This window comes from Idiotropiscis lumnitzeri, chromosome 12 (assembly GCF_059441095.1).
Source record: "Idiotropiscis lumnitzeri isolate Australia: NSW breed Sydney's pygmy pipehorse chromosome 12, RoL_Ilum_1.0, whole genome shotgun sequence".
Taxonomy (NCBI): domain Eukaryota; kingdom Metazoa; phylum Chordata; class Actinopteri; order Syngnathiformes; family Syngnathidae; genus Idiotropiscis; species Idiotropiscis lumnitzeri.
In genome coordinates, this window is record NC_142402.1 from 10712612 (window position 1) to 11000969 (window position 288358).

A 288358-nucleotide genomic window follows, 5' to 3' on the forward strand; every position below is an offset into this window, starting at 1 on the left:
TGTGGAACAGAGCTGAGGCAGAGGCAGGAGATGATGATGAGGAACCAAATGGCCATGGCACCACAGATCCTCACCCAGGGTCAGCAGAGGTTACAAGGGGTCCCGACACCGTTTGAACCACGGTTCATGGAAAGGTGCGTGAGGCTGCCACCAATATTTTGGTTACCCTATCTAGCGACATAGTAAAAAAAAATAAAATAAAATAAACTCCTTTCCTCTCTTAGGGAGTTAGTCCCACCAGCTGAGATGGTAGCTCCAGACGGAAGACAAATGCACATGGGACCTCACCTGGGCCCTCCTCTGGCGCCACATGCTGGCGTCCTACCAGGGAGAACCTTTCCAGGAGCAGGTAAGAACACACACACAGTTTCCAGTCGATTTATGTATCGTTCCTAAGGTGAAGAATGTGATGTTTCTGTTCACCCCAGTTGGCTATGGCTTCATGCCCTCAGAACCGATGGAAACGGTTGCCCGGCGACAGGAGCTCATTCACAAGCAAAACATGGCAAGGTGAGTGTATCGTCAGAAACTAAGTAAAGATTCCACCAAGTATAATAAAACTGAGATGTGTGGCAAAGATTGTGGTGAATAGTGGCAAGAAGGACCCCAATTCCCAAGTGAGGTGACTCGAGATCTGGATCTGGTCGCTGAGCATACACCAAGAAGGCCTCTGATTCCGAAGGGAAGTGGGTGGCTACGTCTCGGCCTGGTCTATGGGTTGTCATACGGTGGTTGCCCACCTCGCCAGGGCGTTCAACCCTGCACTATCTCCTATTGACAAGGAGGATTAGCGGCCGTAATCCGAGTCCCTGTCGGAAGTCTGAGCCCAAACACCTCGCGCGGAAGACATTCATTTCTGTTGCTTGTATCCATGATCTTGTCTAGTTGGTCACAAATCCAAAGATTGTGACCATAGGTAAGGGTGGGAGTTTAGATCAACAGGTAAATCTCTTCATGGTGAGAATACCGTAAAGCGACTGACTGCCACTTTAAGATACTTGAACGCCTTCATCTGAGAAAAGATGTCATTTTCCAGTTCAGAGGGTGCATTCCAAATCAAAGGCTCAATCCAGGAAACTCCATCCAGGAAGTCTGTTTTTTTCCCAATGATCAACAACCCATGATGAGCGGTAGAAATTTGATTGATAGATTTTCTCCCGGAAAGTCATGAACAGAACCTGGGCGGAGTCCAAAGTCCAACTCTAACAAGTCCAAATCCTCATTCCGACAAAAAGAACCAAGATATTTCTTGGTAGTACACGGACCAAAAGGCCAGTGTGAGTTGTTGTACTCGAACTTGGTCTTGGTCGTTAGACCAGTCTTGAGATTATTTTTAGGCATGTTTTAGTCGTGTGACTCTAAATGTAGTCACACAATCAGTTGAGGCCAACATTCTGTGGAGCACTGCGATTAGATACAGACTCAAGGTTTTGTCAGATTTTGTGAATTTCCACAAAGGTTTTGTTCTTGGCATGGGTCGGTGTTGTTCTTGACACTATCTCACATTGTGAGGGTCTTGGCTTGGTCTCAACACCGCAAAGTCTTGGCTTTGACTTCTGTTCTTTTGTTTTTGACAACAAGATTGATGGAATAATAAATACTCCAGTAGTAACATTCGTACCTTACAACAATAGAGTTGTCTCGTACTCCTTGCGAATTGGTTGGCAAACTCAGAGTACCCTCTATTACCCTGCAAAGAGTGACTAGATTTATGTTGTTGTCAGAGAAGCAGTATATCCAAAGTGTACGGTTTATAGACCTAATCTAGACCTAATCATAAAGTGTCTTCTATCTTTATCTTGTGCGCAGAATGGAGATGAATGCCATCCTGCATCAAAAAGAAATGGAGAACGCCCACCAAAAGGGTCTGATGGGCATAGAGAACCCCATATCCTACCCTTCCAACCACATGACCTTCAGAGGTCGCCAGCGAATGCCCGACGGCCACGACGTCTTTGTCCACCGGCCCACCTTGGACGACCTTCACTCGAACAGCATTCTCATGACAGCCAACCCCTATCCCCCTATCGGCGCAATGCACAGAGAGCGGGGCCGCCGGGTGGGAAGGCGGCCCACGGTCCACAAGAACGCTGACCACCCCGCTGGTCATGTCAAGTGCCCGGCCGAGGACAAAAGCGTGGAACAGAGCCCAGGGGGTGCATCCGGTGGGGAGGAGAAGGAGTTGGAGGTGAAGGGAGAAGTGGGAGACGAGTGCTCCGTCAGCAAGGTGCAACACCCAGCCAAAGTGGATTCTGAAGTGGCCACAGGAGGCAGGAAGATCTATAAGGAGAGCGAGGTGGGTCTGCGTAAGGCCGGCGCTCCAGACCAATGTGGTGTGGACACAAGCAACAGTGGAGCCAATGACAAGGATGCTCCCAGCCAGTGTGCCACCTTCCAGGAGAAGTTCATGTATCCCCCAGGGGGCATGCCTTATATGTTCCCCGTTGCCGGTAATGGCTTCCTACCACCAGGTGCGTTCGAGAAAAAAAATTGCACTTTTTTGCAACACAACAGAAATTACATGACAACAAATCAAATAAATTGTGGCGATAGCACAGATTTTGCATGCGTTATACCTAACTTGTAGTCAAAAAATTTTATTTTGGGGCCTGCTATGGGTGTTTCGAGTGCACATTATAACCACTTTGTGGACACATATTTTTATTATGTGCACACATTATTTATTTTATTTGTATTTTATACATATTATTGGGCCATGAATTATTTCATATGCAGGATTTACATACTCTTTGCTCTCTAATGTGTATTTCTAGGCCACTAGTTAGCATTTTGTTCACGCATATTATTAATTATTGTGGCCACAATTTACATTTTACGCTTTGTAGTTTTGTGACTCTTGTGACTAAAAATCTTCACTGTTCAGGTCCACCCAATGTCTTCCTGAATGGTGATGAGGTGTCTGAGGATATCAGGAAATGGAGCGTCAACGATGTTTACAACTTCATCAATAACATTCCCTCCTGTTCGGAGTATGCTCAGGTGGGTGTTGCACTTTTTTGTTGCCTTTTCAAGTCAATGTTGTCACGCTCATGAAAGAAAATTATTTCACCGTGCAGATGTTTAAAGACAACATGATTGATGGCGAGACACTGCCCCTCCTCTCAGAGGAACATTTGCTGGACACTTTGGGCCTTAAACTCGGGCCAGCTCTCAAGATACGCTCTCAGGTAATTTAATCGAATGGAATACAATATGGTGTAACGTAGTGTCTTTCGTGTAGTTGAATGTAACAAACTGAAATTAAATTATCATTAAAAAAAAATCCTAAATAAGCATAATAAAGAAAAAAAACATTCAATTAAACGCAATCATTACGATAATGAAATGAAAAAAATATATAAAATTAAATAGTAGAAAATTACTACTATACTGTACAAGATCAAATAAATTAAATTAATTAAATATAAAATAACATCATCATCTCCGGCCTTCCTGTGTGGAGTTTGCATGTTTTCCCTGTATCGGTGTGGGTTTTCTCCGGGTTCTCCGGTTTCCTCCCACATTCCAAAAAACATGCATGGCAGGTTGATTGGATTGAACACTCTAAATTGTCGCAAAGTATCATTGTGAGTGTGAATGAAGCTTTGTGAGGAGAGGCGGTTCAAAAAAATTTATAAATGGGTATTTTTTACCAATATAAAACAAAACAAAATTAAATTAAAATTAATAGGATGCAAATTAAATTAAAATGTAATAAATTAACATAAAATATCAGAATCCAAATTAAATCAAACAAAAATTGTCAAATAAAAATGACATCAAATACAGTTGAACTGAATAAACAGAATCAAATAAAATCAAGAAAAAAACATTAAATCAAATCAAGAGTTACTTTGAAAAATACAATAAATAAAATAAATCTAAACAGAAGTAAATAAAATAGCATTCACAAAGTACAAATTGAATTACATACAATAGGAATAAATGATATAATATTTTCATTACCTTTCTCTGCTTAATGGTTCGGCGTGACATTCAGTTCCACTTTACCAAATACAGTTCCTTGTCCAGTAAAGAAATACAAAACAAGCTTCACAATCACAACTGTACAATTCTCAGTAGGCTACAAATAGAATCAACTAATCAATCTAGCTTGTGCACCAACACACTCTCTCACCCCAACAGGTGTCGAGGCGCATGGGCAGCATGTTGTACATGATGAACCTCCCGCTCCCTGCCGGCCCCTTGCAGGCCGCCCCCGACAAGCCTGGCGACCATTCGTCAGAGCTGGGCTCCCCGGTGAACTGCAACAGCGAGGAGATAATGATGATGGCGGCGAGTCCCCGGGAGGCCGCTGACATCCTCAAACCCGCCGAGCACCTCTGCGAGCAGGACAACAGTTCTCCTCGTGCTAAAGAGTTAACCTCTGAGCCTATTTGAACTCACTGGCTTACCAAAACAACAGCCCCTATACTGCCAGCGATGGTGCCATGTGTCATGAAGAATCAACAACAATTAGCATCGCTCGACAATGCTGCATGTGTCCGTGTTTGTGTGGTGTATGCATTACAAAAACGATACAAATAGGAAAGCTGAATAGGTCACCTACTCGAGTGATTTACTGTATGAGATGAAATTATTTATGCAGTGTCATTGTAATTTGACACACATTTTTTAATGGTTTAAATGGATTGTAAATAAAGGTTGTTTGTTATGTCCTTTACATCGGAGGCAATGATGCTCACTTATTTGCCTGCTAAATAGAGATTTCTAGTTTTTATAGAATCACACAATGTTGGCACAATCCAGAAGTAAAAAAATATGATACAGCTGTGCCTTGAGATAAAATACGAGTTTAATTTGTTCTATTAGCACATTCGTAACTCAAATTATGCATATCTCAAATCATGGTTCCCCATTAAATTAAATGAATTGCCATGAATCCGTTCCCCCCTCCCAAAAAATACATGAATAATGTAATTTTTTGGAGGACAATAGCACTGTATAATATCGTAATCAGCCAAAACATACAATAATGACAGAATTGAATATAATTAAAAAGATTTTAAAAAATAGTCATTGTCACACTTTGCTTCAATTCAATGGCCAGTCATGACCACATGGTGGCAGTATAAGACAGCCAGACAGATGTGCCGTACATAGACAGCCACAGTACAGAATTAAATAGGTTAAAGGCTCTTTTTGAACAATTGTTCATAATACCTCTCGTATTATAATTTTGTCAATATAAAAAACGTCCGAATGACGGTCTGTATCACTCGTGTGATATAAAATATTTTTATATTCATATGATTATACATTTATTTTTAAATGCTGTGGAATATGAATTCATTATTATATTCATACTTACACATCAATATTCTAGTAAAAGCTCTCCTCCTGAAAATATTAATCTATTTAATTATTTTTCTCTTTTATATTTATTTTATTAATTATAGATACATTTTAAATATGTAATTTTTAGCACACAAAACTGCCCTTTGACGTTCCTCAAACTGCCCCTTGATTTTCACGTTTGTCGTCTCGCGATACCTGACGCGCGATCTCGGTCTGTCGAATCTGAGCTGTGGACGATCATGGCGGAGCGCAGGAGACACAAGAAACGGATCCAGGTATGATGTTGTTTCTTTTCATCCCCCACCACTACGGTTGTTGACACTCTACTGGTGGCGCAATCGCGTCTGGTCACCGCTCGTCGACGCGCGAGCCCCTTTGAAGACCGTCCGTTGCCGGCTTGGCGAAACTCGGTGATGCTAACGTGGCTATTAGCTTGCGTTACAACTACATTAGAGAGTCGTGCTGCTCGACCGAAATGTGATTTGAAACGCCGTCTACTCGCTTAAACGCACATTTAACCTCACATAATAATATATATATTTAATCTGTTTTAGACGAACTTGCCGCCTGCCGTGTCTTACTGCGTCCGGTTGGGACGTTTAGTAGCTGAAGCCGCCTCAGCCCGACTTAAATGCGCGACGTGTTTACATAATGTGAGGAGGTAACATGTGGCACTGCGTTGTCATTTACTGCAACCGTTGCAGACGTTTTGGATCATATATAGAGAAAGACACTACAGCAACAGGTCAAATCAAGACCCTATCAAAGTGCGTACATACCACAGCCAGTGCGAATACTTTCGTTATTCCGCGGGAGGCACAACATATGCGAAATGAAATGTATTTTGAACACATTAGGGCTGCAACTAATTACTATTTTAACAATGTATTAACCTGCCCGTTATTTTGACGATTAATCGACTAATCTCGTTTTATAAATATGCATCAGTGTATTCAAAAACAATTCTATCCAAATTGACAACATATTGTTATGATTTAGTTACTGGTTGGTCCGTAACTTGTAATAAAATGAGCAAAAATGTTACTCGTTGTTTTCCGAAGTAAATGCTGAGGTTTTTTTTTTTTTTTTTAGGTTTGTCTTATTTTGATTAAACACAATCAGTCAGCTTTTATAGCGGTCTAAAGAAAAAAGAGAATATTTACTGTCAAGACCCTGAAATTTTGAGAATGTGTTCAGTGTTAACTCTGAAATTAATCGCTGTCAATTAATTGTTGTACCTCTAGACCACATTAATGGTTGATAAAAAGCAAACAAGAGCGTTATGGTGTTGGACATATTGGATTTTACTGCAATATGATTGCAAATTAAAAAAAATTAAAAAAACAAATACAATCAAATACATGTGAATCCTTCTATAACTTTTTCAGTAATTAAAAGTGCTTTGTGTATGGCATATGCACTTATGAATGATCAAAATGTTACCACAGTTGCCTAAATTTAGCCCAGAAGACCCCTTGTAAGCATACAGTTACACAATGTGTCCCGTTGGCATCAGCGGTATCGCAATACTAAAACCAAATAAAACTCAATGTTGACAGTGTCAGTCAAAAGTAAAAGTTTTGTGTGTATGTGTGTGTGTGTGTGTGCAGGAGGTGAGCGAGCCCACCAAGGAGGAGAAGGCGGTGGCCAAGTACCTGCGCTTCAACTGTCCCAACAAGTCCACCAATATGATGGGCCAGCGAGTGGACTACTTCACCGGTAAGTGGTCCTCAAAGCAACAAACCGACTGGTCATTTTTAGCCAATTGGCGGCCAGAAGAAAGAAAAAGAAATTGCTACGTGGGGAGTAACATATATGAGTAGTTCTCAGGAAATAAAATATGCTCCAGCCAAATGCTTAGGGAGTCAGTAATTTTTCCCCTTTTACAATCCATCTCCAGATTTCACTGCTTACAATATCGCAAACAAAGAGAAAATAAACTCCATTACTTAGATTTGTGCTTTTGTTTGTGTGTGAATCTATTCTTCGTGGTGAGAAAAAAAAGCTGTTGTGATCACTTCCTGTTCGTGACAACACACCCATGTAATTAATTGACAAAAGTTTTATGTCCTTAAAATGCATCAGCTTAAAAAACAATGCCATTTAATCGAGAGCCATGCTGCCTATAATGTGACGATACGTCGGAAGTGAACAGCAAATAAGGTACGGCGTCCACGAGATCCTCGAATGGCGGATATTGTTCGCCATTCAGAGATAATTTTCCTCATGTAATTACTACCAGTTTTTCAACTGAATATATGAAGTCAGTGAATTATATTTATATTTTTTAACTTGATTCTCGGGTGGTCTTTGAATGGCGGCCATTTTTACCTCATTCCATTTTTTTCAGCAGTAGAGCCTGGGTTGACTACACCCAAATCACCTATTTTGCACCCTAAAATAAGGAATCCAAGCTTTTTTTTAAAAAAAAAAAGATATATTTTATGCACAGCAGTGACTTTTATGCTAATATTTTTTTTGTACTTACTCGTAGTTGAATGTGTCATAGTTAACATTTATTTTTAATTTATGTTGCACCATGTTTTAATTTTTTCAAACAAACCATGACTTTAAGTTGTGTGTAAAATAGTGACAGACAGGTCAGTTCTTTGCACAACTTGTTTTGCTTGTAAAAATTAAGATTGCTTTATTTTGAATGACTGGTCAATAGAAGGACCTTATCAGCAAATGTCTGAACTCTCTTTAAGGATACAAGGTTATGGTATAGATTTATATGTCATAAAAAATTAGACTAGTGTTACTTCTGTACTCAAAATGTCTAGAGTACGTAAAGGTAAAAACAATCAGCACACATTGTCCATTTGGGCCATGCCCTTGTCCGATGTTTGAAGGACCGTAATTGGCCAATTTAGTCGGCCAGCAGATCAATCGATAGGGGCCAAGCTCCATCACGTGCGAGTGCGACATTCAAATGACACAAACAGGGCGAACACTTTGATCAATCACAAGCTACTTTAATGGGTGAATTTACAGACGTCCGCAATCTTCATAAATGTCTACATTGTTTTGATGCAATTTGGTCTTATCCAAAAGATCCATGAGCTGGCCATGGTTTTTTTTAACTTTCTCTGCTTAATAATCAAGCCAGAGTTGGCCAACACTTGTTCCCATAAAAAAAAAATGTAGTGACAACAGTTGACGTCAGCAGCTGTTGGATTCCCGTTGACAGCATTTCTCGTCAACGCCACTCGAACAGTTAAAAATACATTTGTTTTTGTGTGGAATCACCAAATTGCTGTTTTCATCCAATCAGAGGTCAGACTGAAGTAAAGGTAGTGGCTGATCAGTTTTCGCAGGTTAGTGGGCAATCCCAAACAGTTTTTAGGAAATGAACTGTTTTTGTGTGGATTCTCTCCTGTGTCCCGTGGACCAGCATCCAAGGCGGTGGACTGTTTAATGGACTCCAAGTGGGCTAAAGCCAAGAAAGGCGAGGAAGCGATCTTCACCACCAGAGACTCGGTGGTCGACTACTGCAACAGGTACCCGCACCCAGCCAGGACCCTCACCACACATTTTGGGGTGTCGAGTTAAAACACAGTCGAGTCACATGTGTCTTTTCCCCGGGCGGCCGCACAGACTCCTGAAGAAGCAGTTTTTCCACCGAGCACTCAAAGTGATGAAGAAGAAGTCTGAGAAAGACGCCAAGAAGGACAAGAAGTCCAAGGGTGACAGTGGTAAGGAAGAAGACAAAAAGGGGAAGAAGGACAAAGATAAGAAGAAGGAGGTGGCGGATGCTGGCGAAGCCAAGAAGGACAAAAGCGTATGTTTGGATTAGTTCTAATCTTTGTTCTTGACCGTCTTGTGACTGTTATCATGAATATTTTTCAAGGAATGATCACATAGCAACAAGGCTGTCACTATTGAACATTCTAAGAATCAATTATTCCATCAATTAACCAAATAATAAGATAACATTTTATTTATTCATAAAAAAAATTCACAGATTAGCGTTTCTGAACCAATTATTGATATTTGATGAACTGAGTTTAAGAAAAGACGATTCGAGGTACGAGTGTTTTGAGTTGTGACAATGGTCACAGAAAAAATGAGACTGACTCGAGGAGGTTATTTACATTGTGGAGTGTGGCAGTTGTCATGACAACTGGCAAGAGTTGAGACTCATGTCCATTTTAATAATGGTTGCAGGACGACAGTCCCAAGAAAAAGAAGGAGGTGAAAAAGAAGTTCAAACTAGATCTGCATGAGGACCAAATCTTTCTGGATGGCAATGAGGTGAAAAGACACGTTTTACCCAGGGGGGCATTTTCTAAATATGTTTTTGTAAAAACTTAAAAAGCTGTCCTCTTCAGGTGTACGTGTGGATTTACGACCCTGTCCACTTCAAAACATTCGCCATGGGCCTGATCCTGGGTAAGTTCACACTGCTTTCTTGATTCTTCTACCCATTACATTTCTCCACAAACCTTTTAACACGTTGTCGTCGTCGTCAGTGATTGCCGTGATCGCCGCCACACTCTTCCCGCTGTGGCCTGCGGAAATGCGCGTCGGTGTCTACTACCTGAGTGTGGCCGCCGGCTGCTTCGTGGCCAGCATTCTGCTCCTAGCCATCGGTAAGAATGCTTGCTTCACACTCGTTTTCCCACCGCCGCAGTCTATAAAAAGAAGCCGGCGGTGACACAGCGTCTCACTACAAATGGGTTGTTACAATTGTACTGAGTTAGAACGTACACATCTACCAAGGTCAAATGCTCTTAAATTGGATCTGAATCGAAGATGAAATTGCCTCCTGTGGTTCCAAACTCTTCTTCTTGACATTTGTATTGTGGCAAATGATACCAGACGGCTCTTCACTAATTGATCAGAAGAGGGAAAAAAATTTCTATGAATCTTGCTCATCGACTCGTTGGCGCATGATAAGAGCGAAGCCTCCGTGTCGGTTCGCATATCGTTTGGAGCAAAAGTCACATGACCGATACGGTCACTATATCACTTTGTCGCTACCTGTTTCTGAGTTATGTTTTGAAGCTCAGTTCTTCCCTCCCAGTTGGTGTGGTAGGGAGTTTGAAAGAAGACAAAAGGATTCTACCTTGTGAGACCAAGTTGATATCATATCGACAAGTAAATAATAATTAAAAACAATTTTTTAAAATTCAGTAGAATAACCTTTGGCGCCCCCTATGGAGGAATTCTGTATTACAACAACAGAACAGCCATGCTTCACCGTGACGTTAACCTGTGCTCTTATGCCCCTGCTTCTTTGATACTGATGAATGCAAAGAGCTACTAGTTACACATTGTCTGAGGCTGCTTCAGATGCACAAAGTCAAAGCGGATATTTGCAAATTCAGATTCAACACAAAGTTTGCTACAGGCAAAGCAGAATATTTCCTGTTGTTAGGCTGAATTTTTGGGATTTGGACAATTTCAATTTAAACAGTGGATTCAAACGATATTGAAATAGTTGGCAATTCACTTGATAATGGATTAGTTGTTGATTAATTATTGCGTTAATAAGATAATCTAGGATAATCTTTCAGAGACAACCTGGTCTTTGCTGATGATGCAAAGGAGGGATGATGCTCAAATTTGGCCCAATCATCAGTTAGTGTGCAAGCCGTTTTGGAGGAAGCAATCAATCACTCTTAACCCGCCACATCCCACATGATAAGCGCTCAGCGTGCTTTTTTACAGGCATCCGAAACTCAGGCCTTTGCCGACTTTGATAGCAAGAGAAGAAAAATGCTCAAATTTGTCTTGAAGCTCGTGCGTGTGTGTCCAAGCACCTTTTGAACTGCTTTGATGAGTTTTGGCAACGTGGCCAAACCTGTTCTGACGGCATTTTCTCGCTTCTCCCAGCTCGCTGCATTCTCTTCCTGCTCATCTGGCTGGTGACGGGCGGGCGTCACCACTTCTGGTTCCTGCCCAACCTGACAGCCGACGTGGGCTTCATCGACTCCTTCCGCCCGCTCTACACGCACGAGTACAAAGGCCCGCGAGGCGGTGGCGCCGGCAAGAAAGCCAAAGACGACAAGGACGGCGGCGCAGGCGAGGCCCACAAGTCGGACAGCGACGACAACAAGTCAGACAGCGAGAAGAAGGACGACGACGACGACGAGGACGAAGAGGATGACAAGGAGCGCAAAAGCGGGGAAGACGAAGAGGAGGAGGACGAGCGCCGTTCGGACACGGACAGCGAGCGCAAGGAGGAAGAAGGATCGCAGCACAGCAACGGCAACGACTTTGAGATGATCACCAGGGAGGAACTGGAGCAGCACACGGAGGAAGATGAAGACGAGGAAGAAAAAGAGAAAGAGGAGCGCAAAGACACTCAAGTCCATGCGGCTCAATCATAAACTCCAAAAGAAAGAATCCCGTTATGTTCAACTGGCTTTCTGCCACACACAAGCTCATCTGCCATTCTTTCCTGCGTCATTTCACCTTCGGGTTGCAAAACTCTGGGGATTTTCCAAAAGGGAAACTTTTCACGAGAATTAATGGTAATTAACCAAGAATTTATAAAATGGCCGGTTGGCGCTTAATAGGGAACTTTAATATAGTTGGGGGGAATTCAAGTAATGTAATGAATGCCCTTGCATGTGGGCAAGGAGAGCTATCTATTTTACATGTCTGCTTCTGACAAAACAATTTCTATTTACGCTTGAATGTGATAGCTTTTCATTCCATCAAGTTACCTTCAATTCTAATGGATAGTTTCCAGTTTGGATACTGTATTTACAAAATTGCCCATCTCAACTTCCCCTGGAAATTGACCAGAATTTCACCTCGCCCCGAAAAAAAAAAAAACACTGGACAGTCACTCAGCAAGGTCCAACGGAGAAGCCTCTTGTCCCACCCTTTTTTTTTTTTTTTGGGCGTCATCGCGGCCCACACCCGACGCAACATAGAGGGACCAAACCTTTGTTTTCTGCTTGTGGAAAGAAAACAAAAAAATTGCGTGCGGAGATTTGACACGGTGAACGTGATTTTTTTTTTTTTTGTGTGTGTGTGTCTGGTCAACAAGATCGCAGTCCAGATTCAAAGCAAAAGTCCAGTTTCAAAATGAAAGGTGCCAAACAACGCCGGGAATTATGACGAGTGAAGTTCACGTTGTACAACAAACTAGAGCACAGTGTGGAAGTGTTGGTAAGTATCACATTTTGAAATGTATCATTTATATTTTACTAAGGATTAGGAGGGACACACTCAAAATAACAAAATTTCACCCATTTTTTTTCTTTTTTGGGAGGGAGGGGGTTTGGGGGTAATTCCTACTGTTACAAAAAGTTTTTTAAATATTTTTTTTAGATAAATCCTAATCTTAAACAAATAGTTTTTTTAGATACAAAGTGTGATTGTTCAGCGTTCTACAGGTTCTAATTTTCTGCTGCCCAAGTATCAGAATACAGTTTTTACAAGGTGCAGTGAAGGAAGCGTGTCATTAGTTTCAATGGGTCACGCGGAACAAATTACACCTTTATACACTTGTAACATGACATCAACCCGGAGTTTTTTTTTTGTTTTTTTTAACTTGGTTCTCATAAGAAATGTTTCAACGCCTTTGTTTTCCTAAAAAAACAACAATTGTAATCATGACTTTATTCGGTTAAGATTCTGACTTATCTTGACTTTCAGAAGTTTTTCCTCATTTCGTTCAATTTAGTGTGTCCCTCCTACACCTCGGTAATATTTGGATCTATAATTATGCATACCGTGTTTGCAGTCCATGTAACTGCCTCTTTGCGTCTTCGCTATTATTAGGAGGTGTTAAATACATAAAAATATATCCCCTCCCTGCCACAATGTTTAGTTTTTATACGACTTCATGTCAAAATAACAGTAGAAACGTCTCCCCATCAGCTGCTTTTTCTTCCTTCCCCTTTAATTTATTCCATTTACTTTTTTCCCCCCATTTTCTGTTTCATATAGTCATCGTTTGTGTTTATTCTTGCGTCTCCCTCCCCTTGTTCTTGTACAATGTAGTTTGATATATGACATGAAATTGACTCCATCGTACAGCGGGCGAGTGAAAAGTTGTCAATGTTCTATCTCTCTCGTGTTCTCTGACTGCCTATAGTTGTTCACAGTTGATTATCATGCAATATTGGAGTATAATTTAATAATAAAAAAAAAGATTAATAGATGTCTGGAAATATCTTATTGCAATAAAAACATAGAAACTATGAGTGACTGTTTCATCTTTATTTTTTTTAAGCCGCTGTTTAGTGGTTTTCAAATCATTAAGTCAAATCAGTAAGAAAAATACGAAATTGACCAAATTGGGTCATGGGAGCTTTTATCTCAACTCAAGCGATGGAAATGCTTTTGAGATGTCCTGTTTTGTTGCTGGTCATTGAATGCACGATTCTCCAATGAGCCCCATGTGAAGATGATTTGTTTGTGTTGCAGAAATTAACTACTGAATACAGGTCTCTATTTAGCATGGCTTCATGATTGTGTACAGTGTACTTCGGAAGCATGATGTTGAACCTTAATCTTCTCAGCTTTAAGTGCTTTGCCGCCATCTTGTGGCATCATACGCAATTACAAACCTTTTTGGGGCGCATTAATTACTTGCTCGGCCCCCGTAACACAAATAGCAGAGGATTCACTGTACATACTTGTTGCGATGTCTTGTGTGTGTTGGCGTTCCGTGAGATTTTGCTGATGTATAATATGTGCCTTAGCTCAAGAAAGGTTGGGAAACTGTTCTATGTGGTTGGTGTGTAACTTTTTGAAAAAATATAAATATGACATTAAATAACTAGGAACTAAAATATAATTTGTACAAATATATACACACATAGATGTTTCTCTTAATTCAACACAGCGTGGAATGTAAAAAAAAAAAAAAAGGACGCCGGGTGGGGAAAATACTGTCACAGGTGCGGCATCTGGCTCAGGAACTGCGATGAGGGTATGTGGAAATAGGGGTGCGTGGAGCGGGCCGGGTTCAGTTCTCCGTATCCGACGTGTCGGACGCCTCAGTGAGGCGCGTCTGCCGCTTGCGCACATTCCAGTGCAGACACTGCGCCAGGCTCTCGAACCAGTCGTACACCAGGTCGTGGCAGCAGATGGATGGCACGGGGTAGCAAGACGTGGTGATCTTGATGCTAAGGACATACACAAAAGAATTGTTATTGCAGAGTGCAGACTATTAGAAATGAATGTGGGGAAACATTGCTATTACACAGCTAGCCCCAAAAAATCTTGTTTTATTCTTGATTGTAATAACAAAAAGTAGATTCAGTTTAAAGAAATGAGTCCCAAAAAATTCAAGTTTTTAATACGGAAAAATACATCCTCACATGACTTGTAATTTTCATTGGGAAAAAGAAATAAAAAAACAAAAATAGCCCGACTTAATTCTCAGAATCCTACATGAGTTTCCATCTCTCAAAATCTATTACTTTATCAATGTGATTTTTTTCTTGAAATATCTGACTTTGCTCTAAGAATATTACGCTCTATAAATGTGAATTAACACGTCCCCAAAAATATGAAAAAATGTGGCTATGTAAAAAAATATGTTGTGTAATTTTTTTTTTATCTTGTAAAAATATGTTTTGTAATTAACAAATATATGCTAAATAATGAACACATTATGATAATAATAATCAAATCAAATCAATTCCAACAATGCAAGAATGGATTATTGTGTTTGTGTTGTGTAGTGGACATACCAGTCACCATGCTGGATCTCTTGTCGCTTCCTGCCATCGAATGACACCCAGGCCGTATTCCTTGCGTCAGGAGACAAGGTGATCTTGGGAGAAAAAAAAAAATTCTAATATACAATGTAACGATACGCATACTTACAATACATGCATACATACCATGAGCTCCACTCCGGCCGGCACCACAATGGGCCTGAAGGAGAGCGAGTGCGGGCAGATTGGCGTCACCATAATGGCTGGCACGTTGGGGTGGATCATGGACGCCCCCGCTGCTGCCGCGTACGCCGTGCTGCCCGTTGGCGTGGAGACGATCACGCCTGGTGGAAGACAGTCACAGTGAACGCTTCTTGGAAACGCCAACAGTAAAGAATGGCAGGTGTGGGGTCTAACCGTCTCCTTGCACGGAGGTGATGAGACGTCCATCCAGGTATAAGTCCACGTTGGACAGGTATGATGAAGGCCCACGGTCCACCACCACCTCATTCAGCACCTGCGCATGCAAACATTGGTCATTAGGGATTTGGCTTTACAGTCATTTGGAGGACTGCGACAATTACTCGAAGAATTGTAAATTTGATTACAAATAAATGTTGAACCAAATCTCTGCCTCGGAGCTTCGCAGGCACCATTTTCTCACACAAACTAAAGTTACTGCTACACAAACGGTGCAGAAAAACATGTGGACAGGCAATATTAAAATACAGTATTCACAGTCAAATATTGTTTATCATTTACAACAAAAAAACAATCATGCCGTACTGATGAACAGAGAGTAGTTGAGGTGTCTCAATGATCAGTATACCCGATTGCCCAAATCTGGCTTATCATACTATATAAGTATTTATGTAAAAAATAGATCATCTCTAAAATAACTTGGGTTATTCTGACGTTTTATTTTAATATTCAGTTTTTCCTCTAAAAAGTAAACTTTTTACCAAAGAAGAAATTGTCCAATTATCAGAATAGTGTCATTCTTTCAAAAAAGCATGACAAAATGTGACCTCTTCAAATAATCAGTTAACTGAAAAGATGCAACTTTTTTCTGTAAAAAATAGTACTTTTTATCTGGGGGGGAAAAAAAAGAAAATTACATTAAATTTGGAAATTACAAAAAAAGAAACAAATTCTAAACCACCCATATCACTACTTTTTATCTATTGGAAAATATATTGTTTTCTTGTAAAAATAATGCAAAACAGAGCATTAGCTCAAAAAGATACAACTTCCTATCAAAAAAGAAAGAAAACAGATTGTTAGCTATCTGTTTCCTCTAAACATTAGAACAATTAATCTAAAAAAACAAAACAAAAAAACTGAGTTCATTCTCAAAATATAAGAAACTATATAGAAATCTACTTCCTGCCCTGGGTCCCAAAGTCAGCTGGGCTCGGCTTCAGCTCACTTTCCACCCGACTAAAGAGGGATGGACACAGAACGAGGCATCTTCACTGCTTATTATTGGACTCGGTTGAATCCAAACAAAAAATCATCACCGGGCAACATGTGGTGCATACAGATGAGCGTCCCGCGTGTCAGACGCTCCCAATATCTGACGTGTGCACTGACGTCAGCCGCCAAGCGCACCACCGAGATGAAGTTAGACTGAAGCATTGACGCAAGAATCATCAATCAGCATCTTCAGTTTATCAATGAGATCAGAAACGCAGGAAGGAGGAGGGGGTGACGAGGGAAATGATCCACTGCAGCTGTGTGCGTGTGTGTGTCAGCAGACTCCATCAAACATCCATTTGGCGTCAGCCGCATAGCTGACGCTACGATCTCCGTGGCAACCAGGCTCAACACAGCCACACGGCCTCAGGTCCGTCTTCCTCCACCCGCCGGCTTTATTATGACTGTCGCCAAGGCAACGTAGCCTGCATACGTACAACGGGCGGGACCAAAAACCAACAATAATCAAGTCGGAGAGGATGAAAATGGACCGGGAGGACAGGATTGGAACACATTGCCCATGGCGTGTGCACTTTTATACAGCGGCACAGCATACAATTGATTGAAACACAATTGCCCGGTTGCGTTTTTGAATGACTTCGCACCATTGCTTTGCACGGTATTTTTTACTACAACAATGCCTCTGACTGTTTTGCCACTTTTCCCGTTAGCATTGTATTCTGTATTTCTATGTATAGTGTGCCATTCCGACCTATTGCGCCTCGAGAAATTAGTTTAATGTATTCCGTGACCAGTTTGGAAAACAAAACAGAAAATCACATTTTCTTATTGAAATAAATGGAAATGCCATTAATATGTTCCAGACTTCACCACCCCCCAGAAAAAAAATGATGCAATGTGTATTTTGATGAGGAAAGTAGTAATCAATTCTGTTATACTGCACTCTATGGACGCTAAGCGGTCACGGTAATGACACAAATAGAATTCAAAACTATACTGTTAATCAAGATGTCTCATCTCCTCTCAGCTCATCAAAACTAAAATTTATCATTCTTCACAGAGGATAAAGAATATTTGACTGTGAATACTGTTAAATTGTCAGTCTACATGTTTCCATATGTGTTGCTGCACCATTCATGTTCAATCTGTGTTTAAGCACCGGAACATAGATGCTAATGTATGTAGCATTAGCATTTAGCTAGCGGACTGCAAAACTAAGCTATGTGGTTGATTTCAATTCACCAGGTGTAGTTTTCTTTGTTGTATGTTTAGTTTGACAGTCTGCTTCAATTGGGAGTGGCAACAAACGCCTTTGCACCTCTTTTCTGTAGAATTGTTCCCGATATGGCCAAGTGCGTTGCCACCAAATAGAGTTTTTGAATGACTCGTCAATCATGTCATTTGCATCTCGAGGCGCCGCAGTTTACAATGGTGGAAAAGACGAGAGGAGCTCACCTGAAGCTGCAAGGTGACCTTGCCTGCGTCGCTGCTGCTGTAGCGGTGAGGAACGAGCCCGTTGATTTCCTGTTCCTGATCCTGTTCCCGTTGCTGCGGCGGGAACATCTCTTTCACCACCTTCACCTTCAAGCGACTGCGCAAAGTGATGGCCGCGTTCCCTGAACACATCACCAGGTGGATCCTGAACAACATGCTCAACACAAGTGTCAAATTATGTGCAAATGTGTGTTTGCCATGACAATACAATTCTGGTACTTAGGTGCCGTTTTTTTGGGACTTCCCTCAAATGGGGCAACTCGATGGCGAAATTGAAATTACATGCAACACTTGGGTGTGTTTTTTAAAAGAAGATTTGCAGGAGCCAACATCAGAACCCGGACGGCGTTTTTTTAAAGAGAGGAGCTGTCTCGGTGTTGCACTTTGTGTCTGTTGAGCGTTGCCTACCTTCAAAGACTTTGTCCACTTCTGTCTTGTACGACTCAAACTTGAAGGGCGTCAGGAAGCCCAGGGAGCCCAGGTGGAACGCCATCACGGGGGGAACGCTGCCCTAGACGAAGAGGTGGTTTCAAGCAACGCCCGGATGCTAATGCTAACGAGACGCTAATGGATGTACCTGAAAGAGAGAAGAGGCGTAGAGCAGCGTGCCGTCCCCGCCCAGGCAGATGATCAGATCGATGCAGTCGGATATGTCATCGAAGCCTGTGGTGAGTCACAAAACCACACTTTACAATGGATAGAAAAAGTCTACACACCCCTGTTGAAATGACAGAAGTTCATATCACAGTTACAGAGAGCAAAATGTTTATGAGTAGACTTTACACCGACTTAAACCGCGTCAGAGACGCAACCATCAAGCAGCCGTTTTGATTGAATTCCCATGAAGGTAAATAGCTTTATTGTTGGCAGACCCACAAGACGCGTTTCTTTTTTTCAAGGTTGGTTGAGACTCACTCACTCACCCTCTCTAAACGTGCACAGCTGGTTTCGGATGGAGCCAAAGTTCTCGTCCTTGGACAGCGTCCCGTCGTCGGCCACCCTCCGCTCCACGTACACCATCATTTGCTTCTCCTAATTCACACACACACACACAAGCACACGCGCACACTAGCAAGGTTAGATTTGCACAAACAGAATGCTTCTGGCATTTTCACCTGGACCAGTTTGCGCACACGTGAATGTGGGAGAAACTACACCATCCTGCATAATTGTAACAAAAAAATGGATTGATGAAAAGAATGGAATTTTTGCATTAAAGTCCATTTGACTTGCTTAATTTTGGCAGATTTTAAGTTCCTGTTTCCCCGTGGGATTGATTAGGACTCGCAGACAGAGCTGCTATAGATCAACTTTTTAGTATCAAAGGACTTTTCATTTGGAACTTCTGTGGCTGCTGTCGCGCACTGGAGGCCAGCCACATTTTTGTACTGCTTGAAATGTTTCGGTTTCACAATGTTCTTGTACAAATGCATACAAAGGGCTCATTTGTTTGCAGCAGTCACGCAACATGGTCACACACACGCACAAACACGCCCTCTTCAATCCAAACATACGCACACATGCTAGGCTTACCTCCACTAGAAACCGACAAAGCTCTTTGAAAGGCTCCGCTACGCTCTCATCTCGGATTTTCCTGATGACCAGGACGTTGACGGGAGGTTTATTCCAGGTGAGGCGCTGGCTTGCCGGGTCCTGGATGTGCCTGAGACACACAAGCAAACACATTTGTCATTAGTGCCGTCACGACCTACGATTTTTTTTTAGCTGTTAAAAGTTCAACAGCCACGTGTATGTTTGGTAGTTAACCGGAACGGCAAACTACCAACAAATGTTCCGTTTCCGTTTTGTATTTTTTTTTTCTACCTTTTTTCTCGCTCCTCCTTAGCGCGATGGCTCACCGGCATTGTTTGGATAAAATTGCACACACACTCCGAAGGAAACACACAAACTGACATGAGGTGACAAGCATCTGTAGTTGCCTGCACTGTGAGCCGTTCCCACTTTGGGGTAAAACCACCAATCACAGCATTCTGTTTTTTTTTTTAAATCTTATCTCACAGGGTTACACAAGTCGGTGTCAATGTCCACACATACACACGCACACGCGCACACACCCCACACACACACAAAGGCATATGCACGGCGAAAAGCCCCCCCCCCCCCCCAAAAAGGGGCGTCTACTTTTTTTCAGATAGTCATATGAGTGGGTGTGGCAAATTAAAAAACAAATCATAATTTGGAAACTCAAATGGGATGATGTGATGTCACCGGAACCTGCGTTTTATTTTTTTACATGGTAACTTTTAGCGTGGGTCCACCTTTATGACCATTACACACTTCAAATACAATCGCTAAGATGCGCAAAAACATTCGGAAATGTTACAGGGGCTTACGATTGTTTAGAAAAAGGACGCAAAATATGTCCAATTTCAGGCTACGCCATCCAGCATTCAGGACGTTTGCCGCAAGCACAATTTACCGCTAATTTACAACTGTCCGTAAGGTGAGCCATTTGAAATAAAAAAAGAAAAACTATTCTGTGGCTAGAACAATGCTGCAACAGTGCATTTCCTGATTGTATTCATAGGTTTTCAAATAATTGAATTTTGGGCTTTGTAAAACATTTTGGGCACCGCAAGGTGTAGATAAACTATTTGGGGCATGTTTTATTTATTTTCCAGAAAACATATACTTAACAGTAAGTTATAAATGCAATCGGAATTTGTTTGCTGACGTCGGCACGATTAGCGAATCGGGATTTTAGGAGTGACTCCAGTCCCAGATAGATAGAGAGATAGTCCCCTTAAAAAGTGAGGTCAATTCTTTCATTTTTGTTGTACACTAAAGACATCAGTGTTTCTGATTAAAAAAAATTATAATATGAGACAAAAGTTGGGTTGTTCCAGCTCTTATCTCAAGGCATTTCCATCTAGATATGTTACACAAATAAGAACAGAGCACCGTTCTGTTTTTTTTTTGACCCACCCACTTTTTAAGTGAGCAAAAGTATTGGAATGTGTGCCTTGTGGGTGAGGATCTGCTTTTGATCCAAAACATGCAAAGTCATCTGTGAAGCAAAGTGGACGTAATGGCGTGGGCTTATTTGGTGGTTTCTGAATCGGGTTCACGCACTTGTCTTTAATGATGGCGTAACTTGTGATGGTAGCAAGAGTATGAATTTGGAAGCTTACAAAACCATTTTTATCCGGCAATTAACAGAAAAATGCATCATCGGCTTCATCATGCAAAAAGACAATGAGCCAAAAAACACTGCCAATACACCAAAGGACTTAATCAGGGGGAAAAAGTAGAAGGTCTTAGACTGGCCAAGTCAATCACTGGACTTTAACCCAATGGAGCATGCATTTCACCTGACGAGAGAAACTCCCAGAAACAAACAAGAACTGAAAGAGGCTACATTAAAGCCTTGGAAAAACATTCCAAATAAAGAATGCAACAGGCTGGTAAAGTCAATACATCGCAGGCTTGATTCAGTTATTGCAAGGAAATGTTATGCCACCAAATATGAAATGCTGGTTAATTTAATAACGTTTGTTCCAATACTTGTGCTCACTTGAAAAGTAGCTGGCTTCAAACAAAAGGTGCTCTGTTACCTTTCCCTCATATTCATCGATCAGCAACCCAAATGTCTTCAGCATACAAGCAAAACAAAGGAATTGACACTGCCGTTCCAATACTTTTGGAGGGGACGTAGATTGATAGAAAGCGAGACAGACAGACAGACAGATAGATAGACAAAGAGAGAGAACCAAATAATTGTGAGGGGGAAATGACGACAGTTGAACGCATTTTTTATTCATTTGCAACAGATTCAAATCAAGTACATTCAAAGGACATTTTTTTTCTTTTAAGTGCGCAAACAGGCGGTCGCTTACATGACTGAAGTGGGGTTAGGAAGAATGCAGGCTTTGGGTCCAAAGTGAGTGGCTGGATAGGGTCCATGAAGGAAGTGAGCTCTCCTGCAGAGGGAGAAGGAAGAAGTCAAGTCAACCCACCCGTGCCAGTGGCATGAGCGACCAGCTGGCATTTGGCCCAAGCAAACCTCTTAGGCGAACTTTCCGCTGCGTCGCTCACTGAGCCGCACGCCTCCAAGTGCTCGCGTTGGCCCGGCAACCTCCGGCGCGCCGTCTCCCGGAGCAGCTGTTCCTGACCCTCCCCCCGCCACCGTCGTCGCCGCCGTTCTTGTTGATGCTGCTGCTGCTTGGCTTCACGCCGCTTCCTGGGCTCGCGGGTCTCGGAGGACGAGCAGGAGGCCCACGAGGGGGGACGCGCCGGCTCGGACGCTCGGCTCGGGCGGGATGACGGTCGCGGTGTACCGCCGTCGGGCTCCGACGACGTACCGCCTTCAGAGTTCTCCATGCTGCAACGTGGAAAAAGCAAAAACGTCAAAGAACTGGTACCCAACTAACTCAAAGGGAAACCAATAAATAAGAATAACTTGTTTCCTTTGCATTAAGGTTGGGTAAAAAGAACAACAATAATAACACTGAATTAATAATAGTAATATTAATTTCACAGCGAATAAAATCAGGGTTATTGGTAGGATAGAAAAGTAGTAGCAATAATAAAAAATAATAATAATAGTAGTAGGCGTAGTAGTAGTAGTAGCAATGAAAATAATAATAATTGAACATTTCTTAAGAATAAAATCAGGGTAGTTAGTGTTTTTTTTTTTGAAAAAAACTAAATTAGCTCATTGTAATCTTAATCCATCCATCCATTATCTGTAACGATGGGGGTGGGGTGTGCTGGAGCCGATTGCAATCTTAATTAATTTAAATAGCAAATAAGAATAATAGTTAGTAAAATCAAAAGTATGATCATGACAGTAACAAAACACCAGTAGCAGTAGTAATAATTTGCTGAGATTACTGAAGAATAAAATCACAGTAATTTGTGGGATTTTTTAAAGTAACGCAGTGTAATAATAATAATTATTATAATAAATAATAATAATTTAAAAAACTAAACAACAATAATATTAATTATAATGAAACTTACATGACAAGTGATGATAACAGTAAAAAATAATAATGATTAAACAACATTACAAAATCGATTTTATTAGCAGGATTACTTTACATTCTAAAACCATAAATCCATTCTCTGAACGGCTTATTTCATGGGTCGATGGTGTGCTGAACAACCAGAGAAGGTTTTATGGGTCCCTAAATGTATTTTTGATATTCATTTTGTCTTTGTTTTTGTTTTTTTTCTCAAGCGCAACAGTTTTTAAGATATTTTTGGTTTTTGTTTTTAAATTTGAGCGGGAAAAGCTTGACCAAAACGAATTTTACTATGTGCTTTAATTTATGGCTATGACTTCAGAAAATAAATTCCACCTGTTGCTCAACATAAGGCTTAATTCATAAATATTACTAAATATATACCACATTATATTGTTATTATTATTATTACTACTATTATTACCATAATTACAATTTTTATTATTATGACAAAAACCTGATGTGCTAGAGAAAAAAAGAGGGCAGATTTGGAATCAGCGCAAAAAAAGTTTACTTTAATATCTGATTAAAGAACATTTTTGAGCAGTGCATATAATAATAATAATAATAATAATAATAATAATAATAATAATAAACGTCATCAGCATGCGCCTTCCGTCGTGGTTCGAAATTGTATTTAATAATGGCACAAAATATAATTTTAAAAAGCAGTAATTGTTTCCTCATTGGCGCTGTCTTGACATATATACAAACGAAAAATTCATATGAAATACATATTATTCATTTTATGCGATTCGACGTGGGTTAATTAGACTTTTTAGCCGAAATTATAAAGTACAGCGCCAGGTCGTTGTTCAACAAACAACCTATGAACTTAAAACAAGCAAAATAGAAGTCATACAAGTCAATATTTCTCCTGGAGCAGTCCGAAAACATTGTAGATGTACACATTAATTGTCTCGACTGTTGACAGCCAAGTAGCCAGCTAGCCGTCGTTAAGTGCTTACCGTAGTTACGACAATGAAAAGCAACAGAGGCTCATGATGGATTACAAGAACGACGTCGTCGGGACTCGGAGCAGCGTCGTAAGTCTGACGGGATATGTGTGTTCTTCATTAATATAAATGTCGCTCACACACAGCGGCGTCAAAACAACACGGCAAGTGACATTAGCAAACCGCGTGACGGTGACCGAGAGGCGCATGACGTCACGTAGCGGTCACGCGCGCGTGCGTCTCACTCTGGGTTACGTATTCAGGAAGGACTTGGTGCCTGCTGAGTGCAACAGCGCCATGCGTTGTGTGTGGCGGTTACAAGGAGCGCCCTGAGTGCGGTAGAGGAACAATGTACCACGGAAATTTAATAATAATAATAATAATAATAATAATAATAATAATGTTGAAAAAAATCACAATTATAATCCAGGTTGTTTGCAGTAATTGCTTAGAATCCAAAATCCAAATATAACAACACTGCAGTACCACAGAAAACTGTAGTGAGCAGTAAAATATCCAATATTTTGATATGAATACATGCAATAATACAAACGTATATAAGCACGGTGGTCGACTGGTTTGCATGATGGCCTCACAGACTTCTTGTGTAGGGTTTGCATGCTCTCCCCGTGCCTGAGTGGCTTTTCTCTGGTTTCCTTCCCAATATATTAACAACAGAACCTAATACTACTAATATTTCAACTAAAAACAATACAAAATGTCATATATTATTCCTATAAGTTGATGTTTTATGGATTTAAGTGATATCATTATTAATATTTTTTTTTCAATTCTTTCTTAGCTTGGCCCTTTTTTTAATCATTGCATTTTCTGTCAATGTCTTTTTACCAGATTTTGAGATTGGTGCACTCTTAGCATCGCACCACTATTCCCTTTGTTCTCACATCGTAGCACGTGTCCATACAGTACTTGTGGCATGCGTCCAGAGAACACACTGTACTTGTGCTCTCCTGTCTAATCCACACATCCTTGAACAAACACTTTCCATTGTTGGACTTTGTGGTGGGACACTCTAGCGAGGGGTCTTTGGCCTCCCAGATGGCGCCCCCCTGGGTTCCATTGAACACTTTGCTCAAAGCAGAGGTGAGCAGAACCTGCGGCCTGTGGGCCATATGCTTCAGTTCCCCAGTTCTCAAATGTGGTGTCTATTTCTGTCTTTGGTCGCCATGGCACGTGCTACTTTTTCACAATCAATCAAGCTTATTGGCAGGAAAAGTTTTGGACCCCATGTTTTTTGCAGGGTTGTTAGTTGGCCTGGCTGTGCTTCACTGGATGGGCAGGAAGTGTGTTGTATTTGTAGTGTGTCCACTCGCTCAGACAAACCACTTCTGGGAGGTTTAAATTTAGCAGAAGACAATGAGCTACTTTGTTCAAATGTGTTCTGAACACGAGATTGAAGTAGTTGTGTCTCTATTGGTTTCACATTGCCAGGATGATGCAAAATGTTAATCAAACTTTATTTATATTTTTCCCCTTTGATACATTGCAAATGGTCGTCAGTTATATGTGGATTTTCATTATTGGTGGGCTGGCCCAGTCCATATCCCAGTGCTCATATATTCTATATCCGCTGCGAGGAGCTGAGACATCCAAGGTGCACTCGGTAGGTGGCTAGGGTGCAAGCCACCTATTTGTAGCCCAAAACTGGTACACTAATTTACAAGATTGAAGTAAGAGAAACTGCTCAAACTTGGCCCAATTGTTGGTATGTGTGATTTTCGACTTTGAAATGTTTCACTTGAGTTCACTGAAGATCTGCATGTGTGGAAATGAGCAGGAGACACGAGTCGATGGCTTAACACTACAGAACTTTACTTGAATTGCATCCAAGTTCATTGTCTATACACAAGGTCATATGTACAAGCTGTGAAATGAAAATGAGGGCAAAGAACAGGAAAACAAAAACAAAAACAGAAAACTCCACAAAGATACAAGAACTGAGGTATTATAGAGCTAAGAAGCATTTACAGATCAGATCATGTACTTGTCAATATTAAATGATTGAACAGTTAAGAGTGTCCTCTGCATAAAAAAAACATAATTTATATATATATATATATATATTTCTATATATATATATTTATATATATATCACAACATGAGGTAGGAGATCAGTGTCTCGAGTCATGCAAAGAACAAGTCTCATCACATGGTTATTGGCAATGGTCATATACACGGACACTGCGTCATGTTTCTGCATTGTGGCATGGGGGAAGCCACGTATATTTATAACACACAAGTGTATGTGTATATGTATGTATGTATATGTATATATATGTATATATATATATATATGTCTGTATGTCATTTTTAAAAAATCTATTTTCTTTAAATAAGTGTAGAAATGAAAACACAATGTACCTATTTGTTGCTCACCAATGCTAGGGTGGACAACAAAAGCATGCCATCAAAGAGGAAAAGGACAGGGGTTCCCAAACTCGCCGATTGTCATTCTTGTCGGGAATTCACATCTCCTGTCTTTTATTTATCATCTTTATGTACAATATGCGGCAACATTATGTGACACCCTAACAGCGGATATGTATATGTCATTGTGGTGGACAAACTTTGTACTGGTGTGTGTAAAAAAAAAAAAAAAAAAAAAAAGGGAAACAAAACAAAAAAAAAAACAATGACTGTACAAAAGCATATGTTGTAACACTGCAAACTGTCAGCTATAGTTAAAGGGGAGGGGGGGCTTCCCTTTCACTTTAAACAGCAGGCCCCTTGTGTAGAAAATGTTATCTTGTTCTGCTTAACAAAAAAAAAATTTACTAATACTGAATGTGAATTCAGTGGCGTCACGAGTGTACAAACACATTTATAAGCCGCTGCGCAGTCAATCTCACTCTCACACACACAGACCTTATATTAAGCCCTCGTCTCAACCCATCATGATTTTTCAAAATTTGCACAGGTTCATGCACATGAGCCTCAGTGGCTCATAAATATTATTCTACGCATGGGAGACATTTTATTTTCATGTGTGTGGTCATGTGACACAAACATGAATGGGCAGCAAAACATGCACCAAAAAAAAACAAAAAAAAAAGAAGAAAAAAACATTTTTGTATCATTTAGTAGCACACTATTATTGATGAATTTACACGTTAAATCCAGCATCACCTTTAAGCTGGCCCGGCAAGAATTCTAAAAACCTCAGCGGGATAGGTATGAAAAAGGCCACAAATGTCCACATAAATGTTTTTTTTTCTGAAATCTAATATGGCCTTTGGTGGATTTCATAGAAAAAGTGTCAGGAGAGGTTTTTTATTTCCCCAGCTCGAAAAAGATCAGAGCATAGTGTGACGTTAAATATCATTTTCCTCCACATCTACTTGACAAGTTTGCATATTTTCGCAAAGATGCCAAGCATAAGCCTTATTTTCCCGGTCCCGTTCAAATAACCTTTAAAAGATTTTCCACAGAAGAAGAGTTCATATATTAATGACTAGTGTATGTACAAAGTGAATAGAAATCTTTAGTTTAATATTATGTTAAATAATTTCTTTAAAGGTCCTCCTCCGCACGATGACTTGACTTGTGACTGTCCTCATAATTTGCCTTTGCGATGGAGCACAGTGGAATGTCTTATCAATTTGCATTTGTTGCCGATGCATAAAAAAGTTCAAAAGAGCCCCACCTTCTCTTACCTCCTTTCAGCCATTACTCGCGCACACGCACACACACGCGCACACACGTATGGGGGTGGGTATCTTTAGAGGCAATATAAAGCACTTTTTGTCTGGTAACGTGACAAAAAGTGGCGGCGTCTGCCCCGTAAGCTGCTCGGGTGCTGCATGGGCGCTCGTCAACATCAACCCTCCATGGGGTGCTGCCCCTCTTCACCTTCCTTGCATGCCGCCCTTTGTATAGCTGGGCAGCATAACGAGAAAGTAACTAGTCACCTGCTGTCCTACAAGTCAAATTAAGGGGCGGGGCTGCACGCTTGTGTTATTATCAAAAGCTGCCATCATTTTCCTCGCAGAAAACAAACAAAAAAATCATTCCTTTCCCAGAGGGGGTCATGGGGGAAGGGTGGTGGTTGGGTGAGTCAAGTACACTGGAAAAAGTAGCACAGTGTTTCTTTTCGGTGGGGGTGGAAGGATGCCACAGTGTTGCGGAGGGAGGACGGCTTCGCAAAGCGAGGTGGATAAAGTAGTTGTCCTCCGTGTTGCATGACATATTTTGACTTTGCTCTCAGAGGAGATGAGCGGTCACCTGCCCATGAGGTGTGCCAAGGGAATGCAAAACAAGCAGCGTGAATGGTGGTGGCTAGAAATTGAAATCACATGCCAAACAAACAAAAAAGTCTTTCTTTAAATATTTTTGCTGAGAGCAGAAGGACTACCGGTAATAATAATAATAATAATAAAAAGACAAAACTCTTCTTTGATGTTAAATTACAAATGTCCTTCAACGAAAGCAGAAGAGGGCCGCCGGTTACTTTGGGGCCTCCGAGAAGGAGGAGGAAGAGGAGGAGGAGGAGGGAGAATGGACGTTGGGGGGCCCAGTGGACGGGGTGAGGGGAGGCGAGGGGCTGCCCCCGGCGGGGACGGCGGCACCCGACTGGGCCATCTGCTGCTTGAGCTGGCCGATGGTGCGCTCCAGGTTCTCGCGCGCCTCCCGTTCGCGCCTCAGCTCCTCCTGCAGCTCCTGCCGGTCGGCCTCGGCGCGTTCCAGCCTCTGGCGAAGATCGGACAACTGGAAAGAGACCACAAGGAGAACACCTTAGCAACACACAACAAGCGCACAATGTTCTTCCCTCTTGGCTGGCAGGGAACCAAAGGTAGCTGGCATGTGGAGACAAAAAGTTCAAAAACAAGCAAAGCAGGAAACGGTGAAGTCTGACTATGACTATGCAGGCTGTGTGGCCTGGAGTCAAAATTAAAGCAGCAAAAAAGACACAAATATGGTAGCAGACCATATAATTTATGTTGGTGTTCAAAATGGACGGCATGTACCTCACTGTCATGCACGACAACCACATGACCACAACAACAACCAATTTGAAATGACAAACAATTTGTTTAAATGCGTACCCTCAAATAATAACCAAGAATTAGAAATAGCATAGTGTCAGACTCATTTCAAGATTTCAAAAAAAATCTTTAGAATGAAGTCAGATTTTTTGGGGGATGAAAAGTAGTGTATTCTTCAAGAAAAAGGCAAGTAATCCTACAAGAATGAAGTGAGGTATTACTCGAAAAAGTTGTGCGCAGTGGTGCCTTGAGAACCAAGCACGAGGTTTTCAACTTCACCAAATATTGCGAGTAAAATTTGAGTGTGATTCAGACCTCCACCACAGGAGGGCAACAGCAGACCTCACAACATCTGACCGCCACCATATTTTAAGACTTAATAATAACCAAATATTTTACATAATGTACAAAAAGTTTTATGTTAACGTTTTCTTTTAGTCTTTTTATATGGTTCATTGACTATCTTGGTCACGCGTGTACATTAAAGACATCCGTTGAGCGCATTTGCCAAGTTCTTTGCTAACCAAAACAGCAACACCAATGGAGGCACGCAATCAGTCTCTTATTGAAGCGAACCATGAACTTAAAATCAAGCTATGTACCGAACCAGGCGTTTTGGCGTAACGTAACACCCTCGAATAGTATCTTATTTCACTCACTGAATGAATTAAGTATCTATCTACCTGTGCAGTGTAATGTGCCTCCTGCTGACGCTGGGCGGCAGGTTCGCAAGCACACGCCTGCTGCCGAAGCTGTTCAAGGCGCGTCTCAAGCTCTAGCTGCTCCTGGCGGGCCTGGCCGAGCTGGCGTGCCTGCTCGCTGTGCACCGCCTCCAGCTCGGTGCGCAGCTCCCGCTGCTCGGCACTCAGCTCGCGTAGCCTCGCTGCCTCGCCGCCGCGCAATGCCTCCAGCTCCTGCGGACAAATGGATGGGAACATTTGTTAACCAAGTCTATCATGGGAAGATAAACAAAGAAAGTCCCCAAAAGTCATGAGTAAAGCGCCACAAAATTTTTTGAAAATTCAGGCTCCAATGCCAGTTTCACATGACATTTGGTGGGCACGAATTATGGCCGTCGTGCGCCAAAACGGAATCGTTGACAGGGGAGGGGGGGGCGGATGACTGCAGACCCGGAAATACACGGGCCCTTCAGGAAAATTCAGATTTCCCCAAAATTCCCACTGGCCAACCCTGCTGCACTTTGCCAATTTGGTGACTGAAGGCAGACTCATCTTTACACCAGCGAAAAGAAGTTCCAATTTGTGGTGGAAGTGGTATAATGTGATTTGGGTGGATTTGACGTGCAGGCAGACAGATTATGGATTTGTCTGTGGATGTCAGCCTATTTTTTTTGGCAACAGTGTGCATCAAACCCTCTGAATCTGTGTTGAAATCAATTAATTGAACTCGCTATTGTTATCTTGATCTGATGAGAAAATCTTTCGTTTTCTTGAAATGGACCACTTTTGCATCGTTTGCACAATAGTTGTTGTATAAGTATTAGCACACTACTGGACACCTTAGGGTCGCGGCACACTGCCCGCTGTGCCGCAACTCCACTGGACACTTGCATAGTGTGCAGGGTTCTGCCACAACATTCCATGAGTGGCCAAATCCCACTCATTTTGCGGTGATTCAAAATATGAATCACAGTATTGCAATGCGGCAAAATTGAAAATTATGACTAATCAAAATTCATAGAATCTTTCACCCAGAGGAATAATCCATTTAATAGCAAAATACAGCCAGTCGATGCCAAGACATAAAAACACAGTATATACTGTAAAAATACTGTGTTATAAAAGAATACTTAACGATATTTACATCTTCATATCTACCTGAAGATGAAGGAGCAGAGCTTGTGATAAAAATGCACGCAAGCAGCGTGCATACCACCTCTGTTCCATTCAAGTGAATGGGAGCGAGTCCCCCTTTCAATATATCCCAATTTTTTCATCTCAATTCTCGCCCACCTGATCTTTCTGCAGTGACACAGGACAAAATATCGTCTCGGGAGCCAGGGACTCAACAATGACATAGCCCAATAGGCGGGGGTGAGCAGCCAACTGTCATTTTTTTACGATGGCTATGTTTAACATTTCTGAAAGACTCTCTGTAATTGCGTTTATGTCTTAAACATATATTTTTTGTTATAGTGGCGTGTTTGCTGCAGTACTGCATTGGCTCCCAACAACCAATTCATTGAGTGTTTTAAACATACTTGGCCAATCAAACTGATTATGATTTTAACTGAGAAACCCTGCTAGCGTATTTGTTGGAGTAGGCTTCATTTCTCACCATCTCCAGCTGTAGCTGCTTATGCAGGGTGGAGTTAAGCTTCTCCTGCTGCCTGCCGTACATCTGCATGATCTCCACCACGATCCTGTCCTTGTCGTCCTCGAGCCCGGCCAACGTCATGTTCACAGCGCATCCGGCGTCCTCGTCCGCCGCCTCCGTCACGGGCGCTGGCAATGCAGGATGAAGAGGAGGGGGGTGAGGAGGGGTACGAGCGGGTATCTTGCTGCTCAGACTGCTCGTCTCCATGGAAACTGCCTGGGCTTGGCATTCCCGCTCGGCAGCGTGTCGGGATTTGGCCTCCTCAGCCAGTGGAGGCGACGCGTGGAGATCTGAGGAAGAGAAGCGGGATAAGGAAGAAAGTTGGAGAAGGAGATAAAAAAGGAGGTAGCACGCGTCCACTGTCGTGTATGCAAAAAAAAAAGCTCATCTTTGCAGCAAAAAGTGAAATAAGGAGAGGCCTAATGCAGTGTCTGCCAATTTGTTCCATCATTTTAAAAACAGGGGTGGTCCACATTTTATTGTTTTTTTTTTTTAAAGCAGACAGAAGATGGACTAAAAAAAAAAAAGTTACATGCATATGTAATTTTATCTTTTTAATCTTGTTAGGCTATTTTGCCATTTGGAGTGCATTTTAAAAAATGAATTAATGCATTTTAGCTAATAACATTTAGGATGAATTAATGCAACAAATACTCCCAGGCTCTTAGTAATGTACATGCTTTGTGGGGCGAATTAACGAATGGATTGGGCCGCCATACTCGATGGGCAAAGTGCTTGCCTGTTTTAAAATGTGACTAGAGAGGCATTAAAAGCTGAATGTTGTTTACCATGCCTTTTACTCATACAGTGTGTGTGTGTGTGTGACATAAATAAATAGCGCATACAATATAAGCAATACACAAATAGCAATGAGTCATTCTGATGGATCAAAAGGAAGTAGGATAGCAAAAGAATGTAACATACACAGAGCAAACAGAAGAAAAGGAGGAGGAGGAGGAAGAAAGTGACAGCAGACTTTTGATATTTAATCAGCCCCCAAAGCCAGTTTCCCATACCAAAATGAAATTCAGTTAGCGTGTCTATTATTATTACCATGACATTCATACTTGCAGCATCCTCCTTTAATCGTTGGAAAATTCAACCACGACACCAGTTTCACTTAGCTTATGAAATTTAGTGTCTGAGTAGATGCACAAAAAAGTCCTAAGAACCCAAAAAGACAAGGGAAGTCCGAAGAGGACATTTTAAAGACCCATAAAAAAAGTCTCAAAAACCCACGTCTGAAAACACAAAAAGTCTAGCATTTAGATTTAAAGAGTAAATTTTTGCAAAAAGAAAATGTACATACGGCTGCATGACTCAGAATGTTTGAAAATTCACCATTTTAACTTTAGCAACATGAAATTCAGTAGGAGATGCCATCATGAGTAGACCAGCAAAGAGCCTCAAGAACCCATGCATGAAATGATCAGAAAGGCTCGAATTTTGTTTTGAATGGGCCATTTTAGCATTCGCAGGACAGGAGGAGGAGTGAAGAAAGTGACAGCAGACTTCGTGGGAGGCGGAGACACGGAAAAGAGAAAAAGATGGAAGGAGAAATGGAGAGACAGGCTGGAATGGCTGAGACGTTCCTGTGATTACTATTATCAAACACTCACGCATTTATACATAAAATACACATGCAGCAAAAGAAAAGGAGGTCACTGTTACCCCTTTGCTCATCAATAGTGAGGTACCCAACCACCCCCCAGCCCCAATATCCCCACTCGAATACACCGCGTCTTTAAGTGAAGGTCAGCACATGATTATGTGCATGGCTGCAGGCGTGTGTGTGTCGTTCACTGTTTACAGCGCAGACGTGTCTCTTCCATAAGCATGCTTGTCTCTCCCGGTCACGTCGTAAGAATGTTAATAGCTTGCGCTGGCTCCTCTCTAAGTGTGTATTTATTTACAAACATGCAGCACCCTACCAGTTGACCACGAGCAAGCAGACTTATGACTGACATACATGATTGCAAGCTGCATCCATCCCTCCGTCAACTTGATAAGTGAAATAAATGTCGCCCTCAAAAAGACACCTCCCTTTTCCCAGCAGGAAAAAGAATGCTAAGTGCCATCGTCAATATCAGATATTGAAGGTTTAACTACTGAGCCTATTAGTGCTCTGTTGCTAAACAAAAAAAAATAGGGGAGAGATTTCGGCTTCCTGAAAAGAAAACATTGAAGCGTTTTTTTATTTTATGGTATACATTTTTAAAATTATTATGGAATTTACTGACTAGCTCCAGAAAGATAATTCAAAACTATTGATTTTGTATGTTAAACTAACTGGTTTTATGTGATTAAAATATTCACACAGTTCAAAGAGCTTCTGTTGTACTTCTGTTCATTAATAAAAGACAATCTTTTGAGGTTGCACTTTTCTTAAAAAAAAAAAAATTGAATAAATAAAACAGCTTAACTACTGGGTGTTATTTTACTGTATCATTTTTCATTTTGGGTCAGCAGTATCTCATCTTTTTGGACTTTGGGCTTGAGAGCCAGACGCAGCTTGAGTCTCGCTGCGGAGCAAAATGTAAAAAAAGGCAAATACAGGTCGTTGTTGGAGAAATGCTACTCTGCTGAGATGCCCGTGAGCAAGCCATATTTTTTTGTCCATGTTTTAACAAAACAAAATCAATTTTTCACAAATTGATACTGACCCATGGGAGGCTCGTCATGGTGAGGCGCTCCTCGGCCATAATGGTGCTTGAGCAGCGCACCGAGCATCTCGGGGCTCATCACATCCTCCCTCCGCAGGGACACGTTGGGAGCCACCATCTTATCGTACGTGTAGAGGTAGTAGCTAGAGTTGACAGAAAAAAAACCCGAGAGATTAAACACTGATATACACTCTGAGGCATCTTTAATTAATTCCGTTTGTTCATAATTGACTGACTCCGGCTTTTTGTTACCCTACTCATCATCGCGAGCAAGCAATGTCACCTTTCATGGTCTCATAAAACCTTATGAGTTATGGACTTTGCAGGGATGATATGCAACATATACATGTGCCGTAATTCACACTGCGCGGGCCATAAAAAGCGCACTGGCACTGACTACTGGGGTAAGTCTTATCTGGTGTTTACACCGGCACCGCCTAAACAGACCTTGGTCTTATCACAAACGTCCAGGTGGCACTATCTGCTTCTTTGCTCATGGAAACCCTGCCCCTAATCCTCATCATCGTCACGAGTCCCTATCCAGACAGAGTTGCAACTGCCACGGCAAACTAGGTTAAGCAGTAAAGTACAACTGTGGCAACCCAGGCTTGATTGAATAATGCACACCCAGCTCATAGTTGACAAGTGCGCCGCTAATGGACATCGAACGTAGCGCTAAGTGGTGGCGGATGTATTTTGCGAGACGTTCATTATGGCTCACTGCCGCAGACGTGCTGGCTGCAAACTGGTGCAGGCTGGTTTAAGGTGTGTGCGTGTGTGTTTTGGTTTAAGAATGTGTATGTGATGGTCATGCAGTTCTGGGGGGGTGAGAGGTATAAGCACTAATCCCGCCCACATCAAAACATCGACGGGGTGCCGCTCGGTCACATGCGGGCCTGGGCGAGATGAGGGTGAGGTCGGCTGTTTCCACTTTTTTAATCTGGGTGGTATTAAGGTGCAAGATGGTGAGAAGGGGATGAAGCCAATTGGAATCACATCAGTCGCTGAGTTTACTTTTTCTTTTGGTGGGTTCTGGGTAAAAAATAATGGCTCTGATGCAGCTATTTTGAGAGATTTGTGTAAGAGACCATAGGAATCAATGTAATATAATCAGTCACTACAGTAGAAAGCACTTCAAAAACTGTTCTCGTCTATTTATGTGAATCTCCGTGCCAAAGTTGTGCATCAGTAACTACAGAGGATAAAGTACAAGAGTAAACTATTCTATGTCGGTGCCAGTCATACGGAACACAAACAGAATCAAAATGTTTTTTTTGTATTTTTTTTAAAAGGGGGTCCAAAGGTAGCAGTGCATTTCTAGGCTGTAGTACCTGGGGTGGACCAGGTTGGGGTGACCCGGCTCCTCCTTGATGTCCGGGAAAAGCTGATTGTACACCATTGCCGGCGACATCTTACCCTGTAGTAAAAACAAACAAAAAAAAAGGATAAACTTTTGAATAGAAGAATGATTAGAAAACATGATTGGATGCATGTAAGCCCTATGTGGAGACATGAAGCAGGAAATGGGCTGCACTGTCAAGATTGTAATCTAATAGAGCTAATATATGCTGCCAGGAGACATGAATGAGGGATCACCTGCAGAACACTGACAAAGTGTGTGTGTGTGTGTACGTGCGAGGGGGTGTGCGTGTATGAGTGTGAAAAAGAGATAATGATGATAAAGAGCTTAGAGGAGTGTCCCTGCAGTTGTCTTATTGTGTGTGTATATGCTTCCTGACAAGTTGCACAGAGGAGACACACGGCATCAGAAAATGACCATCTTGTGGATGTGCGGATGCATGTGCGTGTGTGCGTGGTAGTTGACCCAAAGAGCTGACCCGCATGTACAGGAGGGCGGCGCGAGCATCGGGAGGTGATGAATGAGAGATTGCAAACTGGGAGGAAAGGGGGACGGGGGGTGTTAAAGGCGGGGGTGGCCTAGCGACTGACCTTCCTCGTGGGCTCGGCTTCAGCCAGCTTGCCGCTGGGGGGGCAAAGGTCTGCAGAGGATTTGCGGACTTGGTTCTCCTGGTCTTCATCTGCTGCAGCTGCCTTCTGCAAGGGAGAAGAAAACGAGGGGGCATGTCAAGGTTAAACAATACAGAAGTGTACAAATAGAAGCGTAAAGTCAGCTTTCATATTGATTAGGACCAATAATTCTTGGGGAAAAAGAGTTTTCTAATGAAAAGCTGTTAATTTATAGACGTGAGTCTTGTTGCTCCTCAGTTACTCCGATGGGCATCTATTCAAAAGCTGTTTATTAGGTCAGACGTTGGTCCCCATTGAAAAGTAGAAAGACAAGATAGAGACAAACACATTTGAAAATGGAGGACAGAGGAACTAATGACATCCAAGAGAAGGAAAATGGAGATGAATGTCGTTGAAAAAAAACGAGCAAGGTGTACGGGAGTGAACGAGGCCGCAGAGGAAGCTCCATGAATAAAAGAGGAGCAAAGCCGAGCGGGCTGCCATTACGCGCTGGTGTGCGTGTGATTCATTGCTAGGCAGGCCACAACGCAGCTGGGAGTCCCTCTCAATGTGAGGATGCGCTCTATATTAGACACTATAGATGCGGATGTGTGTGCTGGCGCTTTATGATTCATTATGTCAGCTTCTTAGCCGGTGAGCTGTGTGCTTTTTAAATACTAGCGGTGTCGCCTCTGCGCAGGTGTGTTTTCAACAAATCCAGGACAAGCTCAGCAAGAGGCCTGATGGAGCTGATGCTCAAATCTCCGCCCTTTAATACAACTCAAAGGAAGTAAAATTACTCTAAAAATAGGCCTGACAGACAAGGCAACGTAGAATACGTAGAAATACCGATCAGAACACCTACACGCTATTTACATTACAATTGACTTGGTCAAGTTAATTAGGTCACGAGCGCATGCTCAAAAACATGTCGTTAAAGACGCACATCAGTCACGACAGTGGACCTGATGTCAGAAAATGCGCATTAGTCACCAGAGTGTTTCACAGCTATTCAGAAGCTGTCAAATGCTGCTGAGTCTTGCCGTCAAGTCCGTACATCAGTCATGATAATAGGCAGCTAACGTAAAGAAGTTTTCTTTCTGTATATCGCAAGTCTCGATGAGAGGATATACTGTACACACAAACACACATAATAATGATAAAAGAGGCAATCTTTCATCTCAGAACCATTGTCGTTAATAGTTCACAACAATGCCACAAAATGAGTTTGACAAGCAGGTAGCAGTTACCTGACACGCCAGTAAAGGGATAATCTGTCTTTGTTTTGCAGATAATGGTAACAATACAGGGATTACTCATTCTCAATTGTCCCAATATTACTTTTTACTTTGGTTATATAAAAGCAATACAGAACAAGAAATTACAATTGGAGCCTCAAAACCAGATACAGGGTCAAAGTTTCCCATTGTAGTGCAGCACTCAAATGCTCTATGCGCAGGTGTGAGTCGCAAACTGTCATTTTTCCCTCCTCCGATGGTCGTTTTCAGTTGGGGCCGCTCGCTTTGCGCTGTTATGTCCCTAGAAGTCTGTGTTCATTGGTGCCAGGTGTTAAATAAAAAGAAAAGTAAAAAAACAAAACAAAGACAATTCTGTCAGCACCGCCGACAAAGGAAAACAATCATGTATTCGTAATGTGTGCGTCGTCAGGGATAGTGGTGTATTTACAAAGACGCACATGAATGAGTATATTTGCACATGTAACAGCCTGGAGACATATGCACAGCCAGGGGTGTGTGTGTGTGTGTGTGTGTGTGTGAAAGTAAGTGTGTTCCTACACTCTGTGTACGTGCGGCGCGAGGGGGCTCGTCTGTTTATATTGGCTCCTGATTGGCTGGATTCTTTTTTTCTGCCCTACTGCAGCAACATAGAGGATGGGAGGGGGTGGGCGGGAGCGACTCTGGTCCAGAGACTGACGGAAAGTGACGGTAAAGCCACTGCAGTGGTGCCGTGTAGCAGCAGATCGGAGTGTGTTGAGTGTGTGAGGGGGTGTGCGCGTGTGTGTGTGCAGCGGGAGGTGACAAAAACAAGAGAAGAAGTACGGATGTTAATGACAGGTCGCCCGGCAGTCGTTTCTCTGCTTGACCCTCATGACAACGCACGTTGTGCTGATGAGACAGCTCATTAAAGTGCACCCCAGTGTGTGTGTGTTTGTGTGCATGCGGTCTTTATGATTACACATCACATGACATGCAAGCGAAGGACACGGGGGCCCGTCTTCTAAGGACTGTTCGAAGGTTAAAGCTGGCTCGTAGTTTTACCACACAAAAACGGATTCAAAACATTTTCGTCTGTGTTTTTAAATACTTACTGGCAGTCGAGATTGGCGTTTGATGTTTGTACGGAAGACAGCGAGTGCAAATTGATGATCAGATGCATGACTAATTACTAATATTTTTATTAATTTTTTTTTATCAGAGATTGCTTTAAGTGTCCCCAAATGTGTTTTGACGCTGATTCTGAAAAAACTGCTTAACATTTTTTTCTAGCACATCAGGTTTTTGAAATATTTTCATTTTTGTTTTGAAGTTTGACCGATAAAATGTTGTGCAATGTGGATTTTACCACGCGTTGTATAGTTTATAGCAATGAAGGTTCATCCACCAATTTTGTCAGCATATCTCCTTCGCATCAAAATCCGAGCGGTCGGAGCGCACACCCGTTTAAAATGCGGAAACTGAAACGGATCGCTGGGGTCTGTGCATGACGTTGGCAGTAAATTGCAAGATCACCCCTTGCGGATGATGGACAAGTGGTAACATGTGACATGGGCAAGGCCACCTTTCCCCAACAGTGACGAGAGTGCCATTACAATATTTTTAAGATGACAATGATTAAAACTCGTTGAATTAATTTCTACAATGATTCAGAGGGACTGTCCCACGCTGATGTCATTTTTATGAATGAAATCCGGGGCCATTCACCACACATGTTTACAGAGCGCCGAATTTGTCTGCCTGCGCCTCGATCAAGTACACCAAACTTGCGTTACACCACCTGCGCTACCATTTACATCTGCTTTCACAAAATCTAAAATGTAGTTTACTTTATGTAGATAAATATTCAGATGCACATGGAAACGTGTAAAAGGAAGTGCACTCAGTTCCTGGAACGCCCAGTGACTCGCAGTAGTCTCCTAAATTCACAACAACGCCAAACTAGACTTGCGCGAGCATGAAAATGGAGATGCGCCGATCCGAAGCTGAGCAAACTTTCTGTTAACAAATTATCAGGTGCGTCGGGGACACGGCAACTCCGTTCACCGGAACGCCCAGTGAAGTGCACTGTAGTCCAAAACATGCTAGAGGAGACTTGCCCCAGCACCAAAATGAAGTTGCGCCGGTTTTTACGCAGACCACACGGGCCAGGCTTTAGGGCTCCTCTTTGTGAGTTTCGTCCATTAAGGGAGTGGTGTGACTTGTACCTGCCACAATAAATGAGGGATTCCTTTAAACTTTATATTGCCATGGAAAGGAAACTAGCCATGTACTAGTAACCGAAGAAGGACAACATAGTGAAACCTACAGAACAAAAAATTGCATAAAATTGCATGGATCGCAACATAAATATTCTGTTCTGCTCATGTGTATATGGATGAAGACATTATTCAAATGTTTGGCAATGTGTTTGTCAGTGTGATGGTTAACATGCAGTAGACTATACATACTTGTATACTGTATCTTTATATGCAGGAGAGATATTCATGAGCGCGCTTGGCTAATGGTAGCTCATGTGATTCCAGTTTACCCGACAGTTGACGGCTAAGCGCCCACCACCCACTCTCCCTCAGACAAACTCACACGCACGCGCACACAAACACTGCTCTGCTCATTATTCCCGTAGGTCTGTGCTGCTTTAATGAGTGTTGGCAAAGCTCAAAACAACTGTCTCACTCCAGCCCATCGCTCTCTCAACCCCTTCCCCCCTGCCATGTTTTTATTAACAAACACCATGTTGTGCTAATCTGCCATAAAGTCGCACCTCTCTTATGTGGACTGCTCACACACACGTATATCCACTAGCACACACACACACACACACACATATATATACGTCTCCAGGCCTTTGTGAGGCCTAACCTCGCCTTGTGACAATGTGGATTAGCATTCCACACACTCGCTCGGCTGAACTCTGCCCTGTTGGTCCTAATCACCAGCAGTCTGCCTGCCTGCTGTGCAGCCACACACACACACACAGACACACCCGCACACACACACACACACATACACACACGCACACACCGGCATATGCACTCAGACTATGCAGCAGCTTGATGAAACATACTGCCCTAGACAGACTCGGCCATGTGAATGTTCACGGTGACCCATTTCCGCAGCCTCGGTATATTCCCCAGACCATTCGTACACGTGACGCTTCCGCAGCAGACAACTTTATTGGAGCAGAAAGATGTTTGTGTAGCATGTAGGCTGTTAAATACTACAACAGCTACAACTCTAACAACAATCACCATAGATAAGCACAGATTCTGGCGAGTGACGTTCCAAGTTCAGGGAAAACAGATAACATTGCACAATACGGGACCTCCAGCATGACACGGCAGAGGCAGTCAAACAGTTGAATGACTTCCTGTTGATTATCTTATTTGTGAGAGAAAACCAGGTGTGTTTGAGGCAGGCAAACGTTGCTCAAGTTCAACATAAACGGATAACATCAGGCCGTGCACAATTGTAACTCATCCCGCGTGACACGACTCGGCCAGTCAAATGGTTTAATGACTTCCTGTTTGTCATTCCATTTGCGAGTGCAGCGAGCGGCTGCGTGCGATGCAGGCAAACGGTGCCATTTTCACATGGCGCAAACACATCCAGACTGACACACTGCCACACAGACAAGCAACCAAGTACCGAGGTCAAGCTCCTACTCCCTCATGTGGATCCATACACACGCAGTTATAAATACCCATGCAGTCTTCCTGCTGAATGTATAATGTATGTATACAGTATATACACACTCTGTATACATAACAGACATACAAAGAGCAGTCAAGAGGAAAGGAAAACGTGCGCGTGTGAGTGCAGAGGACAGCGCTAAGTTGGTCAATTATAAATGAATAATGCTCAGAATCCACCACTCATTTGTGCGATTGTCACAACTACACATTGTAATGCTGGAACTTAAACAATGATTAAGTTGCCGTTTAGATATGGCCGAGATTGATGTGTGCGTGTGGATCAGGTAGCACGTGTTTTGTTGTAAGTGTGTGGGGGAAAATTAAACAGTAACCTGCTGGCCGCGCTCATAAATGTCTTATCTCAGTTACAATAAAAAGAGAGCACAGGCCTTCAGTTTGAACTTTCATCTCAAATGCATCACACACACACATGCACGCACACGCACATCTAAACACACGTACTATACATCTCTGGTTGTTCAACCATGAAAGTTTCCTGGAAAATGGCCACATACGAAAATTGCAGACCATGTAGGGATGACACAATATTTACAATATCACGGTAGTGAGAATGCCTCGATATTTTATCATATATGCTTAAAATTGAATTTTGTGCGTACATTAATCGCCCAATTAAAAGAAAAAAAAAAAAGGTAAACGAGAACTGATGCAAACCGGAGGACAAATTAAGCATCGACCATTTGAACACATCTCACGGTCCTCGGTCCCTCCTGGGGTTAGGTGCGTCTAGCATCGCTTCACAATCGATCGGGCAAGAAGCGCCCCAAGAAACTGCCAAGGTTAGGTGATGAATGATTTTATGTTATTTGACTATTTCTATACCCGCTGCCTTTTAGAGTGTTCCATTGTTTTTATTAACAACAAGAAGTAACACAGTGTGATAACTGAGCCTGAAGCTTTAGATATGAAATGGTTATTCCTGTGTTATTCACATACTTCCTTTTCCAGGGATGCATTCTTTCGACTTTTTTTGTGAATCGATTCATGGCAGACGTGGCCGCAAAATGCTGTGTTGTGGAACTGGCTTCAGAGGCTGAATTTTCATAAAACTTGCTACTTGCTAATTTTCACTCATACTACCAAAATGACCTACCGTATTTCCTGTGGCATTTCAAGCATGTGTCCTAAATATTTTTGGTAGGTCTACTCATGATGGAACTACCCTAACAAATTTTATGTTGCTCAGTGAAACTGGTTTGGGGCAGAATTTTTAAAAAGTTGACTCATGGGTGCATGTCATGTGGAACTCAGAACACTGTCACCCACAGCGTCTCTCCCTCCTGGCCTTTAGGGCCCATTCATGTGCTTGGCATTCAGGAGGAGGTCAATGCAGCAGACGTTTCTTTTTTCTTTTTTTTGTCAGAAAGAGGAAGTCAACTTTATTTGGGTGCGCTTTTGCTGGAAGAGTCGCCCGCAGAGACGTGGTCACGCCCTGTCTGCTTCCACCACATCCTGGCGCAGTCCGTCCGGCCGTGTCAGACGCCAAGCTGTCGAAATACACACTTCCTGTCTTAGCTGTTCGACAGCATCACGCACGGAAGGAGCTTTTTCTTTTTTTTCTAACCGTTCCATAAGCTGCGTTGACAAGGCCTGTGATGCATGTCGACCATTTTAAAAAGCCTATTTAGACACATTGCACCATTTAATTGCCTGCAACGGAAAGTGAAAGTTACCGTTGAAGATGCATTGCAGTGCGATACATGTTAAGGGAGTTGCTGTTCTGTCCGAGCCCTGCAGGTCTTGGTAGTATTTCTAACCGTTGCGAACTGTTAACTCAACTCAAAACAAATCGAGCAGAAAATCACTCCAATGTTATGATCTGTGATGAAAATACTAATAGGATATATTGCTTTGATATGTTGACCACTGACTAGAATAAGAAGAAGATTCACAATAGGGCTGGGTAGCTTTGTGAACCTGGCAATATGATACGCATCATTTATCCGATATGTACCTCGATATTTTAAGCACATCCCTATCTAATAACGCCACGCGTCACCCGTAATGACACTCGGTGTTCAGCCTTTTGCTTTGCCTTGAGTGACGATTAGGGTTGAGAATCTCTGGCATGAGGCTGATTCGATGCATGTTTCGAGACACAGGTTGAAATTATATTAAAAAAAAAAAAAAGTATAAGGGGGTAATGGTGTAAATATGATTCAAATCGGTATATTCATCTCAATATTCGAAACTATGTGCAGAGTGCGGAATGTATAAGTGGACTGTGATAAGACTTGATAAGAAGCATTCAGCTCCGGCTGTTGTGAAAGGCGCAACATAAATTAAGTTGTATTGTATTGTATTCATTTTCTAAGGTATAACCCACGGGAATTGAAGTGATCTACACACCTCTGCCGTTGTCGGCATGCATCTCACACTCGGTGTACACATAGCATTACATAGAGCACGTAGCGAGAGTCAAAATGGTCCAAAACTCTCCAACTGACGTATCAAAGGATTCCTTGAGAATTTTGCCTCAATTGAGGAGTCTGCTGCCAGTGCAGTTGCGTCTCTCCCCTTTACGAACGGATATTGGATCGAATCATTTTATCGTTCTCAACCCTAGCGTCAATCTGACACAAACCCTCCCATCTCTCTGCTTTATACATGGTGGTCCCAACAGCTCCTCCCATGGGCTCCAAACACGCACGCACGCACACGCATGCACACACAGACACACAAGTGGTCTTAATCCAATAAGCCATTTATCCACGGACTGGGAGCGCACTTTGTTTCACCAGCCAAATCAATGAGAGCCCATGAGGGAAGCTCGTAATAAAGTGAGGCATTTAAAGGAATACACTTTTTTTTTTCTTTTTTTGGGGGGGGGGGGGGGGTAAGACAGTGCTGAGACTTCATTAGCATATAAAATTGGAATTTTACATCACCTGATATTTCTGTTGTATCTGCAACTTGAGAAGCCATAATGTTGAAGGGAGCAAAGAAAAATAAATGCAGTGTTTTTTACACGTGACGGAAAAGTCTGAACAGGTGGACAAGCAGGAAGCAAATGGAGACAGCAGACAGATGAGACTGATGTCATGCGACTTCATGTCTGTGCCCCCAGCACACACACGCGCACACACGCACATAGATAAGGAGTGTTTCATTCCTGCCCGATTGCTTTGGCTTCAGGCCCGCTGGCACATTTTTGCGCCACATGGATGCTGTCTAGACCAGGGAGGGGAAATTCTAAAAACAAATGAAAGCTAACAGCAGCCTTGAACCAAAATGGCTGACTTCCTGTGTCTTTTAAAAAAATTTTTGTGTGTCGCCTCAAGACTGACAAAATGCTAAATAAAATTTAAAACTTTTGATTTTTTCCCCTTGCGCTCCTGCGTCCAAATCAGGGGATGTCGTTCAATATTCGTCAACTGTGGACATGTGAAGCTCTTTGAGACTTTTCTGTGACCAAGGGGCTATATAAATACATTTGACTAGACTTGACCAAATTTGACTTTGCTAAGTTAAACTGGCTTCAGAGGCTGGATTTTCAAAAGATCCCATGTTAATTTTCATCAAAATTACCCTAAAGGGGACGTGAGAAACTGGCTTTGATTGGTGAATTATTAAAAAAAATAAAAATAAATGTTCCAGGGGAAGAAAGCCATTGCATTTACCTGGCAAAAGCTAATAATATATAATAAAAATTGTTGCAGTTTTTATACATTTAGTATTGCCCATGGGGGAAATTGATAGAATGTTACCCAAACATACACATTCACTTCGGTCCTGTCAGCCATTTTTACAATGCTTGCTATAAAATGCGGGCAAAAGGGCCTCAGTTATAAACATAACGGTGCGCAATGTCTTGCTACTCTTCGCTTTATTGCGGCACTTAGGTTTTTATTTTCCTATGATCTGTCATATAAAAAATAACAAGATAAATAAATTAAAAGAGAGAGAGAGAGAGAGAGAGACTGGCTCGATCAATTTTTGCTATTCATCTCCTGGCCTTCCTTTCTCACATTCAAATCCCTGGCGGGGGCGGCTCACGTCGATGTTGAACGCAAAGGGAGTCGGAATGACGTTAGCTCATGAATGGACAAATTGCCTCAGAATACTCTTTGGAGGCAGAACACACACGTACACGCACAGACATTATTCGTATTAGTAAGTGTGGATTGTATATCAGATTGTATAACGAGTAACGATGCTGATAAAATGCTAATTCAGTCCTCATCTTGATATACATTTGTTTGCACTCTAACCATGTTTTTTTCCTCACAATATCACAACTTTCCACTTTTTTTCTTATGGCTTTCTTAAAATGTTCTTATGGCAAAGTTACATATAACTACTTGTATAAAATAATGTTTCTCCCCAAAAATATTTTTCATGTATTAATACGACTTCATTCTTGAAAAAGTGACGACTTTTCCTTGCAAAGCAATGGCCACCTCTTCAATAACTTGACTTTTCTTGTAATACTACAACTTTACTCTTTAAACATTAACTTCTTATTCCAAAGGTTTTTCTTTCTACTAACGACTTTGTTGTCATAAAAATGTTGACTTCTTGCAATTCCATGCCTTTTTTTGTAGTATTTGAATTAACTTAACGTGGCCCTGTAGACTGAATGCAAAGAAGAAAGGCGCTGAAAGAAAGCAGCCATTCACTTAATTCCTTATAAAATGACAATCAGGAAGCATTAGGTCATGTCTCATTTTGCAACTGCAGGATGATCTGGCTTGGACTTCGACTATGCCATTAACACATGAACAACAATAATTAAAACAATGATAATGATGACAACATGTCCTAGTTATGATGTACGTCTAGACTGCAGCATGCACCAGGCAGAAATTTTTGTCATCCCTGCAAGTGACTCCAACAAACATTCTTTTACATTGTGCTCATAACTGATTGATATATGTACATTTTAATCATAGCATTACTCACTGTGCAGCGTTCCTACAAGTAGGTCAAGCTATGATTTCTGTCCATCTCGTTGTTTGTTTTAAGTTTTATTGAACATTTTAACTAATTTTAAGAACTTCATTTGCAATGGATCATTAAGAAGTCGCTTCATGTCCATGCAGTGGAATTGATTGTGGATTAATCACGTCATGGACCAAGTTTGGTCAAAATCCACCAACAGTAGCGATTGAACCGGTTCAGAACACTCATTGATTCATTGATTAATCTTAAATTAAATTAAATGGCCGTCTGCAGCTAAGCGTACTTGCTCCACTTTGCTTCCCCGGAGCTCTCAGGGGGCGCACCAGTGTGCAACACAAACACACGCATAAACACACAGCTGCATGAAAGCAGCCATCAATCAAGAGGAGGATGACGCAGTCGAACGACAGGCACACTTCATGAAAGAGGACGCGCAGAATGAGGCCAGTGGGCTCTTGTCTTGTCTATGACTGTACTCGTCATCTCGGCCAATGTGGATGTAAGAGTCTGGAGACTCTCACTGCCAGAGGACACTTGTGAACTCAGAGAATAGCAGCAAAAAAAAAAAAAAAACCTCAGAGAGGATGGAGAAAGAGAGAGCCCGGAGAGAGAAGCAAGAGAGAAAGCGAGTGTGAGAGAGCGACGTTGCTAAGCAGACGGCGAGCCAGCACAGCTCTGCTTTCATTCCACAAAATGGAGACGCTGCCCAAGCCCCTGTGAGTGTGTGGTAACATTAAATGATACTAGTGCCCAGATGAAGGGCCAAAAGTATCGTTCAGAAATTCGTTATCATGTTCAAATGTTAAAAATCAATATGACTTGTTTCAGAAGGGTACCAAATATAAAATGATGACTAATACAAGATATTGCATTTTTTTTTATTTAAAAATCTATTTAATAAAAATACAACTCTCAAAACATTTTTAATTAAATTTTACAAGACATCACACAATATATATTTAATATATTTAATATGAAAAAGAAATAGGAAGTGTTCCAAGGTATACGTTACAAAGGTGTACTCATAACTCAAAAACCGCATTTCTCAAATGATCTCGCGGCATTAAAATAAAAGGACACTATATTAAATTGTTCCAGCCGTCCCGGGAAACAACTTTTTGTGATGCTGTTCTTTTTTTTTAAATGAGAAAAAATGTTATCCAAACAAATACAGTAATGATAATTAGAGGTTCAGCACCTATCTAGTTTTCAGATGGCAGTAATTGTCATACATCGTAGAGGATAAAGCGGAAGCTGAGTGTTTAATGTTATGTTAAGTAATTGTTGCCTCTCTTTAAAGTCTGGGTGATTTCCTTTTTAGACAATGAGTGAAAATAAGGTTCGCAGGATTAAGTTAGCTTGTTTGTTTAAATAGTTCCCCTGTGATGCTTCATTGCAGAAGGACCCTTGTATGTCACAGATGTAAGTCTCCGTCTCATACTGATATCCATTTTAGAGACGGGGTTAGTTGGCTCATTGTTTTATTTATTGCAACACTCGTGGGTTTAGACCTTTAAGCCGTGTTTGTGAAGATGTTGAAGAGCAGATATTTGCTTTTGTGATGTTTTGAAAGGCATTTTGGACGGTGGGTGCTTCACATGATCGCAGACTTTGGAATACTCAGCTGCCACCGGCTTGGTGTTTGTACTATCTTAATCAAAGCCAGTGTTAAATTAGCAATTGTATTCATTAGATTTAGTATTATGTTGATGTGACTGTGCCTATCCAAGTTATCGTTGGTGCGCGAGGCAGGGTAGACCCTGAACTGGTTGCCAGCGTCGTGGCAATTGAAAAGTTGGGTAGGTTCCTAAGTGGACGATCCACTTCAGGGCCAGTCTTATTACTGGCCCTGAAGTGGATCGTCGCATGAAGGCCACTATCGGCACCCAACCCACCCCTTGACCCTTGTCGATGATTATGTTTCGGCACATGACAGCCGCCGACTGTCTACCCCACCAGCCCGAGACATAGTTTGCCACGTTAGCTTCCTGCTACAACAATGTTAAATGTGCATGTTATGTTTTTCCGTGATGTTGGTGGTTGACGTCATAAAATATGACGTTGGGGAAAAAAAAGGGATGTGAGGAGAAACAAATGTATTACAGACAGAAAGAATGAGTGACCAGAGAAAGAGAGAGAGAGAGCGTGCGAGAGAGCGAGAGAGAGAGAGAGAGAGAGAGAGAGAGAGAGAAGGCTCTCATCCATTTTACATGCAGTGCTTGTTTGAAGCCTGCACTGCTCCTCTCTTTCTCTGCATGGCCAGCTTGGCCGTGCTGCCCCCCACCGCAGACGCCACCCCAGACCACCCAGCACCCCTTAGGCCAGGCCTGTCTCTCTGTCACACTAACACGCACGCACAGCTCCACTGCTGAAAATCCATCTTATTCTCCCTCTAAAAGAGCTCAAGGACCAACTACAATCACTTCCTGTGTGCTCATTTCAGTTTGCAGAAAAAGGAAAGTCCAATGGCACAATCGGGGGATTACCGTACACTTGGATCTCAAAGTCTGAATTAAGTTGCAAAGATGAAGGGAAGTTGTCCCATTATTACACAGAAGGATCCAGTGATAAAGGTACCGGAGAAATTGTTATGATATTACAAGAAATTTTGTCTGATTATTTGCAGAAATGGTTTACTTTCATGAGAATCAAGTTGCAATATTACAAGAAAAAAAAGTTGTAACAGTACAAGAATATAGTCATAACATTACAAACATACTTTGTAATTCTGTAAATATTGTGAGAAACAGTTGTAACATTAGAAGGTATCAGTTATAATATTACAGAGCAAAGCCATCACTACTCGAGAAATAAGCGGTAATACTGAAATAAACGAACTTTACAGTGTTAAAGCGCTTTTAATACCTTCATGCTAGAATAGTACTAAACAATTCAAAGCACAATTATCGTTTTACTCATATCAATTTTGAGTGATAGTGAATAAGTAAAACGGAATTCTTTTGTGTTACACTTTATAAATATCTGAGTTATTGTACATTTTTATTTAAATTGTTGGAGTTACTGTATTGAATCTTAATGGAGGTTTTACATTGCATCACATTGTCAGTTTGTGAAATATATATTTGAATTTGTGAGAATAGTCATGAAACGAACAGAAAAAAAGGCGCGCAAACATGCGAATTTAGGCGTAATTTTATGAGAATGCAGTCGTAAATTCTGGAAAGAGTTTCATCTGGCAATAAAGTTAGAGTTGGACAAAAAGAAATGGCTTGACATTTGATGTAAATCAAGTTATAATATTAAGCGTAAAAAGTTAATTTTGTACAACAAAATACAAGTGAAGCTTTACAATATATAAGTTACAATTTGTGAGAAAGAAGGAGAAAAAAAATGGGAATTTTACAAAAATAAAGTTGCAAAAATGGATCCTGACAAATTTAACTGCGGATGTTCTGAACTCCTGTTTCACCGCCAGTCAAGTAACTTCAAATGCACAAGCTGCGGCTTGTTGACTATAAATGATTGATTAAATGATTTGTAAACGTGTCCCGGGGCTGCTTGTAAACAGTCGGCTCTTTAAACATTGAATGTAACAGTCGGTGTCTGGGTGTCTGAGTCACTTGCTGAAATGTCATCAGGGTTGAGTCATCGGAGTCAACGCACCTGGGCGGCAGATCAAAAACGCACGAGAGCGGGATAATGATCAATCTTTGTCCCCCGTCTCGACCGTGACGAGTGGAAGACGAAACCACAAAGTGACAGGAAGTGAATGCTTGTGTACTTGTCATTTTTTTTTTTTAATGGGGCATTGCTGTGGGGTGTGACAGCACAGCTGTTTATCTTTCTGCGTGTGTGTGTGTGTGTGTGCACGTGTGTGGGGGAGTGCGTGCATGTGTGTTTGTGCGCGCATGCAATTGTGTGTCCTTAATGAGGGATGTTATCACGCTAAAGTCAGCGTCTGGCCTTGTGTCCTTTTTACCGCCGATGACGAAGCAGCCGGGATAGGGAAGTGATTCATCCCAATGGATTTGACGGCCGTGACAAAACGGAAAATGTCTGACATTACAAAGTGCGCTTATCGCAGCGAGCTGCTTAAAATGGCCACCGCAGAGCGGTGATGTCCAAGGCTGTAGAAAGTTAACTACAGCGGAACCTTGCTTTTACACTGAACTTCCCGGTCATGCTCATGACGCCCATCAGAGGCGTAACAGTTGCCCATGCGGCTGACCTCACTGAGATAATAAGAAGCAAGGCGACATTAGTGTGAAAAATGTGGCAGGTGGCTAAAACAATTAATTTTCCCGCACAGTAAAGGTTGAATCGACTATAGTGGACTTTACTCCTCCATATCCAAATTTAACACTTGAAGTCAACTAGACCCTGATCATGTTTTGGGCCTTCATTTTTCCAGTCACCCAATTACCAGATTTGCTGTTGTCGTCAGACTATAACGCTCAACAGGTGTACAGTCTTCACGCATCTGCAGGGTTCAGTGAGTACGAAAAAAAAAGGTCATGGTGGATGAGAACAGCGGTTAGCATTGCTAGTTTCGGCTATTTCCGAAAGTCACGAGGCCTTAAACGATCCATACCAGCGGTACTTCAGGACTGACTGGCGGTGAGGAATGAGGGCAGCGGCACAAAGTCAAGCTCCATCTCCATTACCACAACGTTACGTCCACTAATGCACGGAAAACTGTGCGCTCACAAGAACATGATCCATCAAAGAAGTCGTTTGATATGATGCACACCCATGTCAGGGTTCGCGGCGCAAAAAAGTTTGAGGATTACTTCGCTGTACTGGAAAAATATCATTGACATCATTGATTGATTGATCTCGACCTGACTTTCATCACATTATCGTCGACTACAAAATCTTCTTAGTCACTGTGTTGCGATACAACATTTTGTGGATTTTGTGTAAAAGCCAGTGAGTTGTGTACGGTGTCACGGCTCTGATTGTAATTTTTCTGGAGCTCTGCATCGAAGGGGCTTCAGAGTCTACTCAAAGGCTTGGCGTGTTTACGCCGACGCTCCTCCCACCTGCAGTGAGACGCCGCTCAGGGGAGTCATCTGTCTCGGGCAGGGAGGGCAGTGTGCGCACGCAAACATAAGTCTTATTGCTTCATTGCCCTCCGGGCTTCACGCAAGCTCATCTACATCTTGTAAATAGAGTCGCAGTTCCCCATGGATCCTCGGCACCTCTTTCCGTCATAGATGCGAGTAACAGACGATCCTCTGAAGTCGTTCAAATCCACATGCACTTCATGGCCCGCTACATCAAAGCACCTCCAATTTTCAAAACAGGATTTTCATTTAAAATAGATCGTCCACTTTCAAAATTTCTAAAATCTATTATTTTCTCATAAAATCTTAAGTTATTTTAGCGTAAGATTTCTAAGCATAGTAGTCATTAAACTGCAACTTTCTTGAACAAATATTGCACAGGCATGAAAGCATTCATTTCTTTTGAGATTGATTTTTTTCATTCATATTTTAACATTAATATCACAAAGGTAAAAATGTGTTTTCCTGGAATCGACCATGTTTATTAATATTACATAATTTCAAATCATATTTTACTTTAAAAAACTCTGGCTATTTTGCATAAAGTGTCAAAAATATATTTTGACTTTTTTCTTGTAATATGTTGTCTCAATGTCTGGTGCAATTAATGAAAATGTTGTCATGTATTGAAAAAAAAAAAAAAAATCACGGGATTTACCTAAATTTGTTTAATTATTTAAATATAATAAATATAAATATAATAAATAAATATAATTTTTTTTAAAGAATAATCTGGCTTCTCGTAAAATTTACTTTTTTGAGTAGTCGAATTATTACTTTTATTTAGTATTTTGTCAGATACCATATTTTCTGTAAATATTTACCAGGTGGATTTTCACATTTTCACCTGGTGTATTATAATCACATTTGGACTCACAATATACTTTTTTGTTTTTTGTCAACAACAATTTGGCTTCCCATGAAATTATTACTTTTTTCGTCGTTTTGAGAGTATATTTAATCATGACTAAATCTTGATTTTAGGCATATTATATGACGCAGAACACTACCTGTTATAAACAACAGCATCATAACGCAACTGCCCTTTCATCCCCCCCCCCCCCCCCCCAAAAAAAACAACAATCCTGTTTTTCAGGCAATTGCACAAGGTTTGCGGTCTTTTGTAAGTAAGCAGTCAGCCAGTCAGTCATAGCCCTGGTGAGATAAGGATTTACAGGCAGCGTGAGCGGAGTGCTGAGGGTATTTTTCATGTTAATGGAACAAAGGTAAGCTGCGAAGCCAAGGTGAAAATCCAGAAAGAACGAAGACAACCAGTCCAAAGTGAGACTACAGCCTATTACAGAACATACCAAATAAATGATCGGAATAAATGGAGCGATGGGGATTCCCATAATGGCGAGGGGCTGACGATTTTCCCTTGATTCTGAGTTGTTTGCAGCATGCATAATTTATGATCTTGGCAGTCCGACGGGACTCGTGACACGCCTTTGATATCCGGCGCTCATCTTCCCCGTCTGTGGGGATAAAATATTACAGAGGGACTCTTATGTGCCTGTATGATGTGCGTGTGCGCCTATGGAAAAAGCACCCGTCTATGGTCTCTGGCATTTCCATCTTCATTAATCAGCACTGCTGTCGGGCGGGGGGGGCAACCGGGGAGGACTCTTTCAAATGCAAACGCTTCAGTTCCCGATTAAAAAGACAACCTGCATTTGTGTCTCCCAGAGAGACCGCATAGACAAGGCTTCACTTCCTTGTCAACAAATTGATTCATTATTGCCAAGACTCTGCGCCAAAACAAACCAGACGAGACTTCTGATGTGTTGTGGGCTCTGTTTTTGTTTGTTTGTTTTTTGCTCGCTTCCTAAGACTCTTTGAACTCATTGCCAATTAAGCGCTTTCACGTAGGGTAGAATCATCACCAACACTGCATTTTCCCATGTAGGGGCAGTGACGTGATCCGAAATTGGAATTGAAAAGTCTATCTGTAACCTATGCTAGTGTAGAATTGACATCATAATTATTGTAAATATTTGTATGAGAAAAGCTTGTCGGTCATGAAGATAAAGCAAAAAAAATGAAAACAGTTACTACAGCAGTAACCCAGCGTGCCTTCTTACGTTTTTAGCCTTGTAATGTCACAAAACAGGACGAGACAAAATGCCGGCAAAATTGCTATGCCGGTGACGTCTACTCTTTGATTTGAACTTGTTCTCGTTACAACGGTTCTTGTAAGATTACAGCTTTAAAAACAAATTTTCACTTGTTCTCGCTAAAATACGTTAATGACAATTTTCCCGCAATAATCGTTCCATATTCAGACTTGTGACTCCTAATTTGGCAACTTAATTCATGTAAGAGTCAGATTTTATTTCCTTTGGAAAAAAAATGGGACATCCTCCTCATAATCTTTCATATGCCGCATTGCAACTTGATTCTTTCTCATCGAAATGACTTTTACAAGCTTCTAATAAGCCAAAATGTGCAAGTCACCATTATCATGCAAGGACTCACACAACTAATTCCCACCTTTAGTATTGATGAACAACAATTATTTGTAAAATATATTTATTTTATCCAATTCCTCCCAAAAAATTAATTGATTCTTAAAATAATCATAAGTTGCTTCCCTATAAAATAGTATGACTTTTTCCTCACAATCTTTTTAATGAAACTTTTTGACTCCACTCTCCTAATTCTTCAGGCCTGTGATTGATCAAAATGTGTTTTTTTTTTTTAACCAATGTCGTGGTGTGTGGATATTGACATAATCTAAAGTAGAGTGTTTAAAAGACAATGTTCATTTGAACTTAACAGTGTGTATAAGCAGCAAATGGGTCTGGATTTGGTTGTCACGGTCTTGTGAACATGTACACAAGCTGGGAGTGCAGAGTTATTTTAAAATCTGGAACACATTTGGTCGTGTTTGTTTAGTCTGCGAGGCTGCGGCCGAGGCTCCGCTCTATCTGACTGACTGACCTCACGGACGCTGTGGCCAAGCTCGCAGCAGAAGCCCTGACATTATCGTCCTTCCTCTTTTGGCGAGCCCCGAGTCGGGAAAGACTCGCTGAAGCTGGGAATGCTAACCGCCGGCGCACTTTAAATACAGCATGCCGGCGGGTGAATAATAGGCTTTTGCTTCGCAGACGGATTGTGAGCTGGTGTGGAACTAAACCGAGGGCATCCAAAACTGAAGGCGAATGTTCGTCAAGCGGCGAGTTTGGCCTTCGCCCAGTGAGGCGCGGAGCCGAGCCACTGCCGCCATGCTGGCTGCCTCTGACCTGATGGCGACATACCAGAGACCCCTTCCTACCTCGCAGGGGCCCCCTTTTTCAAAAACATCCATTCTCCTAAATCTGTGATTTGTGCTTCTCATACAAATGCCCCCCCCTCATATCTCAACTGGTTGTTTTAATGCACAAGGTGTAATTCTCTATCTTTTAGAGTGTCCTGCCACCATCCAGCGCCCATATCTCAAGTCTGTGCTTTGCAAATCAAACTAGGGAAAAAATACAAACCAAAAAAATAAAATAAAACAAAAACACTTGTATCTTGAACACCTCATGAGTCGAGTCATTTTCATTCTTGCAAAACTAAAACTCTGATGACAAACTTTCTGGAGAAAATGCAACTGTTTATTGCTTTTTTATTTATTTATCTTGTCTGTTTTTCTGGAAAGGTTGACTCATATTTTGCAGACTAATTTGACTTGACCTTCACCTTTTTTGCAAAACATTTGAACTTGGTCACAAAATTTTAACTTCATGCTTTTTGCTGTAAAATTATGATCTTTGATCATATTTTGGCTTTTTTTTTTCCTGAAAAAGCTAATAGCTGTAGTAAAATTAGGACTACTTTGTGAGTTCATTCTTCCAAAATTATCTAGCTTTATATTGCAGCATAAAGTGGGTTTCGTAAAATACTGTACATAATATTTATAATAATAATAATTTAGTAGTCACAGTTCTTGTAAAATTACTTTTTGGCTATTGTTTGAACTATAATCTCAGACATTTTTTATCATAGCTTTTGGATTGTATTCTTGGAAAAATATGAAAAGGTTCTATAAATATTAAAACTTTTTTTCCCAGTAAAACTATATCTTTTTTTATTTGAAAGATCTGACATTTTTCTTGAGGAAACAGGTTGATGACTAACTCTCTGACTGAAGAAATAAAATTTCTTCCATTTCCCTTTACTGAAAAATAAGCATTCCTATGAGATTCATTCGAAGTTCACTTTTTTTATGAAAGATTTGCACTCTCATAAAAATGATGTTTTTCATTATCAGATAAAGACTGTTTCATAGAAAAAAGGGGGGAACATTTTCTCCAAATATTCCAACTTTCTTTCCTCAGCATTGCAATTTCTTTGGCATTCGCACATGGGCCTCATCATTATGTGAATTTGGCGTTCTTCCAGCGGGCGGTCGAACCGTTGCGCTGCCGCCGTTGCTAGCTGCCTTTGACCTGATGGTGACATACCAGAGACATACCCCCCTGGCTCAGATCCCCCTAACTCGGAGGGGCCCCTTTTTTACAAGAGCAAGCAAACACAGGCCGGGCTTGTTGTGCCTGGCGCTACATGCAGACTGGAGCTTCAAAGAAGCTGCTGTGTAATCAGCATAAATGGATAATTGTTCTTAGGAAAATGACATGAAATATGTACACGGCTGTCCTGGGGAAAAAAAGGGGATCGAACGGGACCTAGGGGGCAGTACAGAGCAAACTGCTGTGTGATTGGCGGGCCGAGGGGGCTGTTCCAGGCCGGGTGAGCGGTTCAGTTGGGGTATTTGGGAGGTTAATTTTCAACCGAGGAAAGACGAGCCGAGGCTTGGCCTCCTTGGCTGTTTTGACCACAAGTACCAACCGACGCTGCGGGTCGTCTGGGGAGTCGCAATAAGGAGGTAGTGGCGAGGTTAACTCGATTGTAGAGCGAGTCTCAACATGGAACACTTACGCAATAGTGACTTGGTTTCACTCGTCCCTTTCCTCTTGGAGCAATGCGCCGCATCCATCAAGGCCGTGATCAATAGCCATGGGCTTCTCCACTCGTCCGCCTCGCAGAGACAAACAAGCGCTCCCTCTGCTTACGTAACAGTCGACTTTATCGGCTCCTTTTGATGCTTATTTTGTTTCTGTCGGATGATTGGAACCAGGAGGGGGACTACGGTGGAAATGTGTCTGGTGCTATTGACTTGTTTGTGCACGCAGACATGAAACATTTTCTCAGAAAAGTCTAACTGTCCCTAAATAAATAAATAAATACAAATCTATCACAATATTAAGGGATTGTTTTACGCTACAAACCATTTTTCTTCTAATACTTATGTACTTTTTTCCTGTTGAGGCTCGTTGAAACAAACAGAACAAAAAGAATATTACGGCCATTTGTTTACTTGCTAATCTGGGTTAAAAATGTTGCTTTTTTTTAAGGTGCTTTTGTGCATGATTATGTGGTGTCAAAATTGTGAGTGAATGAGTGATTTTTTTGCAATCCATCAATATGGAAAATGCAAATTGCAAAATAACCTGATGTGATAGAGGTCAGAATTGATTTCACTGACCCCAAATTACGCTAAATCAGTTTCCAAAGTCTATGCACAAAAAGAAATTTGTTGTTGTTGACCAGTGAATCGTAAAGCATTTTGTCCTTTTATGGAAATGTATTTCCTCGTGATATGATGCGATTTTCCGGATAGTTTTCAATTTCTCGAATCTCGTAAAAACTATGTTGCTGTTGTTGTCGCTTTTCCTCTGCTAATTATGGCTTTTTTTCCCTTGTAATATGGTGTTTTTTCTGGCATAAATTGTTTACTTATTTCCCAGAAGAAAATCCTCAAAATATATAGATTTTTTAAAATACAGATTTTCTTCGTGAATTTTCTTTTATTATTTTTATTTCTTGGAACTGGTTTCTCTTACTATTAGTATAATTCTTCCTATTAGTAGAAATCTTATGGCACATTGGTTTTGTGTAATAATTCAACTTTATTCTCAGAAAACTATTGTTCCCGAGTAATTACGGTGTGTCCCCTCCGGAATGTTCAGATTAAACTTTTTTTTCCCTCATAAAACGACGCTTTATACTTTCAAGATTAGAATTTTTTCCCCCGTTCTAACTTATGACTTTTATTTTCTGGGAAAGTGAGCTTCTTTAATGTCTTAAAAGAAACTGTATCATTCACAAGGTCATCAAGCAGGTTTTTGGTTTGTGAGGAAACACAAGTGACAAGTGTTTTGAGGGGGGAGGGGCTTGGGTTCTTTACAGGGGGGTTATTGACCTGCTGTTTGCGGCCACGCGTGGGCGACAGCTGAAATGTCTGAGTGTGGAAGTCAAACTACTTAAATAGAGCTGGACGTGAGCATGGAACCAGAGTCGGTGGAGGAGGAAGAAGAAGAATGATTAGGACGACGTCTACAATCCATTTAGATGATGCCCGATAGAGCGAGCTGCCTGCCTGCCTGTTGACAGACAGACAGCAGATCGCCACTGAGTGCAACTACGTCAATGCAGTAATGAAGTCACTTGCTTCCAAACAGCAAATACAGAGATGCAGCTGTGTGCCGTCTGTGCCGCAGACACTCAGTCAGGCCTGCCGGTGAGAGGTGGGGGGTGGGGGGGAGTATAGTTGGGGGCAGACAAGAGGGGGGCTGTTCTCTCTGTCTGACACTTGTGACACACACACACACACACACAAAATTCTTTCGCCGCAGATATGTCGGCTAGGCTGACTGAAATATCAGGTCACAGCGTCTGACTCTCTGTTCAACAAAAAACAAATCTTAAACGACAAAACGGACCACAATTTGCCACATACGAGACAAATTTCAAGAAGCTGGAGGTGTACGATTTACCTTGGTAGATGTCCACACTAAACTGCGCCACTGTCATGCTACTAAGTGTTACGGCCACAATGAAAACAAGAGACAAAACGATGTCAATCTATCAGTCGTAATATTAGGAGAGAAAAAAAAAAAAGGTAAAAAAGAAATCGATCTGTAAAAATGTATAAAAGTACTAATTTTTACCTATAAAATTCTCACTTTGTTCCTGTAAAATGACATCTCAATTCTACTAAAATTTCACTTCGGGCTTATGAAATGACAACCTTAGTCATTTTTTTCTTGTAAAAATATCATTTTTATCTCAAATGTTGCCTGTAAAAATCTGACATTCTAGTAAAATTAAGATTATCATAAATTTACTCATTATTGTAAAATGTGCATCTTAATTCAAATTCAGATATTTTCTTTCAAAATTGCTACTTAATTTTCAGAATTTTTTTTTTTTACCTTTGTAAAATTACTGCTTTACACTCCAACAATCCCCGACTCCCAAAAAACGAGACTTCAATCTTGTTGATTTATCCCTCACTAGTCACATTTTATTCACATGCAGTTCTGAATTTATTTCCGTAACATTTGGAAAATTAGGACTCATCTTCCAGAATTTGTCCTTGTAAAAATATTTCAAAAAATTGTTCGCCACATTAAAGTTATATATATATATGTATATATATATACATATATATATATATATACACACACACATATATATATATATATATATACACATATATAGAGCTGTAGAGCTGCAGGGCACAGCGTGCTGTTTGTAGAGCCTTTGGGGGTGGCGGGGGGTTTGTAATGTATTTTTTCAAACCAAACACCCTGAACAGGATACGGTGTATAACTATTCGCTGGAGAAGAAAGTGACAAAGTTCCAAAATGCCCCCCTTCGTTCAAGTCTCTACTGCTTGTAAAAAGCTGCAGTGTGTAAATGCGGGCCAAAGGAAAAAGGGTTAGAGCAACACGCCAAAGCCCCAAAATAAGCCAGTGTGAAAAAGTATGTGTTACTATAAGCTGCCTGGCTTCCACTAACATCCACTGGGATGTGGAAACTGTGAGTCATCGCCACGGAGGCGGCGGCAGCTGAGGCGGCGGCTGCGGGAGTCTGGAGGATGTTCAGGTTGAGAGACACGTCCGTCTGCCTCACTTCCTGTTCAGGCAAACACACTTTCATTACACAGACACGCACACACGCAGACGAACAGCCAGCGTCTTGGGCAAATACTTTCATACAAAAGCTGCATCCGCTCTTTGAAGCACGGCATCCTTTTTATAACTCCGATCCAGGAATCTGGGATTGATCAAGAGGTGCTCAATAGGGTGATTTCCAGTCCACATGTGGACCCAGGCACCTTATTTTACAGACCCACACCTGACCAATGTTCATAATTTAAACAGTTATGAGTCGTCAAAGTATGAGAACACATAATATAATATAGTTTGGGGTGGGGGGATCGATGCCCAATTTTTATTCCCTAAAAAAAGTTCTCATCACGCGAGGGTAAAGTAGCACTTTAAGCCAGATTTTTACATGAACATTTTATGAAAATAGTCCAATTTTTGTGAACAAATTTTCAACAAAAACAGCCAGGCTTTTACGAAATTTTACGAAAATAAAGTTGTGTTTTACGAGAACTTTTGACAAGCATACAGTCAGATTTTCGCAACAAATATTTTTGAGAATAATTTACGACAAATTTGTTGTTTAGAGAATTTTTACTACCAAAAACATTTTGAGAATAAAGTTGGACTTATGAGAATATTTTATGAAAACATTTTTACAGGGAGAAAGTAAGATTTTTACCTGAAAGTGTAATTACAATTGTCAATTCAAGCCCTAGTTTTACTAGAAAAATAAGGCCTACATTTAACAAGAATAAAGTCTTATTTCACAAGAATTTCTTAAAAGAATGCCTGTGTGCGCAAGTGGTATTTACAAGAATAAAGTCCACTAAAGGAGAACACTAACTACAATATCAAAATAAGAGGAAATTCAGATTTAAATTCTAATTTTATGGGTAGAAAAGGCTTAATCTTACCAGAAAAAAAATGTCATAGTCTTGAAAATAAAGGTGTCATTTTACAAAAATTACGACATACTTGCAAGAAAAAATTCACACGAATAAAATTGAATAAAAGGTTTGCTATAGGATATAATTAAGCGAATAATGTTGCAATATTCTGAGAGTAAAGGCATATTTTAAATTGCTTTTAATTATTTTTTTAATTCATCAGATTTTCACAAGAAATGTTTATGAGCATCATCAGATTCTTAGTTTCATGAGAATAAAGACTTGTACAAGAAGAAATTTAGAGACTGCAATTTGAAAGGCAGGAAAAGCCCTAATATTTCTGTATTAAAGCCATAATTTAAAAGAATGAAATAATTTATAAGAACAAAATCCTAAGAATAAAAATAAATCAATCGAAACCTGATTTTTTTACAGGTTGTAGAATTTACAACGACCACATAGTAATATTTCACAAAATAATAACTAAATTACAAGTCAGTCAGTCAAAATATCACCCTAAAAAAATGAACATTTTAATGGAAACACCCGACACAAGAAGTCAACCCCCCTTCCAAAAGAAAATGTTTAAGTGTTACGTTAGAGAGAGAAAGAGAGAGAGAAAGCGAGAAGGCTTTTGGCAGAGGGACGACAACACCTGACAACGACGTGAGCCAGAGGCTCCAGAGAGGCGGCTAAGGTATGAGTCGGCGAGCTGCGACGATGCGTCATGTAGCCTCCGGTTAACAGCACCTTAGCGACAAGGTTAGCGACATTGTCTCCCACGTTCATGTGGAAGAGCTGCGCTTTGTGCACTGACCTTTGATCGTGCTTCTGGAATATCTACTCGGTCCAGAGGACGAAGACAAATAGCAAGGCAGGATGGGAGACGAGTGTGCCATAAATCACTACTGAAGCAGACAAGGAGTTTTCTAATCTACAGTATGTACAAAAAGTCTGACATCACCTCGCCCATCACATTAACGGTACATCATTACAACCCGTTGAAGTTTAAATACCGATATATACTTTCATGGTTAATGACTGAGAGCTGTGCCTCCATGTCAAATGAATTTTGCAAGGTGTGATGGATAAACACAAGTGTAAGACAGAGACATTTTCCACAATTTCAACCACATTAGTTTCAAACAGCACCCAATGAACTAGATTGGACAGCAGCGTGAGAACATGTGGTGACCGGGCCCAGAAAAAAAAAAAAAAAAGCATGCTATGGTCCTGCCAAATTTACAGTCTTTCATACAAATATTTATGACCGTAATTATGACTTTACTCCTGCATGAGCATGCGGTGGGCATGGGCTGGTATCAGATTCTGATAAACATATTGCGGTTTTAAAGGATTACGAATGTAGGTCTAAAATATGTTATTTTGAAACCTAGTGTAGCTATCAGCTTTTTTCCCCACCTTATAGTATTTATTTCAACATTTGTAGAAAGGTTGCTGGTTGCAGATGCTCATTTCAACACAGTGATGTCATAGATTAACATTATCTTGAATTTGTCAAAGAGTGATGGGTGGCGTGCTCATAAATGCGATGTGGTGTTGCCCACAGTACAGTACTTGCAGTCACTCTTTTGTAAACACTTTTTGCATATTTGTAATCAACCGGGTACCTGAAAATTTTCCCAAAAAGTTGACTTTTTTGGCACGGGCAGGGCGAGGTGTCGAATCAACAATGGGAAGGGGAGGCGTCGTGTCACTTTGCATGCACTTACAAATCCATGTTTTAGCAGTTTTGAAACAGTGACTTTTAAAATGGAAGCACTGAAGTATAAAAGCAGTGAAGTTCTCCATCATTTTTTAAACACATGCATCTATTTTTGACAGCACGCAGCCTACAGTGTATTCAGTGGTGGTCTTTGGTTCTGGCCTTGTAGTTTATGAGGTTCATGTATTGGCCTTTTGTTCAATGACATTCCCAGCGACCCCTAGGTGACCTGAAGGGGGACAAATGATGCACTTCCCCTTCAGCTGCGGCCAGCTGGCCTAACCTCGTCTGTCTGATGAGGCCACCTGTCCCAGACCTCTCTCGGTAAGAACACACACACACACAGCCACCCCCACACACACACTCACACACACAGTAGGTCAACTGTGGTTTAAGAAAACACACCAGCCGTTTAGTCTAATCCACCTGATCGTTCAATGACAAAGTACATTTATATTTCAGTATTTAAAAAATGCAGTTTCAATGTTACTACAGCTTCCAAGAAAATGAAAACTGACCTAATCTCATTGCAAAAAAAAAGACTAGTTTTTTGGTTAAAAAAATTTTGATTTTATCATTCAAATATTTGTCTTGGTGTTTTCTCTTGAAAAGTGACCGAAAAAGAAGCTACCCATTTCGCTAAGTATGAAAGTCTTTTCAGATTGGCTTTTTTCCATAGAAACACAAATTGCAAAATTAATTTCTAAAATAAAAAAATTAAAAGAAATTCTCTAAAAAAAACAACTTAATCTTGTCAACTATCCTCATAAGATCCCAACTTTTTTTTTTTTAAATGAAAAAGACTATTCAAGTGAGATGATAACATTTTGATGACCACACAACAAGAAGGGCCCCATGCCATTCAGGATGCGCGACAAATTCATCAAGTCGAACACTACCAGCTTCACAACTTCCATTCAGAGCACAACGATGGCAAGTCACACTCGAATGCACACAGGCGAGGGAGAACTCACCTTGTCGTACGTCCTCTTGAGCTGGTAGTGGAACTTGCCCTTGACCTCGTCCAGCAGCTGCTTGAGCTTGGCCTCTTCGGGCGAGCCCTGGTACTTCCTGGCCAGCTGTAGGTAGCAGGGCCACTTGGCCGAGTCGAATCCCCAGTGGCAGGTTCTCTTGTCGGGCGACTTGTGCGAGTGCATCACAAACTTCTGCGGCGAGAAGAGCAGGTGGCACTCCACGCACTGGACGCATGGCGCTTCGGGCTGCGTGTAGAACTGCGGCAGGAAAAGGCCCTGGCACTTGCCCAGGCATTGGTGCTCCACCTGGAAGCCGGCCTCACTCTCCTTCAGCGGGCCCTGGCCCGACAGCTTGGCGCCCAGCTCGGCGGGCAGTGCGGCGCCGGGGCGCAGCAGCGCGTTGCACAGCCGCTGCGCGTCCGTTAGCGTGATGAGGCCGCAGGACGGCGCGTTGAAGGGCAAGATGCCCAGCACCTTGAGGATGTGTAGCTGCTCGGCATCGCAGCGTGAGCAGTACACGTAGAGCTCGTCGCACACCGTGTTGATCTGCTGCAGCGAGAAGTCGCGCAGCACTGAGTTGAGCACCTGCGGCAGGCACAGCCGCTTCTCGCCCCCCACTACAAAGCAGGAGATGGACTCGCCCTCCAGAAGCGAGTGAGTGAGCTCCGTGGAGCTGTCGCAAGGGACTAGCAGGGGGCCGCCACCCAAGACAGGAGGGGAGGGCAGAGGGGGCATGCCGTTGTGGGAAGGCTCGAGGCCGGTGCGTGCCGAGAAGGCGGCCGGGCCCCCGAGGGAACTCTGGCTGCTCAGTGTGAACTGGGCGAGCGTGTGTTTGAGCCCCGGGCTGAGGTCCAGCGCTTTGGCCGAAGCGACCGCATGCAGCTCGGCGTCCGCGTCTGAGTCGCGATGAAGCTGCTGGTGATGCGGCTCGTCCACGTGCTCCCGCTTCACCTTCGCCGCTTTATGGAAGGACTCCAAACTGCGGCGCTTCAGGTTGATCTCAGCCATCACTCGCTTCTTGATGGGCGCGTCCTCCAGACGCTCGCGGTACAGGCGCTTCATGCTGCCCTTGAAGGAGCTCAGGCCTTTGAAGGGGCTCTTCAAGCTGGTCTGGGTGCTGGCCATGTCTGAGCGCTCTCTTATGGTTCTGGTCTCTTCTTGTCTGGATTTTTGGAACAACTCCTTTTGTTTATCCCGTAGGCCTTTTTGTTTTTCAAACGATGCTGTTTCTCCAGTAGATGGACACACACATGATGGAGAATTTTCGATGTTCCGATACGCTTCCTGGTGATTCAAAAACAGTATGTTAAAAGACACCAGAGGAAAATTAAAACCAAATATACATCTCAAAACTCAAACAGGCAACTTTACACCAAAAATAGCAGACTTTGCAGAACCAGACTGTCTTTGGACCACTGTAGCTATTACCAAAATTCAGTTCCTGGGCCAACAGTAGACTCTTTTTATACTCTACGGGGATCAGAGACCTGTTTGTGGAAGGTGTGATTTAATACCAAAAAGTCCCTTGAAATTGCCCTTTTTGCTCTTAAAATTAGAACATTATTCAATCTGAAAAGGAAGTTATCGCACTCAAACATGTAGAAGAATCAATAAAGTTATCAAAGAACATGAAATGCGAAGCTTTTCAATGTTTTACGGCTGCTGTTGCACTAGTGGGAATAGACGAGGTCAATGGCTGTTTGCATGCACCACTGAGCCAAATGGCCATTAACATAGTTCACAAAAACACCTCTTGCAGCACTTGTAATTGAACCCGGGGTGGGATGTTGGGGTGTGTGTGTGTGTGTGTGTGTGGTGGGGGGTCTGGAGGGTTAAAATTTGCATGGGATATTTCACTTTCTTCCCCAGCCAGCCAGAGAGCGAGTGAGTGAGAATCCCAACAAGCAAATCCAGTGGCCCAGGTCCCATTCCACAATTCTCACAAACATTTTTCACTTTGCAAGTGAAAGTGCTCCTGCCTAAAAAAAAAAAAACATACTGTGCCTTTTTATCCCATGCTGGCTCCATCAAGCGCATGAATAAAACTCAATGAAAGTCTTAACACAACCCCACCGCCTCTCTTTCACAGCTTGACATAGAACAGCGTGGATGTGTTTTAAAGCAGGATTTACTACGTGGAACGAGGTAAACAGCACTTATAGTCGCTATGCGCGTTATATTTGCTTTGACTACGCAATACAACACAAATAAGAGTTTTACTAAGCACATGGATCTCAGACTTTTTAGTTAAGCTAAATAACACTTTTACCCAAATAGAGGGTTAAGAATACACCGTTCTTAAAGATTCAGTTCAAATGAATTGTACGTCAAAGTTAAATACAACTGAACTGTACTCTTTCCTCTACTGCCTGGTTTTAAGAACACTTGCAACCTTTTGAAAAGTCTTCAATTGTTTTTTGCCATCGGTTGATAGGACATTTTCATTTGTTCTAATATATTTGATTGATTTGAATCTTTAAAATCAATTATCTCCTGTGTTTAATGTTGTGATTCTTCTGCATATCACTAGAGGGAGCCCTAATAGGTGATTCTCAAGGTGACGTATGCGAACCACACTGACATATTTTGCAGTTCAACCAAAGCATAGTTTTATTTTTGAGACAATAAGAGACAATTTTCAAGAGTAAAGAGTCAAAATGATTCGTGGCTTTTCATGACAATAAAGTTACATTTTCTTTGAGAAAAAAAGGTATGTTACAATGATTAAACGTTGTATTTCATATTTAATATTTTTTTGAAAAAAGGTGCATTTTTGGGAGAAACCCCCCGTCGAGAGAGTAAAAAGTCGAATTTAAGTCATTGAGTTGTACTTCGCCCCAATTTTTTTTTTTTTTTTAATTGCATCGTTCAAGGTGATGCCCTGGGCCACTATGGCACTGTGTTGGGCTGGGCCAATATAAATGTTAAATACAAATACGATGGAATTAACACAATCCTGCTTTTTTTTTTTTTTTTACATGCTAAGCAACAAAATTAAAAAGTAACCAATGTTTTAAAGGCTTAAATAATATAGTATAAATATGCTAGATATTAAATAATTATTTGTAAGAGTATAATAAGTATTCGTCAGAAAAAAAGTGTCAAGATTCTAATTGTGGTAGCATCAGCTTGCTAACATTTATTTTCCCACCAAACCATTTGTTTCGGGGCAAAAAACACACACGCAATATGGCTTTTCCCAACTTTGGTGAGGGTCTGCGAATGCAACACAGGCGGTGGTGTGATTGCCAAGTGTTAATGTCCAAGACCAAGACAAAGAAGCACAGTGACAGTTGGCAAATTTTGCTTGTTCTAACCAACAAATACATGCAATATATACCATATACCGTGTTAACGTCTCCCTCAAAAATATGCCTACCTTTTCCCCACTAAATGACAAGTAAGAAATTACAGTATCTCAGCACATACAGATTTTAAAAACTGTACTTCTATACCTAAACGGGGAGCTCCCTGCAGAGTTATGATGTTAATCTTGCACTATGTGGAGACTTTGATGATTAACATTCCAGTAGACTAAGACATGCAGTCACTCCACAATATAGGGTGTGCAATCGCATCAATGTTCTGCAAAGCGACATCACTTATTAGTTTTGTCCACTCTAACTCTGATCTTACATCTAAAAACTCCATGAGCATTCCAGTAGACTCTGACGTGGTTACTCCACAATATTATCCGTGTCCAACGATGTCAATGTTCCAGAGAGCTACGCCACTTATCTGCTCCACCCAGTGTGCTTAGGTCTTTTAACGACAATTAGTATTTCAGTCGAGTCTGACACATAGACGCACGCAAAATTGTGCAGCAATCACATTTCCATTCAGGCGACTTCCTAGTTCCATTCAGTGTGCCTTGGATCTTATGTTGTGTAGTGTCTTTCATGACGCTGATGCTGATGCAAGGTCACTCACAGTATTGTGAGCGTCCATGTCATTTCAAGCCATTTTTTTTATGCTAGATAAAATGCAACACAATGCCAGTCTTTGAAAAAAATAGTCAAGAAAAGCAGGTGAATTCAAAAGGTAAATAATATCTGTTTTTTTTAAAACCATACTGTGTTTCTGACTTACGGTAGATACATTTAGTATGAAATTGAAATGGGAAAGGGATTTCCTTCCCAGTGCTGGCACATGAATGAGTATGTGCATGCCTTTGCACATTTTTCACAGAGCTTTTCCCTCGACCGGCGCACTGCTTCTGCGCAAAATACCCGACCTTGATTCCGCAGCCTGCTTGATGTTTGCGGGCGTTTTAATGTCATAAAGCACCGCGAACACATGTCAACATGAGCTTCGCGGCGGGTAATGAGTTTTGCTCCAAGGGGGAGGCGTGAGGTGGCGGTGGGGAGGCAAGTATCCCGTAAACAGCTGCGTTTTGGGGATCATCCAATAGCGACTTCAAATCCGAGGAACCACTTCGCTGCTGCAAGGACGCCGCATAGAAAGGCTCCTTCTCCAGCCTTCACCCCCTCCCTCCTCCCGCCACGACTGCGCTGGTATGCAGACAGCGCCGATAATGACATTCACTGTCTGCACTGCCCAGTCTCGATCGGAGGGAGCCGCCGCCGCCGCCGCCGCCGCCGCCACCACTACCACAACCACCACGATTACGGCCACAACAGTCCGGTCCAGGCTTCACTCCGAGCGGGGTGCCCCCACAGTGTGTCACCGCGGTCTCCTTCGCAAGAGTCGACACATTGAGCGACAGAAATAAATAAATTATATTAATAATCATACAAATGTATGCTGCGCTTACGTTAAACACGCGAGGAACGGTTGCTAAAAGTATTTTTTAAAGGAGAAAAGAAAGAAAAAAAAACGAAACCCGAGGCTAATTTATGCCAAGAAAATGCTAGTTAGCTAGCCCCCCATACACACACTCAGCTCAGCCTAAAAAAAAGCAGCAAAAGTGGGTTATAACAAGACAGCTACACGGTAGTTGGGGCGGCAGAGAGGAGGCGGAAGGTGGACGACTCAAGAAGCCCAGCGGTGTCTCGCCAATTCGGCCGACTACTAGTACGACAATGAACACTGTAGTGCGTTATCCAGGGGTCGAGCGGAGAACGACCGACGCGCTCACCTCCCCCCAGAGTGTGAGCGAGACAGCGGGCTAAGCCGAGCTAGCTTCACCCCCTCGTATCCCACCGACTCTCGCCCTTTCGCAGTCAAACAAATCACTGCGACACTCACTTCTACAAACGAGTTTCTCGTTTGACGCCAGCGACGTAAATACATGAAATAAATGCATAAACGATGGTTGAAACACTTGCCTCGGTCTGCTCGGTCCTCACTCGCCGGGGGTCTTCTCCGTACTGGAAAAGCCTGGCGGCGGCGGCGGAGCATCAACAGAAAGAGGCTACACCACCACTACAGCCCTGTGACGTCACGCCGCATCGAGGACTAGAGGCGGAGACGTCATCGTGGCTACAGGAAACGATGCGGGGGTGTCTCGCGCTCTGTCTGTCTGTCTCTGTCTGCCATTTCCTCTTGACTGCATTAGGAGACACGTGTGACAGCGGCGGGACTATTTAAAGGGGCCATGTTGCTAGCGATGTTGCAGTTTTTCCTGTTTTGAAAGTTCACATTTATGGTTTATGAAGCTTTCAAACAACGTCCTTCAGTCATTTTAACATTACTACTTTTTGGTGGTGGTCTGACGCGAGACTGCAGTCATTTTTTATTTGCTTTGTAGTTAGGTAAATTATATTTTGGTTTGTTTCTTAACTCTTGATTAGATAGTTCATATGGTAATTGGTAGTTTGCAGGGTTTTAATCCTTCCGATTCTGATAATCCATGAAAAAAATAGCTGCACGTTTTTCAATTTTAGGGCTGCTCACTAATGATTATTTTAATAATCGAATAATCTGTCAATTATTTTTTTCAATTCATTGATAAATCAGATTTTTTTAAAAAAATCTAAATTTGCATCCCTTTATTATACAAAAACGGGACATTATTTCAAATTGACAATGCCGAAAATACACAAACATGATTCCGCTACTTGTCTGACATGTGCAGTGTTTAGGAAAAGGGAAAGAACATGACACTGCACACAGACTGGTCTGGAGTTGGCTACAGGCTGCAAATTAACTAGCTGTGGATGATCATTTTTGTGATCGGCAATGAAAGGCATTGATTGACATCGCAAATATTTGGGTGGAAATGGATGGCCGATCGATCGGAACAACACTAGTAGTTAGCTAAGCATAAATTTTGCTAGAACTTAATATGTTTTGATTAATTTTAGCGAGGTGGTTAGAGTAGCTAGTTGGCATGTTACGTTGTCGTGCGACAAGCATAATTCATGGTAGAAGAAATTGTCGTGATTTGGTTGTAATTGGTCGTAGGTAAGCGTAAATTACACTAGAAGAGAAATTGTTTGTTAGTACACCAGTTGTGAGCTGAGCATGAATTTTGCTGGAAGAGAAATAATGTTTCTATGCCTTTGTTAGCTTGTGAATTAGTTCACACTTAAGTAGTTTGCTGAGCATGAATTACAATCGAGAAGAAATTGTTTTGATTTGTTTTTTTATCCAGTTTGTCAGTTTTCTGGTTAGTTCGCTAGTTGGTTATCTAGTAAGTAGTTAGCCGATCATGAATTACTCTTGAAGAGGAACTGTTTTGATTTTTTTTTTTTGCTGATTAGCAGTGATGGTGCTAGACCAAGGCCAGAGGGGGTTGTCGCCCCAACAGAAATTTGGGTAGCCCTAAGAGGGAAAACAAACCCTAAACGTAGGACGCCTAGTTGACATATCGGTTAGGAGCAGCCATTTTTGTGTCATTTTGGTTACAATTGAAATTGGAATACTTACAAAATTCAGCCTCTGAAACAAGTTTCCTTTCGTAACACGAAATGTGGTCGACTTATCTCGAATCACAAAAAATGTTACAAGAAACCATGCCCAAAATGACACAATTTGTTCATTTTGATTTGGACATTTTAGGCTTATTTTGGTGAAACTTGATATTTGGGTGGCGGCACGGTGACCGACTGGTTAGCACGATGGCCTCACAGTGAGAGACAGCATCGGGCGTGGGTGCGATCCCGGCTCCGGCCATCCTGTGTGGAGTTTGCATGTTCTCCCCGTGCTTGTGTGGGTTTCCTCCGGGTACTCCGGTTTCCTCCCACATTCCAAAAACATGCATGGCAGGCCGATTGAACACTCTAAATTGCCCCTAGGTATGAGTGTGAGCGCGAATGGTTGTTCGTCTTTGTGTGCCCTGCAATTGGCTGGCAACCAGTTCAAGGTGTCCCCCGCCTACTGCCCGAAGATAGCTGGGATAGGCTCCAGCACCCCCCTCGGCCCTAGTGAGGAGAAGCGGTATAGATGATGGATGGATGGATGATATTTGGGTAACACACATGCCGGAGAGGAACTCAATTTCATTTAAGAACAAAATATTTAATGGCATTGTCATGTGTGAAAAGACAGTGATAGACTACCATTTGCATTTGGAGAGGCAATTTTAAGCGTTAAGTTTGGTTACAATTTTGCATATTTGGAAAAATCACCTCTGGAAATCAGTTTCATTTAGCAACATGAGATTTGATAACACTACCTATCATGAGTAGACTCACAAATGGTCTCAAGTGCCCATGTACAATATATAAATTTCGATACATCGAGTACACTGTGACTGATGCAACACGTAGAGAACGTAACCTCTCAAACAACACTGTGGGCTGTTTTGCAGCAGCTGCTGTGATGCGACAGCAAGGTCAGCAGTTGTATTATGAGAGCAGATGTGAGTACCCCCCCCCCCCAAACAACAACAAGAGGTGATGTGGGGGGGGTGGGGGAGCATTGATTTTGCTGTAAAACAGCTACAAGTGCGGAGAGGGGGACTCCATTCATCTGGTTTGTGCGCTAATGTGACTGGTCATTAGAAAACAAAATGAGTGAAGGATGAGCGCAGCGAAGCCCCTCCTTTCGCTCTTGCTTTGTCTTAACTGTTATCGGACTCTGGGCAATAAGTGAACCCTCGGGAGGTAGGCGTTACACCGATGTCTTCATTCGTCGCTATCGATGTAGCATATTGAATTGTGTCAAAGCTTGTTCGCACCGAATATGCGGGAAATCAGTTCACTTCACATGAAATTTGGTTAACATGTATATCATGAGTAGACCGACAAAAATGTCCCAAAAACCAATACCTGAAAATAAATGTTTCCACTTTGGTTTGAAGTGACCACTTTGTTTTGGTAAGAATTTGCATTTGGAAACATCCCCCAGGAAAGTTTGGAGAATTTAGGTCCTAAAACCAGTTTCACTTAGCAACATGAAAATATGTAAGCATGCCTGTCTCGGGTAGACCCACTATAAAGTCTCAAGAACCCATTCCCAAAAAGAAAGTCAGCCATTTAATTTAAGGGGTCATCTGGTGAAAATTTACATCTAGTAGCATCAGCCGTCATCTTTTGAAAATCCAGCCCTTGAAACCTGTTTCACTGAGCAACATGAAATCTGACAGACATGACTATCATGAATGGATCTAAAAAAACAAAAAAAAAAAGTCTCAAAAGCATTGGTGAAAATTGACATGAGGTAGCAGTCCGTGGAATATTTTGAAAAGTAAGCCCTTGAATCGGGTTTCCCTGAGCACTTTTGGTAGGCTTGTCTGTCATTGAGTAGATGCACAAAAAAGTTTCAAAGAATCCATGCCGGAAAAAACAAATTAGGCCATGAACGCTTTGAAGCAGTCACTGATGGTGTAGTGGTACACTCGCCTGAGTTGTGTGTGGGCAGCGTGGGTTCAGTTCCCACTTAGTGACGGTGTCTATGTCTGCCCTGTGACTGGCTGGCGACCAGTTCAGGGTGTAGTGCGCCTTTCGCCCGTAGTCAGCTGGGATCGGCTCCAGCACCATCCCGCGACTCTGTACAGGATAAGCGGTGTGGATAATGACAATGACATAACGCTTTGAAGCAGGCATTTTAGAGTCCTTTTGGTGAAAAGTTCCATTTGGTAGCATCCCTCCGGAATAAAAAAAGCCAGTTTCACTTAGCATGAAATTTGTTCGTCATGTCATTTGTGACGAGACGAAAAATTGTAAAGAGAACATGCCTAAAAAGACAATTTCATACTACCAGATTTGAATCACATATACTAGACAAATGGATGACACTGAATAGCGAGGCATTTGCGGTTTCATCATTTCGTGTGGGTGAGCATGGGGGTGAAGTTTGATGACTGGCCATCAAATAGAAAACGCTCATAAATCAGCTCTACGAGATCACAGTAAGACCCTTCCAAGTAAAACACCAACTGGAGTTTGTGTGCGTGCATGTGTGTGTTTTACAAAAGTGGCAGCGTTTAGCATCAGTCTTCCACGACCTAATTAGTCCCTTCGGGGTTGAGTTAAAGGGATAAAACATCCTGCAAGATAAAAGCAATTAAAATATGTGTTTTTCTCGGTCATTAATGATACAAGGTGAATGCATCAGCTGTGCGTCTTCCGTGGGGTGAGGAGCAGTCACATGGCCTGGGGGGAGGGGGCACGCATGCAGCTTATGGAAAAGAGGGCACGGGAACAATGTCAAACAAACCATTGTGGGGATTAGCAATTATGCAAAGACATTTGTTCTAGATGGGAGTCATTTTTTTCACCCACAAATGTGATTCACCTGGGACTTCGTGTGAAATAAGCCCCCCCCCCCGCCCCCAATCCCCTCACCATTGTTCCGACTTGCTGCGGCGCACAAATCAATCGGCTTCATTATTTGCAGCACATCATCATTTCCATGACTCTTCGGTTCTTGCAGGGCATTAGGTCAGAGAAAGAAAGGAGGTGTTTAGGGGTGGGTCAGGTGTCAATGACTCTCGAGGGATGTCAAGAAAGGGTCTGTAGAAGTCGGGGCATGACCATTGGAGGCAAGAAAAGCTCAAGCTCAACAATTTCTAAGTCCCCCTATTTTGATTTGAATCCAAGCCCACCCTTAATAACTAGAACACATTTTATCCGAGAGGGGACTGAGGGAAGCAAGAAGACGGGAGCGCTGCAGCAAAGTGGAGACTGTGGAGTAATGTTAGCAGATGAGCAAAACTAATCCCGCTTTTTCACTGCACGGTATAGATGCCATTACCGGGGAAAACACATTTTATCTAAAAGGAGATTCAGGGTGACGAAAACACTAATGTTGGTCGTGTTCATCAGTCAGAACAAGGGGAGACGGGTCTCCTGTGTTAACTTCAACATTGGCATTCGTTTTATCCAAAATGAGACAATTGGCAATGAGAAAACGGAGCCCTGCAGCAATGCTGAGAACGTGGAGTACAATATAGCATTAACAGGGTTGTTAATATTAGCATGCGAGTATGAGCCGCTCTTTCACTGCACGGTACAGAATCGGTTAGGGGCACTCAGTTCCGTAGGAAACATTTTTTGTTTTTTTCGAGAAGATTAAGGGCAGTGCAAAAACAGGAGTGCTGCATTAATGATGACGCCGGCATATACTATTGCACTAGCAGTGTAAGCTAATGATGGTGTGTGCATCGGTTAGGACAGCATGAACGCTTGGTTTTGTCACTGGGCCATTGGAGTATGTTTCCCCCCCACCAAAAAAAAAAATTGAATGGTTCAGTGGCGTGCAGAGGAATTCCACTCAAAAAGAGAGCATTGTTTAGCAACATGAAATTTGGTATCTATCAATGGTGGACTGACAAAATTTCATTCGTCTTGTCTTTGAAACGATTAAGCAGTGTTGAAACAAATAATGGCAACATGATTTTTTTTTTTTTACCACAAGGAGAAATCAATTTTTTATTTGACTGTTTTCCTTTTGCACAATTAATAATAAAATGTCAGCAGAGTCCTGCAGGTGCCTTCCAAAACACACCCAGTAACATTTCATACTCAATCTGGTGATTACAAATAATAAAAAGAAATAAAAATAAAAATAAAAAATAAACAAAAAGGTAACAGACAGAATATGTTTCTCAGGCGTTTGCGCACTGTCGCTTAAGTGTTTTAAATTAGTGGAATAATTCAGAAAATAATCTAAAGATGTGTGTGTTTGTTTTTATTTTTTAAGAAGAACAGTTCTAGAGCCACAATCAACTGTGCTTCAACCCATCCGTTGATTTTTTTTATGTGGAATGGAGAAATAGGGCGGAGGCATGAACCGACCAAAACTTGGTGGGATATTTGCGCATTTCCAAAAATAGTCGCCTAACTTAACGGTTAAAGAGAAATTTTGTCAAGTGAAAGTGGACTTAAAAAAAAAAACAAAGCATCTTGGAGGAAATCCAGAAAACCGAGGCAATGTAAACAGTGACACACAAAACTTTCATTTATAAGAGTTTGTTTACGTGCTTCTATCAGCGCTGCTGATTTGGTTCGCAACAGTGCTATAGTCAATGATTTTAGTTTCTACCCATTTTTTTTTAACTTCCTGGCAGATTATCCTTAATACTGCGGTAAAATTACGCACTTCTCTGAGAGACTGTTCCTGGTGGAAGGTACTATTTTGGTTGGCAAAAGTTAACGTCAGCGGGAGGTGTTTATTTTCGAAGTGGCAGACGCATCCAGACTGCTACTATTTGAGAAGATACGCTTATTTTGTTTAGATAGATACGTACCAGAAATATGTTTTGTTTTTTTGGTCCTGTGTGAATGTTTAAGTCCGACTAACGTGCTACATTTGTTCACAGTATTTCAGCTGACTCTCCTCCAGTTCTGATCCTCAAGCTGCACATGGACAACACGCATAACGGCTGGAGTTAAATTAAAAAAATATATAGATTTTCATATTTAGTGTTTTGAGAAAGAGGCGTGATCTCAATGAATGAGCCTATATATATATATATATATATATATAAAAATAAAACAAAAAAAAAACAGGCTAACGTTAATCAACAGCAGTTTCATATATACAAATAAAATGAGTCTGTGTAAAGTAAGTAACCTTGGAAGAACTTGGTAGGGAGGTCCCCAATGACAAAGATATCAGTGCAGATTTATATTTATACATTTGGATATTTATATAGAGCGCATATAAAAATAATTCATAAAGCGAAGACTTAAGGACAAGTGGTTAGAACTGGCAGAGTGTGAAACTGCTTTTGGCAACAACGAAAACTATGAATGATGATGTCGCCGGGTCGCTTCGTAACCATGCAGTGTGAAGACACTGAGATGGCACGTGTGTATGAAAGTGTGTGTGTTTGTAAATATGTGTGTGCATCTCCCTTCACACACACTCCTCAGCCGACATCAGCAAAGGGTTGATGTACTCGAAGCCCTCGAATTCGGACTGATCGATCTTCTTCACCACGTCGCTGCACACAACGACAACAACAAAGGACGATCCATTGATTATGAAGTCATTAATTCACAGAGGCATTTAATTCTACAGATCGGTGAATCATACTCGTCGTCAGGTGTCAGCTGGATGGGCTCGTTGGTGAACTGGGCGTCGAAATTATCCAGGCCGAATTCGCCTGAGATGTTGGGCTTGAAGGGAGGGACCACCTGCTTTTGCTCCAGCTGTAATCACAATCACAAATACATTGGTGGCTTGAAATATGCTTTAATTTGTTCCGTGACCACGCTCGAGACCCAAAACATTTGTTACTCTTTCCCCACTGAAATACCATTCCATTCCAGTTTCTTCCCACCCAAAAAAGATTTTTTAACAAGGAAAAATATTACAACACACTAATAATGCACCCCAAGCATTAATATAAACCTTTTGAACATCCATATACTTCGAGAAAGTGCATCTTACTTACTTGCTGTTGACTGAAAATGACATCACAGTGCCAAAGGGCTCATGGAAATGTCACATGATCAATGCCAGATGAGCCGTGACAGTGGGCTACCTGAGCCTTTAGGCACTGTGATGTCATTTTCAGTTGACAGCAAGTGGCAGTAATGGCAAAATGATTGCACCCTGAGATGGATAAAAAAGTGGATTTTTCCGCTTAATTCACAATCCACAAATGCAGTATTAATCAAAATACCGTGTTTAGAGTAGTGACGGCACAAAGGACATATCATAAAGAACATTTTTGACTGGACGCGATTTCCCATTTAGGGCAACATTATTTGGATGTTTTAAATATGTAAACATGTAATTCTCGTCGTTTAAGTTTCGCTCTACAGTAAGCTTCAACTGGTGGTTGCAATAACCATCTTCAAGCGCATTTTTTGAAGAATTGCTCACTATTTTGCCAAAGTGCCACTTATCGTTAAGCTACTTTAATGCCACCAAATAGCACTCATATCACAAGTTAGCCCATGTAATTCCAATAAAAAAAAAATTTGACCAAATTAGGGCTTCGGTTCATTTGCGTGTTGGCAATCCTTCTTTACTTGTATGAGACGCAGACCGGCCACTTTAGACCAGGCCGCACAGATGAAATGAAAATAGCATTTTAACATTTGTCAACTGCAAGTTTATATATGGCTCGTTCACATTACACCATTATTAAACCCACAAATTAGCAAAATGAGTTAAAAACCATGCCACATTTAAAGCCCCCCATCGATTTTAAATGCCGGAATATCTGGTAACTGGCTAACTTCCAAGGTGTTGTAGCTTCAAAACAAAATTTCCCCATAGGAAATGGTAAAGTGAATTCATTCATGACAGCAAGACCAACAATTGTTCCCCCTTCAGGCCATGAAGCGCCTCGCAGGGCAAGCATTGAGGTAGTTTTGTCTTGAGGTGAAGAGTTTATTCAGTGTGTTGGGGAGCGTAACCTGAATCCTGCAGGCACACAAGTTGACCAGCCGGTTAGCCTCGTGCTTCCCAGACCAAACAGAACATTAGTTATTTCAGTATACAGCTGTTCAAACTTGACTTAATTGTATGGTTTTTATCTAAATAAAAACAGGGGGACAAGTAATTATTCAAATTGAAATTATGAATGAATTCACATAAAAAAGAAGAATGTAGTCAAAAAGAAATACTAAATAGTGTGTGCTCGTCATTGTTGATGTCAGATGGGTCACACTAAAGATCTTTTTAAAAAAAAATATTTGGAATAATCACGTGTTACTGGCCTAACGAGTAGTTTCTGAAAAATTGGGAAAGATCTGTGTTTTGAAACAAACAATATGGTGTTTTGGTGGTGAGGCTGGCACAATTATTTTGGGCATTTCAATTCATTTTACGGGACAAAGATAATTTAAGATTCAAGGATTTGAGTAACTGTGCAAAGCTTGGAATTGGCACAGAAGGAATTATTAAACTTGCATGACAAGGCACCACTGCACTTATGAAATCATATAATTTACTTCACGTAGATGTACTGCACAAGTTTAATGTACATTGATGTAATAACAAAAATGAATTCTAATTTAAATCTAAATTATTTCTGCTATTGGGACTGTTATCTGTCCTGCTGATGATTCATTTTCTATTAACTGGCTTTATGAATGACTTGAAATAACACATGGCCATTAGTTTCATTTCACCACTGTGCTGTCACAATATAGGAATGTCACTCCCTATGAAATATGAGACTTTTAGTCATCATTATGACTCGGGAACAGGAAGCTCGGTAAAACAACACTCTGGACTATTTTTAGTCTACGCCGGGCTCGCACTGAGATTCTTGTCAATCGTTTCAGAGATACTAAAAAGGTGAGTGTGACACTTAATCACAAGGATAACAAAGAGGGAGTGTCTTTGCATAGTTTAATATGGTAAAAGCACTTTTGACTGAGCCATTTCCTCTCACCTACTTTTACATCTCAGCTTTACCGCATTGTGACCCATTTCGGCTCTTGTCACTCTGTTGCTGCTGACCTTCTCTTCGTTTATTTTCCTTCCTGCCACAGTGCTTCCATGCAGGGTGGTCTGAGTCTCCACACTTTCTCACCGCGATCAATGCATGAATTGATTCTGAACTATTTTGTCAGTGGCACGCTTTGCTTGCTTTTGATGATAGTAGTCATTGATACATGTGAAAAAGATCTCTTTTTAATAGTGGACTCAGTATATATATTGACTGGTCACGTTGAAATGCACACTTCTCTAGCCAAGCGTTATCAAGCACATTTCCTTGACACCAACAGTGTAATGTGTTTTGCTATTGATATTTTCAGCCTCCATTTTCTGAAAATGACCATTTGAAAAAGTCTATTTTCCATCCAAGTGCATGTTTTCAAGGGCTGTGGCATAATTGATTTATTTTCTACATTTACTAGTAAAGTTTACGCAACAGTGAAATGCCTACCTGGACATGAAAAGTGGTAATATGCCAGAAGTTGTGTTCCACAAGCCATGGCCATCAACTACATTTGCTGACTAAATGTATCCATCATCTATGAATAAATGCATTGGATTTTTTTTTTTTGCACTCATGTGAAATCAAAAAACAAAAACATCTCATTTGCATGCCAGGCCAGCAGTTAGCAATACTGATAGCTTCATCTACTGATAACACTGGAAAAGCCTCCAGTCTGAGACCTCCAAAGTTGTGTAAACAAATATAAATATATAAAAGGTTGTCAAAAGCCTCCATGTTGGAACCTGTCAGTGTTTTCAAAAGGTGTCGTTGTACAAATAAGTGGAAAAAAATAATTTTCTCTTCAAGTAGAATATAAAGATTTTGCGAGTAAGGTAGGAAAATCAATTCCAAAGTTTAATTGCCCTATTAAGTCATGTAACAATGTTAAGCCTGTGGTCTGGCGCTACTGGTTTGACATGCATAGACTAGTGCACTTGACCTCCATTTTAACTACTGTTCAAGCATTCAGATTGTAAAATGAACTTAAAGGTTTATATTGCAACACCGATGCAGTTTGTTAGCCCGTTTATGGCATATTATGTGTTAGCATGAGGATGGCGACAATATGCGTTTTGATGAATATACAAATTGTGCGATTGCCTTTATTGTAGGTTTGGTTGTACGGTTAACTGGAATGTCCATAAATACCTTGGAGAAAGCAAATTATTCTTTTTCCCATACGACACAGGCAGGTTCGAGGAAGACAGAATACTACAGTACGTACATGATGGGTGTGTATCCGAAATCCTCTAATTTTTTACTCGTCCCGCACGAGTAAAGATCGGAACCGACACATCCATAATGGTATCGTCATCACTTTGGGCAAGTATGCTTCTCATTTTCAGGATAAACAAAATGCTAAACTAAGGACATTGTTTTGACTGAAAATACGTAATATTCATATTCTTGTAGAAACGTCACCTGAGTAAAGCACAAAAAAGGCCCAAAGACTCACAAGATCCCAATCGACGTTTCTGAAGAAGGGATGGCCCATGATGTCGGCGAAGCCTGTCTGAGGGTGGCATCCCAGACGCTCCTTGGGATCCTGCAATGGACGGGTGGGAAGGTGAGAGACAGGTAGACGTGTGAGAGAGCAATATCAAAACAGCGAAAAGACAAGAGAGGTGAGAAGCTGCAATGTATGTGTTAAGATAAAACACATATTTGTAACAGGATGAGAGATGGCAAAGTGAGTGGGGAGGGAGGAAGCAGTGCTATGTGAGACAAAGGTCATAAGATCTTTCAGCGTTCATCCGAGCACTGCCTACCTTGTTGAGGAATCCCTTAAGGACGCTGGCAGCTTTGACAGACAACGAGCGGGGAATTCTAATCTGTTTTTCCAAAATGACTGAAACACACACAAAAACAGGGATGAGGTTAGAAGAATACCAAGGGAACATCTCCACAAGATTACATCCTGTATTATGTTTTGCTTCCCACATTGAAAACAGTTCCCAGGTGTCTTAATAACACTGCGACATGACATCACATAAATAAAAATCCCAAGGATCAAGAATAAACACACGAGGATAAAACTGGTGATATCTCACTGTTGACGAAAGTAAAATTTAAGTGTAATTTGACAATCTGCATGTTGACAAGCCACGCAGCTTCTGGAAGCGTGTCCCACAGACAGATGAGACAAAACTGGAACTCTCTGGCAGGGCACTTCTTTACGTTCACAGAGGCAAAAAACGAAGCATACCAACAAAAGACCAGTCTCCCTACTGTGAAACATGGAGGACCTGTTATGCTCCAGGACTGCTTTGCTCCATATGGTACAACGAACGAACAATGAAAATCTCAAGGCTATGAAGACATTCTCGAGAGAAATGTGCTTCTCGGTGTCAGAAAGCTTTGCCTCAGACACTGCCTCTAAATGTTAAGCAACAAAATATTAAGTTAAGTGTGCGGCATTCATCCTAAAACTGGGATTTCTATTCTTGGTCTGTGTGTGTTTGTTGCGGTATGATTCTGACACACTCGGTATTGTAACACACCAACCTCATTACCGAAACGAAAAACTGACAGACTAAAGCGTGCGCATGCATTAGCAGGTTTTCTCATAGCAGATGGCGGATACAAATGTGTCAACACACTCGCCATTACCTTGGAAGAGGTAGTCTTCTGTGTTCTGGTCGGGATTGTCAGAGCTTCCCACGATGTCAAAGGGCGACCGGCCTGCCATCATCTCAAACATCAGCACGCCCAGCGCCCACCAGTCCACACTGAAGCCTACACACAAATTAATAGAAGCGCTTCAGATCAGAATTCTGACACTCTGGTTTACTTGTAATCCTTACAATACTTGATCTCACTGTTACTATGGCAACCTGTACTGTGTGGAAAAGATCAGCAAATGTGTTCTCACTGACTGAATCTACACGTATTAATGCATTAAAATGGCTTACTTAAGGCTTGCGGAAAGCTTGGATTAGATCAGGGATTTCCAAATGGTGATGCGTGCGCCCCTGTGGGGCCGTGAGCACCCGTCAAGGGTGCATTTTTCTTTTCAAACTCCAACTAATCACGTCTTGCCTGCTTGGTTTATTAGGAAGTATGTGGGGGAGAGGGACAGAGACATACACGGGCACACACAACAAACACTCTGAAACACGTACACTTTTTTTTTTTTTTAAACGAATCAAGATGCATTTAAACACACACGCTATTCCTAAATAGTTTGTAGAAGTGTCCTTCATTTTAATAGTCCCGCAAAGCAAACATCTTGCAGGAATGTCACTTCAATGGTGCCTTGAGATAAGTGCAAACTGACTTTTGAATTTTTCTGGATTTTTTTTCCCTTTTGCTTTGATTTGCAAGCGCAAACTTAAAATACGAGCGCTGTACAGTGGCGGGTTATTCAACTAACGTCACAAAAAGCAACTTCGTTGGTCAACAATAATTAGTAAATATTCTTAAAAAAAATATTTTAAGCTGTTTGTCACTGTCAGTTGAAGTTTAGTGTCAAACTAAACTGAATTACTCATTATGACCACAAAAATCAGAAACTCCGTTGACAGGGGCTAAAACTCATGTGGTGGGGTTGTTACATTTAAAGCAATAGAATATCCAAAAACACAAACTGTGCTGCAACACACATAGACAGAACATAAACTATGTAGACAGACCATAAAAATATACTCACAGGCCTATATTATTTATGCTCTGTGAATAACCACTAATGCGTTCAGCTGTCGGTTTAGGAGAAGCACCTCTGGCTAAAGTCAAACTGTGGCAGGGTTTTTCCTTTCTGGACATGGATTTACCATCTATATTGATAAACCAAGAGAGGAGCGCAGCCTCTTGTACAATATAGCTGTATATCTGTCTTATACTGCTCCAGGTGGTAAAAGCAAGCACACCAGAATGAGCAGCACAATTGAAAAAGTGCAAAACACACCGTTTAATACATTCAAATTCTACATAATTATGTCACTACTACAAGTTTTTACGAAATACAATATTATGGAGTTCTATTTTCATCCATTAAAATACATATTGGGACAATTTTTGTGTTATTGGAAAGGCTCTAATGGATTCATGGGATTTTCATTCATTTTAATGGGAAAAGATTATTTGAAATATGTTGTTTTGAATAACCAGTGTGGTAATGGAATTTATTAAAGTTTTCAAGGCGTCACTGCATTTGTAAATAAAAACTTAAACAAAAAAAATAAAAACTTCAAATTACTTAATTAAACCCTCGCTAGCCATTTGCAGCAATAAGTCATTTAAAAATTGCGGACTGCAAGAAGTTGCGTGTGCATTAGCGATGGGTGATACAGCCTCAAATCAAGCAGACTGAGCAATATATTTGTGATTTCTGCTTCGGAACAGAAGCATTTTTTATGAACAATATCTAGGTCATCCTGCTTTTCCAATAAAATGTAAACAACAAATTTAATACAATTATATTATTGACAAATCTTAGAATTGGGGAATAATGCTCAGGTAATTTTCCTGAGTGGTTTAAATGTAATATAACAGCTTGGAATTTAAATAATGAATAAAGGAATACACAGGTAATATCGCAGACGGTATGATAATGAACACCCTTAGAGTGCACTCTGACCTTTTCGTTTTTCATTTAAAACATTTCTAGCAAAAACATGTAGCAGGATTGACATCATTTTAATTAAGAGCACAAAAAATGTGTACTGTATACAAAATGAAGGCACTCCAGCAAGCAAGGTCCTGTTGCTACGATACCACAACTATTTATACTGTAGTGATGCAGAAACTATTTCTAGTGTCATTAATTTACTTTGACCATTTTTTTTGTTACTGTAATATAGTGAATATGTGTCATTCCGGCCACATGACACAATTTCGTTTTGTTTCAAAAAAGATGTTCTATTTTGACAAGTGTCAAAGTGTTAAGGCAAAAAAGTAACTTGGGAAGCTGAATGCATGTTAGAGGCAATGTGTTGTTCCCACCGTAATCTTCTCCTCTGAGTATTTCGGGAGCGATGTAGTTAGGAGTGCCGCAAAAAGTGCTCGTCGTATCACCGGGTCTCAAGCCCTCCTGAACAAAACAAAACAAATATGACAGCAGCTCACTTTGCTTTTGAATGTGCACGAGCACAAATATTCACACGAACAAACTCATAGGAATTCATGGACATGTGCACGCACACAAACACACATGCACGTACCTTGCACATGCCGTAATCTGTGAGTTTGATGTGTCCCTCGGAGTCTAGCAGCACATTGTCCAGTTTGAGATCTCTGTATATAATGCCACGCTCATGGAGGTAGTTCAGCGCCAGACTGATCTCTGCAGAATAGAATCTGTAGAAAAAAAAACAACATTCAACTCATAAAGCACACAGAATGGAGGAAGGCCACCAAACATCAGTTAGCAAGTCTACCTGGCGTGCTCTTCAGGAAGCTTCCGTTGTCTCTGCATGTGGAACATGAGGTCGCCGCCATTCACATATTCAATAACAAAGAAGAGTCTAGGGAGGGAATATTGAAATATAAAGTTCATTCTTTTGTTACATGGCAGCATACGGCAACAATCTCCAACTATGACATTAATACTTTGCCCCAACGTGGCTGAGAGTGGTGCGAGGTGCGAGTGTCTGGATTCTTAAAGACAACAATTTACATCGAGGGCAGTAAGTTCATGTGTCTTATAGTATAACGTTGTAAAAGTCGTTGAAATAACATTTTGGAACTTTACTCATACCTGCTTTCTGTCTGGAAGCAGGAGTGCAGGCCCACCAGGAAGGGATGATTGGAGGCTTGCTCAAAAACGTGTTTTTCTGTCTGGACCCAGTCGATGTCCTGGAAGGGGGGGGGGGGGGGGGGGGGGGGAAATCGGACACACACCAACATGCCAATGAGAGGTCATTGTGACATTGTGTTGAAGTACTGAAGAGCTGAATAAGCAGCCTGCGCCATCGACTCGCGTGGGCGACGGCGGGAGGAAAGGGCTGAGCCAGAAGAGCCCATCATACATCTGGAGACGCCGCTGACGAGGCCCAGCGACAATACAACTCGAGGCCATCGACCGGCCGCTACGTGTCAATTTGTCAATCGCGCTAAGTGTGTCGAATCAAGGCTAACTACTCTTGCACAGCATATGGCGCCAATCGATTCCCGAAGACACAATGGTTAATCCACACCTTCTCTGAGGCACTGACGGGGTCAGAGCATTTGACAAGATAGCTGAGATGGATGTTCAAGCGTACCCGTCTGTTGTGCTATAAATAACAGAGCCCACAGGTTGTGCTAATTGCATTCATTACGCAAACACACATGCACACACAAAGAAGACTACTGCACTGTTAACTTGGCCTCACATCTAATTAGAGGAAGGCTTTGTCTTAGTACCTCACTGCACACCGACTTTAAGTGGGCTTGCTTTTTCCTTTTCAAGCAGTATTCTAAGACTGGATTTACACAATGGGACAAAGTTGTAATTCCCATTTCATACCAATTTACAATTCATTTACAATCATTTTGATGATCTATTTTTCGAGTCAGATATGTGCCACTTGAACAAACATTTTATAGTAATGGAATACATATTCAAATCACAACTCTACAAGCATCAACACTCAAGTCATTCATATAATACCACATAAATAAATAATACAAATATTAAACATTAGATAGTTTAGTTGGCCTGGGCTGACTCATCCCTCTCAATGATTTTAAATGAGGATAATCTCCACAGGTATTTATGTTTATGTATTTGATGATGTCAACCTATATCGATAGCAAACGTCTCCATTTCCATTTTTTCTTGGGGTCAATTATTTCTCCTCTTAAATACCATTTGGGATTGTGTTTTACATGATTGAAAAGCCGATAAGTCTTTTTTTATATTGAAGTAAAACTTGCAATGATGATGTATTTGTGGAACGGGCAACACAGTTAAAGGCACGGGTAATCCCGAGACAAAACGTGTCCAAATTGCAAGCAGTAGCGCGACAAAAATGAGCAACTTTGCCAACAATTCCTTTAACATACTTAACAGCAAAAATTTGCATATTTTTACATTGATGGTAGCTGATGCACGCTGCAGCTCACCTCATCATCATTGACCAGTTCCTTCTTGACCACCTTCATAGCATATATGCGCTCAGTCTTCTTCAGCTGCACCAGCAGCACTTTGGCGTAGCTGCCTCGGCCAATCACCCGCAGCAGGTCAAAGTCGGCCAGGCCGAGGCTGGAAGGAGACTTCCCTGTCTCTCGGCTGTTCCGCGCCTGCTCGGGGTCAGAGAAGGCGGCTTACTTAACAAGTGACAATTGGATGTGGTGACAGTGATGTACATTGACCTTTCCCAAGCGATATTTCAGTTACGGATGTGAAACACACTAGCGGACTGAACAGCTGCATAATGTGGTTGTTTCAAGCGCAAAATGTAAGTCTGTTCACTACCATTTTACATTATTCATTTCTCAAGTCAAAGAATAAAAAAAATAAAAACAGCTGAATGACAGCTCATGTCCCAAAGAATTTTTTCGAGTCACTCATATCTGAAGATGTCACTGTACATTATTTTGTTTTTTGGGGGAAGCTTTCAATACTGCAAGCAATTGGCAATCGATATGTTTTTTTATTTTATTTTAAAAAGCATTAAATCAGCATTTAGCTGTTGTATTTTGTTCCCTAACTGTTCCGAAATATGGACACTTGTACGACCATGGTACATACCAAACCTTCATTTTTGGCATAACGCTACAACCTAATGTAGTAATAAAAAAAAAGAAAGCATAAGCTGGGGATGAGACTTAAAACAGGTATGTGGTTTACAAAGTCATACCATAACACTGTCGGTGGAACTACAGACCACACAATCACATTCATTGTGGAATCGTCCTCCCTCTATCCTTTTCTGCCATAATCTGGAGTTGTAGCAAGCCGTTCCAGCCGCCGATCCATCTAAGCGAGCTTAGACAAGCCCATCCCCGAGAGCAGATAAGATTGTTCAGATGCCCCCACTTATCTAGGACCATATGCGCTTATCCGACTCCCTGTCTCTCTGCGGCGGTAGCAAACTGGACCAAAACTACACGCGTCGCCATCAATCAGTTGGTGATGTTAGGAGCTGTGATAAAAGGCTACTTCATTTGTGACGCTATGGGAAATCAATAAGCACAGCACTGCAACGCTGCCTGCAGCTGAATGCTCTTATGTGCGTCTTTCCATCTTTTCACTTCCAGCAGGCTCTTAAACATGTTGAATTGTTGAGTTACTTGACCAGTTGTTGAACTTGAATGAATAACAAATGTAAGATTATTCAATCCTCTATGCTTTTGTTGAGTCCGGTCTTTTTGCAGGGTCTGACTGTACCATCACCAGTCGGCTTTTCAGGCCTCGTTGTAACGTAATTATTGGACTGCCGCATGCGTCAATCATTATAGCAGCATTGGGAGTTGCAACTCTACCCTGTGCACATTGTCACTGCTTTGGAGAGCTGGTAATTGTTTGGATATTTGTGGTTTGTGGTTAAAGCTAACTTTAAAAGGAGGCTTTTGTAAAAACATCTCAGGTGGCAGAAAATTAGAGCACATTAGATTTTTTTGGATTAACAGTAAAAAAAAAAAAAATGCATTGACATTCTATAACAGGGGCATTGTAAGGCATAAATCTCTACCATGGTCCAAAACCGCCGGTCCGTGCTTTGGTATCATTCTCGTTACATTTAAAAAAAAAAAAAAAAGAAAAAAAAAAAGGAAATTCTGGAGTTGAGATATAAAGGTCCCAATTGTATGTCATCACCACGTCCTTTAGCAAATTGGTCGACCATGAACTGGTCTGTGGCAGAAGAAAAGTTGGGGACAACTGCCCTACTATATCACCTTCGACCAAAACACAAACAAACACACACGTGTAGTCTTCGAATTCGAATAATATACACAATATTAAATTAATAACCATGATCTTTATCAAAAGTTCAATCTTTTTTGGTAGCAGCTCTTGTTTTGGATGTAAATGTATAGGTGTAAGCACATTGTTGTGGTCTGTGAGGGAGTGAAATTTACAGACAACAAGTTCTGTTGAGGGTCACACATGAATGGCTTATTTAAAAAAAGCTCACCTCTTTCTCCTCTCCATCGTAAGTCAAGCTTTCTCTGGAGTCTTTATTCTGAGGGCCTGAGCGAGAGAGCGAGTGAGAGAAAGCAAGAAAGAGAGAGAAGGAGAGGGTGTCAGACAGACAGCAGGAGAAGAGGGGGAGGCAAGAAAACAAGAAGGAGAGAAAGTAGGTGAGAGACAGTCATGCTTTGTTGCTTTGTTCACAGCTCTGCTGGGCCTGAATAATTTCTACTTCGATTTTAGTATGGCGGAAAAAAAATGCAGCAATTTTCCAAAACGACCCTGTTGGGAATACACCACAATAAATGCCTCCCACCTCGTATATGCCTCCAGCCCAAAATTTAATTAAGACAACTGCACAAACACATGCAATTGTTGTTCATTAAAGACCGATGTCATAGTCCAAGTAAAAGACTGGACAATAATCTAATATCAATTTATTGCGATGGACACATGATTGATATCAAAGAAAAAGTCCTCAATTAAGTGTTTGATAGAGAGAAAAAAAAATAATCAGAAAGCAAACCCTGAACGTTCCATTGTGCGTAGCCAGTGCTATTGCAACGTCTGACACACGGCTTCGCACTCAAGTCAAAATCGGGCAAGTAAATAAATGAATTACGGCATAAATGAGCCTGCTACAAAAATAAAGTAGACCCAGGACGTTTGGTCAACGCTAATGCATGGACTGCAAGAGGCTTTTGGTTCACTACACTTACAATGTATGAACATTGAATGAAGGTTACTGTTACGATCAACGACACTGCTTTGGGATAGTGGCTAACATGTTCACAATGCACTGGCGGAGGAGATTTCTAAATAGGTTTAAAAAAAAAAAAAAAAAATGATCAATGTTGATTGAAATGAAATACATATATTGTAGAGCATTTTTCAGCCATATCGCCCAGTTCTACGAAGCACATGGTTTAAAAAGGTAAAAATGTCATCTTTACATTGACAAGTTTATCAACTTTTGCATGGTTAAAAAAATAAATAAATAAATTCCACGTGCCTTTATGTTCAAGTTTTTTTGCCTTCATTAAAATAAAAAGTTAATGCTTGTTGAAAAATAAATATAAATTATTTCATATTAATTCAAACTTATAAAATAATTATTAGAATTCAAAATCTAAATGAATACAAATGAATCTTTTTTTAGCTTTAAAAAGTTGATTAAAGACAAACAAATGTGAAATATTCCATCATTAAGAATGGAGGAAAATGAAAACAAAAATACTTATAAAATAAGTATTATAACTCAAAACTGGTATATTTTCCTGTATTAAGTGTGACAAAATAAAACATTTGAAACTAGAAAAATATAAATTAAAAAACAAATGAAATACTGTCCTGAATATGCCATAAATTGACACAATAGGATAATTTCAGTTTATCGTTGCTACAATGTAAAAAAGAAAAAAGATAACGCTGAAATCAAAAATGAAAAATATCTATAAAAGGACAATAAATAATTATGAATTAATTATGGAAATAAAGTCCTGAATATGACACTGTACTGAAACATTGATATACAAAAGACTGGCCATAATTTAGTGAAATTCAAATGTTGATGAATGCCATAAAGTTGGTAGCATTTCTGTGTTTGCATCATTACCTGGCTGTTCCGATGGGTCTAATTGGCTGGGCGATTGACCGGGCATTATTGGCTCCTAAAAAAAAAGCGCAAGTCACAGCACTTAGTGGTTGAGTGTCATGGATGACAACAGTTTAAAAACGAATTAAAAAACGTGCGCCACATCACCTGGATCATGGGCCGGCCGCACTCCACAGTGACCAGCTTGTGGCACTTTTTGTGCACCAGCAGTTTGCAGTTGATGCACTTGTAACCCTGTCGGCCGAGACCCCAGATGCGGTCCGTGCAGATGGCACAATGCGCCCTCTGTGTACGTCGGTGAGAAGAGCAAAAAGACATGACATTTTAAAATAGGCACAATGTCATTTTAAAAATACAATTCTAGCAACATTTTTAGAGTTAATTGTGACTGTATAAGATGAGAACTCTAACTCGCTGTTTAACATAATTCACAGATTTTTTTTTTTTTTTTTTTTAAACACACCGTATTTGCACAAGTGGTGGCCGACGGGCATTTATATACAGAACTACAGATATGATGAGGAGTCTGTGACTTGTTGACTGGAACGTGTGCTAATGTTTGGCCACTTTTATAAAACATCAGAGTTACATTACGCCGCAACATTGATTTGATGACTGAGTGTTTCTGATGAGGACAGTAAAGAGACTTTCTAGTGACATAAACCCTGGTTAAAAAAAAAAAAAAAAAAAAAATGCTACCCACGAGATGATGCCAACCATAAAAACGTGAATCAGAGCAATCAGTGTGATGTCGCACCCTGTTAAAGCGTTTGGCTTGAAAAGCATGGCCACTGGCGAAATAAAGCTTCCTCCAGCGTCGCGCTCCTCGCCGATATATGGACTCTGTGGGGCGGGAAGAGAAAGATACGCCCCGTTTAATTGGTTGGTTTCTAAGTTGTTGTGATGTCAAAACAATTTCCTCACATTGGAAATAATGTAAAGTAAATATACCTGTTCCAGGGTCAGACTGTTTGAACTGTCCATTTTTTAAGCAACATTTTAACATCACTAACCGCCAAACAAATGAAAAACAGAATTATAGCTTTGCCTTGAGATGCAACAACCGAAAAAATAAATATTGTTGTGTATGAGTAAAAATGCACTCATATTGTATTTTATAAAAACATACCATAATGACAAACAGATATACAGGAAACATTTTCGAATGCACAAAACGTGCTTTTGTATGCGATAGTTCACTTTACGTACATGCAAAACACATTTTTGCATACCCGCTGTATTTGACATTACGTTGATGTATCCAACGGCATATAAATCTTTTCAGTCCAGTTACTCGTATCTCAAGGCACCACTGCACTGTACAGTAAAATAAAAGTTGTAGATGGGCAAAGTAAAAAAAAAAAGGTTGAACTTACTGTCTTCACCAGGACAAGGCATGCCGGGCTTCTCTGGTATACAAGGGAACACTGGAGGGGAAAGAACATTATTTCAGGTCTAATGATTTTCATCAACTTAAATAGGACCGCTTATTGAAAATGGACTTTTTAATTGCTTGTACCGGTACACAACTAGGCAGGTGGGTCTCTGGAGTGCCTGTCCACCCATCAAGTGTGAAATTAAACAACCAAGTAAATCTTTTGTTAGTTGCCCATTTCCCAAATTGTCTCAGCTTGCGCACAAGTTGCCTTCTTGCCCTGTTGTAACTCCCAGCTCCATACTGTGGTCGTCATGGTAACACAAGTTACTACAGAGCCACTATCAAGCAATGGCCAGATTTCAGCCGTTGGACTGCTATAACACAACCAATTGGTAGGCAAACCTATGTATTCAGTTTTGTTCCATTCCTGCATTAGATAACAGTGTTAACATTTGATTAGGGGTGGTGAAGTTGTTTTCCTGTTCCACATGGCTCAGAGGACTGGCTATCGTCATCTTGCCAGCAAGCGCATGTGCAACAGTGAACTTGATTTCATTCGGGTCTTCCAAGGCTGGCCTTCATCCGTATACCAGCAAGTGTGTGCTTAACTTGGTCGGAGTCATGCACTACACTGTGTGTGTCAAAATGCATCTCCTTTAAGATACCTGGAGGAACTGTTGTGAATTTTGGGGGAAAAAAAGGCATATTCCTTTGACTTAATGTGAAACAGCACAACAGAAGCCGAAATGTCGCCTCAAGCATCTGACTTGTCGTCAGTTTTGCGACGTGCAGGGATGACCCGAGAGAAGCTGACAAATGTGTTTGTGGGCTAGTGTGTGCGTGCGTGCTGGTGTGCACGTGTGTGTGTGTGTGAGAGAGAGACAAGGAGCTTGAGACCAGAAGCAGTGCGAGTCAGAGGCGAGGTGTGGACCACAGTCGAGAAGCTCGTTAGCGAGGGACCCAGCATCTTCCCCCCCGCTGCGTTTGCTCTTCTTCCCCCACCCTCTCTTGCACTCGTGAACCCACTCCTCACCGCTGATTCAAACAAAACTTAGCATTAAACAACATGTGAGCACGAGCCCCCCGGTCACACACTTCCAGACGCCTGTCAATCAAATGTTGGTTACGCATACGCCCATTTTGACCTGTGTATCCACGGCGATTGTTCGGAGAAGCGACTAAGAATAGCTGCAAATCAGCCGGCGGGCCCGCAAATGCACGTCACGAGCAGAAAAGCGGTGGTGTTCACACTTCAGTGCATCATCAAACATATGGTCGATTCCTCCTGCACCTTGCTGTGAGCGATGCCATTCACGCATGCACGCACGCGCGCACGCACGTTAGCGAGGGACCCCTAATTTTATATATGCATGTATAAAATTGCCCCCTGAGGTCCATAGCACGATGAATTAAGCTGATGCACTGTTTAATTCTTTAAATTCAATTTAATCATGTTATCACTGTATGTTAAACAAGTTGAATACTGTATAGTGTTACTTTTCTTATTTGAAGAAAAAACACCTTGCAAATGATCTTGCACGAGCTTAGCAGCAAGGCTTATGCTTAGGCCAGCGTGCACAGCTCCACCATGCTGTTTTGCTAGGAAATTGTGTTCAGGGGAAGAAAAAAAAAAAAGCAGGGAAGACCCACCGTGAATAATGAGCTCAGAGTCCTTGTTGAGCTCATAGAGGCGCAGCGCTTCTTCCAGCTCCAGCTGAGAAGATACAGTGCACGGGTCACCTGTGGGAGGATGCGGATGTTAAATCAAGTGAACTGAAACAGTCAAAGCATTTCTTGTACAATTCAAATAACATTGTTTCCTTTTGTTTTCCCCTTGCCTTTTCTCAATTACACTAACTTGCAATTGCTTATCCACCTTGATCATACATAATCATTCGAGGTTAGCATCTTCTACTAAAAGGCACAACTATAATCTAAATCGTAGGTAAGAAAAACATATCCACACACAAAGCTGACATTTTGAAAAGTAGCAGGTTAATTGTAACGAAGGGAAACAGGCAAAAGAAAGAATAAGGTAATTATGGTCCAAAAATATCAATCCGGCCGTCGGTTTGAAAGGTTGTGAGGATAAAAGGTGTGCTGGTATGACATTTAAAGGCAAATTAAATTAATTGGAGGTGATGTGTAAACTTGACAAAAGAAATGGAAATGGTGTGCAGCTGATGAAATTCTTCGCAATTAGTATTAACCTGGGAAATGCCACAACAATGTAGCCCACACCACCTCTGTATTTTCGTATGCCTTCCAGGTACAGTAGCACGACAGAAAGTCGATAGATTATAATTTCAGCAACAAAAGTAGTGAGTGTGCAAAAAGTCAATCACATGGACATTTGAAACTTGATTGAACAACATAAAAGAGATGTCAATCTACCCAAAATAAAAATAAAAAATAGGAAAAGTCAGCCTATACTTTGCGTTTTTACACTTTTTTACAGCTTATTGCTGCTATTCTATGATAACTTTGTACCAGTCTTATATTTTTCAGTTTCCGCCTCTATTTTTTTGTAGTTTGTATTTTTCATATTTATTTTTCTTATGCATTACATTTTGTCCAATTGGGATTATTATCAAAAATGCTTTTCAGTTTTTACGAGTTATGTATCTTCTAATTTATCAACTCAACTCATCTTATCTTTATTTATATGGCGTTTTCAAAACAGCAGCAGCTGTAAACAAAGCACTTTACAGGTTCCCTAATTGTTCCTGTAATTTTCTCAACTGTAAGGTATTTAAAATTGTGCCTTCTACCAGTCAGCAGGAAATGTTCCAAACAAACCTTGGGCTCGCATTATTCACAGATACACAAATAATCCTGTTATGTTTCATCTGTGTGTCTGTGTGTGTTTTTTTATACAAATATACTAAGTGTAGACAACATTTTACTGATTATCTTGAGGAGGGCAACCTCTGCATGCTCTATCGATGTCAGGAGGGACACTGTAGCACTTCATTACGAGCATCAAGCAGCTTTTCTTGCTCAGACAGGCTAATGACGGCCCTGATTATGTATGGAGGCTGAGTCTAATTAGTTTTGTCATGCTGACCTCCGTGCTCTACAGCGAGATCCGACAGCTCCATCTCGCCTACGACAACGCCACTGCCAGGCTAAATGGGTGATGAGTAGGCTCCAACGCTATAACACCCTATACCATCCTGTCATAATCATATTAATAAAAGTAAGTATATTTTAACAATATTTGATTGAGAGTAAAAGAATGTTTTAAACAATATACAAACTTATATTTGAGCAAAACCGATGCAATGTTTACTATTCATTAAAATTGGAACACATAATGATGGTGTAGGATCTGTATTCAGTAAGGCAAAGTAATCCTAAATACAGTACTTGTACGGACTAAAAAAAAATTTATTGGTGGTGTTGGACACACCTTCCTCGTCGATCCACTTCATGGTGAAGAGCTGGTCGTTGTCCATGGAGCACATGTCTCTTACTTCGGTGAACAGGCCCTCATACGAGATTGACGGCTCAAAGTGGGTGATCATGATGTCCCTGAGGAGAATAACCTTGTTAATCACTCACCCTTTTACAAATAAAATGCCAGCATATCATTTTAGCATTGAATCTTTCTGGGCTTGGAACAGAAATTATTAAAAATTTAAATGTTGTTAGTAGTCATGTTTCAAACCAAATCCAATTTCACTTGACACTTTCAATGAAACTTATTTTGAATGAAATAAAACACATTTATAAACATTTTTATGTTAAACAATTTCACTTGACATTTAAAAACAAATGCAAATAAAAAGACTGATGTCATTAAATTTGACATTTTGCTGGAAACCAATTAAGTTTAATTTGACAATCTTATTTAAATGTAATGATTTTCCAACTCCTCGCTCCACACTCACGAAATAAAGGGGGGAAAAGATGAATGGATGAATTATATACATTTTAATAATAATTAGCTTTTTTAAACTAAAGCCGTAATTACATTTTCATTTGCCAATTCCTTCAATAATTATATAATTACATTTTTTTTTTTAATTTAAAATGTGTGTTTATAGAAATGTGATTTTCAAAAATATTGTGCATTTTTATTATCTGGGATTACATGCTTAAAGTACTGCACCTCAAACCCGAACCCGATGGGTAAGCAAAAAAACATGGATGAATGGATGCATAGATTTTACATTTAATCTATACAAAAAGAAATAATAATTACATAAAAATATTCCGTTTCAATCTCAAATGCCTTGAAAACAATGTAATGCAATTTCATTGCTAATTATTTTTGATTAATTCAAATGCTAAAATGAAGAATTTTCAATTAAAATAATTTTTCTTTTAAGTTACCATAAACATAAATATACCTTATGATAATCAAGCATCACCCCTTTCTCCCCCCCCAAAACAGGCCAATAAATAAATAAATAATAAATCAATACATCACGGCAACTGGTCACCTTCCATCACTTGCAGAGAAGTAAATAATTGCCTCTGCCCACAACATGAGGAAATGCTTTGCTAATCGAGCTTGGCCAACCGCAGAGGTTCGGCCATCAGTCAAGACACATCGTCCTCAGTTTTTTTCAGTCACACACCCACAAACACCCCCCCACACACACACACATACATACACACCCCCACACCCCACACCCCCACACACACACACCAGTGATATGGAGGGTAGCAGACGGTGGCCGAGACCGTGGAGGGGATCATCTGTCCCTCGATTCACGGCCTTGTCTCATGCTCGCCCCCACTGGCCGGTCATGCTGATGTTTACAGCCCAGGACATGGCAGCCATAAGCTTTTACGCTACTATGGGCGACACAGATCAGCAAGCCCCTGAACAAGGTCAGGAAGGGGAATGTTTAGAACAAAAAAAAAAGGTTTGAGGGACCCCTGCAGGTACAGGAGCAATACATAAGGACAAGGCCTTTATTACCATGCTACAAAAAGGAACGTGTGGTTCTTTGTTAACTTGAGAGGTTTATGGCAGGATGACAAAGAATAAATAGAAATAGAAATAGAAATAGAAATCCCTTTATTGTCATTGTACTCAAGTGTGCAACGAGATTAGAGGGCTCCCCTCTCCAGTGCAATACAACAATAATATGATCCCCCCCAAGTAAACAAGGACGCACCGGACCAACGTTTCAAGGACGACTGTGTGGTGTGGTTCAAGTGTGCTGGGTTTGGCTTACCCGGGCACAAATAAATACCACTACATTGTGATTTGATGACACAAACAAAAACAAACTATAGTCATGTTGCCTACACAGGACATGATATGATACCATATTATGGCATTTGTAAAACTGTAAATTTTTTGTCGGGTGAAAGGACGATAGCCAATAGGAGTCAAGTTGCTCCGCCTAGTGGAGCAGTTTGACACCAAAATAGGGGCCTCCGCCCTAATATATACCAGGTGCATCGTCCACTTGAATATGCCTGCAAATAGATGTCATTCCCTTCCACTTGCAGAGACTTGACAAAAAAAATGTGAGAATTGGCCTCCACTCTAATAAATGGTACAATATTGATCAATTTCCCCAGAAGGCAGTTCAATTAACAATTTGCGTCACAGTTTAAATCAAATTAACCAAATGATCCAAAATTTCCTTCATCTTAACCCAAAATAAAAGGTAATTGTTTTGGGGAATCAAGAAAAGAGGGCTGCTAAGTAAACACTTGGAGTCACTGTTTTTAAAAACCAAAGACCAAGTCCAAAATCTTGAGATGATGATGGACTCGCACAGCATTTATATCAAATCAATCAATATACCAGCCTTATATCATCAAAAAAGCATATCCAGACCGGAGGGTTTCATGCTCCAACTGATCAGCAGAAACTTATCAATGCTTTTAGTGAGCGCCGTAGCCCACTCATAAACGTCACTCAACTTGAAGTGCTAAAACAAAGGGACAGCGTCACACTCAATGACAGACGGCCAAAGGCGCAAAAAAAAAAAAAAAAAAGAATGGTGGCATTGTGGAAGCTCTGTGTATCAGTGGCATGTTGCCGACTCCGCCTCCCAACCTGCCGCTATTTTCTCACCCTCCATCCTCCAGTCTGGTGGTGTTAATCATTGCCTATGAAGGAGGTGGGAATTGGAGTTGGGGAAGGCTGGCATCTCCACTCCTCCACTCTTATCTCTCCTGTAGGACCAACATGGCAACTACATCCTCTCTCGATATAACAAAGCCAAACAGACGGCAGCGGGTGATGTTGAATGTGTCACGTTTAACAGGATCAGAGACGTGGGTGTCCATTGAACACAAGAGTATCGTTAAGGCTCATCTGAGACTCGAGTCACTCTAAGATGGTCTGTAACCCAAATTGTGACTCACCTAGCAGTCGCAGGAAATTAGTATTTTGAGTTACATGATGAAACGTTATATGCTCAGCCCAAATTCTCGGGTGTGGCCTAAACAAGATTGTGCCTTGGATTGTTACTTGCGTTATCAATGTGGTTAATGGTGACGCATGATCTATGCTGCATGGCCACACCTACCATGTGTGATGAGACCTCACATACTTGACAATTAAATATCCTCTCGGTCTCTGACTGTGTACATCAACCTTTATTTTACATTCATCTCACAGGGCACCACTAAACAAAAATATGCAAAGCAAAGTGCAATAGTAAACATTGGAATTATCGAATATTTCCCCTATGAAACAAATACCTGGATATTTTGGCTTTTTTCTTTGTTGCCGTTGCAACAAGGTGGCGCAGTGGGCAAAAAAAAAAAATGCAACAATGTATGCATCTCCTTGGTGTGGCAGCCTCTTCATAAACCGGTAAAATACATTTTGATTTTCACTTTTGATGTAGTTTTTGTCTTTGTTTTGAATACAAAGGGTTCTTGGCTCATGACCAAGCTACACTCCTATATTGGATTTGTGCCCTGAGTTTGTGCATAAGGAACACACCATTTTCCATCAACAACCTACAATACTGCTACAGTATTCGTATGAAAAGCACTTGCAGGTCATGAATATAAAACAATTCAATGAAAAACAAAGTGCAGTGTAACTGAGCAGGCGTTCTTGTATTATGTGACATGTTCTTATGCTGCTGTGTAAACTAGCGAGTCATGCACCATCCTTAAGCCAAATATGTCACATATGTCGGTAACGTCATGAACCAAAGACTTCCTGTATAAGTACAGCGAATACAAAAAAGGAAGGAATGTGTTGAGTCAAAGGAAAGCAATGAGCATATATGGAGGATTAATGACGCTGAGCTGCTCATCACTGAATAAAAGCCAGCAGCTGCGGCATTATGATGCACAGACTTGGTATTCTTCCTTATGGTGCACTCCAATTAGGCAAGAGTTTGTGAACAGAGAGGGGCGAGGATGGGGGAGATGTCTCGTGACCAGTGCCTCTGGTGTCTTAGCCCACAGTGAAGCTATTCGTCACTAGTGAGCTCTGAAACAGGAGGAAGTGTCAGCGTGTCTTGTTGGGCTTCCATGAGCACCTTGGAACATCCATCCATCTTCACTGTCACAATCACCACTAACTTAACGAGCACTATCTGCTTTAAAATGACTTCGTAAAACAAGACCAACTGAAAAGGTCGGTAACCCCAGTGCAAACAGTGTAGGGCCTTGCAATAATTGCACCCTTCAATCTTTTGTGAATTTCTGAACTCCTGCACAACTTCCTGCAGCTGATGTCATGTGTTTCTTTCCACACCACACTAGAACCGAATAAAAGTGCAAGTCTTCAACAGAAGAGCAACTGCTCACAAAAGGGGGAGAAAATACCTCCACATAATCCTGCTGTTTCCTGCCTGACGAGATGCCTGACACAGGAACCCTCAAGATGAAGTTGAAGCCTTGAGGAAGACAGTCCTGACAGGGAGACGATGAAAGCCCCATCTTATTGTGACGCATAAATGCAGGATGTGATGAGTGAGGCTAAAGGAAGAAAGGTCTGCGACAGACCGTGACTGTCACAGCCCGACACCAGTCTGCTGATATCACCGGTAAAGAAGGAACACTTGAGCGATGAATACCCAGCCTGAGGAAGCTACAATTGAACCAAATATAGATTTAAAGTGTAGCAGGAGGTGCTGCATCCAAACCCAAAATGAAAAGTGTCAGCAAGCCACTATTCAAACAAGTCCAACTTCTGTTTGGTGTTGGGAAAATAAACATTTTTGCAAAAGGATGGAAAAATGGGGCTTTAAAAAATTCCACCAGGTTAAAATGTCCGGAAAGTGGCGATATATTATTTTTTGCACAAGTTGGTCAAAGTTGTGCTTCAATGAGCCTTGCTCAATTTTCCATGGCCATCCAATAACTGATTTGGCTTCATTTCCTCTTTAGGGCCGGCATAGCGGACATTCCTGAGCTGCATGCTTGAGATGCTTGCCTGAGACGCCACTTAATGAACAAGCGAACGCACTCAGGAGGAGACTTTCAGAGGTGTGTCGCCACGGCAGCGAAGAACTACAGCTGCTGCATGGTGAATAGGACTCGTACGACACGTTTTTCAAGTCCCACTCCAATCGCTGTCTCCATCGCAAGGAGGGAGGTGGAAACATCACCGTAGTGACCAGTCCTTACCAAAAATGCAAATGGTACAAGGGGGAGTTATATAAAAAAAAAAAAAAAAAAAAAAAAAAAATTTAAGAGGATTTCTATTAATATCATTACCAAACCTGCTGATCAACACATTCACGGAGTAATACTGTTGCACCTTTTAGATGCGTTATCAGCACCTATCCGGCACTTCTCGATGACTGTTTGACACTTAGAGACCTTTTTCTCGCACTTATGTGGAAAAAAAAACCCACAAAAAAAACAGAAGTATTAACAGTTGTAGGTGCACTCACTAGTTAGGTCTTACTTCATCCAACGATGGGAAACTATTTTCTTATCGGGACCCTTTTTTTAAAACTTCCTTCGACTTGTTCTAAATTTATGAAACAACATGATGCCTTCTGAGAATTTGTAGGTTGAATGTTTTAACAAGATTCAACAAACAGCGGCGGACTGGCTCAAATGAGGGAGTATGATAGCATAATGGTTTGCAAGTCCACCTCACAGTTCTGAGGTTCTAGGATCTCAGCCTCGGCCTTCCTAAGTGCAGTTTGCATTTTCTCCCTGGTTTATCCGCGGTACTGCAGCTTCCTCCGTCATCCCCAAAACACTCTGGCCCTTGCCCCAAAGTCAGCTGTGATGGGCTCTGGTTTGGTCCTGACTAGGTGCTACATCTAAATGACTAATCAACAATTCATCAAATTAATCAATCAACTATTTTGACAGTAGATTAAACATTCAGAGATGCTGTCCAACATAAAATTATCCATTCAGTATCCTGGGAATTTACTCTCAAGAGTAAATAATTTCTGTAGTTCTCTATAAAAGCAAATTGATTATCTTTACGTTTAATAAAAATATTGCATTGAAAAACATCTACAACCTTCTAAAACATTGACAAACACGTGTGTATTTTCAGCACTGTCAATATGAATTAAAGTCCCGCTTTTAAATTATTTACAAATCATATTTATTGTTTAATAAAATAAATAAATAAATAAGAACACTACAAATCTGAAGTCGCCTATTGATTCAGGTTAGAAAAATAAATAAATTGAACTTTTCTCACGCCTCGCCTCACGGCATCCGATCGGCTTTAGGAACATACTCTGTCTCACACAGCGTCCTGTACAGGTGTTCTTTTGAATCGACATTGCGCAACAATGAAGGAATTTGATTATCAGTGCTGTTTGTAATCACCTAGCGCGCCATTACACAGCCAGCTAACAATATGGGGACCGAATGGTGAGCAAGGAAGTTGGCATACAATGTGTTTACTTGTTCCAGCTGATGAACTGTACCAAGGTACTAATAGTGTTTAACATTAGCCAAAGTATTCAGCACAATCACCGGCCACAAGCTTGCCATGTTCAAACATTTTTTTTCTGTCAGGAGTTTCTCTGCCAAAAGTCTGATCTAATTAAAAAGAAAAAGAAGACCACATCCAAATTGTCTCAATTAATTTTTTAATTTTTCCTTAAATGATAAATTTTTTTACAATGTATCCCAAGAAGAAGCCTTTTTATATGGCCACAAATCAGCAGTGGTTCAACTCAATTACATAACGAAAATATGTTATTTTTAACACAAGAAATTAAGAACATTTAAAATTTGCATATTTTTCAGCCAACCACGTGATCTTCCCCGCTTTCCAATCATGACAATCAGATCAAGACAACTCTAGCACACACCGACCGTGAATTCAGTTAATTCTCGCCACGCGTAACCAGAGAAGAGGAGGAGCTTCCTCTGGTCTATACCAACACCATTTCTTTCTATACTTACCAAATATGCCAAATTCCTCACTCACTATTTTTCATACCTGCTCGTTTTTTGCACGTTCCTGGAATCGCTGGCTGGAATTTCCAAAATGTTCTGAGTGTCCACAAACAGCAATGATTTTTTATCATCCATTGATGAGTCTCAAATTTCCCCATTGTGGGACTAATAAAGGACATCTTATCTTATCTCATTAACAAAAAAAAACCATCAGCGATTTGTGGCTGGAGTCACAATTCGCCCTCACAAGTGAATCGGCAAAGAAGCAAATTTTCTTATGTTTGCCTGACTACCACTGTGACAAACACATTTTTCACATCGTCTGAATTTGCAGCTATTCAAACATTTGCACTGACATAATATTTGATCACATCGCAGGAATAGTTCAATTCACTCCACAACAAAGAATAACATTATTGAAATCGGATGGATGGTTGTCTATAATGTGCACTGCCATTGACTGCCGACCAGTGAAGGGTGCCCGCCTTTCGCCCAAAGTCAGCTAGGGTGGACTCCCTCGCCTGTTACGCTAATGAAGACAAGCAGTAGAGAAATTGATGCATTGCTGTTTGTATATATGAGCCGTGTGAGTAGTTGCCACTGGTGTCAGCTGATATAAGAGTGGTAAAGTGGTAAAGAATGAACTTCCTCAAAAGCATTTACAGGTCCCAACATGGCCCGTAAGCCATAGGTTGGTCACTATGGGACTATAGGAAAACAATATCAACGAAAGAATTTGAGTCACATTAGTGTATTTCAAACCACTTTTTAGTTATTTAACAGACATAAGTGAATAATACGGTGCCATAAATCCCCAAACGCAGTGATTTCAATTAAATCTGCGCCTCACTGTGACATCTTATTGACACTTAGCCCAGACGGCTAACAGTTCTTAGAACGATTCATTACCCAACTCTCCCAACGTGACCGTATATTATCAAAAAGAAAAAAAGAAACCTCAAAATCCCCAACCCCGCCAAACTGCCTTTAAAAATCAGCATGTCGTGTTTTCGTGAACTATAAACACCGTTAAGATGGGATAAACCACAACTCGTCCTCTGGGTGTCTGGACAGTTTCACCTGTCTATCAAGTTTACCCCACACTGGGCTACACTAGCCATTAGCTTCGTTAGCTTAGCCTCCTGCTAAGCTGTCTTCTGAGATAATAAAGCTCGCTTGGGAGTGGAAAGAGAGCGCGAAAGAGACGGGGACGGTGGTGTTTTCTTACCCTTTGTAATAGGCTTTGACCCGGACTTGTTGGGAATTCTCGCCGGGGTGGGACATTGTGCTGTCCCGCAACGTCGGCATCATAAGCTCAGCCGCGGTCAGCCAGAATTTACTGAAGCTCCCTTTCCGTCTCCGGCTCTTTTTTCCCTTCCTTTTTTGTGTTGTTAGTTGTGTACCACGCCCCGAAGACCGTATCTTTACAGCTGAGTGGAGTTTAACGAATGAAAAGCGAGGTGAACTGGGCTGCAAAATGAAAAAATAAAAGCTTGCGTGAGTAATTACAAAATGACATGTAAAGTAAAGAAAAACTTAGGGGGTCCGCCAAACAACTCCCTACTGCATAGGCCCAGCCACAGACGACACCATTGTTGGAATGTTTGCGGGGGGTTCACATAACTTAAAGTCAAAAGACAACACTTTAAGCTTATGTTATGCAAATATTTATTCAACCCTGACAACTAAATAAATAAGAGCAACACAAAACAAGACAATATCTGCTTCAAAATCACATGATATCGTGAAAAAATATCGCTCACGTTTAGTTCTATTTACCGGTATTTGGAGCGAACCAACTAGAGCTTTCACGTAGATGGAGTCATTCACGCACACTTCTCTGAGCTCGGACATCACATACACCCGGAGGATATATGGCGCATTCAAGTGCTCTGGGTCAGAAGTAATATTGGCGACATTAAGCTAATATCATAGCGTCTCAGAAGCGACGGGACTACTTTAAAGAAAAAATAAGTGGAAAACACAACACACGTGGGCCGTGAAATACCACAATTCCTAGAACGCTAATTGCGCATACTTACATTGGGCACGTTCATGGAGGAGAAGAAAGGATATGAATAAGGAGACAAATAAGACCATAAGAAGCCCATAATAAAATAAGCAAATTTGAAAAGTAAGATTGTCAGCTAATGATGTTTAAATAAATTTCTGCCATTAGTATCTCTCCTGCGGCGGCATAATGTACGGACGCTTTAAAAAATAAAATAAACATTGGAGTGGGGTTTGGGTCCTACAATTTTTATGAATGAGGCCAGAGGGTCAAGGCATGAACAGTTCAGAGATCGTGGCCGCAGGGCGGGGGACTGACCGTCAAAAAAGGGTCAAGTGCCCATCTCTGCAATTCATAAAGTAGAGACAGCACAAAAGACCTTGGCAAAAGTATGGATATATATATATATATTTATTTATATATAATTTTTGTGTGTGTGTGTGCATGTGTAGAATCAAATCCAGGTGTTATACAGAACCTGAAACCTCTGCATGTTTTATGACATTGGAAAGAACGCAAGCTCAGGTAATAGACAAGGTCAAATTGATAAGACAAAACCAGGCCTCTACGCCCCTCTGAAAATTTTCAAATGTTAACCTTTTTTTTTTGCTCTCGGGCCACATTTTGCACCTCATTAATCATTATTAGCTGGTTATGCCATGAAACAGCCTACCTCCATTTGCTGCTGTCAGCGGTCTATTTTTGTAATGCCTCGAGCCATGATGGCAATCACCTTCCCGTCACCTACATCCTCCCAGGTACGAGTGCAATCAATATTATTAATAGTAAAAATGATTAAAATAAAAGCATTTGATGGCATACTAGGGTATACTGCTGCTCTTGTCCACAGCTTGGAACAAGAATATTTCAGACCAATATTTTCACACAGGTCAAACAATAATAATCGTCTGATCTAAACTTTCAAAAACTTAAAAAACAGTAGTTGTTAAGAGGTCAAGAGGAGTTGGACTGTATACAGAACTTTGAGGATGATTGAAAGGGCATAAACACATGGGAGCCAGAGCTGTAGTTTTCCAGAGCAATCTAGGCATAGACAGAACAAATGACATTGGAATGAATGGGCATAGTCAAGTAGAATCCAATCTAGGTGTTAAGAAAGCACCGTGGGACCTCATATTGTTTTTTTAGAGGTTTCTTTCAGTAGTTAGACAGCTGTTACAACATAATTGAACGGCAGTATTGAGTTGAACCCAATTCTAGTATTAGTCAGCCCCTATAAACTCTTATTTTTTAGAGCATTTTGACAGCCCAATGATGTGGTCGACAAATTAATGCGTGTACATGAAGCTATTACAGGAAGTCGAGTGTATACGGGACCACTGAATGAATCCTGGTACGTTAGACATTTGACTGAACAGGTATAGTAACCTAAGAGTCACTGCACGTGTTAGACTGTACTAAAACAGTTTACAGGTATAATGTTTTATTTGGAAAAAGCTGTCAAATGTTGCCATCTTGTTTACACATATACAATAAAAAATATATTTTGAAATGTTGCTATAATCGTAAGTGCATACAAGTACATGGGGAAAAAATACTTGGCTGAACGCATTCTATACAATGTGGGGAATGTGTTTAACAAAAAAAAAAAAAGAAAGAAAAATGGAATGTTTGAGGTGTGCGTAGATGACAAATAGTAGTTCCAGTTCTTGGTGGTGAGGCCATGTAAGCAGAAAGGCACTGCTTAACTGACACTGAAGGCTGATTTGAATAAAAACGGAATAATCATAAAAAACACAAGTGAGTAAAAAAAAAAAAAAAAAGACCGTACATAAAAAGAAGTGTAAAATAATAAATTAAAGGTGAGGAGCGTGTTGAAGCGCAGCCTTTAAGGCGTGCTCTCTTGCCGGTCCTTGTCTGCGGCGATGGAACGCACTAGCTCCTCCACCCAGCGCACCTCGTGCGCCACCTGCTCGGCCAGCGCCTCGTAGCGGTTCTCCAGGCGTCCAAACTTGCGCTTGAGTGCCCCGGCAGCCTGTGCGGCTCCGCGGGCATCCTCCTGGCTCTTCTTGCGCTGCGCCTGTGTGCGTTGCAGCTCCTGGCGGACAGCGCCTAGCTGGCCCGAGATACCTCGGCTCTCCTCCTTGTACCAGCCCTCCTTCTCCTCGTAGATAGACAGTAGTGCGGCCACGTCGTCGCGGCACGAGCGCCGGTTGCGCTCGAGCTGGCGCAGGCCCTGCTCAGCCGCCGCAATCTCCTCCAGGACCTGCGAGAAGCGCTCGAAGTTGACGTAGGTGTTGTTGGGCGGCATGCTGGAGTGCGACTTGATGGTGTACTCCTTCAGACGCGTAGTCTTCAGACGCCTGCGCTCCGGCTTGTGCTCGCGCTCCTCCTGGCGCACGTTGCGCCGCTTGATCACCTGGACAACGCCAAAGCAGCAATATCAGCAACTTGTAAACTCCAATCACAATCTCGTCTCGTATCAGAAGGGATAGAACGGTTAGCCTGTGATAATGTTTGTGATAACTTTAACAGGTGGGTAATGTTACCATGACTACCATATTTGTTGTTACCCTCTCTCGTCTAATATTTCGTAATATTTTCTAAGCATTTTTTTGGTTTAGGAAAGTAGTGTTAGTCTTAGTAGTGTCACTATTTATTAACTTTAAAATTCAATGTGTGACCTGACTCAATTTTCCTTACGGCCAATCCCAACAGCCCCCAAAAATTTACCCTGCCCTTCTGACATAGCCTTTGTCTGGACACACATTTTCTCAAATCTGATATCATTTAAAATTTTGGGTCAAATATTTATTTTAGCTTTTCCTTAGACTTATGTATTTTTGTCTACTAACATATGTGTATTTTCTTTCCTTGCATATTCCTCTTAAAAGATTTTATCCTTTTTAAATAATTTTTTATTTTAATTCCAATTTTGATTAAATATTTTAATTTTTTTGTGTCCTTTGTTTTCATCTATTCATTTTTTTTTTAATAATTTGTGTTTTTTTTTCTATACAGTTATTTTTCACCTGAATATTTATGTATTTTTATCAAATTTGATATTTTTTGAACCCACAATATATAATTCCAATATCTGTTTGGTCGAAATATTTTTTTTGTGTAGTATGTTTTTTTCCATCCATTTGTTTTCCGTAATTTTCTTTTCAAGTTAATTTGGCGGTTTATTATTTCAACAATTAGTGTGCTGGCTCTCAGCGCGTGCAAGTGCATGTCATATTTTGACGCTATCCTTAGTTAATTATTTAACAAACAAATTCTGATACACCAATAACCATCATCATCTTGCTCATGTGATGAATTTGGGGATGCTATATGTTGGACGACACAGAGGAGTAAGGCCACAGGAGTGAAAGAAGACGGTAAATACCTTAATCCATGGATGTTGAAGACTGTCATCGATGGTCATTCTCTTCCTGAAATGACAAGTTAGTCAGAAGAAGACAGCAAAGAAACATGGAGAAAAAGAAGAAATTGATAAATCTACTACTTGGGATCTTTGACCAGCAGGCGACGTATGAAATCTTTGGCCAACTCGCTGGTGTTGCTGAAGTATTCCTCGTCAAAGTCGTAGTTGACCGCCGAGATGTTGGTCAGTGTCTCCTGCTTAGTCTCACCCAGGAAGGGAGAAGCGCCGCTCAACCTGCCGGGAAATGTTGAACACTTTAGAGGATGCCCGAGCGAAGCCGTTAATTGTCTGTTAGCCCGTGTGACGTGATACTTACAGGATATACGTGATGACGCCAATGCTCCTGCACAGAAAAAAAGAAAACATGGCTAGAAAATGTCACATGTCACAAATATCACTCACAATGCTTACGTAGGTTTTAAAGTCGATCCAAAATCCTATGGGTGCACGGACGCGCAAAAGACGAGCTATAATATGCAAATAAAATATGCAACAAACTTGCACAGGTTAAAGACAACTAGAAATCTCATGAAAATTGTGTTGGCTAAAATAATAAAAGCTGTGCATGCTTAAGTAAAAATCAACTAACAAACCTAACCACCAAAACAATGTAGAAAAATGAAAATGAACTAAAACTATGTCTTAATTTATAAAAACTAACTATATTGATGTAGCGAAAATGTCATTTGTTTCATCTTTGTCAATTAATATAATAGATGAGTTTCCTGGTTTATTTGAAATATATTTATTTCGGTATTGCTGTACATCTGTACAGACGAAGCAAGGTCAAACTTGCACTTGACTAATATTCCATGAATTAAAAAAAATAAAATAAAAAAAAATAAATCCCAAAAAACTAAACAAATAAAAATTAAGCTAAAAGGAAGCATTTTGAAAATTAAAAACTAATCATCGTTAACAAAGCTTCTCTAAACACTAACAAAATGGATTGAAAAATCTAAAGTGTAAACAAAAAACCTGCAATGAAAAAAATCCTGGACTATTGTAACTGTGGTAAGAATGCCATGAATCACATTGAAGTTGAACAGCTAAAATATAAACTACTAGTAATTTAATTGAAGTCACATCAGTTTAAAATAAGACCACCATCAATTTGATAGAAATTGTGCTGCTAAAATAAAACAACTGTAAAGCACATGAAAGTTATGCAGGTTAAAACTGGACTACTGTAAATCCCGTCCAAGTGTCGCTGACATTGTAAGTCAAATCTCTTTGTGTATTGCAAATATGAAGAAGAGTGAAGAGTGGAGTCACAAAGCAAAGCAGGTTGTTGTCTTACCACATGTCTGCCTCCAGTCCCAGCGGTTCGTAGTTGACTATTTCTGGAGCTGCAAAGCGCGAAAGAACCAAGACGTCAATGTGAAGCAGATGTGGCGACCGCACAAAGTCGCTCACTCTGCATGAAATTGAACACGTTGGCAGGAGGGGTGTAGTGGGGTTGTTGGACCGTGAAACGCACCTACGAACTCGGGCGTTCCAAAGATGTTCTTGAACTCGTTCCCGGCTTTGATCTGATGGGCGATGCCGAAGTCGATGAGCTTTATCCTGGGATTGGGAACGTTTTTGTCCAGTAGCATGATGTTCTCAGGCTGCAACGCAACAAAACAACAATACTGAACATTCGTTGACGGCTAATGTTTGACATGATAGTTATACCAGTCCAGAGAGACCGCTGTATGAATGTAATAAAGGAAAACTAATCAGCCGGAAGACGCCTGGCAAACACTCTGGCGCCACCCTTCCCTTTTCTTATCCATTCAAACGGAAATTGCACAGGTTAAAATACTGCTTCTGTAAATCCACTCTTATTAAAAGATGATTGCAGCAAATCCCATAAATTTGGTGCAAATCTAAATAATAATAATAATAATAATAATACAATATATGATATAAGTCCCGCCAAAAAAAAAAAAACTGTTTGGGTTACAAACAGGACTGCCATAAAGTCCCATAAAAGTTACATTGGTTTAAGCAAGGTTATCATTAATCCCCAAAACGCTGAAAAGGTTAAAATAAAACGAACCGAAACACTGTAAATATTGCACAGGTTAAAATTAGAACAACCATGAATCCTATACAATTTTCTTGCTTTAAAATGAAGCTATCAAAGCAAAAGAAAAGTTATTTAGGTTAAAATAGGACTACCATGAATTCCATAAATGTTGCACTGGCTGAAATGAGACCAACGTAAATCGCATACAAGTAGAAAGGATTAAAATTTGAATTGGAATTTGTAATATACTCCACAAAAATTGCTTATGTTAAACTGACCATGGAGAGCCCATAAAAATTGCACACGTTACGAGAACATTGCATTACAAATCCCCCAAAATGTGCACGTAAAAAAATAAAAAGGACAACCTCAAATCTTTGTATACATTGTGATTTAAATTGTGACTGTAAATCTTTTGAAGTTAGATTGCGAAAGATAATGAGGCACTTTTAAGTTGTTTTGAAAATGTAATTTTATTAATTCTCCATAGGTGTGATCGTGAGTGTCAATGCTTGCTTGTCTACTGATGCCCTGTGACCGGCTGGTGAGTAGTCGAGAATGTGATTGGATGGGGCAGACGTTACCTAATGAAAAGTCTAGTGTCTGTACCTTGAGGTCAAAGTGTGCAATGCGCTTAGAGTGCAGGTAGTGCACGCCGTCCAGGATCTGCTTGAGGAACTGTGTGGCCTCCTCCTCGCTCAGCGACTCCTTCTCGGCGAGAAAGTCAAACAGCTCGCCGCCGGACACCAGCTCCAGGATGAGGATAACGTCTGTCTTGTTCTCGAAGATGTCGTGCAGCGTGATGATGTTACTGTGCTGGATCTCGCGTAGGATGTTGACCTCGCGCTCAATTTCCTCACGGCTCACGCCCCGCCGGCTGGACGACAGGCGGCGTTTCTTGATGAACTTGGCGGCGTACTCCGAGCCTGAGCTCTTCTCCTTGCACTTGCGCACGATGGCGAACTGACCGCTGAGGGGGAGGAGGCACAAGCAGAGTGTGTGTGGGTATTTTTTGTGCGTGTAAGGCCACCACCGAAGAGTATCGGAGGAAAAGAAGACAAATGTAATGATAAGTCCACTATCTTAATGCTAACATATAACAGGGAAAAGACTACAGGAAATTACTTCAGCATAAACCGGTTAGACATAAAACAGAGCATCTAACAATACTCACAGGTATACCGTATATTCTCTCTGCTCTGTCGAAACAAATGTAACTGCTGAAGTTTAATTAGAGAACTGCCTATTTTTTTCTTGACATCATCGATGAACTCTAAAACCTCTTACACCGAGCGATGTGGCCAAACACGACTGACACAGGGGTTCTGCAATCAGCTTGCATGGGTGAACGATTGTGTTATGGTTAAAATAAATAAATAAATAAATCACACTTTCCTCTGGTGTGCATGCCTTAGCCATCCCGGGCAGAAAGATAGACTGAGATATCCCATACTGGGAGCTCAGTTCATCAGTGCGGCACTAATAATAGATGTCCTTTGCGGTGACTAAAGACGCTATTCATGTCAATACTGGTATATTATCTGACATGTGTTGTTGCACCGTTTGTGTACATATAACTCTTGCTTAAAGGATAACAACACCACCACAGAGATGCTACTGCAATTATTTGCCTGTATGCCTATGGTGTTTGTCACTGTACACACAGTGGCTATGAGGTTGCTTTAAATACACAACATATTTCTCTTTGTTTTGTGTTTAGTTTGAAAATAACCCACAGCTGAGTGGCAATAAATAGCTTGAAGCCTCTTGAAGAACATTTATGGTATCAGCCAAAGTACATCTTGTTGTGAAGTGAGTTGAGTTATCTGCCTCCCACCATGTAGGACCCGTATCACAAATTTATGCTCGCAAGTCAGTTGCTTGAAAACTGGGTCATGATGTTTGTGGTTCAATTAAAATGTTAAAATACAAAACCAAAAACCAATTGCATTAGCTAAAACACTTCTCGAAAAAAACACAAAGGGTCAGTTTTTCTGTTGCTGACAGTTGATATGAGTTGGTCCTGACTGTAATCTGTTTGAAGTTTTCCAGTACAGTCCTGTAAGTCTTCATCCCTTAGTGTGAGGTGTCTCACAAGTTATTTAATACTCTAAAAATGAGAAGGAAAAGAATTTACCTCAGCGGTGTAATTACCAGCCCAGCTAAGAGTTATCCTATTTCCTTTCCTTGTATTTTAAGGCAGTCTGGATGTCCTACAGCATCATGCTGCCTCTCATAGGTCAATCTCTATACTACGGCATACGTTTAGTTTTTACAAATGCCTGGAAAACTCCCTTCTGTCAAAACCCTCAAAAATATCTGCTTCTAATGAGAGAGAACTTAACAACCATGTCTGCAGAACATACCTGCCCAACTCCTCTCCCATCTCATAGTGCATCTCCACATCCTCTTGCCTGAAGCCAGCCATGACAAGACGGCTGCACCAATGCTGCTGGCTCGGCAGCCTTCCTTTGTGTGTGTAAGTAAGTGAGTGTTACACTGCAAACACATGATAACATACATAAAAGACAAGGGTTGGGTCGAGGCAACAATATCCAAATTGACATCACATGTTCTTTCCTTTCTTTCCTCCTTATTTGGCCAGCAGTGTTAAAGATGATGTCAGCGAGCCCCCTGCATTCCAGTCCTACTTACATCATCTCCTTGCCAATCAGTCTCAGTTAAAGAGACTACTATACCGACATTTTAACTATTTTCTACTGAGTAAAAAGAAATATTTTAAATGAAATCCTTTGAGTGAAATCTGCTTTGATTTAACACAAGGATGACAGTCACTTGCAACTTTGGATTGGACGTAATATTGCGAGTTTCGTCTACGAACAGTCGGATGGACATTAAAAAAAATAAGTACGCGCGAAGCGACAACATGAGGGAAATTAACCGGAAACGAGAAATTTTAGCATTACAAACCTATTTTTTTAGGGGGTGTCATAAGAAAAAAAACTCGAGACGGTAGTTAGCTTAGCTGACCAGCTAGCTTGAAAGAGCCACCGTTAACATCGCTTGGCAATCATTAAAAAACGCTAAATAAAGTCCGGTATTGGATAGAATTAATTAAAAATATATATATATATTAAATTGGGTACTTACGTCACTACTGGGTTAGTAGAGCCGCATTCCGCTCAAAGAAACTGACCGTGTGAGTTGAAGTGTAACACGGTCGAGCAATACATTTACAGAACTTCCGTTGTGATTTTTCAGAATAAACGTTCTCGTTAGGGTCGTGTAGCGAGAACAGCAGGCGAATGCCTCCAGTGAGACAAATACAAATAACAAGTTTATATTCCCTAAATAAACAAATGGAAGTGTTTTCTTAACGTCAGATAATGAATTGAATTTAAATTGCAGAGTGCCTTGTTCCGAAAAATGATTTCTGCCTAGTTCCGGCGTTACGGTAAGATGCCAATGCAGGTAAATACTGCCAGAAGGGAAAACATATGGAATGACGTCATCTGGAGTTTTAACGCCGCAGTGAGTCAGGAGAAGCACGCAAACGCTTATCTTCAAAAACAGTGCTAAAGCACGACACACAAATATTTAGAATTTATTATAACATAACGAATAGAAAGTCGTTTGTAACACGTAACGACATCGTTGAATTAATTAAAAAAAAAAATCAGAACGATAAAAGGGAGTTCCCTGACCGGGAATCGAACCCGGGCCGCGGCGGTGAGAGCGCCGAATCCTAACCACTAGACCACCAGGGATTGGTTGAGCTTTTTTCAAGACGTTACACTTATGATGAAATACTGTACAGTGAACCACGAATAGTATAAATTCTGCTCTGGAAAGTTTTTTTTAACACATTTTAGTCCTGTAATAAGTCAATATCTGTATCAGTTTAAATATTATTTTTTTATCCTTTAGAAATGGAACAGTTCCGAGCGTGGCGTCATCGGCTGGGCGTGTCTTTAGGACAGCTGGCGGTGGGTGCTCTGTTGGATGGGGGTCAGAACGACAACATAGCAGCACGGCTTCAAGATGACTGGCCCCGGCCTTGGCGCTCTGACATGGGCCGTTGTTTTTGTCATCCATCAGGTGGGTGGGCGACACTAACAGTGACTCCTTTTTTTTTTTCTTTTTTTGTGTCCTACCGAAAATCCCCACCTCTCGATGGGAGGCATTTTCTTGTTGTGCCCGGCGATGAACATTTTTGCTAACCACATCGTTGATTAAAAAAAAAAAAAAAACAACAGAACACTCGCCTTTTTCTGTCTGCTTTGTAAAACATCAAGTGACAAACTTAATAGCTACATCTCAACGCCATTGTAGCCGTGTTGAACGGTGTTCTAAATGCTAGCACGTTAGCGTTGAAGTCATATTGGGTGAGAGTAGGTAGCTAACATTGTTAGCATCCGTGTCAAGGCACGCCTCTGCGACGAAATTAAGTTTTGAAAATTTACCGACATTCGAGTCACTTTCTGTTTGTTGATTCTTCCCACAATGCCCTTTGGTTGTAATGGTTAATAACATGTTTTACGCCACTCACGCGATGGGGTTATTGGTGGCGTCCAGGTGTGCCATCTCTACCTTTTGTTACCTAGCACAAATGCTAATACGAGTCACTCATTTCAGAACATCAGCCTACAATTTCAACAGATGAAATTTATTTTTTGGGGTTTGTTTGGGATCTTCAGGTGCATTAAATGTACCTAATTGTATGGCCCGTGAGTGTACATGGTTTATTTTTCATGACTCATTTCCACGTAAACGGCCATTTTGGGCAAATAAAGCCAAACGTGGTCTTACAGTGGCGCTTTGAGATAGGAGTTGAATTTGTTCCGTGACCACGTGCTTAACTCAGAAGTCGCTTGTCAAATCATCCTTTCCCATTGACATAAATGGAAATGCCATGAATCAATTAAAAAAAACAACAACAAGAAAAGTACTACTCCATAATAGTTACTTTGTACAAACTGAAAAAAAATGAAACTGTTTTGTCACGTGGGATAAATTGAATGCAGCTTTGGGTGCAGTACTAGACAAACAAATTGACGGCGGATGTTGTTGTTGCTGGAGGTATACTTTAGTTCCTCCCATTCTTTCCTGGATTAGGCTGACCATTATTTTCCATATTTCCCAAAGAGGAGGACAGTTGACCTGACCTGCAGACACCGAAATAATAAGAAAAGTTTACCCAAAGATGCCACACATGATAACTGTATTAATGTTAGTAATGCCCTGAGATACTGTTGTATTCTGCTCTGATGGCGATACGCTTTTAACGATGCATTTGATTGGTCTAAGTACGGTTAAAATTCTATATTAATTTATTGCACGTGTTCTGTAGTCTGCACTGCATGTGTCACTATCACAATGACAATATTTTTTCAATATACTGAGCATTATTTAAATTATGCCTTATCTATATGGGTTGAAAACAAAAAAAAAATACACATTAGCAGCTCTCTTTTGAAACCTTACTTAAGTATGACAGTGTTCTAAATTATACTTCAGTAGAATATCCGTCTTTAACAAAATGTTTCTTACTATCTTTCCAGTGTAATAATGACCGCCTAGAACTCAAGTGGGACTCATGCGATCGTCTGAACTCCTCGTTCAGCTCCTTCGTAGAACACTAATATTAGTCGTTAGGCATATAGGATATGAGTGTTGATGAGTACTGTTATAGTGTCACTGCACATGGTACTGCACTGTTTGTTTTCAATCCATTGCTGAAAGCCCAACAGCATTAAAATGACAAACAAAGACCTGACCATGTGCACAGGTGGCAGCGGAGCACGGCATGGCCCATTTCAGTGACGACATCAAAGGGAAAGACTACTGCATCTTCTTTAACTCGCAATGGGCACGTTTGCCTCAGGACCTCAACAAGGCGGTGAGTATTTGATTATATTCCACTGCACTGACACTTTAATGCACTCAAGGACTTTCTCCATAATTGCACACCCAAAGTTGCATGACATGTAATGCTACTGGTCACTTAAAAATTGGTGCAACGATTATCTGCACAACCTACGTAGTATTGTAAGTACCGCAGCAGTGATCACTTTATCTCTGCTCTTATGACTCTTGAAATTGTTGCACAGCTGTCATTGGGTGGTACTACTGCACAATGGTAGCCTTACATTACGTAAAGGCTTTTAGGCTCCTATGTCATGTCTTTGTTTTTCGTAGTTGCTTGTTACTGTACAACCTTCTTTTGTTCCCCTCTGAGCCGTATTTCTATGGGTCAATGAAACAATTAGAAGTTTCCCCATACATTTTCTTCAAACTTGAGTTTAAATGTCAGCTTCACACATGCCACCTCTGCTCTGCAGACGTCATGCCATGGCTGTGGAGGATTGCTTTGATACGTTTCCTGTGTGTGTGTTTGCAGTCACGTCTCCAGATCTATGACCTGACCTCATCGGTCTTGTGCTTGCCCGCCGACGTCCCGGAGGGGGGCTTCCCCAACCGCATCGCCATGGTGATGAGGGGTAACTGTACCTTTTATGAGAAGGTCCGCCTGGCACAGATGAACGGCGCCAAGGGTCTGCTCATCGTCAGCAAGGACAGACTGGTAATGTCAACCCGATTGAAGGATGCCTATTGAATATGGCGCCTGGCAATTTGCTTTGGTTTAATTTCAGACGCCACCAGCGGGAAACAAGACTCAGTATGAGGAGATTGACATCCCCGTCGCGCTGCTCAGCTACTCTGACATGCTGGAGATAAGCAAGGTGAGAGCCAGGCTTCCATCGTGCATCATTACGGCATGCAATGAAACATGAAACATGCTTAGTAATTTTTGAGACAAAAGAAAAAATCTCATTTGATATCTTCGTCAAACTGGACACCACATATTTCAGAATGGGATTCCCCAGCCAAACTACAAATAAATATGTTGCAATAAACTTATATTGTCACAAATGTCCTCAAATAAACATTTTATATATATGTATATATTTTTTACATTTTGTAACTTCTTTTATTTTTTATTTAAATGTTGCAATTCAACGCGTGTTTCAACTGTCGTAAAAGTAAAAAATTAAAAATGAAGTTTACATGTTGTACTCTGTGCCAATGCAATTTATCCCAGCTAATCTATCAATTGAAATAAAGTCGCAATTGTCTTAAAAGGAATATATATTTTTTGAACATTTTTCTTATTTATTCAAAGTCATTTTCAAAGGAACGTAAGTCCTAAATATAAAAACGGACACCGTATGCTTTAGCATATGATTCCTACCAGCCAATTAACGAAAATTAGTTTATTAACATTCAGAAATTGACTTAAAATCTATCCTTTTTTTTTTTTACATTTTGTAGTTCATTAAACTAATTTTAAAAGGTGGAGAACGTCTCAAGGTAAAAATATAAAATTAACTGAAGCCAAAATGGACACCCAACCAATCTGCAAATAAAAGTCAAGCTACTAAACATTTATAACATTGCAGAATTCTTAAAAGAAACATTCAAAGTATGTTTTTCAAAATGTATTAACATAATTTTAAAAGGCAAGGAACCCCCAAAATGGACAACCCAAACCTAACTCAAGGCACTTTTTTTTTTAGTACATTTTCCGCCCTTTTCAAATGACGCCTGACTGTTACACCCGAGTTGACTCATCATGTGTTCCACGGTAGACGTTTGCCAAGGGCAGACTGGTGGCCATGTACGCCCCCAAAGAGCCGGTGCTGGACTACAACATGGTCATCATCTTCCTCATGGCTGTTGGAACCGTCGCTGTCGGTGGCCACTGGGCCGGTAGCAAGGACCGCAAGAAGTAAGTGTGGATGCTGGCGGGGGTTGTAAAACAACTAAAACATTTGGCGGCTTAAATTGTGGTTAATACATCACAGCACATCATAGCAATGCCTTTAAATGGTGGGATTCTGTCGGAGCGAGAGAGCCGTTTTCTTTTAAGTCAAAATATGTGAGGGAATAGCAATTCCTGTTCTTATAGATGCCATGCCCAAATTAAATGTTTACTTTTATAAATAATCAGTCTGCAGGTGCGTGGGCCATTGAATAAATAAACGCCACACCTCAATCAGCTGTCACAACGGGCGTCTCTTGTGCATTTTGTGATCACGCCTTTGTTGCTGTTGTAGTTTACAGATGCACTTTGTTTTTTGATGGTGGATCATCCGTTTGAAAAACTAAATGCCACACCTCAAATATATTCCACTGAAGAAATTCCAAATATTACAGATGTGCCCTTAAAACAGACACATTCTCCGAGCATGTCTTTGCACGCTCTGAAGTAGGTCAGAGACGCACAATGTTCTGTACAGTATTTAAAACTACCGACTAAATAAACACGGGAGCTCAAATAGAAAAAACAAGTTTTTCAAAGCCTGTCTGAAATTGTACACAGACGTACATTGTTCTTTGAGCTAGTGGAAGAAAGCCCTTAAAGCAAGTAGTGCCCCCCGCTCAAAGACACCGAGCCACAATTAATCGCAAGCAAGGTTTGTGGTCCACTTCAATAAATAAACACTGCACCTCAAATAGAATTAAAAAAAAAACTTCACCTTCTGTGAATACTCACTTGCTCTTGTTGAACAGGTTGACCGCTGCACTTTTTCCTCTGAAATTGATGTAGCCACTTGAATGACCGCACCTGAAATAGACCGCCCCCTCCTCCATGAATAATACCTTGAATTCCATCTTCCACACGCAGGCGATACATGAAGCACAAGCGCGACGATGGGGCGGACAAGCAGGACGAGGAGACGCTGGACGTGACGCCCATCATGATCTGCGTGTTTGTGGTCATGTGCTGTAGCATGCTGGTGCTGCTCTATTTCTTCTACGACAGCCTGGGTAACACACACACACACACACACACACACACACACACACACACAGAACAAGTCATGAAGTCTGTTTGAATAGTCTCCCTTCCCCAATTTGATGTTTTTGCTCTGGTTGCAGCAATCTGGGTGATAGCAATTTTCTGCCTGGCATCATCCGTGGGCCTCTACAGCTGCTTGTGGCCTTTTGTGCGCCGCTTTCCTTTGTGCAAGTGCAGGTGAGACACTCTAAATGCAATCAACCATTACAATTTGTGGGGGGGGGGGTTAGTGACCAATTAAAATGTGATTTCCTGATTAATCTGTGTAATAATACTGTACAGAAAGAAGTAAACACATTCACTTTCCTTTAAAGCGTGCTCGCTCAGCTTTTATATGACTAATGTAAAGAAAAATGGCAGCTGCACTAAATAGGAAGCCAGCATTAATAACGTGACCAAGTGGTGAAAAATACCATGGATGGAAACAAAGCAAACTGGTACAGGGGTGCTTGGCGTATCTGCAACAGTTTAATGTCCACAACACCCGGAAATTAGCTCAATGTCATGCTGGTGGTTGATGTGATATGTGTGCGTACAATAATGGATAATTTTTCAGAGAACAGAAAATGTAGAGTAACGCCACTGATACTTTGATCAGGTTTCACTGCTATCCTAACGTTGGTCTGAGATGTGTTTTTTTTTTCTTTCTTTTTTCTCTCTCACGCTCACAGGATTCCGGAGAACAACCTTCCCTACTTGCACAAGCGTCCTCAGGTGCGCGCCCTGCTGCTGTCGGCACTCTGCGTGGGCGTCAGCATCACCTGGATGGTGTTCCGCAACGAGGACCAGTGAGTGGAGAGGGACTTTCACACACAGATCTTTACGCAACAGAAGACGCCAACTTTATCCACCTGAGGCCTGAATGCAGAACCAAGCTTTAGCTCTTGGCTTATTCCTCCTGAGTGAGACGCGTTAAAGTAGTTTATCTGCCGTTACCTTTTAAGCAGAACAAAGCAAAGGTGGGCTATTATTTTTTGGGGAACAAAATGTCACGGAGGCTTTTTTTGTGTGTGTGTGTGCTCCAGGTGGGCGTGGGTGCTGCAGGACACCCTGGGTATCGCCTTCTGTCTCTACATGCTCAAGACTGTTAGATTGCCCACATTTAAGGTACTGTAACGTAAACATATCTTAAAGCTTTGAACTGAAGTGGTTATTTCATTCTTTTCCCCTCTGGCAGGCTTGCACTTTACTACTGACGGTGCTCTTCGTCTATGACGTCTTTTTTGTGTTTATCACGCCGTTCTTCACCAAGGTAGCTTTCCAGATGCCACTTTATTCCAAGTTCTCAACTGTTAGTCATGTCACGTGTTCTCTCCGCAGAGCGGTGAGAGCATCATGGTTGAAGTGGCGGCAGGCCCCTCCGACTCAGCCACGCACGAAAAGGTCTTTAACGCTGTGCTAATGTTATTTAAAAAATTAAAAAAGTCAATTGCCAACTTGATTTTGTTGGTGTGGTCCTCAGCTTCCAATGGTGCTCAAGGTGCCGCGCTTGAACTCCTCTCCTCTCGCCTTGTGCGATCGGCCCTTCTCCTTGCTGGGCTTCGGAGACATCCTTGTGCCAGGTGATTAAATGACACTCACAGAGTAATCACTTGAGTTTTTTTTTTTTTTAAAGATGTAAAAAAATGAATGCTCAATGTTTTGTTTTTTTTCAGATTTACACACCCATCCCCAAAACAAGTTATCAAATTTATACATTTTCATACAGCTGTAGATTAAAGAATAGTTGCTCATTTTTTTCCATTTGAAATAAAGTTATTATCATGTAATACTAAGGAGTCATGGACACCCTGCTACTGGTCTCTTTTGACGCTTAGTTTTTGTTTTTTTTATCCCCCCCCCCCAGGCCTGCTGGTGGTGTACTGTCACCGCTTTGACATTTTGACGCAGTCCTCCAGGATCTACTTTGTGGCCTGTACGATTGGTACGTGATTGTCAGGTCAATGCATTATACGCCTGGGGCGTTTTTTTTTTTTTTTTTGACAGTCCCATTTCCCCTACATTTAGCGTACGGCGTGGGCCTGCTGATCACCTTTGTGGCGCTGGCTGTGATGCAGATGGGCCAGCCAGCCTTGCTCTATCTGGTGCCTTGCACTCTTCTCACCAGCCTGGCTGTGGCGCTGTGGCGCAGGGAGCTGCCTCAGTTCTGGACCGGCAGTGGATTTGTGGTGAATAACAGTTTGATATGAGTTCACGATCTCAGAAAATACTTTTGACTTGAAGAAACAAGGTCACTTTGAATAGAATAAAGTTAACAATTTAAAATTTTTAATTTTATACAAAACAACTGCTTTGTTTCTTTTTTTTTGGGGGGGGGGGTCTAGTCTGCTGCTGTGGACTCAGCTGTCAGTCAGTGTCACTGCAAGATGAGTTGAGAATGAGTAATAACACCACTTAAAGTGACGACAGGAGTAAAAAAATCTTTAGAATCGTTTATATTTCATCAATGAATAATATTTTATTTTCCTTGAAGTGTTCTAGAATTTATTTCACCCCACTTACCGTTTATAAACCTATGACTATTTATTCGGTGTATATCTTCAAATGGTGGCCTCTGAATAGATGGCGTGTCCCCAATTGTGGTTTTTGCTACAATGAACTAATTGGAGCAGTTTGCCTATTCTGCTACTTTATTTGTACTTTTACTAGTAATTATAATGATAAATATTATGAGTGCCTAAAGCTATGATCATTGTGCAATAGTAAAGTAGTCACGTTGAGTAGACAGTTTAACCCATAGTAATAGACGTTATGTCGCAATTAATCAATTTACTCATTTGAATTATAAAATGTCTTTTTTGGGATGAGGGTGCGAAAAAAAAAAAAAAAAAAAGATATATTCCAGTGATGGATAAATAACTACGGCAAAGTGAAAGCAGATGCCACTATTTGAGGAATTACATAAAATTGGAGGTACATGCTTTTCATGGGACAGCAATCATTTCTTATAGAGTACATCAATACATTACAAATTGGAAATGAGAAGGCTCAATTTAATATGTGTGACGGCTTCATTAAAGTCACGGTCATTTCATTTGTATCCCTCACAGCCTGCCATAGCTCTTGCGCCCATCAAGTGTACACAAACAGCGGGGACGCAACCCGAGGGGTCGCCGTGCGCTGACGCAGCCAATCAGAGCCAAGAACCCGGTCCGCCTCAGGACATGCCCCTTGCCGAAAACGAGGAAAAACTCAACTAAAAGTGGCGTGTGATCGCCTCAAGTTTATTTTCCACATGGTGTTGCATTTCATGGACGTTAAAAGGAGAAAAGGCGCTGCAATGTTTGTTTATACCTCACCTTTAAAGGGAATGCGAACTGGGAGGGAATAGGTTCCTCTCCCAGGCCCGACACACCTAAACGCTTGGCTCATGACAGCATTAGCTCGCATGCATCATTGCTGTCCAACAAAAAGCGTGGATCTCCACATTTGACTTCTATTCAAAATCCAGAAATGAGTATTTTAGTTGTTTTTTCTGAGGAAAAAAAAACAACAAAAAGCTTGGTGCTCTATATTTGGATTTTCAAGAAAAATAATTACCATAGTTCAAAAACCCAATATTTTGCTTTTTTTTAACCTTAACCTTCATTCATTCAGTTGGTGAATGAACATTTGTCGACTGAGCCAAACTTTTTTTTTTTTTTTTTCATTCAAAATTCTTTTTGCCATCTATTTTTTTGTTTTGCATGCTATGATGTGGATTCTCGACCTAGTATTACAAATACAGTATAACCTACAGTGCAGACTTGATATATTGGTGGAGCAAATGTTGGGGATAAAAAGAAAAAAAATAGCAGCACTTTTGGATCCCCCCACAGGAGTCGTTCAAGTTACAAGACATCAAGTTTGTTTGAATGAAACATTTGCACAACTCATGTTATACAAGTTCATTTGTGTTTTTATGTATATATAGTGTATGTATATATGATGTGCTATACTATGTTATATAGCACGGGTCACCGACTCCGGTCCTCGCGAGGGCCTAACCACCATGTTATAGAAGTCTCCCATCCCCAGTAAGACCTGATTTTGAATGATTAGCTCGTCAGCAAGCTCTGCGGAAGTCTGATAATGATTCCGATCATTTGAATCAGGTGTGTTGGAGGAGGGAGACATCTAAAAAATGATGGATAGGGGCTCTCAAGGACCAAAGTTGATGACACCTGTTGTATAGGTTTTAAAACCAATGTACTCCTTTTAGTTGTGTTCAGTGCCTCTATTGAGGACGACATAGAATGAAACATTGACTTTTGCAGTTGAATAAATAAACACTAAACGCTTTGTGCGGAAATATCTTTTAAGTTGTGCATCTTTTTATTACTTGCTTCATATGCAACACATTTTAATTAAGTAAAAACATATATTGAAAATGAAAGCAAATCTTTTAAACTTATCCAAAAGACTATTAAAAATTTTTAGACATCTTTTTTTTTGTTAAAAAAGCAAATGATGGCATTTCAGTTTATACGATAAAAGGAATAAAATCAGCCCCAAATCTTTGCTTTTTGTAGAAAAAAATATAAGGTATCTCCATATTTTATTTTAAAATGCATTCTTATATTTTGGGGGTTTTCAGAAAAAAAAAACTTTTTTCTCCTGTGAATTAGCAATTTATGCTAATCTGAACAAATAAAACAATTTTTAAAAATGTTTTCTTTGTACAAATTTTCAGATAGGTTTCTTTGAGTTTGACACAGAAAACCAACAAAAATCTACATCTCCAAATATTGTGATTTCTTTATTTGATGTTTTTCAAAAAGAAATAAAACATCTATTTTCTTTATGTTTTGGATTAAAAATGCATTTAACAAAAAAAAAAAAATATATATATATATATATATACGTATATATATATATATATAAATAAAATTAACTACATCTTAAATACCAATAAAACAGTAAAATCTTTTTAATTTTTCTTGCCAATTATTCCATAGACTATTAAGCCCGGGCAAAAATATTTCCATATTGCAGCAGTTTTTTTGTTTCTTTTAATTCAAAAGCAGTGCTTGTTCAAAACTCTTCTGCAGTAGCTTCCACGTACCATTAAATTAAAAAGGTCATAAAATGTAGCATTCATTTGCAATAAAAAATACACTTGTGAAAAAAAAAATCTTTGGCAATGTAAGAACATCAATAACATTGAACATATTTTCTCCACTGTGCAAAATGGCTTCTGCTTTTTCCTTTTTTCCTCTTCATCTCACGCAAAAATGTTTTGGTAAAAACATTTGTGTTCCGTACTTCAAAGTAGACAAAACAGTCTTTCCACTCCTCTGTCCAGAATGGGGTGAATTAAAGGAAGACTCCCTTTTGCTTAGGCTTGTCCAGCACTTCCTTGGGGAAAGGGGGCGGGACTGGGGGCGGGGCCTCCATGCCGCTTCCAAAGTGCATGAAGGACTGCGACATTTTCACACTGTTGGCATGTCCAGACGAGTCATCTGCATAAAATACATCATAAAAGGAAAAGAGCGCTCAGCTGGGGCAAGAAACTTGAATGAATCAATGTCTTTATTGTCAATGTAATTAAGATATCAAAGCCAAAATCAAACTAAAAAAGTGGCAAAATAAAAACTTCTAGAGACCTCCGCTTATATGCCATTTTGTGATTCTTCTGGTGCATATGCGGGCATTCCGTCAGACGGATGCACCGGTCCGTCACTGACAGACATCAGTTTTGCTGACGTTAGGCAACAGACAGGAAATTTAAATAAAAGACGGACTAAGCACGGGGGGAGGTGGGTTTTAGTTCATCAGTGTAATCGTCATGAATCGGGTCAAGTAGTGACGGACCTCTCAGTTTGTCACTGATGGATGCCCGTTTTGCTGACCACTGACTTTCCAGAGGAGTATATGGACTAGATATGTGGGAGAGTGAGTGCTCCTGATTTCATCAGAATATCGGCGGGGAATATGACGGCTGGCTGTGATTGGCTAAGGAGGCGGATCCAGAAGACATCACTCCACTTTGCTATGACAACACAAATCTACAATGATGTGTGTATTTATTTGCATACAAACCTTTATGGTTGTGGTTTTCTGTTAAATCGTGGTGAAATTATATTTAAGACTGTCTCGTTTGTTTGATCGCGGGGCATTGACTACATATGGAAACGCTTTGGGCTTCCTGTAATCCGCCAATGAATAAAGACGATGATGACGAAGAAGAAGAAAAAGGAGCGGCGCGGTATTTATAAATAGTAGCTGGAGTGCGCCACTTGGATTGTTTTCTATTTACCCTTGGCCACAATGCAGAGCTGGATTGTGGTTAAGGTAAGTCATTTTAAAGTTGAAATGAAGGCATTTTGGCGTTTTAGGAGTAAAAACAGCTTCAGGCACCCTCCAGTTCAATAGACCGGCAAATTACAATTAATACAATTGTCGGACCAACGGATTTCTGATGGGCTAGAATAATAATAATACCTGACAAACGACCTGACTGGCCGACTGACCAATCAGTGATTATATCTGTGTTTGGCTTGAAATAAAATTGACAGACTGACGATTGACAGAAGGGTACCCAATTTTTTTGCCGGACATCTATATCGGAAGTGCACGGTCCCATTTGGTCCCCCAGTAGCGCTTACGCAAATTGTGGCTCCCCTCCATGATTTTAAGTTGCCCATCCTGCTCTCAATTGTCAACGGTTTTGAATGTGAGTGAACACTTGTTTCTGGACATTTTATGTGCCCCCAGGCTTTGCGTTTGACAAGTGGACGGCTTCCGAAAATAAGGATTACAAATGTTGAACCCGTATCTCTGTTGGAAACCATCTTGTATTGTTTTTGTACCTGACATGGAGACGGCCCTCAGACTCCCTCCTTCCTTACCCGTCACTCTGATCGGCACGACCTGGCTCACGTCGATGGAGGCTGCAGGCACAGAGGTCAAATGTGTTGGTAGATGGACAGGTGAGCAGATAAAACGGTCAATACAGTGATGGACAGCTATAGCTGATTAGTAGAACAATGCAGTAGATACAATAGGTATGATACAGCAGATCTGATAGTTTGGATAGACTCATCCATGCATTCAATGATAGGTATTCTATGTATCGATCGAGAGTAGATACAACAGATACAATAAATACAATTGAAAAAATACTGACAGAAACGATATAAATAGATACGATATCTAAAATACATACAATATATAGATACAGTAAATATGATAAATGGATACAAAGCAGACATGCCAAGAATAATGATGATGCTGATGATGAAGATGATGATTACCTGCGCTGTGGGCCCTTTGGTGCGCCGCCTTTAGACGGAATCCCCTGTCCTTCCCCCGGGAGAGGGTGGCCAGCTTGGTGGGGATCTGCTGCACCACGCCGGCCGCCTTGTGCACCTGGTTGGTGGTGCTGATCAGGTGCACGGGCAGTTCGGGCTTGGCCGCCGCAGGGACGCTCATGCTCTCCTTGCGCGGCGGGACTTTGGGCGGCGTCTCCTTGTTGGTTTCACGGGCGCTGGCCAGCAGGACGTGCAGACGCGGGCTTCCGCCGTTCGGGCCATTGGTAAGGCTGCCCCTGAACGACTGGTAGCTGGACAGGTTGATGTGCTGGGGAGGAAACCGCAATCATCAACATGTACCCGTATGTATTTGCCACTTGTCCTGACCAGGACACTCTTGTAAAAGAGAGTCGAAGCTAAATTATTTTTTTTACTGGCAAAAAAAAAAAAGGTTAAATAAAATAAAATAACCGCTCTGGACTATAGGATCGAAATTGGTGTCGACCTTGCTTCCTTTTTCTTTTTTAAAATATTTTGTGTTACTGGAGATGTAATAAAGCTTCCAATGGGTGGGCATTTTTGTCAGATTTTGTAACTCTTTAACTATATTAATAATACACTGTTTACATCCAATTGTGCTTATTTGTATCATGACCCCTTTTAGCCAATTGAAACCCATGAAATTTAATTTTTACTGCATTGAATCATACAATTTGGGCGAACAATTATATTATCATTTGGATCAACTCACTGAGTCATCATAGTTGGTGTTCCCCGCATTCACGGCCTCCGTGTACTTTTTTAACTTGTCCTCTAGACGTTCTTTTTCCTGATTCAGGCTTTCTTTTTCCCTCTCCACGGCTTTGGTGGTCTCCCTGAGGCGCTCCAGACCCTGCTGATAGTTCTCCCATTGCCTCTCGTACTCCGCCTTCTCCTCGTGGAGCTTCTCTTCGCGCTGTGAGCACTCATCCTCCCGCAACTTCAGCTGGGCCTCCTGCGCCTCCATGTAGACACTCTGGCGCTCTCGCTCCTTCTCCCAGCGTTGCTGCGCCACACGGTGTTGCGCCTGCAGCTTGTGCAGGTTGGCCAAGTCCTCCTTGTGCTTCTCCAGATTGCGCTGCTTCTCCTGTTCCAGCAAGGTACTACTGGAGGACCGCGATGGTCTGCCACCGTGCCAACGCCGGATGTGCTGGAGCTCAATCTGACTGTCCTGCTGGGCCACGACGGTCTGGGTGGGCGAGAGTTTAAAAATAATCACGTGCACACACATGATTTATGTCATAGTGGTGAGAAAGCAGCTCGCAACTTACTTGCAATGTATACAGCCTCTGGGCTAGCAGTAGGACACGGTCACACACCTGCAGAGGGAATGAATGTAATGTGAACTACAGCGGGACCTCAAATTACAAGTGACCCAACTTTCGAGTTTTTCGAGAGCTGAGCAGCCGATTATTATTTCTTGTCTTGAGCTGCAAGCCAACATTTTAGTTATGCCAGCCAGATAGTGGCAGTGAACTTCAAAACATGCTAAATTAAGTGCTTGAACTAGTGGACGGTTCCCATAAGTTGCTGGAAAATTGAAAATAAAATACTGAGAATGACACGTTTATTTAACCAATCCGAATAATTTACAAACGTCCACTATCTTAATGGTAACACAAACTGCAAAAGCCGACAGACAGGCAAATGAAACTAGCATCTACAGTATGTTGCGACAGTTCTGACCCTTTAAGCAATGGGTATCTGAACACAAACGGTGCAGAAACAGTGCAGGGGTTTCTATTAAAAAAAAAAAAAAGACTTGGCAATCAAAATATGTTTTCAAGGAATACAGTGAAGTGCAAAGAATTGAATTGAATACAGCAGAACTCCAAGTAACATTTTGGAATACCTCCCATTTACCAAGTTTGTCATTTTGTTGTTTCGTGAACTTGACTTAGTCTTAGATTCGTATATTCTAATTCAAATGTTTAATGAAAGAAAGCAAATTGTAAGTATCTCAAATCTTATTTCAAACTATTTTTATTGTATTGTTTACAATAGCTGAATAAAATGTTAATTAATGAGTTAAATTAAAATATAATATATAATTAAAAATACTTGACATATTATGAATGAACCATTTTATGCAACCGCACAATTCAATACATATTACAGAACTCTTTATAATGTACTGTAAATCAGAAGTATCAAATAAATGTCTGGCATGGGCCACAAAGTAATTATATTTTTCCTCAGCAGCCCGTTAAGGCTGCACAACCTACCTCACCGTACACTGTTAATAACCTTGAAACATCACATCGAGACAATGTGCACTGTTTAAATATGCGCATGAAAAAGTCTCACCTCAGTTTGGAAGTCACTTGTGGCTGGAGCCCAAATCGGCGTCCATGCCTTGCTGTTGGCCTTTATGGGACAACAAAAAGAAGATTTCAGATCATGTGTCAGTAGGTGGGCCTAAGGTTTGCATTTATGTAACTCACTGGCTGCTCATGGTTGTCAGAGTAGTTCGTAGTCTCCTGGAGCTGAGCGTCGTTGGCCTCAACGTTGCCACCGCTGAGCCCCTCAACCACTACTTCGTCGGAGGATAAGTGATCTAATCAACGCAAAGAAGAACATTTTTATCGGATGAGATAATGCCTGGATTCAGTGCAGTGGTTACTGTGGAACCTCAACTCTCTTTATTCGCTTCTATGGTCTAATAATTTGTTTCCCCCCCACAACGCCACAATGACCAAAAACAAAAAAACAAAAAAAAAACACAATTGTACTGAAATGTAATCAAAGCATTTACTGATCAGGTTAAATGCTAAAAAAGGAGCCCTTCTCTGTCATCCATAGAAATTTCAAGACTAACCTTTCTTTTAAGGATGCTCCACAGGAAACTAAAACGCAAATGTTTATTGAACATTCAGTAAATCCTGAATGCATTATAATTTGGAACACATATAAGACTGCAAGTTACTTGGTGGACTTCCCTTCCAGACTGTCCAAGGCATCTTACTTTTCAGAGTGTTTGCAGATGGATTAATGTCAGCCAGCCCTGAGGATTCGGTCCTCCCGTGTGACCTCCACTTTAACACATGATCGCCCCCCTGGATGTCACTGGGGCACTTTGCTGTGCGGAAGAGCAAGTTTTGAAGGCTTTCCACTGTTGAAAGAAGTAAAACAAGCAAAGGAAAAAAAAAGGAACCCCATCAGCATCCGCGCAAGTCAAAAGACACAATTTGGGAATTTGCTCCTACCTTCGCGGATGGCCCCTTTGAGGAGTGTTTCCCCCTGCTGGAGATCAGTGGGGTCTCCTCGCAACAATAACCCTCTTGTGGGGCTTTCTTGACCCGTCATGTCCTGATACATGGCGCTGAAAACGTGCAGCTTCTCGGACAGGCAGAGCTTGATGCGCTCGTCTCTCACCTTCAGACGCTCTACCCATTAATTAAAAAAAAAAAAAAAAAAGAACACAACATTATTAAATAGTACGCAAACACACAAAAGGTCTTGACATTTACCTCGATATTCTTGCAGTCTGCTCATCAGCTCCTTGAAGTGTTTGTCCTCCTCTGAGCAACTGGACCGCAATGACATGCGTAAAATTCAATTCAAAGTTGGTATTTTGAAACCAACAAAGCCATTTTAAAAGCAGCAACATCAGAAATTTCTCAAATTGTGGTATTAGTTTACAAAATTGCAGGGAGGACCAGGCTAATATTTCAAGTAAGGCTGGGTAATTGTGCCTAAAAATAAAATCTCTGATATTTTCACCAAAAATTTGATTTACGATTTTTTTCCCTGAGTTATTTATTTTTTAAGAAAACGAGTAAAAATGACAATGAAAGACAAAATAAAAGCAAAACAACTTTTGTTTTTATTTGATCACAATTACAGTGCAAAATGACTTTTTTAGTCAGCATGACAGAAAACTCAATAAATTTTACTTCTATTTCATCGAACACTTAACATGAGTAACAATTTCTCTTTCATAATTAAAGTGCAAAACAATAATTTAAATAAAAAAATAAATACAATACTATTGACAACAAATTACACATTGAATTAGATTTAGAACCTCACGAACAAACTTGGGACTCTCATCAACTTTAAACCTTTACAAGTTTAAAAGACAAACAGTCCTACTTGTATCACTTAATATTACAGCGGCGTATTAGTGTCACCCAGCGAGAAAAAAGACAAGACGAGATTTAAAGTCATCATTATGAGATTAAAATTTGTCATGACGTGATTTGAAGTTGTCACGATGAGATTAAGTCACGATGGCTTGGTTGTGTCACTAGTGAGCTATTTTTAGTACACAGCAATGGGCTACTAATGTTCTCTTTGGGGCTAACTAGTACATGTTGGCACCATGTTTTTTTTTTTTTTTTTTAGGACAATACACAAGTCAAAAGGCACCCATGTATGTAAGTAAATGTGTCTTTTTCATCTAACCTCCCTCCATATGCATCTACTTAGCCCTTCAGAAGGATTAAAAAAAGAGGCAGCTTGTTGAGTCAATTCTGCAAGCATGCAATCATATTGTGCCTCGCTCAGAAGTCTGCTCAAAAAAATAAAAGAGCATGCACACATTGCCAGACGGTATGAGCGATTATTGAAACCTTGACATTTTATAAACCACAGTACAATGTCAAACCGGTATTCGACAAAAGACGATACAAAGTATTGAATTTATTCTTTCCTTAAATAGTGGCATTTGTTTACTGCACTGCAGAGAGTAACACGCTCTTGCTTGCAGTGGGGCGTTTATGTGCAGTGAGGTCTTGCCAAATAATGAAATGTCATTCCAATTTAAATTCCACACGTCACACAAACTACTCATTGTCATTTTTTTTTATGTGCCGATATCACTAAAATTCTTGAAATTAAGGATGTGCTCCATGTCATCAGGTGTCAGAGTGAAGCAGCATGCGGCACATTCTCCACGCACTCTTGCTTTTGAATACTTCATTCCAGGTAACAAAAAAAAATGCATGTTTGTGATTGTGAGGCGACTCAAATATTAAAATTAAAGGCCAACTTGCACAACACAAATAGACACAGCAACATGAAATAAATGTGGACAAATTGATTAGGAAATTTCTATAGGTTGGCAGGCTTCGGCAAGAAGCAGAGGACACCCTTAACGAGTCGCCGGTCAATTGCAGGGGATGTATAAACGACAAGCATTCTCACCGGTTTATGGCGTCCCGTATGCGGCTCATCCAGTCAACACGCTCCTCCCTGGAGCTGGTGTGTAACTCGTACATCTCGTACACCTCCTGTGGCGTGGAGGTGCATGCACAGATGAGGAACATGGCCTTGTCCTCATGCGCAACCTCCCTCAGGATGAGGTTTTGAAGGCTGATCACCGGCGGTTTATTATCCTGCGTAATAACACAGTAGCTCAGTGTGTTTTTTTAAAAGCTTAATCAACCAGAGCTGCATTTTTTTTCCGCCGCACATGTCACTCACTATAGTAGCGAAAACAAACTTCTGATCTTTGTCTTGCAATAGCAGGAGCACATTTGACAGCAGCACAGCATAGATGTCTGAGGAAAACAAAATAAGACTTTTCAACTGTGACAATGGTGTAATCTAATAATCTTTTGGTACTGAGAGTAAATCTTTGACATTTAGGCAGTGACATTTAAACATGTAGCAAAACCGGTTGGTCTAAAGCGCCCTGATGTGTGGCCTAGTGAAACTGTAGAGGCGCGTCGTCTGCATTAGCCACATAATGCAGGATAAACAGTAAATGAACCCGCCGGTAACCTATTATTACACTACTGCATGCTTACATTACCAAGAACTAAGAACGATAATCCTTTTTGTTTAAGGCTACTCTAATGGCAACTGTAAATTCCATCCATCTAGTTTAAGAAATCTAAGGCTTGTTGGTGCCAGTGAGCCATTCCCACGAAAGTTCATGTGACCAAGTATGATTTTCCTCATCAAATAATGGGCTCTAAGGCTGTCATAAATGCAATTATGCACGAGATTTTCATTGCATCTGAACAATCTTAGATTAGGGCCCGTCACTCACTTGTGTGTCTACTTCTTGTAGCTCCTCCCGCTAGCACAATAAATCCAGAAGGGGGACATTTTATGGCAAATTGACTTTGCACTGCAATTTACACAAATAGTTTCGTGTCTGGAGTTTCTGCACACCCATTGAATATACTTTTATCTAATGTCTGTCACTTTTCAGACATCACATCACTTCTTCAGAATTGACTTTCCTGAATAAATAAAACATGTATTTTTTTTATTAATTCATTCATTAACAAAAAAATGTTCCCGCAAGAGCTAACCACCCTGAGGTCATATTTCCAAAAATAAATGTTTTAAATGACTAGATCCCCCCATTCCTCACTGAACTAACATTACAGACGTGATGGGTGAAAAGCTGCAATATGGAGGTAAGATAATTTCGTATTTTTTTTCTCGAAGTTTATGCCTGATTTGTCTGTCCACAATCTTTAGCAATAATAAGAATAAAACCAAAAGAGAGATGGGGGGGGGGGGTTGAACCTTTCTGTCTGCCAGAAGACTTCCAGGTGACCGGGCCTTCGTGCAGCAGCGTTCGGTCGCCCTGGATCAGATCCTCCCTGAGGATCAACTGGCCGTCTTTCAGACGGCCCACCGACTTTGGCTCCAGTCGCACGCAGATCTCACGTAGGCGGGAGGCCTTTTCGTACTCCCGAACGTTGTCGTTCACCTGGGAAATGGTGTCCTTGATGGCCGCCATGCCCTGGAGCAGAGACTCATGCTCATCTGTGTCGACTGAAAGGCACACCATATAGTGAAGGTTTGTTTTTTTGTTTTTTTGGGGCATACTAGTTATTGTAAATGAGAGAATAATTCCAGTCATTGTGTACCTTCAGTGTTGTGTATGAGTCGCTCCACCAGGACGGGGTACTTTGTGATGCGCTGAGTCACCAGCAGGAAACACTCGGGGATGCTCAACCTTCTCACCAGGACCAGCTGACCAATTTTCTGATGGAGAAACACACACATTAAATAGGAGCGAAAAAAATCTAAGCAGTCAAACAGGGTGTCTGGAAAGTTACTTTGCATTTACAGACAGACATGTTTCATTACGAAAAACAACATCCAATTATTTTCCATTATCTTAATCAGTAAAATGATCTGTGTTTTGGCTCCAGGGCCAAATAGGTCAGAAAATTAACGCAACTGCCTCTCAGGTTACAGCGGTGGACCGAGAGTTAGCGGCTGATCTACCTTCATGAGGCTTTGAATCTTCTTGTTGCTCTGCACCTGCTCCTTGTACAAGCTGACAGCTTCTGACTGATGGCTGCAGAAAACACTGCAGCACTTCTTCATTTTTTCACCCACCAAGCCAGAAAACTACAACAAACCAAAAGAAAGCACATCATAAAGATTAGCCATCCGTATGCACAATTTCTGTATTGCTTATCGTATATTAATTTATCTGCTATCTTAAGGAGTACAAAAATTAAGTAAAATGTAGCTAGGGAAAGGATATACACTATATACTGTATGTTGATGTAAACAAATTCCTTTTTGCCCCTTTTAATAACACTTTAAACCATTACAAAAAGTATATAGCTATATAAATAAAATAAAACTAATTTGGTTATTTTGCTATCTCCAATTACCATTTTTTTCAGACTATAAATCGCCGCAGAGTATAAGTTGCGCTAGTGAAAATATGAATTCTCAAGAAGGAGAAACCAAACAAATGAAAAAAAAAAAACATAAATCGCTTAGTCATAAGTCATATTTTTGGGGTGAAATTTAGACGAAGAACAATAAAGCTCGGAATGGCTGCCAAAATCCCTTTCCCTAATCATGCTGATGACAGCAAATGAAAATGAAAAATATTTATAAAAAGAAACCACAAAAATAATGAAAAAAAACACACACCCATAGGTACTTTTTCTAAGGACACCGAGATAAAAATAAAAAAAAACATTTCAGACTAACCACGAGGACTGACAGAGTATTCGCCGATACCAAGTACCCATACATAATTGATCATGCCATTATGTCTAGCAATTGTGACTGAAATCAGTTGTAATTCAATCTAATATAGTTTTGAAACACAAACTTTGTCAACATGAATTGTGTTTCACTTCATATGTTACAAAAATAAATACAGTTGAAATATGTATTTATTATTTAAAAATACAACAACAACAAAAACTCATCTATCCTGCGCTCCAGCGACTGTTCTACCTGTGAGATGAGTATGTCTCCCAGCTGCGTGATCTGGTAGCCGTTGGGACTGCCTTCCTCTTGACTCTGGCTTTGGCGTAGCTTGAGGCAGTCGAGAAAGTGCTGGTGAAGTGTGAGCAAGGCGTCCACACCGAGGAACAGCGTGTTCATTTTGTCGTCGTCCAGCAGCAGGGATTTACGCAACTCGTGCATGTAAACATGCCGGAGGATCTTCAACGTGCGCACGTGGTGCATCTCTGTCTGCATCAGCTCTAGAAAATCAAAATAATGAATACAATTCACACTGAAATAAGAAGACTAATATGACATGTTCACATTTATGTTTAATAAGGAAAGGTTTTATTGAAAAATGTCTCACTAAGGAGTGTCACATTGAAAAACTACTATCAATGAGAAATCCCTTTTTTTTTTTTTTAGATTTAATAAAAGATTATGCTTAATATTGAAAAAAAAAAAATAAAAACATTTCAGAGCTTCTAACTAACTTTTGTTTTTCGGACCAACAACAGCAGCAAAGAAAAAAAAAGCAAAATTACTGGTCGCATAGGTGCGAGTGCACCGTCCCAAAAGAAAAAAAAGTATTTAGAGCTAGCCTGTAGCCCTGCATTTATTACAAATTCTCATATTACTACTCACAAAAACATTTTAATCCCAATCTAAAACCTACCCGTAGTAATATTTTTTTCCGCACATCCTTGAAAACAAATACTAAAAAAAAGACTATTCATGCTCATAGGATTATAAAAAAAAAAAAAAAAAATTCCCGGAAAAAAAAAACTGACTGATGAAGGTCAGGAATTCATTTTAGAACACAGGAAGGCATGAAGGAAAGCGTTTGGAGTCACATGGATCGAAATAACCCTGGCACTTAAATTTGGGGCATTCAACACAACACGGTAATGTGAAACGATGATCTTTGTAATCAGAGGCTATATTTAAGAAAATCTTTGACATACAGTAATTACTATAATTACAAACACTGTCACCTTCATGCAATTTAAAATCGTAAGTGATGAAAAGATACAGTAAATAGCATTGTGGTCACTGCTTGTGGAAAAGCACATCCATTGCAATGTAAATTCCCTGTGGAGACTTAAGGGAGTATGGTGTGAGGCGCACCGTAGATGACATCCTGTCTTTTGATGGCCTCTCGGTCCAGACTTCTCAGGTAGTCCGGATCGGCTGCCACGCTCCAGGACTCGGCTTCCAGGCTCTGACTGTTCGCCTCCAGCTCGCCTCGCAGAAGAGAATAATGACCATCTGGAGGACATAGACTTACACTCACTGTGGGGGTACAATATATAAAATTACAAACTTTTTTTTACTTGAATTGAATTTTGGGTATTGTTGAACCCATCGAGAGAGAGCTGGTCTGTCACGGTTCGATATTTTTTGGTTACAAATGTTTATTGATTTTATTTTTTTAATTGCAACATTTTCCTCTTATTTTGTTTTTTAACCTTAGATACCACAACGTCCCTCATGATAAAAGATGCAAGGGCAGTTTGACACAATTAAATTGAATTATTTATTTATTTATTTATTGCTCAAAGCTCGGTCCTGCACGACATACTCGTCTCTTCATCCCCAGCTCAGATGTTCGGTCACATCTCGAGATTCTGAGCCAATACAAATAGTGCATCCGTGCCCATTTTTAGACAGAAGAATAAACACAAATATGATCATAAGAAAGTTAAAAAAAAAAAAAAGGTGAAAAACATGAGAAAAGCTTGTAGCAGTGCTGCCAATTTACAAAAATCTACCTTTCAAACAATTTGGCACACTTTCCACATTTTTAACATTTTCAAGAATATTACAGGCTCAGAGAAACCCACTGTAGTTCATAACACTTTAATCAAGCTGTACTTTATTTGACCCTTACATAGCACGCTATAAAACAAATAAAAAAAATAATATAGGAGAAAATAAGATAAATTAATCAATGTTAAAATCAAATTCTCCAAAATTGTGAAGCTGAATGAAATTAACTCAATTAATTTCAATGAATTCATTTAAAAAAAGAATTTAATAAATGATCAATTTTTCAACAAATTTAAATAAAATGAGGTCAGCTTCCTAAAGTCAATAAGAATTAATTATATAAAAAATAAAATGAATATAAATTATAGTGAATACATTAAATGATATAAATTAGTAAAAAATGAATACATTTAAATTAGTAAAGTCATGCAAAAAAAAAAAATTTTATATATATATATATATATATATATATATATAAAAAAATTTTTTCTTTTATTCTTTATTTTTTTCCTCATCAAAAGACTCAAAAACACATAGTCTTCCAAGTACCAAAGAGGGGCTGACCTTCCAAATTGATGGGCTCAGTCAGGGAAAGGGCATTTTCCAGGACGAGCCTCCCCCGCAGTGCATCCACCTCATCCATCCGTGCTGGGCCGGATCTATTTGTGCGAGGTGAAAAATTGTTGGAGTGGAAACATTGCTTCTTAACTCACAAACAGATGATCGGACTAATTTTGAAAAAGGCTGCTCGCACATAACCTTGCTAAGCACTTCCTCGAATAAACTTGTGTTTGTTTCTTCAGCGGTTTGTGTGGGATATGAATTGCGAGTCAAGTATGAGGCGAAACCAGTTGATCGGAGTTGCTGTTGCCGGCGCACCTGGAGCTTGTTGTGGCGTCCTTGTACGAGGATGAACCGGGCTGAGCTTTGTCTTGGGTAGGCGTGACTGTCATGCCTGGACCCGGGAGGAAACCACGGATGCCATCAGGAACACTGAGCACAAAGAGAAAAAAGAAAATGTGAAATACTGCAAGTAGTGCTACCGTATCTTACTATTTAATTTATGTAAAGAGAAACTGAAATTTAAAACTAAAAGGAATGGCAAAGAGCCGCAGGATGCTAAGAGGTGAGACGGTCACACACAAAATGTTTAACTAGTTGTCTACAACAGGTGTTGCACCTCCACACATTAATTCATCTCAGAGACGTTAACATGTTTATTTAGGACGTCTGTTGAGGACAGATGCTAAATTTGGATTCATTTCCAACAATTACCTAGTTTGAGTTTAAAGCTCGTCCCTGAAATTCACCCAATGTTTGCAGTTTCAAAACAAAATGGCACACTTTCTATTGAATTTTGTGCACATATCCATGGCCCGTTATGTTAAATGTGGCAACCTAATTTTGCACAATTCGGTGGCACTAATGTTGGAGGCAACAACCTTGTTTTCAAGATTTCCAGGGAGCACTATTATATACTAATACATTTTGGGGGCCACCAAAAATGCACATTTCTTTCACCAAGATTGCAGAAATGTGTGAGTTTCATGTTTCGTGAGTCGCCCCAAAAACAGATAATTAAAATCCTTGGAAAAAAAAAAAAATGAAAGCTTCTTGTAACAAAACAAAAAAAACAAGCATCCACATTTTCACAGAGAATCTGAGAAAAGATCACTAAAAATTGTGAAATTTAGATTTACACTTTGGGGTGTACTCACTTTTGTTGCCAGCGTTCTAGACATTAATAGCTTGCTGAGTTTTGAGTTATTTTGCGGTGACAGTAAATTTAGACTGTCACAATATACCAGCTGTAAAGTGCCACCTTAACATTGTAGCTGTGTCATTTCCTCAGTGTCGCTTAGCAATGCGGTTCAACATGGTCTCGTAGGTTAAAAGTTATCTCAGTGTGAGTCGGCCATCTGCCTCGAGCGCTTGCTTGAAGCCAGAGAGACAACAAAGGGGAGGAGTTGGATGATTTAGAGTAGTGATAGTGTGTTGACACAGTAGCTCTCTGCAAAAGAGAGACAAGAACAGAGCATTTGAACCCAAACAACGCAGCCGCGGCGCAAAATCAGCGAGACCAGCCAGGAGCTCAAGTCGGACCAGCTCCCCGGCAAACACTGGAAGTGAACTGTGGGAAATGCCGTCACGGCCCAGATGTGACAGCAGTAGTTGGCTTTTATCTACTCATACCTGGCCAGGGTGCGGCATCCACATCTTAATATCTTCATAATGAGCGCGTGACAGCCGTTTGAAGTGAATGCCTTAAAAACAATCATCTAAACACTAACGGACCATGATGAGAACATTAATCGACATTTAATAGAGTTTGCCATTTCAACTGTTTCCTCGCAGCGTGACTTCTTTTTCGTACATATCGCACTTCTAAATCTTGCACCGCTGAATATTTGTCTGATTCCAAATTAGCTGGTGTCAGTTCATAAATGCATAGCAATGAAAGGGTGCTAAAAGGGCGTCAAAGACCGTTTTTAAAATTTAATGTCTTATGTTATTGATACAAGAATTGCTAAGTGTAAGTTTAAACGTATATTTGTTTGGGATAGGATACGAATGCTGAAATATTTGATAGCTGCAGCCTTACATGCAACCTCCCTGTTATATTGTTGGATTTTTATAGTTTAGTAAAACCCGTTTGAAGTAATTGATTTAAAAATATCTATACATTTCAAGCCTCGAGTGTACAAATACGAAAAAAAACAAAAAGCTATCCTTTATCGTTATTGGTGGGAAAAAAAATCTATTGAGCATTCCTAGAATTTTAGAGTCATCACAAAAAGCTACTCGATTTCCTCAATGAAGTACGTTAGATATTGTATGACCTTTGGGGCAAAACAATAGCAGCATGTAAAACCACGTGAAAACCCAACCCCCGTACCACCGCCCTCTGCCCCAACACTGATGTGTTGTGAAGGGAGGGCCACACCTCAAAAGCCTGAGCGGAAGGCCGTGTGAAATGCAGGTCACGGCCCCACATCACAACACAAGGAACTAGACCAGCAAGTCTACCAGGTGGCCTGCTGCACAACGCGCACAGCAAACACCGCGCCATCCTCAACACAACTCCGCACACGCTTCGCTCAGCCCAACACAGAGATGTTTTTCGGATTCTTTTAGTCGCAGTAAGCGTGTTCACAGACACCGTTTTCTTGTTAACTAGTAGCAAGTGCCGATGTTTTTTAACTTTCGGGTGATGTAAATACATGCCAAAGGGAGTCAACTGATTAATAATCTGCTCACGTGCAAAGGTTCAGTGACTATATAAAGTCTACACTCCCCCCTGTTCAAATGTGGTTTGCCAATGTCTGCATTAGACAAAACTACAAAGATATTACCAAATACTAAATAAAAAATATACAATAGTTGCACAATATTAAACATATTATAAAAACTAAATAATTATAAAAATGTGATGAAAAATACATGAACATAACAATAATAAAATTAATAATTGAAACATTAGGTAATTAGATGTATAATACACAATTACAAAAAAAATAAAAATAAATAAATTGATCAACATTTGAAAAGTACACAAAAATGAGAACCAGAAAAATATCTGTTAAAATTTTTTTCTAAACGTGTGCTTTGAGACACCCGCAACCACTGGGCCGTGGACCGGACTTGCAGTTAAACGCATGTCAAGAGGCCAATTGTCTTGGTTGCATTACGCTAAGATTAAACACACAAGCTAGTGAAATGGGTAAATGCTCGTCACACAAAACAGTGAGCGACTCCCACCACAGCGAACAAATTGACAGTAAAGAGATAAGAGAGATGCTGATGATGTATGTATTTAGTGCGGCTCGTCTCAATTATTTTCTGTTACGCCCCCCCTTGCAAGAAGAAAACAATTGGCGCCCCCACCCCACCATCCACTCTCCGTCACAACTCTAAATAATAGCATTTTTGTTGCAAAACAAACCTACACCGTCAAGTTAATTCTCATTGCACACAATGGGAAAGGAGAGCGCCACTGCTAACTACTGGAGTTTATGTGCAATTACACTTCATTGTAGCACAGCTGAAAAAAAGCCTCACCCCCCCCCCCCAACTATGTGTTGCCAGCCCCAGAAAATCCATCGCGTAACGCACTACTTTGTCTCGCTCTCACTTTTGCAGTATCAATCCGCGCAACGATGAAACTGGCACACGCGATGTACATTGACCAAACAAAACTTGTTAACAGTTACCAAATTGTCATGTCGACTATAAAAGCTGTGAATAAACAAATACGAATATTAGAAGCAAAACATACAAACTCAGCAAGGTTTCGCTTGAAATGGACAGTTTCGGGCGAGGAGACAGGTGCCGAGTCGGACTGAGGTCGACAGGTGACTCGGCTACCTGCTCGTTACTGTGTTGACTTGTTAGCCATTGCGCCGATTTAAGTGCCACTTCAAAAGTACATTCTTTCCCACACTAACCAAAAGCAGGCTTTTAATATCATACGTAACCCATTTGAAGTGAACAAGAAGGTCAAGTTAGCCAGTTTAGCGTCGTCTTTTCAACAATTGCCCCCCCACCTCCCAAAAAAAAAATAAAACACAAAATGCCATCGGCACTAAAAACTACGCAGTGGATGAGTGTCTTACCTGTGAGGAGACGAGAGAGAGGATGTTTATTAATTTTAGTTTCCAGGCATACAACAGGTACAATGTAGTCGCGTTTCCTCGACTTGGACGATGAGCGGTGAACGCTGATGAATGACTCCAGAGCAACTAGCTCACTCCTTGGGGAGGGAGGAGGGATGGGGGAGGAAGTCAACAGGAAGGAAGATCCTCCTGTGGAAGAACCGAGTCTACTTCCGTTCAAAGCGGAAAATAACTTTTTTAACTATTTTTTTATTTAGATCTCCTTGCGTTTTAATATTTAGTTTTAGTATTTGTAATTTTTTGGTACATTTTTGCCATCTTAATATTTTTATGTCATATTTTCGATTGCACATTTTACATAACATTGTTCTGATTTGTTTTTCCTTAATATATTGTGTTACAAAAAAAAAATTGAATGTAATACCCACTTCAATACATAGCTAATCAAATAAATATAAAGCCAGACATTTGTGAAAAAAATCATCCATATTCATCAAATTCTCCAAATTAAACTGAAAATAATTGAGAATAACTGTATCCATACAAATGACTTTTTCTTCATCAATTTTAGTATGTTCATTCTATATTTTTAAGGCCATTTTTAAATTATTACTTGGGCAATCTTAAAAGGGGCTCGTGTGTCCACATTTGTCCAGCAGGCTTCGCTATTGTTCCACAAACTCAACCCAAGTGGCAAGACGCAATCCTAACGTTGTTTTCAAAAGTGGCTGAGCGAGGAAGTACATCCAAAACGGTCCACACTCCAGTGCACTTGTAATTCGTACCGTTTGCTACAAAATCATACATTCCCACGCTCACTGACAAAGTGTGATAGAATGTAAGGACCAAATCACTAACATTTTTAATTTTTTTTGTATTTGTTCCAATAATTTAGCATCTTGAGCTATTTTGTATTTTCCAAAAACATTACAATTGTTTTTATAAATTGTTTTGGTTTTCCAAATATTCCGAAAAAAAAAGTCCACTAGTTAGCATTTCCATGTTTGTTTTGTGTTTTCAGGAAGAATCTGGCATTTCGTTTCATTTTTGTTAGTTTGTATTTATTTTTATTTTTTCTAATGATTGAACATTCATGTTACATTTAGTATCCGCCCCACCTTTTTGCCATAATTCTGTGTTTTTATTTTTGGGTGTGTTTTTCAAAATGTTTTAACGAATTATTTTGCTTTTCTTCTCCATTTAATTAGTGTACTTTTCCCCAAATATTTTTCACATTGTTCTACTATATATATATAAGCTTTTGTAATATTTTTCAACTTTTTTTTGGTAATTTTTTTTTCTTCTATTTTACCCATTTATACTCTGTGTATTATCAAGATGTTTGTTTATTGTATTTGTTCTGTAATTTTTGTGTATTCTTCACATTTTTGTTTAATACGTGTATTTTATGACAGACATAATTTTTCAAATTTCCCGAGTATTTATCAATTTTTGGTATTAATCTTGTGTATTTTCCACACAATAAAAAACAAGTGTATTTCTTGTCATATTTAGAGCAGTTTTAGACTTCATAGAATTTTTGTTTTGGCAGAAGTGGGCCTGTACTGCAAGTGAACGTAATGTTTGCTTGGATACAATTTGTGGGTCATGTGGAAAACAAAAAGGAATAGAGAGCTAAGGTTGAGACTCTCCTGCAGGCGAGATGCACCTTGCTGCATTATTTACATTTTATTTGATCTCGTTAAGGATGACGATGATGCAAAAAAACAAAACAAAACAAAACAAAAAAAAAAAACACTCCTTCTCCTGCCAAGCAAAAAAAAAAAAGACCAAGTGCTATTGGTTGATCATATGTTCACAAGTTAGGATTAAAAAACAATTCAATATAATAGCACGACATGTAAAAACATTTTCTGCGAGCGACAACATGAGCTATGTACAAAAAACATCAATGAATCATTTCATGGATATGCCGTATATATACACGGTATATTAAAAACAAAAAACAGTATATATTGCGTCTCTTTTTGAACACCCGCTTTAAAAGAAAAAGCAGCTATTGGTCGACGTGAGGAGGTCATTTTTTTTTAAATATCCTTCAGCTGTAAATGTGGAACAGAAACAAATAAATAAAACCTGACAATGAAAAGGATGATCCTTTGTGTTGTATCTTGTGTGCCGTTTCTGTTTGGAATACTGCAGTGTGCCAGGAGATTTATTAAAAAAAAAAAAAAAAAACACTTCACCATCAAGCAGTTCCTGTCACCAGAGTTTGTTCAAAAGTTTGTAGAAGGTCACTTTTTTTCTTCTCCTGTTTTCACAACAAGCAGAGAATGAAGCCTTTTGACATGGGAGTGGGGAACCCCTTTTCAACTCCTGTGTTTATTTTTTTTAAAAGGGGGGGGCTCCAGTTCCTCAGGGACCTCGACAGGGGTCCGTATATGTACAGCGGTACCTTGAGATACAAGTTTAATTCGTTCTGTGATCACGTTCATATCTCAAATCATAATTTCCCGTGAAATGAAAAGAAATGCCTATAATCCATGAAAGCTAAAAAAAAAAAAAAGTTTTTTTTTTTAATGAGAAAAATAGTACTATACTATTTGCTTCAATCAATGGCCATCTACTCTTGTACTTTATAAAAACATAACGTAATGACACAAATGTGAAGAAATATGAATCGAGACAATTCTATGAACATTGTGCTGCTCCTTTTGGTTTGTGTGCCTGGGCCACTGGGGGGCAGTATAGTACAACTATTTGTGGCTGAACATGTGTTCCTCCACTTTTCAAGTTCTATCTGTCTGTTGCTTACAGGGTTAGAACACCATGACACTGAAGCTATTTGATAGCCCGACTATTGTATTGTTTGTTAGCATCAAGCTGAGCGGACTTTCCCAAGGCAAATCTGTGATTAACATTAATATGCATTTCATTCTCATCTTGAAGCCTCTTTTTTGAGGAATTGCTCACTATTTGCCAAACTGCTTATTGTGAACTGTGGTGATCTGAGTTGAATGCTTCCATACAGTGCTACTATTTAAAAGATTTGCTCTCAAATCAAAGCAAAAAAAAAAAAATTCGACATCTCGTCTGGTCACTCGTATCTTAAGGCGCCACTGTAGTTTCCGTCTTTCTTGTTTTCAGAACAACCAGTGAATGAAACATTTCTACGCGACAGTGAAGAACGTCGTTGGGGGTTGTTCTTTTTTTTGTGCGCCATTTTCCCCAATCCCTTGGCAGGGGTCCATACATGTATTTTCCTTCTGTCCCCGCTGCCACAATAAACAGCGAATGAAGCCTTTCAGCAAAGGGGTGCGGAACCCCCCCGGCTTTTTTTTTTTTGGTGGGGGTGTTCAAGTTCTTATACGTACGTCCACATATGTCGTTTCCCACGCCTTCCTTTCATCCAGATTTTTTTTTAAATTTTTTGTTAGCAGCCTTGTTTCACAGTTGAGTCCTTTATCCACAAACTTGGCGAAATTCATATTTCTCTCTCTATTTATATATAGTATGTACAGAGGTAAGATGCAGGAGGTTCTACGTACAAAAAGCGCTGTAGTGTATGTGTGGCAAAAGTAAAAATCCTGAGATATGCATTGAGGGTTCTCTGGAGAGAGTGTGATTTCTGTGTGTTTATGTATAAAAAAAATAGATTCTGTGGGAGCAGGGGGTCCGGTTAGGAGGGGCTATGTCGTGGTAGAGCCAGTATGCGTCCGTTGCTCTTGCCGCCGTTCATGTGCACGAAGGGGATGTGGTGCTCCTCATAACTTCCCCCGCTTCCGTCCCGATCGGGGCAGCAGAGTTCCCGCTGCGAGTAGGACGAGGGGTCGAGCGGAATGCTCTCCATGTCTACGTCCAGATCCAAGTCGTCGGCGCTCTCGGGCGGCTTGTTGTCTTCGCTGTAGAAGAAGGAGCGCTGGCGGTAGGACGGGTGCAGGTCGTCCCGCAGCATCTCGATGATCTCCTGGAACGACGGTCGCATCTTGGGGTTGTACTGCCAGCACATCTGCATCAGGTCGTGTCTTGAAGAAGGAGGCAAGAAAATACAAGAGAATGAGTGAACCCTCACATATTCGCGGTTTGATATTATTCACTCTGTGGTCGGGTCGCGGGGACAGCAGCTTAAGAAGAGAAGCCCCGACTTCCTTCTCCCCTCCTTGTGGGATGAATACATTTATCTGAATCTGAAACTGACTAATTTAACCACTGAACCCAGTCATTTATGTAACATTAGTTCCTTATTGTGTACATTATTTCTTTTTTAAAATAATTGTATTTATTTATATTTTACGAACCCGAAGAAAAATGTACTCACAGTCTGTCTGCGCAGTTGTCTGGTCGGTCCAGGTATCCTCCATCCATAACAAACTTGAGCACCTGCTCGTTGGAGAGGCCTTGGTAAGGCTGCTCGGCCAGCGTGCTGATCTCCCACAGCACCACCCCGAAAGACCTGCGCGCAAAGCAAAAAAATTGTGGTACAAAAACCCTCCACATATGACGTTCAAAATCAACGAATCACCGACCAGCAGTCCGAATGTGCGGTGAACACCCCGTCTTTCAGAGACTCGGGTGCCATCCACCTGACGGGCAGCAGGCCCTTGCCTCCTTTACGGTAGTAGTCCGTCTCGTAGATGTCTCGGGTCATTCCGAAATCTTAACAGAGAAGGAAAAAATGTTGCTCGACGACTCACTGTAGACATCCTAAATAATTTGTCCACTTTGCAAAGCCAAATTCAAATACCATTTTAGTTGTGCGTCGTTGGTATATTGTTAAACAGATTATTTTACGGGAAAAGAATCGTATTCAAGAATCAAAGAAATCTATTAGAACAGTCTTTGAAAAGAAATGTATTTAATTTTTCCTTCAGATTAATTCCAAGATTCTACTCAAGTAACATGAAAAATAGCTAAATATTTGATTAAAAAATAAAACTGTTACGCAAATAAAACTATTACATAATATATAAGAAATAAATGAATAATTAGTCTCCCCAAAAAACCAAACAAGACAAAAACGACCTAGCTTTGGAAATATTGAGACATCCTGTAAAAACGCACCGCCTATTTTGACGGTGAAGTCTTGAGCCACCATGCAGTTCCTGGCGGCAAGGTCGCGATGAACGAATTTCTTGGCGTTGAGGTAGGCCATGCCGTCGGCTATTTCGGCCGCCATTTGGATCATCTCCTTGAGCGTGGGAGGCGGACGGCCCGGGTTGTTCTGATAATGACATGATTTTATTTCATTTGCGTTTAGGTAGCAAGTACTTTACGACAGCCAATGTATGAGAGGGCGTTACCTCGGCGTCAGGGCGAAGTGAGCGCAGGTAGCTCTTCAGGTCCCCGTGAGTCATCAGCTCCATGACCACCAGGGTGGGTTGACCTTTGGACACCACACCCAGCAGACGCACCTAAAAAAAAAAAAAAAAAAAAAAAGAAAGGAAGGAAGTACATAATTGCTGACCATAATCCGTCATGACATTTCAGACGGTTAGTATTAACATTTCAAACTGCAATTGTGATGATGACCATATTTTGTGTAATTTTTAAATGTTGTGTATTATTTTCTATTATAGTTAGTTCTAGAACGTTTCCCCAAACATTTGACATTTTTCTTCATTGTGTATTTTTCTTTGAATATTTGTATTTTTGTTGCAGAATAATTGTATTTCTTTATATTTTTGTTTCATATTTGTGTAGTCTTCCTGCGTTTCTTATTTAAAAAAATGAATACTTTTTCTCAAAATTGTATTTTTAATCTCTTGTTAAGTGTTATTTTGTAGCATATTTGTTTGTTTTTTTTCATTTTTCCAAAATTGTTTTAAAAAATATTTAGACCATATTGTTGTCTAATGCTTTTTCGTCTAATATCAGCAAAATGGTCGTAATATGGATAACAGTGATCTTTTTTCTAATGAAGTCTACTTCTGAAAAAAAACAAAAAAAACAAGACATTACAATTTGTCAGGTACTATGTTTTGGAATGGTGCATTATTGTGAACTGGCTGTTGCAGGTGCACTTACCACGTGATGGCAACTGAAAGCCTTCATGACCGAAGCCTCGTTGAGGAACTCGATCCTCTCCCGCAGGCTGGCCGACTCATTGACCGTCTTGACCGCCACGCGCGTTTCCCCCTCGCCCTTGATGATGTCTTTGGCGATGCCCTCGTACACCATGCCGAACGATCCCTGGCCCAGCTCGCGCAGGATTTTGATCTTCTCGCGGGCCACCTCCCACTCATCCTCCTCGTACACTGCGTGCCATCACAAACGCAGTTGGTCAATGCGCATGCACAAAACATCATATTTTGCAACGCAAAGGTACAAAACCCTTTGCATGAGGCTTTTTGTCAGGAGTGTTTTTATGTGACTTAAGTGGATGACTCACTTGGCAATTAATTGGGGCTCAAAAGATCACAATATTTCTAATCTTTAAGTACTTTTGCAGTATTTGGCAACAGAAAATGTACACAATACAGCGGAGCGAAGCGTAGATTTAAGGGAGATGTTTACGTGTCGTCTGTAGATTATGAACCCACGGTCGAGCAATATCAGATGGCAAATCTGGAACACATTTTTTTCTTGGATTTTAGGTCTTTTATGTCTTAAATCAACAATGACTCCAGCTGTACAATGTTGTGGTCATACTTATTGTCATGCTTATTAAGATTTTCATTTTGGTTAGAGAAAACAGATGGTGAAGTTGGCATCTGTGTGAGCAAGCGTCTTACTGTCATTAGCGCTGAGATACTCAGGGTTGGATGAGGCGTAGATGGGACCGCTTGGCCCGTGAGTTTGGCTGAAAGGAAAAAAATCACGTCACTTCACAGAATAAATGCGGCACGTTAAGACAAGTGGCGGAGGCGGCCTACTTCTTCTTGAACATGGCGAATCCCGCCAAGGCCGCAAACAGAACCAGCACGCAGATGACCGGTCCGATCACGATCTTGGCGATGTTGAGAGGATCTCCTGGTTAAAAAAAAAAAAAAAAAAAAAAAAAAAAAAAAAAAAAAAAAACATCCGACGTGAGTTACATAGAACATTCCGATGATCACAACACGGAAACAAAAGCAAAGACTTACTCGCGTCCTGTACGTAGAAGTATGTGGGATCGGTCCACGAGCCGTTTCCGGCCAAGGAGGTGGCCCGGATCCTCACCGTGTAGTTCCCGGAGTGCATGACCCGCAACTTGCAGCCGCGCGTGGTTTTGTACATGTTCCTTGACACGCAGTGATGCAGCTCCTGTGCGGCAACAACTCATTCAAGTCATGGGCCAAGTCTAATTTCTTCATATGTAATCTCCTTGTGGCTAAGATTTGGTTTCTTTTTTCTTAGCATTTTTTCCCTTAATAATTGTTCCGTTGCTTACCTAATAATTTAAATTTCTTGTCACATTTAGACCATTATTGCTCTGCCTCTTATGCTGATATTATGACTACCTGTAGCCTCCGTTGCTTTCACAAACCGTCCATATATCTTTGATAACATAATCGATAACATGAGACTTTTCCAGCATTGCATCTGTCGTTCATGTTTGTTGTCGATGAAAGATCCAGACGGAACCGGCCGGAGTGACTGTTGATGTGCCCCTTTTTTGATTGTGATGTTTTGATAAGCAGCAGAATCCGCTCACCTCACTGTCGCCGATGCGCTTGTAGTTGACCTCATAAAGGATAATCATGCCGTTGGGGGCGGCGGGCTCCTGCCAACTGATGTGCGCAGTCATGTCGGACACCTCGTATGTGATGGGGCCCGTGATGTCGTCGGCTTTGTCTGTGGAGGGAACATGCAAAATGTCACCAGGAGACGTATTCTTTGGTTGTGATCAGGTTTGGCGAAGATCTGTGTGCGAGGTCTTGTCACAGATAGGGGGCAAATAGCTCATTACTTGAGAAAAAAATTAGAGTATCTGTACATTTATTTTACTGATGACTTTTTTTACTCAGTTGCAAGAAAGATTTGTGTGGCAAATGTGTTGTGTCTCTGTCTGTGTCCGGTGTTCAAAAATGATCTAATAGAAGACATATACTGGTAATAAGGTCAGGGGTATTTTGATCATCGGTTATTGTTTTTATTTTCTTAGTCGGTTCAACATGAGCAAAGCTATGGGAATGCATTTTGATGGCACATGAGATACACATACATAACTTTTGTTTTTCCTTCTTAGTATGAGCACAAAGATTGATAACAAAAAAGGGGTAACATGTACACAGGTTTTGCCTCAAAATTAAAACAATTATTGTTTTTGTACTTTTTCGAGAACATATATACGTGGATATAATATACCTTTATCTAAAATTTGATATTTGTGTCTCTAAAATACCTTTTTTTTTAAAATATTGAATCCCAAATATATAGTTAATACATACATCTACTTTAAAATATTTTTCGATAATAGAAATAAATGTGAGATCGTTATTCTTGAAAATATAAAAAACGTTTCGGCACAAAATATCAATCTATTTTTTCTAGAAAAAAATACTTTCCTCTACATGACTTGTTCCTCAAAATTATACATATATATTTTTAATATAGGACTCCTATATAGTTGTCATTGAAAATCTCACCTTTTTCTAAAAAATAAAACATTTCTTTACTTTTTAAATACATTTTTCACAATCAATATACTACTTTTTGCCCCATGGAAAAACAAAAAGTGAAAAAGGTGTATTTTTTAAAAAAATATAAAATATTTAGTTGAGAAATTTTCCACAAAAAATATATACAATTTCCCTTCAAAACTATATTTGAAATTTCTGAAAAATAGGCATCTTAAAAACATTTTTTTTTTTTTAATTCCCTACTTCAACAACTATCAACAACGAGGAAAATAATTGCTACTTTTTCCTCCTAAAGGGATCTTTCTCTAAATATTCTGAAATCCTGTTTCCACATCAGTGTCATATTGAGCAGACTCCGTTTAATGCGCTTGTACTTAAGTACAGTGTGTGAGTACTTTTGCCTAACCTTCAGGCATGGTGCGGGCGCTAACATAGGCCGCCATGCTGCAGCGGGCAGCATCGGTGAGATGGTTGCAGGCGTGGATTTCGATCTGGTAGCTGGTGAAGTGGCGCAGGTTGGAGATGACCGTAGACTCCTTGGCCAGCACGGTGACCACCGTCTTGGTGCTCTCGAACGTCTCCTCGTCCTCAGGGATGGCGGTGCTCGACAGCCTGCCAGAGGCGGCGGTGGGGAACAGGCGCGTTTGGTTGGCCACGCCCACCGCAGAGCGCCGTTGTCTTGAGCGTCTGCAAAGTGAAAATCGATTTTTTATTTTGTTGTAAAATTTCGACTTTCTCAAAAAATGCACAACTTTTTCCAATAATTTATATACAATTTCTAGAACACATCGTTTCTTACTCAATATGTTTTGGAAGGCAAAAATATTACTTTTTTCAAAAACAAATGACTTAAAAAATATTACCTGGGAAACATCAAGACTTCTTTCTCAAGACTTCTTTCTCCCTGCAGCCCCACTAGTCTAAACATGGCATTCTGATTAATATTGGGTTTGTGAAGTATGAATTAAGCAGCAAAGGCCTAAGATAGCAAATTCACTTGACCAAACCCAGAAAAGAGGTGAGCTACCTGAGTAACTGTGGTGTCATTTTCAGTAAATGGAAATTGGCAAAACGGGTGGATTTTGCCGCTTAATTCATATTCCACAAACACAGTAGAAATCAGAATGCCGCGTTTAGACGAGTGGAGGCGCATTGAACATATTATCATAAAGAAAATGTTTGATTGACTTCCCCTTTAAAGTTTAGACTCAGAATCAGAATGCCCTTTGTTGTCATTCTACTCAGCGTACAACAAGGTTGGAGAAGTCTTACTTCATCTCGAAAACTTCGTTGTGGAGGTAGTTCTCAAAGGTCTTGCGATACTCCAGCTCTTCCTTCTCTTTCTTGAGCTCCTTGTCCGTCTTGGGGCAGGCACAGCATCGCATCCCGGGGCCCTGCTCTTCCGTCTGATTCCACTTTTGCTCCTCGTCGCCGTCCACCTGGGTGGGTACCCGCGACGGCAGCTTCATCCCTGGGAAAATGGGAGGATGCTGTCATAAAAGGGCGAGTGCCAAACATGTACACACTTCAATAAAGTGCCCGAGGAGTCGAGAGAGGAGGGCATCTGACATCGTCGGCCGGCCTTGACTTATTCTGGTGATGATAAATTACAAGAGACACAACGTCCCAGCACATCTAGTCCCTGGACATGTGCGAAAATTCTTGGAGTTCATGGATCGTTTGAGGTTAATCTGTCGAGACGAGTTTGAGTGGTTTGACCGTCACTGACCCCGATCACAACACCTTGCGCCTTAAGCGCTCTACTGTAGTCATGTAAGGCGATATTTTATTTTTACCCTACAATGTAATACATTTGAACCAGGAGGAGGAAGTTTAGGGTTTGACAATGCATTGCCATAAAATATCAGACAGTTAGGATTAGTGTTTCTTCCCTGCAGTATATTGCATTAGCAGGACACTGCATTTAGCATTTCAAAGTAGTAATTGTCTTTTGGCTTCTCCCATATGGTGCGCATCGCAAAAGCAGAAAGAAAAAGACGACGCATATGCTATGAAATGAGAAATGTTTCAGTGCACAGTGGAGACATAGGTTTGATTCGTATTGTGACCACGCTCGTAATTCATCTCGTCTTTCAAATCATCTTTTCTGATTGAAATAGAAGTTGAATGGAAATACTAGAAATCCGTTCCAGAAATTTCACTTTATAAACAAAAAGTGTAATGACATAATTAAATAGACTTAAAAAGTATTCAACAGTGAGTCTCGTATCAATTGAATGGCCATTGTGCAGCTCTTTCTGCTGTAGCCACCTGGGGGCAGTATAAGACAGACGTACAGACATGCTGGCACCACTGTATATTTCCATTATATACGTATAATTTGTTTGCAATATTTGTGACCTATGGGTTTGAGGTTTTATTTTTTTTCCAGACAAAAAAATCTAGTGCCGAGCAAAAAAGCTCTGACGAAGGCTGAAGTGACTAATGTGTTAATATTTGTTATCAATATGCATTTATTTTGTCAAATATTTGTCTTTTCTTTTAATAGGTTTGCCTGCTTTATAATATTTTGTCATGTTCTAAAATGTTTGTGTTGTTTTCTGTTATTTTGGACTGATTTTTTCGTTTTGGGAATTTGGGATCTTGTTTTTATATTTGGTAGCATTAAAATCCATGTAGATAATGTTTTGAGTAGCAACTACCTCACTTTTTTTTTTTTTTGCATAGTAAGGCGATAACACTGACAACTGTCCTCACTGTAACTGTGATCATTGCGAATAGTTAACTGGTGACCAAGCCTGAGTGTGACTGTACTGTGATTGGTCGACTACTTAAGCACCAGAATCAATGGAATCTGGCATGTTAATCACCGCGGCATATAAGTGTCGTAGATGTCTCACCTTTCTGACAGTAGTCAAACTTGTAGAGTTCACTGGCCTCGGCCTGCCGCTGACAGAAGACCAGGTAGTGTGTGATGTTGCCGTTAGGGTCGTTGGGGGGCTTCCACTTGAGGATGATTTGGGAGGACGAATTGGACGACGAGATGGGGTCTAGAGGGACCGACGGTTCTGTGGACAAAAAGTCAAGAACACAACACTCAATCCCTAGAACGTCTAACCGTACTTCCTCCGTGTATTACAGAAATGTAGCTTAATGTTGATCAACTTTTGCCCCCCCCCAAAAAAAAAGAAATTGGAGTCCATTGGTTTGTGCTGCTGCGGTTTTTATCTTCCTTCCTTTTAATGTGCACATGTTTCTTTACTATAATCAGACTTTATTGTACTGTGTATTACTAACCGAGAGATCGCCTTATTTATGAATTAAAGAGAAATTCCACTTGTACGGGTCATGGCCATGGTCACGGTGATGTGAATAAACATGAAGGATCAAAGTCAGGACCCAGTGGTGGACCGAAGTCTGGATTGTCAGGGTGAAGGCGAACAGAGACTATTTGTGCATCAATCCAACTTGTCACCAGTTGCTGCTTATACACAACGACAGCTCTGCCCTTGGGGCCAGGAGCAACAATCTGACCTGACATGGACAAGGGAACCTTGGAGTGAGTGGTGCCAGACAGGGTGAGAGTGCCATGCTGCCTTTCACGCCTACCAAGCTATCACAGGCACATCTATGAATTTGTATTCTAGTGTCACCATATGGAATTAATAATATTCAGTATTCAATGTGTTTTATACTGAAAATTGGCACACAAGTCTGTCCTCTTTTTTTTGCACAATTAAAGGATTTATTTGAGGAGGTGGTGAAGAATCATCACGGTACTCAGGAGAGCAGTAAAAACGAATGATTTCGGGGCTAACCAAGTTATATTCCAGCCATACGTTATAATTGTTGTGCTTGGCCGGCGTTGCTGTGAGAGTCATGGAAATAAAAGAAAGTGGTCGAAATACTGCTTTTGCCGCACTTGCATGGCAGATGGGTTGATGTTTAAAAAAACGAGAAGGCCTAATTCTAAATAAAATGCAAATGTGAAGATGAGCTTTCATCTTCCATATTAGCAAACGTGAAAAAAGTAGAAAACAGCAAATTAAAAGATTACAGTCATAATGCCAGAAAAAAAAAATCAGAATCGTGCTAAAATAAAGCTGTAATCTTTCGAGAACTGTCATAATTTTAGAGAGAATGTTGCAATATTACAGAAGAAACAAACACACATACACACACACAATCACAAGAAGAAAAAAAACAACATAATGCCACAATTAAAACATTTTAAATGGTAAAAAATGTAGATGTCGTCCTAAGGGAATGCTGAAAAAAACCTTGCCAGACTATGGTCATAATCTTTTGACAAAGTCTTAATTTTTTTTATGAGAACAAATACGTAATGTTACGAGAAGAAAGTTGTAATCTTCTGAGAACAGTCATAATAGTTATTTCTCAAGAATGTTACCAGGAAAGAAATCATGACAAAGAAGGCAATCTAATGAGAATAACTCTGAAAAGTGAAAATTAAAAAAATTAAAAAATTAAAATAAACAATTTTCTGAAAGTTTAGTTGCAGCATTACACGAATAAAGTTGTAATTTTTCAAGAAAAAAAGTTTCAATCTTAACAGAATAAAATCGTAATCCTCAGGGAAAAAAGTCGCACTGAGAATATTTTAGTAACTTTAGGAAACTGAACTTTACAAGCATAAATTTGGAAACTTGTCAGAATAAAGACGTAATCTGAGGCTGGAAAAAATGGCATCAGGTAATGAAAGGAAGTTAAATGAATCATAAATGTTCCAAATCAAGTCGAAACATTCCAACAAGAATTTGAAGAGAATAAAGTTGGAATATTAGGAGAATAAAGTATCTTTTGTGAGAAAAAAAAATCTTACAGGAATAGTTATTTATAAAAAAATACCTGTCAAAATTCAAAAGATTTTTTTCTTGCAACGTAACTTTTTTGTAACATATTTCCTGTACTCGACTCACCACAGTGTCTCAGGTTTGTCATAAATTTGGAAAAAAACACCGCCCTCAAATAAACACCTCCCTTCAAAAATGTACCTATGTTGAAAAATGACATAAGTCTTACTGGTGGCGTTGGTGCGTACGTAGATGATGTCGCTCTTGGCCCCGTTGACCTGGTGCTCGTCGGAGGCGGAGAGCTGCGTCTTGACCATGATGGCGTACTGCGTCCAGGGCTTGAGGGGCAGGATGAGGTGGCCCGGCTCAAAGTGGTCCCTGTCGCCCTCGGTGGAGCGCGGCGGCGGGTCCACGTCGGCAATGACCCAGCTGTTGGAGCCGCACGCGTCCTGCCCGTCAAACTCGGTCACGTTCTGAAACGGCCTGAACAGATCACAGTGTGACATTAGTCGGTGGAATATGGCCGAGTCAACGAATAGTCATCAATAAACAAATTTTAAAAGGAAAAAAAGTTACGAGAGAAAGGAAAAGTCGTGGAGAGTGACGTTATGAAACTTTTTGTAAAAAATTGTAACAGTACCTAAAAAAAAAAAAAACATTATTACAATACAAAAGAAAATCTTAATTTTTGTGAAAATGAAATATGACAAGAATAAAACCACAATTGTACATGAGAAAAAAGTTATAAATCATGTATACAAATATATATCATAAAACAAAGTTGCAACGTTTACACTGTTATAAGCTAAGGGGAAAAATTTTGATACCTCTACAGTCTTAGAAGAGTAATGTGATTTTACAACTATCTTAGATTAAAAGTTGTAATGGTACAAAAAAAAAATGTTTTTTTGTCGCAATCTCAAAAGAATGAGGTCATTTAAAAATTTTTGGAATGTAACAAGTCTGAACTCGTAACATTACAACATCTTTCGTAATGCAGCGAGAATACATTTGTTGTGTTATGTCATAAGAATAATGTCATAAGGTCAACTTGTGGCTCGAGACCTAATTTGGTGGATTTTAGCGGTTCCATAGAAAAAAAAAAGTATCACCAGCCGATTCCCATGTTCATATTTGGATCGGCGTCCCTTCTCGTTGCAGCTGAAAACAATATACGATTGGCGTCTACTCCGGTCGCGCTGTAACTGGAAAAGAACTTACGCCTCTTTATAGAGCACCATGAAGCCCAGCAAGTCTCTGAAGTCTGGAGGCCAGAAGGCTTCCCACTTCACCATGATCTTATCGCTCATGGTGCGGATCTGAGTGAACTTCAGCACATGATTCTCGCCTGACAAAACACATTTAGATCAGGAGGTGAAGAAAGGTGCAGAACATGTTCACGATTGATACAGATGTGCTCAAATGTCTAGCGAAGATGCTCTTCACACACTCGATTTTTATGCGCTTAAATATTTCTTGAAGTTACTTTAATCCAAACGCAGTGTTGTGGAGCGTCGTACTTCTATATCATCCCTGCTTAAAGTACAAGTGGTCATTCGGGTTTCATAGAACTGTAGTTCCAGAAGTAACTTGCGTTTTTAAACGGACTAAGAAAATCATGCTTGTTAGCAAGGTGATTTTTTAGAAAAGACTTTGAAGAAATGACGACAATTAATATGCATCAGTCGCCGTGGCAACACGACTTACACGAGGCCTGGTCGCCGTTGGTCTTGGACGCGATGTCATTCTTCCTCTCCCGTGTGCCGGTGACCTCCTCCATCTTGCGGATCTCGGACATGCACAACTTGGAGTTGTAGTGGAAGAACACGCGGCCCTGCAAGATGCTCAGCTTGTGCTTGGACCAGTCCCACAGCTGTCGCAGGTTCTGGTTGTCCAGCGCATAGAAGGAGTAATTGCTAGGGGAGGACAAGGAAGATGGAAGAATGATAACTTTTTCATAACACATCTCTCCAACGTGTTCCGGATGGTTTCTGGGGCCTTCTCCTGGTGAAAGTGCTCAAAACACCACACCAGGGAGGCGTCCAGCAAGCATCCTGATCAGATGCACGGATAGGCTTTCCGGTGAAATTTCAGAATGACTATACTGTAACCTTTACAGCTGCATTTCATTTGACCTTGTCGAAGTCACATCCAACAGTTCAGTGTTTCAGTCCTTTTTTGCAGCCCAACTTTATGTTCTCAACCAAGAATGGAAACATTCACAATGGCGGGGCGATCTAGAACAAAACGCCCACGGTAGATAAAATCCGCAAAGTAGCAACCAAATATTTAGTTTACTATTTGCAGTGGAACATGTCTACCCGCAGGGGATAGCGACCGGCTGGTGGAATGCATTTTTTTCTCACCCCCCCTCCAAAAATTATTCAAAAAACACTGACAAACCTCCATTATGCATGGGTTGTGGACAGCTAATAAACAAATACATATGTTTGTATTCCGTTTTGCGTAGCTTTTTTGTGCACAATACAGAGGCATAGCAAGTTCCCACATAGAAAATATTCGGTAAGCAACAGGAAATGTTACTCACTTGTGCTCTAGTCACTAGTTTACTCAGTAAACATACAGCTCAGTCGTTGGGTAGCGGCCATCATAGTGTGCAATATGCTTTTGGTGGAATTGTCAAATTTAAAAAGACAACACACACGGGCTGTCATTATCAAATATTTTTAGAATTGATTATTCTATCCATTATTCCATCGATTAAATCGGATAACATTTTATTTTTCATTCAAGCACATTTTACAAAACAATTTTCCCTGATTACTGTTTATTATACGTTTAGTGGTTAAAACAAAACAAAACAATCAAACAATATTAAGCAAGAGGGCTAGATGTTGTACTAACCAACCTTTTTGAAACTTATTTAGTTACTGGTTTGGTCATTGTTTTCCAAAGTGAAAGCAGATGTTTGCAAATGTCTTAGAGAATAATTACTGTTGAGAGGCTGAATTCTGAGAATTTGGATAATTTCAAGTTAAACAATGGCGGCAAATGTTGACTTGATTATTAAAAGGGACAGGGAGGACAGATGCAAATTAGCAATTGGCTATAATCTGGCATATTTATGGGAAAATATGAGCTAATTAATATGAGCTGCCGTAGTGTTGTTGTTTAAAAAAAAAATACATATACAAAATAGTTGCTTAATTTGGTAATACATTAGTTGGCAATTTAATCAATTAATTTCAATACCTCTACATTGTACAAGTATTTTCAAACAAAAGAATGCTTTATTGTTCTTAACTTCCATAAAAGTGTGTCACAAGTTTGCAACAACCAACACAAACATGTGAGCCCCGGGATTACAAAATTGAGAACCTTTGCAAAAACGCAGAGGATAAAAAAAAAACAGATGCAGTGAAGCGGCAAAAGTGAACTGCTAAAAAAGCGAGGCACGACTAGGGCATGTTTAAATGGTATTAGAAGTATGAGGACCTCCTTGGGCAAAAAAAGTGCAGCAGGTAGCGGATAGGGCCTCACCCGATTTCCGTCTCCTCTCCACGGATGATGCGCAGCTTGCGAAAGAACGACAGCGAAACTAGGGCGTAGGAGCGCCGCACCATCAGGTAGCCGGTGATCTCCTCCAGCTGGCCCAGGCTGGCCTCCAGCTCTGCTGCTATGTTGTCTGTCGCAAAAAACAACAACAACCAACAGTTTGTAATATTAACTGGTCAGACTTTTAAAAAGTGGTGATTTTTGGGTGCTTACTTCCTCCACGCAGGTTAATGACCAGGCTGCCATTGAGGATGGTGCAGCCCCTCAGCGCCTGCGCTGCTGTGACCGAGTCCACAGTTTTCAGACCCATGCACACCTTGGGGCAGAGCCCCGCACACGGAGTACAGTTCAGCCTGAAACAAAAAGAAACAAAAATATGCTGATTTGTTACACCTGTAGAAACACTGGAAACGGTGTTCACCTTACAGACAAGAAAGAAAAGTAGATGCTCTGCTCACTAGAAGTCTGTTGCTAACCAAAACAGCAACAAGGCACAGACATGGTCTCTAAAATGATTCAAGTGTGAAACTCAATTATGGACTATATTAAGTGGAGCGCCGTCATTTATTAAAGTTCCAGGAGATGCGCCCATGTTTCTGACCTTTGTCCAGTCTACTTTGTTTGTTTATTTTCCTCAGCATTTCTACATCATAGTCATTTTTATTTTGTTTTAAATACCACATTGTAGATATGTGATCCCTCCACGTGTTGTGTATTGTAAAGTCGTGTGCACCCATGTTCATTTCCGGGTAGATATGAGAAATAGATTTTTATTTTTATGCCCAAGTCTAGTCAATTTTATGTTATTTCAAACTTCACTATCCAGTAAGTATGTTTCTTGCCCCACAATGTGGCTGTGGAATATTACCTCTCTTTTCAGAGGGCTAGGAGAAATGACATCTACATCTTCTAATTGGCTCAAAAGCAACTAAATATGGTTCCTTGTCCTACTAAGGCTAACAAGCACATGTCGTCTGTATGTTTATCTTGCAATAAACACTGATTGTTTAGTATGTGCGCCAAAGTTTATGCAAACAGCAAAGAATGAGAACATTAGAGGGCGAGACAGAGGGCGAAAGTAGGTAATCCGGGGTTGCCGTGGTAATGACGGCAATGCCCTTCTCCTTATCCTGCCTATCTGCTCCGCATCCTGAGAGAAATATCAAGGCCATTAGTGAATAAATGTTCCCGTTGCTAAATGTGCTCGTCTGACATTTCAACACTTCAGGCTTTTGTTCCTCTTTTTTTTCCTGTCTTGAGAGTGACTTATGAACAAGATGCACTATGATTAAAACAGTTAAAGTAAGAGTGTGATAAGAAAATAGCTCAATTTCCTTTCTTCTGAACCTGGTTAAACAAACTGGCTTGTGTAATGTTTTCCAAACACTTCTTTTCCCACAACAAATAGATAGGCGCAGCTGTGTGTGTCCACCGTATTAAATGATTCCTCTGAATAGCCATCTGTGCAATCCCATCATTCATAATGCGGTGCTGATGAGCACAAAGAAATATCCCAAAGTACATCACAACGGATTCACTCAGCAGACACACCGGTGTTGTTGTTTTCTTTTTACCCCCCCCTAAAGTGATTAAGGTTGTGATTAAAGCGAGGATTAGACACCAGCGGTGGACATTATGCTTGGGGTCATTGGTGTGATTGGTGCTTAAGTATTTTGGTCTGGCGTCTTTATGATGACAGAACGGTTTTGTTTGGCAAAGCACAGAGACAATTGCAAAAAAAAATAAATAAAAAAATAAAATAAAATAAACATTTAAAAAAAGGAAACGCTGGAGCGATGAACTGAAAGTTTGCAGTCAGGCTCAAACCACATATAGAGATGACAACCCAAAATTACTTGCAATTTAGCATTGCTCATCCTGTTATATGGGGTTCAAAGTTAGTAGCGATTGGACGAGACCTCGAGAAGGACTCTGGAAAGGGCCAACTTGGCTCTCAAATGACTGCTTCCAAGCAAAACAGCATCATTTTTGTGTTTTCAGGATGGCTTCTTGAAACTGTGTCTACTCATGGTAGATATGTCTACCACATGTTGTTGAAGTTGCAGACACCATTTTTACATACTGCGATTCAGATGGCCCATTCATTCAAATCAGATCTAAAAATCTCAATGACACAAAAACCTTTTAATTCCTAACAATTCCGTACTTTATTTTTACTTCGGGTTGTTGCACCTAGTATTATGAATGCGTGCCGCAAGATTGGTATACGTGTGTATTTTATGTTGAAGGTAATGATTTTGATTGACATTGACTGTAAAAATTAAATGTTCTTTACTAATGAGCTTTAAGGGTTTGCATTCAGGTTAATTGTAAATGTGTTCTTTAAATATGCAGTCAATATATTTCGGCAGAACATCAAGTGATCTAAGAATACGGCATCCATGTGAAAATAGCAGGAAATTCTTACTGTGTCTGCAAGGGTTCTTGAGATTTTTCTGTTGGTCTACTTATGAAAGACGTGGCTTCCAGATGCCTTGTTGCTAAATCAAACTGGCTTTTGGGGCAGAATTTTCATAAGATTCCCAGGGCGTGCTATCAAACAGAAATTATAAACCAAAAGATCCTAAAATATCCACTTCAAACCAATAAGGCTGACTTACTATTTTTTTTCCCCGGGGATTGATTTATTGCCTATCAAAATTCATTTAGCTAAATGAAACTGGATTTGGGGTTTAATTTTCAAAATCTATTTGGGGAGCTATTTCACGACGGTGTCAGCGAAGTTAACCGTGTTATTCTTTGCGGTGACTCCTCTTTGTGGTCTAAATACGTGATAAGAGGCGAACAATGGCTAGTATTGTGGTCACTTGAAGATTAAAAACAGATTAAATCGGCTAAACATCCAATTGAAGTAACTGCAGCACTTAAAAATGCCGCCAACTCAACAAGAACAACGTGGCCAAATATGTGAGTTTCAGCGTCGGGGAGAAGAAAAACATCATCGAGCACACAATCGACACTGACCTCATTCCCTCAGTGCGGTGCCACATGTGCGTAGAGCGCAACGTTTATTCTGAGCCGCGGCGAGAGTTGAGCAGTGACGGAAGCAGCGCGGGAGTAAAACTGCTGATATGCGACAGTACGAGAAGGGTTCAGTTGGAGGTAAATGTGGCAACAGACTCAAAGATAAACACCAAACAGTCAAACACTAAACTACAGAGTTCCAAAATAAATGTATCATAAAGAGTATTACTACACATCAATGTTTATGTTTGCAGAGCTATGCAAGTAATTTATTCGTTCAGTTCAGTGACCCTATTGTTTTGTTGGGGCTGTTTTTTTTTTTCTTTTTTTTTTTTTAGAGGAAAAACTACTCTTCATTATACGGAACAGAGAATTATAACATAATTAAATAAAAGGTTCAGAATTAAACTGTGCTTCATGATTTTATGTTGTAATCCAATTCATTGTGCTGCTCCTTCTGGGTTGTGCATCTGGGGCCACCACAAAGCAATATAATAGTCATACAGACATCATAGAGGAACAATATTTATACTGCTACTATCAGTGACCTTGTCAGATGCTGTATTAGTAAATGTATGATACTTTGTTGCTGACAGCTGTCAATCTGTCAACGCGAGACAAGACGTCTGTGTGACATCCTGCAGATTTTTATCCACTATGGCCCGACAAGAACGATGAGGAATGCCGGGAGCTCACGTTGGCTGGCAGGCACATCCAAAAATATGCAAGTTCCCTGTTAAGGTCCGCGAGGCTGTCGGGGAGCGATGTGAATAAGGTTGTCGAGAGGTCAGCGCACGTATAAATCCTCGATCCAGAGTGGGAAGTCGGTTAGGTAAATATGACAAAAACGGTAAATGGAGTCAAGTAGAGCAAAGGGGAAAACACTTCATGTCTGACTCACTTAGTGGCAAAGCAGACACTGCTGGCGAGCTAAAGGCCATCAATTTTGTGGAGCGAGACAACGTGCAGAGAGTCAAGCCAGCTAAAAAAGCAGGAAAATCTGAAAGATTTCCGGATTGTTCAAAACAGCAGTATTCTGTGATAAGTACAGTTGAGCTTTATTTAAGTGTAATCAGCCCAGTCTGCAGAGTAGTTGGACCAAAATGTATAATTAGAGTATGATTTCCTTGTATAAAGTAACATTGCAATGGAGTTTAATTGAGTACTGTTATAACAATGTTGTATAAAATAATATATACTGTATAAGATAATTTTTTTTTTTTACAATTCAATTATGTAATCCGTGAGCATAATAATCATAATCATACTTGAATTTCAATTAATTGCACAGCCCTACGTCTTCCTACCATTGTGGTTTATATAGAAGTGCCACATGGGAGACAAAAAGTGGAGAAATACTGGCCTCTAAAGGGTCTACTATTATAATGCATCTTCTGACGTGACAATCAAATAACAACAGGGAAACCCATTCAGCGTGGTGGAGACATTCCAAGCCCACCCACTATAGGTGAAAATCTGCACTACAGAGAGATCATTACAAAACAAAGTTTTAACACCAACCACACTCTTTAAATCATTTAAAAATGCTCGAACTGAATGCATCTGGTGTCTGTGAGTTTGATATTTACCTTTAAGAGGAGGAGCCTGATGGGTTGGCTTGGGACATTGGCGAGTGTTTGTGCGAGTGTCTGGGCTTGAGCTGTTGCTGACAGCGGCTATTGCATGAATGTGTTTTACTGTTCACCAGGCATTCAATAAACAGCTGAAAAGTGCATCAGCGACTGTGGCTCGCTCCTATATGCAAGGGCATCACAGTGCAGTGAACACTCGCTATTGGTGGGGGATAGGCACTGAGCTCTGCCTTGAAGGGTGAAAATAATGAACAACTGGAATCAATAATTATATTATTTGACTCCAAATGAGGATCATGAATAGTCTAATAGTCTTAGCCATACTTAACAAGCTAGCGAAAAACTGACGCGACATCATTCACGAGCGAACAAATATGGGTACTAGCACGTCACACAAATGGCATTCCCTCATTAATTATTTCATTGTTAACAACCAAAAAAATAAAATGCAAAGGAATACAGGCAAACGCAAACAGTGAAGTAGAATAGACAGGGCTTTAGTAGGAGAAAAGCAGTAACATACTATGAGTTTCACAGTTGCATTCAAGGACCATCTACAAAACAGGACAGCTAAAAATGAATAAATAAATAAACCTAACAATAATGCAAATATGCCACCAGGTGGCACTAAATTAGTGCTATTATTGTTTCAACCAGAGCATTAAAATGCTAATGTCAAACTACAAATATGTGGGGTTCACGGTACTTTAACGGAAAAAAAAAACAAAACAATTATTTTTTTAAAAATCTATAAAAAAACATAAAAACAATGACGTGCAATCTAGCCAGCGTTTACTTGTGTCCATGGGCGGAGATACACGGCGGCCAAAGGTGGCAAAGGCCACGCTTGTTACTCTATTGGCGAGTAGGTTGGCCACCGCCACACAAAAGCAAAGCAACGGCAAATAAAACGCTATAAAAGTGAATTTTATACCATGAAACCCCGACTGTGTCAGGGCCGCCGGGTTTAGGCAGGGGCTAGAGGGGGGCCTGGCCCCCTCAGATAAACTAACACTCCCAAACTAAATCCCCCCCCCCAAATATATTTCACATATTTTTATTATCTCGTGCCTCTCTCCTCCACTCCACTTCTTACCGTCTTAATGTCTTGCGTGCCCACTCAAACATAAAATACATTGTTGATTCTTGTGTCATGTTTCTCAACTCCGCTCCATCACCCCTTTTCACTCTGCTCAGAGTGTTGGCCTGCTGGCGGCTCGCTGCGAGGAATATCTGTCTATAGCAAGCGGAGACCCAACTTCCAATCACCCTTCAGTTTGCAAATGAGTCAGTCTCAGGTTCCTAATAGCAGTTTGCAGCAGTAAAATGCAAATGCGAAGTAAATGAGCTGTTCATAAAGAAAACGTTTTTATGGTGTTTTGTGTAGTGACATAATTGCGAATAACATGAAAAAAAAAAACAGTTAATATTTTTCATGAAAATTTTTATTTGTCCAGTCAACAACAACCAAAACCAGAAACCAAATTCTTCTTGGAGCTATACTGTAGCCTATTTTCCAAGGACAAAGTGTGTGCGCTTGCTTGCCTGTCATGTGTCACAGCACAGGGAGAGAGCACTGTCTGCTACCTGCCATAGACTGCGCACTAATTATCAGTGCATGCAGACCCCTAAACAAAATCCCGCGCCCACCCAACTGCTGCAATCTGGCTGATATTTTACAATCGCATCTTCTCTTTTCCACTCCTGCAAAACTTTCAGCAGACTTGTCTCATCCTTGTGTATCTCATTCTCCCCACAGACTCAGCCAGTGACATACAGCTGAACACTCGTGGAGAGTGCCTGGATTCAATTCTGATGGTCATTCTGAGGTTACAATGATTTAATGCCCCCTCAAGATTTGTGGCTGCCCCATCGGACATGCCCGTCTAGACCCGGCCTTCATTATAAAGAATGACGCATGTATCCACGTATGTACGCGCCACCCTTAGCTGAACTGTTGTGTCACCCCACTGAAAATTGTTTTGTCTGGCTACACCCCTGCTCGTGTCAATCTAGTAATTACGGCATAATGGACTGAGTGAGAAAGTCATTAGCAAATGAAAGCCTTTTAAGGCAAATGAGGACTTACGTGGACGAGTTGACGGTGGTGTAGCCAGAGGGACACTCTGGGACGCAGGCGCCATTGTGGATGACGTACTCCTGGCACTCGGGGCTCTTGCTGCGCTCCTTCTCCTGTTTGCACCTGTCGTGGAGTTGCTGGCAGAAGGCGAAAGAGACGCAGCGCCAGCCCTTGAAGGTGTAGAAGCCGTCAGGGCAGCGCTCCACACAACCGCCCTGGTGCTGGAGGCCCCGGCAGGCCACGCAGTGCGCGGCTGACTGGGGCTCCAGGCAGCCGCCGAGGCACTGCTCGTGGCAGCACTGCTGGTTCCGGGTGCAGGCGCGGTGTTTGCAATGGACGGGACACACTGTGGGGGAGACAAAAGGAGGTCAGGATCCATCATGACTTTAAAGCGGCCATTCCTTGGGAGTTTTAGAGGTGGATCAAAGGAGATTTAATCTGGGTTGCCAAATAACATGCATCATTTATAATATAAATTCCCTTCAAGTCACATGGAAGGCGCTGTTATCTCCGTTTATTCACGGGTTCATTTCAAGGGAAAATACATTCAATTGCATTATTTGAATGATGGCTCTTAAGAATTTGTTCATAAAAAATGTTCCATTGGCTAAATAACTTATTTGACACCACCTTCTTAGAGAGGCCGTCTTTTACGGCATACAAATTTAGAATGTTGGAACTGACGAGGGAGACGCAGATATCCTGCAAAAATTCTGCTACAACTGACAAACACATCTTTAATACATAACCCAGCAAAATACAGCAAATAGGAGCACACATATACATATACCGTGTTGGCTTTGAAATACGAGTGTCCCGACTGAGGACATTTTCAAGATACGCGCCGTCTTTTGGAAGCTTTTTTTCTTCGACTTGAAAGCGCAAACTGGAGATATGATCCCAGTCAAGATTTGAACCCTGAAACTTCATACTACAGGTCGGAGGTGCCAACCACTTTGTCCATCATGCTGCCTCCACACATTCGAAGTAAAAGGCCTTCCCTAAACATTCCCCACGCTATAGGTAGGTAGCACACAACCAGTAGGAATAAAGAGGTTTATATAGCTTTACTGCTCCATAAAAGTGCTCATCAGCCAGAGTGAAATCCCTCACTGAGCCAGTCAGCAGCCAAGGGGATCATCTTGCAGTCAGCTAACAACAAGTGTTATTGTATACAAACAGCAGGGGGGGACGGACATTGGACATTTGCTCGACACCAGACAAACGATAATGAGGAAGGGCTCTCGTCGGCCGGCGGGAAGTAACCACGAGCGACGGTTGACATCTTTTGCAAGCGAGACACTTTTGTAACATGAAACTATGTGTGACGGGTGACTCAAGAGAACACGACAACAAAAATGTGCATCTTCATTAACACTAACAGAGTGATCCGTGTGTTCACTAAGCAGAGAAAGAGAGATGAATGGTTGTTGCAGGTTAACATAAAAGGCCAGTGATCTTTCTGGGCTTTGAAGGACAGATAGCAAGGCGCAAGGTGGCTGTTTATGCATGCGTCTGCATATGTGTGTTTGTAATAATAAGCCTGTTATGTAACACTAGATCAGGTGTGAAGGCTCCTCGCATGTGTGCATGCGAGTATTGTTTTCCAAGTGTAAATGTGAGGACAAGGACGAAAGGTTCTTTGAGGCAAACAGCACCTACCCAAAATAAAAAGTACCAACCCCACTTCTATGTTGGATTAAGTAGCAATGGGAGAGTGAGGGAGGGGCGGGCGGTATTTATGTGTCATAATAACTGTAAAGATGCATGAGCCAGCTTCTTTTGCAGGTCGTGGTACACGATGTGACAACAGCTGAGTAGCATTCAACTCATGACACTTGGTAATCAGTTGTTTTTGTAATTACTTTTCTGTGTTGACTATCAAGAGCTGTGAACCAAATGTGCTGGGTCGCATGAGCATCATGTAGATGACCTTCTAGCACGGGGTCCTGGACCACTGGGTCGTTGAAGAGCATTAGTAATTTATCCACCGGGGTTAAGTTCCACACTACCACTGCGATAGAAGAAAACTGCAAAGAAGTGACCAAATATCAATTTTGTTATGGACAGTTTTTTTAAGATTTGCGCATAAAATACCAAAATATATGCATGTGAGGTGATTATTTTTTGTCCAAATGGGGACGCCATCCTCTAGTTCTACACAATAGTATCTGTGATGTTGAATGTGTGTGTGCCTTTAAAAAGCGGGTCCGGCTGGATGAGTGGCATGGAAGTCAGCAAATGAGAATTAAGAGTTGACTGGCTGCTATTAGTGGGCTAAGCCGTTAGCCACTCTGCGTGTTGAGTGACGGTGTCACTTGAGGCCATATGTCTAAGAATGTGCTTGTGTTTACTGTATTTGTGACTGTTTGCTCAGTAAGGTAACTCAAAAGTGCACAGCAGCTGTGTCTATCTTCTCTCTATCCTAACCACCCACTTGTGAAGGGATTACAATTCATTCTAACTAGCGATTGTAGGCTACATTAAATGAGCTTAATGGTGTTTTCTTCCCTTAGACGTGCAGTTGTGTAACGTAAAGCCAATTGTACTTTGCATAGGCACATTGCACTTCAGCTACATCTTACTACCACCCTGACAGAAAGGAATGTAGAAACCAAGAGACTAAAATCTTTACATGTCAGGGAGGAGCTAAATTTAGCCTGGGTTATTAGTGGAAATAACAGACTTTTTGCCACTTGTTACATATGCATGTCTGATACATTTTTTTTTTCCTGAAATGCAATAATCTGTAAGCCGTTTTGAAGGGCAATTTTCTAAGATGAGTTTGAAATTCTAAACTATGCCCATAAAGCAGCGGTTTATTGTGTTTAAATCTGCATAGGTCAGCTCAGTTGCCTTAGTTGTTTGCACATCTGCCTCACAGTTCTGTGGTTTGGGGTTCGAATCTCGGCTGCTACCGAGTTTTTGTGTTCTACCCGTGCTTGAGTGGCTTTTCTGCAAGTACTGTGAATTTTTGAAAAAGCTGTAATGATTTGCACGTTTGTATCGGGTTTGTGGTGCAAAAAGGGTTGGGGGCCACTGCTCTAACGCCCTATTCAACATTGACACTCCCCCCTTCCCCGTGTCCTTTCATCACCTCTGAAGGAAGCATGTGTGCACGTGTGTGGGGGGGGCTTCAGCAACATGAGAATGGCAGCGAGAGGGGGAATGCGAGGAGCGGTTGCGGGGCACAGTGAGAGGGGAAAACGTTATGATATAACCGCCTCTTACCTAAGTCGCTCAACCAGCTTTAGTAGCTTAACAACACAAGGGCGGACGGCCCTTGGCATCAGAAACACAACATGCCGTTTATTGTGAAGCCCCAAAGTTGGCTTTTAAACCCGTCCTTCAACTTTGCCTTTGACACGAACACACACGCGGCTGACTCCTGATCCAGCAGGAGAGCTCCATGCCGGAGCGTCAAAGCTACAAAAGATCCACCCTCGGCCTGAGCCAATGTGTTGGCTAGATGCGGAGGCTAGACATTCAAACAGCCTCTCCCCAACTCCGAGGAAGACAGGCCCCCAGTTTTAACCCTTTCAGAACCTCGCAGATCACAGCTGCTCAGCATGAGAGCAAGAGTGGGGAAGGTTCTCCAACAAATATTATCATACAGACTGAAACATACTCCAGCTGCTTCAAATTCTTTATATCTCAGACAAACAAAAATGCTCCAGGCAAAAAGGCCCTCCAGCACATACCTTTGGCTTCATAGTTCTGAGGCGCATTCACGAAATTCTCATGACCAGTGTTCTAAATAAGTCAGCAACGTCTCAGGTGTTAAGTCATGTTCGTCACGTCCGCAACCCATTAGCCGATTTGTAAACTCAATTAAGGTGTCCGACACCTACTCTGACTTGTAAGTAAGACCAAATTAGTTAATCAGCTTGACTGCTGTAGCTAACATTCATCCTTTTTGGGAACAATAAAATCGGCTCTGTGTGTCCTAAAAACTATGTACAGCGCACTCGCCAATGGGAATGCATTTTCCGATCAACGCAGGGGATATATTCCATACCTACCTGCAAAAACACAAAATATATTTATACTGTGGCTTTCGCTTAAAATCTGGAAAAGAAAATGTAACATCTTTTGGACAATGTTACAATGAAATTCTGAATTGCAGCAAAAACAGTGACCAACCGTTGGCCAGTCATGAAAATTGGTTGCCGAACCTCGCACACTGAGCAACACTTCGGTCGGTTTCGGCAGCATCACTCTGTGTGAGGCGCAACATATGCGTCTTGTAGGAAGGAAATATGTTCCACACATAAATCTGTGATTAAGTGGTGCTGATATAGCGACAAAACATTGTATATGTAGAGTTGTGGTCAGAGGTTTACATAAATAGTTTAGTAACCGACTCTGATACAAATTCCAGTTACGCCGCCATAGCAATAGAACTCAGAAGTAAACCGAGGACCCCGCGTATAATGAATTATAAATGACTCCCAAAAATACTATACCCATTTGGGTGAAACTATATCTTGAAAGAGTTTCCCATCCCCTTTCCCATCTCAGTCACGAACAAGGATTTAATAAAGGTTAAAGATTTATAAATAAAGATTTAGGTGAGTGACTCTATGCAGCACATTTGAGCTAGTAAATATAATTTTGACAAGAGAAAATACAAAATAAATTCATACTGCCCTGATCCTCTTTTGTTGTACTAGCATTCCACCATGGAAAAAATATGGTTGAAATTAAGTAAATAAAAGTGCAAACTTAATATGCCATTTGGTGTGTATATGTAATAATGGCTTTATTGGACAATGTTGTGGCAAGGTAAAAACTTTTTTTTTTCCACATTACATTGAGATTCTGAATTAAAATCAAATTGATTGATAATTTATAGTGAATTATAGGTGTGCTCCAACACAAAAGTACAATTTTGCCATCCGGCTGAGCTGCTTAAAGAGGTAATAAAATTAGTTTTCATTGGTGAGCCACAAGGATTGTAGAGTACATGGCAGAGACCAGCGTAATTGACATCGTAGAGAGACGATCAATAACCGTGGTTAATGTTTGATCAGCCAGTCAACTGCAGGTTTGAATGAACAAGAAAATAAATAAACAGCAGCAGTCTATTTGCCTTTTGTTTGAAAAATTTTGTCATGTAGTTCTAGAGGGGGAGACTACAAATAGAGGACTTTAAACACAGTGAAAATGGACCACCAGAGAATCAAAATGACACCGGTGGGTGAGTCATCCAAACAAGAGCGATCACACTGAAGGATAACAGGGTCAAAACCCGTAAGAGGCCTTTGAGATGCGGCCTCAGTCAAGCCATCATTGATCTGCCAGGCAGCGTGAGGACATCGTTATTCACTCTATAAAACATGCTAATCTCTGAATAATCACCACAATTATTTAGCATGATGGGCCTTGCGGAAAGCAAAGCGTTTTTCTTCGCTCCGTTAGTGATAACGTACATTCGGGCATATATGTTCTATGACTATGACTTTTGAGTTGATTTCATTGCGTGACCCAGATCGTAACTTCATTTACCCAAATATCACAAAAAAAGTTCTCATTAAAATTAACTGGATTTGTATTCATCTGTTCCAGCCCCCCCAAACCACCACAAAGAGCTTTTCTCACAATCAGAAGCATCACCATCAGCCCTAAAATAAATCTCCGGTATCCTTTTCAATTTGGCATGAAACAACCACTTATTCGGGACTTGTGTGTTAAATTCATATCAAAAGGGCAGAAAATGCAAAATGGTGTGAGCAGCGGCGTGGTGGATGATATTTAAAATTCCACTCCAGTGAGAAGGGCAGTATTTAGTTTCTTCTTTTTTTTTTTTTTTCCTCCGAAAACCCAGAAGAGACAAATCCAAGTACGGACAAATAAAACGCTGACTGTCTCACACACATTCCAAACAGGAAGGCAGCATGAGTACCAGACGTTTCTGTTGAAACTGAACTATTAATGTTCCAAATGCAACATATTTAAAGTGTGAATCACAGGCATCTCACATAAAAAAATTACTGAACCAAACCACAATGTAAGTTTCTAGTACAATCACATCACTGTTGGCCATTCGTGGAAGTTGTGAGTGTTTATTATTAATGAGTCATGATGATCAGTGGTGACTTTTAGCATCCTAGTTGTGGTCACAATTACAGTAGCTTCGGTATTTTGTATTTTTTTTTTAAATGTTTTTTTTGCATTGTTTGTGCAAATCTTGGTGTATATAGTTGGGGATGGGTCACTACCTTTTCTGTACTGATTAATGTGAAATCAAACGGTACCATGTTTCGGTGCCTAATCGAAACTTTTTTGTGACTCCAAGTGTGACAGTTGCCCGTTTTCCATGGCGCACTTGAACGCAGCACCAGTCTTAAGTTGCCACTCATGCACGCTAAAAATATATTTCCGGGTTTTAAGAGATGGAGACAACTTCTGAACAATATAAATATGGTATTTAATGTATACTGTAACCATGGTGAAGCGGCAAACTTAGTTCAATATTCCTTATTAGCGACGTATTTATGGTCCGTGGCGTGACTCCCACCAAGACAAGAGGGGGCGTGGTCATTTCTCTTAGGGGGCAGTTTTCAAATGGTTATTGATTCACTGATTTCTCCAAAAATAAATAGATAAAAAATAAAATGCAAGCTAAAATCATTTTCCTGTGAAAATAATACCTAATTTGAGCTTGTTATTGGAAAATGGACCATCTTGGATGACCCCTTTCAGAAAATTGGCTATTCTTGGGTGGTCAACCTCAATCCCTATCCCTTGCATATAGTGGGGTCTACAGTATCACTAATAGGTGTATTTTGATGACATCAAGCTCACATTTAGAGGGTATATTAGTCTAAACTGCAGTTACACTGGAAGATAAGTGATGTATTGGATTTTTTTCTGTATCTATCTGTCATATCATTCAGATCTAAAAGGCCTCATTCCTACCCGAGGATGCCTGATTCCATGACGGTTGTGAAGTCCGAGTCCAACAGGGACCAGTAAGAACACAATGCAGGACCACATTTTTCTTTGCATAGATACTAGACATTACTGATATCACTATTGTGTTCAGTTATGGTGTATTTCACGCTTTTGTTGCAAAGGACATACCATTAATGTACAGTCCATCTAGAAAGTATTCATTGCGCTTCAATTTTTACACAGTTAGCTTTTTTTTTCATACATTTGCAAATAGGAAAAATACGACCAATAAAAACGGTTTTACCAACTACAAGCCGGAAAAACATCTGTATCATTTGTGCAGGTCAACGTGAAGGGTGATTGTTTTGTTGTAGTGATGTATGACGTGAAACTTAAAATAAATACAAAGAACATTTTGATATATCCTTTGATACTTCATTACTTGTATTTTTGGGGGGTTATTTTTTTAATAAGGACGATGTTGAACTTGAAATTATCCTTGACAAGTAAGGGAAGGTCACCAACAATTAGCCAGTTGAAATAATCACTTGCAAGACCTTTTAAGGATAAACATTTCCTTGACTTGCAGGTCTTCAAATCATCCACAATAGTCTGAACAAACAGCAAGAATGTGTTCGGCTTATTGACATTCAGGAAAAAACATATTCTAATGAGAAGAGTGTATTTGTTTTGTTTTTCTCGGTACACCTCGCTCGTGATGTGTTTTGATTCAGGAGCAGAAGCGGCGGGCTTCGTCCGAGCCCACGGGGTTGACGACAGGTAAACAATTTCATTAGCGGGCTCCGCTCTCCAATGATAGAGAACAGAAAAACAACACGGGGGGGAGGGGGCAGTAGGAGGAACGTCACTTTTTGTTTTGAATGCCCCGCAGTTGTCAACGCCACCTGAAAGCAGGATATGCAGTTTGTCCGTGACTGGAATAGAAATGATGAACACATGCAGCGGTGACGGGTAATTAGGGCCTCTGCTTGACAGGCAAATGACGCACGAGATGGCCTGGGAGTCTTAACTGGGTTCCGGGTCTCACTGTCAATCAAAACATTGGAAGAGCGAGCAATTTTGACATTAAATGTTGATTTTAAGAGTCCTCTGGACACACAAATATTTAAAATAAAGCTACATGACACCAGAAAAAAATAAATTGGTAATACCATATTTTCTGTTGTTTTTAAGAGAACATACATAAAGCTTTAACGACCCGATTAAATGAATTCTGATAGTATAAAACTGCTTTTCACCATCTCTGTTTTCCAGCGTTTATATACGGTACATGTTCATTTTTGTAATCATTTGAATTTGGCACGGACATGAACAACACTTTTCAGATTTACAGTTATTTTCATTTCAAAGAGGACTTAAAAAAAAAATTAAGGCCCCTACACAATAGTGTGGACTATCTGCAGTAGATGATCTGAAAATGCAACCAAAACTAGGCCGCAATAAGTTCATTAATACAACGTAAAGGATAACTGCCACTTGTCTTGACCATCTATACGACCATCCATCCATTATCTGAACCGCTTCTCTTCACGAGGGTCACGGGCATGCTGGAGCCTATCCCAGCTGCCTTCGTACAGTAGGCAGGGTACACCCTGGATTGGTTATGAGAATGTAAAAACAATTTCACTGCATTATTCTCATGAAAAGGTCCCCAAAATCCAAAGTCGGAACTTGGTTCATTAAAAGCAAATCAAGACTGAATGGCTATGCTTGACAGAAATTGCTTTTTAGAAAAAGAGTCACCAGCACACAGTAAATGTCAAACGCAGCTGTGGTTGGGCAAAAATTCTGCAACATGCACTGATTGGTTCGTGCTCTCCACATCAATTACAATTTAAACAAACAACTAAATCGTGAATAATGAAAAAGTCAAGAGTAAAACGTCTGTACAGAATGGAAGGTTGCGGCCAGCGCACGCCAAGTGAGGAAAAACGCCTATCCGCCCGGCTTGTGCTGGATGCCTGAAATGTCTGGGATTCCACAGGACTGGCTCCAGTAGCTGTACGGCAAAGAGTTCGCAGGGTGCAGCTCCTGGCAAGTGCCAGAGTGGTGAAGTCAGCTCAGAGGGAAACACTCACGTTATGTGTGCATGTGTGTGTATCCGGGGGATGGAGGGGTGGGGATAGGGGATAACAGAATCGTCTGCCGCACACTCAAGAGAGTGAGACCGAGCACTTTCCACATGAACTTCAAGACTCAAATGTACTGATTCAGTTTGGTGGGTTTGTTTGCGCCTTATTCAGCACTCGCATGTACACTTACGCTTAATGTCAGCCCAATCGTCATCACATCAATCAGTTTACCGATGAGGAAGTAAAAGAACCCATCATTCATGCTTAATTATATAATAAGATTCATTTCCTTTAACAGTGGAACGCCATACCGCAAATTATTCACCAAGTGCGTCATCGACAAGAAAAGTATTCTATTTCTTCTCAGGCACAAGCTGTAATAACTGTTAATACTGCAGTGATGAATATCAGAACTTGGTTGATAAAAATAAAGGGTATTCAGCCATTATGAAATGGGTCATGAAAGTGTTTAGACAAAGTGGCTAAACAGCGGCCGGCACGGTGGTCGAGTGGTTAGGACGGCCGCCTCACGGGGGATCGATTCTGGGCTCTGGTATTTCTATGTGGAGTTTGCATGTTCTGCCCGTGCCTGCGTGGGTTTCCTCCGGGTACTCCGGTTTCCTCCCATACACACACAACATTCATTCAAGAGCGTATCCTGGTTCTGGGTTCAATCTCCGGCTCCTGCGACCTTTAGCAAGATACTGATCGTGCGTCATCAGGAGGTGAATTAGGAGTCAGTGTGAAGAGCTTTGCAGGTGGAAAAGCGCTGGGCTAGTGAAAGCCCATTCACTCATAGTCGTCATTATTTCTTCAGGTCACAAATTCCCTTACATCCCAAACTGATTAAGCATAATCGTAAACCCCAAATCCTCCCAAAGCAGCCTCTATCGTTTCATTCAGCGCTATCAGAAAAGTATCTGGTTCCGCTGGCTTTCTCTCCGTCCATTCATAATCCTGGTGCGGAAATGGTGCAACAAAGACGGGAAACAATCAGGATGAACGCTGTGTCAACTTTGACCACTACAATCATATGAAGTGGGGAAAGCGCAGTGGCGCCACTGAGGACGTCGGCAGTAGCCCCGAGTGGGAGAAGGGGCCACAGTTTGGCGGCATCGTGAAGTGTCCTCGTCCGCCGCAGTGACCGCTGACCTCGCTATTCCTTCCTCTACAGAGTGACAGATGGCTTAATGTGCCGTTACACCACACTGTTACTCTTCCTCTGTCTCCTAGCAGCAACACCAAACAATACCCGGCCCCATGCATAAGTTATGTCCAGGTGTGATTTATAGGTCTCATCTTATACGCACACTGAACCTTGAAAGCTCAATCTTGTCCATACATGATGGACATCTTCACCTTGTCTTTTGTCCACAAGGTATTAACCAATCAGCAGAAAATCATTAATTATGCAACGCATGCTGGCAAATGGCCGCCTCTTGTGTATCAACTCCAGCCCAAGGAGGGTAATTAAGATGTGTTTTAATAACACAGTCATGTGGGAGATACAGGCGCTCGTTTAATTTTCCTTGCGAGCAAGAGATGGTAAAGATTAGCAGTGCAAATAAGAGGATAGCACACATTGCTAGGATACACTGGAAGTAGTAAGTGGCGGAACCAAATAATGACAGAATAGCACACTCTTTGCTGCCAAAGTGGGATCGCTAAAGGCCAAGTGGTGAGCATGGCTGCCTCACAGTTCAGAAGCTCATGGTTCAAACCTCAGCTCTGGCGCTTTCCTGTCTGAAGTTTGCATAATATCCACTGGGTTGGTGGAATATAAATAAATAAAAAAATATATACAAGTCCGGTCCTCGGGAGCCCCAATCCAGCCTTCGTAACATGTTTCTCTGCTCCAAAACACCTGATTCAAATGATTAGCTCACCAGCAAGCTTTGCACAAGCCTGCTACCGAGCTCTCATTTGAATCAGGTGCGTGGAGGTTAGGATAATATCTAAAACAGGCTGCCGCTAAGGCATTTAATGTACCCAAAGAAAAAAAAAAAAAAAGGGAACTGACCATGTGAAAATAAACAAGAATGCCACTACCAGATAAATTTAAAGACAGTGTGACAGTTAAGAATGTTAAAATGTCACTCAAGCATCACCGGTGCAGTTACAGGTTTTATGATGGCATCAGATTTGGATGCCAGACGCGCGACACTCTTGATTTAATCACTCAATGGAACTGATTGAAAATGTGAAAATTAATTGTTACTCTACAAAAGTTCATCTATGCTTCATAACTCAGAAAAGGGATTAATATATTTAATGAAGGAGGAAAATAAATAGTCTGTCTAAACTGGGACATAACTAATTAGCACGGTCGCGTTTTCCAAATAAACATCGTCCGAGGTTGATTTTGCTAACAGCGTGTTGCCCTCAACATAACTGAGTAGGTAGGAAGTGAGAAAGCGCAATCAGATTTGTGAACAGCGGAGATCACAAGTACAGTCAACAAGACCGTATCTCAACATTAGCCGGTGTGGCCGCTGTGGACATGGCACGTGTTCATGCAGGCGAGTAAGGCCAAATCTAATCAGTGCGGCTAACCAGAGTCTCCTGCAACCTCGCTTCGCCACTTTGCCCAAAGGATGTGCGCTATTCATCCGCGAAAGGGAGCAAATCTGTTGCGGTCGCTCTGGTTGCATCTAAAATTACCCAGCGGGGCAGGGTACATGAGGGTTGTGACTCCAAACATGGGCGCTAAGCCAGGTCAAGCCGCATGGATCTGGAGTCAAGTTCTTTTGTTGTGTGAGTGTGCATCCAATGCCTCTTACAATAGCTGCCGAATCTCATTGTCAACTAAGTAGCGATGTATGGATTCCATTATAACGAGTGGGTACATTTTATAGCGATAAAGTGTGATTTCTATGAATGTCAAATGGTACAATTTGGAAATGAGCCTGTGGAAGTGGAAGTTAGCCGTAGAGCTCACGCAAGATATCATGCTAGACTTCCACATATTCAGTTAGGTTTTTTGTGTTTTTTTTTTTTTTTAGATAGTAATCCATCTTGCGAGGCTCCCGCATATATTGCAGGTGACTTACGTCACCAGGTTTGTGCATTTCTCACTAGATTTCCGCATTTCTTTTTTATTTGTCTTGCTATGCTTCCACACATTGCACAAGCCTTCCACATATAACACCATAAGATATTGCATATCTCCTTTACACTTTCGTATATACATTGCCAAGCTTCTGCCTATCTCGTTATGTTCTCGCATATCTTGCCACTCTCCTGAATATCTCGCTAGACTTCCACATGTCTCACCGCAAATCACCTCGCTAATTGACCAAATCTTGCTAGATTCCTCTGCATCTTGCTCAGCTTCTATTCTGCGTGATTCTGGAGACTTCTACATATCTAGAGAGATAAGACTTCTGAAAATCAAACACTGCTAGATATTTTCTCATTTCGCTAAACTTTTCCAAATCTCGTTAGTGAACAACACATCTTGAAGAGCTTCTGCATATCGCGCAAAAATGTCACATCTCGCTATACTCCCGCATAACATATCTCGTGTGGCTTCCACAAAATTTGTTGGACTTCTGCATCACTCTCGAGGCTTCGGCGTGTTTCGAGAGACTTTTACATATCTCGCGAGATAGATATCATATACTGCTAGACTTCTACTTTCTGGACATCTCTAAGGTAGTAATGGGTAAATGAAGCTTCAAATCTGCTTCATGAACCATTTGTAGTATTTTTGGACTCCAGTAGATGGCACTCTCCGTTCAACATTGGGCTGAAAGCACACTGACTTGCTATTTTTCAAACCCTTAATTAATCCAACAATGCCATCTACAGGAGTTAAAAATACAACAACTGGTTCATGAAGCAAATTTGAAGCTTCATTTTGCCATCACTACTCCGTGGGCTGCCGCATATCTCACTATGCTAGGCTTTTGCTTATCTTGCTCGACTTTCATATATCGCCTTAGGCTCTCATGTGCTTCGGGAGACTTATGCATATCTTGCAAGGCTCTACCTAGCAGTCAAACTTCCATGTATCAGAGTATCTCACTAAACTCCTGCATATCGAGCAAGCCTTCAACATCATATGCTCATAGGCTTCTGCACATCCCGCTAAATTTCCATAATAATCATATCTTGTTAGGCTTCCGCTCATCTTGCCAATCTTCTTCAGGGTCCCCATAGTGTCATACTGTGTGGCTGAGGTTCAACTGTGACTGTGGCGAGCACATAACTGGAGTTTGTTGCATGTGGGTCAACATCTGGTCGGGACCAATTGTTGCTGGAATGAAACCCTGATGGCTTTTGGCAGCAAAGTTCTCCCAGGGTTTGTGGACCGAACCAGTGAAAATCCCTCTTGAATCAAATTTGATCCACTAACCAGTCAATCGTCTACGGGGGGAAGGAAAGAAACTCCGCATTTGGCTCACGTCCAGCAATTTACACTGCCTCCGTTTTCTAAACATGGGAGGGCAGCAGCTGGCGTCTGCTTTACCGAACAACTGCTGAGCAACAAAGCGGGTCGGGAATAATTGCATCAGCAACTTTGCAGATGTGGGTGACAAGTGTACTGCTTTTCCCTGTAAATTGCACAGACACAACAATGACAAGTAATTAATGGTGACTTGTCCTTTCACTGAGTGAAAAGTACACAGTGATGTGGCTCATATGTTAATGGATTAACGTCACAGATGACCAACACAATTATTACAAATTACTCCAGAAGGGGATTATGGTGTCCAAAAACAACAAATTATGCGCTGCATGGCCAGCAATAACGATGGTTTAATAAGGTGCAGTCACGTCCCTCATGCCACCTACAGCTTTGGTCCTTGTAAAAGTAACAAGAGTTGACGATTGTCTAAACAAGAGCAAGCAGACTAAACCTGCAAATATTTTCGGCCTATACCGTATATTAATTAGGGCTGTACAATATACAAGAAATCTATTGTCATTGCGATAACGGCACTTGCAATATGCATATCGCAACGATGTGCGACAAATGATCTATTACTTATGGAATCGTATGGTTTTACTTGACTTTGAACAATTAGATGCACCCTTTAATGCACATTACCATCCACAAAAGAGAACAGCCTCTATGGGCATGACTAACACAAACCAACTTTAATACAAAAAGGTATTTCTCTGAACAGATCATAAAAATGTTATTTCTTACATGTTATGTAATATCGCAATAATATCGACATCGCAATCTTGCACACCTCATTCATATGGTGTAGCCAACAGGGGGTTGCCAACGTGGAAGCTCCCAACGATGAAAGAACAAGTACATTTCAAAAAGCAAAAGTCCATTGATTAAATGAAGGGTATAAGTAATGAGTGTAGTGCAGAATAATTAAGAGAAGTTGCCGTTTAAAAAGTGTTGCCTCCTTTTCTATTAGTGTGATTATTCCAGATTAAAGAACGGAACAGCTGAGATTTTTATTTCCTTTAGAAAATAAAACAGTATCATGGGCTTTCGGTTGTGAATTGCAACGCGTGGGTGCGGCAACGACGAATGCCCTGTCCCCCAGGTTCTGGTAAATAATCATTTTGTACTCACCAGAGATGCCGATACAGAGGCATCAGACCTCCTTTCTTTGCTCCTGCCTTTCTGTGTACTACATTGTTCAACTCATACATGCTGACCTTTTCTTCTTCTGTCAGTTTTCCTTGAAAAGTGGACCTTGAAAGTAATTTTTTATCCTTTCTATGTCCATCCTAATATTCAAAACCACACAGCTACTTAATATTTATCAGTAGACTTGATTTTGGACAGATATTTCTAGAAGAGTGGTAAAAAAAATGTACTAACTTTAAGTTGCTGATTCTAAGTTGCCTTGATCAGATTTGGTTTAACTTCCTGCACACAGTTTTTGGAGTGGTAAGTGCCCCTACACCCCACCGACCACCGGTCAATGCTACTATTGTTAGTTAGAAACAACATCAGAGAAGCAGAAGGTGCAAAATCATTAAGAATAATTCCTAGCTACCTTCGGGCAGTAGGCGGGGGAGAAGCGGTACAGAAGATGGATGGATGGATTGATAATTTGCGTAATTTCCTCAAGAGCTTCTGGATTTTGCACTTTTTAAAAATTCAGCACTGGGGCCCGTTTATTACAGGACCTCGGTACCCACCCCTACTACTAGTTGAAGTTTGCTGTCAAGATAAACATCCAATTAGGAGAATTTAACAACATGTATTTAAAACAAACATCTTCGGCTTTCAATCTGCTAGCTTAATGCTAATGCTAACACATAATGGGAAACAATAACAACAATTTAACCAAGTTCAACAAAATAATTTTTTGTAACCAAGCAACTGATATTTGAACACAAACAGTACAGCAACGCATTGAGAGATTCAATATAACAGTATTACTATTCACGGTCAAATCTTTATCCTCTGCAAGGAGCTGAGAACTCTATACAGTACAGAATGTACGGTATTTCCATTTGTCTGTCCTACACTGCCACTGTTTCATATATTTTAATTCGACTTAATTGTCATTTCAGTATGTTTTTATGACGAACAATACTATAGAGTGATATTTCTCTCAGAAAAAACACATTCCAAAATTTTGGGTTGCTTTTTGGGAGCCTGGAAGGGGTTAACAGATCTTGTCAATTCAATCAGGAAGGACGATTGAAGAAAGCGCGTGGTGCCGGCACAAATTCAATTCACGTGTGAGTGAGCCCTTGGCAATAGATGAGCTCAATTAACTTAATCGTATGGGGCTGTGTCGCCAAATTGCCTTTGCAAACAAAATTGTCCCCATTTAATCAACTTGTATTCACACTTTAATAGGGTTGTGGTTAGTTAACTGCATCTCAAACCAAGCCACTGTGCTGTGTCATGTTGCTACATCATGGTTGGATCACAACCAGTACAGTAAAAGCCAACGAGGGTCACTGTGCAAAAAAAAAATAATTTGTCGTCGTCGATCACTGATGATGATGATGAAGAATTGCAGCTTTGGCTAAAGTTAGCTGTGTTGCAATGCCGGCATTGTGTCATGTGCTGGAGTTTGTTAAAGTACTTTCTATTTCAGTACAGCTTCCACTGTACGAATCTGGATCTTAACGCGACGCCACGCTTGGCCAGTTAGCCCGTCAATGGCTCATCTCAGCAGGGCTCCTGTTTTTGGAGGTGCTGGGACAAGATACAGATGTTTGGCTTGCAATGTGACGAAAAGCGTATTGGCCGTCCCGCAGTGCCAAGCAGTTCAAGTCGTCGGAAGAATCTTGCACACGGGTGATGTCCCAATAGCTCTGCTTGCACCCTTACGCAACACAGCGGCCTGCACTTTAACAGCTCTGGGACATGTTTCTCCACCTATTATTGTGCTCCTCTCTCGGTAATTCATTCTTGTCATGGTTAGGAATATTGTTATTAGCCATGTCCAATTGGGATTTGGACCAACATTCATAGGGTCACTATAAACGTCATTTTTTTTCTACTTGGGTACAGGTATCATTCAGACTGACGTGAGGACAACACATTTTAGGCTTTGAAATTTTTTTAAGCATGCCCAGTGGCTTGCCAATTGACATTGCAGCAGTGTTTCAAAATTGCCACCTGGCAAGAGGTTTTTCTATCCCAACTGCAGTTCGCTTTGAGCAGCTTTATGGCCGTCAGACTGAAGATTTATTTTTTTTATATTAGTATATTTTATTTATTGATGGCTGTAGATGATAAATTTGGTTTTGGAAATGTGTAGTCCACTCAGCTACATAGCACATTTCATGAAATCTGAAAAGCTGAATGTGGAAGTGGTAATGCCAGAGATTTGTTTGCAGAATTGATGTAATAGCTTTAAGTTGTTGAATTTCTTACTGATTTACAGTTCAGTATATACTGATATATTCACTGTATTATGTTGATGTGGTGAAGACTTACAGTGCACGTCAAAGTATTTAGAAAATTTACAATGTGGAATGGAAATAGATAAAGTGTCTTATATTATTTAATACTTTATTGGTCTTTATCTTAATAACCTATAAAGTATTATAGTTGTGATGTCATTTATAGTAATAAAAATTAATTATTTGCTTGTTTAAAAAAAAAAAAAACAGCACACATAAATCATTGCAAATTAGATTATTTTCCAAAATCGTTCAGCCCTCCTCCAACTGGTATGTTTGTTAAAAACAGAATCTTTTCTTGACAAGGCAAACAGCAGAAGGCCTGCCTACTATCACCACTCGAGAAAACATCAAACACAAAGATCAAATTTGTGCACATTTCTTATTTAATGTGGTTGGATTTTTCACCTATTATTCAGTTTTTTTAAGGCAATATTCTTAAAATATTTTTCAAATATCTATTTTTTTTATTATTAAAGGACTTGTTTTTACTTGTCATTAAATATTCCATATACCTTTTCTACTTCTTTCACTTTTTTTACTCATTTGTGAGATTTTGTGTAGTTTTAAGACCTAGTGTGAAGTTGGTTCAGAAAATGCCAAATTAAATATTTTTGTGTCACAAGTAAAGTACTTACACATATTACAATTAATAAAGCACGAAGAAATATTTTTATTTGTGATATTTGATGAAATCAGCATTGCTATAGGTCTAACTAGTAACCCAGGATGAAAAAAAAAAGAAAAAAAAACCTATGAGTATTCTTAATATAGATTTATTACTCAAAATACGGTGGGTCAAGTTTACTTCACACTTGGTCGTTAAAATGTTGTATTTTCATTTACAATTTTTTTTCAAATGTGCTCTTTTGTCCTGAAATAACAAGGCTATGCGCACATACGGTAAGCTCTTCTTTTCACTTCCTCATGACTTGTTTGTCAAGCACCTTCAAAGGGTGAATAGTGTTATTTTTGTGTTATTTTACTGCAGTTGTACTTGAAAGTGTTTGAGTTATACGACAGTGAAGAACAACTTACTTCTCTGGCAGTGATTCTGCGTCCAGCAGCGCTCACTGAAGTGCCCGTTGATGGTGGTGGTCTGGCAGGTGGTCTTCCCCACAGACACTCCGGGGCACACGTCTCCACACTCTCTGTCGTTCTTGTTGGCCATGATGTAGTTGTCCTCCACAGAGTCCAGGATCTTGGACCAGTCCAGCGTGGATAGGTAGCAGAGGTCCGGGTTCTTCTCGATCCTGACGGCTCCCCGCGTGATGTTCATCAGGCTGTGCAGGCCCAGCTCGCGCAGCTGCAGCATCTCGAAGACCACCAGAGCGTAGTTGAAGAAGAGGTTTTTGCCGCGGATCACCGTCAGGTTGGGGAACAGGTCGCTGAGGCTCTCCATGCCGTATACGCGGAACAGCAGCAGGTAGTCGGTCACCACAGTCAGCTTGGGGAAGGCCAGGCCCCGGAAGTCCTCAGGCTTGGTCCCGAACATGAGGATGATCTTTAGGTGACCTTCGATCACAGTGCAGTTGGCCAGCGAATTGAGGTTGGTCACATTGTTACGGATGTCCTTGCTCGGACAAACTAGAAAGACACAAAGAGAGAACAAGATGTTTAAGAATACGAAGGAGCGTTCTAGTCAAGCCTACCTGTCTTGTGCTCTTCCGGAGAAAAAATAAATAAATGTGTAGCACAACTGCTGGTGAGCAAACACCAGGGGTGGTGATGTCTTTTTAGTAGTATGTTTAACTTATTTGACAAACCAGTGTGAATGTGAATATAAGTGTAGCATAGGGGTGGAAAAACAAATTAAAAATATGAATACATTTTCCATATTCGCAGTGTTGACTTAGTGAAGAAAAGAAAACGCAACTCTTGTCGAATTATTTATATATTATAACTGTCTTCTACAGTAAATACAATTTTTTAAGTCGTCTTGGAAAAAAAATAAAATTGCATTCACATAAAATATTTTTTTTTCTTGAAATATTAATTACATTTAATCTTTCATCATAATTACAGTTACCCCCATTAGTATGTCTTTATTCTTATATATTATATTTATGACTTATTTCTGTGATGATTATTGTGGTGAAATTCAGATTATCTTCAATTTTAAAAAATGACATTTGAATTTCATGTTTTTCTTCAAAAATAAAACTTTATTCAACAATCAAAATAAAATTGTTATCTTTGTATCGTTTCCTAAAATTCAATTGAAAATGATTTTTTAAAGAAAGATTTTTAATTTAATAGACATTTTGCCTGTTTTAACTCCCCAAAACAAACAATATCACTAGAAATATGTATAATTTGAATCTTGTAAAATTTCATGAAAATCATGACTTCTTGAAAAGTAAATTTCATACAAATAACTTTTCTTCTAAAAAATATATGTTTTTATTCTTGTAAAATTGAGGAAAACATCTCAACATAAAATGAAGACTTCGTCAAATTAAAAAAAAAAGTGCTCATGAAATTTGATAAAATGCACTCACTTGAAAATAAACTATTTTCATGAAGTAATCTTTTTCTATTGATAAAAAATACATACAAATGTATTCAGGCATGATTGCTGACCAGTGGCTTACTGAACATGACCGATGCCTTGGGCAAGACATCTGCTTTAGAAATGCAAAGTCGAAGGAGTCAGACATACGGGAGAATAATAGATCTCTTGGTAATTAGAGGGGATATTTCACTCCAAAATAAGCGGCTATTTTCCTGGCTGTGATGAAGAGCAGACTGTCTTTGTTGACGTTTTTGTTTAGCAACTGCATTTCTGGTGCTAAGTCACTGAAAACCGTGGAGCACTGCCATGTGAGCGAGGTTCTCCGTCTAGCCAGAGGTAATTTGTGAAGTCATGTTTGGTGTTTGTGTTGCGGAGGGGGTTCCGGATAATGTTAGAGGGCAGACACACCAGAGAACTGAACTGGTCGCATTCAGGTGTGACTAGCAACTAGCGAGCTACCAGGCTCTTTCCGTTTAAAAACGAGAATGAAATACAAATAAGAACGTTACTAGCATAAGTTAATCAACAGGTGGCGCTAGACTCACTCACAACAAACATACCTCAAAAAAACACAGCTCGCTAGCTGAAGACAAAATGGAGTCCTGTGGTGGTATACTTAAAGATGATAGCACCAATGGGCCGATAAAGAGCTTACGTAAGGCTTACAAACAAGCCATAGGCCAATCGCCTGGTGAGAGTAAACGCACAACGCCCACATTAAGGCCTGATGCATCCCACTTTTTTTTTCTACATCTGCTATTGGCCGTGCAGGTGCAACCGGCTTATAGTTCACAAGAGTGCAGGCATGTGGCTGTGTATTTGTTGACTGAGGCAGTCACCAGTGAGCCGGGGGCACGGGGTCAGCTGGTCAGCCCTAAGCTGGTGAAAGGCATGCATGTCTTTATGGTTGAGACCTCCTTTGACACCTTCTCTTGCAAAACAGAACAACTCGGCGCATAAACAACGAGCTTTACAAGAACATTTACAACGTGTAAATCATTTAACACGTTATTTTTAAGAAGACCATTCCAAGAGGAAAGGAAGGGCTACATCATTTGTACAATTAACATAAACATGTCATCAAGTCACGGGAATAAAAGTGTGAATATTTCAAGGGAAAGACTTTTTTTTAAATACAAGAATTTTTAGGCCGAGCACAAGTACTTACATTTGAGTACTCGATTACACCGTGTGCCTATACTTGCTGATAATGCCAGTACATCTTGGAATGGAGATGAAAAATTGGTTTATTTTCACCAAATATTGTTTAAAACCGCAAACGCTTCTAGAACATGACACAGGGTTCAAGCCAAACACTTTTTAATGATTACTGACATTTTAGCATCCCACAGCATGATTTTCTAACAGTCCTGAATCAAATTGCACTTAAATGTAGCTTGAAACGCAAGGCATTGCAGTTTTGGGGTGTCTCAGACCAAAAACTAGAGAGCACCATGTAAAAGGAGAACATAAGTAAGAGACAAAGAAAGACCTAAGGTTTAGCACAAGTTAAAAAAAATGAAAATGTGACAGGACAGACGAAGAGATAGTTGCTTCGAAAGGAAAAAAACTTTGTTTTTGTAAAATTTCTGTGGTTTGCAGGAAAAAATACTTCCTTCTCATGATTTTTTTTCCCTAAATGTACGAATATTCTTGTAAAACTGCAACTTGAAAGCTACATAAATTCATCCTCATAAAATTGGGAATTTTTATACATTAAAACATAAAAGTTCATTCTAATAAAGTTTGGACTGTTTCCATGATAGAACTATTCTAATAAAATTGTTTTTTAAGTAAAAAAGTAGCTTCAACATTCTTTCAAAATTGAGAAAATTATTCTAAAAAAACTAAATTGTTATAAAAATTACAAATTGTCCTTTTTCTACAAAAACTGAGTAATCTCAAAGAACAGTGAGTGACAACATTACAAATGCCATAAATATAAAAACTTTTTTTTTTAAAGATTGCACAGCTCCTCCTTTCAGAATATGTTTAAAACTTTTTTTCAAATGATTGGCACAGAAGCGACATCTATGTGACTTGAAATTGAGGGAACTGGATTGGTGGAAATCATTTTGAAACCAGCAAATTGAGTGCAACAAGAGTTAAGAGCCACAAAGAACTCAGCTTTCTTCTACACTCCAAAGGAGTGAATGGAGAAGCGTACAATAGGAGGGAACGCCGCTGCTCGTAAAACATGCACCGAGTGACCCCGCGCAGAAGGCAAGTGAGTCGGAGTCGTCGCTCCTATCAGTGTTCACTTTCAGCTGGGATAGTATTTTTAGCAATGGCCAATCTAAGCCATTGATAGCTAAGCTCACTGGAAACAGGAACACGTCGGCCCGACTGTGCGAGTGGGAAACTTGGGAGAAAGACTGAGCTCGTCCATGTGCGAACATTTAGTCACAACTTTTGCCATGGATCGTAAATCTAAAAGGACGTGTTGCCAAAGGCACAAAATAGCTGCATTGCAGGTTGTGGCAACGTGACCCGCCTTGAGCAAAACAAACACTCAACAAATCCATTTGAACTGTCATACAAGTGTGAAAGATTAACCATTGTACAATAAAGCTCAAATAAAGTCAATAGCGATGCTATAATTTAGTTAAAGACTGAAATGATCATATTGATGTAAGCAGACAAACTGACCCTGAAATATGATTATTGTCATACATTTTCGTCTTTCCCCATCACTGGTGGTGGCATCACCCAAAAATGGTAAAAGCTAAAGAAAAAGAGTTAATCCACTGAGATCTTTGCTTAAATGACAAAAAATGATGAATTAATTGATATAAAAAATCCTAACCAAAAAAATACTATAATACGATGGCTAAATAATAATAATAATGAATTGGGGCGGCACGGTGGCCGACTGGTTCGCACGATGGCCTCACAGTGTGAGACAGCATCGGGCGTGGGTTCAATCCCGGCTGCGGCCATCCTGTGTGGAGTTTGCATGTTCTCCTCGTGCCTGCGTGGGTTTCCTCCGGGTACTCAGCTCTCCTCCCACATTCCACAGACTTGAATTGTAGGTTAATGGAACACTTGAAATTGGCCCTAGGTATGAGTGTGAGCGCGGATGGTTGTCGGTTTATGGGCCCTGCAACCAGTTCAGGGTGTACCCCGCCTAACTGCCCGAAGATAGACAGCTGACCCTTGTAAGGTGCAGATAATGGATGGATAGTTACAATGTACTCTAAAGTGTTTGTAGACTACACACTATTCATTTTACAAATGACGCTTTATGTGAGTGGCCTTCCACAAAGTGGTGCTCACAGAACGATACTATTTAAGTAAGAGCAGCTGATAGAGTAATCGATAGGATGATTGATGATTTAAAACTATTCATGGGTGGCAGCCTTAATTCTTCCACTTTTAAGCCGTCCACCTCCACCACAGACGCGCGCTCAAAAGGTCGCCATGGCAACGGGCTGAGATCCCCACACAACAAGGCCAGATTGCTGTTGGCTGTGCTGCGGAGAATCATCAATGAGCCATCAGCAGAGCTTGAGCACGGGCCAAAAGTACGAAGCAAAGCAGCACACAAGACAAAGCTAAATTTATATGTACTCAAGTCGGTCCACGCACAACACGCCGTTCCTTTATTTATTTCTGAAAACAAACTTGTCCATCCCACCAGGGGAGGTGAATAGGTGGAGGGGTAGCGCATTGTTAGGCTGGTGTTGAGCATGGAGGTCCCCCTAAGAGGCCCCCCAAAAAGGCGGGAACACAAATAGCGGAGGGATTGTGAAACTTCCCTTTCCAGGGTTTCACAGTTCTCTTTGCTCTCCGTACAAGTCAGCGAGATTCTTACAACAACGTGATGTAATCATCTTCACCGAGCTTGGAAAGAACTGCAACCAATGCTTTCTTTCACGAGTTTGGACCTTTCTACAACCCGGTTACAAACAACAAACTTTGCTAAGGATTGTCAGTGAGTGACCAGCGTCATACATTAGAGTTAGGTGAGGGTAATGTGGCCTTAAAGACCAAGTGTGAAGTGAGTTGAATCAATGCCATTTATTTTATTTTTTTAAACAAAAAATTATTATTGTTCCCACACACATTTTTTATTGCAAATAATTAGCCATTATTCTTTGTTGTTTTGCTGATAACTTTAATATTTTTTTTTAACATTTAAAAAAGGTGGTTCACTCTCCAGTCCCACAAACAGAAACGACTTATTTTCTTTTTCCATCTATTCATTTTGGAGAAATTGGGAAATAAGTGACAAATTTGAAAAACTTTTAAGGAGGAATACGGCCACGCCCCCCTCCGCTTTCTCCATGTTTGGGCGAGTCATTTTTGCATGCGAACCTATTATATAAGTGCCGATGTTAACGTCAGAGAAGTCCCTTTAAATCAGCGTGATTGATTTGGCAATCATCTCCTTCTTGACATAAAGAAAACTATGTGAAAATGATCTTGAGCTTGTTGTCTGTTTCTTAGAGGAAATCAAAGACGCGAGTTACAAAGTTTATTTTTAACATATTTAATAGTAATTCAGAAAATTTTCGAACATGGCAATGCTGTCTGCGCTTTTGTTTGAAGAAAAAAAAAACTCCATCGTGTTCCCAGCTAGTGTACATAGTGAATGTTAGTGAGAATGAACGTTGAACTAAGGAAGCTGCAGAGGGGAGAAAAAAAATCAATTTAGCCATTCATCCAACAATGAAAAAAAAACATTTTGAGCAATAAACATGAATAATCAATAAACTTGTTTCATAGCAGAGCAAAGTTGAGTCCATCTGTCAGTGATGCTACTGGTTTTATTTCTCTTTTCTTTTTCCATTTGCTTAATAGTACGCTCAGTCAAAGCAGATATTGACAACGCTTTTTGCCAATAAAGCACTTTCCTACTCTACTGCAGTGCTACTGTTTAACTTCGGTTGGTTTCTACTTCCTGTTTTACTTACCAGTGGCGTTGGCTTAATGTCAGGCTTAAAGTCAGCCTGAGCCGCGAACTTTAATGTGGCTCTTGTGTGACTGCTGTGGTCCGTTTCGGTCTCAATTCTTTTTAAAATAATTGTGACTGGTACGTTAGCTACTTGGCTACGTGCCTGCTGCTACTCGTGTGTTATTTTTTAGGCAAATTAAGCCTTAAGGCGTCACGAAACATTGAAAGACTGTGTTTACAACCCAGAAAGTGGAATTGTCAGAGGGAGGCAACTTTGGAGCTACTCTATAATTTTGAAGAATGCATTAAATTCCCAGTGCTGTTGAACAAAAGCTTCCTCTCTCAAAAAGGACTTGAGAGGCCACTCAGCCACTGGCCAGGCGGGCTTATGAAGGAGGTTCAGCGTGAGGCCCTCCTTCACTCACCAGCGCTGAGAGAGTGAGGCGGAATTGCGCAACTCCCTTTTGATTTACGTCGCAGAAATTCCCGCCTTGAGTGGGTTTGATGTCATTGCTCGCATTGGGAAGGGGTGAAAACGTGATGAAACCACTGGCTGGCCGTTGTAAAGCGACATGAGACTTCTGACAACGGACAAGAGGTGCTTTTACACAACATACATGACAGTCCAAGCCTCCACTCAATTTGTCCACATATCAAACACCAATATTAGCACATTCGCCTGTGTTTGTAAGCAAGTAACTGCAATTAAGTTACAAAAATCTTTCTGAACGGTACGTTGACACGTTCATTTGTTCTCTTCAGCCTGCCTACCTTCCTAATGTGAAATTGATCAACCAGTAAATCTTAACTGTCTCTGAGCGAGCCCTTTTACCGGTTTGTGATATTAAAAAAAAAAAAACAAACGTCTCTAAAGTCTCAATGCGTGACAGCAAATTATACTGCCTGGCTTTAACAATTGTGCAAGGACATAATGTTGGGCTTTGATGATTCTGTCAACAAGGTGTTAATTTAATGTGCTTGTTGGCATTTACAGTGGTGCGCAACAGGCCTGGCCACATTTCACTGACAACTGTTTCCATCCAATTTAGGTAGTGCATAAAGGGCATTTTTTATTTTTATTTTGAAAGAAGGGGAAAAAAAAAGCGCTCGCCAATTAAAGACTGCAGAGCCGAGTTGTGAGGGTTTTGCATTTTATGGTGAATCATCAAAGCTCCACCCACACGCCCTATGACAAAATTTCTTTTACAATTTAGTTTCACCCAATTTTTTTTAACCTCTGTGCCGTGACACATAAAAGATCGTCAGGTGTTCTGCTGGTATTTCACTTAATTGACCAGGAATTTTTTTTTTTTATACACTACAAACTTATCTTTCGTCTTCTATTGATGTCAGCGACTTAGACTGACATACAATTCAGTTATCTTCTCTGAGATGCCAGAAGGTCCAACGATTATAATTTCCATACAGTACAGTAATAATAACCTCAGCATGACTTTTTTTAACACACATGCTTAATACAACAAACGTGTTTTACAAAGCATCTTACTTTTTTTTATAATTACAAAGGCCAAGGGAGGACATGATGAAAAGTGATGTAGATGATGAAAGGGCAGCTTTGTTGTCATGCCAACTACGCGGCACAGCTTTAAGACCGCAGCCAAAAAGAAAAGTGAATCATCTGCACAAACATCAAGACTGACTTTGCCTGCGTTTGTGCCAAGAATGTCATGTGATATTTTCTACATTATCATATGTAGATGCAGAAGTGCACAGTCACAGTACACCATTTGCAAGAAGGCTAATTGTTCCTGTAATAATAAAAGTATCAAAACCCAAAATTGCAATACCCTATCACATCTGACCGGAGTGGTGAGAACTGAGGCTAACGCTGATGTTACTATCTGAGTAGAGCGAATTTGAGTGGAAAGTTGGTTCAGAACAGAGATGGACTGGATACAAATAACTTGAATCACGACAAACACGTAAATGAACCTTCAAAATCACCAACCTGAACTGTTTTTAAAAGGGTCACGGAAGAAAACACAGTCCACTCTAACAAATTTATTTCCTTAATAGATGATATACATTTGAAACTTTTGAATGACAGTCCACCTATAAAAAGGCAGAAATTTATTTGACTCTTAACTTTTGAGCAACTGTGTGTGTATTTTTTTAAAAATTAGATGCGTCGCAGAGTCTAAAATGTAATAAAATGGCTTATGGAAAAGCAGCAATTTGTGTGTTTACATGTAGCAGAGCGTCGACAGACGCCAGCATCCTTGCACTCTTGGTGCATTTGCTCTCCATCAAATCGGCAAGCCCTTCATTTTTTTAATATTAATGCGAGCTTTGGTTCAATTTGTATTCAAGTGTTTGAGGCATATTCTGTTGCATCAATGGCAGCAGGTTAATTGTTAATCCCGGGTGGGCATTTCATTATTCTGTTTGTCGCTACATGCCGCTGGCATAGATAGACAAAGACCCATTATTTGAATTAAATAAATAATCATTTTGGGGACCCATTAGGTGAAGTTTGGTACTTTCCCCACTGATGGGAATTACTGCATTACATCCATGGTAGAAAAGCACATTGGTTCATACATTCATTTGAAAAGAACAAACAAGGTTATAAGCCGCTTATAATGTCACATTCCTTAACAAGAAAGCTTGACACACAGAACTAAATGTTTAAATTGGCCAGTAAGCGAGAGCAGATTATCCTCTGGCATTCTCAGACTTCTTAGCCGGGAGGGGCGATGGCGACAACAATTTGTTTACGGACACAAACAGACGATAAGTGGCCGACCTTTGTGCCTTTTTACGTGCACGAGGCGCCTGTGACTTACAACATCGCCAATATGTCGTCGTGGCCAAAACAACAGCGCTTATAGTCAAATGACTACTGGCAATCTGACGCGAGCACTTTAGTCTCTCACCGGAGCATTGACTTTCATTAGTATGACTGCATTTCTTTCTTTCCTGATGAATTACTTCAATCCATACATGTCTAAATAAAGTGCATAGAAAAAGTTTACACACCCCTGCTCAAATGCCAAGTTTATATGAAATAAAATAATGACAAAAAGAAGCTATTTTAAAACTATTTCCACGTCTCATGTGACCAACAACCTAACCTGGACAACTCAATCCAAAAACTAACTGAAATATTGAAAGGAGAAAATAAAAATGTGTTTGCAGAAATACGCACCACTTCAAATTAATACTATGCTGTAGCACTGTAGGTTTATATTAAATATCTTGTATCTTGGTATTACTGTGTGGTCAAAAGGTTCCATCACGCCATACCAAATTTTCCCAAAAGTGTTTTGCGAGATTTCAGTTTTGTATTGTTTTTTTTTTTTGTACAATCAGACAGCCCTCTTACACACTAGCCCCTAGCCCCAGACATATGACGAAGACAAGAGATTGCTGTCACGTGGACTAAATTCCTGCAGCTCCTTCTATGTTTTTCTTGGTGGCTTCCCTGCCCAGTTTTCTTGCCGTCTTTTCATTCAATTTTGAAGAGGCATCCCGTCAGTAATATCACTGTCGTGCTGTATTTTCCCCTCTTGATGATGACTGCCTTCACTGTGTTCTACGTTATATCGAATGCCTTGAAAATTCTTTTGTACCCTTTGCCTGACTTATGCCTTTGTAAAAAAGTGGGCCCTCTGTCAGGTTTAAAAGGTCCTGACGCCTTTATTAGACTGAATTAAATGCAGAGAACCAGAGGAATAACCAGGGAAGGTTTTGTCTTTTCTCCATCGCGATGGGAGGAGAAGCCAGGAGGTGAAGTAGGCGTCTTGCCAGTTCACTCTCCCGCACTCTCACTGACTTCTTCGCCCATCCCTCTGGACTTTATTCAGAGAAAAACGAAACCTATGGAAAGTGAAACTTAAAACAAGCGTGTGGGTGTGCGCATGTGTGCTGAAGCAATGATGTGCGTGTCCGTGAGTGTGTGTGTAATTATCATTGATACAAATAGTGTATAAAAAACATGATTAAAAATACACAAACTATTTACATACTCTCACACCCTCTCCTCTGATGCTGTGGGAAGCAACTTGTGTTGTGAGATGTGACTACAAAAATGTCCAGAAAAGCCTACTAAAACATCTGAACTTGATTTGGGGTTAATGAATGGCACTTTAAATAGTGGAGGGTGTGTGCCGACTCCCATTTAAGGAGATTGTGTATGCGATTAATGGAATAATTTTTAACAACCATATCTGCAAATATAGGACTGAGTACACACTTTGTTATTTATTGTTACTTCCCCTTTCTTTTTTCCAATTGGGGAGGTTATTGCTCACATAATTAGGTCTCCTTTTTTTTTTTTCAAAAAATGTAGCATCGGACTAGATCAAATGCTACTTGTGGTCTTTACAAGTCCCATTGTTGTTACTTTTCCCACTCCAACATGAACTGACACAGCCGGGTGGTGGACAAACGTTTTATCTTTAAAACAAACAGAAAGACCAAGTCATACATTAGGGCAGAACAAAATTTAAAAAATAATAATAAAAATAATAATTGTATTTTTTTTATTAAAACGTGTATATGTGAGTGTAAAATATATTAAATAGTTCATTTGAATGATAACTTACTCTCAGAATAATCTTTTTAATGTCATGTGTAAAGTTTAAGTAATTAACCAATTATTCAACGAACAAAATTTTAAAAATGGCTGTAATGTATGTGAAATTGTTTATTGTAGTAATTATTAATAATCAAATATTTTATCCTTAACATGTGTTGTTTTTTTTTGTTGTTTTTTTTACTCCAACCTCCAGTACATTTGCTGTAGGAGCCATGCTGCGATTATTATTATTTTTTTTCATAATGTTTAATGTCCTTTTATTTGCCTTGCAAAATAATTACTTTTGGAAATGCCCCAGGATAATACCCCTTTTTCAAGGTATTTTTTTGGTCAAAATTGCCTTTTACATGAGACAGTTGGAGTTTTTATATATATTGAATATGTAAATAAACCTCCCTGTTACTGGGTTGCTGTTTACCTTAATTTGAATAGTTTTCTTTTGATTGGTTAATTCCCGACATGTGGGCATATTCCAGCCACCATCTCTTCATTGTGTTGCCTCCATTGAAATTCAGTGGGCCGTCTGCGGAATTGTGGCCTACCTCAATGCACCCACGGTAGCGCAACAGCCCGACGTCCCACGAGAAAAATGTTTCCCCCTTTTTAATTGTTTTACAATTTGTCCAGTCAGCCTCCCTCAAGGGGAATTTAGCAGTGCAAACCAAGCCACATTTCTCAATGTTTGTTATACAGTACTCCGTTTTATTTTCTTGTTTAATTTTATCTACCTACAAGGTTGCGCTGCGCGACCCTATTTTAGCTGGTATGTCACTGAGCGTCAAATGCTTGTGAACGAAGCAATTTGGGTTTTTATCGGGGTTTGTAAAAGGTAACAAAGATGTTCACAGACAGTTTTTAGTTGTCGCAAAGAAAAACTGTTTGCGACAAGTAAAAAGTGTCTGCGAACATCTGAGCAACTTTTCACGAATTATGGCAAAAACCCAGCATTTGCATGCGTTTGCTGCATGATGAGATGCAGTTCTTTGTTGTTTCAATCAGTTTTTCTGGTCACAAGAGATACTGTGAAAAGAAAAACAACTTAGCAACCTTTTACGAACCATGACGAAAACCCAACATTTGCAAACATTCGCTCCTCAGTGAGAAGTCAGCTCGAGAGTATCTCAATTAACTTTGTGATTCTCAAAGTGTGAGACTAGTGTCGCTAGTGGTACAAGGGCTCCCTCTGGTGGTACGCAAAATAATCACTGCCTATACAGTATGGAAGTACATAACTTTTTAACACAAAAAATAGCATTTAATATTTAGGACCTGTTTTTTTTTTGTTTGTTTTTTTTACTTTTATTTGGATATACCGATCTTTTTTTACTTTTATATGCGATATACTCTAATCAAATCATTACTTAAATTTAATTGAGTTTTATTTATTTTCCTATGTCCAAGCGCAGTGTTATTTGTAAACAACGTATCAAAATGTTAGGGTGACCTATAATAATATGAAATCTCTCGTTTTTTATGCAATCATGGGCCTACAATGCAACTTCATTTTACTGTTGGTCATTATGCTGTAATTGGACAGCAAATAATTATCGAAGTATTTTCATACTTAAAACAGTTTGAAAACCACTGAATTAACCAACTGGTCAATAGGATAAATATTTTTTTTAATTGAATTCATATGATTTAACAAATCTAGTATAGGTACAAAATTGACAGACAAAAAAAATAGACATAATTTGTGGACTGTTGACAATGTAAATGCTCACTTGAATAAAAGTGAGAGAATGTCAGTCCTCGGGTCATAGGTTGCTCACCCCAGCTACCTTATGTTTACTTTCAAGCGAATTATATTGTGTGTGGTGTTTTGGGGGTGGTGGTGGAGGGAGAGATCTGCCACTGAAATGAAAAGGTTACTTACTCTCCGCGGTGGTGGTCACGAAGCAGGCTGCGGCCAAAACAAGAGCCAAAGTCCGGAGCCACATGACTGACACGGGCTCGAACACAATCCGCCAATCTGCTGCGAGCCGTCCAAAAACTCCCCGAGTAATCCTTCTTGTGGCGAGGAGGGGGAGGACAAGAGGAGGGCGTGGGGGTTGAGGAGGAGGTTGTTGTTAGGGGCTGTAATTCTTCTTCAGGAAATTGTTTTGCTTTTACGGCGTGAGCCAGCAAGTAAACAAAAATGAATCAACGACATCCCGGAAGATAGGAACAGGAACGAGTCCAACGTGTTCACTCAAGCTACTGTAGCTAAAGCTAAAGCTAAAGCTAAGCCAACCAGCTACGTCTGGCTCCTCCGCGGGTTTGTGGATCCAAGTCCCCCGACCGAGTGAGCCTGTATACAGCTTTACCTGGCAGCTAACGTTAGCCACCTGGAGCTAACGAGCTAGCTGTCAAAAGTCGCCAAGCCCAGTCAGCCAGGCCAAACACGTCAAAGTTTGCGTTGCGGATACTCAACGCCAAACTTCACCTACAAAAATGGACTGTTACAGCCACATAAACGTGAACTATGTATACGGGAAAAAGACATTTTGTGTCATTCCGTGCCGTTTAGCCGCAGTGAGTCCAGGTCGCTTGTGACACGCGTGGCGTTACGTTCACGTGAGTTTGGGAAAATAATCAACTCGTACCCCGAAAGCGCGTCAGGTGTGGGCCAAAGCATGGCAAAAAGTTGTCGTCGTTGCGCGTCGTTTTTATTCCGAACTCCGAGGCGAGCTCCAGCGCCGAGATTTCCGAGATTTTCTGCAGCTCCACGCGACAGCAAGTGAGCTCCACGCTTGTTTGCTTTTCACGTGAACGTCACACCATCCAGTCGCGACTCGTGCTGCTCGTGGAAAATGGCAGACATGCCACAAACGTAGCAAAGTTGCACCTGTTCCCTTTTCTTGTGGAGTTTTTCAAACCCCCTTCGTTGTTATTGCACGGACAGAACTAGGTAGATGGTTTGTCTCCCAGGCTGTGTGTGTGTGTTGGTGTCTCCTTTTTTTCTTCTTCTTCTCCCAGGCAGTAAACAACCGCTGCCAAGGGAGGCAGATGGGCTCCCGGGGAAACACGGACTGGAATTTGTTGGATTACAACGGACGCTCTGTCAATAAACACTGACACTTCACCTTTCATATTCATTCATTCGCCATTCTTTTAAAATATTACAACTGTTGTTCCTATTATGGCGTATAAATGTATTATTATTAACATTACTATTCTAATCGTAGTTATTGCTGTTGCATTACTGTTATAATTCTTATAATAAAAAATACTCTCGTTACTATTATCATAAATACTGTTATAGTCATTATTTATAGCAGTAGTAGTACCATCATTATCATTATTTATTGTCATTATTACTACTCCTACTACTGTTGGTAATTGCCATTACTATTATTATTAATATTAAAATAGTTATATTATAATATTAAAATTGTTATATTATAATTTCTGTTGTACTATTGTCGTAATTACTGTTATTATTGCGTTTTTTTGTCATTATTATTGTAGTAAAAATATATACATCTATTGTTATAATATATATATAATATTCTATGTTGTTACGATATTGTTATTAATGTTGCTATTGTTAATTACAATTACTATTATTTTCATTTTATCATTACTGTTATTCTTATTGTTATTATTACTAATATATTTATTTACTTATATTTTAATTATTGATATCATTAATTTTTATTAGCATCATTACTACTCTTGTTATCATTATTTTATTTCATCAATATTATTATCATCATTATTATCATGATCAACACTGCTGTTATTTTTCATTATTATGTTTATTACCGTTATCATCATAAGTGAATTAGATAATGAATGGGTGGATATTAATATTATCATTATTACATCATGAAGGAGCTGCAGGAATTCAGTACACACAACAACAATCTCTCGGGAATGGGCATCATCATCGGCATCATTATCGTTCTATTTATATTATCATCATCAGCAGAATCACTATTATTATATATTTTTACTATGTGCACTCATTATTTTAATTATATCAATAAAGCTATTTATTGTTATTATTATAATTACAATAACAATAATGAAAAGGGAGAAAAAAGGAACGTTAACCACTGAACAGTTGCAATAAATTTCAAGTAAAATAAAACAACTCATCCTTAGAAGAGTCTGAAAGTAGTGATTCTCTGTTATGGATTTGTGGTCAATGGGGATCCACTTTGGGAGTGTTGTGGACAGCGCGTAAAAAAAATTACATACATACATTCGTATTCTGATTTGTGTGGTACAGTACAGAAGCGTACCAAGTTTCCATATGGAACATATTAGCCTAGCAATGTGCTTTTGGCGGTAGGTCGAACTATTTTTAAATGGCCTTTAGAAATATAGCATACTGTGCATTTACGTTTCTTTTTTAAACAAAACATTTCCCTTATTGTTCTTAAAAGCAGGTTTGCGGAATGAGGAAATTGAATGCCGGTTTAAGGGTGACAACGCTTGCGATCCACTGGTCAGAAGGTGGTGCGAACGTGTCGCCAAGTGACATTTTTATTATCAAGCTATTGCTGAAATTCGTAAGCGTATCCAAACGAGTAGTCCTGGCTGCAGAGCGCAGTTTGAGGCGTGGCTCAATCGAAACGTTTGACTCCACCCACACAGATTCTAAGCGCCTATTTTCTTTTTTTGATATACTAGTTTCACACCAAATCTGTTGCGAGCGTTCCGGGCAGCGCGTTTGAACTGAAGTCAAAAGAGTTCGCACGAGCGGGTGCAATTGCGTGCGGGGAGACGCAAATGATGCGTTTTGGAGCGAGAGTTAAAATGAACTCTTTTTTTTTTATGTCTTACATAATTTACTGTTGAACTATTCTCTCTACCAATGACCTGGCCCCATAATTGTTCATTTTTAAAAACCAATTGCGGACCCCTTGAGAAAAGAAGTTTGCCCACCCCTGCTCATTGAGCTGAAGTCTCATACGATTGATGTCAGGTGTGACTTTTCTGGACACACACGTCTACACATTGTTTGTCTTCCTGGTGCCGGTTTTCCTCGCCAGTCGTGCGTGTGGAATTCCCACTGAGGACACGTAAACGTCGATGCTGATGCTTCCTGGAAAAGCTGTTCCCAAACATTTTTTTTTTTAACTTTTGTCCTCCCATACGGAAGTCTACAAAAAGCTCTTTTATTAGCGTGTGGCGTTAAAGCAGCTCAAGAAGGAAGTATGCATTGTTGACTGTGGAAGCGGATAAGAGGTCGCTAAAAACACCGTCATACCTAAGTGACACCAAAAATGGTCAAAACAAATCAAGATGGATGCTAGCACGCATAGCCTGATGGTGCAAACTACAGCGAAAGACTTCCTGTTTAGCTGCCTCTGAATTTACATTTATAGTACTTGAGATACGAGTGACTCAAAAGTTTTCTGAGAAAAGAGCTGTCATTTCATCTGATTTTTTTGCTTTGACTTGCGAGCGCAGACTTGAGATACAAGCGCTGGAAGGTAACTCAACCCAAGTCTCAATAAGCACCTCTTTGGCAGACAGTGACCACTTTTAAAAAAAAAAGACACTCTAACTTGTTTATTGTACTGCCAGTAGAAGTTTACTGTCAAACGAAAACATAAAACATAATTCAAGTACACTTTGTGCGCTTAAAACGACCACATTGTTATCTTAATGCAAAACACCAATGACATGCTAAGGAAAGGACAAAATAGTTGGTACCCCTTAGTTGACACAAGAAAAAAACTACATTGGTCATGGAAATAACTTGACAAAAGTAATAATATATTTTAAAAAATAAATGGAAATTAACTCATGAAAATCTGACACTGCGTTTCAATTGTGGTTCAACAGAATTATCAGAAAAAAATATATAAATGAAACGTGACACAGGCCTAGACAAAATGATAGAAAAAAAAACGGAAAAAAGACGGCAGCAGCAGAGTACTAGAAGTCTGCGATCATGCGAAGCCTTTGAAAATGTCACAAAAGCAAACATCTGCTCAACAATATATTCACAAACGCTTTCTTAAAAGGTCATGAGGTCATGAGTGATGCGATAAATAAAACAATGAGCTCACTAACGGCGTCTTAAGTGGATATTACTTTGAAACAGAAACTTAATTACCTCGTGACACACAATCAAGGGTCATTTTCAACAAACAAGCCAACTTAGTTAAGCGAACCTTGCTATTTTCACTCAATGTCTAAAAAAAACAAAAAAAAACACCCAGACATTAAATAGAGGCACAACAAAGCTTCCACAATATGAGGAACCTGTTTGCCACCCTTCTGCATCACTTCTCAAACAATGTTCGCTCAGGAGTGGCAGTGTATTTCTTTTGAAGCCATTTCTAATGCCATTAGTATTGATTTGTGAAAGAAAATGACAATATATTGCCTCAAACGGTTGTGCAAGAAAACATCAAGTGAAGGGTATAGCGTCAGTTTTGTCCAGGCTTGTTTCATTAGTTTACCTCTAAAAATAATTTTGTTGAAACACAATTCAAAAGCAGTGTGCGATTTTCATTGGTTTGTATTCATTAAATAATTTTATTCCGGCTTTTGTCAAGTTCAAGTTATTTCCTTAATCACTCTTGGTTTTTCATTCTTGCGCAGAGGGGCACCAACTCAACATTTGGTTTAAGACTTAACACCCTCCCCACTCTCGTCTCATTTGAAGCAAAAACAAAGGTGCTCGCATCAGGCTGGTGTGTGCCCATGAGTCATTTGTTTGCGTGCAAGCCACAAAAACACGTCAATAGTTCCAAAGCTATAATGAGGCTAATCTGAGACCCCCGGAAGCAAGTTCACACGAGTACGCAGTGTCCTCTCCTACCGCACGAGCGCACCTGACCTGAAGCCAACACGTGTTTTCAAAAGCTGTTATACTATACTATAGATGGTGAATTAGCAGCTTGAGGTGATGCTGGCAAACAGAACAAAAACAGCCAAGTGAGAAGAGCTGAGATGTCATTTTCCATGTTCCTGTCTGGGATGAGGGCGTCGCTTCAATTTCCGCTTTTCAACAATGCTTTTTTTTTTTTTATTGTCCTGTGAGGATCTTCAGAGAATCCAGTCTCAATTCAGTGTGGCTCAGCACAAAGTATTCCCGGAGCAGAGACGGAGGGAAAGGATAACATGCAGTACAAAGAGTACACACACATATTCACAATTTAAATATTATTCCATACAAGGCTTAGGGTTATCAAAGAATATTCAGAGATGTCTTTATGTGCCCTTTAATGTATGTTAGATGATGATTTAAAAGAATGTCTTTCCATTTTTTCAAGCGCAACGGTATATTTGGGGGGAAAAAATCCACCTGTAGCTGAACCTAGCTATTAATTCATGAACATGACTAAATATATTACTATATTGCATATTATAAGTTTGAAAAGCTGATGTGCTTGAGAAAAAAAAAAATTAGTTCAGATTCGGAATTAGCAGTGATCAATCCTGACGAGCAAATGAAAACACCCACTCACATATCATTCCATAAACATTCAAAACAGTTGTATTGCAAATCTTTATCAACCCCACAATATTTTTCTTCATAAAGCATCCATCCATCCATTAGCCGAGCCGCTTATCCTCACAATATTGACAGTTACATTCAATTCAAAAGATTTTTGCAGAGGATAAAGAATGCATAAATGTGAGTGCTTTTATATTGTCTGTCTACAAGTGTTGCTGTACTGTTTGTGTTCATTTTGTTGCTTGAAGGTTTTAACCATGTAACGTATAGATAGATGCTACTTAGCGTTAGCACCAAGCTAGTGGACTGAAAGGCTTATCTATGTCCAGCTATTATCTGAGCCGCTTATCCTCACTAGGGTCGCGGGCATGCTGGAGCCGATCCCAACTGTCTGGTATGCTCTGGACTTTGTGTTTGTTTTATACACACGGTGTGTATTTTCCACCTTTTATGTTTAGTTTAACAAACTGAAGCACTGGGAATATTTTTGGGATAGACTTAACGTGTGTTGGTTATAACTGATTTGACAGGTTTTATTAATTTAAAATTTTGCACATGCTTTTAATTGTATCCTACAGAAAATTGTGTTTTTATGTTATTATATTTGTCTAAATAAGTGAAAGAAAAAACAGAGCAATTTAAATGAAACAGAAAACTTTAATGAAAAGGAGCGGAGAACAAATCTTAATTTTTAATTCATTTATTTTCTTATTTGTTAATTTTTGTTTAATAGTCTATATATTTATATTGTGCTTAACTTAGTTTTTTTTCAAATGTTTCATTCTTTTATTGCTTTTTATTTACTTGTGCTGTTTGTAGTATATACTTTTTTTTTTTTTTTTTACATGTACGCTCTATTATATTTTAAGATACAACCACATAAGCTATACTATTATATTAATTCATAGAATTTCATTTCCAAATTTTCATCTAGTTCACTGGATGGTGGTTCATCATAAGATAATTTCTTGTTTGCTTTTTTACTTCAAAGCTGAATATGATGAACATAAAAAAAAAAAAAACAAGAGCGATATGAGTGAGGTTAGCAGTGGCGAGCAAGGCCTGTGTTTTTGCAGAGCTCCGTCCTTAGAAGACAAAAAGAAGTGCAGGGGCGCCTCTGCATCTCTGCGGGTTCATCGTCCATGCAGCGACATGTGCCCGGAAGTCATGTGCAGCGTGCGTACAGATCATGGGAACGTCGGCTTCGCGCCCTCCCGCCCGATTGCGAGAACAATAAAGTTCACGCGTGATTCATTTCGGGGCTCATCCTCGATGCCAGCACACAACGCTTTGGACCCCGCTTCCTCCTTCCCGCTTTGCAAGGCCAAGATTCCTTCCTGCTGCCATCGGGCGACCGTTGGAAAAATACAAGGCGCATGATGGATGCTTGGGGAGAGGCGCACATTTTTAGCCACCGTGGGACACCCGCGGCCTAATTGAGGCCTGTGCGGTAAATGTGCTATGACAGCAAGTCTGCATCACAATACGTGACCCTCCACGCCTTTGAACCGTCAAAGTGATGCGACCGCCAAAATGCATTGAAGTGTGTGAGGCCCTACGCGGCTCATTCTAAGAAATCGAGCATGACACTATGCTTTTGGGTTGTGTACGTGTTAAAAAATGGATTTGCTTAAACTAACCGCTGATCCAAATTCCACTCCAGGTGTCTATTTGACAGACCTTTACTATATAACCTTCCTCAAATAGTGGTTTGAAAGTTGCAGAGCGCCAGACATTTATTTGGAATAAGCACCTATTTGGAAAAATGAAATATTTCCTTAACTAGTGGTTCAAACACAACTGCAGACTAAAATGAGGCATGAGTGCCGAGAATAAGAGCCATCTATTTGAGAGGAGGCCTTTATTTATAAAACTACCGTATTTCCTCAAATAGTACCTCAAACCTAAAACTGTAGAGGGGTTTGTTTGAGAGGCCTTCATTTGTAAAAACCTCACATTTCCTCAAATATACTAGTAGCTCAACGTCAACTGCAGATGCGTTTATTTGAAGGAGGCATTTACTTGAGAGTTTGCCTTTGTCTGCGAAAGAAAGGACGACTTTGTCAAAGTGTCTCAAACTCAGCTGCAGAAGCGTTTATTTGAAAATGGCATCCATTTGAGAGGATACCTTCATTTGTTAAAGATTGACTTTCTCAAACAGTATCACAAACTCAGCGCAGACGTGTTTATTTGAAGGAAGCGTTTCTTTCCGAGGTATTGTTTAAAAAAAAAACTATTTCCTCAAAAGTGGTTTATTAATATTCTATCCACTGTAAAGCATCTCAGTGTCCAGAAAAGGGCAGAAGTGCAACAATCATCTGATCCATGATTATATCCTCCTCCCATTTTTTTGTGTGTGAATCGTCCCTAGCAACAAGGGTAGGAAAATAAATGGTCTTAAACGCTTGTCAGTCTGATGGGTTGAAGCTTGGCTGTGGCTTAGCGCTAAAGGGTTTTATTATGAATATTATGCGGATTATCTCGCAGGTTAACACCTCCCAACAGCTGCTGCTTCTCTCACACACTTTGCGCGCATCAGCACGTTACAGCAACACAGTGTATTAAATAACGCCAAAGTTGAAAAGTACACTATATTCTGATAAGTATTTAAGTAGTCACTTGTTGCTAGGCAGATTTTAGACATTGAAAAAAAAAAAATCAATGTTGGTTGCTTTTGTTTCCATGAAGACTTGAGGCACAAGGCACGTTATCTTACACATCACCACCTGCAGGATCTGGTGGGGCAATGCCTCATTTGCCCCCAAAACAAAATGGCCACTCATCAAATAAGGCAAAAATTTAATTATTAGTTATAACAGTTTGTCGAAATAAAAATAAAACATGTCTAAATTGACCCAAAAAAATGTTTGCGTTGTTAATAGAAAAAACAATTCTGACAGGCTTCAATTTAATTAAAACACACACATATATATATATATATATATATAAACAAAAAATCAATAATATCAATATTATATAATTATATCAAATTACTTTTGGTCACTTAAATTTTATTTAAATATGTATATTGTCACAAAAAATGTTTCATGTTGGAATTCATATTGAGTGAAAAATCAGATTTTTAAGATATTTTACATACCATACCTAATGTGGACAGTGTTTTCAGTTTGTATGCACATTAAAGTGTTGTTAAATAAGGCATGGTTCAACATGCTTAAAACAGTTGGCTGCCAGCTAATGTAATGTTTTTATTTTATTTATTTTTGAAAAAGCATGACAAACAAAAAAGAATTGCTCAAACCATGCTTCCTTCTAACACCGCACAAAAACAAATGGAAGCGCTTGAATTGTACAATAAACCTTTAATAAATAGCTTCATTAGTTTCCCATATTTACATCATAACCACCTCGACTTAAATGTCGCCATTACTCGTTTTCTTGGCTAATTTTAGGCACACAGAGAAAGAGGGGGAGGGGCGGGTGGATTTTTACTTCCTGTTTTGTTGTACTATCTTCAAATGTGCAACCAAAACCACCCATACTGAGAAAATAAAAAAAAATCAAGGGGAAGGGGCCTTCCAAAATCTGTCATTTTAGGTCACTTTATACAGTCTGCTCAGACTAAACAGTTTACACTGTGAAGCTCCAAATGTACATTTTGGTCCAGTATATGATAAAGCAAAAAGAAACATTGGCGTAAAACATCTCCTTCTTGGATACAAACCAAAACAAAAAAAAAGGAAAAAAAGAAAATGCCGGACAGCATCAAACACTTAAGGGGGTTATAAAGTGGCCCGCGCGCTGCAGGTTGTCCAACGGTGCTACTCAGTTTGTTTTGAAAGGTTCTGTGATCAAGAATAAAGCCGTTTTAAAACAAGTACAGACTAACCAAAGTGAAATGCTTGTCATGTGAAAGGAGATGGACGTCCCATTTTTATACCATTCCTAAAATAAACAATGTTTTAAAAGGCTATACATATTTATATAGATAAAAAACAGTATGTCTTAAATTGGCAGCACAAAAAAAGAACAAAAAAACAAGAATAAGACAAAAACAACAAAAACAAAAAAAAAAACCGCATTGGCACAAATGTTAAACTTGGTTGGCGAGTGACTTTGAAATGCACTTGAAACGTTTACAGTGACACAAAAACAACAGAGGTTAATGGAGCTGGAGGAAATGCAGGCGTAAAACAACATATCTGGTAAATTAGGAAGCAAGTGAAGCTTATGTCAAATAAAAATTTAAATATTTTGAGAGAGCGCTTAACCGAAACGTTTAAGTCGAGAGTGAGGGTTCCCAACTCCAAAATAGATCGGGGATCCATTTTTTGTGGGATCTTACAGACGGTACTGTATATTTTACGGAAACAGCTCATGTATTTGTATGTTTTAAATGTTGAGGTGAAAAAAAATGTAACCTGTGATGGAGACACGAGGAAGTAAGAGTTTGAAAATAGAAAAGGAAGATGGGAATTGGGAGATGAGGAAGTGAAGAAGAAAAGCAGTAAAGAAAGGGGGAATGCAAGGAGAGAAGACATAAAACATTGGATGTTGAATGCAGAAAATTATGGGAAGTTTGAGAAACCAGTCAGGAAGTTGCCCCCCCCCCCCCAAAAAAAAATGGGCAAGAGGTTGGGTGTAAAGGCAGGAACTGGGACTCAATGGAGACACGTCAGGAAATGGAAAAATAAAAAACCCAAAATACTGAGGGCATAAGGAGGGGGGTAATTTTAGAAACCAACTAGGTTGGGGGAAAATGCAAATGTGTCAGAAAGTGGAGGAGGCAAAAACTGTTAAGAAAACTGACAAGAAAAAAAAGTGGGGGAAAATTCAGAAGGCAGGAAGTGGGGCAAACGACAAGGCAATGCAGTAAATAGGGAAAATAAAATCAAGAAACAAGACAAGAAATTGGACAACTGGGACAAATGGAGACAAGGTAGAAAGTGGGGGAAGTTTTTTTTGTTAGGGGGGGGCTCCGATGGGAGCAATATGATCAGATTACAGCGCCTTGTCAGACCGCAGTCGTCATAAAGGTTACATATATATTCTAGAAATTTATCTTAAGTCACTTGAAGGCAACATTTGTTGAATTAAAAGTGGGGAAAACAAAGTGTACAGTGTCTGTGTGTGGACAGAGAATGAACAGTAAGAGTAAGGTTGCAAAATTCCAGAAATTTTCAAAGACGGAAACAATCTATGGGAATTAACGGGAATTCAGGGAGCAAAATATATTTGAGTTTAATCCTGACTAAAAGGAGATTGTGTTATGTAAAACATCACATGAAAGCAGGGACGCAATCAGAAGCCTTTCAGTGGGGAGGCCAGGATGATATAACGCCTCAGTGACGGGTGGCCATACACACCTGCGCATCATTTGCAGGCTCATAGTCATTGTTTATCATACCATCCACAGTCAGGGTGTCATGAAAGAAAATGCACACATTTACAGAGGCAACACACTCAATCGACGCACGGACAAGTCAAAGTCAAAAGCAACGTTTTGCTGAGCATAATTTATTAGAGGACGTTGTTTTGCTTTAGTGTACTAAGTCTGCTTCTATCTCTATTCGCTAGTTAGCCAATTAGCGTGAATAACCGTCACCAAAGCCATTTTGCACATTGTGATCTAATGCTCAGTCATTGAAATCTTGTCTAAAAATAACACATTGACACAAAAGATTTTTTTTAAATTCTTCACAATTGTAAACATTCATTTTTATTTTGGTTTGTTGCGGCTTGTATTATGTATTGTGCAAGATTGGTATATGTGTGCATTTGATGACTGTGGAGGGTATGATAATGACTTTTTGGCCATCGTATTCGCTCGCTACTGGTTTTGAATGACATTGTGTGAAAAAAAAAAAATCACACACTTTACTGAAGCCCAATTATTTTACAATTTACATTTAAATCAGCTGTAAGCTTCAAAGACAGAGTACCAATGGGTCTAAGAACACTGCATCTGTGTAAAAATGGCAGAAAAGTCACAAATGTGGGTGTGGCCAAAGAGTAAGCGAGGCTAGCCACCACGTTGCTCCGCCCCCGAGCGAAAGGGTTGAGCATAAATGCGGAAGCACGCTTGAGGAACGATACTTTTTTGATTTGTGTGACTTTTGGATGGGGGGGGGGGTGAGTGCGTTCAAGTTAATTTCTGAATTCATTTGTTGGATGGGTGAGTAATATTTAAGTCAACGTTGAGGTTTTTGTCTTTCAGACTTGATTGTTTAACAAAATATTTGAAACTATATATCCAAATAAATCATGGTGTTCATTTGTATTATTTTTTTTATATTAAAAAAGATATTTACATTTATGCTTATTAGTTCCAAAATTCCCAATCTTTGCTTCCTATGGAAGAACCCATTTGCAACCCCCGTAAACAGTGAAAACAAAGACGAAGACGAGAGCTTTGAACTGATCCGAGTGGCCTCTACAGTGGTCTGCTTTCCTGGGTCCCTGCTAGGTAATTCCTCCTGACTGGCAGCATGTGACGAGTTAGTAACCGATTGAAACCCCAGCGCCACTCACACCCACACTCCACACGTACACACTCACACACAAGTTCAAAAAATGGTCCATGGTTATACGCTGCTGTCATCCAGCAGAGGTTCTTTCCCCTCGGCCCCGCTGCCCTGCGGGCTGTGCGAGTGGCTTTGAGCCCCGTTGCTGTGCTTCTTGTAGGCGCCGGGGCGAGCGCCTGGCCCCGTGTGCTCGGGGATGAACAGCGCCACCAGCAGGGAGAGCAGCACTGAGCAGGCGCCAAATAGGAAGGGAGGGCCCGGGATGATGGCGCTCTGAAAGGAAGGTTTGGAGGACGAGACCACAGGAACGTGAGCCATCGGGTTGATGAATTGCATGAGCACCTCCAATGCACTAGGTGGCAATGTGGCGCCTCGTACATGTTTAGCAAGCTGGTACCATGCATGTAAACAGCAACATTTGACTCGTGTGTCTATTATAAGAAGCCCAACTCGAGACACGCTCTCGGTAAAAAACTCTCAGAGCGCGGACGGCTTCACTCAAACTGTTCGGAAACTCACTGCGTTGCTCATAAGTGCTGTTGAATTCTTCAGTGTCCCAAAAAGGAGTGAGTGAGTCAAACTAGTTATATGTCGCACGTTTGTTGCCATGACTACTCTTCTTCTGCTTTCATCTCTTTGACTTCCTGTTGACAATCAGCATATCATTTTGGTACATTAGCGCCACCATCTTAAGCATGTTACGATGAGGAAGCCGCTGGCTTTATTTACATGATTTCTACTTATTTTGTCTTTTGATGGTTGCTCAATACTTTTGGTAGAACAAAGGTGGTGGTAATGGACAGAAAGTCAATATGATTAGGGAACATGGATTTTAGGTGCAAGTACGAGCTCCAACTTTAAGCCCGAATGGAGTATAAACTGCAGGTCCGGAAAAAAAAAAGATCTAGGCCGAAAAATACTGTATTTGATAAGTTTACACCTGGAAATGTAGTACATAAATAATGTGACTATCATATTAATCTACGCTTCATAAAATTGTAATAAAGATTAATTTGTTGGTTGTTAAAAAATACTGCATGTGCGAGAATGCTCACCATTTTCAAGTATTCATTATTGGATCATTTCAGAGCCGGACTCGTGCCGCAAGAGATTCTCTCTGGTTGCTACCAAATGTGAACCATGTGTACTAACTAGCGGGGTGGCACTAAGTTATTTGACTTTCCATGATGGCATGTGGGCAGAGAACGGCGGCAATGTTTTGATTCACAAACAAAAGGCATCTTTCGGACAATTCTGGGAGTCCTTCGAAAAGTGTTATTTGTCTCGCCTGCTAGTGCTCACCTCATCCGTAGGATTAGCCATATTGGGCTTGCCGCCTTTCTCTGAGGCGTCCGTGTCTGTCAGCTCCACGTGGAAAAGGTAAAATACAAAGCCGTAGAGTGCAGGACCAAGGCCGTTGCACAGGCCCCGGATCCCCGTGATCATACCCTGCACCACACCTGTGGGACAAAAAGGGAAACGGGCAGTGTGTTGGTTGGCGCCTGCTGCGGCTTGTGAATAATGATTGGTGGACAAAAGGAGAGATTGCTTACCTTGTTGGTCCGGGTCGGCATTCCGGGACACAATGGCGCTGATGGCGGGGAACGTGATGCTGGACATGGCTGCTACGGCGCCAGCGGCCCACATCATCCTGCGACACAGGAGGATTAACCATAAAATCACTTTATTGGGTGCTCCCAGCTCAGTTGATCTCTGTTGCCGATTAAAATCGCAGCACCTATGAACATAAATTTACCTTGGTCCCTGCCAGAGAACCTCAAATGGCTTCTGGCAGAGAAATGCCTGCTCTTGGGTTAATGAAAGAATTGTATGAGGAGTCAGACAATGCTTCCCCCTGGTGGCGGACGGCATAACTACAACAATTGCAAGCTGACACTTCAAAACTTGAAAATATTTTGTTGCAGAATTAAAACACACACATATCTGCTCAACTGCAGATGTTGTGACTATTAGGTGGGAGGCTTTTACTTACTTTATTTTTAAACAAGTTAGGCACCAACATGCCCACGTAACTTGTGAGGCTAAAGGGCTCACATAATGAATGGATGGATGATAAAGTGTTGACTAAATCAAATAAATAACAATAATTGTTTGATATAGTAATAGGGGGGAGGGTGTGTGTCAAATAATACATTCAAATGCAAAACACAATTCTTGATTGCTTGATTTATCGATGGAATCATCAATAAAATAAGTGATCCGAAATATATTCGATAATGACAGCCCTAAATGAGTCTATGAAGAGATCAGTACAATCACCTGACTTTTTTTTTAACCAATTTGGAGATCGGAGCAAATTAGTTATTTGCATTATATAGCCCTTTAGTATAATATATCCAATTACCAATCATGAAAGCAGCAGCACACTAAGCAATGCTTCCGTAGCTGAATTGGACGGGACCATTGCAAAAAAATGACATAAGCATCACAAAGACCACTTTTGGAAGAGTTTAAATCAATTCAACTCATTCTAACATTTGATTAAACCACACCTAGTTTAGAACAACTGTAATCTCTTACACTTTTTCACTCCCTGACACACAGATTTTGGCCTGTTTTATCGCTGCTTCTCCCCCACTTGTGTTTGGTGGCGGGCCATGAGACTTATTTAATGTAAAATATGTGCCTTGGCTCAATAAAGGGTTGGAAACACCACTAATGGGGAGGCTATTTCCAACTATTCTTGGATCCAAACCCCACTAATAGCTTTGAAAACCAAAGGGAAAAAATGCAGGGGGTGGCGTCGACATTTACTGACCAGGGTTGCGAGCCAAAGCCGTACCAGGCCAGCTGGAGGATCTGGAAGCCAAGTCCCAGCAGGATGGTATTCTTGTTCCCGATGGATCGCATCAGGATGCCCAGCACTACCGTCTAGAAGTCACACACATACAGGGAAGCCATGAGTACGCCTCTGACTCGAGTCACAAAAATAATAATAAGGTAATATTAAGAGATTACGGCAGCACCTGAGCTAATATGGAGAGGATGCCCACTACGGCGATGAAGGCGGCCACCGTCTCAGACGAGAAGCGGATCACCTGATGATTGTTTGGATAAGAGAGGTAAGAGGGTGTGCTGTTGACATGCTTCGCTGACTTCATCATAATCAACAACAATAGTAGCTTCAACTACTCTATATGTATAGTTAGGCAACAAACGTTACCTTTTGTCACACTTAAAGTGAAGACGCAAAGTCATTAAAGCGTCTGGATGGACCAGTTTATCCGACATTATTTACATAAACTAAGTGACTCGGACGGTGGAACCTCCTAAGTCAAACAGTCAGCAGCAGCTTCAGTGATTTGAGCTAATTCTTTAAATTGAGTATCTAATAAACTTTTCCAAAAAAATCCTAATTAGTTTACTAAACCGATGCTAAATAGATGATATACAGTACAAAGCAGGCAATCACAAGATGGAGTTATACAACTATTTAAGTATTTAAGTGTTTATGGAGCATCAACAGAATTATTTGCAAGATTTTTTGCCAATGTTTATCAATTTGTAAGGAGGAAGGAAGGAAAAGAGTTGTGATTGGAATATAAAACATTTGTCAACAAGCGAGTTGACTTGAACAATTTAGCTGCTTTCAAAAAATGCATTACAAAAATAAATAAATAACAACTAAAACATTAGCTGGATCATGTTCAAAATTATTTTGATAAAGAACTTGACTTTTAACGATTCATGTGTCATAACCGTTGCATGTCAGAATGCTATTTCTATTCCGAACAATTTAAAGACAAGAAGCGTCATCTAATCTGCTGTACTGTATTTAGAAGTGACACTCAACAATCACGCCCAATGCTGATGTCAACTGGGCGTTATCGACGAACAGATGCCTACCTGTCTGAGATAGAGAAAGAAGCTTGAGTACTGGCCCGCCTCAGGGAGGTAGGAGAGAAACACTGTGATGCAGATGAGCAGCACCGTCGAGTCCTGGCCCACTTTGCGCAGGGACTGCAAGGCAATAACGACAACAATAAAAACAACGCTAAATTATATCTGCCTAATTTGCTGCTTTACCGGCTAGCACTATTCACGTATCACTGACCAACACTTGGGACATCATTTTTCAACGCATCCACACAAGATTGCTTTTCTTACCATACACACAATTACGTTTATTGAACATAATTTTCTTCTTAATGTCATTTCTAATTCAAAGTGGTGAATAGTGTCATGCATCTATTTTCAAAACGTGTACGCCAATCATTTTTTGTGTGCATTAAAAATTCCAGGCATAGCCGGTGGGGCTGACTCACAGCAAAGGGATCGGCCTGTTCCCAAGAGATGGGCGCGCCCCACGACGCCGGCCTCATCTTCTCGGGAAGCGACTCGGGCACGGCCACTAGGATGAAGCAGATGTCCAGCAGTGCGATGGCCGTGGCCAGGATGACCACCAGTGTGTCACCGTAAGCCACTGACAGGTAGGCGCCTATGGCCGGGCTGGTAACCAGGCTGGCCGCAAATGTGGCCGACACCTGAGGAAGAGGGCGTGGCCAAAAAAACATTGTTTGTTGGAGGGAGTTGTTTGAGAACCACAGGCTTTATCGGGGTGGAGGCAACCTGTTTGTTTCGTCCCAGAGTTGAAATACAACTCTTTCGATTTATAAAGAACATAATGAATAGTTAACCTGACACCTAGCAGATATCTTCGCAATTCTATTTGATGGGTGTTGATCAGAAGATCAACCTTCAATTGTATATTCGAGGCAGACGTGATGCTTACCTCTTCGCATACCCATGCAAGTTTTAGTTTGCATTGCCGTTCAATAATAATTTGTTAATTGTTAGGGGTTTGCCAAAAAACAAACAAAAAAATATATTCACCTATCAGGGTTCTATGTACTAAGATTCAATAAATCAATGTCAAATTTCAGAACAGTTTGTCACGATTTTTCAAAAAGCAAATGCGAAGCTACCACTTTCCTCCAGCAGATGGCAGCACACAGCCATCAGAGAATTAAGAATTCAGTGGAGTCACTACATAACAAATGCTAGAACACGTTTTGGCGTGCACGCATGCTACCGCGTGTTTTAAGATGGCATATATTTTACCATGGCTATGCCCAATAATACAGTGGGCTTTATGTATGTGTTAAATACAGAAATACCACCCGTCACGGAGACAGCATCTTTTAAATACGCTGGGCTGTATGGTCGTAAAAGTACGGTAATTAAAATAGACCAGGCTCTTGAAGGTATAAAATGGCTGGGTTATTATATGACTGAGGATCGCGTTATTACGGTGACCAACTGTGAGCATATTTATTCGATCAGAAGAGTCAGGAATGTGTGTAACAGCAGCAAGTCAGTCAACATTTTCCTTCCCTATTTGGTTTAGACGATAAGCGGCTTCGATAATGGATGGATGGAAATTTGAGTAAACAGAAAGTCAGAATAAGAAGTTGGTAAACAATAATGGAACATGTAGCTAAGAGCACAGCCGATGGGCTTTCATGACTTGGCGTTATCTTCTGAAGATGACGTGATTTTGACAATAGAAGTTCCTCATAGTCGTTTGTGAGGCGATATCGCCAAAGCGACATGGAGTAAATGAAGCGGTTATGCAAGCTATAGTCGCTTGCGAAAATATTCAACCCCCTTGAACTTTTTCCACATTTCAAGCTTCGTCAAACAAAGATAAAATTGGGATTTGTTTTTCTGGTTAACAATCAACACCAAGCCTGATGACGATAAATGGAGTTCACCTGTGTGCAATCTCGTCACAGTATAATGCACCTGCTTTCTGTTAAAAGAATATTGGGAAGAAAACAGCATGACGCAACTGATGAAGATTTTGATCAAACACATTAGTGTGTGAAATTTGGTCCATCTGTTTGTGCTACTACTAGATTTAGTCCCTCTGTTTCCTTTGCAGGAGTCAATGTTGACTCATTTTTGCATCTTTGCAAAGGGAGAATAATTTAATAAGATCTTATTTGATTTCCTCACCAAGCCATACGCCGTGCTTCTCTCGTGCTCCTGCGTGATATCAGCCACGTAGGCAAAGATGACAGAGAATGTGACTGCGAAGACCCCTGACATGGAGATGACGGCAAAGTACCACCTGGAGAAGGAGGGAAAAGCCGGGTCAGAGCGAGATCGCCTGACAGTTTTATTGACTCGCACACACACTCACCACGGGCTGATCTTCATCAGCGGAATGGGCGCGCATGTGAAAAAGACGGTGAGCAGCAGGAAGGACTTGCGGCCCCAAACGTCTGACAAGGCCCCGATGAGCGGAGCGCTAAGAAATGACAGCAGGCCCTGTGGATGAGGAAAGACGGAATAATAAAGACATAATGAAGGATGAAAAACAAAACAGAGACGAGACTGTATTTTTTCCTCAATATTTTTGTAGATTTTATAGTATTTGCACAGTTCAGAAAAGAAAATCAAGCGTCTTAGACAAATTTATTTTTGATTATTTTTTCCATTTCATTTCTCAAACAAAATGAATGTACTATTTATAGAATATTTTTGAAAAATGTTTGTATTTTTTAAATTAACATTGTTTGTTAGATTTGTATTTTCACATTTTTAAAAACAATTCTTACATTTGTCCATTTGTTTTATTTTATTATAACTATTTTGCCCAAAAATTTAGTATTCTTAGTCTAATATTTGTGTATTTTTTAGCTATTATGTTCGTATTGTTCAACTAATATTTTTTTCAGTTTTCAGATTTTTCTTCTAAAATTTTTGTCTAATTCTCGCGTGATATTTTCCAAAATGTATGGCCAATACTTTTGGCATATACTTTGTGTTAATTTTCAACTAATATGTTTGCCATTTTTTAATATAGTAACTCAGTATTTTTCAAATATTTACGTCTTCCCCTCCACCAAATATTTGTGTTTCCATCTATTCTTTTGGGATTTATATTTTTATCTTTCCCCCTGCTATTTATGTCTTTTGTTGAATATTTTTGCATTTCAGACTGCTCAAGTGTTTGACTTGGGCCACTTATTCCTTTAGCAAAATGGTGATAATATTGATTATTGTGCTCACGATAATGATATGTAATGTTCATAGTGTATATTTCCAGTCTTGACAAATCTACACAAACCTGCGCTATTTTGTGTGCATGTTTCCTACCTTGACGCCATGGATGAGGCCATTCATCAGGAATGTGTGTTGGGGGAATGTCTGGTGCAATACCTACAAAACAATCCACAGTTTACACGGTGTAAAGCAACTGGAGAACGTAGTGCAACACAATACAATAATGATACATGTGAAGAAGCAAAGAGGAAAAGTGGAGGTGAAAGCGGAGTTCAAATCAATGGTGGCACAGTTCAGAGTCCACAGAATGTTATGTGCGCAGTTTGCTTCATCACTGTACTACCTGGCTTCAAGGCACACAAGTCAAACTCAAGGGCTGTGCAAGTACAATTGGTTTAAAGCATTAAAAATGATGAAAATATTTAAAATTAGAACAATAATAACAATGTTATGGGGTATAAATGTATAAAATAAGAATATAAAATATCTTTCAAACAAAAACCACAAAATAATGACATGGTAAAAAAAATTGCATACTTTCAATAAATGTAACTAGATAAAAGTAAATGAGTATAACAGCCATTGCTTGAGGCGTAAATGAAATGAATGAAATTAAAATGAACAATAAGGTAATAAATTAAAAGGACAATAAATAAAATATCTAGAGTTTAAAATGTGAAAAAAAATTAACAAATTCTTGCCGCCCCATGGGACTCACATGGAGATGAGGCAGTTGCTACTGATGGATGCTAATGACAAAAAACGGCTCACTAGCACTTACACGCACTCAGATCACAAAGTCATTCACAAAGTCCCGAGGGAGTCGTGGAGATGACAAACAGCCGCAAACGTGACGCATGGACAGGACAATAAACTTGAACAACTAAGCCCTGAACAGGATGCTACACCGTAGCAGTGAGTGGATAATTATATGCATGTAATCAAGTGACGTCGCAACTTGGGTACAAATGTGACAGCGGCTGCCGCGTCAAAACTTATCAATTGCGTGTTTGTCGTCACCGAGCGACATTTAAAACAAGTGAGACAGCTCCTGCCACGCGCGTCACATGATCTTGTTTTACTGCATTCTCAATTGCTGACTTTTCTTCTATCTGGCAAAAAATAAGCTACAAGTAAGAAAAAAAGTCACTTTCAGGAGGCCGTAAAATTACATACGTGATGTCCTGGTAAAGTCATTTGTGAATATATTGGTAAAACGTGAGCTAATCCCCCCCTTGTCAACAAAGGAATGGCGCTCACAATATGGCAGCATGATGACCTTTTCCATATTTCCATTAGTGGCAGGCATTCACAAAAAAGACGCATCCACGCAGCCGTTCGGTGACGTCAGAGGTGGAGCTTACCGTGAGCATAGGGGTGGTGAGGAGACCCCACGCGAAAAACTCCAGGAAGATGACCACCACGGCGTGGTAGACGCTGGGCTCACCAATTCCTTGAGGCTGCAAGGAAACACAGGGGGGGAAAAAAACTGTTTAGTTTAGTCAAATTTCATGCCACTTAACATGTACGTGTGTGCTCTTTGAGGGCGACTTTGATCTTTAAAACTGACAGGAGGTGCCAGGACATTCGTAAAAAAGAAAAGAAAATAATAATAAAAAAAAGGGGGGGGGCAAATTTGTTAACACATATCTGCTTATTCTTTTATTGTAATAATAATTAACTAATCAGTAACTAAAATACATATTTTAAAGCGAATATGTAAAATTGTTTATTTTACTGATATTTTCTGTGTTTTGTCGTTGGCCATTTTACCACGTTGGCGGTGTGTAACTGTCATGTACAGTATGAAAAATTGTTGCTGCGCTTAGCTTCCAGTGTGCACGTAAATAGGCAGGCACTCGAGGCAGAAGAAAAAATGCAGTGAGGAGGAACAAGAGCGACAAAACAAAAACATATTTTTTTAAAAAAAGCTTGCCTATTCCGTTTATGATGGGGACAAGTTTAACCCTTTGTAACCAAAATGGCATTACAAAACATACTTAGGAAGCCGGCAGCTATTCAACAGTGTCGCCAGTCTGACAATAACGCCTCCTGTCGATGGATGTTTCAGCATCCACATGAAATAATAATAGGCTGCTTCGCTATTCACGAGTGTGCGGGTAATAATGGAGGCCTCGACAACTGGGACAAAGGGCATTATTGGAAGCGAGGGCCCCACTGGAATAGAGTCACAACATTTCAGTTGTACACACACCATCAGCCACGATACAGAAATGCTCTTACACAAACCCAAATTCGCTTTTGTATTATTTGGACCAAAATATGACATTTACTACCTGTGAAACCGAGTCTGACTGCGACCTGAACAATTTCTATGGGATTTATTGTCGCATTATTGTTTTACTAGTCACTCATTTACTGCGGCCTTATCATAAAATGTGCAATTTGGGGGGGGGTTTGTCTAATTTTTTTCTTTTTTACCTTTGAAAGTTTTACATTCATCATACATTATTTCCTCAAACTTTGATGGGATTCACAGTGGTATTTTAAACAAAGAGAAAATATAACTGATTAAAGATAAACTCAACTCTATAGAGGAAAATGCCACTCAAGACATCTGGCAAAACTAGGGATGCACAGTTTGTGTAAAACTGTGCATTGTAATGAGTAATCAAAACTGGATTTCAAATCAATTTCAGCTGCTTTAATAGGCATTGATGTAAAACAAATTAATTGATGTGGAAATTTCAATCACAGAAAGGATTTGTAAGATAACTTTATATTCTCGTTTAGTTCTGCCACAAATAAAACACTGATATCAAGACCAAAATGTAGTTAAACAGTCAAAATATTTAGTTCATTTTCAATTTGTTTTTTTAACATTAAAAAAGTTACTTTATATGACAAAAATGCAGATGCTAAAATAAAAACAGCTACAGCTTTTAGTCAAAAAATTAGTCATTCATTTTGTTAACAAAGAAGAAATCAAAATCTGGAGCGTGAGTGAATTGTTACATCCCTAGATTATTGGGATGTAATGTGCATGCTCCTCCAGCAATGCACCGTAAACGTTTGTTTGCAAAGAAGATGAAATACCCCTTTGTTGATAGTTACTTTAACCTTAATTGGCTTGTTCATACAATGGTTGTGTAGCCAACTAACACTCTTTGAGTGCATGTTGACTAACCTAACCGTCTTAGGAGGGATGGGCTGTTTTGGGAGGACTCGGAACAATATGCACGCCAAACAGTATCTCAATGATATTGAAATTTTGAGTGAGTTGATTTATGTGAAAAAAAAAATACAAACTACAAAATTAGTTTTTGCGCTTAATGTTGGTTCTTGTTCAACGGATTTGTGCTCTCCTGGCAAGAGAGCCATTTGCATTGGGGGGTAAAATACAGTTATGTGGTTATTTTGTTGTTTGCCCTCTGTTATTTTGTTTGTTGTTGGGTTAGAGTAGTGGACCTTTTATACATACAACGAAAACATAAATAATATATATAAACATGACATAGATACGTATTTTGCCCATACCTAAAAAAAAAAAAAGTATTTTGTCACTTGTGTCAACACTAATGAAAACCTTTGGCCCCGTCCAGCATTTAAGTTGCCCATCCCTAGTCTTGAGTCTCCTTTAACTTGGGCTCATCGTAGCCGGCTATCCAACACCCGAGATGGCACGTCATAGAAAGGGTACGTACTGGACTAAAATTCAGCCAAAGAATATCCTTCTGACGACCGCCCGTCCATCAATGCAAGGCTACCTGGTCTACGCAACAGAGACCTAAAGTTACGCCATATTTCAACAACAAATACTTAAGATGCTAACCTCACTTTCATGGCAGTACAACGGGGATTCTCAATAATCATCAAAGGAAGCACGTTATGGCTGATGCCTGATTTCATTTCTGACATGTTCAATCGCGCCTGGAAGCTAGCTGAAGTTAGCGCACACAAACATGTTGTACATTTAATTATGTGAAGCACATCGAGTCACCTAATGTTTGAAATACGGTATAAATAAAGCTGACTTGTCTTTAACATTTCAAATCACACTTCATGTACACCATTAGTTACGTGTGTTGACAGTCGATGTGCCTACTAAGCAAACATGTAAAGACAGTGCGATACGTCGTGTCATATCGGGGCCGTCTCTTCGGTCTTTTCTTTTTTTAAATTTTAAGTGGTTGGCAAGTTAGATGTTTCGATGTTTCATAAACTGTTCCAAGTGGTAGATACAAGTCGCTCAAGACGTGACTTGGAATTTCAAGTCAGCTAACTAGCTTAGATTAGCTTCACCCATCATAGTCAATTTTGGGTGGCTAAACATTAACTAGTTGCGGGTTTCAAGGCTGGGGTGGGGGGAAAAAAAGCACCGCGAGCTAACCTGCGGTCGCGGAATTTCCACTTCACTTTTAGGGGGGAAAGTTCCAACAGTATCTGAGTTGACGTGCTAAACCAACGTCTAAGATACATCGCTAGGCCCCCGAGCTAGCCATTAGCCGCCTAGCCGTATCTCCACAGCGCCCGGCTAACGGTTATCATTAACCCCTCACACAAATCCCTCACTTAAAAGCTGTTACACCCACAGGTGTTGCTTTAAAATACAAGCTATTTTTGCAAGCGACGCCAGTTTCCGGAAATAAATAAATAAATTCCACTCACACTTCCTCCATCTTTTATGATAATTTTCTTGGCCAGAAGAATGCTGCGGTTGAGCCGCTTCTTCTTCTTTTTCTCCCCCGTCATTGTTCGCTCATTTCCATCCTTGGTGGTCAGCGGGTCATCGTGGTGGCGCCTCAATAACAAAATAGGTCGAATGATCCGCTGATGTCGATGGCTAAGCTCATTACACCAAGTACAAAACAGATAACAGCGAGCTAACTAACGAGATGATTCCTCATCTCCACCATAGCGACAACACCTCGCTTCGAGCTCTCTTCCGGAACCAAACATGGCCCCGCCCCCTGGCTAACGCAGTCGAGGCCGACGATTGGTCAGTCCGACTAGCCGGCTTCTGATTGGCCAAGTAGAAATCAGTCGGTTCAGTCAGTCCAGTTTATGGCGGGTTCTTTTCGACCAGTGACGCAACGGGAATGGCCATATTTAGCAAATATGTTTTTTCCCCTCATATACATTAAGATGCGTGTTTGTTCACTAAAAGGTAAAATATACATTTACGACAATGTAGAGGTGACAAGAGGTGATAAAGGCAATAAAGATTGTCTCACCACAATCTAATTTCCACTGTCACAATTTCTATGGGATTTGGATCACTTTTATATTAACCTATACATGTCAAACCGTCAGTAATTCTACCCTGTAGCATAGCCAGACCCTTTTTACTGAGGTACGATAATTCTTTCATTGTACACAAATCTAAACATAAAGCATTGGAACTGTTTCTTCAAATAGCTTAATTATTCCATGCACATCTCAGTGTTTTAATTGGCAAATACACTTGTATTATAATAAACATATAAAAGCAAGCTGGCCAAGTATACTATGCTCGTTTCTACAAGGAGTTATACAGTTTTTGGGACAAAAGCAAATCTCTTAAAATAAAATCTGGACTTTACTAATTTTGAACTCATGCATGGCGCCATCCAGCTAGTACCGCTACTCCACCCACACACACAGCTTTCCCAGGGGGCAGGGTTGCGGAATACTGCACGCACATTGCAATATGAGGTCTGGTTATGTGACATAAAACCAGCTTTACTAGATAATAAATATGTATTTGTACATGTGGACCACTAGAATAGGGTGCCTCTGCCCCAGTCGAGCTCTATGCCTTGTAGCGCCCCTGAATGTGCCTCATTATTTCAGAAAACCGTCAGTAATTCTACCCTGTAGCATAGCCAGACCCTTTTTACTGAGGTACGATAACTCTGTCATTGTACAATGTTTATGTGACATAAAAGCAGCTTTACTAGATAATACATATGTATTTGTACACGTGGACCACTATAGTAGGGTGCCTGTGCCCCAGTCGAGCTCTATGCCTTGGAGCGCCCCTGAACTTGCCTCATTATTTCAGACCTGCCCAATCCGTCCGAGTCGTTTGCGACAGCCAATCGGCGTCGAGAACGTACTTAACACTCGTACTCCGTTGTACGTAGACACCGCACAAACATGCAAATAAATAAAACTAATCTAAATAGATAAATAAAACAATATCGAGTACCTTTGGGCCCCACATACCGCACAGACACTGTCCTATTGTTTTTATTTCACCAACCACCACGCTATGCTTGTTCGGCGCGTGCATGTGACGTATTACGTACGTGGTCAACGCCGACAGCTTGGAGATCGGTTTGAAAGAATGACAGCATGGCGACTGACAGATTGACGTGAAGACCACTCAGGCATGGGGTGGGGGGCGTCAGAAGTCTGTGAAGCCACAGCTAAGCCCCTACAGCATTTCGTTTAATGTTCAAAATTACATTCATAATGACCAATTTTCCACACCACAATAGAATACGTATTGTATCCTACGCGTCTTGTATGGGATTTACGGTAGTTTTATTGCGACATGGGCAACTTTCATTTATTTGTACCCACACAATCTGTACGGCATTCATGGTTTTAGTCTAAACATTGGAAATTTTAGGGGATTTACAGTAATCCTTTTGTTGCCTGAGCCACTTTACGAGCACAAATCTCATTTGATTTACAGCCATTTTAGTGACACGAACAACTTTGAATGGGATTTCTTTCAGATTTGTTTACCAGTGGCAACATTTATGGGTTTTGTATTTTATTTTAACCCATAACTTTCAGATTATTATTTTTTATGTATTTATTTTTCCCTTATATTCTTTATTTTTATAATTTTTTCCATGTCTTCCTTTTTGTTTCTTCATTACAGCCCGTTAAGACCTTATCCTTGGATGTGATGAAGCTAAATAAGAAATCAAAGTTAAAAAAAAAACCTTTCAGATTTACAGTAATTTTAACACCTGTAACTTTTAGGAAAATTACAATGGTCTTTAAACTGCAAACATTGGAATTTACATGAGTCTTATTTACCTGTTTAACTTGAATTTATAGTAGTAACGTTTTCCAGGAATTACAGCAAACCTATTTTAACCACTTGTGTATCTATTGCTTTCTTTGTAAATAAATTATATGTCAAGTTACATTTTTACTATTCTAGGAGGAGGCAAGTGAGAAAATGGGTCAGTTTATTCCAAGGAACAGATCAAAAGTAGTTGGTTGACATAGATGCTACCTATAGAAGATGTAAAGGCATGCATATATGGAAGGAAAAATCTAAACGTATGAGGAAATATGTCAGTCGAAAAGGCAACAATCGTGAAATTGGATCAGTCAACACAATACAACAAAACAGCAGCTGGAAATACTATGTACAATACTAGAACTGTTATTTTTGTACAGTAAAAACACTTTTTTGTTCATATAATCCATATCTCACCCTTGTGGAAGTGAACCACATTTTGTACCTTGAAAAAACATTAAGACAACAATACAGGAGGTTGCTCTCAAACAGGAGGTGATGTTCTCCAAGAGGTGGGTGATGGCCTTGATAAGTTTGATGAAAAATATATTGCAAATATTTATTATTAATTTATGGGTCAAATATTTCTCTGAGGTTTTCTAACTTTTCGAAATGGCTTGGCAGAGTGCATCAAAAACTCTGGCGATGCTGCATACGGCCATCGGGCCATAGGTTCGTTGCTCTAAAAGCAAAATATAGTGGTGCTGTATTGTTTATCATTGTTTTCATAGCAGCACTGGCAGACAGAAGTGCACACCACAACAAGGGAGGGTGGTGTTAACTGGCTGTCGTGTCGTCCTCCTTCTCCCTCTCCTCTTCATCAATGTAAGGAATTTCCAGTTTGTCAAAACTTCCGGTGAATGCTTGCTTGCGGTCCACGGAGGACGAGTTGGATGCAGCGAAGCACTCGGGCTTGATAATGTCGCCCGGCACGTGTTTGACAGTGCTTGTCGTGTCGACTGCCGGCGACGAGCTCCCCTTAACTGCAATCACAATATGTCAAAAATGTTACACACCCCTACATTACAGTTCATGTCACGTGGATGTGCACAATATTGTGGAGCGACTTCACGTCAGTGTACTGGAATACTACTCAGTGACCTAAATAGTCTTTCAGATGAAGGAAAGAGTACAATAAACCCTGCTCATTTGAAGGGCTTATGTTCCAGACCACCCCCTCAATAAGTTATACAGAAATACCCAATTGAAATATTCTAGCCATGTTTTTATGTAATTCACTGCACTTACATTTTTAAGGCCATTTAACAGACTTAAAATAATACAAACATAATCAATTGAGAGATAGCAAGCCCAATGGATAACACACAAAGATTGTACAAACAGTGTAACAGTGTACCGATTCCTCTGGGTTCACAGTAAGCAAATGTCATTTTTACAAAATAGAAAATTATCACCTCACAATATACATCAATAATAATGCCCAAAGATGAATGTTATAAATTTAATTTAAAGTCATATTTTTCTGTCGGTGTAAAAGTCAGTGTCAGGAAACATTCAATCATTTATAATTTCAACAAAAACTAGGATGTACTGAAATACTCCCCCACGTCTCAAACTAAATAAGTGTGCTGCTATCTAGTGGTAGAAAGTGGAATTACAGAACACTCAATACATAAGAAAGTTAAAAAAAAAAAGTTATTAACTGAACAAAAATATTTACGAAATATAGGGACCACCTGGAGCCGTGAAGTAGTGGGTTTTTTTTGTAGATTTTTGGGGGAAATGTCACGTTTTGCATAAAAATGTGTAATTTCAGGGAAAATTGTAGTCATTTTCCAGAAAAAAGTAAAATCTATTTGAAATAATTTTTTTTTTGTATTTGACGGAGAAAGTAGTATATTAGGCTAAAAATCAAATGTATTTGAGGAAAAAGACGTTTGAGACAATAATAGTTGATTGATAGATATTTTCTGAGAAAAAAAAAAATCGATACATTTGCAGAGAAAATATACATTTGACGCAAATGCTATCAGGGAAGATTTTCTATACTGAATAAAAAAAATAAACGTTTTCAGAAAAAAAGTTGTAAATATATAAGAAAAATAGTTCTATATTTTAGTGTTGATTTTTGAGAAAGACATCGTCCATTTTGGGGAAAAAAGGAATGTAATTTGGGGAAAGTTATTTTATTTTTGAATTGTATCACACCTCATGTATTGAGATACATATCAAATTGACCTTTAATGGAGAGCTCCCTGCTTCTAATCTTCAAGAAAACATTGCATATTATCAAGAAAAGCGTCTTCGATTTTCGGGGAATTTAAAAAATATATATTTTTAAAGGGAAAAAAAAGAATGAAGAAAATTTATATATGGCAGGTAAAACAAGTTGCACATCTTCAAGACAATTGTCACAAAAAAAGTGGTACACATGTGTTGTACATTTCCAGTTCCAGGTCCAAGATTTGTATGCCATTTAGGGCGGAGAGGAAGGTAAGACCACATTACCTCCTTACTGACCTTCCGAGTCCAGACTGCCGAGACGGTCATCCAAGCTCTCCGTGCTCATGGACGACGACGAGTCCAGGATCTCATTGTCCGAATTCTCCTGCTCCAGATCGGGTAACGTGCAGGCTAGGTCCAACCTAGCAAGGTGTTACGCAGAGGCTTTACTGTAAATACTAACAAACAGTACACGATACACATGAAGCTATTGGCTCTTACTTTTCCTGCTTAATGGACTTGATCCTTTCAATGAGAGTCCGCTCTTCAGAATCAGTCTGGTCAGGAATTTCCAGCTCAGATGGTTTTTCCACAATCTGAAGAGAGAGAAGAGAAAAGCCATACATGATGATAAGGGCCTCAATAGGTGCTGATGTTTTGGTTATCGTAGGGGCTTAATATACGTGTATGATATCATGCAATTGTGTATTTTTCTCCTACTGTATTATAGCTTTTCTAATGTATATATACACCATATGATGTTCGTATCAAATACCAATTTTTTTGCATTTTGATCAGAATGAAGTGTTCCACTGTTGCGTCTGCTGTCCCTTTTAATCGAGAGCTCAAAGTGAATGATGAACAGTAGCTATGTGGAGAGTGCTCGTGCGCCCTGTGGTGGCAAGCGGGTTTGTCAAGCTTTTAACCCGTAAGTGGGTTCCTTCATCCACAAGTGGATGCAAATATATGTGAATACTGTAGTTAGCTTGCCAGCTAATGAGTTTTAAATCAATTGTTGAGCAGTACTATCAATGAAACTCATCTCGGCAGTTAACCGCTCGCTCTCTAATGGCATCATGCATGTTGAAAAAAATGTAAGGAGTTTGCCCCACCCACAGTATCTCCTCCACTAGTGAGCTTAGCTTTAGGATGCCACTGAGGAGGATTTATGTTGTACAACAACGATAGGCACAATAGCCAGCCTGGATTCGACGTTTGGCCACAATGCAGAGTGGTATCATGGTAAAAGTAAGCCATATTAAACTAAAAAGTCTAGCTTTTTTCACATTTTCGGAGTTAAAAAAGCGGCAGGCAGCCACAAAGATTCTCAATCCTGGTGGCTGCCTGCCACTGTACTTCTCAATTCAATCAATCAATCACGTTTGCAACTAAGTGAATAAGCATCTTCAAGCTCTTTGGGCAACCACAGTATGATGTAGTTGGAGTTGTGGAATTTTTGGATATACATCTGTCATATTTTAAACTTTATTGCTTTGGCTGTCATTGGACTGTGAAGGTGAGCCTAATTTGTTGACTTGTTCCTCACAGTACTTTTGTTTTTTTCAAATAGTTGTGTACTTTTGGGTCATACCCCCCCCCCCCCATGTTCATTTGTTTACACAGTATTATAAATCTACGTTTAATATTTTGTATTCTAATATTTGTGGATTTTTTCATTCTAGACAAAAATGTTTTTGTAATATTCTTTGATTTTTGTCACATTTTTAGATTTGTGTCATATTCTTCTCTTTATACTTAATTTTTAACCTATTAATTGAATATTATTTTCCATATTACTTTCGCATATTTTTTTTACAATTAATATTTATGGTTTTTTTTTTGGTCTAACATTTTTGTAGTATAAGTATTATATGTATATTTTTTTATATTCTGCCTATGAAAGTGTAGAACTGGCCTAGGCACAGGGCTGCGCTTCACCAAGTGAATTTGTCGTTTGCTCGGTGCAACATGAGGATCAAAGAATGAACCAGAACTGCTTTTCTTGTGATTCAGCATCTTACCGTATTTTGTCTCTTCAGCTTGAGTTGATTGACAGCCAAAGCCTCAGCGTACTCCAGCTCCTGGATGTTCTGTAGCTTCTCCTTGTAGCGCCTGAACTGCTCCGAGATGAGGATCTCCACGCACCTGAACACACACATAGAAACATACACATCAATGCACAACCAAAGCACTTGTAGAGTGTAAATGTAGTGCTGAGCGTGACTCACGTGGTTGTCTTGCCCACGTCCTTCATGCCGAGAAATGGGTCGTCCGAGTTGGGGGAGCGCAAGATGCACGGGGCAAAGACAATGGCGAGGGAGCTTGACGTCATCTTATTGTAATCTTCCTCGTTGGCTACCCTGGAACCAAAAACACATGCACACTCACAATGGGCCTCAGTCACTCACTGTGTGTATATATGCACCTATTTGAATCTTTGTACTTGAACTTCAAATTTAGAACTTGAAATTTAGGTTTAACCTCAGACCATGCAAACGCACAAATAATGATGGATCAACTTCAGAAAAAAACATCAACAAAGATTTTCTCAAGATGCGTAATGGAACTATAGACATTTATATAAAGATTAATAATTTCAACAGTAATAAAAAAAAAATCAAATTGGCCAATGAGTTGGCTCATAAGATAATTTTCACGTTTACCCTCGTCAGGTTCATATGCTTGTATGTTAGTGACGTCAGGCCAACTAGCATGTTTTAAATATTTTCAATAGCTTCTAATGCTAATGTCGAGAATTTCATCAACTCCAAATGTCTTTTTGCTGTGCTATTCTTCTTCCCTACTATCTATTTCAACAACTCTTGCAATGTATGTTTATTGAACGTCTCATAATTTATATGCTCGATGCTTGTTAAATGTGCAGCATTCTCTTCTTTAAGTTCGGAAAGAATTAAAAACAATTGCTGCCATAAGGAATTAATTCTGATTCACCAACATGCACACTGTTGTGCGATGGTGGTTCCAGTGCACATGTCATTAATTAGACAGTGATTTTGCATAAATGCACAACTTATGCGCACAGTACAAACATTTGCACACATTTATTAGTGAATGACGTCCGATGTATAGAGATGCCTTCAAAAGGGCTTAAAATGATGTCTTTTTACCGGACAAGGTGGAAGATGAGCCGCTCCAACGTGTTGTAATTGGCGAGGGGAAGTTCATCCACTTTTTGGTACACCGCACGTATTCTCTCAGCCCTCTCTGGAAACTCTGCAAACAAAGAACCGAGCGGTTCAAAGAACTTCGAGGACATCAGAGATGCGGCTGACCGATGTCAGGAACAGATTGTACTGCAATTTTTCTGGCAGATACTGCCATTTTGATTGGAGTCATGATTTTCTTCAACTCAACCTCAAATACAACATTTACAAACTCGATAGAAAATAAGCATCAAACAGTAAAAGCTGTAACTTTAATAATGCAAGGACACTGAAGAGGCTGCATGAAAGAGGCAGTTCTTTTATAGGTTTTTAAACTGTTTCAATATCGTACGAACTTGAAAGTGCATGTAATATTGTATGGAAAAGGATACATTTTTTAATCAAAATGTTTCACCTTCTTCATTGTCCATAAATATAAGCACATTTGTAAATTGTTTTTCATATTTTCATCATAGACTAACTGCTTCAAAAGGAGACTGAAGGCTAAAAAGGCCTAAAAGTCATCTCATGGTATAACTTGTATGTATATTATGTATAAATCATGATATCAAGTCAAGTCACATTATTTTTGAATTATTATTTATGTTGTGATGTATCTTAATGTATCAGTTGCTATGTTCTTTTTCTGCTCTGTTCTTTTATTATGTCATATAGGCCTGATGCTTTAGAGTATTTTAGATCGAGTTACTCAGTGACACATTGTTCGTCAAGCTTTCTTCGAGTGAGAATGTCAGCGTTCTTCCATGTCTAATGAATCCATCCCTGCTTTTCTTTCTGTCTACTTTCGGGTCCAATTCCCACTCCTCACGTGACAATTTACATGTGAAAAGTCAATATGTTCTGTTAAAAGATCATTATCAGATTTATTCTTCTACCTGCTTCTTTTCCCATTCAGCATTTTCAGGTAAACATGCCGGCTTTATAGTCTTTGTAAATAAATAAATTTAACAAATAGGATAAATATAGACCCTTGCAAAGTTAAATTGATTAAAAAAAAACAAACTCATACAACTCAGCATTTTATGCTTCTCAATTTTGCAAACTAACGTAACATAGTTGATATAAATAATCAATGTACTCAAGGAGAGCATATGGTTCATTCTGGTTGATGTAAATGATTCATTAATTTGTGTGTGTGTGAGCTTTGCTTGGTATGAGACAATTCTTTTAAATTATATTTAATTAGGTCATCACTGCAACTAAATCACAATAATATTGAGTGCTATTTTATCACAAGCGTGTAATGGAATGAATTAAACTCTTATCTCAAGGCACCACTGTACATTCATACGGACTCACCCACAGCATGCAGGAAGTCACTGTAGAGAGAAAATGTCATGAGCGGGTCAGGCAGCTCTCTGAGCCAACGCTTCAACAGGCCTGTGATGGTGTGGATGGGGTAGTTATCCAGATTGGCCGCCGCGGGGTCTAACACGACACAAACGGTGCAAATCAGCAAATGTCTTTGTCTTAAGACGCGCCAATGATACATTCTCTGTTTTGCTTCAAAGAGGGTGAACAGTAACCGGGCTTCTATTCCGATTAAAACAAAACCGGATGACCAAATGGAATGAAAATACCCCAAATAAACACCTTAATCGGAATGAAAAAGGTTCCGTCTTGGGGTTATTTCGCAGCGACATCGTTCACGCATTTGAGAATGTCAGCGTCCTACCAGAGCTCATCTGTGAAGGGAGCATTTGTTTTTAACTACTTGGAACTCGCTTTTATCAAGATGTTGCTTGAAAAAAACAAAAAACAAATACTGTGCTAAATAAATGGAAGAAGACCCTCTTCATTAATGACGTGTTAATTTAAATCGATCTCCGCGTGCCACACAGCTGTAAAACGACTTGTTAACGGCAGAGGAAAATTGTAATGATAACCACAGAACAGGAAAAGTATCATCTTCACATCAAATACAATGAATTTGGAATCAGGAATTTGAATTTGGAATCTGTAATGTATATTTTCTCAATGTTATTACACCATTTGTGTAATTATGCAAAGAAGCGCCACATTTTACCCATTTCCATGATTTGATGGAGTTCTCGGGCACGGCAAGTGGAGCCCGACTTGCGATAGATGCCCTCGGTGTAGAGGCCATTCATCTCCACGTGCATCAAAAGCAGCTCCACCACCTTGGGCACGGGGTTAGCCTTGCTGGTCAGGACGCAAACGTGCACCCCAAAATGAAGGCCACCGGGTACGCTGTCATCCTGCCACAACAAAAGGACATCAGTTGCGTGAGTCTGGTGCATTTATGTTTTGAGCATTTTCTGTTTCTTACCTGGCGGGCGCAGCGTGTTGAGCAGTCTGTGATTATTTTGCTCAAGCATTTCTTGTGACATATTAACTTGCACGCTGCAAGGCAAACACAATTTCAGTTAAATACATAGCTGATCAAATGTATTAACTGAATATACATTGTTCTTAGAAACATTTTGCCTTAACTGTGAAATGTGTCAAAGTATGTTAGTCATTGTATACTAGAATGGCATAAAACTAAAAGACTGGTGACACCGATATTTTGGTTAAACATTTTTGCCGTTAATTCAAAATATTTTTTGGTAGTTTTTGACTATAATAGCAGCAAAGGAAGTTGAAAACCCTTATGGATCACGTAAGTCACATGTGTAGGACAATTTTGGCAAGTTTTAGTGAAATTAGTCATTAAATTAATCATACAGGATTTTTTTGCTGCCTCTTGTCCCGACACCGCCATTCAGACATACATGTCAAGGCAGCTGCAAACATACTCAACAAACACTGCCTCTCCAAAGGCTGACTTCAAACTTCATCAATTATTAATGGAAATGAAATAGCCTCAGTAGACTTTTACTTTGGAGTTGGCCTATAAGTTGGCCTAACGGCTAAATTGACATCCGTTTGACATTTCAGCTTACCTTATCGCAGTTTTAATTGACATTACATATTCGCCACCAACATTAACACAACGCCATCTGTAAACGTACCGCTGCACATGTAGGCTTTCTCCATTCCCCAGATGTAGGAGCCGCACAGGTCACATGACTGCATGATGTTCACTTGGTAGGTGCTGAAGCGGTGATCAAGTGGACCATCAGGCTGTCATAACAATAACAAAATATATTGGAAGTTTAAATGCACATAGTTTTTTTTTTGTTTAATTCCTGCAATAAATCTATAAGAATTTACACAGCTTACACATTTGTCCTTCTTTCTTCTCTTCTTTGTCGCCTTGGAAGCCTGAAAGAGACCAGAATGTTTCTTGCCCTATTCAGAACTCATTTAAATTCATAATACGACAGCAAATGACCTTGACCGGCTCCGAGTCCATCCTCTTCATCTCGCCCCTGATGAAGCCGTCCAGCATTGACTGGAATAAGTTGACCACAAGTGACACCTCATTTGTATTCTTGGGGCCAGCCAGAGAGCTGACTTTGTTTTGGTAGCCTTTCATTAGATCTTTGTAGCCAATCTGAGGCTTCTGTGGAGAGCACACAGCATTAAATGAGAGAAAGTTGAGACTCTCCGTTTATACAGTACAAGGAAAGTATAGACATGTAGTGCACTGACCTGCACAGAGAACATGCCTTTAATAGTGTCTCTGAACTGCATGGTTGCCGTGAGGAAGATGCTCTCTGTTGGTGACAGCTCTTTGATTCGTGTTCGCAAGTCATTCACCTGAGGAATAAAAGGTAAAGCATGGAAGTAACATATATAGACTGTGCGATTCGTAAAGGATTCAGCTACAAGAGTTGATTGGGGAAAAAATCCTTTCAAAAGTTAAAACTCAATTCGATTGACTGCTGGGTTTTTTTCCATTTGCCTACTATTTTGTAACATTTATAGTATTAGTGTATTATTAATTCATGTGTTTTATTTTTTTGGCATGGGACTATTTTTTCATCAATTATTTTGGTGTACTATTTTTGTATTTGTTTTTTTCTATTTGGATATTATTCATTGAATATTTGGGGATTTTTATTTTTTTGTCAAAATCCAGAATTTTGTAATATTTGGGGATTTTTCATTTAATTGTTTTATAGTAATAGCATTTATTTGTTCAAGTGGCCAATGCATCCGGCATTTAATTGAGGCATGGTGTCTAATTGAGTGAAGTGGGGAAAAAAAATTAATGGTATCGGTTAATATAAATAATGTTATAAAAACACATTTGTGCAAATAAAAGCCTCGTCTAATATGAGCTTGATACTGTCCGTAATCCCAAAATAAAGAGCATAAACATGATGTAGCCATTTAAAATCGTAATGTTTTTTGGCTCACTTGGATGCCGAGAAATTCATCCAGGTTGCGCAGCTCTTTGGTGTCTTGGATTTCCCGGTCCAGTGAGACGTTCCACCGCAGGGGGCGCGTGGCCCGGCTGATTTTGATGGTTGGGTTGCGAGCCACTCGCCCGGAGTTCTGCTCGGGCATCTTGTAGGGTTGAGGCTTGTAGCTGGGCAAGGTCACTACAGGGAAACAACACAATTAAATTGCCTTAAATGTAATGGAATATTTAATTTTTATGTTACCATCTAATCAATACACCAAAATAAAAGTGTTACTCTCATATATTGTAAGAGCAGAGTACCAATACACCAACATATAATATCATGATATACTGTACGTATATCGGGTTCACAGCGCCAAATGTCCACATTTATTTTATGGTCAAGGTACCATATCCATACACTGGCATTAAACAATGATACTATGATTATGGTATCTGTTATGATGCAGTGTGCAAACACTATCAACTAATATCAATATTGTGATACATTATCTTTTTACAATACTCTATTAATACACCAGCAGCAACCAACAGCAGTGTGATCTATCTTATTATCCCTAAGTATCTGTATTGATAGTGTAAACATACAATAAAAGAAAACAACATTTGATGTGAGCGTAGAGCAATTGATAAATATTAAATAAATGACAATCACTGGTTTGTCCCACTGCCACAACAATGTTAAACGTCTAGAATGATTGACCACTAGACGGCAGCATTATAAAAAACACACTTCAGCTTCTGTCTTCAGCAACCCATCTTTATTTTAGCATACAAACCCTTACCAGATTTATCTTGCAAGGGAGTGTCGTTGTTGGTGGGTACCTTGGGCGCCCGCTTGCGCAGGAATCTACTAAGAAACCAAATTCTGTGAAAAAAAACCAAACAATTTTCATTCAGCTAAATGTTTACAATTCTACAAACAACTGAATGCATCATGCAGAGGTTGGGGTTGTACTTCTCAGGAGTGGTGAGTAGCGATTGGTTGGATCTCTGTAGTCCTGAGTCCTCATTATAGCTTGTGGCAGGGAGGCTGTACCTGGACCCATCTGGCTCCGTAGGGTTCTATGATGTAGGCAAGTGTCAAGGTTTTTATGTAAAAAAAACAAAAAACAAACAGCCCTCACCTAATAAAGGAACCACAGCCTGTAGTTCTCCCACCACCACACCATTTGCATGGCACTTAAAGACCTTCACCATGAAACGCATTGTCATGCAAACCTGCACCATGTGTTATGGCCACCATGCCCTTTTTTGGCTTCCTCATGCGTGCACAGATACAACAAATGACTATTTATTTATTTATTTATTTTTTAATTTATTGAAAGTTATTTTTTGACTGTAAGCAACTTTCTGGCTCAAGTTTATATATTGTATCACAATTTTAAACATGTGAATGCAATATAAAACAAAAAATATTTTCATTAAAAAAAATAATAATGTTTATAATTTTTCTAATGGGAAGAAACAGCCTGGGTAGGGTTGCAGACAGATTCATCTTTCTTTTTTTAATGTCGACCCTTTCAACCTAATTTTAAAGCTCACACGATCAGTTTTTACCATTACTATTTTACTTATAATAGCTGCAATTAGTAAAACTAAATGTAAAAAAAACAATTTAAATGATAAATTAAAAATAAAGCAAGCTTTAATTCATGTCTTGGTACAAACCATATAAATCTGGTTATTGTTTATAAAAGATGAGGAAGTCTAGCTATATTAACCATTTAAATCAGTTGACGATTAACAACATAATGACATGACTGGGAAAAAAAAAAAGAGTTTAAAGACCACCTCCACACCCCAAAAATATTACTTTTAAAAAAATTTAGACATTGCAGGGCAGCATAGTCCTAGTGGTTTACATGTCTGCCTCACAGTCGAATCTCAGCATAGGCTCTAATGCGTGGACGATACACGTTCACGTATGGGGTACTTGCTAAATGAGGGAAGCAATTCAAGAAGAACTTAACGCACAAGTCAAGTCTGTCTGAATGACCCAGAAACAAGCTGTAGAAACTGAAAGAAGTGTGCCCTTTGCTTTCGAAAAACAACAGTCAAACAAAAGTCACAACATTGCAGCCATCTATCTTTTTGGGAACATGCACATGCAAGGTGTGCAATGCGCAGCAGCAGCCTCCTCTGCTCTGTACCTTAACCTGAGCTTTGAGGGCACGGACATCCACGCTACTGGCTGAAGTCTTCAGGGTTGACCCGCGGGGGCTGACGGGTGGGAGTGGAAAACTCCAATACTCACTCTCCTTGGAGCTGGCAAAGTTAAGCATCAAGCCACTGCGGGCGTAGGCTAAGCGCCTCTTGCGCTTGGGATTTTTGCGCAAGCGCACCCTGACCTGACAGAGGGCCAGGAAGATTGATGAAGCACATCTTCAACAACTTTTGTGGTTTCACATACGAGGAGCCTCCATTCATGTGAAAAGGACAAATAAAAATGCAAAACTGTGTTTCTAAAATGTGTGTCTTGTTACCTCGCTAGCTGACGGAGAGCTATCAGAGCCAGATGAGCTGATCTTGGACAGTTCGTCAGCGGACATGGACTTCCCCTTGTGCCTGTGGTGGATGGGAACATTATTAGAATGAAAATGTGTGACTTCAGGTGAAGTAAATTCATAACGGTATAACGTTTGAAAAAGCGACAACAACAAAAAAATCCTAAAACATCCCAATACGTCAGTCAAGCAAATGACTACGACTGAGGCCACACCCTGAATCACCTCTGTATGTATAGTTCTACCCCACGTCTCAGTAGGTTCAACGTTATATTGACCTCACATAAAATACAGCCATATATGTCTCATCGGTAAAAGAAGCAAAATCCCCATCCCTTCTCCAGAAATATAAATGTAGATAATCATTTGTTATAGGGACTTTGGATAAGGTACAACAATAACCCACTAGTGCAATGATTCCCAACTGTTGGGTCAGGAGCCACAAGAGGTCACGGACAGGGAGTAAAAAATTTCAACTGGGTCCTTAGTTTATGACGGTGCAAGACATATTATATAAGACAATTTCAATTATTCAGACAACGTAAAAAGACATTTAAAAAAAATAAATAAAAATGCAACAGGCCATGTCAGTTAGCGCTATAGTTAATGTTTTTCATTGGATTATTTTGTATTTATTTTTTTAACATTGAAGCATGTGTAATTAAAATTAATGGACATAAATTTTAGGGCTGCACAATATATCCCAAAAATATCGTCACTGCACTAATGGCTCGTACAAAATGCGTATCAGAAAGCCGTGCAATAAGAGTCAAATGGAATTGTATACTTTTGCTAGTCTATTTTGGGGAAAAGTCAAAATAGAGAAAAAACTTGCTCGTTTCCTCACTTGCAACAACGTCCACACATGTGCAAATAAAATAAAAGCACTGCATATTTTAGGTTTTTGACTTCATGGTCAGTGTTAGTGCGGATGAGAGACTGTGGCTGCGCCGGATTTGGGCTCTGCCCAGGTATGGTTTAGGGGTATCCAAACAGCCATCCTTACGATAATTTGAAAGAGGTACATTATGTACTCAACTTGTCTACACTTACCGGAAGTCATCTTTGCGTTTGTCTTGCCGCCTGTTCACCTCTGGACTCGACTCGTCACTCATTCTCTCCCGCCATCTCTCGGCCTTCTCTTTAAAATCTCCTGTGTCCTTGTAGCGCTGGAGGGAGCTGCCTTTGGGGGAGTCAGCGGAGACAGTCGTGTTGTCGCTACCCACTCTGGGTTCCAAAGGCAGGGACAGGGGCCGGTTGAGCGGTGGAGGAGAACCACGACCCCCTCGCCTCTCCCTGCTCGCAGTGGACTGATCGTTAACAGTTTCAGTCTGCTTACTTCTGTTAGGGCTCACATCCACTTTGTGCTGCCGATGTAGTACTTTTCTTGATGAGCTGTGCGGTAGTATACGTTTTGGTGATCTACTACAATTGATTCCTTTTTTTTTTTTTGTTTGGATATAGAAAAAAATAGCGCCTACCTAACACGGGCGGGTCGACCTTCTGTTGAATTCTCTTCACCGCTTGTTTTGCAATCTTTCTGCGACCCCTTGAGTGAAGTCCGCCACGCCGTCTGGATGATTGCGGCGGCTTTACTTCGGTTCTCGTGAAACTCACGCCAATTCCTCTGGAATGATACAATTAAACTCAGTCACTTTTAGTCTTCTCTTACATCATTACAACTATCCCTATAGATCAGGAGTGTCCTAACATCCAGGTGAAGTGATCCCTTTGCAGGGTTTGAATACTACCTGTATAATGAGTGAAGCATCTCTCTTCTGCAGGTAGTGCATTCTAATCAGACATGCACGAAACCAGCGTTGCAGGACAATGATGCGACGCATCACTTCCTTGTTAAGTGTGTCCTGTAGCAGTTGCCTCTCATTTTCTTTAACGAACACCTACAGTATAATAATAGTAAGGAATAATAAGTGCAAACAGTGTTTTGCCATAATTAATTTTTTGCACATCTTACCTTGGTTTTTCCTACTTGGTAGGTGGTCTGATCCAAGCCCATTCTGGTGAACAGCTCAGTGATGTGTTCAGGGAATTCTGTGGCCTCTTTTGGAAGCAACATTCGAAATTTTTCAACAAATTCCTGTCATCAACACAGGCATGTTAGCTCTCTACTGTACTGCAAACCTGATATAATACCAATGACTGAGCACCTTAAAAGTGTATTTGGCATTGTATCCACACTTTTGCACTTGAATCATGTGCATGAGTCTTGTGTAGCGGATTTGCTGGCGCACAAGCTCATCATCAAAGTGAAATTCTTTCTGCAAAAACAAACAAAAAAAATTAAAGCTGCAAGAAGGTGTGAATGAGCCCTTACATCAAATCCTTGAAATGATAATTAAACTTTGATGCCCCGCTCCACATTAGATGGCACACAAGCTTCAGACTTTCACTCATCTGTGTAGACCACCACCTTATGATTGAGGCTCATTTTGGTCAAATTCTGGAGCTGGAGTGTGAGCTGGAATTTACCCAAAATGGATAGCTTCCTTTTCAATTTCGGTCAGGGGTCCTTAATTTACTGCTTAACCCAATTTGTACTAACACAATATTAATCCGAATACAGTGTTTAAGCCAGGGGAGGTGCATAGAACATATCAATATTTTCTTTTTTACTGGAATTTCCTTTTAAGACTTTTGGGTGCATCCTGTTATCATAAACGCACCCACCAGATTTTGTTGAGATTTGTGAAACTGGTGGCACAGGCAATTTATTTCTTACTATCACTTTTTTTACTTTTCAGGTGGGGCCATTGTGTGAGTTTTGAGAGTTTTTGAGAGTTAGGGACCCCCTAAAACATTTTTTTCCTTTCCAAAATGGACAGGTTTGCAAATATTACAGAGTTTTTAGGCATGCAGAAGCCCCAAAGAAGATTAACTCGCACTGCCTGGGTGCTCTGGCGTCAAATACTTTCATGTAGAAAGCCTCATTACATAATATAAATAATATGCACGGTGTACCTTTTCCCCATTGGAGCGCAAGCAGAAAATAAAGAAAGGTTCGGCTTTCCCAACGGTGTCCATCAGCTTTGTGAGTGACACCTGTGAGAAGAAAAAGGAGTGTCAATGCATGTTTGCGTTTGATTAAATTAATAGATACAAAATGAGCAGACGGACCTGAAACTGAGCGCAAACGGTCGCAGTCGCAGGCCAACAGCTGGATTTACGGGTGGAATTGTTCGCCACAAGACTCACAACATGCTGGAGTGAGCGCAAATTCATAAGATTCTAATGGGAAGGGGTACAAAAATGAATAAATAAATAATAAAATAAAAAACATTCAAATCCACACTAAAGCAATAAAACGATTGTGTCACCTTTGGAATAAGTTGCTTCTGTCGACCGGCTCTAGTTCTCCTGCAGAAAATATAACTTGAATGCCATATTTCCCATAAAGTGTTGGTGATTTATTCAATATAAGTGCTTCAATTTAAATTGGCAACAGAGTTCAAAGTGGTTAGGCGGTAACATTGAATTGAGGTAATTGCAGTTACAAGTTCTTTACTCACTTCCTCTTTTCAAAGTTGGTAAAGATGTCCTCAAAGACATCAAGTGGTTGTTCGTCAGAGCGATCAAAGGAGAAGTCCAGCGTATAGCTGTTTCTACAGATAAATAAACAATGCTCATAGTGTATGTATTGCATGCTTATAGTGACTTCACGTGCGGTGCTGACATATTTTTTTACTATGCGAAGAAAGCTACAATGCCTTTTGCACAAGTGATCACAAAATGAATAGTACAGTTCCACAACACAAAGTGTGGAAAAAATGTTAGAAGGGACACTGCAATACATGTACCTGGAAAGTCTGTCCTGGTGGCTGCTGCTGTGTTTCGTGTCTTTGAAGGATTTTTGGGAGGCGCGTCCACTGGGCACTGGGGTGAATAAAGCAGTTATGACACATGGTTGCAGTACTTTCCAACATTTACACTAAAGCTACCCACTCGTCTCCGCGTGCTTGTGTCCCAAGCTCTTGAATACTGCCAGGATGCGCAAGATGGCACGTAGGATGCCCCAACGGAACACCGCCTCAGGACTGGATGCCACCAGATGATGCAGGAACGACCGCTCGCTGCCACGGAGAAGAAATACGACTTCAGGCTTCACATGCTCTGTGTTTTTCTCTATGAAGCCCTGCAAGAAGACAACAAATATTTAAATTATATTTGTGAGATTAAGGTGAGCCTTTTTGACTTGAGACGTTAATTAACATTGTAATAAGACTGCATTCTGTAAACATTGACTTTGGAGGGAAGGATTTTATTCCTGTTGTAATATATTGTGTCTACACAGTAACATCAAATTTGGTGAACATAAATGGAATGAGGTAGCCCCAGGGTAAATTATTATTATTAAAATAAAATAGAATAGAATAAAATAAAATAAAATAAAATATAGGCAACACGGTGGACGACTGGTCAGTACGATGGCCTCAGTGCAGAAGTCGTGGGATCCGGCCTTCCTGTGTGGAGTTTGTATGTTCTCCCCGTGCCTGTGTGGGTTTTCTCTGGGTAATCCGGTTTACTCCCACATTCCAAAAACATGCATGGCAGGTTGATTGTACACTCAAAATTGCCTTAGGTAGAGTAGGATGGTTGCTTGTCTATGAGTGTCCCTATGGGTCTATCCCGCCTACTGCCCAAAGACAGTTGAGATAGACTTCATCACCCCCGCGACCCTCGTGAGGAGAAGCGGTTTAGAAAATGGATGAATGGAAATAGGTAACCCTAGGGTAAACTATATCATAATAACATAATAACATGACTCATTTACTTGTCCACCACAGATTATTCTTTTAATCTGAACTGACTTGTCTAAAAGAAAGTAAAGCTGTTAATCACTGCAGTGTGGAAAAGAATAAACAGGTTCACCTTGATGCAATATGTAACACTGGCAGCAAAATGCTGAATGACAAATGACGACTCGCGATCAATGGAGACTGCAAAGAGCGAGCTGTCCTTGAGCTGCAGCGCTAACTTGTCCAACAGCGCTTCGTCTGTTGCTTGAGGGAGGCTAACAAAAGCACAAACACAGACATTTGATAAATTGGGCTGCATTGTATCATATATTCCTCAAGACAAATGAAATCTGATTGAGCATGGTCTCACTTGCTCTCCTCATCCAACATGTTGAAGAGGCCTTGACTGATAAGATGAATACACTTGCTGTTGTCACAGTACTCAAAGGTTTGCCAATTGATCCCCTCGACCTCATAATCTTCCTGGAAAATTGGCGTTATCACACACTTAGGTAGCAAAAGAGACAGCACATCACCCGTGTGACACAAAGAACGATACATATTGAATAAATACATTTTCCTACTTGCTGAAGTGTGAAGATTTGCCGGTTAATGTAACATTGAAGCTTATCGTTGCTGTAGTTGATGCACAGCTGCTCAAAACTGTTTGTGTGCAGATTTTCCAATCCAAACAAATCAAGGACCCCAATGGACAAACACTTGACACACACAAAAAAAAAAAGATTCATCACATTGCATAAGGTAATGTAATGCAGCGCATTGCAACACAACAGAACATATTGTAGCATAACATTGGATACTGTAGCATAATGTAATTTAAGCATAACATATTGCATATCGAAACAAAATAAGATATCATAGCAAAGCATTTGCAGTGTCAAAATAAATCGACATGAATCGATTATTAAATCAATCAAAAACTATTTTAATAATGGAATAATTTAGATCCACTGTTTAACTTCAAGTTGTCCAAATCCTCTCATTTCAGCCTTTCAACAATAATTATTCTCTGATTTGTGCAGTCCTGCGTGAACGCAGATTATCTTTTGAGTTGCGTGCAGAGTAACATACACTTCTGCAACATACCGTTACATAATACACAGCATAACAATGTAGCATGCTCTAATGTAACATGCTAAATAATGTATACCGTAATATACTGAACTTCAACATTGCCTAATATCCCACAATGTCACGGAACCTCGCATACTATAATGTAAAACACAATAGAATTGTAAAAAAGATACAGATTTATTTTTGGTATAGACAAAAAGAAAAGTTGACTTACAGAAATGGACTCCTCCATGCCCCGCTTGTTGAGCATGGCATGGTTTATATGAAGGACAATCCAGTCAAACAGAGAGGTATACACTGACTTTGCCATGGAGTCCCGTGCTGCCAGAGCCTTGAAACAAACAAAACAAAAAAAAAATTTAACTCCAGTTACAAATTCGAATGCATAATGCTGATGACCAATGCCTAAACGTGTACCTCCTGTAGCGTGTATTGCGAAAACACGGTTTCATTGCCATTTATGACTCTTCTCTCCGTTAAAGTCTTCACCAGCAGCTCCTTTTTAACCTGAAAATAACAAAATCAGCTTTGATTGAAAAGAGTTGTGGGTGCAGATTAATTCGAAACAATGCATTGTTCGAAAACATTTTTTTAACATACCTTGAGGAGGTCGGATAAGGTGGACACAACGTCAGTCGGCCCCACCTCCAAAGCTTCATTGTTCTCCGACAGAGCGAAGGTCACATTGCCCAAAAGTAAGATGGCTGAGAGGGTGGAAAATATGCTGCAAAAAAAACAAAAAAAACACTCACATTGTTTTAATGAATGCAAACGTTTGTCAGAGTTACAAACACTACTGATATTGTCAAGCGGCCAGTCAATTTGCTTATTTATTCAGCATCGAAACTGAGGCACATTTTTCACAAACTTGGGCTCGGCGAGCTCAGACTTGTCGCCGACACCTTAATAGACGGCAGAAACTGGAGGAGGTGAATTTAGTCACTCCATGCAGCACTTCGTATGCAGCGATGATTGTTTTAGGGCTATATTAATAAAGTTGGGTTGAGTCGAGTAATATGTTCCATGCCATCAATCCAATCAATTCTCCTACCAACAGATTGATAACAACAATAATTAGATTTAAATAGCTCCTTTCAAGACACCCAAGGATGCTTTTGTGTTGAAAAAAAAAAAAACCCCACCATGAGGCAGTATGTGTGCCACTAGCCTCCGCAGGGAGCTGGAAGTTAACTGCAAGCCGTCCGCTAGAGAACGTGATGGCGATTAGGTCCATAGGACTTTTACAGAGACAATGACGTCCATGAAGGGAGGTTTCCAAAGATAGCCAAGCTTGAAGAGCTGCTCAGCAGCACCATAACCGAAGCCGAAAGGAAGCCATCGCTTCGGTGAGGGAGCAGTCCTGGATTCTAGTTCATGTAAGCCATTCCTTTCCAAACTCTGCCCAAAACACTTCATCTACCAAGAAGCATCAATTACTTGCGGTTTTCCTAATACACATCAGGGCTCGATCTTTCCCACCCGCAAAAATCGGTAGGTTATTGTAATTGCTAAAATACGATAACCTTTAAAAGCATACATACTGTTTCTTAGTGGAGGGCAAGAAGCCGACCATCTCCATGGCTTGATGAAGCCTCTTGTACTCCTGCACTAGCTTCTCTTCATCATCCAAGCGGAGGTCTTCCTGAGAAACAAGTAGATGGGATACAGTGACAATTCAATCGAATATGGACACACACAACAACGTCAAAGTCTATTGGGGTCCTAGCAGTTATTCAAGATGCTGTCTTCACATAAGGTCATCTCGTGTGCTGCACAGAAATCTCCGCACTTAAATCAATCGGAGAGGCTCTTTATGTGCTTTGTTAGGTGCTGTTATTTTACTCCTTTGTTGTCTGGTCCAAATATTATGTTCCCTATCCAAGGTTTTAGATAAGGAAGGTCTTCGAACGCATCTCAAAAGTCACATGAATAAAAGTTAGGTCAGCTCTAGCAGTCACTTTGATGCCTCAGTGTGAAGTAAAAAGTCTTTCATTTTAACATCATTTTTAGCTGATGCAACCACACCAACCTGCTTACTGTTGTGATCATACAATTTATTGTTCTGTATAATAACTTCCGATGGGAAAGTCACTAACAAATACATCTAGCAATGCTCAGACCTCACCATGCCCGACAAAGAGCAAAGGTACCTGCATGAGGTAGAGATAATCCTGAGGCGCCAACAAACGAAACTCCTCCCTCTCATCTTTAGACGCTCCCGCCAGCAGGTAATAGAAGACGTGGTAGTTCCTTCATATAAAATCAACGGTTGTAAAGGTTTTTGCATTGGTAAAAAGATTTTATGGTGATGGTACTTGAAAAGGTGAATTTCACATTTACCTCTCCCTCTTATCTCTGTGAACCAGTCGACACTTTTCAAGTAGGTACTTCTTGATAACAGCCCTAAAGAGACAAGAGCGTTAAGACATTGCAAGGAGATTACCACCTCATAGTTAACCTCGTACCCTCGGATGACGCCGCTCTCCAGGTAGTTGAGCTGGATGAACTTCCCGAAGCGACTGGAGTTGTTGTTTGCTACAGTCTTTGCGTTGCCAAAAGCCTATTGCAGACAGAGGATGACTGTAATTTGGTTATGAAGCAGACATTTTAAATTCATTCTAGTGAAAATTAAAGCCAGTTTCACTTAGCAACATGAAATTTGGTGGACATTTCTCTTGTAATAAGACTCTCAAAAATATTTTCAACAACATGGGCAAAAAAGATGCAGGAAACCGCCTACTGGGGCCGGAACCAATATTAACATCATGATTTACATTTCCAAGGATCCTTCAAAATCAAACTTGTCTTGCATATTTTGTCAGATGACTACCAAATTTTAGCTACTGTATGTTATCCTTGTTGACTTTTGTCATCCTGTGTGGCCGCATTAAGGTGGTTAAGTTTAATGACTCGCCATATAACAAAATGAGAACAACTTCAAAGTCAATCAATGTCATTGCAAGCAACTGTGTTGCACGTTGGAGGTTCCACTGTTTTATTTTGTTGACAGCAACAGCATAACTTTCCTTCCCACCCCACCAAGGAAGAACACACACAGGCGATTCTCCCACAGGGAAGTCAAAGTAAATCTGAGACCCGAGTGAGCAAAGGAAGGCATGGGTTGTTCCTCATTCCAGTGGCAGTGCGGCTGAGGGTCGTGTCTTAACAGGCCAACGCATACGGCACTCCGCTACAAGCGAACTATTTCTGTACACAAAATCTCTGGAATGTTCCACTTGGACGCTTTCATCATTTTGCGGCTATGCGGGAATAAAGATAAAGCGAGATGAAGTTGTACGTTGTACATGGGGAATACTGTCACCACGGTACGGGTTTGTTTATATCAAGAGTCTGCTTAGAGACACCACTCATTTAATAGATAAAATGGTATAAAAGTAATTAATGTCATTTCTTGTAATACAAAGACACATTTATTTTTTTCATTTCAACTATTGCACGGACCTCCACCAAGGCCCTATTAAAATTAACGGTGATTGGTACCCAAACACACACCTCTTCCTCTATTTTTATGTACTGGGTGTTTATCAGCGTTTTGGGGAGGATTTTTAGAGTTTAATTGAGATTATTTTTCTCCAATGCATTTCAATAGGTGTCAATTATATGCAAATTTTGGTCCCAATCACCTGCAAAATTACCTTCACACTTTGAAATCAAGTAACAGAGTTGATCAGCACCCTGAGATATTTTGGGCAAAAAATACATTTTTTGTCAAAATATGACTGAGGACATTATTATAAGAGGGTGATGATGTGTCTGTGTGCGTATATTTGTGCGTATTCAACTGCAAACCTAGCCAAGCCTGTTCTGACACGTTTCACCTTCGCTCTCTGGTGTTACCTCTCCAAGACAACGCCCTGCACATTCCCAATGTGAAGCTCCGCACTCCCGACGACGCAACAAAACATACAGCGAATATGAGTCATCGAGACAAAGGGGAACCCTCACAGAGAGAGGGGTGGGGGGGGGGTGAGGGGTATGAATGCACCAAAACAATTCCATGAAGGGATAAAAAATATCGCATCACACGCAAATACACTCTCACTCACACACGCGCACACACACCACACACACAGACACACAAACACGAGCGAACAAACAAGGAGCTTGGATTCCAGTGACAGCGTTCCATTCCGCTTGCGTTTCGGTCCCAATTGTAATCCAATTATGAATGGTTTGGCTAAAAGCCACACCACAATATCCTCTGTCTTCCAATGCATATTAAAACAGGAAGCTACACTAAAATCCTCATAACGGGACATCAAATTGTGGCATTTGATCAAGTGCACAAAAAAAAAATGTGCGGATCATCTCACAAAATTCTTTGTCGCAGTTCATCAAAATACAAGGCGTGGAATTGCTCAAACTGGCTGGGTCAAGCAAAAATGGCCGACATTGCGTTTAATTTCAGTTCTGCGTCCTTGTGTCCTATGATAAACTTTCACATGACCTCCTGCTCACATATCCGTGAGCACTCAAACAAAGTTGTACTGGTTTGGCCACTGAAACTGAAAACTTGACGCACCTACTGACTACTACTCCTTACAAAAAAGGTGACCATAGCATACAGCGACAAGCCACTTAGTATCTGATTTGACCGGCGATAGGCAGTAACGTGGCATAGATGGACGGGAAATCAAATCAAGCAGCAGCTGAACTACATGTTAGCTTATTTGACAATCGGCCAGAACGTCTTTGTCCTTCTCATGTATCATTGTGAAAAGGCCACCCTGTAATTTCTACTATTTAGTAATATTGAAGTACTTTGAAGGTAGTTTCGCTTATGACTAAATATCACATTGGGGTTTCCAAGATTTGTGATCACTCAGCACTTTTTGTGACAGACATATGCAGGAAATACAAACATAAAGTGTTTCCTGTACGTGTTCTCCGTACGACTTGCTTTCTGTTTTGGAGCAGAAGTGATTTTTAAGGTGTCCTAAAAATAAAAAAGAGGATCTGGGAAAGAGGGTCTGAACAAATGTGTAAAAATCAGCACTTGCAACTGGTTGCCGGGATACAAAACAAAGGAATTTCAAACATCCCTGCATTGTTTATCTTGTATCCATATTCAATAGCAGTACAGAGGAACGGAATCTTTGAATAGCTGACACATTTCATTTAGGTATGAAAAATCTCACTGGAGAGGCCTCAAACAAGACATTCTAATAAAGGATCCATTCCAGAGTTGAGATATCTTAGAGAGATTGAGTCACCTAATATTTGAATGCATATTTTTTTTAAATTACTAGATTTTCTGGTCTAGAGGTTGCTCCGGCGTATAAGTTGCACCAGTCAAAAAATGCATCAAAAAGAAAAATAAAAAAATAAAAATTTTGTGTGGGGGGGGGGGGTGTATTTGATAAATACCGTGGCCGAGAACAATATTTCTCAGATTTGTACCCAAAACAGTGTTTGCTCATTATGATGACGGCAGTGAAAGAGCTCAAGCTGGACCGGAACTTCCATTTCTAATCACGGAAAAGTTTTTTTATTTTTTTTTTTACTTTAAACTGCGTTACCGTAACTACAATCACACTTTGCAATGCATTACCTCCTCTGCTTTCATTTCTCTTCTACATGCCTTTGGCGGTTGGCAACTACTTTTGTCGCATTGCTAGTGGCGGTTTACCAAAGAGGTTGGCGGCAATATTTAATTTCTGCATAATTTGAACAATTATTATTGTATCAGTATTACCACACTACTGATAACATGGCTTAATGAGTGTTTGTACTTTTTTTTCCCTAAATATCTCATTTGTATATTTGTATATGAAGTTTCTCATAGTAGCTTGATTGCTGTTGTTCTAGTAGTTCCAATCACTGAAAACAAATTTGTGTGCTCAGGTGTCCTTTAGAATACATCCCCAATAAAGATGATTCTGACATTTTTGCCTTATTTTTTTCTAATATTTGTTAAGGTTTATCTAGTACAGGGGTCACCAACTCCAGTCCTCAAGGGCATCTATCTTGCAAGTCTTCCATCATTCCCTGCATCAATACACCGAATCCAAATGATCAGGATCGTTATCAGGCTTCTAAAGAGCTTGTTGATCATTTGAATCAGTTGTGTTGCAGCAGGGAGAAACAGGAAAACATGCAGGATAGGTGCCCTCGAGGACCGGTGTTGGTGACCCCCTGACCCTTTCCAAATATTTTGTATGCTCTAGTATTATGCTGTAATATTTTCCATTTGCTAAATTTTCATTGTTAATCTAATGTTTGCATAATGTTATGTTGTAGTTTTTATCTTCTAAAAAATATTATTGTGCAATAATATTTTTCCGTATTTTTTTTGTCAAATTAGGTATTTGGGTTTTTCAAATGTTCCTTTTCGCAATGAGCATTTTGCATTGACTATCTGTTATTTCTTTTCCAATATTTGTGTATTGTCATTTAATATTTTTGCATTTTTAGATTTTAATTGTACTATTCTGAGCATTATTTTTAGCGCTTGTTTGATTGCGTTGACATATCCCTCTCTCATTAACATCAACAATTCTTTTAGTAATATTGTGATGATAAACACTATCATCATTTGGCTCACTATAATCATGACATGACCTCTATATAGCGTGTCATTTCCACCCACACGCTACATGTTTCATTCCAAGTTTCATCAAAGCTGTTAAAATGAGGGGGAAAAAAACCTGAACAAAAAATAGCATCACATGCCCTACCTGCAACACAGGGCTCGCACCGAGAATGGCGCGCTCCATGCCGCTGCAGTACGTCTGCTGGCTGAGCGCCGTCAGGCAGTGGACCAGATAACTGCTGCTTTCAGTCTTGCCCGAGCCACTCTCGCCGGACATCACCATGCACTGATCCACCTTGCTGTTTAGCATGGCCCTGTAGGCCATGTCGGCCATGGCAAAGATGTGCGGGCTGAGTTTGCCAAGTGGCTGGTTCTCGTATAACTTGACATACTTTGGGTTGTAGTACACTGGGAGGAACTGGTTGGGGTTGAGCGCGACCAGGATATTGCTGGCATACGTGTAAATTTTGTGATTGAGGAAACGCCAGCGTAAAGCCTCCACCACGGCATCCTCAGTCAAGGTGGGCAGTTTGCAAAGGTCGTCGTATACCTCCACGGGCTTCTTAACGGCCTCCTCCAGTATGAAGTAGTACCCGTGGCTCTGCGGGTGCCACTTCTGGGCCTCTGGAGGCCACAACAGGGCCCTCGCCAGGGGGAACTCATCCACACGCAGCCGCCGCTCCTCATCTTTGCTTGTCCTCACCTCCACCAGGCTGTACTGGCGGTTGGCGTCCAACCCCAGAGTGACCACGGCATTGGAGACCACCATTGCGGCTGTGTCTCCAAGACCAACCTGCAGCGGGCAGTTGGTGGCCGCATCCTGGGACAGTCTCTGGTAGATCTGCACGACACGGGCCTCTCCATCAGAAGTACTCATCCTGACACAAAGATGCAGCCAAGTGGAATATAATGTCATGTCATTTTCCACACCGCTTATTCGGTACAGGGTCGCAGGAGGGTGCTGGAGCCTATCCCAGCTGACGACGGGCGAAAGGCGCACTACTGAACTGGTCGCCAGCCAGTCACAGGGCAGACATAGACATCGTCACTGAGTGGGAACTGAACCCACGCTGCCCGCACACAACTCAGGCAAGTGTACACACTATCAGTGACTCAAGTGAAATATAATGCAAGAATATTTGTAAGCAACAACATAACTACTCACTGAATTCAATATCAAATATTTTTGGCCACATAGCATAATTCTTCAGGTCAATTATCATATATTATAATTCGCAAAATGTTTTTCGATAATTTAGACAATTATACGACGGTAAGTGTACAGTGATATAACGAAACAAACATCTAAAAATAAAAAATTGCGTGGATATAGTCGGGGGAAAAAGACTAAAATATTTTTTATGATATAATTTTATATTACATAACAGAGTACAAAAATATCATGAAGAATATTTGCTTTGCGTCATGATTCATAGCTGTAACAAATCTCGCTGACACCTTTCATCTCTCCTAGATGAATCTTCAAAAATTCACTTTTTTTTGTTGCACGAGTGAGAGAAACTGAAACAACGACTTCTCTCAGAGACGCTAAATATGGTAGCAACGATTACAATTTCAAAACTGTAATACTTTTGTTCTGACATGTTAACACGACTTACTGATAAATCAGTCCATCCATACGACTAAGGTTTTACCTGGACTAAGAGATATTTCAATTGTGACCTTTCTGAGTGGGATTTTTTTTTTCTTCAATTGTCTGAATCAAAACAGGCAGTTACTGCCTGTCAAGGTAAGGTGAAGTTACATGTCATATAAATTGTGAGGAGTACGGCTATTGTATTTATTCTTACTTTAAGTAATTTGCGACTAGAGTTGTGTTGAAATGTTTTGTTTGAAAAAAAAGAGCCTTTCTGGTGTCAAACGCTACCTTCCGGAACGAATCTTTTCCCAATCTCAACAACTCCCTTCAAACCAAACACACCCTACTGATCAACTCTGCAACACTTGCTCAGGTCAATTGCCAATGATAAAATTGATCTTACCTTTAAGAGAAAAACACTCATTTCATCTTGAGAAAGCACTTCTTCTGTTGAGGTGTTTGTCGTTATACTGTATGTTTATTTAAAAAAAAAAAAGACCCAACGACGCAATGTTAGGTGGGGAAAAAACACAACTATCTTCACCTGCGTCTCCCGGTGAAGGTCGGAGAAGAAATCACTCGAGTCAACTCTTAAACGACAAAGAACCAACTTGAGAGCACTTCGGCGGCAATAATGTTCCTTTTTTTTTTTAAAGAAATGGAAAGTATGTCGAAGAAGTTTTAAGGATTTGCGTGACGTCTTCTCTCCAGCTGCTTGTCGTCAGAGAGGAAAGCTGAAAAGTTACTTCCTACATTTTCACCCACTCACTCCACGCGTCTCCTCGAGGTAACTTTTCAGTTACAAATGGTTTGCCTTGGTTGAACTTAAATGTCCGTTTAGTAGTTTCAAAAATACTAAAGCAAGAGGAGTATTCATTTAAGCTTAACGCTTGAGAAAGTTTAATACAGACTGATTAGTGCCCTCAAACATAACGTGTCATGACAGGTGAGCTTCCGGGCTCGGGTGCCCCCCAAAGGCAGGTAAGTGTTACTACAGGATCCCCCATCCCACAATGACACAATGGGACGCGGCCTTTTAATTTATTCATCACTTGTACATTTTATTATATAACTTTGTTCAGTTTTCTTGCTAGAAACAGCAGACGTTTTATGCATTTCCAGCATACATTCGTTCCATTTAAAACAGCCATTTATTTTGGTATGGCGCTACCCCGAGGCTAGGGGGTGCTATAGCCCCGTCAGAAATCGGCCCCCGAAGCGTTTTAATGGATATTTTAAAATATATTTATAAGTTATTTTGTCAGCCCCGCCACCACCCTTACGGTTTAATCAAGTCCTCCTTTGACTCCAGGAGAGGGGGAAAAATCACGGAGCAGTGCCTGAACCCATTTCTTTCCGAGTCACACAATCACTTGTAATCATGTTCATACAATATACTGGTAATTTGATCAATAACGGCCAAAAACAAAAAAAAAACAACCACAAGAAATCTAATTGATCAATTTTTGTCCTGCTGGCTTGGCTTTATGTTTAAAGGCTTCCAATGCTAAAACACAAACAGCTACAGTATGTGGTACAAATACACACACATAGTACACGCACACCCATTTGGAATCATTGCAGCTTGTTTTTTCGTTGTGATAGAAACCTGGATGATGATGCAGGCAGCAGTCTTTTGAATGTTGTCACATGAGTTGTCACTCTTGTTCCTGCTGGACTGAGCCAGTCTTCCAAAAAACACACTGGATCCAGTTCAGTAGGCACGCGAGTACACAACCAGAAGGAGCAAAAACTTTAACTGGAGCTTAATGGCTATAAAGCGTCCCTGGACAAGCTAAGACACTGACAGCATTCCTTTTTTTACTGCACAGATGCATTATCTTCCGTGTCAGACGCTGAACTTAGTCACTGTGAACACTTAAGCATCCATGCTCACTGGCGAGCTAAGTACTGAGTCGTCACAAAAGTCGAGGTAGACAGTTTTTTTATTGTACTGGCGGGAAAAGCCTTCAGGTGAATTCTGAACTGAGAGGAGGAAAAAAAAAAACATTATTTTATGAATTATGGAGTTCAAAAATAGAATTGATTTAACGCTTATGTGCATGTTCAGTCCTGTTGTATAGATTAATAATGCCCACAGCCATCCACATGGCGTTCCATGAGAGAGTTTATAATACTGTCTTACACATTCCCAGCGCTTAGGGACCAGGACCCAATGTCAACAGCAAAAATTTACAAATAATAAACCATACTCTGCTCTGGTAAAACCCTAAAACATTGTTCCAAACATACTTTGATTTATGCTTTTTATTATTTAGAATAATTACCACAGTGGCAGCTTCGCGAACAGAAAAAAAAAAGACTACTTTCCTATTACCAATTTCATTACATTTACCTTTTGTGATATAGATAATGTACGCTCATTATTTTTCTATACGTGTACCACAAATGACTCTTTAGCTTTATTTGGGCACTTACTGTACACTCCTTTCTGCAGATAGATGTTATCCCATATAGCAATCAAGATCCTTCTCTAATCTGCATCATCTTGAAAAATATCCAACCCTGCTTTTCCCTTGCCTGGTTTGTCAGACCCCTACCAGAATCTTCCATCACGCTAACATTTGTTGTCAAGCCAGCCGGCCATCAAGTGGCCGATGCTATCTTCTCTTCTGCAAATGTGGCACATATTGACGCCATCTTAGGATGTTTCAGAAAGTGCTCCAAAAGACACAGAAAGGACAGAAATTCTTAATGACTTTCAGTTAATATTAATGTCACAACCCGACAGCAGGAACGTTAGCCTTCCAGTTGGTTACTTTTTCGCTAGCATCCAGTGGCTAGATGAGCAAAACTACATTATTTGTACTGTGAGTAAGTGAGTTACTATAATTACCCCCAACATAGAATAGAAATGCATGAAATAGTTTCGTGAGAGAAACCAAAAACGTGATCAATGGTATCCATGTGAGGTAACCTGAGCCCGGCCGCCATTATGTCACTCGTCGCCCTGGATGCTCTCACGGAAGAAAAGAGGCAGCTGGGACCTTTGTCATCCCCCCCAGTTGCGGAATAAATGTGTCATCACTGAGGCGGGTGACAATACCTGCAAAGCGTTTGCCTTCACGCAATATTGATTAAAGCTCAGGATGGAGGACAAGTATGAAGGGAAAACACAAAGAAGGAAGTGATGATGGCCATAGCCATGAAACAAGAAATTGAACGAGGCTGCTAAATACAAGATTCATTCGTCCATTGTGTGTAGCACTTGTCATCATGAGGGTCGTGGGAGAGTTTGAGCCTATACCAGCTGACCTGGGTTGATTGGCTGGGTACACCCTGTACTGGTCGCCAGTCAATCGTAGGCCACATTTAGTCCAGTGATTCACAACCACTGTTCCACTGTATCCAATTTGACTTAATTAGTCAAAAAAAATGATTATTTAAGGTGAACACCCATATAGTTGTGGTATTTTTATTTGATTAACTATTTGCGGCTATTTGGGGAGAATCTATCCTCTGTTATTCGGCAGCAAATTCCTTGTGTGGCAGCTTGGTGTCAATAAATTGTGTCAAATTGAGTTTAGGAACTTGACTTTGACGAAAGTAGTGCTTTATTCCATTTTGTCACATTTTTAGGCCAACAAACTTCGTGTATAGTTGATGTAAGTTGAGGAACTTCATTTAGACACATTTAGTGCTTTATCACCCTATTTTGGCTTCTCTGTGGCAATTATTAACCTTTTTTGGAGGGGCATCAATTGCTTCAGGATTTTCACTGTCCCAGGGCTCAGTTACAGTTCTCCACAAATAGCGGGGAAAAATATTTACTGAAAATGTATTTTTATCTATCTATGCCACTATAGTGAGAATTAACTCATTAAGTACCAGCCCTGTAAAAAAAAAAAAAAAAAAAGAGCCGTCAATGGCAGTAAATGAATTAAAGGCTCTTTCACTACACTTAATTGAAAAACGTTTTTTTTTCGAATTTACAAAAAAACAGTTGGGAAAGATTGATATAGATCATCATTCACACCTAGGGACAAGTCTTCAATTAACCTAACATGTATGTTTGTAGGGTGTGGGAGCAAACCGGAGTACCTGTGCAAGCATGTGCGGACCAAGGAAATGGTTCACACTGGAAGACTGTAGCTGAGAATGAAATCACAAACTTCAGAAATGTGAGGCAGACCAACAACTCACTATTTATCAGTGCTGTCAAAGCAAAAAAAAAAAAAAACCCTAGCATAAAAATGACAGGGAAGAGAAGCATGCCATCGAACTGTCCGAGTCCCCTTTCCATTAAGTATCCATTAATCATCTACATAGTGAGTAATTTTACTTTATTGGAGTTTTTTATGACCTGAACCATGATGCATTTAGCATGCTTACCAGCGCCTTTGGAGATGAGGCCTTCAAGACTTTCTGGTTCGTCTTTCACAGCCCTGTGCTCGTCCAGCTGCTCCGTGCCACAGTGAGTCGGGAGTAGAGCATTTGGGGAAAAGAGAGGGAGGAGCGGTTAGGGGAGGGGAAACAGGACTGGGGTGGGAGGGAAGGAGAGAGGATGAAGGGACAGGTATTGAATGAAAAAAAAAAAAAAAAACACCATTTGGGTGAGAGTCAGGGTTGACCCTGGACTGGTCATCAGCCAATCGTTGTGCACATTTAGACAAACAGGTTTTCAAAGTCACATTCACCTCAGAAGGTGTGAGATGAGCTAAGGACACGTGCCAGGTTTACGTAATTTCATTTACATTTAATAAATTAAAATAAAAAGGGGCAAAGGTGGTATACATTTTATTGTATAATAGTGTGTTTAGATAAATATATATATATATATTTTCATTTCGTATTTTTCTTTTATTTTTTTGTATTTATTTTCTGTATGATTGGTCATGAGTTGCGCCCTGAGCAACTGCAATGTCATTTTCTGTCGCAGAAGTGACAAAATGGCTGCCCCATGACATGATTTTACTGCTTAACTCATATTCCAGAAACGCAACGATTCATCAGAATGCCATGTTTTGACTAGTGCGCATGCATAGAACATATTCCTTTAAAGATTTTTTTGTGGTTGACTTCCCCTTTAAGAAGTGGAAAAAATATTTTCATTAGAATACATTATATGCCTGGCATTTGAATTGGCGTCTGAGCTATTAGTCATTCCTTTGCCTTACGTTTCTTTTATGTCTTGTCTCTCAGGAGATCTTTGTTGTTATTTTGGACTATGCAGCAGCTTCTGAGTGTGAAACCAGATCCAGTCTGGAGTGACGGGCAGCGCTTGGCGTGGATTCCTGGCCTAATGGGTTATCTGACCCCCGAGAGGCCTGACCAGTCCATTAATGCAACTACGAATGGTAGACTTCCATTGTTCGACATTGGTTGTTGATTGAAAGCCTTGACGTAATATTGCAGCTATTTTCTTGATTATTATTATAAAATGTGATGACCTTTGTTCCACTGAGAAGGTGACTATTAATGGGATGACTATAAGGGTGATAATGAGGAACTTGCGTCCTCTGCTTCCTGTGTATAAAGTTGGGGATGTTGGCAGTTAACAGAAGCCTATTTCACATTGAGATCCCACAAAAAAAAAAATACAGCATCAGAGTTAACAGATGACACAAAAGTATTTACCAGCCATTGTGTTTTTAGACAGAAGCCAGGCTATTCCACAACTGTCTGTGCTTTTCACACAGCGACAGCAGCATTAGAACCATTACCCAGAATTGCGCAACGGCGGCATATTGTCGTAACTGAGTACAGTTCCTGAAACCCAAAGTTTCCTTTCCGGTATTTCACACGCATGCATGCACACTTCTTTTATGGCTCTGATACTAACACATATGATGGAAATTTATCACGTCTGTCTGTCCTGTTCCGTGTCAGTGCTGGTTTTCCAGAAATTCAACATAGCAATAAATGTGTAAAATGTCAGCTTTTAAAGGCCGCATGAAAGGGGCGGACAAGGAGAATGAAGTGAATTGCTTGACATTCTTCACATTCTCAGCTTGCAGTAATGTAATACAGAAGGAGGAACGGCTGGCGGGTAGAGTGAACAGCCAGCAGAATTTTGGACGATCCGCTACGCTTGTGCAGGCTGAGCCGTAGAGGGCACTGTTGCATTTATCAAAGAAAGGCACCCGAATATGACCGAGCAGCTCTAGATCCTTATCAGACTTCTGCAGAGCTTGCTGATGAGTTGATCATTTTAATCAGGTGAGTTAGAGGAGGGAAACATCGAAAACATTGGGAGATAGGGGTCCTCGAGGACCATGAGTTGGACACACCTGCCCTGAAGCCTCCATGGTATCATTAGTGGGTATCCAGTTGCATGCACAACAGTAAAAACAACATCGGTTTGAATATCATGGATGAACTTTGAACGCCACAGGAGTGAGTGGGAGTCAGGGACACATTCCGAGCTGTCGCGTTTGTTATCTCGCTTCCTTCTGCGCCCACCCAAAATCTTTGATGCGTGCTGAGCTGAGGTCTCGCATGTCTCAGTTCTCAATGTGATTTTTTTTTTTATATTAGGAACCAATTATTTTGCTAAAAAAATTCACATTCGTGCATCTTTAGGAGCATTCAAGTTGAGAGGCTCGTCTGTGTTTTTGGAGTACGGCAACAATGCATAACAGCTTGCCTTTTTACACATAAACCAGCCAAGCTAGATTTGGTCAGTTTCACAAAACCTCAGAATCAAAGCCGTAAATGAAAAGACTTGCAGATCGCCAAGTTTGTCTTTTATGCAGAACCCTGCAACGGACGGATATTATACATTACAACTTTGTTCACTTTTTCTCACATCACTTCATCTCGCGGAACAAAATCTGGTCACACTGAGCGTAACCGCCCCCCCCCCCCCCCAAAAAAAAAAAAAAAATATATATATATATATATATATACACACGTGTATGTATATATATGTGTATGTATATATACATATATATATAAATAAATACAATAAATATATGCACTTATGTATATGTGATTATATGATAGAATGTTCAGTCGGGTATCCAAATACCAAAATATTCGAAAGTACTGCCCATCCTGAATGATCCGTGATTACACCGAAGTGTGAAAACAACACTGGCTACTTCTAGATTGCCTTCAAGTCAGCGGCCCCATTAATTCAGAGATGCTGCAGCACACGCAGACACGCCGACACTAAATAAAACAGCGCCACTTAGGAAAATAAGCGGTCGCATCTGCTCTGAGCCAAGACGGGACGTGGTGCCATGCCAGTTCTTCTTCTTCAGGGCTCGGCTCTTCCTCCCAAATAGTTCAGCCAAGGTCTCCCGGCGGTTGGCCAGCTCCCTTTTAGCCGTTGTTTGCAAAAGCACATTGTGGACAAAACAAGCTTTCTTCAAATGAGGTCATTCATCATCTTAATTGTAATCTCCATTGTTGGTTATGGCAATATAACAGGTCCTCCAAAGTGAAACACAATCCGTTAACTTGCTTTCACCATCAAAGTACCCCCAAACTGTCAAGTAACATTTGAACTATCAAATCTTACACGACCCACACAACAGTTTTATAGGTTTATTGTGTCATTTAGCCCCTTTTTTCTCTCTCCTAAAATTACTTAATTAAAATGTATTAATTTTTTTATTTTGTTTAGTCTGTAAGATATTGGCATATAAAATAAAAAAAATATATATAAATGTAAATTTATAGATTTAACATCAATTATTTGCTCAATTTATTCAATTTCCATTCAACAAATAATCCAAAATGTCAGTTTATATTAAATTTCAAATATACAATACAATTCAAACTCTGGTCCTTGGGGTCTGCTTTCCGCTTTCTGTTTTAGAAGCTTCCAACCTACAGCACACCTGAATCAAATGATCATCTCATCAGCAAGTTCTGCAGGGGCCTGATAACGATGCCGATCATTTTAATCAAGTGTGTTCCAGGAGCAAATGGCCCTCAAGACTGGAGTTTGAGGCCCCTGATTTAGAATAATGCCCTTTCACCCCAATTATTTACTGTCATTTTGACTGCCTTAGTGCTGCTAAGTGATTGACAACAGCACACTACGACTTATGTACAAATTTGAGTCACTCAGTAGGAACAGAACTCAGTCGTAAACCGAGGACGTTCAGTAAAGTGGCACTGGGGAAAATGGTCTAAAACTTCCAACCTTTACATGCAGTGTAAATGGGACTGAAGACTTAAGCAGTGGCCACTTCACATTCCAATCATCAAAGGCTTCTTCTGCGTAGTACTGTCTAATTAACAATATACTGTGTCTTATCTGGGTCAGCATGCATCAAAAGAAGTTCCTGTTTCAAAAGTGGAATCAGGCCCCGCCCGACCTTCACGCCGCATTACATCAATTTGTAGGAGTGTTGAATGATGCTTTTAGTAGTGTGTCACCTTTTTAACCCAACAGACAAAAATATCTGTGTGAGTCAAAAAATTGGCTTCAACAGATTATGAACAATCAGTAACTGCATCATGGGTATTATATACTTTAAAATTAATATGCTTTTTATTTTGCGTTTGAGGATAATCCCAGAAAATGGTATCAGGTTAAAATTCCATTAAGATGCATTAGATTTGATGGAAGTGGCATTTCCTCTTAAAATGCACTCCTGAGTTTTGGAGCATATGCAGACAGGAAACAGAGTGGTCCATGGTGGCATCACCAGCTGTGGCCGTCAGCAGCAGTTAATTAGAAAATGGTTCACTCTCTAATCAAACATTTGACCCCCGATTTCAGTGATTTGTCTACCGCCTGCCTGAACACTTTCTTTTCAATCGTAATTTGTGTTCATTGAACAAATCCTTGATACGTTTTGGGGTCACTGCTTATAATTGGATGCAGAACATTTTTCTTTCACTGATACTGTGTTCCCTACCTCCAATCAGGCGCTCAAACTTCTTGCGCTTTTTAAAACGACAGTGTTTTTCAAAATACAACATTAAATTTTATCCACGAAGGACAAAAAATGTTTTGGCTTGCTTGATTTTTAAAACAATATGAACAGAAAGCAAACTTCAACGTCAACAGATTGGAAAACTCCATTTTGTGACCGTTAATTCATAGGTCACTGAATGCATCCTAACTACTTTCTAATTGATGCAAGGGCGCCTTGAAGGCTTTACAGGTGTAAAGAAAACAGAGTTGAATCGGTAAATCAGTTTTGATTTTAATAATGTTGGTTGATTGGTTAAAAAAAACTAATTAATTGGTCTCAATATAGCTTAAACTGGTTGAGGGCCTGATCAAAATGTTGATTTATTTAATTAACTTGAGCCGTTTGGGCTTTGGAGAGCTTTTACGTGTTAATAAACTAAATGCCACAAGAACAGAAAAAGTTAATTCATATTGTAAAAAATGATTTCTACAAGAAATTCATTGAATGAAACCCAGCGCCGTCCGTCCGTGACCAATTTGGGACCCAGGCAAAATTAAATTCCTCCGCTTTAGACTGTATATGCTCAGAGTCTGCATGTCCACAGCAAATCAGCAAGGTCTGATTTATATTAGTGAGATGCACTCCTCAAGTACGGTAGTCTTTATTTGACTTTCGGCTTGTCACCAGTCAGGACTCAGAAGTCAAACAAGGTTAAAGGATTTCCTTCGCCTCTCCCTGTACTTAGTTTTCAAGTCCTCTTGGTGAGTGTAACCTCGTGCCAGCAGGACGTAGCAAGTCATTTTCACTCTCGCTTTCGTTGCCCTTTACTGTTACAACAGCTGTCGGCTGTGCACCATGGATTCTTAAGGCAATGGCACCTCAACCCCACCCCCTCCGCAGTAATCACGCCATCCATTAGTGCTTTCTGCTATTGTCGTGTATTTCAGGACCTTTTAGTGGCCTGACTTGTCCCCGTGGCTTGGTGCATTAACACAAATTGGCTGCAGTAGCCCAAGGTCTCTTTTGCTCAAGTACGTTATCTCGTGAGATCTTTTGTCGTCAGAGCAAATGAATGCTTATTAAACTCCAAAAGATTACAGCGGTACCTGCGGTTTGAACACCGCCAAACTGTCACAGTGTTGATTGTGTGCCAGTTATTACTTCATTTCTTCTATAAATCAATCCAAGGGTTCCTTGTACTTGACAATCAAGGATCCATGAGGAGGTAATGTACCCACACTGGGGTGTGAATGAAATTCAATCAGCCTCATTTTAAGAGACTGGAGCTGGACACCCACTGAACGATTGCGCAAATCAACAGCGTGAGACTTTTTGTGAGATCGGGACTTTTGGGGAAATCAGGTTGTGACTTTATGCCTACGTTGTTTACTGGGCAACTTTTTGTTTCATTGACACTCAGCAGCATGAACTGGTTTCACGTAAGCATGTGTCACCAACGTGGCGTCCTGGGACACTCGAGAGCAGTGGTCTCCAACCGTCGGGCTGTGGGCCACTTTGGACAGTTGTAAGAATAAAAAAAACAAACAACATAATACATAATACTTTCAAATGATTTATAATTTAGCTGGAAAATATTTTAATTGGAAAAGTGACTGGATTATGACGGACTTTTGAAGCATATTAAGTAGCACTCATATTAAACCCACAAGCTAGCAAAATTTGGAAAACATTTGGAAATTTTCTTTGCAAAGGCTACAAAACGTTTTTACTTGCTCGTATCATTCATGATAAGTGTTAGCATAGTGACCATATAAAAGTGTTGTTCTTACCCTTGTGGTTTTTGTACTGCAAGTAATATATGATATAATGAAAATGCACAGTGGACCCACCCCCAAAACACCACCACAAAATATGGATTTGTATGAACCAATATGTTGCTGAAAAAAGGGAGGGGGATTAATGTTGTATGTGTGAATGTAGAAGTAATTACGTGAAAGCTGTCAGAGACTTATAGAAAGAAAGTGTTGCTTATTAATATTCATCTCCTTGCCAAAAAACAGTGACATCTCTAAAATGCAATCAATTGTTACTCATAAAATATAATAGCATTATTAAAGTTAATTTGAGTGAATGTGATATCTCTTCTTGTATGAAACTGGTAGCCCTTTCGCATTAACCAGTACCCAAGACGTAAAAAAGGATGGTGACCCCTAAACGTAAAGTAATATTTTGAGAGACGGGCATGGAAACAATTGACCAACAATATCGCTCGTTACGTGGATTGCATGCTCTTGTTTCTCTTCAAGAGGCTGTTTCCATTTTGGCATAACGGGAGATATTGACACCCGAAGTGTGTTAATCATATTTCGTCTTCTACATAATTGCATTTTCTGTCAGTGAAGGAAATCTTATTTCACTATGGTAGAATGCTGGAAAGTGATGCAATGTATTTAGTGCTTTTTTTTGCCGTTTTGAAAGTTTTGTTGCCTTATTTGCCTTGCATCACATATTATGCAGCGCGGCCTTGGTGAGTGTGAATCACTTGTAGCAATAAACCAGTATTTTAGTAGAACTGCTTAAAAAAGAAAAATCTTGAAACTTGTAGGTTCTTCTTCTGTCACACCATTTGGCTTTTTCCAATTTGGGAGACTTTCTGCAAAGGCGTTTTATTGAACCCATTTTTACAAGCTTGTGGGCTTTCCTTTTGAATACAGTATCACATGACCGAGACAAGCGGTTTGACACGCATCAGCAGATACTCTGGATTTTGAAAACCAAATCTATATAATGCATATATTTGCTACCAAATGTCTTACGGATCGCTCCCAGTCTGCAGCCCGTGGTGGGGGGGCCTCTGTTGTAGTACACCAAAAATGTGATTACATAAGCACACTGAGCAAATTTGCATGCAGTGCTTCTGCTGCCATTCACAGTAGGCTGAATAGCCTTTAAGAGAAACTACAGCCAGATTGCTTGCTGGTTACCTGCCAATTTGTATTTAGCTACATGATGAGTGATTGTCGCCAAAATCCACTTATTAGTGTAACTTTAGATAAACATTAAAAAAAAAAAAAGACAATTTCAGTCTAAGTAGAGGTAAAATTCCCACCAGCTGTGCTTCCGCTACGAAAACAACCAGCAGATGGGAGCAGACTGCTCATCCTCCTGCTGGGACAAATGAACCCCCTTCATCCTCCTCTGCGCTTACTCTCTGTACAACTCTCCTCCGCAGAACCCATTGTTTCGTGAGTTCCTGTTATTTTCTTTGAAAATAGACACTGGCTACACTTGGCGGGGACATGAGGGCGTCGACGAAGGTGCATTTTAAGTTCTTAGTCCTCCCGTGCTTCAAAGTTTTCCACTTTTTGTTGATTAAAGTTGATTTAATGTGAGCGGAATGAACTCTTAACTATTTCAAAACTCAGTAGAGTCAAAATGCTTTCATGTTGAGTGCTTTGAAGGTTTAGAAAGTGCTCAAACTTCACAAAATTGATGTTGTCTGGTTAAAATTCTTGTACTTTTTTTTTTTATTTAGTTTTTCAACAAATTATAATCAACCATAAACAGGGTACTCACAGGTGCTTGAAATGTAGTGTTTCCTCATTTAGGTTTTAGAAGATTAAATTGGTTAATAATTCTTTAAAGGGGACGTCAACCCCCACATTTTCTTTACTATAATAAGTTTTATGCAGGTCAACTAGTGTATAAACACGGCATTCTGATTAATATTGTGTTTGTGGAGCATGAGTGAAGCAGCAAAATCACCCATTTTTATCCATCTCAGGGGGCGGCCATTTTGCCATTTGCTATCGACTGAAATCGCAGTTGCTCAGGGATCAGGTATCAACCAATTACGGCTGAGCTTCAGAAAACAGATTGACCAGTTCAATATTTTGACTAGTGGGGTTACATACAACATTTTTTATTGTAAAGACACTTTCCCCCTTTAAACAGTTGTTCGAGTTGAAATTTGTGAAAATGCTTGAATTCAAATGTGAATTTGAGTGATTTCAGAAATTATGTTACGACAGTCTTTGCTCAGGCACTTAACATTTCTTTTTTAATTCTTATACGATTATTGCTTTTTGAAGCATTTTTCATTGTCATTATCATTATGTAAGGGAACACTATCTTTGGCCTGCGTGTGTTCAATCTCAATGTGGCCACACAATAGTTCGAGCATAACACAATGTCACGCTGTTACGTTGAGACGTCGCCCTCTCAATCCATGATAAATTATACGGAGTGGACAGAGAGAGTTTTATGAATGAAGTACCGTGTGAGCAAGTCTGCTGTCCAAATGCAAGTTCTAAGTTGTCAGCGTAAGCACAATTCAGTCAGTAAAGTAACCCTGAACATTGTCAGGGAACCAAAAATAATAATAATAAAAAAAAAGTACATTTCTTCTCTATACACTGAATAAAAAACTTGGATTAACGATCTCTTTGCCCACACATAAAACCATAAAACCATAAAGGGACAAACAGTGACTTTGGCGTATATGGGCAAAGGACAAATCTGTTGTAGGTAGTGCGTGAGTGCATGGTGCGAAATATTCCAGCCGGTCTCAATCTTCTTCAGTCAGAGTGCTGCCCACTTCCATGCCGGCGTTGTTGGAAACCCCACCTACCCTCTTTTTGCTTCTCTCCTCCCACCTCCTTTCCTACAATCCCCTCCTCTCGTGCTCCGTCTCTGGCAGAGGAATCTCAGGCAGCGTTTTAATTGCGCTGTGCATTACAGGACTTCAGTTGCATTAATGAGCTGGGCTCCGGACCTGGCTCTCTTTCTCCACAGGGCCCAAGGCCATATGGAGTCCGTTTCCGCAGAACTTTTTGATTTTACACGCAGGCGGAAGAGGGGCTTCAAAAATCCAGGTACAACCGACTCTGTGAGCGAATGAAGACGGAGTAAGAGAAAGGGAGGAGGAGGAGGAGGAGGAGAGCGGAGGGGAGGGAAAGAAGCCAAAATACAGAGGGTGAGAGAATGAGAGCGAGAGAGACAGAAAGAAAGTGAGGGTGAGAGAGAAAGACAGAGAAAGATTCCTGAGGCAGCAAATGAGACAGAGCAAGGAAGCGTGTGAGGTAAAAAGAAAGAAAAGAGAGGGAGGGAAGGAGGGAGGAGGAGGAGGAGAGGGGCCCCATTGAGGAGAAGGGAAGAAGGAAAAAGTTGGGAGAAAGAAAAGAGAAAGGGGAAGAAAAGAGCTGGAGAAGAGAAGTGGGGGAAACAACAGACAGGAAGGAAGGGGAGGGAGACATCTTGGGTGGAGGGAGAAGAGGTGGTGGGAGGGAAAAAGCTAAGGAGAAGTTTTATCGGAGGCACTAGATGAGGAAAACAGAATAAGTGCATGACGGGACTTCACAGAGCCAACAGAGGTTTTTTGAACCCGTTTTCCATGCGAGCCTCTTTGGACATGTACACAGAAGGCGGGCAAGCAACAGGACACAGACGTTTTCTCCAGCCCAACGGCATCGCTGGCCCGTGCCCTTGCCAGCACTGTGCCCGCTACGGCGGACCGGAGTACCAAGCAGCCTCCGGCCGACAGCCAGACCACCCACATCTGGATGACCACAGACTCACCCAGCCTCCTCGGGTTAAGGATGCAGGGGGAAGGGCATCCAGAGGTGGTCATTGCAGCCCTCAGAGACAGCCTGTGTTTCCTTTCAGCCAGTCGGATGACTTGGCCCAACTCAGTCCCCCGTGGGAGTTGAACCCTGCCCAGTGGAGCCGCTCGTCTGAGCTTGGTGCGAGACACTGCCAGTCTCTTAGGAAGAAGTGTGACTGTGTGACCACATACAACCACACCAGGGCACACCCCTTTCACGTTCGAATACCACATCCACTCCCTCATCTACGGGTCAACGGTCAAGCGCATGGATATGGCAGGACTGTGCACTATAATGTATTTATGGACAAAGGAGGGGATGCTTCTACTTGCATCCGGGAAAATGGCCATTTGGATCATCCCTTTCCCATGGCTAATGGGCACTGCACTCCAAAGCCTCGACCCTCAAAGAGACAAGATACCCATCAGGAATATTGTGGTTCAGGGGAGAACTGCAATGAACACCCTCACAAAGGTTTCTTCCCCACTGAAGTCCCTCAAGAACACTTAAATCGGGACAAACCAAAGGAAGTTTGCATCCGTCGGGAAGAGCCAGTTGCCAACCAGCACCAGTGCCAAGGTTCATTTTTGGCAAATCAAGTGAAGGGGCAGGATACAGTGAGGGATCAGATCCGACAAGTGGTGACAGATCTGGAGGACGTCTTGGGGGGTTTGAAGCAGATTCACGTGGAGATGAAAGAGGTACGACTCTTTTGTTGTGATGCTGCTGTGCCAACTTTTCAATTGATATTTCTCAACGTAATATGCCATTTAAGTGCAGAAATACCAGCTCAGGTGGTGATGAGATCACCCATTGTGCAGCACAATGCCAGAGTGTTTCTGCATGATCATGTGACCGTGTCGGTGTGACACAGCAATTTAGAGCAATTTTCATGCTGCCATGTTCCCTGCAAGCCCGTCTCGAGACTGAAACTAAATATCTCTTTCATTATATCGTTGATTTTAAAATTCTCTGTCGTCTTACCTTAGAAATAACTGTACTTGCCAGATATAACACCTCCGCAACACCTTTATAAATTCCAGTGTACGGTAATCTTACTCCATAATTCTGTCTATTGGCAAGTGATGCAACGACAGCAACATGAACATTAATACTTTATATTGCTTTGCATAACCTTGTTTTGTCTTATTGATTTGTTCATTTTGTTGTTGCATTTTGTCTATAGTCTTTTTTATTTGTGACTATTCTGTACGGTGCCATATGTCGAACCGGCTTGAAAACAAGAGAAAATCTCAGAGGGTTACACTTAATAATGAAAAATTAACAAGTCTAAGTAGAAATTGTGCTTTCCCTGCTAAACATTGTGGAATCTGCGTGGCCACAGTCTTCTTGTAAGAAGATTATGTGGTTGCAGGGAATTTTTGTCCACTAAGCAAGACCATTTGTGAGGTTAGCAGCCAATGATGGACTGTCAGCATGCTAGAACAGAAAAGGATCTTACCCAAAAAGAGGTCAAATGTCTAAGAAGTGTCTAAGACAAATTACCCAAGTTTCTGTGACATTTAAAGCATCTATACACGTTTCTATGAGAGGATCAATTTCTTTCCATCAGGTCATTGAGCAGATTGACCATCTCACGGCCAGTGTGGACCTGGGCGAAGATCCGCGCAACATCGCTTGTGGGTCGAGAAGCAAAATTCACACCTCTACTCATCGAAGGGAACTTGCAGTGTCGCCTCCGCCCAGTCGCAAGCACGCAGAGGTTGGGCGGTCGAGGCGTTCCGATGAAGAGTGCATCATCCTCAGAACAAACGCTCCATCCCCTGTTCACATGGCATCTGTGGTCAAAACCCGCTGCTTTACCCCACCCGGTAACACGAAATACCTCAAACACACAAATGGAAATCCACCTCTCCCGTCAGACCATAAAACGGACAACTCAGAGTCCCGTCCAAAGAACCTCAATCCTCAAGTTGTCATTAGTAACAGCACAACGATGCACTCAAGGACTCAAAAGCCTCCGTTGTACCCGCAGAACGGGCATTGCGGCAAAGACACACATCCATCTAGCAAAGCGGCAAGGACCCCCACATACGTCTGGAGAGGCCGCCAGAACAACAGCATGGTGTGAAGAAGGGGAGAGGTGGTGGCAGCGGTGGTCTGCCCCCAGTGCCATGGCGCCTTGAAACATGATACTCTCCGGCAGTGAGTGGAGGTCAACGCAGATCCAAGCAGGGGAACAACTCATGGTAAGTTCACATGAACAGGGCCTCTTTTACTCTTTACAGGAGTGTTGGCTCAGTACCTGGGCCGTCAGTGACTTAAAACACCTCTTAATAACACCACTAGCATGTGACAGTTTGAATACCCATCAATATTATACAAAAATAAATATAACAGCACAAAACTGTGCTATGTTCATTGTCTAGAGCATTTCAGAATCAATATGGATCAAATAACATGACAAAATGTATTCAAATATGGCTACCACAAGAAGCTGATATTTAAATGTATTAATGTGTGCCAAACACTACAGACAGCTTCTAGGTTTTGCTTTGAATCACAACTCAGAAAGCTCCTGACTTTATTGTCGATAAGCTAGCCTGTGAAATAAATTTGAAATCTAACTGGATTGAAAGAAATTTGCTAATATAGTTGAAGTTACAGTGGCCAGGATTACTGATTCTAAAGTCCCTGACTGGTTAGATTGACGTGGCAGCACATAAAGTAAATAAAAATGACTGCAACAAAAAAACAAACCAAAAACAGCCACATATGGTGCGGCGAAAAAATGAACACGAAGAAATTAGTTTGGAACTGCAGATCAGTGCTTCCTTCACCACTACTCAACAGTGTTGATGTTGCCAGTGACGTCAGCCATGTTTACAGGCAGCTCAGCCACAGTCGGGAACTGAATTGTGGCTTTCTTGCCTGTAACTAAAAAGGGGTTTTGATTTGTTTTTGATGTGTATGCCTGTGTGTGTGTGGGGGTGTGCGTGCCTGTGTGTAGTTTCTGTGTGTGGGCGGCGGGGAGGGCAGCGTGTCTGCATTTGTTGATGTCACATGACTTCCCAGTCCACTGTGTAAAAAGCTGTTTTGTTGAAAACAAAATCACAAAGCAGTGGTAGAAAGTAACAAAATAAACATATTTCTTGACTGTGCTTAAAGATTTTTAAAGTAGCTGCCGTGAGCATTTGCTACTCCTTACTTGGTCAAAATAGGCCGGTTACTTTTTACAACATGACTTGAAAAAAAACGTAACTAAATATAAAGTCAACTGCAGTTGACCTGATTGACACGAGAATGATGAAAAAAATTATCCGTCTGATCTGAAAAATGCATACAGGTACATTGTCATTGTCTTATTTGTTGTAGAATGTTTGTTTTCTTGTCTTTATTGCTATGGTAACTCCTACTGATAGCAAAAAAGCAGAGCCAGCACTAACCGGCTTTTTTTCGTCACAGTGAGAGCACTATTTAAGTTCATGAAAGAACAAAACTGTTTTAAGTTATGAAAACATGAATACAGAAAATATGTGAGTAATTGATCCTATTTTTTCATTTTTTTACAAACGCATCTCTACTTTTCCTTAAGTGCAGGATGTGAAACATTTTGCTACAGTCTGCTTTCTTGAAATTTTCAAGCTCGGTAGGTAATTAGATTTTTGTCCATTCAGCATTACAATCTGAGGGAGCACACAAAGGCAGATAAAATCGTGAAATGCAGCCTTTTTTTTTTTTTTTTGCAGTGTGCATTAGTCATGCTTGAACTGGTAACTGGCTGAAGCTCAGATGCACTTTTTTGGCACAAAGATCCCCCCCCCCTTCCCTCTTGTGCGGACTATGTGCAACTGCAGTGTATTTTTCGTTTTGGGCACGCACAGTCTGGTTTAAATCATAAAACCCCCTGGCCACCTGCCATACAGAGTGAGGCGAGTGCTCGGTATATTTGCGGCGTCCATGCAAACCCCATTGCGCCTCCGCCACCGCAACGAGGGGACATGAGCATGTTTAGCTCCAGAAAGTTTATCCACTTTGATGAGAGTCGAATTTGTTTTTAAAGGAGACATACAGTGTTATGCAATGGTTTTTACTGCGTGCTCTGGCTTCATCCCGCAGCGCAAAAACAGTTCAGGGGTAGTTCAGGGGTTCTCAAATTAGAGTCCGCAAGCTGTGACTTTGGGGCCGTAAATTAATTTTCAATAAATTGTCCTATCATTTAAAAAAAAAAAAAAAAACTGCAACCTGTAAGCAGCATAGAAAACGGATGGATGGATATTCACTATAATTTAACCAGATCATGGTGGAGAAATTTGCTGTGGTGGTGGACACTAGATGTAATGTGAAATTTCACACTAGCGGGGCAGGTACTCCAGACACCCAACTATTTATATAAAAGCAAATAAAAAAAGCCCTGTTTTTGTAAAAGCTCCCATTTAAGAGTCATTCTGCATCTCTCTTTGCAAGCAGCATCTTGCAGATTCAAGTGATGCTGTTGACATTTCAAAGCTCTGAATCCCAAGGATTTAGTCACCCAGAGTGGGTTCAATGTTAAACGGCTGGCGCAACAGATTGGGTGCACTATTACTCAGCCACACATACATTATTATTCACTAAGGAATGCAATTACAGTCAAACCGCCAATGTTGACCGACCTTAAGTCCTATTCGGAATCGGATTCAAATTCTCAACCTCTTGTGAGTCAAGGCACATATTGTACATTAGAAAATATTTACAGCACACCACCAAACACAAATGTTACCAAAGGTATCTAGACTGACTGAAATAATGCTGATCTGTGAAATCCGTGCCTGTTTAGTGGAGCACAAAAATGATACATCGCCTGGCCCCATACTATGCTGACAGAAAGATGAACAAATAGTCTAAAATTTCCAGATGCAGATTGATACACTTTCTGTGGCATTACTTATTAATTATTATTCAACAGGGAGTGTCGAGGAGTGATATCAAATTACAACTGAGGAAAAACATCAACAACTTGGAATGTGGAAAATACTCAGGAAAATGGTTAGCCAGAACGTAAAATCAACTTTTCCTTGGAAGCGACAAGATGTTCTAGTGTGAGTGGAGATCTTACCGGAAGTACTGGAAGTGAAGAGTGATAAGTCATAATTAACAGCTGTGCGAAGAGCTCAGCACACCTGAACATGCCTAGCCCAGAAAAGAAAACTAAAGACTAAGAGCATCACAGGAAAAAGAACTGCAACTCTTTCAAAATAAGAGATAACACGACAATTGATTCTATCATCCAAATCGCGCTATTTTTGACAATGCCGTCATTCGAACGGTCGTATAAGGTAGTTCGTAGCGAGAAATGCAGTGATGAGTAACTAAACTCTTTAGATGTGTGCTGTATGCGGTTGGTGGGAACTACTTGGCAATGTGAGTAGGACAATAGCAGTAAAACAAATGAACAAAGAAGACAGTACAAAACACAAAAATAGTAAACCTCACATTGGTAAAACATCATCGAATGATTTAAATGAAAAAATGTTGAATATTTAGTGGATTACAAATCTGGGATTATCTGTGATAAAACAGCCAAATGAAAGATGGATGAAAAAAAATAATTTTATCTGTGAAATACTGTTATGGTAAGTTTTAGTTGCGTCTTGTTTTTTTTATTTTTTTTTTTTATTTATTTATTTTTTTTTTTGACGGTTAAAGGGGAAGTCAAACACAAACATTTCTTTACAGGAATATGTTCTATGTAGGCCCACTAGTCGAAACATGGCATGCTGATTAAAATTACGTTTGTGGGATATGAGTTAAGATGTAAAACACACCAGTCTTTAGCCATATCGGGGAGCGTCCATTTTATCGCCTTCTGTCGACTGAAAATGACATCAAAGTTGCTCAGGGCTTAGGTAACGACCAATTATGGCTCAGGTTCAGAAAACAGGTGAACCGTGATTGGTCGTTACCTAAGCAACACTTGCTATTTTGTCTTTTTTTCTAATGCAACCAATACATTATACTTCATCTGTTCTACTCAACGCATTATTTTTCTTTCTGTGTGAAGGTCTGATAGCCCCATTAGCATGTGCAAAGTCTCTACCATACACAACAACTTGCAAATTTAATTAAAAAAAAAAATCACAGCAATGAAAGGAACATGACTCACAAGGACACGGAAAAAAAGGCCTGCTTTTCAGCACAAGAAGAGATGAACACTCTGCTTTTTGGGACTCTGCCAATGTTACTAAACAAGAAGATCCTTGAGCAGAAGTACAGTTTGTATGTACAGTCTGATTTGGTGAAATGATATGAACTCACAAAGGTGACTACTGAATGCTAATCATTTCTGTTTCTCTTGTGGGGTTGGATGTCTTTCCAGCAGGAGATGCTGTGGAACGTGGCCATGGGGCAGGGATAGTTCTGAGTGGAAAACTCTCCCTGTGAAAGCTATACGATTCCGGTGACAGAGCTGCCAAAGAATTTGATGGATAGACTGCAACCAAACAAGCGCCAAGATGAGATGTGCTGCTTCCCGGCAGGATACGTGCATGGCCAGATTTAGTGGCAAAAACATGTCACAGCACGTTTTGTAATTGAAGAAAGTAAAGCATGGAACCATGGACTGATAGACTACAGGAATTTAACCAGAAAATAGAAAAACAATTTGGATGAATAACAGGCACATTGGATCGCCAGTGATGCAGTAGTTCAGTTGACTCTTAGATTAGGAGTTCACAAACTGGGCTCCCCAAATTGTACCTTGTGGGTTTGCAAAATAATCACATCAATTTATCGAAAGTGCATACTTTCACGCAAGGCGCACAAATCTAACAAACTAAACCAATTAGTATTTCCTACCTCAGTTTTGGGACAATTAAACGGTTTTATATGATTGTGAGGTATAACATTAATCTGACAAAAGCATTTTTAGCTGTCTCGCACACACTTTTTGCATGTAGAGTCAAACAGGCAACTGTGGGTACATCTTTGCTACTAACTCATGAAGGTGTACCATGTCCTCTCTGTTCACAGCCATGTTGTGAATGGAACCAGTCGGGAGATAAATCTAATATAAATCTATCAGTTTAAGTCAATTGAACTCAATTAAAGGCGGAGATTGCAGTTTTCCAACAGCTAGCTGAGTTAGGCGTGGTTAGTGAGGAGCAACGCAAGATGGCCACCGGTGACTTTGGTTCTCTCTAAGGCGAGTAGGCGGTATTACGCATCTAGATTATTTTTAGACGTCCAGAAGGTGCATAGTTGTGATAAATGGTCTCAGAGAACAATGTCCAGCTTCGACAAAATTTCAGCACTAGCAAAATTAAGCTAACATTAGCACCAAAAACGAGTTGACGTTGGCCACAGCTGCTACGTTAGCAGCATGACTTTTTTTTTGTAATTTATTTTTCTTGAAATTGCAATCAGTTAAAAATCAAAAACAGTTGATGAACGTATTGTATCTGTCACGCAAATGATTGACACCTCGTCTGTTACGGAATCTGACTCTGATACAGTACGTTCCTTGGGCTCAAACTCCCCCTTTACGTTCTTTTCTGTTGTGTCATGAATATTCAGGTTGAGAAAAAAAAAATTGCATATTATTTACGGGCACACACGATAGTAATGTCAATTTAGTTTGTGGAGCATTTAGTGGAACAAATAACTACTTAAACTCAAAATGTTGGAGAACTGCTATACTATATAGTGAAAAATGAATTAATGAATTACAGGCACATTGGTTCTATTGTCGTTCATTGGCTATTGACAATCAGGATCCATGATCATTATCCTGGCCTCTTAGAAGTTAGCTTGTCCTTGCTAGCTTGCACATGCTGCATGCTGAGAAGTGATGGGAGCATTTTAATGATTGTGGGGCTGCAGAAAATCCCCTCCAGCTCAGGTTATCGTGACTCCAAGATTTGCCCTTTGACACGGCCAATTTGAGCCACCTTGAGGTAAACGGTACACCCCAAAGTAAGCATGATACGTCAAATTTTGATTTCAAGAATTTACTATGAAAAAAGGGTTGGGGGGGCTGAGGTCCAGTTAATTGATGCTTGCAGCTTCAATTATACTGTAGTTTGTGTAGTCTGTGACCACGAATGCTTCCATTTGTGTCTATCCAGATGTCAATCACTTAAGTACTGAAAGCCAATTTTCAAAATTGGAAACATAGCACTTAAACTACTTACTGAGCTAATTCACAGGCTGAAGGAATCAATGTCCGATTCTTTGTGCAACCGTTAAATGGCATGCAAGCACTTGAAATCAGTGGTTCTCAAACAATTAAAAAAAGAAACACTGCTCTCCATGTACCAACATAATGATCGACATTAAAGCGCATGTGCATTTTGAAAATTCACACTGCCCTTCAAAAAAATTGTACTTAAATAATGATTCAATTAAAATAAATTGCACATAGTAAGTGTAAGTAAATGTTTAAAAAATCTTAAAATTAAATGCAAATGTATTGAACTTAAAAGTTAAATACAGCTGAACAGCAGTGGCAGTGATTCATTCACGTATCCCTAGAGGGAGTTTGCGTACCACAATTTGAGAATGACTGCTTTAAAATGATAAAAGTGAAGTCAAATGTGCATACCGAAAAAAACAGTTATCCTTTTAATGAAATGATTAATTTATTGCAGTTGACAGCAAACAGTCGGTGGCAGCTCGAATGAATGTACTGTAGATGTGTATCGTTCAAGCGATTTTTATAAGCAATGGATTTTTTTTTTTTACTGTGTGCCAGATGTAAAGTAAGCGTGAAATCTTCTTCTGTGTGTGTGTTTCTCAAGTAGATCAATTTGACATCTCAATTATCTGGTCGAGAAGATAATGCAGCTCTGAATGTCCTACATTTTAACTTTGAAATAAAAAGAAGTGACTCGAGCATTTCAGTGTCCTTGTCAAGATTTATGGGAAATGAATTACCCCCCCGAAAGAGAAATGGCTATCGTTGAAAACTGTCGCTCAGGAGGTGGCACTGTTTGATCTCGTTTTGTCAAGACTACTCCTTCTTCTTCTTCATTTTGCCCACCATAGCTTGTTTGGCCAGCATGTGCGTGTGTGTTTGTTTAAATCTTGTCTGAGAATTTCACTCGGCTGCTCTCACAAGCTCCTGCTGCTATCACAGCTCACCACTGCCTTGGCTCGACAACAAGTCCAATCATCTCGGAGCCAACTGCTTGATTCACTGATAGCAAGTCTGTCAGGGTAAGATGGTAATATATGTGGTCTGTGTTTGAAGAACATGTTCCCAATTAGCCTTTTGCTATGACACACCCCAAAGGGCAGACTCCTCCAATTTTTTTTAGAATCGCTTATATGGATAGTTGTGCAAAAATAAAAAACATGAATATAACGCACAGATTGATACTGAAATATTGACATTTTAGTTCTAACTTTGGGCTGTTGTCGGCTCAGAATACCAGTGTCATTAGTCTGTAGCCAGCAATGTTAAATAGACTAGCAGCTGGTTCTGATCTGATCTTTTTTTTTTCTTAATTTGCTTTTGATTGAGCGACTCGTGCACTACTGGTTAGCACGTCCACCTCACAGTTCAGAGATGCAGAGTTTGATTCCCCGCTCCAGAATTCCCGTGTGGAGTTTGCATGTTCTCCCCGTGCCCACGTGGGTTTTCTCCGGGTTCTCCGGTTTCCTCCCGTATTCCAAAGACATGCATAGTAGGTTAAGGGGAGACTCTAAATTGAGCATGAGTGGTTGTTTGTCTTTATGTGCCCTGCGATTGACTAACAACCGATGAAGGATGTAACGCGCCTATCGCTCAAAGCCAGCTGGGATAGGCTCCAGCACGCCCGTGACCCTTGTGAGGAAAAGCGGCTTTGATAATGGATGGATGGTTTAACTTGAGAAATAACCCGCTTTCTAGGAACAACACTGCTCTTAATATCCTTTTGCTCCTTAATCTTTTTGCAGTAGCTTCCATCATTATTTCAAACTATTTCCTTGAGCGTCTTCGATCTGGCCTACATGTAACCTTCAACGGCACACTGCATTCTGAGCGTGGCACCAATGGTTGCCGTCAAGGCTTTTCAATCATGTTGGAAAGAGGAATGCATTTTTAGCATTTCGTAAATACCGGCGTTACCCTGGAATTTTTCAGACATTTCAGACAGCAAATCAAGAACGACATTCGCCGTTGTCTCCTTGCTTCTGTCAAACAGAGGAGGCTATTTTGAAAGACTCTCAAGGATGAAAGACTAAAGATCACAAAATACACGCTTCTCAATCAGGCCGTCTTCCTTTCCGAGATACTGAGCACACCAGACAGATGGTTCGCAGGTACACAAAGAGGAGCCTTCCAGACGCAGTGCAACGACTCAACAATGAAAAAAAAAATCCCTGCAAATCCTCCGAGGCATCCCTCTGTGAATACCACCCAAGTCACCGTACCACCCAGCTCGAAAGAGAAACATTTCATCACCAGTCAAGGGTTTGAGCCTCCCAGGACGTCTGCACCGACGCTGCTCTTAATCTCAAGCGGATGACAGAGAGGCAGAGGAATTTCTCTACTCTGTCTGAACGGGTGTGCAACGATGTTTCTCCTAGGTCCCCGTCAGTTCTTACGTGGTCCTGGCTTAGAAATATGACCCCCTACCGCTACATCGAAGGGTGGCCTAAGGAATGTTTGCAAAAACCATTCGGAAACGATCTACCTCGGTGACAGCTTTTTGAATTGTGAGCAATGAAGCCCAATTTTCAATATGCCATTGTAAACCAATTTACAAAAAAAAAAAAAAAGAACAAATCATCTATTTGCGCTTGTAACGCCCTAGGTTGCCGGCATGATAGTGGAGTACTATTCTTTTTTTTTTTGGTGGTACATCTCTGACAATTTACAATTTGTTTTTGAATGCGTCAATCTGGTGTACTTTGTGGAGATAACAAAGAGAACAATTATGTATAAAAACGCAGCCTAAAATTGTGTTTTTTAAAGCGTGGTATGATGCAGACTCCCTGTTGTTACATGCAAATGAATGAGTGAATGACTTGTTCAAAAATGTTGTGTCTAATCTTTCAGGGGCTTCATCATTTTTTGGGGTTTAAATCTGGTACAAACACACTTCCATTTAATTATAAAGAAATGTTTGCGTTCCAGTGAATTTTTTTTTTTTACTTTTGTGTTTTCTATATTTTAATTGAGGCGGCACGGTTTATAACTGGTTAGTTCGATGACTTCACACTGCAGAAGTCGTGGGTTCGATTCCGTCTCCCGGATTCCTGTGTGGAGTTTTCATGTTTTTCCCGAGCCTTCGTGAGCTTTCTCCTTGTACTCCGGTTACCTCCCACATTCCAAAAAAAAAACATGGTAGGTTAATTGAACACTCTAAATTGGCCCAAGGTGTGATTGTGAGTGTGATTGGTTGTCCGTCTATGTGTGCGCTGCAATTGGCTGGCAACCAGTTCAGGGTGTCCCCCGCCTCCCATGCATGCATCAGGATTGTTTTCTAGCTTCTGCAGACCTTGCAGATTATCTGATCATTTGAATCAGGTGTGTGGCATCAGGGAGCGATGGAAAACAGGCAGGACACCGACACCTCGAGGAACACGATTGAGGACCCCTGATCTATATAGTTCACAAAATAATGATCTTAATAATTTGACAATGTTGCAAGATTGCAGAATTTACCCACTCGTACAGCCTGAGTTTGACAGCGCATCCTCTTAAATTGTATATTCAGCTGAGGTGTGGTCTACACCTAGATGGTGGATTGTGCCCACGTGTGTGCCGTGTTGTATTGGCAGAGGCCCAACTTTTCCTTGCCATCCTGAGTGTTTTCACATCTCAGCGTTCGCGTGAGGCCCGATCATAGACTGGATCCAGATGTTGTTGCGAAACTCTGCAGCTGAACAAACAGTGGTGAGTCTTCTCTATAGCATGACATGTTTAAAATGACACTCAGGTCTTAAAAGATGTTGGCCAGCTGAACTGTACATCAAATTGATTTGTGAAAATGGGCAAAAATTCAACCATCCCCTTTTCAGCGTGATTAGCATGCTAACATTGATGTATCATTCGAAATCATTTTAAAAACATTTTTGCTGACTTTTTACGCTAATGTGGATATTGTAAAGTCCACACTAAGGCTAATGATCATTTCAGGGCAGGACGGGGGCTAATTTAAACTGAAGAATCCAATCTATCCTCTTTGTTAGTGTTTGCCACAGACTTATACATAACTGGACCAACAGTTGGTCCAGTGCAGCTGAAGTCCGAGGGCAGCCATCTTATGTTGCCACTGTAACTTGCAACTTATGAGTGTGTGTTTTATGTTAGGATCCGTGTATGGAGTAATGAGAGCCTCTCAAAGAACAAACTTTTTTTATATCAGTAGATTACACTGTGACATTATCGCCATTTAGAGACAGAAAATGCTGTGATGAAAATCAATGTGTTCAAGTGGCAAAGTAAGATGGCCGCCGGTTGCTTCACTTTCGCTACGGTGAGGAAGCCATATTGGCAGTCCATCCATATACAATATAAGACAGTGGCGTTTGCGTGTTGTTGCTCAACATCCATCAAAGTAGACAGCCTGGAGATGTTTCAATCTGCCAGTGTAGTCCAAACATTTTGATTTGAGCAGAACTGGACAGGAGTTGGGTGGACTTTCCAGACATTTTGAATAACACAGACAATCTTCTCTGGCAAGGAAGCGTCTTGGCAGTGTTGAAGGTAAACCATTTCAATTGGGATTTACTGTATCTGCCATGGTGGGCTGTAAATAACCCACAATAACATCCGTGCCTTAACAGCGCAAACACTGTTAGAAACTTTCATGTTTGCTCTCCCAAGGTTTTGCATGTAATTTCTCTCAAAACACCGGCAGAAAAGAAACAAAAACCTTTGCATGATGACTCACTCTGGCGTGGGTTTGTTGTGTTAATGGCAACTAGAACCATGTCTCAATGAAGGTTGTCTTTGCCGGTGGCCTTTTTCTTTTTCAACTGTGCCATGGAGGAAGGGCAGCGGAGAAGGATTTCATTCATGCGGCTTTCACAGAGGCCTGTCAGTAAACATGCCGCCACTGTCTGCCTGCCAAGTGTCTCTCAATCTGCAAGTGCCAAGCACTAAACCAAAGCAAAAATACCTGGAAAGTCCTAAATCACTTTCCTTCGTCAAATAGTCTCAATTGAGAAGAAAAGCTTAATATCTCAGTTCGCATATGCGGTCGTTCACCGGGATTAGTCCATTTGGACTCAACGACTATAAGTATTTGTAGATTTGTAACATGTGGCCGCTCTACAGTGTTGCAGGCTCCCCCCGTGTTTATGTTGTGTTGTATTTGTGTTACATCTTTCACCTCTGCCCCCTGTTGCTAACCAAAACGGCAGCGCCCATAAATTGCGAACCAAAACAGAAGACAAAAACGCCGCACTCTTTAATACAGTTTTTATTGTATCAAACCTGACATACAATCATATAAAGAAACATTTTCAAACATTATTAACAGTTTTACAAAATTCTAAGGCATATTGCACATCCTCTCCGAACGATCCTCCGCCTCGTTGGCTCTTATTTTTTTAAATTATGGCCTACAAGTTCAATTCAAAATGTCAAATCAACAAACAGTACATGGAGGTCAGTATGTTCAACAACGCTCCATTTATGTCCCAAACACACTAAATGACTCACATATTTTTGGATGACTATTAGAGCGACCCTGAAATAATAACAAATAAATAAAATTGTGTTTTTTTTTCCTTTGGGGGCAGGGAATGTTTTTGTTCAAGAAAAAGCTTGTATCTTTTTGAAGTAAGGTATATATTTTTAAAGACACATATTGAAGATGTATTAGAAAAAAACTATATATTTTTAGATGGAAAGTTGTATATTTTTAAAGTGGAATTATACAAGAATTAAGACATAATTTCAAGCTTGTTGTCATAATGTATTGTTTGAAGAAAAAAGATAAGAAGTCAGACACTATAGAGAAACAATTGGTCATATTATAACAATAAGGTCATATCCATGGATGTTATTCCAAGTTTTCTGAATGCATCACGTGACTCGCGAGACGGTAGTGAGCGGACAGAGAGGGAGAGAGGAGCTCCGTGTGACTCTTGTGTGACTTGTGTGACAGTTGTTGCCCTGTTGTTGCCGTCTGCTACGGTCCACAGTCGCCATGTTGTAATAATAAAATTGAGACAACTAATCTAATGTCTGATGTCGTATCTTAGGAACATTATTACATTATGATATTTTTCAGCCTTGAATAATGAATAAACCGGAAGTACTGCAAGTTATTTTTTCTTTCATCTATGCGGACCAAAGTGGCCAACGGACCGGTAACTGTGCCATGGGCCGGTGGTTGGGGACCACTGGACTAATTGACAAATTGATGTCAGTCACTTGTGCCATTTACTTCGACTGAACATCAAATACACGCAAAAAAAAAGAACAAAACATTATATAATTATCATTTGAAAGAAAGAAATAATACATAGCACCACAGAAAACATTATTGAAGTAATAAAGTAAAAAAAAAAAATCATCATCTAGGACCAGGACAAGTCAAATCGAACCTCTTGAGCTGGAATGGCCCAAAAAATAAGATTAAAAAAAATCATATGTGAGGAATTTCTCTTGTACTTCAAAAGAATCTTCATCCCCTGCAAATAAGAATAAAATATAAGTAACATGCATTAAGATTCATGTTGGACATGAATGATTTGCCTTCTAGCACCTTGTTACTTGACAGTTGCGTGTCTGAACATAAACCCCCGTGTATGCGATGTCGCATCTCACGACATTGTTGGTGAAGTCTGACTCCAGTACATGGAAGTCGGGATTAACAGTGACCTGAGAGCGTTGTTAAAAACTGGTTACATGAGCATCTAATTTCAGTAATATTGTCCTATTTTTAGTTTAATCAAAATATATTTTTTTTACCTTCAAGATGTAACTTCCTGGTTTGACGTCGGTGATGTCGATCCACTGGCAGTCGATGTTGGCGGCATAGAGGTCGTGACAGCCTGGGCTTAGACCCTGGAAACAAAATGTTCATCACAAAGCTGCAGACTAAAAATCGTCTTAATGTTCCACAGGACGTCCCCGAGATTATCAAGAGGCCACTCCACCTGTGTGTGAGCCGTGCAGGCGTAGCGCCGTCGGAACCCCGTTTCACAGCCCGTGTCCTCCAGGCAAAAACTGGCCTTGTGTCCCTCTGCCACTTTGTGGCCGGTGGCAGCATCCAGGAGGTCGTAGTTGCTGAAGGCCTCCATGCTGTGATAGTGTCTAGTGAAAAATCAAAAACATGGCAATGGTGGATATTTGTGCATTATTATTATTTTTTTTTTAATTTGAAAAAATACTGACACAAATATAATCAAATATATATTATATAAAAATGCTTGTGTTATATATATATATATATATATATATATATGTATGTATAGAGAGAGAGGGAGATCGCTCTCACGGTCTCTCTCTTTCTCGTTGTCACACTGCCTCTCTCACTCTCTATTTATCGCTCTTTCTGTCTCTCTCTCTCTTGCTCTCCTGCTATCAATCTATCTCTCTCATGTTTTTCTATCATTGGATGGATGGATGGATGGTAGGATGGATGGTTGGATGGATGTGAGTATGATTCCTAAATCCAAGACAGCGACTTACTGGTGGCAGTTGTGCCATTCCCACTGGTGCCTGGGCTTTACCGGGAGGAAGTCGGCTGTTCCTAGGTTCTTCACCTTTTGTGGGAAACGGAGCAGAACCCGAAAGTCGATGTCTCGCACCGAGGGTACATAGGCCGACCTGGGAAGAACATTTACACATCACTCACTGACTTAGCGTGTGGGTGCATTTGTGTGTATACATGTTCATGTGTTCGTGTGTGTGTGAGTCTACCTGGCTAGGCAGTCCTCCTCCGCCGCACAACGTAACGCAAACATCTGCATGCGCTGCACATAAGCGCCCGCTTGGATGGCGTACGGGTCGGGCACCAGGTCAGGAAGCCCTAGGAGAACACAGTGCAAGGTCAGTATGTGTTTCTTTTCTCCCCCCCCCCACACACACACATACACACACCTCATTGTTCCATACGTGTGTGACAAGCAGTAAAAGTAAAGGTCAGGCCCCATGCATGCAGGCCTGGCTACCAGGCGCTCGCCTTCCGGCCCCACCTCCTGGCCTGACTCCAGATGGGGACCCGCGCAAGGTAAAATGGTGTCCAATATTTTTGTACATCATAGCGGTCTTTTAAACGTACTATGTCTAATTCCTTCCCTCTGACTTGTTTGCCATGGGTGCACCTGCCAGGGCATAAAGCCCCAGACAATTTAGCTCCTCGGATCATTGGAACAGACAACCTTCCACTACGATAAAGTGACGGCTGATGGAGGAGAATAATAGCTACAGGAAATAGAAAAATGGCACCCAAGACATTTGTACATGATGTCCATTGCACAAAATCCTGAAACCTGTTCAATCAAATCTATCAGCAATGTTATTTATTTGAGTGCTAAGTGTTCATTTTGACATTTGAGCAGCAATTAATCAAAGTGAATAAACTTGCTTTATTTAGTACACTTGAAAACAGGCGGATCAAGGCATAGACAGATATTTGATGGAATTATAGAAAACTAAAAAGGCCCGTTGCATCAGCAGTATTATTGTTTGTTTGGCAGTCCTAACTTTTAATTCTAACTTGAGCTGTTTTATTGTTATTTATTTTATAAGCTTTAGCTTCTTTAATGAACTATATAACTAGTCGACTCAGAAATTATTAATGTATTGAATTATTATTACATTTATATATATATATATATATATATATATATATATATATATATTATTTTTATCTACAATTGTATGTCAAAATATACCGTTATGCATACGCCACATTGCCAAATGTGTCACTCAAATGCGAACTACCGTTTTGGAAGTATCTCGTCCCGTATCCCGCGTTTGGAGGTCTTCGCGCGTGGGGCCCGGCTCGTCCTCTGGAGGGGTACAAGTTATACAAAACCGAATTGCCGTGGGACAGATGCGAGTCGTCGTTAAACATGCCCTCCGCCTCGTCGGAAGCGTTTTCCTCCAGTGGGTGGTACGGCGCTGGGGGGCCCGGTTCTCCCTCCGAGTATATGAAGGCAGGCCGTGTGTCGGGGAGCGCGCGTAACGGTTCTCCCTCACGGCCGCGCGGAACCGATCCATCCACGGTCAAACTGGTCCCCTCGGCCCACCTGAGGGGATTTCTACTGAAGACAACCCGGGGGTCGACAAAGGCGCCGCGGCGCATCTGATGCACTCCGGGTGGGATCCTCACCCTGCCATCGGACGCCGTCGCTCGGTCGCGGCTGCTGACGTAAACGTGCGCCGGAGATTCGAACTCGGAGCCAGTGCTCATGAGGCTGTGGATCTGGCCATTGTTTTCCCACTCGATGCGGTGACGCCAGGGGCCAGCGTGAGCCGGCTTGGGGTGCTCTTGCCCACCGACGACTTGGAATAGTCCGTGGGAAAGATAGAAGAAGGCAAGGGACGCAATTGCCATGGCAACCAAACTACAACCCCCCCCCCAAAAAAAGGAAAAAAAAACGTCGTCTTCGTGAACAATTAAGAGATTCCACACGCGTAAATATGTTCCCTCAGGTCCACTTCTGTCAGGTCTCAAAGTGGGCTGGACCCCCATTGAAGCACCCGTCTCTACACCCCCCCATGTCATTTCTCCAATTCAGCTCACTGCTCCTACGGTCAAACCTTTTACTTAACTCTTCACTCGCGAGACACTTTGGCTGAGTAAACTTTCACGCATGGCTGTTAAGTTAACTAGCGTGTTAGGGCTGGGGAGTATTTGTAGGTGTCCCCAATATTTACAGACCACACAGTCTTGGACCACTAGAACTAGTATGGAATGTCTGTTTTGCTGTCTAGGCATCAATTATATAAGAAAATATTTTCAAATGCCGTTTTGTAAAACGAATTTTGAAGAACATTAACATTCACGTTTTTTTTCCAAATGAAATAACTCTTCATTAAGATTTAAAGCATGTTGAGAGAAATTAAATGTGCATGTAAAACAAGCAAACGTTCTTATTTATAGTTCTCTTGGTGAGTTCTATAATTTTTTACAGTTTCTTTTTTAACGAGTTTTAAAAATTAAAGTTTACAAAGTATGTAGAAAAGATGCAGCAAAACTATTTGAAATTGAGCTTAAAATAATAAAAAAATAAACTCCATGATTTAGTTCTGAGAAAATAAAAAACATAATTAAAAGTAAGAATAAATGTTTTAAATATAAACGACCAATTTTGATTTTATGTATTTTATATTTTTTTCCGGACATTTTTTTCTGGACACACAACAATGTTTCAACAGTGTAGAAGTGTGTTAGTCCGTGACAATTATTAGTAGCTTATTTTGTACTACCCTGCGTGCAACACGTGAGGGCAGTGTTGCTAAAATGTTCAACCAATGATCTACCACTTGTCAGGGAAGGATCTGTTCACATAGAAAATAAGATTAAAAAGAATATTACGAATAACAAGAATAATAAGAATAATAATTTAATGTATCCACATAGACTATTTGGAATACAAATAAAAACATGAAATGGAAACAAGTAGGAATGTTGATAGCAGTTCGTTGAAAATCATGCTCCAACAACCCCGAGAACTTGTCACATTTTCACAAAAAGTAAGACTTTTGTTTTCTCAATAGTACACTTCTATCGTTGACGAATGCAGAATCATAAAAAACATACAATTTTCCCCAAAATTTTTTCAACACTTTTCTCACAAACATCTAACCATTTCCTATAAAAATAAAAATGACAGTGATAGTAAAAACCCACAAATACAATGAACTTGTAAAAAAGTAAAATGTCAATAAAAACAGATTAGAATCATTTGCTTTTTTTTTTACTTTACTTTTCTAAAAAAAAATACAATTTTATTGTTGGAAAATTGCAACTTTTCCCTTGTTTTTTTCTTGAAAATACATTTGTATGCCAGTTTCTTAAAGGTAGAGCAATACAGCGGTGCCTTGAGATATGAGTGACTTCAGATACGTTTTTCAAGATGTGGGCTGTCGTTGTTTTCCGTGCAGACTTAAGATACGCTTTATGGTGGCAGTGACTAAACTCACGTTACAACAAGCAGCACATCAATTCTACAAAAATGGGCGTCAAAACGTGTATCTCACCCCCAGTTAAAGTTTACAATGTAATTATAAAACAGAGCGTTTACACCTTGTATATTTAAGACAACCACCCAACTTAGCCTTTGACGCTACCTAGCATCAAAGTTCCCACTCTCATATATTAGAATTAGAATTAGAATTAGAAATCCCTTTTTATGTCATTGTACTCAAGAGTGCAACGAGATTAGAGAGCTCCCCTCTCCAGTGCAATACAACAATAATACATATTCTTTATCCTATTCTTGAAACGAGAAGTATTAGTGCTGTACTGATGATCTTAGAATCTTAGAGAGTTGAGACGTCTCAATGAACAGTATGTTTATCTGCCTGTCTTATACTGCCCCCTGGTGGCCCCGAGGGGCACGCTAGAAAGCGCTTCTCAATAGCCATCCAATTGGAGTGTGATAACTTTAATTCGTCCTACATTTAGCATTACTGTCTGTTCTTACAAAACAATCTTATGGAGTGCTGTTTTTATCTTTGTATACACATGACTTTTTTTGTAAAACAGATCGTTTGTCCTCTATGATTTCCTATGCCCCCCCCCCCCCCCCAAAAAAAAAATGGTTGCGGAATGTGAACCTAGACCACCATAGGAAGTTAGGACGTGAAGCATAGCTGACATTGTCACACCGTTTCCATACAAGCCGTCCTCCTGCCAAATGCCATCAATGTCGCGCGCAACTCTTGGCCCGTCCAAATAGGGCCAATCTGCGTGTGATTCTATTCTTGGCCTTCCACGTCCTCCCCTGGTATTCTCGCTCGCTTTATAAGAGCGCCGCAGCCTCGGCACTGGTTTGGCACAAGACCTCCCAGAGCAAGACATGTAAAAGGCACAAATAATAGCCAGTAAGTATTATAATATGACGCTGAATTGAGACTTAATTGTGTGTGGAAAGTAAAGCAATCACATCAAAATGTTACCACCCCAAAAAAAATGGCGGCAAACTAACCTATATTTCTGCTTTGGAAATAAAACATTTGAATACTTGATGCTTTGAATATGTTATAATCTGTAGGTGTCCTCCATGGCCTTGCTTGATGATCATGATGATATATGGAATACACAACTTAATGATAAGAGCCACACACTGCAGGTGAGATGCTGAAAACCTTCTTTCCACGCAATCATAGATAGATCGATAGATGCGTGATTGCCAAATTTATGCACCAGCCGTGACATTTCGTCTTGTGAGTGTCTTTAAAAGCATCAATGTGACTCCAAAGGACACTTGATGGTTTATTATAGCAGGGTAGCATAAGTGCGTGTGCGTGCGTGCGTGTATGTGTGCGTGTATGTGTGCAACAATCTTGCTTAGCCAATAGAAATCCATCTCAGTTGTATGGAAAACGCCAATAATAGTGTCTTTTGGCACTCTAACCCTGGCAATGAAAAGTCAACTTTATCATCTTTTTAATTCCGCGCTTGTATTGGATTGCATTGGATGTGTGCAGTTATTGGGTAATTATAGGTTGTCACGTATGATTTATGGACATTAATGCTATGGAACTGACTGTACATTAGGTGATAGGGGATCACATTTATCATTATTTTTATTTCAGAAATGTACCATTATTAATGTATGTTGCATTATTTGTAATAGAAATTAACTTTTTGGATTATATAGTGTGGTGTGCTAGTTATTTGATTGTGTGTGTGTGTGTGTGTTTTAATTCATTGTTAATGATTAGATTCACAATTTGATTCTTATATAATATGAGTGTATGATTATAACTTTTTATACGAAAAAAAAACCTGACCAGAAAACACTCGGGCTTTTTTTTTTACGTAAATGAATTTTTTCCCCCAGAAAATGTCATACTATTTTTCTAGTCAAAATGACATACAAATGTAAAAGTTGCATTTCTCATAAGCTTCTGATTTTTAAAAATCTGAAATAAATAAATGATTGAATAAATAAAGACTTATTCCTCCAAAAATACAACTTCATGGGAAAAATACACTTTCTTCTCATAAAATTAAAATTGTTTTAATCTAATATAAATAAATAAAAAATATATATTTTTGGAAATTAAAAATACAATATAGTATTTATAAAAAAATGCACTTCTCATAAATTGCAAAATGCCCTTAATTCTCTTCTTGAAAACTGATTAAAACAACAGTAAATAATATTTGCCATTTCTTATCATTCTAAACAAATATATAAATCATATGAGTGTATATTATGCTATTTCTATTTGAATTAAAATGTATGTTCACAGAAGTAAAAAAAAGTGTGACGCCAATGATGCCTCGCACACATCACACACGTTCATCTCCCATGTCCACCATGTATGGAGGGCCTGACTGTATTTTTGGTGGTTGCTACGGTGACGGCTGACGTGAGGGCTCGCTGGTGAGTTGTCACCCTACTCCGCCTGCGCCCGGCAACCAACCCGTGGTCCGGTGGCATGTTTTTAAAATAACTGCCTCCCTCCTGACACCTCAGGCACTTGGCCTGAATTTCAAATGTCAGGCCAGCTGCCATCTACTCAAGAGCTGCCATGCCAGGACCAACACCCCCTCAACATATCACAAGACCCACTTAAAAAGTTATTGCAACATACTGTATGTGCTTAGGAATAGACTCGCTGTACATTTTGTTCAACTCTGTATTGCACAAGTATTCAACCCCTCTTGATTACTTATAAATATCGCAGTAAAATGTTGGAGATCATCAAACCAATTTCAATACAGCGCTACTTTGACTTATGAGTCACCTCACTTTTGAGTTTTTCAAGACACAGGTCGTCACTGGTCCATCTCTTTTCTTGAGTTGCGAGTGCAAGCTATGTGGCAGCAAACTTCACAACAAGTATCAGTTCTCATGAACAATTCTTCAAAAAAGAGGCTTCAAACTGTTTTGTGCGTCTCCTACATGAACCAGCATAAACCAAAAACAACTCTAACACTGTCATGCTTTTTCACATAAGGCCCCATACAGTAGATTTTTATGTTAATGGGGTTTCCGCATTATACAGTCATTAATGTGAAAATTGGACATAATTTTTTTAATTTTTTTTTTTATTGGACAGCGATGATATAATATATCTTCAACACCATTTATCCTTTACAGGCTCACGGGAGGGTGCTGGAGCTTATCTCAGCTGACTTCGGGTGAAAGGCCAACTATATCCTGAACTGGTACCCAGCCAGTCACATGGCACACACAGGCACCGTCATTGAGTGGGAACTGATCCCATGCACAACTCAGGCGAGTGTAACTTTACAACTTCAGTGACTTATAGAATGTCTATTCAATATAATAATATGAACAATTTGATTATATCTATAAAATATATATTTTCAATGCTTCCAAGTCAATATATGGATACGTTAATTAAAAAAAATATTTGTACATGATTTTTAATCACGTTAATAGGGGTATTTTAACACAGTAACACCCCATACCTGTATTTATGTGTAGTTCTGCATTACAAATAGACATGTTATGTTACTGTATCATATATAAAGTTGTGTTCAAGCGCCAAATTTTAGTGAATAAAACGTTTGTTGTAGTTTTATTGCAAAGGACGCTTTCGATGTGCTCAAAGTGCAGGAGTTGTAAAAAAAAAAAAAAAAAAAAACGAAACAAAAAAAGATGGAGGAAAACAATCATGCATTGTTGGTTTTCCTGTAGTAGTTCATTGCATATCATAAACGTTTATGACATGTGATTTGATCTTATCCGTAATCTCATAAATCATTAGCGCTATTGAGTGTGAAAGACCACAGGAAACAGACTGTAGTGATTTGTTGACTTTATGAGTTTATAGTTTGACAAACGTGTACAGCATCATGTACAGGTATGTTCATTCAACCCGCGCAGAAGCAAGGGCGGCTTTTTTTCTTTTCTGGACAGAGTGATACAAAAGACAATGTGTGCTGCTCAGCACAACTATTTACACATTCTAAAAGGCGTACATGTCATCAAAATGGTCGTTGTTATTTACATTATCTATACACAAGATCCTCCCAGCCGACGTCCTGCTGTGAAGAGACAAAATCAGATTGGAGTGTTAAATACCTACAAATATATAAATACAATAAAAGGGGAAAAAAAGCAATGAGCAGAAATCACAATAAATCATAAATTATACGATCATAATAATAAATGTACCTATGAGTTGTTGAGGAGGGTGTTCTGGATGCTCTCAAACACGATGGAGTAGATGTCGTCTTTCGACATCATTCCGTCGAGGTACTCTAAATGGGAAAATTCGCCACTTTTTAAAATGTCAGAAAGGATGCAAACAAGTTAAGTTTGCATTTGGGGCAAGTGAGGCAGTGCTCCACCAGATAGAGCAAATGACACTAAACAGCAAAATTATCTCAAATGTCCTTTTCTTTTTTCAACACAAAGTCTGTCCGTTCATTGCTGTTTTGGGAAGCTGAATTGTGTGCAACGTAAACAGCCTCATGGTTGTGACAGCAATTTGTTTTCTTTATAGGCTCAGGAGCACAAATGATGGAGACCTACAAAGTCTGCCATGTAACGAAGGACTGTAAAAGCAGGCCAGGAAACAATTTACATTTGGTATTTCTTTGTTCCTCTGGCTGCGAACTTGCACACTAAAACAATTGATCAGGTGGATTCCATATTGTGGGATTTTGCATTTGTTCTTTTTAGTCCAATGTCTTAGTATAGCAATCAAGCGAACTTGGCAACCTATTCTTTTCTGTCCAGTAAGTCAAAAAATCCTTACCTTTAGTAGTTAGAGTTGCTTGCCCAATAGTAGAGTCACTTAGCATGTCCTTTTGAATCCAAAGTTCAACCAAGTTTTTTTCTGCCCAATACTTTAGTTTTTTTTTACCCATTAGCTAACTAGTTTAGCAGGCAAACTAACACAGCAGCCTTCTTTTCTGTCCCATAAGTAGCTAGCCAGGCTAGTTTGTTGTTGCCAAGTAGTTTACTTACATAGCTTGTTCTTTTATGTCAGAAGTTTAGCCTAGTCCTCGTGACTGATTACCCAATCTAGTTTAGCAGGGATGCTAACTTAGCAACCTATTCTTTCCTATTTAGTAGGAAGCTAATTTTTACAGATGGACTTGCTTCAGTCGGGTTAAAGTATGTATTGCCTGGTCGTTTATTCATGTTGCTTACATGTCCGATTATTCTTCAATGGTTTTAATTTTTTTCTGACCAATTTTAGTCCAATGATTAGTCTAGTTTAGCAGTCAGGCTAACTTAGCAGCCATTAGTGATTTAGCCCAGTTTTACGGTTTAACAAAGTGCCCGGTGGTGGTGGTAGTGTTTGTTTTTTAGTAAGTGGCCTGCCAAAGGAAATTGGTTTTCCACCATTGCTCGTCTTAACCTACCTATTCTGTCACAATGGCTCTCCATTTGTTTGCGGTGCTTCAGATACATGGGCCAGACGTGGCCGTCAAACAGACCAGGAGGGTCGGGGACCGTGTATGTTCTCGTACTGCGGGGACACAATCAGAACCGTATTGGAAGACTGAAATAATTGCGACCGTTATCATGACAATGGCGGGAGAGTCCGATACCTTCTCCTTGTTTTGCACTCCTCATAAGGAAGTGAAATGTAGAAGCACCTGTCGTACACGTCGATGAGAGGCCTGCAAAAATATGAGCTGCTTTAGTTATGACAAGCTTTTGAGGTCTGGAGGTTACTACTGACGTGTCATCAAGTGGGTGACCCACTTGTAGTTGTAGATGAGGAAGCCCTCCACAATGAGAATATGGATCCCTTTCTGGTCCGAGCCGCATTCCTCGGCTTCGGGTGACAGTCTGACGCCATGGGAGCGGGCAAACTTAACTGGGTTCTCTTGCCAGCCTTTCAGTGTGCTGACCATGGCCTCCATGTCCAGAGCCGAAATGACTAGCGGGGTAGGGAAAAAGAAAGAAAAGCCCGTTTCAGCACATTTGGGCCTCACTAATCTGCTGATAACAAACATTAGTCACTGTTAGCAAATATCTCTGGCATTCACATGGAATACCGTGTGGATTTATAATTTTTAGACTTAGGATTGGATGGTTACCAAACCAAAAAAAAGGGAAATGTGCAGGAAAGTAAAAGTACATTACTGAATAAGGTTTTCCTACGCGAAAATCCATTCTTACCATCCCACTGTCTAAAGCCGTCCTCCCCGACTTCTATTTGATCGGGTTTCTGAAATAACAGTCACCAGTGAAACATTGCTGCAACCTAGTAACCCGTCGCAGCTGATTACGCCTGGACAGGGCAAGTCAAGGACCCGTCTCCACCCAAAGAAGTGCACAATTTTTGGGGTATATTTTGCTTGGATTCGTCCGTGATAGTTTAGCCCAGTCAGGATTGTAGTCACAATCCAGAGCGATGATCCTTGAAAAGATCGCAAGAGGGATCAGATCCTGTTTACAAGGTGTTTCATCAGATTAAAATGTTTTGGGGGATTAATTTAGTAGATTATATGGATGAGGTATTTCACAGAGTTGTTACTCAATGCATGGATGACAAAAATCTTATCATGTAATTCTGTTTGGGGGCGGGGCTTAATTTGGTGGATCCTACAAACTTGGTAACTCATTGAATGGTAAAGCAAAGAAAAGGTATCAGATTTAATTCAGTAAATCCTACGGACCAAAAGTAAATCGACAAAAGATGAAAACTTTAGGGGAGTTCATTCATTTGATATTTCAGAACGTGGAAAGTGATAGATGGCTGATTCCTACTCAGTTACGGTAGGCGAGTGCGATTCTCCGTCTGTCTTGTATTGTCTGTCCACGTGACCTGAGTTTCAGCAACGTGCACCATAAAAAAAGATTTACAATTGCTTTCATAGCCAGTCAATTCGCAAAACCTTTCTTTTGGTCTTCAAGAGGGGACCGCCCGTCCTTGACGATTGGCTGTCCAGGTGACAATCAGCCACTTGTGTTAATAGGCTACTGCCATGACAGGACAGAATTTTAGGCTTGCGTCCTCAAGTGCAATCAGTGTCGCGTACCTTCATCGCCATCGACTCTTACCTTGAAAAAGTCATCCTGGTGCACCACGCAGCAGTTGGGCAACGTCCTGAGCAGTTTGTTAGTCAGGGTGGTCTTGCCACCGTTGGTCACTCTGTGGAATGGACAAAGGGAAATGACCTTTGATGTCAAGAACTATGGATCATAGAGTGGGTCAAATGGATCCTCACCCTCCAATGCCAATGATGAATTTCATGTTGGTCGCCTTTGTTTGGAATCAAGTAACTAAAAGATGGGGAACCCCTCTACGCTAAATCTCTCTCAAAACCTTCACCTCCCTCTCGGACCTCGGCCTTTCCCCTCTTTTACTACTTCATTGAAAGACAATCTCAGGGTGGGCTATTTAAAGGATGAGAGCCACCTGGAGCACCAATCAGATCGCGTTTCATGGAGGAGGCGGGATCTTATTTGCATACAAGCCCAAAAATGTTTCCACCTGTTGGGGGGGGGGTGTCAGACGCAGGAATGTCGCACCTCAGAAGCTTCTTAAAACAGTGCTTTGATGCCAAGCAGCGATTTTAACAAGTGCACCTAAATTTAAACTCTGCAAGTGAATCAAAAGAGTTTGGGAGTTTTCAAGGGGAAAACCACAGTGGTGCTATATTTGGCTCACTCGGCATCACACATATTTCTGATGCAACTGGGCGGAGTTTGTGGCAGGAAGCCAAGGCGAGTCATGCTCCGCTCTAAGGGGTCGTAAAAAAAAAAAAAAAAAAACTCCTGCAGCTAGGGTAGGGTTGCTGACTAAGTGCAAGCTGCACGTATCTCATGTTTGTTTTTTTTATGGCCAGAAATGACTGGATATCTTATCCCATTCACGTGTATGGAAGTGAACTTTGCTTCATTTGTTCAAGAGCACGTGATTACGAATATAAAAGTGGCAAACATTCACGGATATACGGATTAATATAGTATAATAAGTAATTGTATGTCCTATATTCTGTTGATATCGGTATATAAACTGTATTTACGCTATAGCAGGGTCAGGTTTGGGGTTGGAGTTAGAATTCCGTTCTTATTGGCTTCGGGTTATTGGGTTTATTAAAGAGGGGTGGCATTCTATTGTGGACACTCATGCAACAACCTTACAATCAAATCAGCTTATTAATAAACCACACATGCAAGGTGGATGGATCACTTTGGCAAAGGAGAAGTGCTCATTTACACAGATTTCGGTGTATGTACTCGAAACTAATTGGTGTTTTATAGAAAAAGTCTTTCGATCATTGAGTTCAGCTAATTTTAAGTGTTTGTGACCTCATTTTTGTTCAATAGCTAAATTTTTGTACCTTATCTAAAGTTTATTACAGTTCAGCAACTTAGCTTGTCCTGCTTAGTCATAAAATATCGCAAAGCTAAAATATATAATGTAAATGTGGCTATGTTGTGCGAATAGTGATAACAAATATTCTTGAATGAACTTGTAATATGTCAGAGTGTCTCCCACAATACTGTCAGGTGACACATATCCAAAACAAGTCATGTCCTAAATATGTATATGATTAATAACCTTGACCAGGAAGTGTCAAAAGCATACTTGACGGGAAGCGATCACAAGTGGGCCAAGGTTGTATTGAGAAAGTAAATCATCACGACACATTCAGCATGACAAGCTTGTTTATTCTTCCTTTAGTTCCCTTTTTAAATATTACAAACAGCATGTCAAATTTTTATAAATAACACTTTTATCATCTTTGATTTGGCTTCATTGACAATTTCCATCTGGCAAAAAAACGATGCATTAATGACAGAAAATAATCAGATATCAACAAGCATGCCAACTTTGCATTGCCCAACAACAACTTCATCATTGCACATGAATTAATCACATGGTATTCATAATAACAAAAATATGTAAGACACCTTCCCCCCCCCCCCAAAAAAAAAAAAAAAATATATATATATATATATATACGCATACACATCCCCTTCATGCGATTGAAGTACGAGCTCGTGTGCATGTTCATCATGTCCTTGATGAGATGTGAGTGACAAATTTTCTTGCATGTTTCTCATCCAGTCAGGCCGTCTCATCTCGAGCAAGCTTCACCATCCAAAGTGCTGCAATGCAAACACACAAAATTCAGTTTTTACAACTAAAACAATCCCCATATATTAATGAATGTTGCTCACACGTCACAAAAACACAGGAAGTGGTTTGATTTAGTGTCAGATAATACAGGTATGTCAGACACCATGAGAATTAGCCCTCTAGTGGTGCGAGGCTGTAACTGCAATTATAATTCCATCAACATGCAACATTAAAATTTGGATGGCCGATAAGCCATCAATTTAAAACTCAGTTAACTTCAATGGAACTATTTATTTATTTATTTACATTTTCAATGAACATCATAAAATATTTTGCTGACCCTGTGAAATCCATGGAATTGGTTTCTGTTTATAATTCAAACAAATATAAGTGAATGTTTAACATCAGTAATTTTGATTTTTTTTTTAAAAAAAACTTTATTTACAGCATAAAACTTTAGTACAGAGCCCCTTGAGTGAGTTTAAAATAAATACACCTCTTGTCTAACCTTAAAAAAAAAAAAGAAAAATGTTGCAAATCTGAAAAGTGGTTCAATAAATTTTGCTTAAAGTCATTTCAATAAAGTTAAGAGTTTGGTGTTTGTATTTTTTTAAAACTTTGATCTCAGGGCTAGTGTTAGGTAGTTGAAGAAGTCCAATATTTTTAAAATAATATTTTTTAATTGAATGTCACTCATGTCATGTGCACTTAAATAGAGAGCACCGAAGCTGTTATGAAATTTTCTGAGATAAAATGAGAGTCGTGTGGCCGTAATATAAACTTGACTCCCGACCAACACATTCGTTCTATATGTGATGCTGGCTGCCCACATGGCAGGCGCACCCGAATAGAAAAACGTTTTCCTTCCATGTGTGTGTTGGTTGAGTCAGCACTTATATACCAGGACTTGTCTCCATGCCAACGATATACACAGACAACATGTTACTGGGTCACTAGGTTCTCTTGCTCCTCGTGAAAATTTTTTCTCTTTCACTGACACTATAGGAGCCGAGATTAGAATACAAAAAAATAAAGAAAAGTAAAAGAGAAGAGGACAGTGAAAATGAACAATTAACAGAAAGAATGTATGAATGTAATTCCGGCTCCTTCCAACCCGTATAAAATCAATGTGCTTTAACATGCCAGGAGATTAGAGCTGTTCTAAAGAGTTAAAACGACATAAGACGAAGCATAGCAATTTTGCAGAGAACAAGCAAAATAGATGGACTGAAATAATCTTATTAAAGTGCAAGCAGGACAAAAAAAATTGATCATGATTCAGGTACTGGCTTAGTCCACATCAGAAAATAGGCAAAACTATTTTATTGTTATTTTCCAAACTAAAAGCAATGTTTAAAATTTTGTATTTTGATGAAACACCAAAAATAATCTTCATGGGACCAGACCACAACTTAACAATATATCGAAATCCAGTGGTGCCTTGACATACGAGAGATCTAATTCACGAAATTCCGGGATATGAGTCATTCTATGACCTTTTTTTTTGTTTGTTGCAAATTTGAGGTACTCGCGCTGTATGGTGGCAATGAACTCAACTCAACTCACTTCACATAAAGCGGCAGCATAGCAGAACAATTCTTGAAAAAGAGGCTTCATGCTATTTATTGCCAATCCCGGTAAAACTTGACTGTCAAATGAACAGAAATCACCATAATTGCATTTAAAACAACCACAAAGCATTGCCTAAAGTCCACTTATCTTAAGGAAAATGACGCAAATCTCTATAGACGAGCTAATGAATCACATAAACATTGTGGTGTTCTAAACTTAAAGCAAAAGATATTTGAACAAAAATAGTGAAGCAACACATCTAGACGATATGACACTTCTCACAGGCATTTACTTTAGCTGTTCTGACAATATATTCTGTGTTCTTAAAGTTTTTTGTGAAAAACGGCCAACATTTTGAAGTGGCCCCCCGTATCAACGAATAATAACTAAAGAACACAGTCCCCTCAAGATATCATTGAGAAAATATTCCCAAAAAACTATCTCAACTGAGCGGAGCTGTAATCACATCAAATATTGCCGATGACTTAATAAATTAAAGTGTGTCAATGCTTCTTCCCCGGCTTGAACCTTGTCGGGAATTCCCAGACCAGCTGAAGGCTAAT

The 288358-nt window shown here is 40.4% G+C and overlaps 15 protein-coding genes, 2 long non-coding RNA genes and 1 other non-coding gene across 21 annotated transcripts in view; 6 read left to right on the forward strand and 12 right to left on the reverse strand.

The window, feature by feature from the left end:
* The window catches only part of samd7 (sterile alpha motif domain containing 7), a 9522-nt gene extending 4838 nt beyond the window's left edge, over window positions 1-4684 (forward strand). Inside the window, exons 3-9 of the mRNA XM_088311302.1 lie at window positions 11-134; window positions 225-349; window positions 429-510; window positions 1810-2471; window positions 2885-3000; window positions 3078-3188; window positions 4147-4684. Of these exons, the coding sequence (XP_088167428.1) occupies window positions 11-134; window positions 225-349; window positions 429-510; window positions 1810-2471; window positions 2885-3000; window positions 3078-3188; window positions 4147-4401 (1475 nt within the window). The 3' untranslated portion in view covers window positions 4402-4684. The remainder of the gene's footprint in view (window positions 1-10; window positions 135-224; window positions 350-428; window positions 511-1809; window positions 2472-2884; window positions 3001-3077; window positions 3189-4146) is intronic.
* Window positions 4685-5472: 788 nt separating this feature from the next.
* Window positions 5473-13481, forward strand: sec62 (SEC62 homolog, preprotein translocation factor). The gene is made up of 8 exons (XM_088310847.1): window positions 5473-5594; window positions 6930-7038; window positions 8714-8819; window positions 8917-9100; window positions 9487-9573; window positions 9651-9711; window positions 9792-9911; window positions 11158-13481. Exons 1-8 carry the CDS (start codon window positions 5559-5561, stop codon window positions 11652-11654), a joined length of 1200 nt encoding a protein of 399 aa, XP_088166973.1. The 5' UTR covers window positions 5473-5558; the 3' UTR covers window positions 11655-13481.
* On the reverse strand, window positions 13480-24051 carry nadkb (NAD kinase b). Its single transcript, XM_088310846.1, has 12 exons — window positions 23836-24051; window positions 21904-22221; window positions 21737-21820; window positions 19413-19542; window positions 18803-18911; window positions 18457-18542; window positions 18288-18390; window positions 17841-18001; window positions 15366-15465; window positions 15135-15292; window positions 14982-15064; window positions 13480-14411 (listed from the first exon to the last, which is right to left on the reverse strand). Exons 2-12 carry the CDS (start codon window positions 22218-22220, stop codon window positions 14252-14254), a joined length of 1491 nt encoding a protein of 496 aa, XP_088166972.1. The 5' UTR covers window position 22221; window positions 23836-24051; the 3' UTR covers window positions 13480-14251.
* A 3834-nt stretch (window positions 24052-27885) lies between these two features.
* On the reverse strand, window positions 27886-67688 carry LOC148325882 (ski-like protein). The gene is made up of 8 exons (XM_088311670.1): window positions 67487-67688; window positions 62199-63482; window positions 35777-35881; window positions 35158-35243; window positions 33827-33969; window positions 31125-31453; window positions 29510-29740; window positions 27886-28548 (listed from the first exon to the last, which is right to left on the reverse strand). The coding sequence occupies exons 2-8, from the start codon at window positions 63321-63323 to the stop codon at window positions 28288-28290; spliced, it is 2280 nt and encodes a 759-aa protein (XP_088167796.1). The 5' UTR covers window positions 63324-63482; window positions 67487-67688; the 3' UTR covers window positions 27886-28287.
* A 5244-nt stretch (window positions 67689-72932) lies between these two features.
* On the reverse strand, window positions 72933-100917 carry prkci (protein kinase C, iota). Its single transcript, XM_088310613.1, has 18 exons — window positions 100553-100917; window positions 92414-92535; window positions 90652-90741; window positions 89000-89050; window positions 88381-88466; window positions 87771-87908; window positions 87624-87678; window positions 86013-86068; window positions 83998-84174; window positions 82649-82746; window positions 82329-82415; window positions 82113-82248; window positions 81895-81982; window positions 79564-79689; window positions 78723-78802; window positions 78410-78499; window positions 74586-74701; window positions 72933-74493 (listed from the first exon to the last, which is right to left on the reverse strand). Exons 1-18 carry the CDS (start codon window positions 100633-100635, stop codon window positions 74406-74408), a joined length of 1767 nt encoding a protein of 588 aa, XP_088166739.1. The 5' UTR covers window positions 100636-100917; the 3' UTR covers window positions 72933-74405.
* Window positions 100918-102723: 1806 nt separating this feature from the next.
* dapk3 (death-associated protein kinase 3) lies at window positions 102724-109255 on the reverse strand. The gene is made up of 8 exons (XM_088310614.1): window positions 109107-109255; window positions 107350-107710; window positions 106207-106336; window positions 106027-106075; window positions 105043-105069; window positions 104808-104960; window positions 104688-104733; window positions 102724-103715 (listed from the first exon to the last, which is right to left on the reverse strand). The coding sequence occupies exons 1-8, from the start codon at window positions 109166-109168 to the stop codon at window positions 103185-103187; spliced, it is 1359 nt and encodes a 452-aa protein (XP_088166740.1). The 5' UTR covers window positions 109169-109255; the 3' UTR covers window positions 102724-103184.
* A 1141-nt stretch (window positions 109256-110396) lies between these two features.
* trnae-cuc (transfer RNA glutamic acid (anticodon CUC)) lies at window positions 110397-110468 on the reverse strand. Its single transcript has one exon. It is a non-coding gene; the product is annotated as a tRNA-Glu (tRNA).
* Window positions 110469-110703: 235 nt separating this feature from the next.
* On the forward strand, window positions 110704-118837 carry sppl2b (signal peptide peptidase like 2B). Its single transcript, XM_088311996.1, has 15 exons — window positions 110704-110799; window positions 112490-112600; window positions 113102-113284; window positions 113355-113444; window positions 114351-114490; window positions 115391-115533; window positions 115645-115741; window positions 116236-116352; window positions 116590-116671; window positions 116742-116816; window positions 116885-116947; window positions 117027-117126; window positions 117411-117488; window positions 117572-117732; window positions 118615-118837. The coding sequence occupies exons 1-15, from the start codon at window positions 110743-110745 to the stop codon at window positions 118762-118764; spliced, it is 1647 nt and encodes a 548-aa protein (XP_088168122.1). The 5' UTR covers window positions 110704-110742; the 3' UTR covers window positions 118765-118837.
* Window positions 118838-120432: 1595 nt separating this feature from the next.
* On the reverse strand, window positions 120433-137571 carry LOC148325887 (rho guanine nucleotide exchange factor 18-like). Its single transcript, XM_088311983.1, has 20 exons — window positions 137385-137571; window positions 133651-133764; window positions 133336-133430; window positions 132130-132270; window positions 131011-131261; window positions 130033-130158; window positions 129669-129786; window positions 129322-129573; window positions 128263-128339; window positions 127984-128174; window positions 126306-126364; window positions 126042-126221; window positions 125801-125947; window positions 125280-125392; window positions 125143-125202; window positions 124107-124154; window positions 123548-124024; window positions 122800-123124; window positions 122356-122436; window positions 120433-121005 (listed from the first exon to the last, which is right to left on the reverse strand). Exons 2-20 carry the CDS (start codon window positions 133722-133724, stop codon window positions 120860-120862), a joined length of 2961 nt encoding a protein of 986 aa, XP_088168109.1. The 5' UTR covers window positions 133725-133764; window positions 137385-137571; the 3' UTR covers window positions 120433-120859.
* Window positions 137572-139025: 1454 nt separating this feature from the next.
* insra (insulin receptor a) lies at window positions 139026-192641 on the reverse strand. Its single transcript, XM_088310405.1, has 21 exons — window positions 191539-192641; window positions 178728-179276; window positions 160864-161200; window positions 154411-154550; window positions 154183-154327; window positions 152389-152597; window positions 151903-152029; window positions 150911-151164; window positions 148768-148935; window positions 147179-147377; window positions 146313-146593; window positions 144979-145118; window positions 144428-144587; window positions 144218-144314; window positions 144077-144144; window positions 143370-143599; window positions 142646-142756; window positions 142407-142566; window positions 141872-142001; window positions 141664-141798; window positions 139026-141370 (listed from the first exon to the last, which is right to left on the reverse strand). Exons 1-21 carry the CDS (start codon window positions 191600-191602, stop codon window positions 141025-141027), a joined length of 4050 nt encoding a protein of 1349 aa, XP_088166531.1. The 5' UTR covers window positions 191603-192641; the 3' UTR covers window positions 139026-141024.
* A 7729-nt stretch (window positions 192642-200370) lies between these two features.
* slc71a1-2 (solute carrier family 71 member 1-2) lies at window positions 200371-215509 on the reverse strand. The gene is made up of 12 exons (XM_088311403.1): window positions 215214-215509; window positions 211949-212044; window positions 210678-210740; window positions 209719-209846; window positions 209532-209646; window positions 207839-208057; window positions 207420-207533; window positions 206540-206611; window positions 206332-206444; window positions 205106-205203; window positions 204855-205012; window positions 200371-203825 (listed from the first exon to the last, which is right to left on the reverse strand). Exons 1-12 carry the CDS (start codon window positions 215295-215297, stop codon window positions 203613-203615), a joined length of 1473 nt encoding a protein of 490 aa, XP_088167529.1. The 5' UTR covers window positions 215298-215509; the 3' UTR covers window positions 200371-203612.
* Window positions 215510-217718: 2209 nt separating this feature from the next.
* Window positions 217719-244675, reverse strand: LOC148325890 (unconventional myosin-IXb-like). Its single transcript, XM_088310985.1, is given in 41 exon segments — window positions 217719-218552; window positions 220039-220175; window positions 220255-220349; window positions 221775-221898; window positions 221982-222113; window positions 222882-222987; window positions 224238-224366; window positions 224965-225157; window positions 225229-225302; window positions 225914-226025; window positions 226125-226166; window positions 226237-226407; window positions 226497-226604; window positions 227208-227392; window positions 228000-228082; window positions 228173-228279; window positions 229368-229565; window positions 229701-229782; window positions 230775-231116; window positions 231203-231348; window positions 231473-231622; window positions 231697-231819; window positions 231890-232000; window positions 232701-232781; window positions 232857-232967; window positions 233057-233096; window positions 233249-233341; window positions 233537-233612; window positions 233682-233871; window positions 234609-234750; window positions 234846-234958; window positions 235060-235194; window positions 235785-235901; window positions 235988-236077; window positions 236171-236294; window positions 237112-237212; window positions 237721-237820; window positions 237911-237973; window positions 238036-238130; window positions 242269-243001; window positions 244127-244675. Coding segments are annotated over 40 exon segments (5559 nt in total). The 5' UTR covers window position 243001; window positions 244127-244675; the 3' UTR covers window positions 217719-218346.
* LOC148325891 (uncharacterized) lies at window positions 244263-249494 on the forward strand. Its single transcript, XR_015846140.1, has 3 exons — window positions 244263-244510; window positions 247763-248158; window positions 248887-249494. It is a non-coding gene; the product is annotated as an uncharacterized LOC148325891 (long non-coding RNA).
* An 8319-nt stretch (window positions 249495-257813) lies between these two features.
* On the forward strand, window positions 257814-266932 carry LOC148325892 (uncharacterized). Of its 2 annotated transcripts, none has more exons than XM_088310243.1 (3): window positions 257814-258825; window positions 259698-260334; window positions 264444-266932. In XM_088310243.1, the coding sequence occupies exons 1-2, from the start codon at window positions 257866-257868 to the stop codon at window positions 260214-260216; spliced, it is 1479 nt and encodes a 492-aa protein (XP_088166369.1). In that variant the 5' UTR covers window positions 257814-257865; the 3' UTR covers window positions 260217-260334; window positions 264444-266932. The 2 variants fall into 2 exon arrangements, with proteins under 2 accessions (XP_088166369.1, XP_088166370.1); XM_088310244.1 differs by having other exon boundaries at window positions 264447-266932.
* A 4532-nt stretch (window positions 266933-271464) lies between these two features.
* On the reverse strand, window positions 271465-275755 carry LOC148325893 (protein-lysine 6-oxidase-like). Its single transcript, XM_088310965.1, has 7 exons — window positions 274959-275755; window positions 273933-274041; window positions 273702-273839; window positions 273167-273323; window positions 272979-273074; window positions 272773-272888; window positions 271465-272698 (listed from the first exon to the last, which is right to left on the reverse strand). The coding sequence occupies exons 1-7, from the start codon at window positions 275743-275745 to the stop codon at window positions 272692-272694; spliced, it is 1410 nt and encodes a 469-aa protein (XP_088167091.1). The 5' UTR covers window positions 275746-275755; the 3' UTR covers window positions 271465-272691.
* Window positions 273680-274454, forward strand: LOC148325894 (uncharacterized). The gene is made up of 4 exons (XR_015846137.1): window positions 273680-273825; window positions 273941-274061; window positions 274174-274242; window positions 274344-274454. It is a non-coding gene; the product is annotated as an uncharacterized LOC148325894 (long non-coding RNA).
* A 5237-nt stretch (window positions 275756-280992) lies between the features above and the next one.
* On the reverse strand, window positions 280993-284492 carry LOC148325895 (nicotinamide riboside kinase 2-like). The gene is made up of 8 exons (XM_088310950.1): window positions 284362-284492; window positions 284195-284285; window positions 283310-283358; window positions 282890-283067; window positions 282733-282804; window positions 282544-282650; window positions 281345-281430; window positions 280993-281214 (listed from the first exon to the last, which is right to left on the reverse strand). The coding sequence occupies exons 1-7, from the start codon at window positions 284385-284387 to the stop codon at window positions 281345-281347; spliced, it is 609 nt and encodes a 202-aa protein (XP_088167076.1). The 5' UTR covers window positions 284388-284492; the 3' UTR covers window positions 280993-281214.
* A 1641-nt stretch (window positions 284493-286133) lies between these two features.
* Window positions 286134-288358, reverse strand: part of atcayb (ATCAY kinesin light chain interacting caytaxin b) — a 12900-nt gene continuing 10675 nt past the window's right edge. For all 3 annotated transcript variants that reach the window (XM_088311426.1, XM_088311425.1, XM_088311427.1), the window contains one exon: window positions 286134-286252. The gene's annotated coding sequence lies outside the window, so the exon portion shown is untranslated. The remainder of the gene's footprint in view (window positions 286253-288358) is intronic.

Bases quoted from the DNA above. Each gene is read 5' to 3' on its own strand.
- nadkb (XM_088310846.1), bottom strand. From the start codon at position 22,220: ATGGAGAACTCTGAAGGCGGTACGTCGTCGGAGCCCGACGGCGGTACA. The intron at 19,543-21,736 runs GTAAGCGACCGC...TGTGTGTCTCAG, and splicing joins CCTAACCCCACTTCAGTCAT to GCACATCCAGGACCCGGCAA. The intron at 15,065-15,134 runs GTATGTATGCAT...TTTTCTCCCAAG, and splicing joins CGGCCGGAGTGGAGCTCATG to ATCACCTTGTCTCCTGACGC.
- prkci (XM_088310613.1), bottom strand. From the start codon at position 100,635: ATGATGCCGACGTTGCGGGACAGCACAATGTCCCACCCCGGCGAGAAT. The intron at 86,069-87,623 runs GTAATGATGCAA...TCTCTCGCTCAG, and splicing joins AGACCCATCGGAACAGCCAG to GCCCTCAGAATAAAGACTCC. The intron at 79,690-81,894 runs GTGGGAACAACA...ATTTGTGTGTAG, and splicing joins ACTCAGAGGAGAAGATTACG to GCTTCAGTGTGGACTGGTGG.
- LOC148325892 (XM_088310243.1), top strand. From the start codon at position 257,866: ATGACGGGACTTCACAGAGCCAACAGAGGTTTTTTGAACCCGTTTTCC. The intron at 258,826-259,697 runs GTACGACTCTTT...TCTTTCCATCAG, and splicing joins TTCACGTGGAGATGAAAGAG to GTCATTGAGCAGATTGACCA.
- LOC148325882 (XM_088311670.1), bottom strand. From the start codon at position 63,323: ATGGCCAGCACCCAGACCAGCTTGAAGAGCCCCTTCAAAGGCCTGAGC. The intron at 33,970-35,157 runs GTACTACAGCCT...TGTCAACTCTAG, and splicing joins CCCAACCTGGTCCACCCCAG to CTACTACCTCTACACGTACG. The intron at 28,549-29,509 runs GTAGATAGATAC...GTCTCTTTCCAG, and splicing joins AGGCACATTACACTGCACAG to TTGTCCGATCTTCGCCAGAG.
- slc71a1-2 (XM_088311403.1), bottom strand. From the start codon at position 215,297: ATGACGGGGGAGAAAAAGAAGAAGAAGCGGCTCAACCGCAGCATTCTT. The intron at 209,647-209,718 runs GTGAGTGTGTGT...CTCCTTCTCCAG, and splicing joins CTGATGAAGATCAGCCCGTG to GTGGTACTTTGCCGTCATCT. The intron at 205,013-205,105 runs GTAAGCAATCTC...TTTGTCCCACAG, and splicing joins TGCCGACCCGGACCAACAAG to GTGTGGTGCAGGGTATGATC.
- LOC148325895 (XM_088310950.1), bottom strand. From the start codon at position 284,387: ATGAAATTCATCATTGGCATTGGAGG. The intron at 283,359-284,194 runs GTAAGAGTCGAT...CTGTTATTTCAG, and splicing joins ACCAGGATGACTTTTTCAAG to AAACCCGATCAAATAGAAGT. The intron at 281,431-282,543 runs GTAGGTTAAGAC...TTTCCCATTTAG, and splicing joins GAGCCATTGTGACAGAATAG to AGTACCTCGACGGAATGATG.
- LOC148325893 (XM_088310965.1), bottom strand. From the start codon at position 275,745: ATGACATGGGGGGGTGTAGAGACGGGTGCTTCAATGGGGGTCCAGCCC. The intron at 273,324-273,701 runs GTAAGTCGCTGT...ATTTTTCACTAG, and splicing joins GAATGGCACAACTGCCACCA to ACACTATCACAGCATGGAGG. The intron at 272,889-272,978 runs GTAAAAAAAATA...CAACGCTCTCAG, and splicing joins CAGGAAGTTACATCTTGAAG to GTCACTGTTAATCCCGACTT.
- sppl2b (XM_088311996.1), top strand. From the start codon at position 110,743: ATGACTGGCCCCGGCCTTGGCGCTCTGACATGGGCCGTTGTTTTTGTC. The intron at 113,445-114,350 runs GTGAGAGCCAGG...GTTCCACGGTAG, and splicing joins ACATGCTGGAGATAAGCAAG to ACGTTTGCCAAGGGCAGACT. The intron at 114,491-115,390 runs GTAAGTGTGGAT...TTCCACACGCAG, and splicing joins GGTAGCAAGGACCGCAAGAA to GCGATACATGAAGCACAAGC.
- dapk3 (XM_088310614.1), bottom strand. From the start codon at position 109,168: ATGGCTGGCTTCAGGCAAGAGGATGTGGAGATGCACTATGAGATGGGA. The intron at 104,734-104,807 runs GTAGTAGATTTA...TTGTCATTTCAG, and splicing joins CTGCTGGTCAAAGATCCCAA to GAAGAGAATGACCATCGATG. The intron at 103,716-104,687 runs GTATTTACCGTC...GGCGTTGTCCAG, and splicing joins TTCAACATCCATGGATTAAG to GTGATCAAGCGGCGCAACGT.
- sec62 (XM_088310847.1), top strand. From the start codon at position 5,559: ATGGCGGAGCGCAGGAGACACAAGAAACGGATCCAG. The intron at 5,595-6,929 runs GTATGATGTTGT...GTGTGTGTGCAG, and splicing joins GACACAAGAAACGGATCCAG to GAGGTGAGCGAGCCCACCAA. The intron at 9,574-9,650 runs GTGAAAAGACAC...TGTCCTCTTCAG, and splicing joins TCTTTCTGGATGGCAATGAG to GTGTACGTGTGGATTTACGA.
- LOC148325887 (XM_088311983.1), bottom strand. From the start codon at position 133,724: ATGACAGTCACGCCTACCCAAGACAAAGCTCAGCCCGGTTCATCCTCG. The intron at 130,159-131,010 runs GTAGAACAGTCG...GGTTTGTTGTAG, and splicing joins GAGACATACTCATCTCACAG to TTTTCTGGCTTGGTGGGTGA. The intron at 125,393-125,800 runs GTAAGATGCCTT...TGCGTTGATTAG, and splicing joins ATCTGCAAACACTCTGAAAA to ATCACTTATCCTCCGACGAA.
- insra (XM_088310405.1), bottom strand. From the start codon at position 191,602: ATGTGGCTCCGGACTTTGGCTCTTGTTTTGGCCGCAGCCTGCTTCGTG. The intron at 151,165-151,902 runs GTAAGTTCTTTT...TGATCTGTTCAG, and splicing joins ATGGTGCTCTATAAAGAGGC to GCCGTTTCAGAACGTGACCG. The intron at 146,594-147,178 runs GTAAGACTTCTC...TTCACTTTGCAG, and splicing joins AACGAAGTTTTCGAGATGAA to ACGCTCAAGACAACGGCGCT.